The 248923-nt window shown below is 42.3% G+C and overlaps 10 protein-coding genes and 1 long non-coding RNA gene across 30 annotated transcripts; 6 read left to right on the forward strand and 5 right to left on the reverse strand.

Annotated features, from left to right (window-relative positions):
* The first annotated feature begins 1129 nt into the window (after window positions 1-1129).
* Window positions 1130-7879, forward strand: LOC106565677 (methylosome protein WDR77). Its single transcript, XM_014133041.3, has 10 exons — window positions 1130-1499; window positions 2091-2276; window positions 2469-2607; window positions 2852-2901; window positions 3172-3242; window positions 3437-3494; window positions 4548-4616; window positions 4734-4842; window positions 4932-5000; window positions 6574-7879. The coding sequence occupies exons 1-10, from the start codon at window positions 1391-1393 to the stop codon at window positions 6728-6730; spliced, it is 1017 nt and encodes a 338-aa protein (XP_013988516.1). The 5' UTR covers window positions 1130-1390; the 3' UTR covers window positions 6731-7879.
* Window positions 7880-7977: 98 nt separating this feature from the next.
* On the reverse strand, window positions 7978-17353 carry LOC106565676 (uncharacterized). The gene is made up of 5 exons (XM_014133040.3): window positions 17059-17353; window positions 15357-15445; window positions 12789-12879; window positions 10023-12084; window positions 7978-9775 (listed from the first exon to the last, which is right to left on the reverse strand). The coding sequence occupies exons 1-5, from the start codon at window positions 17132-17134 to the stop codon at window positions 9676-9678; spliced, it is 2418 nt and encodes an 805-aa protein (XP_013988515.1). The 5' UTR covers window positions 17135-17353; the 3' UTR covers window positions 7978-9675.
* A 10218-nt stretch (window positions 17354-27571) lies between these two features.
* LOC145859542 (uncharacterized) lies at window positions 27572-28537 on the forward strand. The gene is made up of 2 exons (XM_082959257.1): window positions 27572-27694; window positions 28067-28537. The coding sequence occupies exons 1-2, from the start codon at window positions 27653-27655 to the stop codon at window positions 28424-28426; spliced, it is 402 nt and encodes a 133-aa protein (XP_082815383.1). The 5' UTR covers window positions 27572-27652; the 3' UTR covers window positions 28427-28537.
* Window positions 28538-29761: 1224 nt separating this feature from the next.
* Window positions 29762-35428, forward strand: LOC106565675 (uncharacterized). 4 transcript variants are annotated; one of them, XR_014379792.1, is made up of 5 exons: window positions 29762-29937; window positions 30209-30245; window positions 30502-30601; window positions 30756-33937; window positions 34092-35428. It is a non-coding gene; the product is annotated as an uncharacterized LOC106565675 (long non-coding RNA). The 4 variants fall into 4 exon arrangements; XR_014379793.1 differs by lacking the exon at window positions 30502-30601; XR_001319710.3 differs by lacking the exons at window positions 29762-29937; window positions 30502-30601 and having other exon boundaries at window positions 29957-30245; window positions 30756-30860; window positions 33557-33937.
* A 7640-nt stretch (window positions 35429-43068) lies between these two features.
* On the forward strand, window positions 43069-51015 carry LOC106565674 (interferon regulatory factor 6). Of its 2 annotated transcripts, none has more exons than XM_014133039.3 (8): window positions 43069-43313; window positions 43934-44116; window positions 44308-44503; window positions 45571-45663; window positions 45916-46164; window positions 46334-46726; window positions 47472-47590; window positions 49357-51015. In XM_014133039.3, exons 2-8 carry the CDS (start codon window positions 43943-43945, stop codon window positions 49591-49593), a joined length of 1461 nt encoding a protein of 486 aa, XP_013988514.1. In that variant the 5' UTR covers window positions 43069-43313; window positions 43934-43942; the 3' UTR covers window positions 49594-51015. The 2 variants fall into 2 exon arrangements, with proteins under 2 accessions (XP_013988514.1, XP_082815385.1); XM_082959259.1 differs by lacking the exon at window positions 43069-43313 and adding an exon at window positions 43407-43529.
* On the reverse strand, window positions 50882-60400 carry LOC106565673 (TRAF3-interacting JNK-activating modulator). 6 transcript variants are annotated; one of them, XM_014133034.3, is made up of 13 exons: window positions 60310-60400; window positions 59505-59892; window positions 58187-58325; window positions 58018-58084; window positions 57881-57908; window positions 57516-57545; window positions 57275-57370; window positions 56681-56752; window positions 56415-56555; window positions 56096-56233; window positions 51661-51856; window positions 51435-51526; window positions 50882-51245 (listed from the first exon to the last, which is right to left on the reverse strand). In XM_014133034.3, exons 2-13 carry the CDS (start codon window positions 59871-59873, stop codon window positions 51066-51068), a joined length of 1548 nt encoding a protein of 515 aa, XP_013988509.2. In that variant the 5' UTR covers window positions 59874-59892; window positions 60310-60400; the 3' UTR covers window positions 50882-51065. The 6 variants fall into 6 exon arrangements, 5 of the variants coding, with proteins under 5 accessions (XP_013988509.2, XP_013988508.2, XP_045547622.1 ...); XM_014133033.3 differs by having other exon boundaries at window positions 58018-58087; XM_045691666.2 differs by lacking the exon at window positions 57516-57545.
* A 1491-nt stretch (window positions 60401-61891) lies between these two features.
* Window positions 61892-79131, forward strand: LOC106565672 (epidermal growth factor receptor kinase substrate 8-like protein 3). 3 transcript variants are annotated; one of them, XR_006758065.1, is made up of 20 exons: window positions 61892-62197; window positions 67190-67286; window positions 67417-67487; window positions 67622-67686; window positions 67832-67990; window positions 74023-74172; window positions 74825-74901; window positions 75003-75133; window positions 75328-75491; window positions 75990-76101; window positions 76547-76620; window positions 76804-76878; window positions 77126-77271; window positions 77400-77562; window positions 77660-77691; window positions 77781-77877; window positions 77994-78101; window positions 78209-78314; window positions 78484-78616; window positions 78745-79131. XR_006758065.1 is itself a non-coding variant. In XM_014133032.2 (20 exons), exons 2-20 carry the CDS (start codon window positions 67213-67215, stop codon window positions 78775-78777), a joined length of 1947 nt encoding a protein of 648 aa, XP_013988507.1. In that variant the 5' UTR covers window positions 61892-62197; window positions 67190-67212; the 3' UTR covers window positions 78778-79131. The 3 variants fall into 3 exon arrangements, 2 of the variants coding, with proteins under 2 accessions (XP_013988507.1, XP_013988506.1); XM_014133032.2 differs by having other exon boundaries at window positions 75006-75133; window positions 78229-78314; XM_014133031.3 differs by having other exon boundaries at window positions 61893-62197; window positions 78229-78314.
* A 1658-nt stretch (window positions 79132-80789) lies between these two features.
* Window positions 80790-159082, reverse strand: LOC106565671 (AMP deaminase 2). Of its 7 annotated transcripts, none has more exons than XM_014133025.3 (18): window positions 158688-159082; window positions 101462-101601; window positions 100480-100610; window positions 99765-99833; window positions 91176-91293; window positions 90617-90803; window positions 90288-90429; window positions 90069-90158; window positions 89753-89882; window positions 89255-89449; window positions 88853-88984; window positions 88505-88668; window positions 88196-88322; window positions 87879-88042; window positions 86719-86839; window positions 86271-86444; window positions 85962-86072; window positions 80790-85885 (listed from the first exon to the last, which is right to left on the reverse strand). In XM_014133025.3, the coding sequence occupies exons 1-18, from the start codon at window positions 158695-158697 to the stop codon at window positions 85667-85669; spliced, it is 2424 nt and encodes an 807-aa protein (XP_013988500.1). In that variant the 5' UTR covers window positions 158698-159082; the 3' UTR covers window positions 80790-85666. The 7 variants fall into 7 exon arrangements, with proteins under 7 accessions (XP_013988500.1, XP_013988504.1, XP_013988503.1 ...); XM_014133029.3 differs by lacking the exon at window positions 158688-159082 and adding an exon at window positions 157790-157946; XM_014133028.3 differs by lacking the exon at window positions 158688-159082 and adding an exon at window positions 157781-157941.
* A 3672-nt stretch (window positions 159083-162754) lies between these two features.
* On the forward strand, window positions 162755-176092 carry LOC106565670 (guanine nucleotide-binding protein G(t) subunit alpha-2). Its single transcript, XM_014133022.3, has 9 exons — window positions 162755-163107; window positions 170506-170548; window positions 172903-173044; window positions 173265-173422; window positions 173536-173664; window positions 173835-173964; window positions 174456-174609; window positions 174807-175013; window positions 175262-176092. Exons 1-8 carry the CDS (start codon window positions 162990-162992, stop codon window positions 174995-174997), a joined length of 1065 nt encoding a protein of 354 aa, XP_013988497.1. The 5' UTR covers window positions 162755-162989; the 3' UTR covers window positions 174998-175013; window positions 175262-176092.
* Window positions 176093-177098: 1006 nt separating this feature from the next.
* On the reverse strand, window positions 177099-197587 carry LOC106565669 (guanine nucleotide-binding protein G(i) subunit alpha-3). Of its 3 annotated transcripts, none has more exons than XM_014133020.3 (9): window positions 197358-197587; window positions 196809-196990; window positions 195793-195835; window positions 195439-195580; window positions 193572-193729; window positions 184120-184248; window positions 183744-183873; window positions 183475-183628; window positions 177099-180172 (listed from the first exon to the last, which is right to left on the reverse strand). In XM_014133020.3, the coding sequence occupies exons 2-9, from the start codon at window positions 196924-196926 to the stop codon at window positions 179982-179984; spliced, it is 1065 nt and encodes a 354-aa protein (XP_013988495.1). In that variant the 5' UTR covers window positions 196927-196990; window positions 197358-197587; the 3' UTR covers window positions 177099-179981. The 3 variants fall into 3 exon arrangements, with proteins under 3 accessions (XP_013988495.1, XP_013988496.1, XP_082815387.1); XM_014133021.3 differs by having other exon boundaries at window positions 196809-196947; window positions 197358-197581; XM_082959261.1 differs by having other exon boundaries at window positions 196809-197574.
* Window positions 197588-201379: 3792 nt separating this feature from the next.
* Window positions 201380-207923, reverse strand: LOC106565668 (G-protein coupled receptor 61). The gene is made up of 2 exons (XM_014133018.2): window positions 207552-207923; window positions 201380-205163 (listed from the first exon to the last, which is right to left on the reverse strand). Exon 2 carries the CDS (start codon window positions 204962-204964, stop codon window positions 203576-203578), a length of 1389 nt encoding a protein of 462 aa, XP_013988493.2. The 5' UTR covers window positions 204965-205163; window positions 207552-207923; the 3' UTR covers window positions 201380-203575.
* Between the last annotated feature and the right edge of the window lie 41000 nt (window positions 207924-248923).

Genomic DNA, 248923 nt, shown 5'->3' on the forward strand with positions numbered 1-248923 from the left:
ATCTGAGATCAATAAAAACGACCTTGTCTTGAATCCATCAATAGCCTAGGTGTGTGGAGACATATTGTAGGCTACGATGTAAGGAAGAAATTATAGTCCTGAAAATGATTTCCAGTTTCACTAGCCTACAGCATAGTCATCTTTTTTTCAGCAGGAGCCATTTGCTTTCCATCCTGTGTTTTCTCGCGATTGTATTTGAAAAATTGTGAAAGGCCTGTTTTGTCTGCATGCAGATTTTCACTGACATATTTTTTTTAATCAATTATAGGCCTTCGCATGGTGTAGTATGATATTCTGAATGATTTCATTTATTTCTGAACAGACAGCAGTAATTCTATATCTTTGGGAAATGTATTTCAATTTACCAAGGGTGCTGCAGCTCCTCCAGAACCCTTCGCGTGGCTATGCAACGCTGGAGAGATGAGAGTTGCAGGCTCATGTCGATCAGAGCGGGTAGAGACATTTTTTAAAGATATCTCTCATTCTACTTCTGTGAGAGATACTGGCGCGCTTCTCAAACAGCCATCACCAAGCATTGGTCTCAAACAAAGGTTACAATGTTGCGCGAACCATAAACGCGGGCCGGCCCAACCCGAATCAAATTTTAGAATATCAGGCCCGGGCTGAAAATCTACTTTTTTCACATTGTTTTTTGTGGGGGCAGGAGAATTAACGAGGAAGCAACTCGAATTAACTTTGATCGTTTTTATTATATTTTTTACATTGCAAAAAGTGACAATTATTTAACAATAGGTTCTAGAACAAAACAGTCCAAAAACACATACTGGATCCAGTTCCGGCATGATCCTGCTCAAATTAAGCGCTGCTGGAACATGAAACCTATCTTTACTATTTGCTCAAATCCTAAAATGAAAAATAATCAAATGCATTTCAAAAACGACCATACAACAATCCCATGGTATGCCAAAACCTCCAGCTGCATGGACCCCACTGAGGTGTATACTGTAAAATGGAACCTGGTGCGCGTTCTGCAAGACGCACCGTTTTAGAACGTTCCGATGGAAATAGGCTATGTAGAACAAACATGCCTCTGACGTCGAATAATAACGAATCACATTCGGCTATAGTCGTGGTTTTATCTTAAATATGTCGTAACTGAACATTGCCCTGGAAGCGGAAGTGTGCGGTCCACGTGGTGCGGTTTTTGAGTTCATTCATTTCTGGCATGAACAATGGAGCAATGAAAAATAATATAATTCAGGACTAGAAGTTGAAAACCTAGTCTAACCTAAATCAGGTAGCTAGTTTATTAGTCCGTGTTTTATTGACTATCTAGTGTAAAGTTAATACATTTATTGTCTAAAAGATAAAATAATTTGCATTGCAAACGCTACGCTAGCTTGAGTGAATCTGACTCAGAGTTGCCTGGATGAAAAGTACAGTAAATACCAATATGATCAAGGAAAACAGATGGAACATACCCCCAAATGCCCCTGCGTGCATGGAGAAGCATTTGGACTCGGTGCAGTACAGGGCAGGTAAGCAAAGTCACAGCTAGTGAGTGATGCCTGCCTTGTGTGATAACGTAGGTCCAGACACTTAGCATGTAGAAAGAGCTAGCTAGATACCGCAACACGTGGTGGTGTCGCGGAATACTGTTGTACAAACCAGATAACATTAGATAGTTTATCACAGTCGTCTGAGTATCTATGGAGCTTGCATCATTAACAGCAAAAATGACTGTGCCCCTGGCCCTAGCCTGGTAGATAGCTAGCTGCTAAAACGAACTTGTCACTTCGAAGAGATGGTACCTGTGTCCTTTAGCTAGCTATCTAGCTAGCCACCTAAAGTATAATCTAACAATTGGAGCTAACTATGCGTTGATTGTAAAATGACTTGTCAAAAGACACACCATGGCGTTAAGCAAGTTAGAGGGGTAGATTCCCTAAAAAGAGCTAGTCACCTAGCTAGCTAACTTGGCTACATCTGTCAATTAAAACGTCACTGGCTACAGGCCGTATATCTGCAGGGACCCAAACATTTTATTTTCTGGGACCCAATCATATGGCACTTTCGCACAAGACCTCAGATGATTCAGCTATTCACATTTCTCTATTTTCTTCCCCTAGATGGCACCCTGTTGCTGGGGGCCTCCAGTCTGACGGGCAGATGCTGGCTTGGCTCCATCTGGGTCTACAGTGACCCCAAGCAGTCTCCCAACGAGGGCTTCTGCAAGGCTGGTGTGCAGACAGAGGCTGGGGTCACAGAGGCAAAGTGGGTTTCAGAGAGGGGCATCCTAGTTGCATCTGACTCTGGTAAGTAGGAATGACAGGTATCGTTACTTGTGCATATCATATTCAGCTGTAAATAAGGCTGTTCAACCACAGAGGGAAATGTCTGTTAAAAGCACAATGATTACATTTAATTCAGGCCACATGATCACTTAGATTACTTGGTATACAACAGTGTGGGTGCAATGGAGTTTGACTGGTGTCTGGGTGTTGTAGGTGCTATTGAGCTGTGGGAGCTAGCGGAGGATGAGAGTCTGCTGGTGAATCGGTTCACTAAACTCGAACATGATCACATCGTCACCAGCGTGAGCCCTGCTGGGTCAAACCACGCCGTCAGCGGCAGTATGGACTGTCGGTCAGTGGGGGGCATTCTCTGATTGTGTTTGTGTGTCATGCACATCTTGTATTTTGGATTTGATGACATAACAGACCCTAGGCCCTCAGTGTGACCAGCCTGGCTGTGAGTCTGTTTTAACAGCTGCAGGTTAGGGAGTGTTTTGCAGCCTAGTATACATTTCCTGGTAAAGATTTAATATCATTTTGTATGCTGTGAACGGCCTATGTCTTGCTCAGTTCTTTCTCTTTTCTACATGCTGCAGAATCAAAGTCTGGGACCTTAGTCAGGGGGAAGTGGTCAGCACGTATAACGGTAAGGAAACTCTACATCTTTATATCTCTGTATCTTGAGCTACACAGTGACTCCACTCTTAAAATGTGTCAGTTGCAGTGTTTCATGTTTATATAGCCTGTCTAGTTAATCGTTAGTCCAAACAATTGCGGAAGGTTTTGTAATAAAACAAGTTTCTATTGGACCAATTCAGGTAGGTCCCTAGGTTCCGTTTGCTTCTGTTTTAAGAAACGTTTTGCTACAGAATCAGTATAATTCATATGTTCCTGATCTCTCTCTCCTGTTCCACAGCTCACTCTAAGCCAGTCACTTGTGTGTCCTGCAATCCATCCGATGACTCCCTCTTCCTCTCATGTGGCCAGGTAAGAGCCAAGACTGATTGGAGGGTTGTCTGTTTTAATCACTTGTTCAGATTGGAATGATGTGTATATTGTGTGCTGTGCTATATGAAGCTAGATACAGTAGTAGGTTGTAACTTACTGAACAAAGGAGAACCTTTTAACAGTATGAAACTGTTAGTACACAGTCTCTCAATTCTCCATTCCCCTTTCCTCAGGATGGTCGTCTGTTGCTTTGGGACAGGAGGAAACCCACCAAACCAGCCTCTAGATTAGGTGAGTAGAACCAGTCTGAACTGCACAGCCAGCGAGGCAGCAGGGTTTTTCTGAGCCAAGATGCATGGACTTTTCAGTTGCCTATTGATTGACACCTGTGATGTTAATCTTGGATTGTCAGTGGGTCTTGTAGTTTTTCAGTATTGGTTAAGGAGTGTCGTTTTAAAGGCTGCCTTTTGATTCTGTTGTCGAAGTGTACGTCCACAAGTAAAGCAATATTATACAATTAAATTCTGATATCCGGGGCCTCCCAGGTGGCGCAGTGGTCTAAGGCACTGCATCGCAGTGCTAGCTGTGCCACCAGAGATTCTGGGTTCGAGTCCAGGCTCGGCTGCGACCGGGAGGCCCATGGAGCAGCGCACAATTGGCCCAGCGTCGTCCGGGTTAGGGTGGGTTTGGCCGGCAGGGATATCTTGTCTCGTCGCGCACTAGCGACTCCTGTGGCGGGCCGGGCGCAGTGTATGCTGACCAGGTCGCCAGGTGTTTCCTCCAACACATTGGTGCGGCTGGCTTCCGGGTTGGATGGGCATTGTGTCAAGAAGCAGTGCGGTTGGGTTGTGTTTCGGAGGACGCACGGCTCTCGACCTTCGCCTCTCCCGAGTCCGTACGGGAGTTGCAGCAAAGAGACAAGACTGTAACTACCAATTGGATACCACGAAATTGGGGAGGAAAAAAGGGGGTAAAAAAAATGAAATATAATAATTATGATATCCGCATGTCAGATCACTGCAGTAGAAACTCACACCAACATGACCTTGATAATCAATGAGGCTTGTTTCTATATTTCCTAAACTTTTTCAGCGATCCTAGTAATTTTAATAAAGCTGTGTTAGGACAATAATTGTGTACATTTTGTAAACCTCAGAAGTTTCCTGACTTCTGCAGCACACCAAAGTGCCCATTCACTCTGTTCAAAGTACACATGCGATGCATGTGAATAGTCTATTTTTGAAAGCATGTTCATAGTCAGGTGTGGACAACCATGTTCAGTCAGTGCATGTTGCTCTGCTAGGGGCTTTCCCAGCTAACTTTGGAGATTTGATCTTGTCTCAGAGGTAGAGCCCAGCTGTTGCCCTACCTCAGTGGCCTGGCATCCCCACCACAGGACCACAATTGCCTACGGTAAGGACTAGCACTACATTTACCGTAATGCATAGTGGTCCAACCACGTCATTGTTCTAAAATATCAATCTTCCAGGCTTCAATGATCGATATTTGTTGATGATTGTGTTGGGTCAGGTGACGAGCTAGGACGCGTGACTCTGAAAGACTTTCAGGGCACAGAGCCTGCCCAGACGCAGAGCACCCACAGCCGTAGGGTCTCCAGCCTAGCCTTCTCCTCACACAGGTAAGCACCAGCTCACCTCACACACATCTATAGCAGTAAGTGGTTTGTCAGACTGAGCTAACACAATGATCTCTAACCTTCCACCACAGTGCCCCCTTGCTAGCCTCCATCAGTGATGACTGCTCCGTTGCTGTGATGAACTCGGAGCTTAAGGAAACGTGAGTCTTAACCTCTATGGGCTAGGTGGGACGCAAGCGTCCCACCCGTGGTGCACTCCATCAACAGCAGGTGCATTTCAAGAGCGGCAAATTTGAATCCAAATAAATGTCAAAATTCAAATTTTTCAAACATACAACTATTTTACACCCTTTGAAAGATAAACATCTCCTTAATCTAACCACGTTTTACGATTTCAAAAAGGTTTTACGGCGAAAGCATAAATTTAGAGTATGTTAGGACAGTACATTTACAAGAGTTGTGTGTAATGTTTTGTCAATTCAAAGACAGGGTCACCAAAACCATAAAACCAGCTAAAATGATGCACTAACCTTTTACAATCTCCATCAGATGACACTCCTAGGACATTATGTTAGACAATGCATGCATTTTTAGTTCTATCAAGTTCATATTTATATCCAAAAACAGCGTTTTACTATGGCATTGATGTTGAGGAAATCGTTTCCCTCCAATAACCGGCAGTCAAGTCAGTACCACAAATTAAATAATTAAAATTAGAAAACATTGGTAAAATATTATATTGTCATTTAAAGAATTATAGATTTACATCTCTTGAACGCAATCAACTTGTCAGATTTAAAAATAACCTTACTGGGAAATCACATTTTGCAATAATCTGAGCACTGCGCCCAGAAAAATACGCGTTGCGATACAGACTAGACGTCATGTTGGGGAGATCTAAAATCGAAAATACTATGTAAATAATCCATTACCTTTGATTCTCTTCATCAGATGTCACTTCCAGGTATCACAGGTCCATAACGAATGTAGTTTTGTTCAAAAAAGCTCATCATTTATGTCCAAAAATCTCCGTCTTGTTAGCACATGATCTAAGCCAGCCGGACTTCTCGTCATGAACGAGGGGAAAAAATATATTTACGTTCGTTCAAACATGTCAAACGTTGTATAGCATAAATCATTAGGGCCTTTTTTAACCAGAACATGAATAATATTCAAGGTGGACGAATGCATTCTCTTTTATAACGTATTGGAACGAGGGTACCCAACATGAACTCGCGCGCCAGGTGTCTAATGGGCCATCATCGTTCCATGGCTCTTGTTCGGTCAGATCTCCCTCCAGAAGACTCAAAACACTTTGTAAAGGCTGGTGACATCTAGTGGAAGCAATAGGAAGTGCCAAAATATTCCTCAGCCCCTGTGTTTTTCAATGGCATAGGTTTAAAGGTAATACAACACATCAGGTATCCACTTCCTGTCAGAAAATGTCTCAGGGTTTTGCCTGCCAAATGAGTTCTGTTATACTCACAGACACCATTCAAACAGTTTTAGAAACTTTAGAGTGTTTTCTATCCATATATAATAAGTATATGCATATTCTAGTTACTGGGTAGGATTAGTAACCAGATTAAATCGGGTACATTTTTTTTATCCAGCCGTGCAAATACTGCCCCCTAGCCCTAACAGGTTAATATCTACGGGCTTTTGTTCACAATCTCTCCCTAGCTGATCCTTTTGGCTTGTCAACTCAGTGCTATTAAATAAAATAGTCCATCATTCACCATTTAATAAGGTGGCTCTGCTCTTCCTGTCCAGGTTGCGAGACAGAAGGCACCAGGACTTTGTTCGGGGTGTCTGCTGGGCCCCTGGTGGTTCTGACACACTGACCACTGTGGGCTGGGACCACCAGGTCCTCCACCACATCACGGGACAGGATGGACCTGCCACTGGTGACTCCACGTCCCCACCGTAGACCCACCACCCAGCCTGGGTCAGGGGATAGGGGAAAGGTGGTTGCGGAAGTATGGGGGGGGGGGGGGGGGATTTGATGGGTTGGCATGAGGGTAGAAGTTGTCAATACCCACCACACTGGAACAGAGAACAGGGCAGTGTACTGATGGTTTTCCCAATCCTAGTCTCAAAGTACCCATGTTCATGCAGGTTTTCTTTCCAATGGATTTATACATCAATTCTGTGTTAAGGTAGAGTCAGCAATGTACCAAGTCAATCAGGACCTTTTCTGCCACCAACTAAGAGTAAAGCTAAACATTTCAGCTTTTTTTGTCCTGCAGCTATCACGTTGAGGTAGCACATACACATTTGTCTAGTGGCAGCAAAGTCTTGCACTGCAGATTTGCGGTTCATCCTGTTTCACGTAGCGATGGCATACGCTGAGTCTCAGTTCTAGGTGTATTAGCCACTTGTAGGACAGTACCTGTGGTGTGCAGTTGTTTGTTCTTGGGGAAATGAACTAAGAGATGGATTGGGTTAGTTATCATGTGGGTTACTTGAAGAGTTGGGTCTGGGAATGCTGCCAAAGGAAATGGGAATCTTTAATCTAACGAACCCATCTGATCACGTTTATAGTCCAACCCCATGTAACCTTTGTTTACCCACCCAGGGTGCTGTATTACGTGGCATGTAAGCCAGTCTGAGAAGTGTGAGCCACTGGCTCTTTGGATAACAAGATTATGTGGGTGAATTGGATTTACTAGTCAATTTTACTGTGGCGCATTCTGATATAACACTGGACTGGAGTAACCTGGTTCAAGTTGTGACCACACAATCAATGGTATGAGCAGTTTGTTTTCCAAATGAATGAAGAATTTATGTACATTTGAAAGTCTGTAAATCTTCACTGCAGGGCTTGTTTGGACCAGTGCTTCCATTCCATATTCTCCCTCGTCCTTGGCAGTTTCTTTTGTTGAATGTTCTCATTTCTCTCACTAGTGTACCAGAGACAGAAAGCACTGTCCTTAACGGTTTTCGTCCACACAAAGGTGTTCCTTGGATTGTATGTACAGTACATGTCTGGTGGTGCTTTTTGGAAGTCTGAGGAGTACAACTTAACTGACATAATTAACTTTTTCCATTCTTCAATAAAGTTTGTCTCAATACTGTATATTCACGAGTTGATTTTGCTTTTTGAAACACATGAATCTCACTCTACTTTGTCTTCAGTAGGAAATTATTCTCAGACAATTTGGTGGAAACAATTCATGACTTTAAACATTTATTTTATTACATAACCAAAAAAAAAATAACCCAACAAAGAAGTGGTCTGTGCACTGGTATATTTGGCATTTTATGTTACAAGGAGAAATCCAACAGAACACCACATAAAAGACAATCCAGGGTAATTATAGTTTCAATTGTTAATGAATGTGGTGTATTTTTTTTTTTTGTTGCTAAAACATTCTAAAAGAACATGACAACGTTACCAAAATGAGATGGCCATGTCCACTTACACTCCAGTCAGGAAACATGAACACTTCTTCCTCCAATGTCTTTTACCAACCCTCAAGTTTTCACATCCAGTATTTGATGCATCATGATTTTAATTAGATTAGTTGGATGGATATATACATGTATATGAGCAGCTTTAATAATGACTGACGCAATAGCTAGACTTCAGCACAAATGTAAAAGTACATTTTTAAGGTCATTATGTGGCAAATGCCTGACATCTGTTTTGCTTTTATTTAGTGACCCATTGTATGGAACAAGTTTACTACAGTGAACTATATACAGTATGTGTGTTCTAAATTTATTCTAGTAGGCTACGTTTCAATTCTCTTTATGCTGTTAACATATACAGTATGTACTGTGGCACTCACAACCTATAAGCAAAATAATTTGTACGTCCTTTTATAGTAACGTGAAGACATTTATATAAACATCCTTTTGATGCACACATTCTGTATTATATTAAGACTGGGAATTTACAGCTGCTAGTTTGAAAGCAGATTGTGCTTTTGTTTTTAAATCTATTAGGTCAGCCTAAGGTAAAAATAAGGCAATGTATACTATCACACACTGATAAAACTGCAGCAGTCAAAGATGCTATTGAACAGGGTACTAAAAATCATTGGAGCAAGCCAGGAAACCCTCAGTGACGTCTATAAATAGATCAAAAATAGTGAGGAAGAAGTGGGAACAAATAGCCTTGGACATTACGCACACACTCCATGACCAGTATAGCCCCCTACCCTCAGACATAGATCTCTGGCATACAAATCTAAGAGGGCAGCGTCTAGTTTTGTGCCAACATCCATAAAACTCAACTCTTGTAGTTCTTGTTTTTATTTGTATTTACATTACCAGTCAAATGTTTGGACACACCTACTCATTCCAGGGTCTTTATTTTTACTATTTTCTACATTGTAGAATAATAGTGAAGACAAAACTATGAAATAACACATGGAATCATGTAGTAACTAAAAAAGGTGTTAAACAAATCATAATATACTTAATTGCATTCCAGGTAACTACCTCATGAAGCTGGTTGAGAGAATGCCAAGAGTGTGCAAAGCTGTCATCAAGGAAAAGGCTGGCTACTTTCAATAATCTAAAATATATTTTGATTTGTTTAACACTTCTTTTGTTACTACATGATTCTATATGTGTTATTTCATAGTTTTGATGCCTTCACTGTTATTCTACAATGTAGAAAATAGTAAAAATAAATAACTCTTGAATGAGTAGGTGTCCAAACTTCTGACAGGTACTGTATGTGTATATATAGCCTGTGATTGCATAGATTGCTCCTGATCTATTACACTGTACATGTTTTTGTGTTCCATGTTGCTATTTTGTTATTTGTCTTGTACATACCCGTCACCACACATATAGTTCCCTCTCAGGAAATAAAAGTTATTTTAATTGAATGAAATTGTATGTGTGGTTGGAGTTGGCTCCTCATGATGAGACCCCTTTGCTGACAACGGTTATTGGTTGTTTGGTTCCGGGTCGTACCATGAAAGTCATGCCATATGCCTGCTTTGACTGTGGCCCATTGCTAGAAAGTAGAGGAAGAAAAAATTATTAGTTAAACACTTATCAGGTTGTTCTTGTCACATTCAGCAATACTTTTTAATAGATCTAGCTAGCATCATTCTTTACTGTGAGTCAAAACATGCAATTAGGGACACTCCTAGATAAACCAAAATTATGCCAAACTAGTCACAACACCCTAAGCTTAAACAATAAAGTTGTACAATTTAGTGAAAAACTCACAAAGATAAAGGAGAGAGAGCAAGGCCTACCTGATGGGTACTTTTGATGGAGCTGACAAACCCTGAGAATTATTCATTGCCATTTTAGTCTCCAGCTCTTTCATGTCCAGGGCTTGTGTTTTGGCTGACAGGGTGGCATTCTTGCTCTTCGCAGTGATAACAGGGGTCTTCGGGGTGACTCTGGGGACAACAGGGACCATGGTCTCCTCAGACAAGGGAGAACCCCAGTCATCAGAGTCTGTCTTCATGGCCAGCATTTTGTTGTCCATTTTGTGGTCCATTTCCAGCATCTTCTTCTGCAGGATGGTCAGGAGCGTGGCCTGGCTGGCTGAGAGGGAGGAGGGTGCCTGGGTGGGAGGTGGCTTGGGTGTGGTCTGAACAGGTAGCTTGGGTTTGACCTCCATGACGGGAGGCAGGAGTTTGGGAGGGCATGGAGGTTTGGGTTTTGGAGGAGGGGGGGGCGCAGAGGAGGGAGTTTTGACAGGAACGATAGGGCTGGCAGTGGGGGGCAGGACTGGAAGGACAGGGGTGGGAATGAGGTCCAAGACCTTCGGGGGAGGGTCAGGTGGAGGCGTGCTGGGGGGAGACTCCACGACATCATCATGGTCATCGAATTCGGGAGGGGGAGGGAGTAATGGCAAGCATAGGTCCTCCCTGTTCTCTTCATTCCTGACAAGGCTAAAGGGTGAAGGAATCCTCTGCTCTCCACTTTGTTTCTCCACAGCCAGGAGCCCCTGGAATGCTGGATTTACAATTGGCCTCTTTTCCACCACTGACTCAATGATCTGGGGTTTTGCTGGAGTCTGGATCACCACTGGGGGCTGCACTGGGACCACAGACTGTGGATTATCTTGAGAGGTCACAGAGGTGAATGAGGTGGACCTGGGGATGATGGTGAAAGAATTGGGATTGGATTCACTGTGCTGGATGCTGGTGGATGGCTCATTACTCTTTGTGCTGTTTTCGCGTGAAAAAGTGGACCTGTGCTTCTCTCGCTCTTTAGCCGCCATGAGAAGAGCCAGGGGGGAAGTGGCAGGACCATCCCTCGTCCCAGTGACCGCACTGAACTTTAGGTTGCGCAGTTTACGGTCCAGCATAGGACTGAACTTGCGACTCCGGTTTGGATACATATCGTGTTTGACCTGGCTAGCTTCTATGGTTACAGGGGCAGTGACCACCTGAAGCGTTGGTGATGCTTTAGTGGGTGTTTCGGCAGGTTTGTTGATAGCCTGCTGTGCTAATAAAGGCAAAGGCTCCACTTTCACTTCCTCCTGAGTCTCAGGTGGGGTGGGTTGGCCTTGAAGAGTGGCTTGTAAATTACCCTTTATCTCCTGCAGGTCTTGCTCCAGCTGCATACCCGAGCTGTTTCTCCGGGCTGGCTTAGCTGGCGGTGCCACAGAGGGGGCTGTCCCATTGACCTGGATGGAGTCAGTAGACCCAGGGTCATGCAGCAGTAGGATCTGCTTGTGCCTATTTTCACCTTCCACCTGCCTATCTAGAATGCCGGTCTTAGGAACACTGTAGAGCTTAGCTGTGTTCTGGGGGTTGAAGCTGGAGGGTCTAGGGTTCTGTACAGGGAGAGCTGGGGCTGGAACCTGGGGGAGTTCATACATAATAGGGATGGAGGACAGCCTCATTGGCTTTGTAGGCGGTGTCTTCAGGGCTTTCAGAGCAGCTTGCCTCATGTCTGTAGGGGGCTGTGGAGGGGCAAACTTTGGGGGCTCTGTGATATCAGGGACAGTGGTTGGTGGTGGTGTAGAACCGGACAAAGAGGAACTAGAAGCACTGGAGGAAGTTGACGGGGGCTTCGGAGGGGCCATAGGTGGAAGTTTCATGGAGGTGAAAACATTCTTGTCCCCTTCAGAGGGGGCAACTGATGGTGGTTTTGATGGTGGTTTTGATGGGGGTTTTGGAGGGGGCATGGAGGGAGGCTGAATGGAGTCGAGGTCACCCAAAAAATCTGGTGGGGGAGGGTTGAATATGGGTGGAGGGGGTGGGGGGGCCATCGAAGGTGGAGGTGGAATAAATATCTCTCCCTCCACCAAATCAGGTACAGATATAGCAGATCCATTGGACAACCGTTCGCCGTTTACTATAAAGAGAGAACAACCATCAGAGACACAAGAAAGAACAACTATACTGAACAAAAATAGAAACGCAACATGCAAAAACTTCAAAGATTTTACTGTTACAGTTCATATAAGGCAATCAGTCAATGAAAATAAACGCATTAGGCCCTAATCTATGGATTTCACATGACTGGGCAGGGGTGCAGCCATGGGTGGCAGCCAGGCCCACCCACTGGGGAGCCAGGCCCAGCCAATCAGAATGAGTTTTTCCCCACAAAAGGGCTTTATTACATACATAAATACTCCTCAGTATGGAACATTTCTGGGAATTTTTTATTTCAGCTCATGAAACATGGGAACAACACTTTACATGTTGCGTTCATATTTTTGTTCAGTGTATTTTGTTATTGATATAAATAATTTACTTCAACAATAAGTTAACTTTTAGTTATGGTGATATTGAATAAATTACATCTGATCTGTACCATCCCACTCTGCAAACATGTTTGTGAGTGGTTGCTTGGATGCTTTCTAAAGTGTTATTGTCCAAGACCTTAGACAAACATTTACCTGCTCTATATATTTCAGCCTTTACGAAAACAGAGTTGCTTTGAATTTGTGATCAACTAGATCTGTCTAAAACCAGCACTAAGGCTTAAATTCACAGGAGTGTAAATGATTTAGCTACACAGCTTAACTCCGGTATACACAGGACAGAGACCCTCACCTGCTCCGTTGATCTTTGGTCTGTTGAAAGGGGGGAGGACAGGAACTTTGGGCGTTGGTACATTAAACCCTTGTACAACATCAGAGGAGGACTGTGGGAAATAAAGACATCAGACTGTTGACGTTTCACTCTGATGTCATGCTGTAGAGATTGTAAGTGGAACTGAATGTGAAAGAAAGGGAATGGATTGGAGAGCAGAGATAACCCACTGGGCAAAAACTGGTTGAATCAATGTTGTTTCCACGTCATTTCAACCCAACAATTCTATGTGATGACGTTGAATCAACGTGGAAAACTGATTGGATTTGCAAAAAGTCATCAACGTAAGGGAATTTAGGTTAAAAGTTGGGTGAAAGAAAGTCCAATGACAGGGTGAAATCTTTGGTTGATTTCACATTGAATTCACGTTAGTTGACAACTCAACTAAATGTAAATCTAACACTCAGGAAACAAACTGGCACATCATTGTTCGCAAGTGGTGTCAATTGCCAAAGACAGAGGAAGGCCAGGCACATTCAATCTGAAGGGCTTTTCATAAAACATTTTTTTTACTCTAATCATAGTCTGGGCTTCCCAGCAAATGGTGTCCTTTTCTATAATGGCAAAATCCTCCTTGTGCAGATTGAGGCTACAGGATCTCTTACATAGTCTCAAAGCCCACTGAGCACCCACACCTGTAATGATTCAACAATAATGTCCTCCATTGGTATACTGTATCTAAGCCCTTTCCAGACACTAGCTGCAGCTTACTGGCCCAGTTTTGGGCCTTTTTCAGAACATTGCTGCCACTGTCATGCCTCATCCACAGACAGGGTGTAGTGTGGGCAAGGCACAGGCAACACTCCCATCTCTTCATTGTCATGGCTCATCCACAGGCAGGGCGTCGTGTGGGCAAGGCCCATGCAACACTCCCATCGTTTCACCTAAGCAAACATTAAGTGGGTATGACTACCTCTGAGAAAAAGGGCTGTGCCGTCATGTTGCTGCCTGCTTGTGTGACTGACTGTTCTCATCACAGCCTAAACACCTCTAGAAATAAACACAGACTGTTTTGACACAACACAAGCCCTACAGACAGAACAGAGATATGCCCTTCCAAAGCTGATAGACTGGTCAGAATCACCCTACATACAGTAGGGACTGAAAGTCACTCCTTAGGACCTAACCACACCTTGACCAGTGTAATTACCCAATACTGGGCCTGAGGGCCTCCAATGTAGCAAAACAATCCAAAGTAAGGTTCACCCATGTAACTATAAACTGTAATCAACTTACTGCCCTTGGCCTTATGGTCAGGCCACAATCACTTGGTTTGTTTATATAGAACTTTTACATGCTACACGCTATACCCAAAATGCAGAGGACACATCAATAACTTTCATTCAGCTGTGGGAATATTAAGTCATTTGTGGAAAAGGTTCAGGTGTGGTCCATTCTCAAGAACCCTCAGTTACACTGTATCTTTAAAACAGCTAATGTGAACGGAACGCCTGCCTTATTTAACGCCTTAAATATGTCATGAATGCAGACTTCATAGGGGCAGGCAGCTCCTTGCAACAGCACAAACATTTTACAAGAAGCGAAGGGTGTGGCATTCAATGCGGTTTCTGGCCGCCTTCATTTCTTCTTTCTTTCCGTGACTCACTGGTGAAAGTCAAAGCAGTCAATCCGAGCAGTCAGTCAGAGCAGTCCAACCTCTGTGCTGCTGGGTGTGCCACATCTAATACATGCCAGAGGAGCAGTCACATAGGACACTCCCCTTTCTGAGGTAGGCTTTCATACCTACAACAAAATGACAACATAATACAACCTAAAAAATGCAGATACGGCTGGTCTTTTCTGGATCTACTACAGGGACACCATCTTGAATAGAAAGCAAATGAGCTAGGCACCACATGCCAGGTCCCAGACTGTATAATACCCAAGATTGTGTAAACCAAAGGTGACATTCTTATAGTAACTGGGTTCCCAATGAGAATGTCTAAGTAAATAGGGTGTGAATTTCTGAGGACAAACTCTACAGAAATGACTTGAGAGGACTGGGTCAACACCCAAACACATTGCATGCATCCTTGTCACACGGATAGCTTACTTGCAAATACATATGGGTTGCTCCTTCTGTTATACATGTGAATAGCCTGTGCAAGTGAAACCTGCCAGTTAGAAAAGTATGTTTTCAAAGTGACAGGGTGTAAGTGATGGATGGGTCTGACTCGGCAGTGGTCACACAGAGATTAATGATTACAGGAACACCCTTCATGAGGCAATGCAGATTCTCTTTCAGGCACTACAAAGACCTTGTTGAGAAAGAATTTACAATTTAGCAGACAATTATGCAAATGTAGCAGCGTAATATGGGGCCTTCTGCATTCGCAAGAATTCGCAAGAAGACAAGCCCGGAAACAGGTTCCATGTGATAATCATCTGGAAGTGTTAGAGAACAATAACTAGATGATTGACAAAGCTTGATCAGTCTCAACAAAAGATCCAACACCGTCTTGAGTGTTGGAATGTAGATTTGAAAGCTATTCATATTTCCGCACATCATGCAGAGTAAATGGAACTTACCGTGAAGTGCTTTACTGTGGGTCTGTTCCTCACTTTGGCAGTGCCTGATTCAGGAATGGCTGATGAATCCAACACCAGCTCAACATTGTCTGAGAAAAAAACAAACACACAACTCACCACTTTAGTCTACAGTATAGATCAAAACCAATCAGTCTACCATTCAGCTGATCAGCACAGCTCTGGAAGGAGATGCAGTCTGGTGACTGCAAAGTTTAGTAATTAGGCATGTGCATAATAACAAGTTCGGGCATTTTGTCTGCAGTTCTCAGAATGACTGACAAACTATTATGTAATGCTATGCTGTTTACGCAGCATAGAATTACATTTCTCTCATTTCTCTTGATTTCTCTTGTTGACAGCAAAATAGCATTTAGGTTACAACTATTCAAGCTTACAACCATTCAAAGCAGTGGATTGATTCTAATCAACAGAAGAGGTTGTCACCTTATTGCTCAAACACTGAAGCCTAAAATCATGTAGTTCCATAGAGTACAGAATACAGTGCTTCTCACATCATCCATGAATCCCTATTTACCAATGGAATGTCAGGTAAGACATAGAAGTGTGGTGCAACATTCATAACAACTCCAGGGGTCATGAGTCATGAGTGTTTACAGTTCAACACTGACCTCCGGTTATTCAAGATATGGTTATTGGGCAGAGGTGGGATTGAGGCATATAGAATGGGTTTATATAGAAGATGACGTGTGACACACACTCATTTGGACATTAGGCCACTCACCACCTGATTGATTTTCAAGTGAAATGTGACTTTGCCAGATGGTCTATAATGTTTGCAAGTTAACAGGCTTTGACATTACTAGATAAAGGAAAAAACATATCTGTAACTACACAAAACACATTAGCGGTAAATGGGTTTGTGTGGAGTAACTCTTGTGATTCTGTATGGCTCAGTCAGCCATTCCAGTGTTAGGCATGTCACTGTCAAATAACTAACGATGAGAGAAATGTCATAAAGCGACTGCAGTCAGTGAGACACTGGTCATGCTCTGCACTCACTTCAAGCACTGAGACTCAGACTGATATGACTATGAACAAAACATTATACAGCCCTTCAAAACAAGTATGGAAACAACAGCCATAAAGTGTTTTGGCATCTACAGTTACATTTCCCAATGGGGCATAATAGGGATTTTCCTATTGAACACCTGCATAATGTAAAAATACAAATATCCCATCCAATGGCATGTTTGCACTTCGCACACAACCACCTCTCTCCATTGTTAGAGGTCTCATATGAACAGTTCAGCAAAGTTTTCAGAACTCTATGGGGTTTATTCATATTTACGTTTTAATTAGTCCCAACTCCCCAAAGCCTGGGAAACCCTAATGTCAGCCAGTCGTGTACTCCTTGAGTATAACGACTTTGGCTCAAAATGATACGGTATTTGATCAGGGAGCAGTTTGTTTTAACATCTCAATAGCATACCTACTGGTAATAATATGTATAATATTGTAATCATTTTTGATACCGACATTTAAAAAAATAATAATCGCAAGAAAAAACGTAATTCCTATTCATGTGTGCATTTAGGACAAATCTTTTCACCCACTTATCTGTCACAATAACAATTGCAAAGATCGGGACAGTCGTCAAAGAAAGAATGTTGATCACATGATAAATGAATAATTAAATTGTTAGTTTTATTTAATTGCTCAATATATGACAATAAACACTTACCCATCTCCTTGATTTGAATATTGGTGTCGAAAAGAGATTGGTTCTTTCGACCCAAAAAAAACGTTGACTTTTTCATTTTGATGTCCTATTGGTAGGCCTATTATCCAAAAGAATCGTTAACACATGATGTTAAGCAGGAGCTTCCATAGACAGGCGTCAAAAACGTATTAATCTATTAATTCGTCTTAACGACAGGTGTATTACTGAATCCTTAAATGATTCTGTGAAAACTTCGAGAGGGAGAGAAAATGGCCACCGCCCCCTCTCCTGTGCCTCCCTATTTTGTAAACCGACAGGTAAGGCAGAGAGAGAACAAACACATCATGCCCCAACCCTGTGCCTCCCAGCCAGCACGCCAACAATGTTTGACAGCAACATTCCAATGTCATACAAATCTTTCCAACTGTCCTCTCACTTCCCCCTGTTATGTCTCATTGTCGGTGTTGATGTGCTTGTTCGATTTAGCAATAGGATGATTATTACTGTTAAAAGAACATTATGAGTCAGTTGACCTCTTCAAGCCAAGGGCTGGTCATGATGAGCAGGTGTAAACCCCCATAGAGATACAGTTGGCTGTGTAACAAGGACCATGCTCTTCATTATAATCAAATTCGATTTATGCTGACAGTTAGCAGCCAAAACCCAACGTGTTTTACAATGGTGAGAGGCGAGTGTGTGAATTGAGGGCCAGAATTAGTGTAATGCAAGGGGTTTTCCTTGATCTGATCCTGTTGATTTCCTGCTTAACTCCGTAGAACAGGTTATGTTGGTTACTAAGAATTGTTTGGTTTTTTTTGTCCATGATTTGATTTCCCTCCCTTGGCCCATTGCTGAATCAGAGTAGTACATGATTGGTCATGGTTTGGTCTCTTGGTAACACTGCCACAACACACAGTTGTTTTGCAGTCAGAGGAGGATGATGAACCAATGGAGGATGGGCCCCCCTCTGTCTGGTTCCTCTCAAGGTTTCTTTCTTCCAGGAATACTTTTTTTGGGAAAGTTGGCACTGTGCTGCTGCTACACCCCATGGCACAAAAGTGTTGCTACATTTGTCCTCAGATATATGGTATAACATAGGCCAGGGGTTCTCAAACATTTTGGGGCCTAGTACCCCTTTTGTGATAGCAAATTCATCAGGGACCCACTCATAATCAGAACAAACTCGAGTGTTACGTGGGGCGGAGCAGGTGAACCCAAGTGCAGACTCAGAAGAGGAGACAGGGATAAAGTAACTAAGGTATTTATTGAAAGCAGGGGGAGATGGGGTGCAGGCCTGGGGCAAGGGGAGTAGGGGCAGGGTAAGCAGATCTGGAGCAGAATCCAAGGAAGCAGTAGAGGGGGTTCCAGGACAGGGAAGCAGGACTGACGAGACAAGGGACTGGAGACAGGGACCAGAGTCAGAGCAGACAGAACTGTAGCAGAGAGCAAAGCAGCGTCAGGCTAGGGGAAAAACAGGCACAAACGACTTGACCCGAAGACTGACTGAGCAGAGGCTACGAACTGGCGGTGTGGAAGTGGCAGGGCTGAGTATTTGTAGAGGCCTTGATTATGGATCAGGTTGCAGCTGGTGGGGATCTGCTCTGCCTCCAACACACCTGCCGGCAGGCTAGGGAGAGTTTTACAATGACTTCGCAGTGCATAGCCAGCCTGCCCTGGAAAGGAACATTTCAAAGGCCTGCCTCTTGGCATCAGAAATAACATTTAGCAGTTTACAAGCTAATTTCCTGCAATTCTACACATTTTGTCATGGGACAGAGATATTTTTTGTGTCCGCAGCTTTAAAGCTAATATCTTGCAATTCTTCACCTTTTGCCATGAGGCAGAGAGAAAACGTTGCAGTTTTAAAGCTCAAGGGTAAACCCATTGGAATTCAATAACTTTTTGACAGCATCCCTTCTGATTTAAACAACATTTTCCATACATGTTTGCCCATAGAAGAAGTGGTCAGAAAAGTAACTTTTTGGACCTGAATGTTTTTTCTCTGATATAGTGGGGAATGCAAAATCGGTAAACTTTTAGCACCTTTATCAGGTGAAAAAAGTGCTTAAAGTTGACCCATTTTGCAGACCAAAGACATCCATGCATTCGTCACTGGAAAAGATAAACGGTTTGATATCACTTAAAATCTTAGTGTTGTGAAAATATTTGAATATATCTTGAAAAAAAAATGTTTTAATAAAAATTGTCATTTTTAACCATTTAACAAAAAGTATCTAAAAACTTGGAAATTCTTGAGTTTTTTCATATTCGCATATGTTGTAGTTTAGACCCTATTTCACATAATCTGAGGTTTTGGTGTTGTGGCAGAAATTGAATACATAGAATGGACCTATCCCCAATTTAGCTGGTACACCATTGACATTTTAATTTAATTGAAACTTTAACTTCTAATTACTACCACAAAGATGGCTGCGGGTCCACCGACCGTCGAATGTCAACTTAAATAATCATGTCTATTCTATCATCTATGTTTCTAGGATTTTAATATGTTTCTTATGGAGGACTGACAGTATAATCTAAAACAGAAATTCCCATTCAAGTAAACATTCTCTGATGTGTGAACCTCTAACCATTTTGTGGTACCATTTGAAAGTTGAATTTTCAATTTTATTTCCATTTTAGTTCATTATCAGCCAAAACATGACACACACCCTGTATTCAAGGGCGTGTTGTGTCTTAACTAAGGGCGGGCACAACAAAAAAACCTTAGATGATGTAAAATAGGCGCTAAGCTACAAAATATGTGCATATGAAACAAATTGGAGTTACGTGTTTTTAGATCATTTACGTTAAAGGTGAAAAAATGTATTTTTTCAGAAATGATCAAATAGTTTGAGAACCCTGTGTGTAAGCTTTTAAATTATATAAATCTCAACCATTTATCTTTTCCAGTGATTAAGACATGGATGTCTCATGGTAGGGTATGCAAAGTGGGTAAACTTTGAGCACCTTTATCTCACTTTAAGTCACTTTCTGTCACCTATACAGTCAGCAAATACTGCATGTATGGAATGTTTTGTTCAAATCAAAAGGCGTGCTGTTAAAAAATATTTGAATTGTATTTACCCTTAAATTACAGTGCATTTATGTTTAAAAATGGGGAAAACAAGAAGTATTGAGTTGATAACTTGATAACTGGATAATTGGTGGAGTACTGTGAATACCAATATCCCTATGAGCCCAGGCCCATGTTTCCCAGGGTTAAGAACATACATTGTAGATTAATTGAAAAATAGGGGTAGGATTGTAGAGAATCAAAGGACCATGAATGTAATAAGACACCTTAGGTGCTGGCTGGCTGGTAGCAACAACTATGGAATGTCCGGTCAGAACAAGGGTCTGTATTGACCCTGTCCTGGGTCCAGATCTGGTCCGCGGTCCCCCAGTTGAGTATGGGGGGGCTATACCATTCCACCAGAGGGTCTCCCACTTCCCATGTTTAGATCAGGCAGACAGGCAAGTAGACAGGTAAACAGACACACAGGCAGACTGACAGACAGGCGGACATACACCAAGATAGATTACATTCAGTCCAGTAAATCGGTAACATTGTTCCCATTAATCCCATTATGGCAATTACTGTACCTAAGCCTGCAGAGACATGTGGCCCAGGTAAGCATTACATTACAACGGAACGATTTGATTAGTGTAATGTTAGCTAGCTATATAGTTGTCTTTGTATCAAAGATAAAGGTAAACGCAGTCACTGCTAGCTAGCCAACTCTACCAGCTACCAGCTAGCAGTACTGTATCATTTTTAGTCAATAAGATTTTTGCAACGTAAGCTTTCGAGTTGTGTAGTCCACTTGTGTAGCTAGCAGGACTGACTTTGTGTTAGCTAGCCAACGTTTAATTACTTCTGTGTTGTGAAAGAAACTAGACACGGACACGAATGATCCATTGGTAGTTTGTTGTAACCAAGTATTGGTGCTAACCGTATGTTATTGGATGCTAGCATGCTAGTTAGCTACTGAGTCATAAGACACGGTGCACTGGGTGGGTTTCACGGAAGAATACTGTACCAAGTTATCTAGCTGAATAAACTAAGTTTGAGCCTATTCCTGGAAACATTGAACCACTGTAGTTTACATCAATTATAACTTCTAAGTGGAAGTTGGAATAGTTATATTTGAGTGTTTCAGCGAATGGTTAGTGAGGGAGGCCCTGCTCTCTCGCTTCCCCAGTTGTTTAGTTAATTTTCTTTCCAATCTCCTTTGCATTAGCGTAGCCTCTCCTGTAGCCTGTCAACTATGTGTCTGTCTATCCCTGTTCTCTCCTCCCTGCACAGGCCACACAAACGCTTCACACCGCATGGCCGCTGCCACTCTAACCTGGTGGTCCCAGCGCGCACGACCCACGTGGAGTCTCCGGCAGCCTCTGGAACTGCCGGTCTGCGGCCAACAAGGCAGAGTTCATCTCAGCCTATGCTACCCTCCAGTCCCTCGACTTCTTGGCGCTGACGGAAACATGGATTACCACAGAAAACACTGCTACTCCTACTGCTCTCTCCTCGTCTGACCACGTGTTCTCGCATACCCCGAGAGCATCTGGTCAGCGGGGTGGCAGGACTGGAATCCTCATCTCTCCCAAGTAGACATTCTCTCTTTCTCCCCTGACCCATCTGTCTATCTCCTCCTTTGAATTCCATGCTGTCACAATCACTAGCCCATTCAAGCTTAACATCCTTATCATTTATCGCCCTCCAGGTTCCCTTGGAGAGTTCATCAATGAGCTTGATGCCTTGATAAGTTCCTTTCCTGAGGATGGCTCAACCCTCACAATTCTGGGTGACTTTAACCTCCCTACGTCTACCTTTGACTCATTTCTCTCTGCCTCCTTCTTTCCACTCTTCTCCTCTTTTGGCCTCACCCTCTCACCCCCCCCCCCCCCCCCTACTCACAAGGCAGGCAATACTTCTACTAATCTCACTGTTCTTCTACTAATCTCACTGCAACTCCCCTCCAAGTCTCCGACCACTACCTTGTATCCTTTTCCCTCTCGCTCTCCTCCAACACTACTCACTCTGCCAATACTCAGATGGTATTGCGCCGTCGCAACCTTCGCTCTCTCTCTCCAGCTACTCTCTCCTCTTCCATCCTATCATCTCTTCCCTCTGCTCAATCCTTCTCCAACCAATCTCCTGATTCTGCCTCCTCAACCCTCCTCTCCTCCCTTTCTGCATCCTTTGACTCTCTATGTCCCCTATCCTCCCGGCCGGATCGGTCCTCCCCTCATGCTCCGTAGCTTGACGACTCATTGCGAGCTCACAGAACAGGGCTCCGGGCAGCCAAGCGGAAATGGAGGAAAACTTTTTTTTTTCTTCCTCTGTTTCTGCTGCTAAAGCCACTTTCTACCACTCTAAATTCCAAGCATCTGCCTCTAACCCTAGGAAGCTCTTTTTCACCTTCTCCTCCCTCCTGAATCCTCCCCCCCCCCCCCCCCATCCCTCTCTGCGGACGACTTTGTCGACATCCGATCCTCGTTTGTTAAGTCAAACGACACCGCTGGTCCTGCTCACATTGCCCTACTCTATGCTTTGACCTCTTTCTCCCCTCTCTCTCCAGATGAAATCTTGCGACTTGTGTCGGCCGGCCGCCCAACAACCTGCCCACTTGACCCTATCCCCTCCTCTCTTCTCCAGACCATTTCCGGAGACCTTCTCCCTTACCTCACCTCGCTCATCAACTCATCCTTGACCGCTGGCTACGTCCCTTCCGTCTTCAACAGAGCGAGAGTTGCACCCCTTCTCAAAAAACCTACACTCGATCCCTCCGATGTCAACAACTACAGACCGGTATCCCTTCTTTCTTTCCTCTCCAAAACTCTTGAGCGTGCCGTCCTTGGCTAGCTCTTTTGCTATCTCTCTCAGAATGACCTTCTTGATCCAAATCAGTCAGGTTTCAAGACTGGGCATTCAACTGAGACTGCTCTTCTCTGTGTCACGGAGGCTCTCCGCACTGCTAAAGCTAATTCTCTCTCCTCTGCTCTCATCCTTCTAGACCTATCTGCTGCCTTTGATACTGTGAACCATCAGATCCTCCTCTCCACCCTCTCCGAGTTGGGCATCTCCGGCGCAGCTCACTCTTGGATTGCGTCCTACCTGACAGGTCGCTCCTACCAGGTGGCATGGCGAGAATCCGTCTCCGCACCACGTGCTCTCACCACTGGTGTCCCCCAGGGCTCAGTTCTAGACCCTCTCCTATTCTCGCTATACACCAAGTCACTTGGCTCTGTCATATCCTCACATGGTCTCTCCTATCATTGCTACGCAGACGACACACAATTCATCTTCTCCTTTCCCCCTTCTGATAACCAGGTGGCGAATCGCATCTCTGCATGTCTGGCAGACATATCAGTGTGGATGACTGATCACCACCTCAAGCTGAACCTCGGCAAGACGGAGCTGCTCTTCCTCCCGGGGAAGGACTGCCCGTTCCATGATCTCGCCATCACGGTTGACAACTCCATTGTGTCCTCCTCCCAGAGTGCTAAGAGCCTTGGCGTGACCCTGGACAACACCCTGTCGTTCTCCGCTAACATCAAGGCAGTGACCCGACCCTGTAGGTTCATGCTATACAACATTCGCAGAGTACGACCCTGCCTCACACAGGAAGCGGCACAGGTCCTAATCCAGGCACTTGTCATCTCCCGTCTGGATTACTGCAACTCGCTGTTGGCGGGGCTCCCTGCCTGTGCCATCAAACCCCTACAACTCATCCAGAACGCCGCAGCCCGTCTGGTGTTCAACCTTCCCAAGTTCTCTCACGTCACCCCGCTCCTCCTCACACTCCACTGGCTTCCAGTTGAAGCTCGCATCTGCTACAAGACCATGGTGCTTGCCTACGGAGCTGTGAGGGGAACGGCACCTCCGTACCTTCAGGCTCTGATCAGTCCCTACACCCAAAGAAGGGCACTGCGTTCATCCACCTCTGGCCTGCTCGCCTCCCTACCTCTGCGGAAGCACAGTTCCCGCTCAGCCCAGTCAAAACTGTTCGCTGCTCTGGCAACCCAATGGTGGAACAAGCTCCCTCATGACGCCAGGACAGCGGAGTCAATCACCACCTTCCGGAGACACCTGAAACCCCACCTCTTTAAGGAATACCTGGGATAGGATTAAGTAATCCTTCTACCCCCCCCCCCCACCCAAAAAGATATAGATGTACTATTGTAAAGTGGTTGTTCCACTGGATATCATAAGGTGAGTGCACCAATTTGTAAGTCGCTCTGGATAAGAGCGTCTGCTAAATGACGTAAATGTAAATGTAAGCAGACTAATGCACAAACACATGTATATGAAAAATGGTAAAGTAGATTATCAGTGTCTAGAGACACACATGGGTATGAGTTCTGAACATCAATTTATGAATTTACAACCAATAGGATGTTGCCTGATCACTTGTAAGTAGGGTTACAAAGCTACCAGTAATTTATCAGTGTTACCAGAATTTTCAGTAGTTTTAGTAAATAACAGGAACGGTAATATATGACAACTTTGGTCATTCATACTTGAATAACTTTTAAAAAATGTATTAGTGTATAGTATTCATTTTTTATATCTGTATATTTTTGACCATGAGTTTCGAGTGGATAAATTATATGGTTCAAGATATAATAGCCTAATTAATGAAAAAAGCATTGAATCAATTTCATTTATTTAACCACTTAAGAACAATTTCTTATTTACAATGACTGCCTAACCCAGCCAAACCTTAACGACGCTGGGCCACCCAATCACGGCCGGTTGTGAGACAGCGTCTGTAGTGACGTCTATAGCACTGAGATGCAGTGCCTTAGACCGCTGCGCCACTCGGGAGCCCAATAATGGCATTCATGCTGAAACCCTTCTATTAAACACCAATGGTATTTATTAAGTTGATGGTTTATATTTAGGATAATGTTTTACAGCTTTCATTATATTGTTTATTTTAAAACCATCTTATTTGATTATTGTGTATATATATGACATATGATGAGGCCACACAGAGCGCCAGAGAAAATTACAGACACCTGTGATAATCTGAAGTACCCAAATAGGCCTCTAGATGTCATCTGATCAAATTCTCCAAAAACCTTGAGGGTTGCCAAAGTTCTGGTAGTTTACTGGTAAACTTGAAATGTTTCCTGTAAAATACCCTCCCTTCGCAACCCTACTTGCAAGACTCCTGAGAATCTCAGGAATGTGAGGAAACACATTATATATATTTTTGTCCCTCTAGATAAACTTAATCTCTCTTGTGAGACAGTGCAGTCAATTAGTAGGGACTGTCTGCAGCACCTTCTTATGGTTGTCTTGGAGACAAGTACTGGACTGGTACGTCCTGTTTCTATGACCGCAATGGGAAGTCACCATGTCGACCAATGCTGAGAATATTTTTAGAATGTGCTGGATGGCTCTACCCATGCTCCCCCAGCTCTGAGAGCACAGCTATGTCTAGTCTATCCAGGAAGACATGAAACACTGGATCAGCTGCAGCGCCAGCAGCAGTGCATGTCAAGAGTGCCTTGGATGTTTCTGGACATACTTTGAAATACTTAATGCTAGTGGTGTAAAGTAACTAAGTAAAAATACTTTGAAGTACAACTGAAGTTGTTTTTTTCTGTACTTTACTGTTTATTTAGCACTTTTTCCTCCACTGCTCAATGCAAAGGACATGTTCCCAGAAACAAAAAAAAGCCAAACAATGTGACAGATTTATGCCTATAATAAAGTCAGATTCTGACAGATTGCAGTACAGTATAGTTTGACAATTGTGAGTAATGGTCTTTGTGGACGTGAGATCTTATAGAATCTTCTGGATACAGTTAAGTGGAATTCATTGAAATAATCAATTATATGAACACCAGAGACATTATTAAAATCTCTGTGTTATGGTTGAAATTTGCTGCACCTATAAAGCCTGTTTATATTGGTCATAACACACTACATCCCTGTTTGTGATGACGGAAGGGAGTTTGTGATATGGCATGATGACTTCTGCATAACTTCTGCATTCTTACTGATTATTTATTCCCTGATTGTTTTATAAGTGTCCTCCTGACATCAAATCAAATCAAATTTATTTTTATATAGCCCTTCGTACATCAGCTGATATTCTCAAAGTGCTGTACAGAAACCCAGCCTAAAACCCCAAACAGCAAGCAAAGCATGTGAAAGAAGCACGGTGGCTAGGAAAAACTCCCTAGGAAAAACTCCCTAGAAAGGCCAAAAACCTAGGAAGAAACCTAGAGAGGAACCAGGCTATGAGGGGTGGCCAGTCCTCTTCTGGCTGTGCAGGGTGGATATTAAAACAGAACATGGTCAAAATGTTAAAATGTTAAAATGTTCATAAATGACCAGCATGGTCAAATAATAATAATCATAGTAGTTGTCGAGGGTGCAACAAGCACGTCCGGTGAACAGGTCAGGGTTCCATAGCCGCAGGCAGAACAGTTGAAACTGGAGCAGCAGCACGGCCAGGTGGACTGGGGACAGCAAGGAGTCATCATACCAGGTAGTCCTGAGGCATGGTCCTAGGGCTCAGGTCCTCCGAGAGAAAGACAGAAAGAGAGAAAGAGAGAATTAGAGAGAGCATATTTAAATACACACAGGACACCGGATAAGACAAGAGAAATACTCCAGATGTAACAGACTGACCCTAGCCCCCCGACACATAAACTACTGCAGCATAAATACTGGAGGCTGAGACAGGAGGGATCAGAAGACACTGTGGCCCCATCCGATGATACCCCCGGACAGGGCCAAACAGGCAGGATATAACCCCACCCACTTTGCCAAAGCACAGCCCCCACACCACTAGAGGGATGTCTCCAACCACCAACTTACCGTCCTAAGACAAGGCCGAGTATAGCCCACAACGATCTCCGCCATGGCACAACCCAAGGGGGGGGGGGGGGGGGGGGGGCGCCAACCCAGACAGGAAGACCACGTCAGTGACTCAACCCACTCAAGTGACGCACCCCTCCCATGGACGGCATGGAAGAACACCAGTAGGCCAGTGACTCAGCCTCTGTAAAAGGGTTAGAGGCAGAGAATCCCAGTGGAAAGAGGGGAACCGGCAAGGCAGAGACATGTAAAACAAATTGTGAATGAGCCAGCTTACTGTTAATTTATAGGCTTATTAACTCATAATTAAATTAGTATCTGGTGGCCAAAACATTAAAAGTCTGACTGACATTGATTTAATAAGCCTATAAATTAACATATCCAGTGATTAAATGAAGCACTATCACAGTAGGGGAGTTTAAACTTGGCCACAGAGAGTGGATTGTGGTTTGACTCAATGTATGGGACATTGTGGCCATAGAACTAGGTAATGATTAGTCAATTATAGTCATACTAATTCTATGCACAAAGGGAGTTGGATTGATGCCAAGGTTTCTGTCTGTGATGATGCCACCACACTGCATTGTGATGTCATGGGCCCAACATGAACAAGTCCTTTGGAGGTTGTCTCTGAGGCCTCATTAGCTCTATGCAGGGCCACCAGGAGGCAGTCTCTGTTTGTGAGGGAAAGAAGAAGGGGAAGTTGAGGCTAGACGCCCATCACGGTCTCTGCTCAGTCCAGTCACCGTTCAGCCACTTTCTCCCACCGTGATGGAGCTGACACCAGATGGAGGAGCCTTAAAGAGGTCTCAGGTAACTCAACAACTGTTGTAGACTTACAGCTGAATGGTTCACTTAGGGCTGAGTGAGAGGATCTAGAGAGAGGGGGATTTGTGGGGGAGACAGACCAATAACACAAACACGACAAGGATTACTGAAATACTGGGCTGGTCAGTCGTCTCACTGACGTATTCTGTATTTTGTAGAAGACTAATGTCTGTCAACAGTTGGACACCTATATCTAAAATGTCAAATGTACTGTATCTTAACTACATTCTTATCAGCATTTCACAGCAATAATGGATCATATCCTGAAATATTTTAGGATAGCCATTCTGATCAATATAAATCCATACTGGATATGTAGCTATTTAAAAAAAATTGTTGTGCCTTTGATCCCCTCAGGTCCTGAGGAACCCACTGAAGACCCTGGTGCCTGTCAACGCCAGCAGAAGCAGAGTGGTGGTTAAGCAGATGGAGCTCCTGGTCTTCTCCTGGCGGCAACGACAGCATGGGAGGGCTCTGCTGCCCCCCATGACCCACCCAGGCCATGCCACCAAACCATTCAGTGGTCCCCGCTGCAGCCCGGAGCCCCTGCCTCAGCTCAACGTGGGCTCGAACTCCCTGATGCCCTTTTACACAGTGGTGAAGCCCACCTGCGGCTACCGCTTCTCCAGGGAGACGGACCACAAGCGCCGGCACTTCGGCATCCCTGCCAGCAACCCAGTCATGTGGAGGAGCTGCTATGCATTGGCCTCACAATAAACATGCAGTAGCCTAAAGCTGCCCTGTATAGACTAACAAAGTTAAACGTTTATATCATGAGTGATAAGAATATGAATTGTTATGACTGATATTAAAATGTTGCATACAAGACCTTATACAACCCCTTGATGCTCTGTCATAGTGACATTTGGGCAGTGTGTTTAAATAGCCTGGTCTCATAGACTAGATGTAACATAGTAAATGTAAAACCATTATGTTACATTTGGTAAGGTTACATTAAACAGATGGTTACTTAATTCTAATTCAAAAACGAAAGTAGGGTGGTTGGTCGGGGTGGATGAGTGGGCATATAACACAAATGTCTAGCAACCTTTCCCTGTGGCTCAGTTGGTAGAGCATGGTGTTTGCAACGCCAGCATGGTGTGTGCAATGCCAGGGTTGTGGGTTCGATTTCCACGGGGGGCCAGTACAAAAAAAAAAAAATGCATGAAATGAAATGTATGTATTCACTACTGTAAGTCGCTCTGGATAAGAGCGTCTGCTAAATGACTAAACTGTAACCCAAAGGTTGTGAGTTTGAATCTCATCACGGACAACTTTAGAATTTAGTACTTTTTAGCTTCTTCCCCTGACCTTAACCCTAACTCCTAGCCTAGCTAACGTTAGCCATCTAGCTAACGTTAGCTACCTAGCTAGAATTCGTAACATATCATATGTTTTGTAACTTCGTAACATATCAAACGAAATTGGTGATGTACATCTACAAATTAATGCATACTATATGGAACGTAACATTTTATGGGGTGCCTCAGATTTACTTACAGAATAATACGAAATCCTCTGAGACCAGGTTGGTCGAAACAGATCTCATTAGGCAGTTCCCACATTCCCATTCCCAAAAGGCCTTTTCACACTGCATTGTTCTTATCCCCAGGCTATCTTAGCCCCAGGCTAAGACTGGCCCTGGGATAGCTTATCCTCTGTTCACACAGGCATGTCCAGCCATCGGACAACTGATGAAGATGTGGATTTTCACAACTAAAGAATTTCTGCACAAACTGTCAGAAACCGTTTCAGAGGAGCTCATCTGCATGCTCGTCATCACCAGGGCCTGCTCACCTTCGATGGCCACTGGCACACTGGAGAAGTGTTCTCTTCACTGATGAATCCTGCAAGGATCTGTACACAATTCCTGTAACCTGAAAATATCCAGTTCTTCCATGGCCTGCATACTCACCAGACATGTCACCCATTGAGCATGTTTGGGATGCTCTGGACGTGTACGACAGCGTGTTTCAGTTCCCGCCAACATCCAGAGGCTTTTTTCACGCCCCCAATAGAAAACGTCCTCCCACGCCAAGGGGTGTATGACGATATCCGGTTGTCGTCTGTAGTCTTCCTCGAAATTCGAACATCGAGTTTACCCAGTCACTGCTCAATTTGCCATGAGTGATGTGGCTAATATCCTTTACGAACATTCCCAGATGAAGATATCTAAACTTGATAAGGATACAAGTTCTTCCACAAACAATATATATTCAACTATCAACGTAAGTTAGTACTTGAAGCGACCAGTTGAGATAGCTAGCTAACTAGCCAACTTAGCTAGCAAGCTAACAGTAGCACAGACATTACCAAATTGGTTAGCGCTAACGTTACTTATTAGAGGGCTTTCTTTTGCATCACAAATCACCTAGCAACCGCATCAGACGCCATGTTGGAAGACCAATGTTAGTCTGTTGGAACATGGCTGTTCACATGGCTGGCTGTGTTTTGCTACCACTGGAAACATTGACCATTATAGTAATTCATTTTTCTAAGGACCCAGAAAACGGAGGCAGTGGGAGAACCTATTCTAGTAAGTAAATATATTTTGAAAATGATCAAAAATATGTATTATTAGCTAGCTAGCGTGCTACAGAAACTTAGTGTGCAGCCTCAGGCTAACTAAAATGAGCTGCTACGTAACGTAATGTTCGTCTAGTTAGCTAGCTATACAGTATGTAAAGTTAGCTAAGTTAATTAAATATCACCAGCTTGCTAGCTTCATATTATCTAGTTAGCCAGCTATCTTGAGTATTTATCGTTGTAACTCTAAATGCATTTGTGGCTAGATACCTAGCTAACAGTAACCGCCAATGGAAGAGGGTGAAAGGATTCGCTAGCAGTTCCAGCTGTCAGAGAAGGGAGAGTAGGCTACTCTGGATAGGGCAGGTACCTTTGTGGGAGGACATTATGAAAATATTCTCCAGTTACAGTCCCTAGCGAGAAAAACGATAAGGACAGAGATATATAGCAACATAATATTCAGTGCTTTCTAAGTAGAGTATAATGTAGCCTGTTTCTTTGTGATGTTTTCTGTCCTCAGATACAGAGAGATGTAAAACCCTGTCTGCAGATGAAGAGATCCCAATGACTGTCCCGAGAGAATAAGGGTACATCCTTGTATACCATGGATTATAAGTGTACCTATGTAAGCATATTTTGTGAACAAAAATACAGTTTAAAAGTCACACGCAATGTATAAACCTATTACAACTGGAGCTGCCAACCCTGTAAAAACAATCCCAGTAGACAATGTATTTGGGGCTAATTAATATACTGGATTTTGTACATGCCTTTTGCTGACATGAAATAGTTCAGTGCAAATCCAACCCTTGTAATCTAGGTGGTGAAATGTCTGGATGCAGGAAATTATGGGATCATTATCTTAAAACATAAACACAACTACCACCAAGTTCAATGTCAGATACATTTCTCCCAGGTCTGAGTGGCACTTAGATGTGCTAATGTGATAATAAAGAGGGTTTGCCTAAGACTACCACAACAATTACATTGTCTATGCTAAATGTGTTTAAATTATAAAATAAATAAAATAGTTGGGCTATAAGAACTACTTTTTATTCAATGGGGCTAGGCAAAGCAGAGATTACAAAATACTTTTAATTTCACCCATACAACAATATAGCCAATTTATTAAGGTACAGTATGTTTACCATATCATAAACAATAGTCGTTCCAAATTACATTTTATATATACGGTTTAAGGGGGCACTTTTGTCATGACGACAAGGTGCTCTACTCAAATGGCACAACATAATCATTCAGATAGTCCAAAGCACAGCATATGACAACCATCTTGTAAAATTGAGGGATGACTCCTTTCATTTCTGGAAAAGGACGAAGTAGTAGTAGTAGAAGCTGATGCTTCTGCAGCATTGCTCATTTTCACAGTGGGATTCCAGTCGACATGGTTGTCATGATAGGTCAGCTGGTGAACCTACAGTAGTACGTAAACAAATGAAAAGCACTCCTGGTGTTAAAATATCACTTCTTCAGGTCACCTGTACCATCAGGGCACTTAAGTGTTTGGTTGTGTTTAATTCATTCAGGTGTTTTAGTGTCATATAAAGATTAAATCTATTGTTAGGCTGGAACAGCCAATAGTCAACACAACAAGTTGTCCTATCCCATTGAGGCCTTTGTCCTATGTCCATATATTTTCCCTCCTCTTATGAAAAAATGTTCAACAAATTCTCATTAGGTTATTATGTGAATATATGATAACCACTGGAGTTTTTTGGACAATAATGTCATCCAGGCTATATGGACGTCATATTGTACAATTAGTTAGCTAAAATGCACCCCCTGAAAGACTTTTGATCTTAATTTAACACAAACTGGATCCCTTCTAGTCAGGTCCACTTTTCGGCCTAGATTGGTTGTGTTCAAGGGAAGGTTGTTTTTATTGATCTGTTGTCAGTGTCGGTAGAGTAGACCTAGGCTACTATCGCATTAAACGAAAGCATCTGTTAATGTCTCCGGTCATATAAAGTGTAGTAGATTTGCATTAAATGTTTATCAATGGCCACATTTTTCCTGTGCAAAGCAAAGAAACGTCTCTGACATAGCCTATGCCGCTACGTGCTTATTAATAGCCTAAATTATCACTATCCAATGTACTCATCACATTAGGAATAGTAGCCTTACATTAGTCTGCACATGCAATGATAGGCATGCAATCCATTTTTACGGTAAAAAAAATAATAATCTCGTGACACATGCTAATAACATTAGCTAGTCTACAAGCTAGCTAGCTAATTTTGGCTAATTTACTGTTGTTGTTAACACCTGGTTAGCATAACGGCTAAAGTAAACTCGAAATCGATCATACTTGACTTACCAGTGATTAAATGATCGTAGCAGACCCTGTACTGACAGCTGTCTGGGTTCAGGTCTTGACTGGCAAACTTGTTTCTTCTTCTTTTCTGACAGTTCTTGAGTCTTCCCATATCATCTATGGTGTTTCATGATTGCGGGGAATCTGTAAACATATTTTTTCCCGTTGTCTTCCCTGCCTTGTTAGAGCAGGCAAATACTCCACGGAAAATGACCGTGGTGATGAGTCAACTCGTTTTAGGCACTGTTACCACAGATAGAATTAAAACATCTTTGCTGTTATCATGTAGTTTGGGGTATCCACACGGCTGTATTTGTCGGAAGAATTAATGCAACATGGCCACCAGGAGGCGTCATACGTCAACTGCAAGGCCTCTATATTTGTCACCCATAGCTAGCTAACTAATTAACGTTAACTATTTGTCCAGCCACTGTAATCTATTATTTGTTTCTAGCTAGCAATGTAGCTCGCTAGCTAGCTAGACAAATCTCAGTAACGTTAAGAGTAGCAATGGAAACTTACTAGTATACATCAATTGATTGTTGTCGACATTCTTCTTTCTTGCTCTGTTCTTGTGAATGTGCAGTGTCAAACATAGTAGACCAGGAGGAGGCAGTGGTAGTAAGGGCAAGGTGTCACAGGTCAATGAGGAAGAATGAGGAGCCCCATTACAAAGAGATATGATAGGCAGTTTAGTGCTTAGTGTTGCTGCGGATGCAGTTTACCAGTATTTTGTTCATATGTTCAAAATAATCAAACTCGTGTGTGTCAGTTCTCATGTCCCTGGACATGCAGTAGGCCTAGTTACTTTGTTATTACTGATCTGAAGCTGGATAACATTAAAATGTAGTAGAGTAAACTTTTATTACCGTTGGTCAGTTCCGTTTTAATGTGAGTATTGAAGAGAAGGAACCATGACCTTGCTGCTGCAGATGTCATACACTGTTCTTGAACAACTATGTGATACATTTTTTTCCCTACATTGCAAGCACCCAAGGAGCCCGTCATCGTAAACCACTTCTGTTCATGTGCAGCTGGGAGAGCTTTGTGCAATCTGGTGCCTCTACTCTTCCAGACTGCACATTACACCACAATGGGGTTGAAGATCGTGCCACCACCATTGCCTTGCACAGGGATACTGCAGTCGTGACACAGGCCAAGTTTTGAAATTGAGATCATTTTTCATATTGTCATAGAGAAGACATATTTAGCATTTCTGTAAACTCATATTACTGCACATCGTTCTACATTCATCCTGAATCTTTCTTTATTATTTTTTTGACCAGAGCCCACTGATGAAATGCTTGTGAGGAAGCCAAGGACATCAGGCAGGAGTGGCATAAAATCCACTCTTTACCAAGCAATCCCTGGTGAGTTACAATCGTCTTTAAACAAGTTGGCATCCCCAGGCTGTCCCCATTACGCTCACACATTGCCTTCACTCATGTTTAAATTTATTGGGCTAAGGTTTTACAATATTGGCTGACATTCATTTCTTGTCTATGCTTCTTTTTTGTGTTTCAGGGACCCTTCCTGACGTGACAGTGCTGTCTGCTGGACCAAGTTTGAGGAGCATGAGACCATAACCTGCCATTACCAAGGTGTTGCATGGATTGGAAGAAATTACTCTGGTTGACTCTAAATTTGGTCCAGTATTGTCATATCAGTGTCCCTTTACTGTCACTAGAGATTCTAAAGCATTCAGATGCTCCTGCTTTCCCCCAACTCCCAGTAAAAGAAACGGTCATTTAAACTTTGTCCCTACTTGCACTCAGTTTTACCACATGGAGAGCTTAAAGGTGTCACCATCATTGTCATCTGCTATTGAGAATGGTACAGTCGAGCAGTCTGCCCGTCCACTATGGAAGAAATTAAGAAACCACATGTGACTGCTACCCGGTTTAGTGAGGCATGCCACGTGCGTGGGGTGTCATCTCGTGCCCTAGCCATGAGAATGCTTAAAGGTGAGCAGCAAACCGAAGCTATGAGAAAGGGGCTTGAGCCAGAGGTTCTATAGAACTACTCTGAATTTTTTAATGTCTCGGGCAAACCTTGTGATTTCGTTGTGAACCCAGATGCACCCTATCTTGGGGCATGCCCTGATGGGAAAGTTTATGACCCTTCTGCAACGCCACCCTTCGGGCTAGCTGAAATCAAGTGTCCTAATATTGAGTGTAACTGATGCGAAGCACATTAAGTTTGTCAATGGCCCGGCCAAGCTCAATCACAGCCACAAATATCACTGGCAAGTCCAGGGCCAACTGGCTGTAACCGGTTTAGATTGATGCGACTTTGTTACAAGCACTAGAAGTGATATTACAGTAGAGGGAGTTGAGATGATGCTTTGATAGCAGAGATGAGAGAAACTTGACTACTTCTACACCTACATGGATGTGTACTTTAAGATGTAGTGTAGCAGGTGAGCCAATCCCACTTGGCAGGCCACTGTAACATTGTTGCCCAAGGCAATGTACATATAATGTCATGTATTTAACTTATCAAAATTGTATGTAGAGTAAATTATTATAATGAATGAATTGTGTGATCTTGTTTGTCTATCCCGTGTGGCTCAGTTGGTTGAACATGACGTTTGCAATGCTAGGGTTGTGTGTTTGATTCCCACAGGGGACCAGTACGACGTGAAAGTACGGTTATGTATGCACTCACTCCTGGAAGTCACTCTGGATAAGAGCATCTGCTAAATGACTAAAATGTAAATGTAAGCAACATTGCAATAGAATAAATTATTCTACTAATTTCATTGTTTGATATTTGCTATTTTATGACCGGCTAAACATAACATGTCACAGAATTAATATTCAAATGTATTTATTGAATAAAATCTTCAAATTAAAAAAGGATGTTCTCTAATAGATTAATGAATTATGCAAACACTAAATACCAAAACACCCATCTTATTCATAAAAACAATTTATCAATACATATTCAATATACAAATTATCTCAAATTCATATCTTGTCTAATAGATCAATTTATAATAATCACAAAAAAACATGTACACGTAGGTATAAAGCTGTTATTTATAATGACCTAATTCATTGAACTTAAATCAATCATTGATTTGTATTGTGTGTGTGCACTGCCTTGCTTGAGCATGTTTTCACACTTATCACCCTTGAGATCCAGAGGGCCCTGGTAGTTCATTAAGCAGCAGTTCGTCCACAGTTGACAGAGCCTGCCAGAATGAGTGGGATAATCGTGTCCCAGATATGGTACTCCTTCACCCTCCTAATTTCTCTCTCCACAAGCACTCTCAGACATGAAATGGCTTGTGTTCACTCGGTGTCCTTTCATGTTAGCAGTTGCTCTTTTGATTGGGGGAATGATGAGTATTGCCCCCACATCTGACAGCATCCTATCTATGATGTACCCCTTGTCTGCCATGCATCCATCACCAGGCTCAAACAGCTTGAGGATTCCAGAGAGACACGTGATCTCCTGATCAGAGATGGATCCAGTGAAAAGCTTGGTGCAATCCAAATCAGGCCCTTAATAAAGATGGTGTGGTTTTTGTAAGATGAAAAGGTCTCTGACTGTAATGTCAGAGAGGAGAGGTTGGCACATCTCAGCTCTGTGCAGTCCATGATAACTCTGACCTCTGGACAAAACACCTTGAACTTGTCAGGCATGGTAGCCTGCACCTGCTTCCTGGACATCCAAATGGGCACAGAGCCAAAGACAAGCTATACAGTGAGGGAAAAAAGTATTTGATCCCCTGCTGATTTTGTACGTTTGCCCACTTACAAAGAAATTATCAGTCTATAATTTTAATGGTAGGTTTATTGGAACAGTGAGAGACAGAATAACAACAAAAAAATCCAGAAAAACACGTGAAAAATGTTATAAATTGATTTGCATTTTAATGAGGGAAATAAGTATTTGACCTCTCTGCAAAACATGACTTAGTACTTGGTGGCAAAACACTTGTTGGCAATCACAGAGGTCAGACGTTTCTTGTAGTTGGCCACCAGGTTTGTACACATCTCAGGAGGGATTTTGTCCCACTCCTCTTTGCAGATCGTCTCCAAGTCATTAAGGTTTCGAGGCTGATGTTTGGCAACTCGAACCTTCAGCTTCCTCCACAGACTTTCTATGGGATTAAGGTCTAGAGACTGGCTAGGCCACTCCAGGACCTTAATGTGCTTCTTCTTGAGCCACTCCTTTGTTGCCTTGGCCGTGTGTTTTGGGTCATTGTCATGCTGGAATACCCATCCACGACCCATTTTCAATGCCCTGGCTGAGGGAAGGAGGTTCTCACCCAAGATTTGACGGTACATGGCCCCGTCCATCGTCCCTGTGATGCAGTGAAGTTGTCCTGTCCCCTTAGCAGAAAAACACCCCCAAAGCATAATGTTTCCACCTCCATGTTTGACGGTGGGGATGGTGTTCTTGGGGTCATAGGCAGCATTCCTCCTCCTCCAAACACGGCGAGTTGAGTTGATGCCAAAGAGCTCCATTTTGGTCTCATCTGACCACAACACTTTCACCCAGTTGTCCTCTGAATCATTCAGATGTTCATTGGCAAACTTCAGACGGGTATGTATATGTGCTTTCGTGAGCAGGGGGACCTTGTGGGCGCTGCAGGATTTCAGGCCTTCACGGCGTAGTGTGTTACCAATTGTTTTCTTGGTGACAATGGTCCCAGCTGCCTTGAGATCATTGACAAGATCCTCCCGTGTAGTTCTGGGAGATTGACAGTTCTTTTGTGTTTCTTCCATTTGCGAATAATCGCACCAACTGTTGTCACCTTCTCACCAAGCTGCTTGGCGATGGTCTTGTAGCCCATTCCAGCCTTGTGTAGGTCTACAATCTTGTCCCTGACATCCTTGGAGAGCTCTTTGGTCTTGGCCATGGTGGAGAGTTTGGAATCTGATTGATTGATTGCTTCTGTGGACAGGTGTCTTATACAGGTAACAAACTGAGATTAGGAGCACTCCCTTTAAGAGTGTGCTCCTAATCTCAGCTCATTACCTGTATAAAAGACACCTGGGAGCCAGAAATCTTTCTTATTGAGAGGGGGTCAAATACTTATTTCCCTCATTAAAATGCAAATCAATTTATAACATTTTTGACATGCGTTTTTCTGGATATTTTTGTTGTTATTCTGTCTCTCACTGTTCAAATAAACCTACCATTAAAATGATAGACTGATCATTTCTTTGTCAGTGGGCAAACGTACAAAATCAGCAGGGGATCAAATACTTTTTTCCCTCACTGTAGGTAGTTGGTCCAGGTTATTTTAACGCAGTTCACTGTAGGGATACTCACACCAAAGATGTCCGTCAACACCTTCTCCTTCAGCCCAGCTGCTACTCGACAGCAGTAAAGAATGAACTTGTCAATGAGTGGCAGCTTTCTGTTGGGGCTTGGTGTTGCGCTTCCCATTCCAGCCTTCTGGGCCAAGATTAACCTGGAGGCAGAGGGGGCAATGGACTCCCAGAACACCATGAAGACCTCTGAGTGGAACCGGGTATAGAACCTGAAGTCCTCATTGGATGCACAGAATCTTTGGAGCTGGAGATGGTGAACAGAGAGCTGTTGGACTTGGGGCTCTAGCTCCTTGATTCAATCCAGTGCAGCATCCAACACACCTATAGAAAAGAAAGGGGTAATTTATGTGACAAAATTGTGCTATTATTCAGTTTGATTCTCAGTGTCATGACACAGTAAACCATCTCTTACTTAGTTTAGGTCTCAGGACATATGTAATCAATCAAGTATTTTATGGTGGTGCTAAGAAATGTTGGTTCAAGGAACTAACGGGAGGGTGGCTTAAATTGGAGAGCAGAGTGGGAAAACAGAGAGCATGCAAGCTGGCTAGCGAGTTAATAGTTTTGTTATTGTTATTTCAAAAGCTGATTACAGGTAATGCAATACCTGAACTATGGCAACAGTTTGCAAAACTACAACTTGCAGGATAATGTCTACAATCCACTTTGAGAGAGGCTTTCCCTGTATCTCCAAAGCACACAAACAGCTGATCAGAGTGACGCATCACCTGAGTCCGCTCCACATACTCGTCTAGGGATCTCACAGGACACAGTACATCAACATGAGCCCCAGGGGGCATGGAGGTGGATAAGGCTGTTAGCACCATTTCCCTGTTCACATGACCTGGGGGCAGGAAGGCGGGATTAGGCCGCAGGGTAACGCTCGTCTTACCCGGCCCTAGATGATAACACTCATTACTAACAGGCAAAGCATGGAGCTCGCCAAACCAGAAACGCTGTCTTAAGAGAGAGATGTTTCAAGCCTATTGGTTGGAAGGGAGGTCTGGATAGTACTCCAAGAACCAGATTCAAATCACATTTGGGAACTGAGGGTGCTCTTGAGGGGCGTAATCGACGGACTCCCTTAAGAAACCCGGCCATGAGCGGGTGGCTGCCAAGCGGCCCATCCTGCTCTTCATCATGACATGCTGAATGGCTGCTACATGTACCTTAAGTGTGGATGCAGCACTGCCAGTATCGAACAAAGACCTAAAGAACTGGAACAAAGATCTTATGCCGCAAGATTCTGGCGCAACCCCCTGCTCCGCACACTGCTGGCAGAACACTTCACCTCGTGTCATAGGTTGACGTGGTGGAGGGGGCCCTGGCACTCTGTAAGATGTTAACAGCAGAGGGCTCAAGATCTAAACTAGACCATTTTCGCTGTTCAGCAGCCAGGCCCACAGCTACAGGCGGAGAGATTCGGATGCCACAATGTGCCCTCCGCCTGTGACAATAGGCTCGGCCTCCGAGGTAGTTCCTATGCTGTCCCCGCTAGGAGTGACAGTATTGTGCTGATCCTGTGGCGTCTTGGCCATCTCGGGGCAATCAGAAGGACCATGTGGCTCGCTTCCCTGATTCTGTCCAAAGTTGCTGGAATCAGCGGGATCGGGGGGAAGGCGTATAGCCTCTTTCTCAGCCACTCGTGGGCAAAGACGTCTAGACTGAGTGGTCCGGGGGGTTGGATATCAAGAACCAGAGGGGGCACTGTGGGTTCCTCTCTGAGCCAAACGGATCCACCTCCGCTTCCCCAAAGATTCCCCACATGCAACTCACTATTCTGGGATGTAGTTGCCACTCCCCTTCCGGAGGGCCTTCCTTGGACAGTATGTCCACCGTAATGTGTTCAGAATCCCTGGGAGGTATACAACTCTTAGTGAGGCCAGATTCTGTAGACACAACAGAAGGGTATGTGCCATCTGGTGGAGGTGGATGGAACCCAGAACCCCTTGGTGGTTTATGTACTCTACCACTGTGGTGCTGTCTGTCTGTTCCAGCACAATGTTTGTCCCACAGTTGTGGGAGAAAGTTGAACAGAGTTAGTTGAACTGCTCTCAACTCTAGCATGTTGATGTGGAGTTTGGACCAGCTGGGGCTCCATGTCCCACTGGCCGCCCTCCCACACAATACTGCTCCCCAGCCTGTCAAGGAGGCGTCTGTTTGAACCAGTTCCGTCCGATGGACTCTGCCCAGGCGTATCCCACCTGAAAGGAAATCCAGGGATCACCATCTTGCCAATGCTTGAGTACATTCCTTGGACACAGACAGGTGACAATACCTGTGTTCTATGGATATCAGAATATATTAGGGAAAATCCATTCACAATCCCCAAAAATGTATGGATGTAAGGAGCCAAACTCAACTGGCACATTGAGTATGTTTACATGCACACAAATAATTTGATATTAAACTGATTATGGCAATAGGCAGATTATGCAATAGTCATGTCAACACCTTACTCTGCTGATCTTAATCAAGATTAAAACAGCTGGTTTTCTGAGCAATCTTCAGAATTATTAGAACATGTAAACACCTTAATCGGCGTTCCAGCGGTGCATTTGATCTGCACATGTGCTAGCACCAGCCGAGCAGGCCTCCCTCTTTAGCACAAGTATTTGAACTGGACTAGTGTATATTATATCATGTTAAAGACATGCATGTTGCCATATACAGTACATAGGAACCTACTAGCCATTGATAAATGTTTTGGAGCCTTTTTGTAAAAAAGTGTTTCATTTTTTTTTTTGTGAGTATCCTGCTTCCATACTAGTCCATCCGTGCCATCGGTGAAGTAAACTATGAGATGTCAGCTGAGGACTTTACCAACATCGTGTTTGACAAGATCGACATCAATGGAAATGGTAAGATTCCTCGCCTCAATGTACAGGTTCCACATTGTATTAGTGCCACAGTGTTTATTTTTCATGACTTTCATGTAGATATGGTTTATGTGCCTATCAATACGGTGTGTGTGTGTCTGTCAGGTGAGCTGTCCCTGGAGGAGTTCATGGAGGGCATCCAGACTAATGTCAAGTATTAATGAGAGAGAGAGATGTTTATTTATTTTCCCTTTTGTACTTGAACTATGTGCATATCATTACAACACTGTATATAGACATACTATGACATTTGAAATGTCTTTATTCTTTTGGAACTTTTGGAAGTGTAATGTTTACTGTACATTTTTTATTGTTTATTTCACTTTTGTTTTATCTATTTCACTTGCTTTGGCAATGTAAACATATGTTTCCCATGCCAATAATGCCCTTTAAATGAGTTGAGAGAGAGGATCCATTGATAAGACAAAGATCACCTACATCAAGTAAAGCAAAGCATTAGGGGTCTGGCTCTTTCTGTAGGCCTTGTTGCAATGTTGAAAACTTGGCCCAGAGAGAGCGAGGGATAACCAAAATGAATACCAATCATATTAGTATATTCTAAAATGTTTGTCTGTTTCATGAGCTGAACCCGTTATCCTACATGGGCGTATCCAAATGTTGCATACAGTAATGACTGCTTCAGTTGTCACCTACACAACTTTTGTAAAAGTGGGGTACTCATCCATGTCCAATTGAAGTGCACTTGCTTGTATATATGGTTAGTATGTGTAGCACTGCTTTACCAATCAGAAGTAAATAACTAATATTACATTTTGTCTATGAACAAGCATATCATGTGTGTATGATACATCTGTTTGTACAATTCTGTTGTCTGGAGTGATTGCATTCATGAGGTATTCTCTGATTCTACCTCTGAAATTAAACAGACATACTGTGTGAGTGGCTTCAGTGACTTGACTTCATCATTAATCTAGATAAAATGTGTTTGCATAGTCTGTAGATGGTTTTCATGTTTTTAAGTAGCCTATTTCTTAATAGAGACACAATCCAATATTTGCTTCACTTTGCCCCTGTTTTTCGGTGAGATTACACTTTTATTTTTTCCCATTTCTGTATCACCATCTCAAATTCTAAAGTACACAATAGACGTGGTTTGGAGGCCCACCTCAATTGCCTATGATGTCAGTGAAATGTTTTGGCCCTGAACAATCTGTTCCTTGTTTGGCCATTTCAATGCATTACAGAGAGACAGGAGCTTTGAGACTCTGTGCAGAGCAACATCAAAAACATGGGATGTCCCTCACCTGCCACCTACCCTGAAATATGAAGAAATATAGCCTATCAGTCATTGGTTGAGACCACTGTAATGACATCTAAAGCTAAATTGCAAAATACTGAAAAAAAATGTATTGTATAGACTTCACGTATTTGAATAAAGTAAATAACACTTATTTTCAATTGAATGGCAAAATGTGTTCTTTGCTAATAATGCTTTTTCAGTTGTATTTTCAATTGACCATCAGTCTTAAATCCTTAATCTTGAAACTCTCTCTCTCTCTCACACACACACACACACTTGGGCTATCTGATCTCACTGGCCTATAAATAAATGCACACGTAAGGAAACTGGGGGAAGTCCTCAAGACAAGAGCGCCTCGTGCGGCGAAGACTTCTCGCACCCACACATTGGGAAAAGGCCCGTGGGCAGTTTCTGGGTGTGACTACACCATTAACAAGTGTGTATAGTAGAAATTATCATAATGTACTTGTTACAATGACAGTGTAAATGCGTAAAAGACGCACGGCGTGTGCTAAATTAACATGTTTTAATTAGGCTATAATAAAATGACTGACTGCGCTCCAAACTGCTTATTTCAAATTGCTTTTGAAAACGACAAACATAATTACATAATTTTACAGCATAATAGTCTTCATGGTTTTTATATGGCTCCAAACTGCTTATTTCAAATTGCTTTTGAAAACGACAAACATAATTACATAATTTTACAGCATAATAGTCTTCATGGTTTTTATATGGCTCCAAACTGCTTATTTCAAATTGCTTTTGAAAACGACAAACATAATTACATAATTTTACAGCATAATAGTCTTCATGGTTTTTATATGGCTCCAAACTGCTTATTTCAAATTGCTTTTGAAAACGACAAACATAATTACATAATTTTACAGCATAATAGTTTTCATGGTTTTTATATGGCTAATTTAAAGAACCCATGGCAACAACATTCTAACAAATATTGTGAGTCATTTGCTCATCATGGTCACAAGAAGGCTCCACCGAAAGTAAGCTGTTTTTTTTCACCAGCTGGAAAGGTGTGCCGGGTGCCAAGAATGAAACGTCTGTGACGTCACAGTTCTACCTGAGTTTCGGGAAGGGAGTCGAAAAGGGGTGGCCTGAACTGATTGGGACAAGATTATCAGAATTGTTCTCGCATGATAAGAAGTATACGTGAGTCATACAGTCTACTTTACCTGGATTGCTAAGGACATATAAATTCCAACGTTTTGGAGAATAATATTTCCCTGAAATTGATTGAGGTTCTACTTTCTCCCGGATAGAAAGTAGCCTACTTCCTGGTCACGTTCAACTGCAGGTACGTTTCGCAGCGGTCGCCTACATTTAGTTAGTTTGCAACCTTGAAGTAATTTAAAGTTCGTAACTAGATGGTTATTAGAAATCATTACTAACAATTTATCCGTGACAAGTAGCGTATTTACTGGTCTTTCATATGTTGCTCAAATTTACAGTAAGGGCGAGCGAGGGGTGGCAACTAAGCATCAACAAAAGTCAAAGGTTTATCATAACAAAAGTCAGTAAAGTAATTGCTTGGTGGGGAAAATGTCATTTTATGGTTATGATTTTGGGGTAAATTAATGTAGCAACATTGGACATGGCTTTATTTCCATACTCAACAGACCTGTGAAACATGTCCTGCAGATACACCAGGAGTATCATAAAACCAACCATAATTATGTACTTAGTGGCCCAAGTCTGTTTGGAATCTTGATAGCCATGTAATCTTGGTTATCATGTGCGTACCTGCCTCAATCCAGATGTACCAGCTACATCATGCCCATAGAGCTCACTTTTTTCTTAGTACAGTGCTTTTATTAGAACTGTTTACGTTTTGAAATATCTTGGTCAGGATATCCATATAAGTATACCATATGGATAGTAGATATCTAACCCTCCCATGGTGGCCCCCCTCCCCAGACTGTAAGCATGGCGGTGACCCCGCGGCGTGTTCGGCTCAAGCCCTGGCTAGTGGCCCAGGTGGACAGTGGGCTCTACCCAGGTCTGGTGTGGATCGATCGGGACAACAAGCGCTTCAGGGTCCCCTGGAAACACGCTACGCGCCACACCCCCCAGCATGAGGAAGAGAACACCATCTTTAAGGTTAGTAAAGCAGATATCTGTTACAGCTTGTGAAACAATACATGTAGGTCAGTGGTCACCAACCTTTTCTGAGCTGAGATCACTTTCTGAGTCAAAATGCAAAGCTGAGATCTACTGCTCAGAATAATAGAAAATGTAAAACATGACTTAAAAAATGTTTTCTTCATCTGTCCCCTCTCTCCTTGTATCAGGCCTGGGCAGTGGAGACAGGAAAGTTCCAGGAGGGTATTGATGACCCTGACCCTGCCAAGTGGAAAGCCCAGCTCCGCTGTGCCCTCAACAAGAGCAGAGAGTTCAACCTTGTCTACGATGGCACCAAAGAAGTCCCCATGAACCCCCTGAAGATCTACGATGTCTGTGACATCCCACAGCCCCTCAGTAACCCAGGTAAATGTCCATGGATGACATACAAATACAGTACCAGTCAAAAGTTTGGACACACCTACTCATTCCAGGGTTTTTCTTTATTTGTACAATTTTCTACATTGTAGAATAATAGTGAAGACATCAAAACTATGAAATAACACATATGGAATCATGTAGTGACCTAAAAAGTGTTTAACAAATCAAAATATATTTTAGATTTGACATTCTTCAAAGTAGCCACCGTTTGCCTTGATGACAGCTTTGCACACTATTGGCATTCTTTCAACCAGCTTCATGAGGTAGTCACCTAGAATGCATTTCAATTAACAGGTGTGCCTTGGTAAAAGTTCATTTGTGGAATTTATTTCCTTCTTAATGTGTTTGAGCCAATCAGTTGTGTTGTGACAAGGTAGAGGTGGTATATAGAAGATAGCCCTATTTGGTAAAAGACCAAGCCCATATTATGGCTAGAACAGCTCAAATAATCAAAGAAAAACGACAGTCCATCATTACTTTAAGACATGAAGGTAACAATCCGGAAAATGTCAAGAACTTTTGAAAGTTTCTTCAAGTGCAGTAGCAAAAACCATCAAGCCCTATGATGAAACTGGCTCTCATGAGGACCGCCACAAGAAAGGAAGTTCCAGAGTTACCTCTGCTACCTCATGAAGCTCCTTGATAGAATGCAAAGAGTGGCTACTTTGAAGAATCTCAAATATAAAATGTATTTTGATTTGTTTAACACTTGTTGGTTACTACATGATCCCATATGTGTTATTTCATACTTTTGATGTCTTCACTATTATTCTAGTAATAGTAAAAATAAAGAAAAACCCTTGAATGAGTAGGTGTGTCCAAAATTTTGACTTTAATTGACTTAAAAAAAATGTTTTTAAAGTACAGTTTAACAACAATGATGTTAGTCAATTTTATGTATTTTTAAAAAAAACATTTTATTTAACTAGGCAAGTCGGTTAAGAACAATTTATTATTTACAATGAGGGCCAATGGTAGCAGCTTTGAAGCTTAGTTTGGGATTTGGAATCCCTTGCTCTCTTTTCATTTTCTTTTCATCTCTCTCACATCAGGATCCTCAGACTCTGGGTCCTGGACGCCGAATGACTGTGATGAAGATGAACCAGATACTCCAGAGCCCCTTCCTCCTTATCCAACATCCAACGGTTAGTCATGTCAATTATCTCTTAACGCTCTTATTTGTCCCTCACCAATACTTTTTTTCAGTGATGTTTACCATGTCATTTGTCCTAAACGACACAACAGTTCAGATCTAGCATCCAGATAATGTTTTCCAATTTGCCTGGTCCAAAAACAACTCCCTTTAGTCTGACTTACCCCCTGTTTTAATATCAATATCCCTGTATTGTTTTTGGCATGTCATCTAATCATGCTTTGTTTTCCCCTGTAACGACCAGGCACCAGCCCCACTCTAATGTGGTCTCCTCCGGGGTCAGTATCGCCCCTCCACCCCCCCAGCTGCCCCCCATCAGTTGAAGTGTGGCCCAAAGAGGAGATTAAGCCGTGGCCAAAAGAGGAGCCTTTGGATGTGGAGATGCAGCCCTCCCATGAGGAGATGGCGCCCCCTCCTCCACTTGACATGCCTTCCCTTCCCATGTCTGACATGATGTTTGCCTCCCCAGAGATGTGGATCAGCTCCTTGCCCAGTGAGTACACTACTACACACACACACACTCCTCCATTAGATAAATATAGGACTGCATACATTGATTGTATATAGTATCACAGGAGTTTACCTATAGAGACCAACTAATGAGAGTTCCTCTCTTATTGAATCTTCATGTGTTTCTTTGTCTCTCTCTCTTTCTCCCTCAGTGACAGACCTGGAGGTGCAGTTCCAGTATCGGGGTAAGGAGGTGTGTCCAGCCATGACTGTCAGTAATCCCCAGGGCTGCAGGCTGTTTTACGGGGACCTGGGCCCCATGGTCAACCAGGAGGAGCTGTTTGGCCCTATCAGCCTGGAGCAGCTGAGGTTCCCCTCTACCGAGCACATCGCCAACGACAAGCAGAGGGTCTTCACCAACCGCCTGCTGGACGTCATGGACCGAGGCCTCATCCTGGAGGTCAGCGGCCATGACATCTATGCCGTCCGCCTCTGCCAGTGCAAGGTGTACTGGTCAGGCCCCTGTGCACCCAACCCCAATGCACCCAACCTCATAGAGAGGCAGAGGAAGGTTAAGCTGTTCTGTCTGGAGTCGTTTCTCAGTGGTAAGTACTGACTCCGATCCTACTGACCATTTTAGTATAGATAGACTCTAACCTTCCTACAGCAACAATGTTTTATACCACTCTTCTCAAAGCTTCTTGCCTATCAATATTTTTATATTCTATTAGGCTGGGCCCTTAGAAGGTAGTGTGATAATATGGCATGCACTGAGTGTACAAAACATTAGGAACACCTGTTCTTTCCCTGACAGACTTACTACGTGAAAGCTATGATCCCTTATTGATGTCACTTGTTAAAACCACGTCAATCAGTGTAGATGAAGGGGAGGAGACAGGTATAGAAGTATTTTTAAGCCTTGAGACAATTGAGACAATGATTGTGTATGTGTGTCATTTAGAGGGTAAATGAGCAAGACAAAATATTTACGTGCCTTTGAACAGGGTATGGTATTAGGTGCCAGGCACACTGGTTGGAGTGTGTCAAGAACTGCAATGCTGCTGGGTTTTTCATGCTCAACAGTTTCCTGTGTCTATCAAAAATGGTCCACCACCCAAAGGACATCCAGCCAACTTGACACAACTGTGGGAAGCATTGGAGTCAACAAGGGCCAGCATTCAACACCTTGTAGAGTCCATGCCCTGACGAATTGAGGCTGTTCTGAGGTCAAAAGGGGATGCAACTCAATATTAGGAAGGTGTTCATAATGTTTTGTACACTCAGTTTATGCTGTGAGACTGATTTTCTATGCGATATGATTGTGATTGTTTGTGTTTTTGACGTGTGCAGGTGTAATAGCCCATCAGAGGGGCCAGTCGGCCATTCTTCCTCAGTTCGACATCAACCTGTGCTTTGGAGAGGAGTGGCCTGACAGCAGACCCAGAGAGAGGAAGCTCATCATGGTGCAGGTACAGTGGGGGGAAAAAAGTATTTGATCCCCTGCTGATTTTGTACATTTGCCCACTTACAAAGAAATGATCAGTCTATAATTTGCATAGTAGGTTTATTTGAACAGTGAGAGACAGAATAACAACAAAATAATCCAGAAAAACACGTCAAAAATGTTATAAAATGATTTACATTTTAATGAGGGAAATAAGTATTTGACCCCTCTGCAAAACATGACTTAGTACTTGGTGGCAAAACCCTTGTTGGCAATCAGAGGTCAGACGTTTCTTGTAGTTGGCCACCAGGTTTGCACACATCTCAGGAGGGATTTTGTCCCACTCCTCTTTGCAGATCTTCTCCAAGTAATTAAGGTTTCGAGGCTGACGTTTGGCAACTCGAACCTTCAGCTCCCTCCATAGATTTTCTATGGGATTAAGGTCTGGAGACTGGCTAGGCCACTCCAGGACCTTAATGTGCTTCTTCTTGAGCCACTCCTTTGTTGCCTTGGCCGTGTGTTTTGGGTCATTGTCATGCTGGAATACCCATCCACGACCCATTTTCAATGCCCTGGCTGAGGGAAGGAGGTTCTCTCCCAAGATTTGACGGTATATGGTCCTGTCCATCGTCCCTTTGATGCGGTGAAGTTGTCCTGTCCCCTTAGCAGAAAAACACCCCCAAAGCATAATGTTTCCACCTCCATGTTTGACGGTGGAGATGGTGTTCTTGGGGTCATAGGCAGCATTCCTCCTCCTCCAAACACGGCGAGTTGAGTTGATGTCTAAGAGCTCCATTTTGGTCTCATCTGACCACAACACTTTCACCCAGTTGTCCTCTGAGTCATTCAGATGTTCATTGGCAAACTTCAGACGGGCATGTATATGTATTCTTGAGCAGGGGGACCTTGCGGGCGCTGCAGGATTTCAGTCCTTCACGGCGTAGTGTGTTACCAATTGTTTTCTTGGTGACTATGGTCCCAGCTGCCTTGAGATCATTGACAAGATCCTCCCGTGTAGTTCTGGGCTGATTCCTCACCGTTCTCATGATCATTGCAACTCCACGAGGTGAGATCTTGCATGGAGCCCCAGGCTGAGGGAGATTGACAGTTATTTTGTGTTTCTTCCATTTGCGAATAATCGCACCAAATGTTGTCACCTTCTCACCAAGCTGCTTGGCGATGGTCTTGTAGCCCATTCCAGCCTTGTGTAGGTCTACAATCTTGTCCCTGACATCCTTGGAGAGCTCTTTGGTCTTGGCCATGGTGGAGAGTTTGGAATCTGATTGATTGCTTCTGTGGACAGGTGTCTTTTTTACAGGTAACAAGCTGCGGTTAGGAGCACTCCCTTTAAGAGTGTGCTCCTAATCTCAGCTCATACCTGTATAAAAGACAGCTGGGAGCCAGAAATCTTTCTGATTGAGAGGGGGTCAAATACTTATTTCCCTCATTAAAATGCAAATCAATTTATAACATTTCTGGCATGTGTTTTTCTGGATATTTTTGTTGTTATTCTGTCTCTCACTGTTCAAATAAACCTACCATTAAAATTATAGACTGATCTTTTCTTTGTCAGTGGGCAAACCATACAAAATCAGCAGGGGATCAAATACTTTTTTCCCTCACTGTAGGTAGTCCCCCACTGTATGAGCCCGTCTTTGTATCAAGATGTTTCATGCAATGAATCATAGAAAATGAATTAAACATTTGTTTTTCATTATTTTAAAATGTATGTTTTGCTGTTGAGTCCCTTCACTGTAACTGACTCATCTTTGGCCCTCTGCTCCCCTCCAGATCATCCCTGTGGTAGCACGTATGATCACTGAGATGTTCTCAGGTGACTGCATGCGCTCCTTCGACAGCGGCAGCGTGCGCCTGCAGATCTCCATCCCGGACATCAAGGACAACATCGTTACCCACCTGAAGCAGCTGTACCGCCTGCTGCAGACCCACCAGGGCCAGGAGGGCTGGCCTCAGGCTCTGCCCCCTGGGGCTGGCATGAGCCTGCCCCAGGCCCTGCATGCCCAGTGAAGCTACCCAGTCCACCATGGTCCTACCAGGCCAGTCAGTCTCATACACAGCTCTGTCTGGACACTGTCTCCTTACTGCTGCCTCTACTGCTGGGTCATGTGGGGACCTGTAGTCAGCAAGCTAGTACTTATGTTTATAGAGGCGTGTTAATCCGAATAGGAAGAGGGATTGCTTCAGTTTAGCCTTTTTCCGTTCTTTTACTATTATGTTCTCTGAGAGGAGCCATGTATATATTGTGGTAAATGCTGCTAAACAGGCCCTGTAAGACTACAACTGTGGCAGTCAGTAAAACATGGTGTGCCCGTGGCCTTGTACTCAATATGAATAGAACTAGAGGAGCATTGGATGGCATTATGGGCAAAAGTCCTGTCGGCTGCAAGGCAACATTGAACATAGTCAATGAGTTACAGGCATAACCCTTGACCCCATGTTACACAATACCAGTCAGTGATCAAGCTGTGTCCTGGTCCTTGTTGTTCATGTCATTTTGTCTACTACCTGTTTTTAACCCATGAAGAATATGTTTGAGTGCTAAAGCTAGATATTTATATATTTTTTTTTCTTTTGGAGAAAAAACATGCAAGTGGATAATCCATTATGTGAACTTTTATGATACACACTTTAATAGTTATCTTTCCTTTCTATTGGTTATTATACATTTGTATCTCATCATGACTGCTGAGATCCATTCTAACTGTTCCTGCAAGATATGTGAACAGTATCCTATACCCTTTACTTGTTTGTTTATGTTAATACTAGTAGATAAGATCAGGTAAAGGTAGATGATGCGGTGAACCAAATGGATTGTTTATTTTCTGATAGACCTTATCCCCATGTATAGCCTCCATTTATAACTTTATGGAATTTAAACCATTTGTTTTGGTCTATGAAATTAGTATAAGTGGTGTCGCTGCACTTTTGGGAGTAAATGGAGTCTTATGCTTAGATTGCATTTAATTTTTCAATAACTTTTATCCTCCTAATGATTTGTATTTTCAATTTTTTGTGAAAAATGCCCATAACTAGGCAAGTGATCTTTTTATTTTTTTTTATTTTTATTTTTTTTATGAAGCAAATCAGCAATGTAATGTATTCAGTAATGAAAAAGGGTTTAATTCAAATTGACAAAAAGTTATACCCGCAAGTGTTTTATTCACTGGTATTTTATGTCAGTTTTACTGTCTAGTTATAAAAGTGGTTGTGTGTCAACTATACTGAGGCCATATGTATTTGATTATTATGAAAGGATGAAACACATATGCATGAAAATGATGTAGTAACCATAAAATGCATAAGAAATACAAATTTACTTCAAGATTACATTTTCAATGGATGATAAATATCCTTCGCTATAATGTTGACTGAGCTATACAGATAACATTTAAAAGTAAAATGCAATAAACATATTTCTCAAAACCCTCAGAGCAAGTTCTTCAGAGTTTTGTCCAGTTCCCAGGTCTTGTCATATGGGCCTATAGCAATGCTGAGGTAATGTCATAGAGATACTTCTCTGTGCGTTCTTGTAGTACTTGGTAAAGTTCCCACAGCTGTTTCCTTCTTGTGGCGATATCGGCCAATAACAACGTCAAAATGGCTGCCACCGTGACTACCAGGAATAGAGACAGCAGGATAAACCAGGGACAACAGCGTCTCTTGTTGGAAAAAAAGAAAGATTCCATCAGTATCAAGATAATATAGGACTAAAATCAAGCAGAGCCAATAAACATGTTGGAGACATACAGCATGAAGACAGTGGGGACAAACATTGACATAAATGCTATGATGGTGCTCTGGGTTTGACATGATTAAGATGAGAAAGTGAATTGTAGATATATTCGGACCTCTCTCCTATGGATGTTGGTTTCCATCATGCTTTGCTTCGTGTTGCTGTGGTGTGACATAGCTGGATGAAACTGCTCATCTAAGGGATGCTCTAGTGATGAGTTTAACACATTTATAGACCAATAAATATCATGGTTAAAATAGAAGTTGAAACTCCTTTACCTACTACTACAGTAACACAATCCAACAGTTTTTTTCTGCTAGTGGGTGTGTAATATACTACACCTATGGAGTCCTGTTGCCGTCCTTTGACAATCTCCTGCTGTTTCTTGGTGTCTTCCTGCTGCTGTCTCCATGTGTCTTGTGTCCTGCAGGTGTGCAGGTTGTGCTCTAGAAGGCTGATGTTGAGGTGGAGCTCAGCCTCAGTGTGTTGGTGCTGCAGCAGCTGGCTCTTCAGAGTGGCCTCCTGTCCTTTCACTCCCTGGATGGATGCACAGGGAAATACATGATGGTGCTGTATTTAGATATCTTATGTCACTCTAACAACAGATCAGTGCTGTGTGTGTGCGTGGGGGATTCTCATGAAACCAGTTTTAACCATGTCAGTAGCAAATTGAGTTACAAAACAATGATGCATCTGCAAAAATCAACTAACAACTAACATTCTAAAGACTAAGATGCCGAGTTTATGGCACAGTGTCTTATTTTAAATATATGGTACATTTTCGCCTAAATTTCGTACATTTTCACTCCAAATTATCATTACCGAAATGCGCCCGGATTCAATTCTCGTGTAAATTTATACAATTTTACTTTAGAGAAACACAGCTTATTTGAATAAAACACAAAAATTGTGTCCATAAATTAGTATAGCCTTTTTATGATTTATCTTTAATATTAAACTATTATATAGTAGTTTTAACTATAATAACATTAAACTGGAATATTTATTACGTAAAAACACAGTGTTTGTGAACATTTGTCATCACCATAACACTTTTTCAAGTTCCTGTAAAAACTCCAAACAGTTTATAATTCACCCATGATGAATCATCTAGAGCAGGGGTTCCCAAACATTTTCAATCAGGCAATGGGAACATCCTGCGCCCCCCACGTCTATTTCCATGGGCACAAGCAATGTTTTTCCAGGTTTTAAAGCTTATTTCCTGCAATTCTACATATTTTGTTATGAGGTGCAGAGAACATTTAGCAATTTTAAAGCTAATTCTCTTGCAATTCTATACATTTTGCCATGTCTAATGTGTATTTATGTGATATTTTAGTGACTCAAACATTGTAACAAAATCTATGGGCTAAAAAACATTAGCTGACATGGGTTATAAAATGACAAGAGGAAAACTGATGATGCACTACCAAATTTCCGAATTGCACCTTGTGCATTCTGCTATTACAACATCGTTTTTTTCGTGGGGGTGGGGGTGCGCCGCCCCCTCCCGACCCCTCTTGGCGCGTCCCACAGTTTGGGTACCACTGATCTAGAGGAGTAGTTATTAGATGAGCACAAGATAATTTAATATCTTCCCTTATATGCCTTCAGAATGAGGTTCTTCTACTCAAACACCCCCGTTACCCCATTTGACCTTCTCATTACCGAAACGGCTAAAAATCCCAAATTGGAAAAAAGTCAGAGGACCATAACCTTACAACCATGGTAGCATGAATAGGCTTCAGTGATGGGGTCAATTTTTTGCTGACTCATAATGTCTGTCTCATATTATTTGCAGATTAAACTAAGGGCCTCTCATTACTAAAACACACATTTCTCAATACCATGTTATTTTCAGGTCCATTTCGGTAATGAGAACCATAATATCGGTTATGATAATAAGCTCATTCTAATGTATAGTCAATGGGTGTGCTATGCTGGGAACTTATTTAATAGGATAAGTAATCTATAACTTTTTAAACATCAGTTATTTGATTAAGCAGGATTTGTCAAGAAATAATAAACCCCATTTAATCTTAGCCTTGGAGTTTGTTTCAGCAAAGAGCAACTTAAAGGAGGAAATCCCCCATTTTGACGTGTACCTGTTTTCACACTTACCTGTAATGGTGTTTGATATCCGAAGACAGCTTTTGGTTCTTATCTGACATATTTAGATACTTTATAGGCATATATTATTGTGTTATGTCATTTGCTCATTCAATCCAGAAATACATACATATACACTGCTCAAAAAAATAAAGGGAACACTTAAACAACACATCCTAGATCTGAATGAAATAAATAATCTTATTAAATACTTTTTTCTTTACATAGTTGAATGTGCTGACAACAAAATCACACAAAAATAATCAATGGAAATCCAATTTATCAACCCATGGAGGTCTGGATTTGGAGTCACACTCAAAATTAAAGTGGAAAACCACACTACAGGCTGATCCAACTTTGATGTAATGTCCTTAAAACAAGTCAAAATGAGGCTCAGTGGTGTGTGTGGCCTCCACGTGCCTGTATGACCTCCCTACAACGCCTGGGCATGCTGCTGATGAGGTGGCAGATGGTCTCCTCCACATCTCCTGATGTACTGGCCTGTCTCCTGGTAGCGCCTCCATGCTCTGGACACTACACTGACAGACACAGCAAACCTTCTTGCCACAGCTCGCATTGATGTGCCATCCTGGATGAGCTGCACTACCTGAGCCACTTGTGTGGGTTGTAGACTCCGTCTCATGCTACCACTAGAGTGAAAGCACCGCCAGCATTCAAAAGTGACCAAAACATCCGCCAGGAAGCATAGGAACTGAGAAGTGGTCTATGGTCTCCACCTGCAGAACCACTCCTTTATTGGGGGTGTCTTGCTTATTGCCTATAATTTCCACCTGTTGTCTATTCCATTTGCACAACAGCATGTGAAATTTATTGTCAATCAGTGTTGCTTCCTAAGTGGACAGTTTGATTTCACAGAAGTGTGATTGACTTGGAGTAACATTGTGTTGTTTAAGTGTTCCCTTTATTTTTTTGAGCAGAACACTTAAACAACACATCCTAGATCTGAATGAAATAAATAATCTTATTAAATACTTTTTTCTTTACATAGTTGAATGTGCTGAAAACAAAATCACACAAAAATAATCAATGGAAATCCAATTTATCAACCCATGGAGGTCTGGATTTGGAGTCACACTCAAAATTAAAGTGGAAAACCACACTACAGGCTGATCCAACTTTGATGTAATGTCCTTAAAACAAGTCAAAATGAGGCTCAGTAGTGTGTGTGGCCTCCACGTGCCTGTATGACCTCCCTACAATGCCTGGGCATGCTCCTGATGAGGTGGCGGATGGTCTCCTGAGGGATCTCCTCCCAGACCTGGACTAAAGCATCCGCCAACTCCTGGACAGTCTGTGGTGCAACGTGGCGTTGGTGGATGGAGCGAGACATGATGTCCCAGATGTGCTCAATTGGATTCAGGTCTGGGGAACGGGCGGGCCAGTCCATAGCATCAATGCCTTCCACTTGCAGGAACTGCTGACACACTCCAGCCACATGAGGTCTAGCATTGTCTTGCATTAGGAGGAACCCAGGGCCAACCGCACCAGTATATGGTCTCACAAGGGGTCTGAGGATCTCATCTCGGTACCTAATGGCAGTCAGGCTACCTCTGGCGAGCACATGGAGGGCTGTGCGGCCCCCCAAAGAAATGCCACCCACACCATGACTGACCCACCGCCAAACCGGTCATGCTGGAGGATGTTGCAGGTAGCAGAACGTTCTCCACGGCGTCTCCAGACTCTGTCACGTCTGTCACATGTGCTCAATGTGAACCTGCTTTCATCTGTGAAGAGCACAGGGCGCCAGTGGCGAATTTGCCAATCTTGGTGTTCTCTGGCAAATGCCAAACGTCCTGCACGGTGTTGGGCTGTAAGCACAACCCCCACCTGTGGACGTCGGGTCCTCATACCACCCTCATGGAGTCTGTTTCTTACCGTTTGAGCAGACACATGCACATTTGTGGCCTGCTGGAGGTCGTTTTGCAGGGCTCTGGCAGTGCTTCTCCTGCTCCTTCTTGCACAAAGGCGGAGGTAGCGGTCCTGCTGCTGGGTTGTTGCCTTCCTACGGCCTCCTCCACGTCTCCTGATGTACTGGCCTGTCTCCTGGTAGCGCCTCCATGCTCTGGACACTACGCTGACATACACAGCAAACCTTCTTGCCACAGCTCGCATTGATGTGCCATCCTGGATGAGCTGCACTACCTGAGCCACTTGTGTGGGTTGTAGACTCCGTCTCATGCTACCACTAGAGTGAAAGCACCGCCAGCATTCAAAAGTGACCAAAACATCAGCCAGGAAGCATAGGAACTGAGAAGTGGTCTGTGGTCCCCACCTGCAGAACCACTCCTTTATTGGGGGTGTCTTGCTAATTGCCTATAATTTCCACCTGTTGTCTATTCCATTTGCACAACAGCATGTGAAATTTATTGTCAATCAGTGTTGCTTCCTAAGTGGACAGTTTGATTTCACAGAAGTGTGATTGACTTGGAGTTACATTGTGTTGTTTAAGTGTTCCCTTTATTTTTTTTAGCAGTGTATATATATATATATATATATATATATATATATATATAGATATATATAGATATATATATATAGATATATATATATATATATATATATATATCTGTATGTATGTATGTATGTATGTATGTATGTATGTATGTATGTATGTATGTATGTATGTATGTATGTGTGTGTGTGTACCTCGAGCTGGCTCTGTAATAGGTTTATATTGTCTATGTTCTGCACCAGAGACTTCCTCATCTGGGTGCATTTGATCCTCTCCTCCTCATAGCGCTCTCTCCACTGTGATGACTGAACCTGTGCTGTCTGCAGTGCCATCTAGGGACACACAAAATACACATGCGGTGAAACTGTCCTAAGATGTCCCTTCTTATTCATTCGAAACTCTAAGAATCTCTTATTTCTCAAATTGAGTCACATAAATGTAATTAATCATGACTGTAATAGAACACAGTGCTATTTTGTGTGATCCAGAATGCAGCCCTGTCTGACCCCGTACCTCCAGGCTGTGAGCCCTGTCCTGAGCCTTGTTCGTCTGGTCAGTGACCCTCTGGAGCACGGCTACAGCCATCTCCTCCACCTCCTGCCTCTGCTGCTCTGACTGTAGAAGCAGCATCTTGGCTCCATCCCTAGACAGCCTCTGAGAGAAACAGAGGACGAGTCAGTAAAATGATGATTGCTCTTTGTGATTTCAGCCTGGTGGTGATTTTGTCTGAGCATCCATATACTGTAAGTCATAGGTACAGACGGTGTTCCTGAACACACCTGTCCACAGATCTTCAGCTGTGACTCTAGTGCCCCAATCTTTACCTTCATCCTGTCCTCTTTACAACAGATCTGTGAGGGTAGAGAAAGATGAGACGTGTGAGAGAGATGAAACATGTTGACAGTCAGGTAGAAAGACCGAAAAGCAGATAGCAACTACCGTAGTAGACGGTGGCAAACGCCTCATGTGCCATTTCATTTCTCTCTGTACATTTCTCGTGTTTCTCTCTCAGCTTCTCAGTGACAGGATGCAGTGTAGACCACAGCTCCTCCAGTAGAATAATGGTGGAAACGCTGTGAACTTGTCTCTGAAACCACAGCCTTTTTTAAACTAGATCACTGAACCAAACACAGTGTTACACCTAATTTAGAGAAGTGATGGACCAGACACCTTAAGGACCCTATGCCACAACACAACAGTTGCCCAGAACATTAACCTACTGTCCAAACTTTATGGCAGTCCCTTCATGAAACAGAGTATGGTACAGAAATACAGTAATTCAATGTGCATACATGAGTATGATTGAGAGCTAGGTAAAGGTAGAGGCACATTTGTGGACATCACATCAGTGTGTAAGAGATCCAGGTCCTAACCTTCCAGACATTGTCCTGTGAGAGCAGTATAGTAGAGGTGGTGTGCTGCAGTAGAGACAGCTTCTGTTTCAGAGAATCTTCTCGCCACAGAGCCTCCTATGGAAAGAGATGCACCATAATACAAGTGAGGTTGAGGTTTGTACTAAAAGGCATGTCTCAATTATATGGATTATCATTCTAGATTCAAATATGTTAGCTTCTTTGCATTAATCTAAGGAGTCAGCAGAGCAGGATTCCACACCTGTAGATACTCTGCAAGTTGAAGAAGGTCCTAGATAGAGGACGGAGAGAGAGACAGAGAGAGAGTGAGGGCGTTTTCACAATAAGCATAAAATATATTCCCAACGTGGAGCAAGGAGGGACATCATATACAGTATATTGTTATTATGGGTGGGGAACCATGTATGTCTCACACACCCACAAGAGTTCAAATATATAATAACATCAACCGTACGTTGCTATGCAACACAACTGATAGTGATGTCTTTTGTCAGAATGATGAATGATAATGTAGACGGAAACTGTGACTCATTGCTGTGGCTCATATTTGAAGGAGAAAATACATTGAAATCTAGTACAGAGATCTAGTACATCAGAGTTACTTACTGCCTCATTCACGGTGATATAGCCATGCCTGTGAATGATAGGGAGTGGGGGTCAGAGGTCAAAGTGTTATAATTGAAAGATAAGCAGTTCAACAGATCAGTGTCTTCATGTAAAGGTCAGTCGCTTACTGTGCTTACTCTGTCTGACAGAAAGCATTCCTCTGGTGGAGCTGATTGCTTACTAGGCCACTCTTCTCCTGTTGAACTACTAACAGGGAGAGAGGAAGATAATAAAGTTCACCAACAAACTCAAAGCCAAAAAAGTATGTTGAAATTGAAATACCAAAATAAGAGTTCCATATTTGACCTCTATCTCTGATATCCATACACTTCCTTAGTGTAGGTTGCTGTGAAGTGTGAGAGAATGTCTGTGAGAAGCCAGAGTGATGCTGCCCTGTTTTGTTTTGCCCTCCTGTCCCTTGTGGTGGTGAGGTGATCCCCGATGCCTGATGAAACAGTTTTCCAACTGTGACACACCTTTTTTGTGTTTGACAAAACCAAATATTCCAGTATTTGTGTATAACAGACATATAATAACACAATGTCATACGGGTAATGTGTATTATTATGTCATACAGGTAATGTGTATTATTATGTCATACAGGTAATATGTATTATTATGTCATACAGGTAATGTGTATTATTATGTCATACAGGTAATATGTATTATTATGTCATACAGGTAATGTGTATTATTATGTCATACAGGTAATGTGTATTATTATGTCATACAGGTAATGTGTATTATTATGTCATACAGGTAATATGTATTATTATGTCATACGGGTAATGTGTATTATTATGTCATACAGGTAATGTGTATTATTATGTCATACAGGTAATGTGTATTATTATGTCACACAGGTAATGTGTATTATTATGTCACACGGGTAATGTGTATTATTATGTCATACAGGTAATGTGTATTATTATGTCATACAGGTAATGTGTATTATTATGTCATACAGGTAATGTGTATTATTATGTCATAAAGGTCATGTGTATTATTATGTCACACAGGTAATGTGTATTATTATGTCACACAGGTAATGTGTATTATTATGTCATAAAGGTCATGTGTATTATTATGTCATACAGGTAATATGTATTATTATGTCATACAGGTAATGTGTATTATTATGTCACACGGGTAATGTGTATTATTATGTCATACAGGTAATGTGTATTATTATGTCATACAGTTTATGTATTATTATGTCATACGGGTAATGTGTATTATTATGTCACACAGGTAATGTGTATTATTATGTCATACAGGTAATGTGTATTATTATGTCATACAGTTTATGTATTATTATGTCATACGGGTAATGTGTATTATTATGTCATACAGGTAATGTGTATTATTATGTCACACGGGTAATGTGTATTATTATGTCATACAGGTAATGTGTATTATTATGTCATACAGTTTATGTATTATTATGTCATACGGGTAATGTGTATTATTATGTCATACAGGTAATGTGTATTATTATGTCACACGGGTAATGTGTATTATTATGTCATAAAGGTCATGTGTATTATTATGTCACACGGGTGATGTGTATCATTATGTCACACGGGTGATGTGTATTATTATGTCATACAGGTCATGTGTTTACCTTCCTGATGGAGTGTACATCTGGCCAGGTGATCCCCAGTTCCTCTGCTGATATAAGGGACTGTCTGTGGATAAGAGGCACTCTCTGCCTGTTGGTCCTCATCGTGACTTTGGTCTCCTTATTTGAGTCCTTTTCATCTGCCTGAGGAGTGGCAGCCTGGACAAACTGTCTCCTTCTCTGAAACTCCATCTGTCTTTTATGCTGCATTTCACTCTTCCAGTCGGCCTCCAGCTTGTGTCCTGGGCTGCGACATGTCGTCACATTGTTGCGATCTCTCAAGAACTCATGTTTTGCTGCCCGTTGTTCCAGCTTTTGGTCATAACTCTCCATCTGAGGTCGTCTCCTCCTGAGGTTTTTTGGGATATTCATTTTGGTAGCTGAACTTTAACTGCAGGATTCAGAATAAGACATTAGTATCAGTCCATCAGGTTCTTCAAAGAAAGCATGATTGGTTCTGGGTGTGTCAAAACAGGATGCAGTGCATTCAGCTTTGAGGTGAGATAAATTAAGAAAGCAAGCATGACTTTCGGTATGAATAAATTAAAGAAATGAAGCCTGATATTCAAACACCTGCGGTATAAAGTCCTACTTTATGTATGTGAAGCATGAGTAATGCTTCGCCATAATCACAAACTAGCTGTAGTGTACGAGAAGGCTGCTGAGAAGCCTGCTGACTCAAAGCTGAGATACGGATCACTAACAATATAAGGAAACACCAGGAGGCAGATACATGACCAAAATCACAAAACATTTCCTCCACAGATGAAGCCTTGTAAGTGTGATCATAGGAGTAGCAAAAACAAACCTGAACACAGTCAATGTTGCTCTATCGCGTCTCAACGTCTGTCTTCTTTGAATTCACTAACTGTTACTTCTGACTCTCTTTCATAACAGGAAATGAGAGAAACCACACTGCTGTTCCTCTATAATGACGCCCCACATTGCATCCTCACACTGGCATCACACATGGGAAAAGCATAAGAGAAGTGACAGTGGTAGGAAACTCACATTTTGAGATGTGGTGTGGGAGAGTTGTAGGTCTGCAGAATTTAGTGGTACTGTGGCTAGTGATAAGCCCAAGCTTATAGTGTGCCACAAGGTATTTGTTTAGAATATGTACAAACTTTGAGCCACGTTTCACATTTCCAGGTTGTTCTCAACTGACTCTGATGTACAGTGCATTTGGAAAGTATTCAGACCACTTGACTTGATTTTTTCCAAATTTATTGTAGAATTGATAAAAAACTAAATAATCCTCATTAATCTACACACAATACCCCATAATGGCAAAGCAAAAATAGGTTTTTAGAAATTTTTGCAAATGGATTAAAACTTGAAAACTGAAATCTGTCCCGAAGCCACTCCTGTGTTGGCTGTGTGATTATGGTTATTGTCCTGTTGGAAGGTGAACCTTCCCCCCAGTCTGAGGTCCTGAGCGCTCTGGAGCAGGTTTTCATCAAGGATCTCTCTGTACTTTGCTCCGTTCATCTTTCCCTCAATCCTGACTAGTCTCCCGGTCCCTGCCGCTGAAAAACATCCCCACAGCATGATGCTGCCAACACCATACTTCACCGTAGGGATGGTGCCAGGTTTCCCCCAGACATGACACTTGGCATTCAATCTTGGTTTCATCTTGTTTTTCATGGTCTGAGAGTTCTTTAGGTGCATTTTGTCATACTCCAAGTGGGCTGTCATGTGCCTTTTACTGAGGAGTGACTTTCATCTGGCCACTCTACCATAAAGGCCTGATTGGTGGAGTGCTGCAGAGATGGTCGTCCTTCTGAACGGTTCTCCCTTCTCCACAGAGGAACTCTGGAGCTCTGTCCCGATTGCTCAGTTTGGACGGGCGCCCTGCTCCAGGAAGAGTTTTGATGGTTCCAAACTTCTTCCATTTAAGAATGTTGGAGGCCACTGTGTTCTTGGGGACCTTCAATGCTGCAGAAATATTTTGGTACCTTTCCCCAGATCTGTTGCTTGACACAATCCTTTCTTAGAGCTCTACGGACAATTCCCTTGACCTCATGGCTTGGTTTTTGCTCTGACATGTCCTGTCAACTGTGGGACCTTATATAGACAGATGTGTGCCTTTCCAAATCATGTCCAATCAATTGAATTTATCGCAGTTATACAAACCTGTTTTTGCTTTGTCATTACGGGGTATGGTGCGTAGATTGACAGAGGCAACATTTTTATTTAATACATTTTAGAATAAGGCTGTAACGTAACAAAATGTGGAAAAAGTGAATGAGTCTGAATACTTTCCGAATGTATTGTAGCTATCATACTGACAACAGATTGACAACAGGAGTGACTTACAGGACTTTGTATGGGAGGGTCCAGGATCCCTCCTTGACAGAGACCTTTGCTCTGTGGGGATGCCGTCCTGAGTACCAGGCACACCCACAACCCTTGTCCTGGACCTGAGTATAAATGACTATGATTTTGGCATCTTCTCCCATAAGGAATTTGACACTCAGTTGAACAGTAACACCCTTATTGGATGCTTTCAAGCCTATGGATCAATGCACTTTTGAATCTGGACTTTGCCCCTGTCTTTTATGAGGAAGCCTTGGTAGTATTTGTTCAGAGTTCCGCAATAGAAACCCCAGGCCTGGAATATGAACGGTGTCTGGAGAAGAGAGAAATAGATTTATCCATAAATAACACAGAAACTACATTGCCGGACACAACAGGTAACGTACCTCGAACATCTATAAACCATAGGTAGGCCTATGTTTTTTTCAGTGTACTTCCTGCTGAGAGGTTGATTGGCTAATGTTTACATGATGAAAAGGGCAATGAGTGTTTTCCAGTGTTACATAAAAGCTAGTAGTCTGAAAAGTAAAGTCTTTGAGCTGAATTTAGAATTCTATTGCTGACTTTATTACAAGACTGACTTTTGTTATTATTGTGTGTAATTCATTAGAGGGAGACATTGGTTAACCCGAAAAACAGGAAACGGAGCTGTACATTTTTATTAAATATATGGTGCTGATTGAAACATTTTGTTTTAATATAGCTGAACTAGGGTATGAGTATCTCAAATACTTATTTCTACAGCGTACAGGGTCCTTTCCCCTGCTGTAAGTTGAATTATTTCTAAACTATGTAGCTAGCCATAAGAAAGATTGAAATTGATGACAGAAAAATATGATGTGTTGCTTGCTGTCAATCCATAGTTTAACCATAATAAACCATCCTCTGACATTTGTCAATGATTCATTGTTCAATCGTTGACTTTACTTAAAACAATAGCAACATTTTCAGCTGCTTGTGTTGCTCTTGTTTCAAGCGGTGGGGCAGATGGGAATTGTAATGGAGTCTGTTGTTTGCACTGTTCATGTGTGTTTGCACATCTCAATCATATAAATGAAGGTATCACAGAAGTTCAAAGAGCCTTGAGGTTTCTGGTTTCAAGTTGTTGTCCTTTGGGAAAAATTGCAATAGGGCACAACTAATACACTGTAAATGACTAAACATGATTTAGTCTATGACTAAGGAAATAAGCAAACAGGAAACCGCTCACCCAGAGGCGGCGCTCCTAGTGGCTGGGGACTTTTATGCAAGGAAACTTAAATCAGTTTGACCTAATTTCTATCAGCATGTTAAATGCGCAACCAGAGGGGAAAAAAAATTCTAGATCTAGATCACCTTTACTCCACACAAGAGACGCTTACAAAGCTCTCCCTCGCCCTCAATTTGGCAAATCTGACCATAATTCTATCCTCCTGATTCCTGCTTACAAGCAAAAATTAAAGCAGGAAGCACCAGTGACTCAGTCTATAAAAAAGTGGTCAGATGAAGCAGATGCTAAACTACAGGACTATTTTGCTAGCACAGACTGGAAAATGTTCCGGGATTCTTCCGATGGCATTGAGGAGTACACCACATCAGTCACTGGCTTTATCAATAAGTGCATCGAGGACATTGTCCCCACAGTGACTGTACATACATACCCCAACCAGAAGCCATGGATTACAGGCAATATTCGCACTGAGCTAAAGGGTAGAGCTGCCGCCTTTAAGGTGTGGGACTCTAACCCGGAAGCTTATAACAAATCATGCTATGCCCTCCGACAAACCATCAAACAGGCAAAGCACCAATATAGGACTAAGATTGAATCGTACTACACCGGCTTCGACACTCGTCGGATATGGCAGGGCCTGCAAACTATTACAGACTACAAAGGGAAGCACAGCCGCAAGCTGCCCAGTGACACGAGCCTACCAGATGAGCTAAATCACTTCTATGCTCGCTTCGAGGCAAGCAACACATAGGCATACATGAGAGCATCAGCTGATCCGGACGACTGTGTGATCACGCTCTCTGTAGCCGACGTGAGTAAGACCTTTAAACAGGTCAACATTCACAAGGCTGCAGTGCCAGATGGATTACCAGGACGTGTGCTCCAGGCATGTGCTGACCAACTGGCAGGTGTCTTCACTGACATTTTCAACATGTCCCTGATTGAGTCTGTAATACGAACATGTTTTAAGCAGACCACCATAGTCCCTGTGCCCAAGAACACTAAGGTAACCTGCCTAAATGACTACCGACCCGTAGCACTCACGTCCGTAGTCATGAAGTGCTTTGAAAGGCTGGTCATGGCTCACTTCAACACCATTATCCCAGAAACCCTAGACCCACTCCAATTTGCATACCGCTGAAACAGATCCACAGATGATGCAATCTCTTTTGCACTGTACACTGCCCTTTCCCACCTGGACAAAAGGAACAGCTATGTGAGAATGCTATTCATTGACTACAGCTCAGTGTTCAACACCATAGTGCCCTAAAAGTTCATCACGACGCCAGGACAGCGGAGTCAATCACCACCTTCCGGAGACACCTGAAACCCCACCTCTTTAAGGAATACCTAGGATTGGATAAAGTAATCCTTCTAACCCCCCCCCCCCCCCTTAAAAGATTTAGATGCACTATTGTAAAGTGGTTGTTCCACTGGATATCATAAGGTGAATGCACCAATTTGTAAGTCGCTCTGGATAAGAGCGTCTGCTAAATGACTTAAATGTAAATGTAAATGTAAGCTAAGGATCCTGGGACTGAACACCTCCCTCTGCAACTGGATCCTGGACTTCCTGACGGGCTGCCTCCAGGTGGTGAGGGTAGGTAACAACACATCTGCCACTCTGATCCTCAACACTGGAGCCCCTCAAGGGTGCGTGCTCTGTCCCCTCCTGTACTCCCTGTTCACCCACGATTGCATGGCCAGCGACAACTCCAAAACCATAATTAAGTTTGCAGATGACACAACAGTGGTAGGCCTGATTACCGACAACGACAAGACAGCCTATAGGGAGGAGGTCAGAGACCTGGCCGGGTGGTGCCAGAATAACAACCTATCCCTCAACGTAATCAAGACAAAGGAGATGATTGTGGACTACAGGAAAAGGAGGACCCGAGCATGCCCCCATTCTCACCCCCATTCTCATCACACGTCAAAACCTATTCCCCCTCAGGAGACTGAAAATATTTGGCATGGGTCCTCAGATCCTAAGAAGATTCTACAGCTGTAACATCGAGAGCCTCCTGACTGGTTGCTTTACTGCCTGGTAAAGCAACTGCTCGGCCTCCGACTGCAAGGCACTACAGAGGTTCTGCGTATGGCCCAGTACATCACTGGGGCTAAGCTGCCTGCCATTCAGGACCTCTATACCAGGCGGTGTCAGAGGAAGGCCCTAAAAATGGTCAAAGACCCCAGCCACCCCAGTCACAGACTGTCCTCTCTGCTACCGCAACAGCTTTTACCCTCAAGCAATAAGACTCCTGAACAGGTAATCAAATGGCTACTGTCGGGTTCACCTTGGGGTCATGATAGGGGCTGTACCGAATGTTTGATGTATTATAATAATTGATTATGCTTATGTTGTATTAATAGAAGGGGAAGGGTTATAAGACCCCTCCCTCCTTATATTTATAGGGTCCTAGACTACAGATTAACAATATATATAATCATTATAAGGTTTAATATTGTTCCACAGTCTTTTCTAGTCTCTGCCTCTTATGAAGAAACGGTCTGAGATGTGTGACTGAGAAAGAACCCTGCAGGGGACTGAAAGAGATAAGAGACTTGTCCGACATTCCACTATAAATCAACTTGGAGAATGGACATTTACTGCTGAGCCTTTAGATAACACTGAAACTCTTGTTTGTATTGCTGTGTATGCATGGGCTTGGTCTTATGAGTAGAAGGTAATGACGTAGGCCGTGACATCACTAAGGCTGGACTTCGGCCTTAATAAAATAACTTCGACCTTTGACTATTTTGCAGAACTTACTCGGAAACATACGTGCTATGTTCCTGTTGTCGACTTCTGTTTGCAATTGCAGTAATAAAGGTTTTTGATTCATTTAATTAAAGATATTGCCTGAATGCTAATTTCACCATGAGCCAATGATTAACAAGGAACGAACCCCAACACTACCCGGCCTATTTGCAATGTGTTTGACTACAGTCCACTATACAGCCTTTTATAACATAATGACTGATTAAGTACCAGGTTTCTGAGGTGTGATGACTAAGAGGTTTGTCGTCATGGTTGAGCTCAGCTCTGGACACTAATGTTGCTCATTCATAGCTATGGGTTGCAAAGGGAGGGTATATTACTGGAAAACTTTGTTACCAAACTTTGGTAACTTTCACGGTTTTTATTTTATCAGATGACATCTAGTGGCCTTTTTGGGTACTTCAGATTATTACAGGTGTCTGCAATTATCTCTGGCCCTCGGTGTGGTCTCATCACATGTAAAATATATACAATTATCAAATAATATGATAGAAAAAAGGTATAATAATAGAATGACAAAGCTGTCAAACATCCAAAATATAAACCATCAAATTAGTGAATACCATTGGTGTTTAATATGAGGGTTTCGGCATGAAATATCCATTATATATATTTTTCCCACACTTTTTTGTTGTTGTTGCTACGTTAGTATGTCTTTGTTCTAAATATTTTAGCGCCAAACTGATGGCAGTTGTGAAAAAAGTCATTCATTGGAGAATTAATAATGCCTTTGTTGATTAGATGCTTTTTCATTAATTAGGCTTCCTAATTTCCTCTTTAACCATATGGTCTATCCACTAGAAACTCTAGGACAGTATGGACACAGATATAAATAAAATAATACTATGTATGAATAGATTTTAAAAAGTTATTCAAGTATAAATGACCAAAGTTGCCATCGATTGCCATATATTACCTGTTATTTGCTAAAATAACTGTAGATTCCTATAACTTTAGTCATTTACTGGTAGCTTTGCAACCCTATTCATAACACATCCTGTATAATAACTACTGAATAGAATCATGATAATAACAACAATGGCAGGTGATTTGCTGTAGCTCAGTTGGTAGAGCATGGTGTTTGCAACGCATGGTGTTTGCAATGCCAGGGTTGTGGGTTCGATTCCCACGGGGGGCTATGTATGAAATGTATGCATTCACTACTCTGGATAAGAGTGCTCTGGATAAGAGCGTCTGCTAAATGACTAAAATGTAAAAAAAAAATGTTATTATGTTACTGTATCACTGGCCAATAAGGTAGGTGAAGTACCAGTTGTGTTGGCAGCAGTAGTTATCACTGTATTATGCTCTTGTGGTTGATGTTTGTGCTGAAATGTTGTTGTATGTTTTCTGTATCTCTGTCTCCTTATGTTACAGGTGTGTGACCCAGGGGTTCCAGGATGTACAGGAGTGACAGTCCCTATGGCTTGGACTCTAGCAGTTACGCAGGATCTGTCCAGTCCGTCCAGTCCAAGTAGGTGTTCTCTAGAGCTTGCACTGTAGCTATAACCTATTTTTATGTATTTCTTTCTTGTTTACTCTTGAGTATTCAGTCTCTGAAATCAAATCTATATTATGCTATTCTCTCCATTTTCTTGTGGCAGTGGCTATTCAGTGGATGATCGGTTATCACAGATATCAAATCTGTCCAGACCAAGTGCCAAGTCAATATACAGTAAGTAAAGAGTAAACCATAATATTGGCCTTGAGCAGTTGAAACTGATTACCTAAAGCATTGTTTATTATAGGTGAATGTTTTGTGAAACGCAACTATGCATAAAATGTTAATCATCCCATGTTCCCCATCAGTGCAGAGGAAGGAGTATGCGGACTCTATCACCAAGATGATGAACAAATTCCAGTACAGAGTAGAGGTATTGTTTTGGTTTATCCAATATAATGATTGTACTATGCTAATCATTTAGCAATGATAATGGTCTGCGTTTGATCACAATAGCTATGCAGCTATTTCTGTGATTTCAAATGCATGTATAACCCCTGTGTGTGTCTGTTCTCCAGCATTTGTTCACCTGTGACCTGGATGGTAGGGAGGTGCGTGATGTGAATGACTGTGTTGAGAGGCTAAAGCTGCTGGATGGGATGGGCCGGGTGTGGGGGCAGGACATGGTCCTGGAGGTGCGGGATGGGAACCTGCTGCTAACAGACATCGAGACTAAGGTTGGTGCACACACTTTATACTTGACAATGAAACACTGGGTGAGCATAGCTATACCCACAGTTTACTAACAGACATTGAGTGTTGTAGATTAAAGAAAGATCATACAGGAGGTGTCACAAGTATTTACTACCCTTGGATTTCATCACGATTGATTGTGTTACGAAGTGGGATTAAAATGGATTTAATTGTCATTTTTTAGCCAAAACACTCTGTAATGTCAAAGTGGAAGAAATATTCTATATATAATATTTTTGTTATTAATTAAGTATTCACCCCCTGAGTCAATACATGTTAGAATCACCTTTGGCAGCGATAACAGCTGTGAGTTTTCTTGGGTAAGTCTCTAAGAGCTTTGCACACCTGGATTGTGCAACATTTGCCCATTATTCTTTTCAAAATTCTGAAGCCAAACTGTGGGAAAAATTCTCAAAGCTTTTTTGGTGCAGTTTTCCCTGACTTATTTCTGGTGGGGTAGGCTTGTGCAAATTTTGTAAAGATTTCTAAAATAACTCAAATGTACTCATAGCCCCCTCTACTTTTCTCCTAATGCTCATAGTCAATTGAAATCATCTGGAAAGGAGCTGTAGACAGTACATGTTGCATTGGGGCCCGAGTTATTACACTGGGTTTCTTGTGTTTGATACACTTACACACTTTAGTGATAAAGTGTTCAATGTCATGTTGAACACATGGCCAATAAAAGCGTTCTCATGCTAAGTTCAACACTCTTTCTGTTCCTAGCTGGGCCATTTTAGTGTGTAAGTACTTGTTCAATTAGTATTATGTATTGACTTGGTACAACAATTTGTGTCCTTTTTGCTGTTTTCCTTTGTAATAATCCCTCTGGTGAGATATGGAGCCTGTTCCACTCTTGCAGTAACTGTTTGATTTCGCATCACTCATGTTGTCATTCTGTTGGTTTTGGCTTAGTCCTTTGCCTTTATCGTTCCAAGATTCCAGATACAGCTGCATCCTTTAACTGAGCCTGCATGAGATGGTGTGGAGACTGCCGGTCTGTAACTGTTCCTACACACCTTGACAGCTCCTCTTGCACTGATGGCCTTAGTCTGACCGCGGATATCCAAGTTAAACAGTCATGCTGTTGTGCCTGAACTTTACTGAGTGTTGCTTTTACCATCTCAGGTGAGTGTTTCTCCGTGCATTCTTCCATGTAATGTTCAGCATGCAAAGGAGAGCGTGACAGAAAGTCTGCGTCAGTGTTTAACTTTCCAGGAAGATACTTCAGTGTGAGATTGCAGTCTGACAGCTCTGCCACCCAGCAATGACCGGTGGCATTCAGTCTCGCTATAGTTAGTACATATGTCAAGGGGCTATTATCCCTGTACACTGTCACAGAGCGAGCATAAAATAGGTCATCGCGGAACTGCTCAGTCACTGCCCATTTTAGGGCCAAGAATTCCAGTGAAGGTTTCTCTCTGCTTGTGTGATAGTGCAGGAGCCATATCCAATGAATCAGTTTGCCACTTTGTCGTTGGTATAACACACCTCCCAATCCAACGTGCAGGATAAAAGGGTCCTTGAAATCTGGGTCAGCAAGCACAGGTGGATTAGTCAACACACTCACCAAGTGTTCTAATGCTCTGTGGTAGGCATCCTCCCATATAACTTTCTGGTGGGGTGGAGCCTGTCCCGACTGGATAGCTATCTAGGTCCTTTGCTTCCCGGATGCTGGGGTCTCCGACTTCACTGCTAGTAAGTCATAGAGACATTTTGCATGTCGTGAGAAGTTCTTACTGTTAGCCCACGTGTACCCTAGAAACCCCAGTAGTTTCCCCAGCTCTCTCACATGTTTACCAGTTCTTGCACTGCTACAATTTATTTAGCATCCATTCTGTAACCTTTAGTATAAATTATTTTTCCTAAATAATGGACCTCATTCTTGAATAGGTCACACTTATGAGCCCTGAGTTTAATACCCCATTGATTTTGCTGCCTGAGAACTTAAAGGACATCTTCCACATGTTGTGGAAAATAACTAAAAATAAGCACATCATCCAAATATGCTATACAGATATCTTATACCCTTTAAACTTTCCTCCATGCTTTGTTGGAAGACAGAGGAACTGTTTGATAAGCCAAAGGGAATTCTGTTCTACTGATATAAGGCCCAAGGAGCAGTGTATTTTCTGGTCTCATTTTTTACATTTTAGTCATTTAGCAGACACTCTTATCCAGAGCGACTTACAGTAGTGAATGCATACATTTCATACATCTTTTTTTTTTTGTGTGTGTGCTGGCCCCCCGTGGGAATCGAACCCACAACCCTGCAAACACCATGCGTTGCAAACACCAGGCTCTACCAACTGAGCTACAGGGAAGGCTAAGTCTCCTCTCCCACAAAGCCTTGGTGGTATGCCTATCCTTTAAAACTGTAAACCATAAGTTTCCTCCTAAACCATCAAGTATTTCCTGTATACGGGGTATGGAATTCCCGTCTAGAACAGTTTTCTTGTTCAATCGCCTGTAATCAACACAAAGTCTTAAACACCCATCCTTTTTCCGTACACAGACCAGAGGTGATGGTAATGATGAAGTTGACTTCCTGATTAAGTTTTTATTCAGGAGCCCCTGGATACAAGGGGCGTGGCACACCAGTGAACCTCTTTGCCACTGGTATGTTATCAGTCAAGGTTATCGCCATTTGGAGATGTTCAATGCACCCTATGTCCATGTCATCTTAGGCAAAAATGGCTGATTCCTCTCTGAGCATCTGTTTGACTAATTCTTGTTGTTCTTGGCTCAAGTGCTGTACATTTACAGGTGGGTCCCACAACTCTATGTGACTGGTGTCAGGGCCAGGCTCTGGTGGGGATCTGTCATGAATTTGTGCTACAGTAACCTTTTCTCCACTTGGCACAGGAACTGGGTGACACGCTACCACTCTCTAATGTTCCTTAAGTGCATTTCTTAGCACCTTTACTGTATACATCAGCTCAGAGGGCTCATTGTTACTTTTTGTTCTTACTATTTCTTCAATATGGGAACCCTCAAATATTTTCCTGCAATGACATCAGCTTTGGGATCAAGCAAACTAAAACAAATGTCCATCCAACCCAGAAAGGGAATTTCAGTGCCATTGGCTACCCTCAAATCCAGTTTCTCTGAGGTTCTCTCTCCCTTTGCACTGCAGCCTCTGCAACACTGGATGGAACTAGATGTATCTGAGGTCACTTCCCGTTCCATGGTTGTGACCCCCAGACGTTTCCCGATGGCTGTGCGTTGCCCCTGATTCTACATCCTACTGCCCAATGCCTATCACTGCCACATTTGTAGCAATGCTGACAAGTCTGTTGACCAGTCTCATAACAACTTTTGCATTTTATTTTCTCTCTGTTGGTTGTATTTGATTTTCTGTTGAACTGTCACCCTGGCCCTGTACTGACTGTGCTAATGATGCTACCTGACAGGTCAGTTCTTTGATTACTTCATTGCTCGCATCAATTTTACTCAGGAGGGGATTGTATTTCTTTTATTTTCGGATTGTGGTCTGTGGGGGCTCTGCCTGTGCACATTCCTTCCCGTTATCCTCACTCTTTACTGCGTTAACTCATATGGGTGTGAATTTACGTGAAATCCTGGCCTTTTGTGTGCGTTCGGTTTCATTGCCCTGGGCAATTTGCATTTTCTCAAGCAACAGTTAATCACTGGTGTTAATATTGTGGAGATGCATGCTCATCTCTGCCCTGATGATACCATTTGTTAATCCAGTAACAATGGCCTCCAGGCATTGGCTCTTGACTAACTGTGCCATATTTCAGTCCTGATTGGGCACGAGCTAAGGCTAATAACACTTTCTGTCTCAGATTCGAAGACTTGGACTAGGAAGCCCAAGGCAGACTCTCCCGGCTCTTGTGCTGCTTTAGTCAACTTGTGATACATTTGAGAAACATCCTTCTCTGCGTAATGTGTCCTCAAGATGTGCCCTAGAGTGTAGAGTGTCATGTCTGTTTTTCCCTCCAGATAACTCCTCATCTTAATCCCTGGGCACACAGCTCTGATTACTGCTATCATTTCTAATTCACTGTATCCTTTTCTCAGTCCATTTTCAATCTGATGTTCTAGGCTGTTGAAGTTGAGCTGAGGAGGCCCTCCCACCTCTTTTCGTCCTGCCGCAGCTCAAGTCTCTCCGCTGGGTTCACTGTCCATTTGCGTCGTTGGCACTGACTGGCTGGAACTTGTAGGCAGACCTTTCGCAGCATCCTCCGAGTCCTATATTCCTTTGATTTCTTCTTTCGGTTGAAGCTACCAAGACATTCCCTCATCCTCTGATTCCATTAAATCCTCAATCAGTTTGCGCTGTAATGTGCAATGGCTCTTTCCTTTTACTTCAGAGTCATCTACACCTCCTATTCCACAACAACAATTGTCTTCAGTTAAAGTCCATAAACTCTGTTTGATTTTATCCAACAACGTTTCCCGCTCGACTCATATTGTCCTACTCACGTGGCAACAACAACAATGCAGGCAATGGCAAGATAGCTCAAATCCGTTCGGTGGTTAGCCCGCTAACGTTAGCTGGCTCGCTACTCTCCCAACGTCTCTCACTCGTTGTCCGTTCAAGGAATATGGGCCAGTGCTAACATGAAAATACATCTCAGCAGTGCCTCCAAATGTATTCCCTTTCTATGAGATTATAATATAAACTCCAACGCAAGAGGTACTGTTTACTTGAATTGTAATCATGTCAGCGCGATGTAACAGCAGTGTACAGCATTTTTTTGTTCGTTTTTTCTTTCTCTCCCCCAGTCCACTTAAACTTTTCTTCTTTATTTCCCATGGGCTTCATCCCCTAGTGGCTGGAATACAACCATATTAAGCCCTTTACACTTAGCTCCATGCCATTTATTTTTATCCCATTTATTTTTAATCTCCAGTCTTTGCTGATGTCAAGCATATCCATACCATGATGTAGCCACCACCTTACTTGAAAATAAGGAGACAGTTACTCAGTGATGTGTTTGTTGTGTTGGATTTGCACCAAACACAACATTTTGCATTTAGGTCAAAACGTTTTTTTTTGTTGTTGCAGTATTACTCTAGTGCCTTGTAGCATATTTTGGAATAGTTTTATTCTGTATATTTGCATTATTCTTTAGCTTTCCACTCTGCCATTTAGGTCATCATTTCCTCCCATTACAGCTGTTTTAAAATCACCAATGGCCTCATGGTGACATCCCTGAACAGTTTCCTTCTTGTCCTGCAGCTCAGTTCAGAAGGTTGACTGTATCTTTGATGTGGCTGGGTGGTTTAATACATCCTCCACAGCATAATTATTAACTTGACCATGCTTAAAGTGATATTCAATGTCTGATTTGTTATTGTTACCCATCTACCAATCACTGCCCTTCTTTATGAGGCTTTGAATATCATCCTGGTCTTTGTAGTTGAATCTGTGCTTTAAATTCAATACTTGAACGAGGGACCTTACATATGTTGTATGTATGGGGGACAGAGGAAGGGGTTGTCATTCAAAAATCATGTCAACCCCTATTATTTCACACAAAGTGACTCAATGTAACTTATTATGTGATTTGTTAAGGAACATTTTACTCCTGAACTAAGGGCTGTATTTAATCTGTAATGGTTCCACAATAGATATGAAAAGGTAATTTTATGATTGAGCCGACATGCAGCTTTTACTGTAAATGTAGTCTACTCTAAAGCGGAAGCGTTGCCTTTAAATTTCAATCACGCTGTAACGCTGAACTTCCGCGATGTGTATTGAATAGAGCCCTAATTTAGTCTTGCCTAAACAAAGGGGGAATGCTTATGCAACTACTATATTTGAGTTATTTAGTTATTGTAAATTTGTACAAGTATGTGTAACTTTCTTTTCACTTTGACATTATGGAGTATTTTGCATAGATCAATGACAAAAAAATCACAACAAATCTATTTCAATCCCACTTTATAACGCAACAAAATGTGAAAAAATCCAAGGGGGTTTTGATTCCTGACCTACTATTTTCTCTCCCTCTCCCCCTCTCCCCTCTTCCTGTGTGGGGTTCAGGAGGAGCTGGAGTCCCTGCCTCTGAGCAGCATCGTGGAGCTGAAAGCTGTGATGGACAGCTGTGTGTACAACTCCCTGCTGACCGCGACCGTCAAGGACCGCAGCAGGAGGACCACCAGTGTCTTCATGTTCCAGTGTGAGGACCTCAGGGTGAGGAGACTGTTATATATCTGGCTCCAGTGTGAGGACCTCAGGGTGAGGAGACTGTTATATATCTGGCTCCAGTGTGAGGACCTCAGGGTGAGGAGACTGTTATATATCTGGCTCCAGTGTGAGGACCTCAGGGTGAGGAGACTGTTATATATCTGGCTCCAGTGTGAGGACCTCAGAGTGAGGAGACTGTTATATATCTGGCTCCAGTGTGAGGACCTCAGGGTGAGGAGACTGTTATATATCTGGCTCCAGTGTGAGGACCTCAGGGTGAGGAGACTGTTATATATCTGGCTCCAGTGTGAGGACCTCAGGGTGAGGAGACTGTTATATATCTGGCTCCAGTGTGAGGACCTCAGGGTGAGGAGACTGTTATATATCTGGCTCCAGTGTGAGGACCTCAGGGTGAGGAGACTGTTATATATCTGGCTCCAGTGTGAGGACCTCAGGGTGAGGAGACTGTTATATATCTGGCTCCAGTGTGAGGACCTCAGGGTGAGGAGACTGTTATATATCTGGCTCCAGTGTGAGGACCTCAGGGTGAGGAGACTGTTATATATCCCTGAACCTGTCTCCAGACTGTATTAGGACCATTATGTTTCTCTCATGTTTCAAAATGGCTGTGCAAATGGATGATAGTGATTTATTTCAGGCCGATTTCATAAAACGGGACCTAGAGAGAGTGCTCCCTCACCAGAGAGATGACGTTAGCAATCACAGCGACAACAGGTAACAACAAAACAGTCCAAAACAACAACAGTGCATTTAAAACAGTGTAGCTTACCTTATGTGTGCTCATTTTCTTTAGGTAAACCTCTTTTTATCTCTAGCAGGAGCAATCAGGAAGTTATGGCTGGCCATCAAATTGTTAGGAATCTTCAGAACGCTGTCCCACCACCTGAGCAGAGAGAATGGACTCCTCCAGAAGATCCCTCAGCTCAATGGAGCGCTCCGGACTATGGTAAACCAATGGCATACTCCTCACTGTAAAAAAAAAAATGGAGACTATTAGCTCAAGGGTTTGTTTCCTGTGTTAATGACAGATAAATAGCTTTAGTCTAGGTTTGGTCAAATATCTTGAAAACAATAAATACTGTATTTATCAATCTGTGGGAAGTGGGAAACTATCCTGTTCCACCCCTATGTGTTCAATAGATGAAGATCCTACACCTGTACCTACGCCTACACCGCCCATGCCCAGAGAAGAGCCCCTCCCTCCCAGGAAGGAAACCCCAGTTCAGCACCTCTTTACGGAGGAGGAGCCTGAGCCAGCCCCTGTCTCTCCTCCACGACCATACACAGAGACTGATAGGAATGTGGTCAGTGCTCTGCCTCTATCATTATATTATTCATGTTAGCAGTACTGTGGATGATAGCTTAATTAAAGGGGCAATCAGCAATTGAAATAATAACAATGCATTTGTCCTGCCACTTTTCCTGTAAAAAGCTGATGGATGGGGCGGGAGAAATGTAACCACTCTCAAATTCATAGACAGAGCTATGGATGCAAGGACTGTCCATCCGTGATATCAAAATAATAGTTTTAAGCATGTTTTGAGGCTATACAGTGTTTGTTTACATTTATTTTCTTTACAAACATTGGAGTAACAAGCTTATATTGTGGGTCCTGAAGGGGTGCGGCAGTTGAACTAAGCTCATGAGGCATTTATAAATGATATTCTTCAAGAATCAATGGATATACATATCATGAATTTATAAGTCCAGAAATTGATGTAGAAACTGCAGAATTGCCCTTTAAGGTGAATGTAGTGGTTTGCATATGGATATTGTATAACATGTTCTTTGTTTTTCTACAGGACATCGTGAATCATATTTTCAATGACATTGAGATCTTTATGGGCCAAGTCGCTGCTGCAGCAGCCAAAGCCGAGAAGAAAAAAAAGAAAAAGAACAAGAACAAGGATAAAGGTGTGTGTTTCTCCTTATTCCAAAGAAGGCTACACCGGTGGTTCAATTGAGCCAGAGCTACCGTATCGGTATAAAGTTAAAGGTATGATAAACCAAAGTAAGATTCGCCCACATTTTGTAACAAAGCAGAGGGCTCCGTATAGCTCCGCAATGACATGATTGGTTGACGGTAGGTGGGGGCGGTATGTTGGGGGCGGGAGGTCCTGTATAAACACAAACTCAACTGCTCTGCTCTGTGAAGCACAAGAAATATGAATACACTGATTTCTGCAGACACCGGATTGACCATGCAGAGCCTTTAATTTGGAATAACCATAACATTTATCTTGGCTCCCCCACCTGAACCCCTGGGGATATCCCATATTCTGGTGCAAGATGGCAGTGGGGAAACTGATCTGAGGTTTTTGTATTTTGATGCCATTTGTTTTTTTGTTTAATTTCCAAGGCATTAAAGGCATGCCACCAGCAGAGGAATTTGAAACCTGTCTCCAGAAAATCAAATGCGGGTTCAACCTTCTGGTGTGTATCAAAATATCCCAGCTATTTTGCTTGTTGTGTTGTACACTCATGATGTAATACAATTTGTAAGTCGCTCTGGATAAGAGCGTCTGCTAAATGACTAAAATGTAAAATGTAAATGTACATGCTAGTCATTTCATCTGAGAGCTTAATCCAGTACCTTTGGTCTGTTCACTGTGACAGGGGGAGCTCAATGGAAAGATTAGTAATCCCAGTGCTCCGGAATTCGTCCACTGCCTCTTCTCCACCCTGGCATTTGTAAGTTACTCCTACTGCTTACTCCATCTTTGTTTTCTACGCAGCTCTTGACCCACCCATGAACCTTTTTCAACGTAGTGTTTTGAACCAGCCTAAAATAATTGACAGTACATGATACATCTTCCTATTAATGAGTTCAGAAGGCTTGTTTCCCACCCGTAGTGGCAAGTGCTGCTGTAGAATCAACTGCTAAAACAGTTAAAACTCAGTTACCTGACCACCTACCGCTACCCCCTCCCTCCTCCAGGTGGTGTCCCATAGCCCTGAGGAGCTGCCCCCCACCATCGTGGTGCCCCTGCTGAAGCCTGAGTGTATCCGTCTGCTGAGTGGGGAGGCCACTCCTGAGGAGGACCAGCTGTGGCAGTCGCTAGGAGACGCCTGGAACGTCCCCAGGTGGGAAACATGCATCACACCACTCACCAATGGGTATCTGAGAATGGGGAGTTACTGTCAGTCAGCGGTGCTCTGTGTACTTCCATACATTTTGACAAGGGCTCCCTGTATCCCTGATGTCTTAACAGTACAAAATGGCCAGAGGATGATGAGGACATCCCAACCTACACTCTAGAGTTCCATGATGGTTGGCAGCCCCTGGAGTTGACCCACTCTCTCCCAGGGAGAGAGCCTGAGAGAAGGGAGCAGAGTCAGAAACAGAGTCAGAGTCCGCGCTCCACCCCTGAAAAGGTAGTTGGCCAGTGAGCTGCATCTTATAGTTCTGTACTGGCTGGGTAATTTCAATAAGGTTTTTTTCAATAAGTTCTGCCAAACTTTTCCCCTGTAGAGGTCGGCCCCGTTTAAGCCTCCACCATCACGGTATGCATTATCAAAGTATTATATACAATTTAAAAGCCATGAAATGATTATGGATACGTGCGTCTATAGATCTATGTATGTGTTTTCAGTCCAGATGAGCCAAACCTCAGGAACATTCGTGTGATGTATGACTTCACTGCAAGGAACAACAGAGAGCTGAGCATCTCCAAGGGAGAGGTGGTTCAGGTGAGCCTACTCAACACTACTACATGTTAACAGCACTTTGAAGTCTGTCTGCCCGTCCGCCCAACAGGAGGTTTTGACAGAAGAGTGTGTACAGTATGTGCTCTGTGCATCCACAGCTACTGGACATGTCAAAGAAATGGTGGCAAGTAAGGAACAACAGAGGAGAGGAGGGCTTTGTACCCAACAATGTACTGGAGTCACAGGACAAGGAGCAAGAAAAGCAGGCAAGATACCCCAACACTCATCAAAACTTCATACTGGAAAGCCTGCTGTGTGTTATTATGCTATGCTCCATGTGTATGGTGTTTACTGTATGAGTATGTCATTATAGAGCCCTTATCCCCCCGTCAGGAAACCAGTGGTCCTCCCTCCCTAACCAAGAGGTCCAAGCCTGACCAAGTGAAGGCCTGGCTGGAGTATAAGGGCTTCAGTAAAATGTAAGAGCACTCAAACTCCCAATCACAATAGCTATAGCTTAGTGATCACTGTAGGCATACATGTCATTTACAACTACTGTACAACTACAGGATAAGTATTCTCTTTTCCCAGATTTGTAAAAATGTCTCCTTCACTTTCTCTCCTTCCCTCCCTCTCTCTGTCTATCAGCACGGTGCGCTGTCTGGGTGTAGTGAGTGGCTCTATGCTCCTGGGGATGACGAGAGAAGAGCTGAAGATAGTGTGTCCTGAGGAGGGGGGGCGGGTCTTCTTCCAGCTCCAGAACATCAAGTCTGCCATGGCTGTAAGTCCCACACCCCCCTGGCTTTAGTTGTACAACTGTTGATTTATATTCTTGTACATGACAGGTAACAAGCTGATTTCTAAATCCCAGTCCTATCCCTGACCTTTGGTTTTTTCTTTCCACTCCAGCTTGCCAGTGAGGTAAGGCCCATAGAGCCTTAGGAGGGGAGGAGACGGGAGGACCAGAGAGTCACAAACGAGTCGGGACTTTAAGTTTTATCCCTTTTCACTGTGCAATAGAAGAAATACTGATTATAACTACTGAAAACACTGAGTAAGCTGAGTTTATTTAAAAGTATGTAGCGTGGAAGTATCAAAGCTCTATTTTTTTGTTCCATTTAATAATCCAATATTTAAAGAAAGAGTCTCTCTATATATATATATATATTCTGTGTCAGCTGTTAACTTCAATACTATATTTAACCATATGTATTCTATAAAACCAGTGTTGATGCCACTTGATTCTATGATTGATCTTGAGGATTTCATTAAAGTCACCATTTCTACATGCAGAAATTAATGTTAAGTGTTACAATACTTTTTCTGTATAGTATCGTGTTGTTGATGTAATGTAATCAATTGACATATATTTTACTTCGTGCTTAGTGCTATGTATGGACACTTCAATGACTAAATCACATTATATCAAATCAAGTCTGTCTCTAGAATCTAAGCATGTATCTCAATGTTGGAACTGTCTATCCACATACAGTACAGTACCAGTCAAAAGTTTGGACACACCTACTAATTCCAGGGTTTTTCTTTGTTTTTACCATTTTCTACATTGTAGAATAACAGTGAAGACATCACAACTATTAAATAACACATATGGAGTCATGTAGTAACCAAAAAAGTGTTAAACAAATCAAAATATATTCAAAAGTGAATTTGTGGAATTTCTTTCCTTCTTCATGCGTTTGAGCAAGGTAGGGGTGATATACAGAAGATAACCCTATTTGGTAAAAGACCAAGTCCATATTATGGCAAGAACAGCTCAAATAAGCAAAGAGAAATGACAGTCCATCATTACTTTAAGACATAAAGGGCAGTAGAAAAAACCATCAAGCACTATGATGAAACTGGCTATCAAGAGGACCGCCACAGGAAAGGAAGACCCAGAGTTACCTCTGCTGCAGAGGATACGTTCATTAGAGTTAACTGCATTTCAGATTGCAGCCCAAATAAATGCTTCACAGAGTTCAAGTAACAGACACATCTCAACATCAGCTGTTGAGAGGAGACTGCGTGAATCAGGACTTCATGGTCAAATTGCTGCAAAGAAACCACTACTAAAGGACACCAATAATAATAAGAGACTTGCTTGGGCCGAGAAACATGAGCAATGGACATTAGACCGGTGGAAATCTGTCCTTTTGTCTGTTGAGTCCAAATTTGAGATTTTTGGTTCCAACCACCGTGTCTTTACGAGACACAGAGTAGTTGAACAGATGAACTCTGCATGTGTGGTTCCCACCATGAAGCATGGAGGAGGTGTGATGGTGTGGGAGTGCTTTGCTGGTGACTGTCTGTGATTTATTTAGAATTCAATGCACACTTAACCAGCATGGCTACCACAGCATTCTGCAGTGATACACCCTCCCATCTGGTTTGCGCTTAGTGGGACTATCATTTGTTTTTCAACAGGACAATGACCAAACACACCTCCAGGCTGTGTAAGGGCTATTTGACCAAGGATAGTGATGGAATGTTGCATTAGATAACTTGGCCTCCACAATCACCCGACCTCAACCCAATTGAGATGGTTTGGGATGAGTTGGACCGCAGAGTGAAGGATAAGCAGCCAACAAGTGCTCAGCATATGTGGGAACTCCTTCAAGACTGTTGGAAAAGCATTCCTCTTGAAGCCGGTTGAGACAATGCCGTATGCAAAGCTGTCATCAAGGCAAAGGGTAGCTACTTTGAAGAATCTAAAATATATTTTGATTTGTTTAACACTTTTTTAGGTTGTTACATGATTCCATGTGTTATTTCATCGTTTTGATGTCTTCACTATTATTCTACAATGTAGAACATAGTAAAAATAAAGAAAAACCCTTGAATGAGTAGGTGTGTCGAAACTTTTGACCGGTACTGTAAATCAACTATATTAGTTGACTAAATGAGTCAATAAGCTGACTCCTTAAAGAAAAGAATGTATGACACCAGACAACACATTAGATGAATAAACATGCTTTATTTCAATCATCAGACATTATACCATAGAGTCTGTAAAACATTGGCATTCATTTAAAGCCATGATAGTGACTACACTACACTAAGGGCTCTATTCAATCCAAGTCGCAAAAGTTCAGCGTTACAGTGTGATTGAAATGTAAAGGTAATGTTCCTGCGTTAGCGGAGACTGCATTCACAGTAAACACTGCATATGTCAGCTCAATCGGAAATTACCTTTACATTGTGCGATAGCAATCTGTAACGCTTCAGCAATACAGATTGAACAGAGCCCTAAATCCAACAAATTAAAAAGACAAATGAAAACCATGTCAATAATATAAAAAACATGCAGAGAACCTTTCATGTAAAAACATGAAAATGTCTAATAAAGAAAACATGAATTGAGCACAAAATAATCACAAGTAAAAATCGAATTGTTTGAATTCAACATTATGAAGCGAAAAGAATACAAGGCAATTCTTCAATGAGAAAATCGATTGAACAAAGAACTAAACTCCCAGTGTGATGATTTGACTGATTAACTGGTTTGTGTTCTGTGATGACAACACAGTGTCTATTACTATTACCCAAGACTCTTTGCACTACTGAAACCCGTTGCAAGAGAACAGCATTTTGGACTCAAAACGGCGTTGAACTTTGTGTGCTCTTTCGATTGGGACAGAATTACATATGTCTGTCTTTAGTGAAGTTTGAGAATACAACGTATGGTCTCTGAGTTATGGCACGCTACAGTACAACCAATAGGTTCCCTAGCATTGTATTTTACAAACAAACAAAGGAATTAAACTGATTGTACAGACTGAGACCAACGACAGGAAATGGTGAGGTTTGAAAGAACAGATATGTGAACTCTGATGGACAATCTGAAATGGATGGATGGAAATGAAAAGGTAAGGTCAACTGAACTGGAAACTGTGTCGTTGAGTCCCTAAGTGAGCCATACCTGGACCTGAAAATGGATGACTGATCCTTTATCAACAATTACACACATCCTACTCCACATACGGTGACATAAACCCTTAAATTATCCTCTAATTCCCTGAAAAATACTATTTTAAAGAATCAAATCAAATGGTTGTTGCTGTTTTAAAAGCCTTGTTTGGATCAAAGAGTAACAGCAGTCCAGTCTATGGCCGTATGTTTGTGGGAAGCATTACAATGTCTGAGTGGGTGTTTTGTTGGGAATGCCAGATTACATAGGCAGCTCTGGTTGAGTTAAATGGCAGGGATGGATACCCACTATTTATTTTTCCTTTATTTAACTAGGCAAGTCAGTTAAGAACAAATTCTTATTTACAACAACGGCCTAGGAACAGTGGGTTAACTGCCTTGTTCAGGGGCAGAACAACAGACTTGTACCTTGTCAGCTCAGGGATTTGATCTTGCAACCTTTTGGTTACTAGTCCAACACTCTAACCACCAGGCTACACTGCCGCCCCATATGGCTCTCGGTACTACCATTTCTGAAGACCCTTCCAAATTACCCTGGTTAACTTGATCACCTTCACTCGATACTCGATTGAGAGAGAGCTACATGCTAAATTAAACCGAGTTCAAGTCCTAACACAACAATTAACCAGAAAAACAAACAATGAAAATATCAAATAACAAAATAATATACATGGTTCTTTGTAGCTCAGTTGGTAGAGAATGGGGCTTGTAAGGGCAGGGTAGTGGGTCTGATTCCTGTGACCACCCATATGTAAAATGTAAGTCACTTAGGAATAAAAGTCCAATTGTAAAATTCTGTCAAGGTCAATAATTATGATAACAAAATAAATCTTTCCGCTTTAATAACCACAGTTTATAATGATCTACAGCAACGAAGCAAAGTTTGCAATCTAAATATTGATATACTCTTTATATAAACTGTTTATCTCTATAGCCTTTAAAAAAATACACTTTATATATTAAATTCAACTCAGAGGCTCACCCTATGTCCAACACATGCCACCCCTTCACAGTGAAACACCTCACTGTTGAGGAGCTACAGATCAGCCTCCCAGGTTTGAGATTCATGCATACAATTTCTCCTAAATTATCTGGTTTCTCAAACATTTAGGGTCTATTCAATCAGATCCGCTTTAGCCAACATCCGCATAGCTGTTGTTTGACCGGTGTCGGAGCTGCGTTTGAGCTGTAAAATCCACAAGCGGCTCTTGGCATTATTGCTAAAGCGGACATTGCCATTGGCTGCACGGAGTCGCATTAAGAGAAATCCCATGTAGCCTTGTTTATAAGTTAGAACACTGGAACGTGAGATGTAATCTACACCTTGATTAGGCTGATAGAAATCATTATTTCATTCACAATTTTCTATTTGTGTGTCATTACTTCTATATAGACTACACTTTCTCGTTCTGAACTTCTAACGCGAGTGGGACGAGTGTGGCTTCGTGACAATGATAAAGAGCAGCTGCTCACCGGTTTGACAGCTCCAACGCAGTTCCACCCCCGACAACCAAAACATCAGCTATGCGGGTGTCGGCTATCGCCAGTTAACACTTGATCTGCTTGAATCTAGGCCTTACTGTATATATCACAATTCGATCTTAAGTTTTTAAAATGGCCTGGTAGATATGATATGGAATGCATGGTGAACATTTACAACTAGGGCCCACTTAATCCACTGGAACAGTCTTGGCATCTAATAGGAGTGCACAATTAGAACAGTTATAATAATATCCAAGATGAAAGCCCACAGTTTGAATCGGGAATAGAAGAGGCTCTTTGTCTTTGGGCAAGATAATGGGGATAGGTGTGTACTTGTTTTGGTGACCATGACAACCATGGTGGTGGGGATGAGCTCATTTGTTCCCGATGACAACCACGCAAACGTGTCCCTGCACAGTTTGCGCATTGCCATAGGGATGACAAGCTGAATGAGTTTGTTTTGCAGAACTCAAACTAACAACAATCATTGACTGCACACATACTTCATACATGACAGTCGTTCAGCTTACTTAGATTCTCATGTGTTGCTTTTTCACGTTACATCTCACTTTAAACAGCTTCTCAGTTACTCCTGTTGCAGGGCTCCATGCAGGCATGCACAACATAAGATGCACGGTGGAAATGCTGCCAAAGCAGAGCATTGGTAAAACGGCTTCTTCCACTTCACTGGAAGGTCTGGGTAGGTAAGGGAGAAGGTACTTCAACATGCAGCATGGTTTCAGTCCCAATGGCATCATCTTGATGTTAGTTCAGCAAAAATGCTAATGCATGAAGAGAACAGATGCTGCGGTTGTTGTTGGTGATGAGGACTGAGGCGTTGCAGTAGAGCATGAGAACAGCTTAGACTGTGACAGGCTACCTAGTGCCTAAAGTTCAAATCAAAAGGCACTGGTAAGTCTGGTATGGAGCATACAGGGCACTGCATACAATGAACTAATGACCAACATAGTGGGTCCAGAGGCCAGTCCCTGGGGTCTGTCCTGGTCTCTTTAGAGGACCAAGGGGTGGGTGAGGGGTGGGAGTGGGACATACACACACAATGGGGTTTGGAGGGTCCATATCCAAGAACATGGTGACTGTTGAGGTAATGGTAGGGGGGCATGGGAGCCCCCCTGGGAGCCCCCCTGGCTTGGACGATGGTGTATTCATTCTTCTTGACTTGTGCTTGGAAAATAAGTTGTGGTTGATTGGCTCTATCATTCACATCTCTCAGCATCCACTCAACCACAGACAGATATATCCTTTAGATATATATATATACCCTGTACACATCATGCATCTGTACTGGAATAGTATTCATCTACTCTTTTTGGCTGCATATTCTATAACTAATGTGATTTTTCTTTTCTTCTGCAGCTAAAAATAACATCTATCTTAATGTTAATGGAATGGAATGTTTGCAGTAGACCACAGTCAGGCCCACAGCTCCATGTCCTGAGGGCTGCTGCAGTGTCTCTGCTGGATGTCCTGCTTGCTTTTTAGTTCAGAGCTGATTTAGATCACGGAGACTAGCTGAGAGGACTCCTTTAGCTAATAAAGCACTAGAAACTTCCTGAAGCCAGAGACAGATGAAAGCCAGCAGATACCCAGCAGCACACACAAACTGGAATTGTGCACGAGACCACGCAGATTTGGTCCTTTGTTTGTTTTTTAAACTCAGTACGTCCGTACTTTAGAAAAGTGTTACCATGGTTTCCATGCATCTCTAAGTTACATGCGACTGTTCCTATCAGTGCGGAACAGGTGTTGTTGGAACAATGTAGTGAATTGATGAACTAAAGGAGTCCTCTCAGCTAGTCTCTGTGATCTAAATCAGCTCTGAACTAAAAAGCAAGCAGGAGCCTATGCATTGTGTAGTGAGGTAAGATGACCCATGGATAATACACTCATAATATTGCTGTTAAGTTGCATCTGCTTTCCTATTTCAAAAGTTAGAACCATTATGAAAATATTACACTAGATGTTAATATTACACTAGATGTGAATAGTTAATATTATACTAGGTGTTAATATTACACTAGATGTTAATATTACACTAGGCGTTAATATTACACTAGGTGTTAATATTACACTAGATGTTAAGGTTAAAGCAGCATGACTGTGTGATGGAAGATGAGCAGCTTTTAGGACAGGAAAACAGTGCAATAAGTGTGTGTGTGTGTGTGTTATATATCAGTGATGGGTACAAACATGTCATTAAATCACAGGCTAAACTGTGAGATCTTCCTTCCCATGCAGGGTCACATGACAAAGCAAAGGAAATCATTTGGGGTGTGAATGTATGGAGGGTCAGGAGATAAATGTGACAGAGGAAGTGACCCAGGAATAGATCGAAGATCAGAAAATCTCCTCCAATATGAAATAAAACCTATCCAGGGAGCAATAGAGAGGAGTTGTTGATTTAGCGTCCTTCTGCCCCGACGGGAGCCATGGACAGGGTGTCCTCCTCGTCGATGTTGTCCAGCTCCTTGGTGCGCACAGCGTGGGTGATGAGGTTGAGCTCCTCCAGCAGGGTCTCACTGCGGTATGCCACGCGGATGTCCGGGACGTTGGTGCGACGGATGTCGTTGCTCTCCGGGCCCTCTTTGCTGTATTTTGGCCCAAGCCAGTAGCTCTTTGCCTGGAGACAAGAAAGAACATCAGAGCAGAGCACTTGGCACAAAATGGCTGCGGATGAGAGGAGAGGAAGCAGATACCTTGTGGGAGAAGCCGCTCATAAGGACGCTGTTCCTGGCCAGCTCACACATGTCACAGGAGCTGAGCTTCCACACCTGTGTGGCGATGCTGTACTCCTCCATCAGGGGCTCCTGAGGACAAACACACACAAAAAACAACGAAACATTCAATGAATTGTACTGATTGACTGTACTGACTCACCATTGCAGTTGTAGTGCGAATGGTTTTGCCTCTGTGTGTGTGTGTGTGTGTGTGTGTGTGTGTGTGTGTGTGTGTGTGTTTGTGTATGGGTGTGTGTGTGTCTTGACAGCGCTCCCCTGTGCAATGACCTTGGTGAAGTGGAACTGTAGGGGGTCGTCAGTGGACAGAGAGACCATGAGGCCTCTGGACAGATACTCAGGCAGGGGGTTGCGGTGGTAGCTGAGGAACAGGCTGTTGTTGCTCAGGGGGGACATGGCAATGCCAATCTGAGCCAGGTAGTACAGGTACTGCAGCACTGGTGCCTGGGGACACGAGGAGGAAAGAGATGCCATATGATATAGTCTATCTTGTTAAATGCACAACTGCAATATTCAAGGGGAAAGTGTCTGATTGTTCTGAATTCTCTTCAATTTGCTGAAGTAACCTGGTGAGCAAAGTCCCAAAACCAAGACATCATTTAATAAATCAATCAAACCTTCAGAGGTCACCTATGAACTGAACTCTACTATCTGTCAGTAGTGTTGTTGCCATGGTAGTGTGGCGTCGCTTTGGGAGACGACGTGTGTGCTGACTGACCTTCCTGAGTAGCAGCCCGTGGGAGATGTTCTCTGAAAGCATGAAACCCGACACCAGGTGGTGGACAGGCCCCGCCTCCCCGCAGTGAGGGCGCAGCACAAACGTGTGGAAGCCACGCCTCCTGCATGTCACAAGCAAACACATATTAGCTTCATAAAGCATATTCCTAAACAATCCTTAATGTTTTCATGCGATTCATTCATCATTTATGTTATTAAAGGTCCAATGCAGCCGTTTTTACCTCAATATCAAATCATTTCTGGGTAACAATTAAGAACCTCACTGTGATTATTTTCATGGTAAAAAAGAAACCAAAATAGCTTTTTAGCAAAGAGCAATTTCTCAAGCAAGAATTTTGCTAGGGCTGTCTGGGAGTGGGGAGAAGAACACCGAAAGCTAGCTGTTATTGTTATTGGCAGAGAGGTTTGGAACTCTGTTTCTTATCGGTCTATTAATTCATTTACCGCCTGGTGATGTCACCAGACAGATCAAAACTCCATCACACCAAACAAGCTGAAATTTCAGGCGGCCTTTTCAAGCAGCTCTTACAATAAAAGGGCATTATCATAATTTCCACAATTGTACAGTATTATTCCAACCTCATAGCGTGTATATATACTGAACAAAAATCTAAATGCAACATGTAACAATTGTTATGATTTTACTGAGTTACAGTTCATATAAGGAAATCAGGCCCAACCATACTCCAGATACGCAACTAGTCTAAAGGCCAGTTTTATTGCTTCTTTAATGAGGACAACAGTTTTCAGCTGTGCTAACATAATTGCAAAAGGGTTTTCTAATGATCAATTAGCCTTTTAAAATGATAAACTTGGATTAGCTAACACAACGTGCCATTGGAACACAGGAGTGATGGTTGCTGATAATGGGCCTCTGTACGCCTATGTAGACATTCCATTTAAAAAATCAGCCGTTTCCAGCTACAATAGTCATTTACAACATTAACAATGTCTACACTGCATTTCTGATCAATTTGATGTTATTTTAATTGACAAAACAAGGACATTTCTTAGTGATCCCAAACTTTTGAACGGTAGTGTATATATAAAACACATGAAAATCTAGTTTTTGACTGCACTGGGCCTTTATTTATTTTTTAGAGTCGTCTTTGTGCTGAGGTTCGTTAAGCAGCCTGGTACCTGCGCAGGTGGTTGAGCACGGCCATGTTGGCGTAGGTGTAGTAGAGGTAGTAGGAGTAGGGAGGGTTGTCCTCCTCTGTCCAGTCGGCTGGCAGGGGGCTGTCCATGTTGAAGATGTGGTGCTCCGGCTTGGACTCGTCATCCACACTGTCAAAGCCCACCACCTGACAACATACAGTGATACAACAATAAGTTACGGTAAAACAGTGCCTGGAGTGTATGAATGAGGTGGGGCCCTCTTAAGTGTCTGGATATGTTAGGTGTAGGGAAAGGGAGAATCCTACTGTGTGGACTGTAGTGCTGTGTGAGTGACTCACGTGCTGGAGGAAGAGGTGCAGCTCAGGGTGGCTGCGGGGGTTAATGGTGACCTCAAACAGAGGCATGAAGATGTTCTCCATCATCTCCTGGAAGTTAGCCAGCTGCTTCTTGGTGCGGTACACATCACTGCAGACAGAGGAGGGTTAATAATATGGAATATTATTATCATTCACATTCATTCATAGTATTCATTCAAAGATAATACTTGTCAAAAATACAAGGAGAGGTTTACGTCCAAGACAAGCTGATAAAAGGTAGATGTGTATAACTGCTTTGTTGATGCTGTAGTAGGTAGAGGTACTACTCACAAAAGGCGGGGCACTTGGATGAGCCAGCGCACGTTGTCAGAGTAGACTTGGTGTTTGACGGCCCACTGGGCCAGCTTGTCCCACTCGTCCCGGGAGCGGCCGTAGATGGACAGACGCAGCTCCACATTCTGGTACTTACTCTCTTCTAGGTCAGCCATCACCTCCTGATGGAACATCAACAACAACAATGCAATAGAGACATCAATATCATTGTATTAATGTCTGTGAATTAAGACTTCAAGGCCACATTTTCTCTTAATATCAATGTGCATAACTATGTGGGGTGAACTAACACATAAACACCACTGTTTGTATGGCTGTTTAAGGTAGCATGGGATGGTTTCAGACCTTGATCATGTGGCCAAAGTATTTGCCCTCGATGTGGTTGTCTGTCTTGATGAAGATCTCTCTCAGGATGGATTCTCCGATGGGGTTGTATTTGGCATTGAACTTGTCGAAGCGATGGAACGTGTTGCGGTCCTGAGAACAGACAGGTGACACTTACGGTACCACTCTTCTTCCCCCAATTCTCCTACCCCTCCCTCTTTAAACAATTCTCCTACCCCTCCCTCTTTAAACAATTCTCCTACCCCTCCCTCTTTAAACAATTCTCCTACCCCTCCCTCTTTAAACAATTCTCCTACCCCTCCCTCTTTAAACAATTCTCCTACCCCTCCCTCTCTAACAATTGTCTTTCCCCTCCCTTCTCTAACAATTGTCTTTCCCCTCCCCTCTCCCCCTGCTCCTCACCGCGTGCATGTCCAGTGTGTCCACACTCAGGTCAAAGGCGGTCAGGTTCATGCTCTCAAACACCTCCATGAGGGTCTGTCCCCGCCCGTGCTCCATGTGGACTATCTCCCCAGGGTACTTCTTCATGGCCCGCTTGATAAAGCGCAGCAGGTGCTTCTGGTTCATACAAGACGAGGCATGGATGTGGGTGTCCACCTGGGGGCAGAGGGAGAGACAGGGTCAATAACAATGAGATGTTGAGGATGGATGCCAGAAAGACAAAACAAAAAGCCTGAGTTAGTTAGCAGTGGTGTATCTTCATTGGTCACATAGTCAATACATTGGTCACTACACCAAGGAAAAAGTGGCAGACTACTTACAAATATATTTCCCTCCAACAATGTGGAGTGTAACTGATATCGAACACTTTGCAGGTTCTATAGAGATGTTGTAGATCAAGAAGCTGTTGGATGCTGTAGTGTTGTGAACGGTTGTTGTGTCAGTGTTGTTGTGTGTCACCTTGCGGATGTTGTAGAAGTCGCGGTGAGGAACCTTCTTCTGGGCTGCCAGCTCCTTCATCTCGTTCAGCAGGATGTGCATCTGGAACTTAGAGCTCAGGTATTGCAGCCGGCGGTAGCAGAACGACTTTCTACACACACACACACACACACACACACACACACACACACACACACACACACACACACACACACACACACACACACACACACACACACACACACACACACACACACACACACACACACACAGAGTACTAATGAGACAACAGATGTGACTAATGTTAACTGTAAGGCCAGTAACCAGTAACACTCACACTGGTCCGTTAATGATGAGAGCCATCATGACATTCATGTCAGCGATGTACTCCTTCAGGTCTGGGTAAGGAAGGTCCAACTCTGTACTCCTGGAAATGGGAAATGAGTATGGAGAATTTCTGTTACACACTCTCTCTTACACACACGTAGAAGCAGACTAGCCCATCACACACTTCACACCAAAAACTGAAAACAAGCAGACTCAAACACAAACCCACTTCTCCATGGGGCTCTTCTTGGTGTAGACATGCATGACCCCATCCACCATCTTACAGCTGTACCCTGTGTCTGCAGGCATGTTCTTGGTGTCCTGGTTTTCATAGGGGTGAGTCTCTGAGACAGGGGGGTGGACTGGAGCATCTGTGGGAGACAGCGGGGAAGGGAGAAAAGTTCACCATACTTTTATACATCACTACTTAATTTCCATTCACAATTTCACAAAGTAACTCAATTGCTAAAGAAGATGGGGGGAGAAACGCTACAGCTATGCCCTGTGTGTCTCAGTTTGTGTCATACCCAACGTGTCAGGTGTGTGCGTATGTCATACCTGCATCAACGGGGGTCTCAGGGATCTCCTCATAGATGCGTAGGTCCAGGGGTTTCTCTCCCAGCTCTCCCAGCTCGTGGGCAGTGGTCTTACAGAAGTTCTGAATGGACAGAGCGATGTACTTCTCCCTGATGAACAGGGCCTTCACCACACACTTAGCTGCATCCACCAGGTCTGTGAAGGGCACCTGGTCACGGCAGAACGGTACAAGTCAGGCATAGTCTATAGTGATTAGGCATCCACAGGCACCATCAAGAGTGTGGCTGAGTGGGTAACAATTTCACAACTCTAGACCGCACGCTGTCCACCGGGGTTCACTACCCGGTCCAGGCTCTCATTTCTGAACTGCTTCCTCTGTATATCCAACTGTCTAAATAAATAAGTCCAAGCACTACCAAACCCACTTCAATGGACTTGTTGACTGAATTGGTTTACTTTCCATAGTAAGCATGTGGCACACTGAGAGACCAACCAACTTGTACTTGCAATGATAAAACACTGATCAGGATGAACTGTGACTGGATTTATTCTATCAAGTTGTTTAGTCAGCGGCTCTCACCCCACACTTCTCCTCCCCTGATATTGAGACACGCTGGTACTCTCGCTCCATCGGTAATACTCTCTCCTTCATCCAGCCATCATCCGTCCTGTCCACACCTCCCAGCTCATTCATAAACCTACAGGGAGAGAGAGGGAGTAAAGAAAAGATTAGGATAGGAGAGAGCATGGGGTTGAGGTATGACGTGGAGAAAAGGGAAATAGAAATCTCATGTAAATAGTTTTGCAAAGCACCTATAAAAATATATGAATCAATACTTTATTGGCAGGTTTAGCTGGACATATGCCTCACTTAGAGCTCGACCGATTAATCGGACTGGCCGATTAATTAGGGCCGATTTCAAGTTTTCATAACAATCGGTAATCGACATTTTTGGACACCGATCATGGCCGATTACATTGCACTCCACGAGGAGACTGCGTGGCAGGCTGACTACCTGTTATGCGAGTGCAGCAAGGAGCCATGGTAAGGTGCTAGCTAGCATTAAACGTATCTTATAAAAAACAATCAATCATAACATAATCACTAGTTAACTACACATGGTTGATGATATTACTAGTTAATCTAGCTTGTCCTGCGTTGCAAAAAATCGATGCGGTGCCTGTTAATTTATCATTGAATCACAGCCTACATTGCCAAACGGGTGATTTAACAAGCGCATTCGCGAAAAAAGCACTGTCGTTGCACCAATGTGTACCTAACCATAAACATCAATGCCTTTCTTAAAATCAATACACAAGTATATATATTTTAAACCTGTATATTTAGTTAATATTACCTGCTTACATGAATTTCTTTTAACTAGGGAAATTGTGTCACTCCTCTTGCGTTCTGTGCAACAGAGTCAGGGTATGTGCAGCAGTTTGGGCCGCCTGGCTCGTTGCGAACTGTGAAGACTATTTCTTCCTAACAAAGACAGCCAACTTCGCAAAACGGGGGATGATTTAAGAAAAGCGCATTTGCGGAAAAAAACCACAATAGTTGCACGAATGTACCTAACCATAAACAATCAATGCCTTTCTTAAAATCAGTACACAGAAGTATATTTTTTTAAACCTGCATACTTAGTTAAAAGAAATTCATGTTAGCAGGCAATACTAAACTAGGGAAATTGTGTCACTTCTCTTGCGTTCATTGCACGCAGAGTCAGGATATATGCAACAGTTTGGGCCGCCTGGCTCGTTGCGAACTCATTTGCCAGAATTTTACGTAATTATGACATAACATTGAAGGTTGTGCAATGTAACAGCAATATTTAGACTTATGGATGCCACCCGTTAGATAAAATACGGAATGGTTCCGTATTTCACTGAAAGAATAAACGTTTTGTTTTCGGATTTGACCATGTTAATGACCTAAGGCTCGTATTTCTGTGTGTTATTATATTATAATTAATTATATGATTTGATAGAGCAGTCTGACTGAGCGGTGGTAGGCAGCAGCAGGCTTGTAAGCATTCATTCAAACAGCACTGTACTGCGTTTGCTAGCAGCTCTTCGCAATGCATTGCGCTGTTTATGACTTCAAGCCTATCAACTCCCGAGATTAGGCTGGCAATACTAAAGTACCTATTAGAACATCCAATAGTCAAAGGTATATGAAATACAAATGGTATAGAGAGAAATAGTCCTATAATAACCAACCTAAAACATCTTACCTGGGAATATTGAAGACTCATGTTAAAAGGAACCACCAGCTTTCATATGTTCTCATGTTCTGAGAAAGGAACTTAAACGTTAACTATTTTACATGGCACATATTGCACTTTTACTTTCTTCTACAACACTTTGTTTTTGCATTATTTAAACCAAATTGAACGTTTCATTATTTATTTGAGACTAAATAGATTTTATTGATGTATTATATTAAGTTAAAATAAAAAAGTGTTCATTGTTCATTCAGTATTGTTGTAATTGTCATTATTACAAATATATATATATATATAAAAATCGGCCGATTAAATCGGTACCGGCTTTTTTTTGGGGGGTCCTCCAATAATCGGTATCGGCGTTGAAAAATCATAATCGGTCGACCTCTAGTCTCACTGTCTTTTTGTCTCTCTGTGAATTGCGCCTCAGCTGTTGCATATTTGCAGTTAGACGGAAGGATTCTTTCGGTCATGAATACCAAGGCATGTCTAAGATTTGTTTTGAAGATGTTTAAGATGAACATTAAAAGACCAGGGCTGTACCGATGTAGCGGAACCGTGGTGCAGGATTTCCATTAGGAAAATCAGGCGGTGGACAAGTAAGAGGAAATATTTTTATTTATCTGACATTTGAGAAATGTACTGGTCATCCATATGCATTGGGTGCGTAACACATTAGTGAGTCCACCCACGCAGCCAGCGCCATCAATACACGAGGGAAATTGGCCAAATGAGACACATTTACATTCCTTAAAAACAGCCTATAACAAATTACAAAAACACTATTCCTTGTGTTTCCATGTGTAGCATATGCAACACTTTATAGCCAATTGGTTTTTAATTTCCGAAAACAATAATTGTCCTCCCCACAGTTCAGCTGTCAGAGATTTGAGCACTAACTGCATTAGGGCATTGCATGCATAGACCTACAGGGTTAGGTGGCCACTGCATGGTATTAATATAACAAATATACATAGAGTACCAGTGAAAGGTTTGGACTCACTTACTCATTAAAGAGTTTTCTTTTTTTTAAAAATATTTTCTACATTGTCAAATCAAATCAAATGTGTCACATGCGCCAAGTACAACAGGTGTAGTAGACCTTACAGTGAAATGCTTACTTACAAGCCCTTAACCAACAATGCTTTAAGAAGTTTTAAGAAAAAAAAAAAGAAGTAAAAAATTGAAAATAAAACTAACAAAAAACTAAACAGCAGCAGTAAAATAACAATAGCGAGGCTATATACAGGAGGCACAGAGTCAATGTGCGAGGGCACCGGTTAGTCGAGGTAATTGAGGTAATATGTACATATGTAGGCAGAGTTAAAGTGACTATGCATAGATAATAAACAGAGAGTAGCAGCAGCGTAAAAGAGGAGTCTGGGTAGCCCTGTTAAGAAGGCTCTTGGACCTAGACTTGGCACTCCGGTACTGCTTGCTGTGCGGTAGCAGAGAGAACAGTCCATGACTAGGGTTGCTGGAGTATTTGACAATTTTTAGGGCCTTCCTCTGACACAGCACGGTATAGAGGTCCTGGATGGCAGGAAGCTTTGCCCCAGTGATGTACGCACTACCCTCTGAAGTGGCCAAGCAGTTGCCATACCTGGCAGTGATGCAACCAGTCAGGATACTCTCGATGGTGAAGCAGGATAACCTTTTGAGGATCTGAGGACCCATGCCAAATCTTTTCAGTCTCCTGAGGGGGAATAGGCTTTGTCGTGCCCTCTTCACTACTGTCTTAGCGTGTTTGGACCATGATAGTTTGTTGGTGATGTGGATGCCAAGGAACTTGAAGCTCTCAACCTGCTCCACTGCAGCCCCGTCGATGAGAATGGGGGCGTGCTTGGCCGTCCTTTCCCTGTAGTCCACAATCATCTCCTTTGTCTTGATCACATAGAGGGAGAGGTTGTTGTCCTGGCACCACACGGCCAGGTCTCTGACCTCCTCCGTATAGGCTGTCTCACTGTTGTTAGTGATCAGGCCTACCACTGTTGTGTCATCGGCAAACTTGATGATGGTGTTAGAGTCGTGCCTGGCCATGCAGTCATGAGTGAACAGGGAGTACAGGAGGGGACTGAGCACGCACCCGAGGTGCCCCCGTGTTGAGGATCACCGTGGCGGATGTGTTGTTACCTACCCTTACCACCTGGGGGGCGGCCCGTCAGGAAGTCCAGGATCCAGTTGCAGAGGGAAGTGTTTAGTCCTAAGGTCCTTAGCTTATTGATGAGCTTTGAGGGCACTATGGTGTTGAACGCTGAGCTGCAGTCAACGAATAGCATTCTCACATAGGTGTTCCTTTTGTCCAGGTGGAAAGGGCAGTGTTGAGTGCAATAGAGATGGCATCATCTGTGGATCTGTTGGGGCGGTATGCATATTGGAGTGGGTCTTCGGTTTCTTGGATAATGGTGTTGATGTGAGCCATGACCAGCCTTTCAAAGCACTTCATGGCTACAGAGTGTTACGGGTCGGTAGTCATTTAGGCAGGTTACCTTAGTGTTCTTGGGCACAGGGACTATGGTGGTCTGCTTGAAATATGTTGGTATCACAGACTCAGATATGGACAGGTTAAAAATGTCAGTGAGACACTTGCCAGTTCGTCAGCGCATGCTCGGACTACACGTCCTGGTAATCCATGTTGACCTGTTTAAAGGTCTTACTCACATCGGCTAAGGAGAGCATGATCACACAGTCGTCCAGAACAGCTGATGCTCTCATGCATGCTTCAGTGTTACTTGCCTCGAAGCGAGCATAGAAGTAATTTAGCTCATCTGGTAGGCTCGTGTCACTGGGGAGCTCGCGGCTGTGCTTCCCTTTGTAGTCTGTACTAGTTTGTAAGCTCTGCCACATCCGATGAGCGTTGGGAGCCGGTGTAGTACAATTCAATCTTAGTCCTGTATTGACGCTTTACCTGTTTGATGGTTCGTCGGCGGGCATAGCGGGATCTCAAAAAATCTTCCGGGTTAGAGAATAATTGTAGAATAATAGTGAAGACATCAAAACTATGAAATAACACAAATGGAATCAAAAAAGTGTTAAACAAATCAAAACATATTTTACATTTGAGATTCTTCAAAGTAGCCACCCTTTGCCTTGATGACAGCTTTGCACACTCTTGGCATTCTCTCAACCAGCATCACGAGGTAGTCACCTGGAATGCATTTCAATTAACAGGTGTGCCTTGCTAATAGTTATTTTATGGAATTTCTTTCCTTCTAAATGCGTTTGAGCCAATTGTGTTGTGTCAAGGTTGGGTTGGTATACAGAAGATAGCCCTATTTGGTAAAAGACCTAGTCGATATTATGGCAAGAACAGCTCAAATAACCAAAGAGAAACGACAGTCCATCATTACTTTAAGACATGAAGGTCAGTCAATCTGGAAAATGTGAAGAACTTTGAAAGTTTCTTCAAGTGCAGTCGCAAAAACCATCACGAGGACCGCCATAGGAAAGGAAGATCCCTCTGAGTTACCTCTGCTGCAGAGGATAAGTTCATCAGAATTAACTGCCCCTCAGATTGCAGCCCAAATAAATGCTTCAAAGAGTTCAAGTAACAGACACATCTCAACATTAACTGTTCAGAGGAGACTGCATGAATCAGGACTTCATGGTCGAAATGCTGCAAAGAAACCACTACAAAAGGACACCAACAAGAAGACGAGACTTGCTTGGGCCAAGAAACACAAGCAATGGACATTAGACCGGTGAAAATCTGTCCTTGAGTCCAAATGTTTTATTTTTGGTTCCAACCGCTGTGTCTTTGTGAGACACAGAGTAGGTGAACAGATGATTCCTGCATGTGTGGTTCCCACAGTGAAGCATGGAGGAGAAGAAGGTGACTGGTGACACTGTCTGTGATATATTTAGAATTCAAGGCACACTTAACCAGCATGGCTACCACAGCATTCTGCAGCAATACACCATCCCATCTGGTTTGCAATTAGTGGGACTATCATTTGTTTTTCAACAGGACACATTTTATTATTTTTTTTACCTTTATTTAACTAGGCAAGTCAGTTAAGAACAAATTCTTATTTTCAATGACAGTGGGTTAACTGCCTTGTTCAGGGGCAGAACGACAGATTTGAACCATGTCAGCTTGGCGATTCAATCTTGCGGTTACTAGTCCAACGCTCTAACCACTAGGTTACCTGCCACCCCAATGATCCAACACACCTCCAGGGCTATTTGACCAAGAAGGAGAGTGATGGAGTGCTGCATCAGATGACCTGACCTCCACAATCACCCAACCTCAACCTGAGATGGTTTGGGATGAGTTAGACCGCAGAGTGAAGGAAAAGCAGCCAACAAGTGCTCAGCATATGTGGGAACTCCAAGACTGTTGGAAAAGTATTCCTCATGAAGCTGGTTGAAAGAATGCCAATAGTGCGCAAAGCTGTCATCAAGGCAAAGGGTGGCTACTTTGAAGAATCTAAAATCTAAAATATATTTAACACTTTTTTAGGTTACAACATGATTCCATATGTGATACTTCATAGTTTTGATGTCTTCACTATTATTCAACAACGTAGAAAATAGTAAAATAAAGAAAAACCCTTGAATGAGTAGCTGTGTCCAAACTTTTGAATGGTACTGTATAAAGGAAGAGAACCTTTGGCCTATCACCAGAGAGAGAGAGGAGGAGATATGCTGGCGGCATGCTACAACACCGACATCCTTGTCAGATAGGCTACGTCTGCTATACAGCTATAGCCTTACAGGAGGCGGCTAATTCACCAATTGTTTTCCGCGGCATCACTCAATAGAATTTTGAAAGATTACCTTATAAAGTCATTCGCAGTACTTTATTAAAGTGTAATAGACTACTGAGATGTTATTGAAGAAATAAGTTGTTTCATCATCTTTTTGGACTGAATAACAGCCCTGCACCTCAGAGGGGTTCCCAAGTGGTGCAGTGGTCTATGACACTGCATCTCAGTGCAAGATGTGTTGCTACAGTACCTGGTTCGAATCCAGGCTGCGTCACATTCAGCCTTTATTGGGAGTCCCATAGGGCGGCAAACAATTGGCACAGCCTTGTCTGGGGTAGGCCGTCATTGTAAATAAAAATGTGTTCTAAACTGACTTGCCTAGTTAAATAAAATGACTTAACATCACCTGTGATGACTATACATCACCAGTAGGGGGCAGCACACAGGGAAGTCATATCTTGCTGTTGGAGTGGAACATTCTCAATTTATTTAACCTTTATTTAACTAGGCAAGTCATATATAACAAAAACATTTAAAATTAAACTCTTCAGCAAATGAGCCCCAAGGACTGTACATACAGTGGGGGAAAAAAGTATTTGATCCCCTGCCGATTTTGTACGTTTGCCCATTGATAAAGAAAGGATCAGACTATAATTTTTATGGTAGGTTTATTTGAACAGTGAGAGACAGAATAACAACAAAAATATCCAGAAAAATGCATGTCAAAAATGTTATAAATTGATTTGCATTTTGATGAGGGAAATAAGTATTTGACCCCCTCTCAATCAGAAAGATTTCTGTCTCCCAGGTGTCTTTTATACAGGTAACGAGCTGAGATTAGGAGCACACTCTTAAAGGGAGTGCTCCTAACCGCAGCTTGTTACCTGTAAAAAAGACACCTGTCCACAGAAGCAATCAATCAATCAGATTCCAAACTCTCCACCATGGCCAAGACCAAAGGGCTCTCCAAGGATGTCAGGGACAAGATTGTAGACCTACACAAGGCTGGAATGGGCTACAAGGCCATCGCCAAGCAGCTTGGTGAGAAGGTGACAACATTTGGTGCGATTATTCGCAAATGGAAGAAACACAAAAGAACTGTCAATCTCCCTCGGCCTGGGGCTCCATGCAAGATCTCACCTCGTGGGGTTGCAATGATCATGAGAACGGTGAGGAATCAGCCCAGAACTAAACGGGGGGGATCTTGTCAATGATCTCAAGGCAGCTGGGACCATAGTCACCAAGAAAACAATTGGTAACACACTATGCCGTGAAGGACTGAAATCCTGCAGTGCCCGCAAGGTCCCCCTGCTCAAGAATACATATACATGCCCGTCTGAAGTTTGCCAATGAACATCTGAATGATTCAGAGGACAACTGGTGAAAGTGTTGTGGTCCGATGAGACCAAAATGGAACTCTTTGGCATCAACTCAACTCGCCGTGTTTGGAGGAGGAGGAATGCTGCCTATGACCCCAAGAACACCATCTCCACCGTCAAACATGGAGGTGGAAACATTATGCTTTGGGGGTGTTTTTCTGCTAAGGGGACAGGAAAACATCACCGCATCAAAGGGACGATGGACGAGGCCATGTACCGTCTAATCTTGGGTGAGAACATCCTTCCCTCAGCCAGGGCATTGAAAATGGGTCGTGGATGGGTATTCCATGATGACAATGGCCCAAAACACATGGCCAAGGCAACAAAGGAGTGGCTCAAGAAGAAGCACATTAAGGTCCTGGAGTGGCCTAGCCAGTCTCCAGACCTTAATCCCATAGAAAAAAATCTATGGAGGGAGCTGAAGGTTCGAGTTGCCAAACGTCAGCCTCGAAACTTTAATGACTTGGAGAAGATCTGCAAAGAGGAGTGGGACAAAATCCCTCCTGAGATGTGTGCAAACCTGGTGCCACCAAGTACTAAGTCATGTTTTGCAGAGGGGTCAAATACTTATTTCCCCCAATAAAATGCAAATCATTTTATAAAATTTTTGACATGCGTTTTTCAGGATTTTTTTGTTGTTATTCTGTCTCTCACTGTTCAAATAAACCTACCATTAAAATTATAGACTGATCATTTCTTTGTAAGTGGGCAAACGTACAAAATCAGCAGGGGATCAAATACTCCCCCCCCCCCCCCACTGTATATACAGGTAAAAACTTGACTTTATGCATTCACAAGATTGTTAGGAAAAGGCAAAAGATAGAGAGAGAGACTGAAAGTACAGCTCACTCACTCTAGGTCGGCAGAGCTGTCAATTTTCATGAACTCCTGTTTGATGCGGAGCAGGATCTCTGGCTCAAGCCTGGCGTGGTGCGGAGCGCATGGCGGCAAGGCGAGGTCAGAGGGCAGGGGGGTACAGGTGAGACAAAGCACAAAGAAAGGGGGGGGGGGGGCACACATTTAAACATACAAGCACAGAAAGACAGACAGAGAGGATGCAAATACAGTTACACAAACAAAACACACAAGAGAACAACAGTAACGCACATGACACACACAAAGGGGATCAGGGTGTGAACGGTGATCAGATGAAATGGGACAAACAGAGAAACATGATCAGTTAGCAGTGGTACAGACAGTATACCTTGATTGGTCACATGACCCTGCTGCGGTGAGTGGAGCAAGGATTCCTTAGGGTGTCAGATCCCCCCTAAGATTGGCTCAGTGGAACAGGCCATCAAACCCCATCAACCCAGACAGAACCCCCTCCCCCTTCCTCTCCTGTGGGTGGAACAGGCTGGAACACCAGGATGTGAATGCTACTGACTGACTCCATTAGCTGTTTGCTTATATTAGTTAGCTGGCCTGCTTAAAAGCGACATGCTGGAAGCTGTTGAGGGTGCTTGTGTGCCTGTGGGTATAGGGGGTGTTTGGGTGTGTACGGGGCAGTTGTGTTGGTGTGTATGTGAGTGTGAGTGTGCACGTCTGCTGCGTGTGTGTGTCCCTACTTGATGTCCTGGCTGATCTGCCTCTCCAGGCGTTGGCGTCTCTCCTCCAGCTGCTCGATGGGGCTGTCCTCAGGGAACTCATAAGGAGCGGTGCGCATCTCACTCTCCGTCAGGCTACGAGTGAACAGCTCCTGAGAGATACACAGAGAGTCAAATAAACATTAGAACACACACACATTACACACACAGGAAGAGTTTACTTAACATTACAATACACAAACTTACATAAACAACATGAACATTTAACACCCACACAAACATCCAACACATGCAGTCGCACGCAAACACACACACACACACACACACATCCAACACATGCAGTCACACGCAGTCACACACAGGCACACACACACGCACGCACACACACACGCACACACACACTTGGAAAGTGCTTGACAGTGGTGGAAAAAGTACCCAATTGTCATACTTTAGTAAAAGTAAAGATACCTTAATAGAAAATGACTCAAGTAAAACTGAATGTCACCCAGTAAAACCCTACTTGAGTAAAATTCAAAAAGTATTCGGTTTTAAATATACTTAAGTATCAAAAGGAAATGTAATAGTAAAAGTATAAATAACTTCAAATTCAAACCAGACAGCACCATTTTCTTGTTTTTTTAAATCACGGATAGCCAGCGGCACACTCCAACACTCAGACATAATTTATGAACGAAGCATGTGTTTAGTGAGTCTGCCAGATCAGAGCCAGTAGGGACGACCAGGGATGTTCTCTTGATAAGTGTGTGAATTGCACCATTTTCCTGTCCTGCTAAGCATTCATACTTATACTTTTGGGTGTCAGGGAAAATGTATGGAGTAAAAAGTACATAATTTTCTTTAGGAATGTAGTTTAGTAAATGTTGTCAAAAATATAAATACTAAAGTACAGACACCCCAAAAAAATACTTAAGTAGTACTTCAAAGTATTTTTACTGAAGTACTTTACACCACTGTTGACAACACTGTGTCCCTGTGCTCTCACCTCGGCGATCTCCTTGTACTTTCCGTCCATGGATGTACGCAGGTTGATGGGGAAGTGTTTGAGTGTGTGAGTGACGGGCGTCCCAGGGAGGGAGCGCTGAGGATTCAGGGGCTTGGCCTGCCCTGCTACACCACGCAGATCTAGATGGAGGGAGAGCGATGGAGAGGAAGATAGAAAGAGAGAGGCAGTGTTAAACAACAAATAATAAACATTCCAAAAAAGACAACAAAAAAGAAAAAAAAAGAAGTTATACAACAGGGAACGAGAGACAGACAGAGTGAGTTGTTATTGTGTGGATTTGCAACATTCAGAGCGAACATTTAAACACTGTCTGATATTTCACAGCCACAACTCTTGCGCCATCACCTCCAACATGGGACTACACTAGTATACTCCACTCCGGCCCTCTTCTCTCTCAACTACAGCCTCGTCTATAAGCAGCAGTGTTGTGCTCTGCATACAGCACAGAGGAGCTTCCCTACAGTATGACAGCTTCAGTGGTGTGTTAGTCTCTCCACAGCACTGCTGGTCCTTTGAGCTGTGTCTCTGTTGGCTGCCCACTGCATTGTGTGTCAGGCAGCAGCAGCAGGAGGACTGATGTGTGTGTGTGTGTGTGTGTGTGGCAGTAGTCTCTGTGGTATATAGCCCACCCTAAGGGTCATTCAGATGGATGCTCAATAACAAGATAAATGTTGTCAGACGCCAGACACCCGTTGCCATGGAGACCTGGTCTGGAGAGAGGGGAGGAGAGGTTGGGGGGAGGAGCACAATAACAGGACCTTCCCCTGAGACGGACGCTGCTGGGTGAGAGAGTACACACTACACTGGCAGGCAGGCAGAGAACAAAGACCCCACTGTGTATGTCCCATTGAAAACAGAGAGAGAGCGAGAGAGAGATGGGGGATTAGTAACCAAAAGATGAGCGATGAGCTCAAGAGCCACGTGATAGTTTGCTAAACTGTGTGTGTGTGTGTGTGTGTGTGTTTTCAGAGAATGCTGCTTTGGAATGATGATCCCATAAGGCCTTTACACTGGAGGGGACCCCTGAGATGCAGAGGGTTACATTTTAAGACAGACTAGCCCTGTAAATTAGTGTGTCCCACAGCATGCTCTGCTACACCTAATCACCCCATGAAAGGTGCCAGAGCAACTGGACTCATCACAAACACAGACATACAGACTCTGGTCTCCATTACAATGACTGTCCATTCATGTCAGTATCATCACCACCACACTACAGTCATATGTGCTCTGTAATACACAGTACTCATTGAATAAGGCTAAACACAAACAGTACCATCCATCCATGTATCATATTAATACAATGGGCTCATTCAGTAGTGCTAAGCATGGCCACTATGTCATCATCAGCACAGTCAGATTCACCCTATGCACATTACATTTATTCAATGATAATAAATGATATTCTATGAAAACACTAGTGTCATCATGATGTGAAATCCACTGGATTTCCCACAGTGAAGCATAGCTGTAGCCTACTGACGTTACACGCCTGATTCAGAAGATAGGGAGTGAGATTTTTAATTTGAGAAGAACGGATTCACTTTTTCAATGCTAGTTAGGCATACTATAGTTATCACATTTCACATTGGATTTATTAAATACAAAAAGGTAAGACGTGTTTAAAATTCTGGTGCTGCACTGCACACACAAGCTTGTCAGCTAGCTAGCTTCCCTGGTCCAACATTAAGCCAACTCTGAAGTTCAAAGACATTCAAAGTTCATCCATAGAAGCCGCTCCTCCGTAGGTATAATTCTGTGGGACTATTTCAGATAATATATGTCATCACATGCATCTCATCACAGAACTAGGCCTACTGGGAGACTAAAGCAAAGCAACCCACTGGCATCTACAGGAACTGAAAGCCTTCAACTATGCTGCTAGACTTCTGGGGTAAATCAACATGTCTAAGTAGGCAGATTTAGACAGGACTGCAGTGGTTGATGGTATCTCCCCTAAACGAGATTTGGTATTATATTTGTAATTTATGGGACTTTATTTAGTATATTTTCTTTCAACATCAGTTTATAGGCCCACCTTGACCTTTGTCACAGTGCTGCATTGGCAAAGCACAGAGGAGGACACAGAAACAAAGACACACTCTCATACACTCCATTATCCCCTGCGTAGCCTCCATGTAATCCCCCCCTCCCCGGATCCTGTCCTTCCCTCCACCACAGACGCCTCTTAATCCAGCACCCCCAAACCCATTTAGCTTCAGTGACCTCAGAGGGGAAACGCAACACTTCACAACACCACAGGCAGACAGGCCCATTGTCAGTGTTTACTGCAGGCTCTCTCATACGAACAACACTAGGTCAGCAGTGCATTCGGAAAGTATTCAGACCCCTTTACTTTTTCCACATTTTGCTACGTTATAGCCTTATTCTAAAACAGATGTCAAAAAACAATGCCCTCAATCTACACACAGTACCCCATACTGACGAAGTAAAAACTATTTTTAATACATTTAATACATGTATTAAATATAAAAACGGATATATTACATTTACAAAAGTATTCTTCCCTGCAGATCCTCTCAAGCTCTGTCAGGTTGGATGGGGAGCGTTGATGCACAGCTATTTTCAGGTCTCTCAAGAGATGTTTGATCGGTTCAAGTCCGGGCTCTGGCTGGGCCACTCAAGGACATTCAGAGACTTGTCCCGAAGCCATTCCTACTTTGTCTTGGCCGTTGTCCGGAGCGCTCTGGAACAGGTTTTCATCAAGGATCTCTCTGTACTTTGCTCTGTTAATCTTTCCCTCGATCCTGATTAGTCTCCCAGTCCCTGCCGCTGAAAAACATCCCCACCACATGATGCTACCACCACTATGCTTCACTGTAGGGATGGTGCCATGTTTCCTACAGACACTTGGCATTCAGGACAAATAATTAAACATTGGTTTCATCAGACCAGATAATCTTGTTTCTCATGGTCAGAGAGTCCTGTAGGTGCCTTTTGGCAAACTCTGAGCGGGCTGTCATGTGCCTTTAACTGAAGAGTGGCTTCCATCGGGCCACTCTACCATAAAAGCCTGATCGGTGAAGTGCTGCAGAGATGGTTGACCTTCTGGAAGGTTCTTCCATCTCCACAGAGGAACTCTGGAGCGCTGTCTGAGTGACAATCGGATTCTCGGTCACCTCCGTGACCAAGGCCCTTCTCCCCCGATTGCTCAGTTTGGCCAGCCGGCCAGCTCTAGGAAGAGTCTTGATGGTTCCAAACTTCTTCCATTAAAGAATGATGGAGGCCACTGTGTTCTTTGGGACCCTCAATGCTGCAGACATTTGTTGGTACCCTTCCCCAGATCTGTGCCTCTACACAATCCTGTCTCAGAGCTCTATGGACAATTCCTTCGACCTCATGGGTTAGTTGCTGCTCTGACATGCACTGTCAACTGTGGGACCTCATTTAGAAAGGTGTGTGCCACAGGTGGACTCAAATTGTAGAACCATCTCAAGGATGATCAACGGAAACAGGATGCACATAAGCTCAATTTCGAGTCTCATAGCAAAGAGTCTGAATACTTATGTAAATAAGGTATATATACAGTTGAAGTCGGAAGTTTACATACACTTAGGTTGGAGTCATTAAAACTTGTTTTTCAACCACTCCACATATTTCTTGTTAACAAACTATAGTTTTGGCAAGTCGGTTAGGACATCTACTTTGTGCATAATACAAGTAATTTTTCCAACAATTGTTTACAGACAGATTATTTCACTTATAATTCACTGTATCACAATTCTAGTGGGTCAGAAGTTTACATACACTAAGTTGACTGTGCCTTTAAACAGCTTGGAAAATTCCAGAAAATTATGTCATGGCTTTAGAAGCTTCTGATAGGCTAATTGACATAATTTGAGTCAATTGGAGGTGTACCTGTGGATGTATTTCAAGGCCTACCTTCAAACTCAGTGCCTCTTTGCTTGACATCATGAGAAAATCAAAAGAAATCAGCCAAGACCTCAGAAAACAAATTGTAGACCTCCACAAGTCTGGTTCATCCTTGGGAGCAATTTCCAAACGACTGAAGGTACCACATTCATCTGTACAAACAATAGTATGCAAGAATAAACACCATGGGACCACGCAGCCGTCATACCGCTCAGGAAGGAGACGCGTTCGGTCTCCGAGAGATGAACGTACTTCGGTGCGAAAGGGCAAATCAATCCCAAACAACAGCAAAGGACCTTGTGAAGATGCTGGAGGAAATAGGTACAAAAGTATCTATATCCACAGTAAAACGAGACCTATATCAACATAACCTGAAAGGCCGCTCAGCAAGGAAGAAGCCACTGCTCCAAAACCACCATAAAAAAACCAGACTACGGTTTGCAACTGCACATGGGGATAAAGATCGTACTTTTTGGAGAAATGTCCTCTGGTCTGATGAAACAGAAATAGAACTGTTTGGTCATAATGACCATCATTATGTTTGGAGGAAAAAGGGGGAAGCTTGCAAGCCGAAGAACACCATCCCAACCGTGAAGCACGGGGGTGGCAGCATCATGTTGTGGGGATGCTTTGCTGCAAGACGGACTGGTGCACTACACAAAATAGATGGCATCATGAGAAGAAAAATTATGTGGATATATTGAAGCAACATCAGTCAGGAAGTTAAAGCTAGGTCGCAAATGGGTCTTCCAAATGGACAATGACCCCAAGCATACTTCCAAAGTTGTAACAAAATGGCTTAAGGACAACAAAGTCAAGGTATTAGAGTGGCCATCACAAAGCCCTGACCTCAATCCTATAGAAAATATTTGGACAGAACTGAAAAAGCGTGTGCGAGCAAGGAGGCCTACAAACATGACTCAGTTACACCAGCTCTGTCAGGAGGAATGGGCCAAAATTCACCCAACTTATTGTGGGAAGCTTGTGGAAGACTACCCAAAATGTTTGACCCAAGTTAAACAATTTAAAGGCAATGCTGCCAAATAATAATTGAGTGTATGTAAACTTCTGACCCACTGGGAATGTGAAAATGTGAAATAAATAATTCTCTCTACTATTATTCTTGTTACGACTTCTGCCTAAGTCGATGCCCCTCCTTGCACGGGTGGTGCTCGGCGGTCGACGTCACCGGTCTTCTAGTCATCATTGATCAGTTTTTCATTATCCATTGGTTTTGTCTTGTCTTCCATCACACCTGTTTCCAATCCCATTAATTATTTGGGTATTTAACCCTCTGTTTCCCCTCATGTCCTTGTCAGTGATTGTTTGAATGTTATGTTACGTGGATTTGTGTTTCGGTGTGCGACGGGTATTCTTTACCCAGTTTATTTTGTCCTGTGGTTATGGAGTTTGTTTTTTATTAAATACTCCATATTTAACCAACTTGGTTTCTCCTGCGCCTGACTTCCCTGCCACCTACATTCACGAATATGACAATTCTGACATTTCACATTCTTAAAATAAAGTGGTGATCCTAACTGACCTAAGACAGGGAATTTTTACTTGGATTAAATGTCAGGAATTGTGAAACACCATTTAAACTCAGTTTATGTAAACTTCCGACTTCAACTGTGTATATATATATATATAATAAATAAAAAAATCCCAGTCTACAAGCAATACCCCATAATGACAAAGCAAAAACAAGTTTTGAGATTTTTTTGCAAATGTAATAAAAAATAAATATTATGGGGTAACTGTGTGTGTGTGTGTGTGTGTGTGTGTGTGTGTGTGTGTATATATATGTGTGTAGACTGGGATTTTTTAATTTATTTAATCCATTTAAGAATAAGGCTGTAATGTAACAAAATGTGGAAAAAGTCAAGGGGTCTGAATACATTCCGAATGCACTGTACATCACTGGGGTGGTGGGTTACTACAAAGTAATGGTGTAATAAAACTAGTGCAGACTGCAGACACAGTGGCACAGAAGATTAGGAGTTGTAATATGGGTGACCCTGATTTAGAACACGCAACACCATACAGCAGCTTAAAGCCTAGTTAGTGGTTGTTCTGGATAAGAACAGAGGGGCTAATTTTAAAGGAGCTATAGTGATCTCAAAAAGCAGAAAAATAGACTACTGTGCTTCATGCAAACTACAATATAGGCCTAGTAAAAAGTATGATGCACAGACTAAACAGTGATATGACTGTAAATTCAGATACCCTCATCTAATTCATTCACAACACAAGAGGATTTTATTAGGATCTCTTTTAGTCCTCATTTGGATTAATCTTCCAAATGTCCTTAAACATTAAAATACATTTTATAATACAAATCACATATAACACTGTTACACACAACAGGCAAAATACACTGACATATTGACCAGATAAATACTTTAACAATCTGAAATTATAGATTGTTCCCTTCATCTACCATAGTCCTGCACGACCTCTAATTTATTATATTTAAAAGGTTCTAAAGTATTGTTTGAATTTATATATTGAAAGGTTTCTGGTTTGCTCAGAAAAATTATTCAATTTCTTTATTGCTCTGAATCAAAATGTTATTTTGCCTATTTCTCTTTTCTGCCGGGATAACACAGATGTTGGACAATCTATTCCTAGTATTGACTGAATGTCTGTCTCTTACCAACTGAATACTGATGTGAATGGAGTTTAGCCGTTTTAAATGGTGTACATTGTGAAATAAAATAAGCATATTTTTTTCTATTATCTTGTTGAATGATGACCAACTAAGAGCATTGTGCATGACTACAACAGAATAATCATATCACCTTAAAACAATCATTGCTGCTTTGTTCTGTGCAATCTGCAGCCTCCTAATTTCCCTTGCTGATGCATGTCCCCAGACCACAGAACAGTATTTCACCTGACTCTGAATTAATGCTTTCCCGGTAAATACTTAGCTATCCTTCTGATCATGCATGCACTTTTATTTATTTTTATTTTTTATTTTTTTACATAGATGAGTTATTTGAAATGACCATGATAAGCAGTTGTCTAGGTGCACCCCAAGTAGTTTGGTTTCTGCCACTTCCTCAATTTGTACTCCACCCATACTTAATTGCATCCCCATGCTGTGTTGGCCATTTCCTGGTGGAACAGACCAACATAACCTTGATTTTCTTGGTGTTCAAAACAAGTTTGTTCCGGAAAACCCACTCCCTGATATTTCCCAGATCTACTTGTAGAGTTTGCTGTACCTGTTGATATTCCACAGTTTAAAGCATGAGTGGAAGAAAACAACCCATTGATATACAGTTGAAGTCGGAAGTTTACATACACCTTAGCCAAATACATTTAAATTCAGTTTTTCACAATTCCTGACATTTAATCCAAGTAAAAATTCCCTGTTTTAGGTCAGTTAGGATCACCACTTCATTTTAAGAATGTGAAATGTCAGAATAATAGTAGAGAGAATGATTTATTTCACATTTTCTTTCTTTCATCACATTCCCAGTGGGTCGGAAGTTTACATACACTCAATTAGTATTTGGTAGCATTGCCTTTAAATTGTTTAACTTGGGTCAAACGTTTCGGGTAGCCTTCCACAAGTTTCCCACAAGAATTTTGGCCCATTCCTCCTGACAGAGCTGGTGTAACTGAGTCAGGTTTGTAGGCCTCTTTGCTCGCACACGCTTTTCAGTTCTGCCCACAAATTTCTATAGGTTTGAGGTCAGGGCTTTGTGATGGCCACTCTAATACCTTGACTGGTCTTGGTCTCGGCTGATTTCTTTTGATTTTACCATAATGTGAAGCAAAGAGGCACTGAGTTTGAAGGTAGGTCTGAAATACATCTACAGGTATACCTCCAATTGACTCAAATGATGTCAATTAGCCTATCAGAAGCTTCTAAAGCCATTACATACATTTCTGGAATTTTCCAAGCTGTTTAAAAGGCACAGTCGACTTAGTGTATGTAAACTTCTGACCCACTAGAATTTTGATAAGGTGAATTATAAGTGAAATAATCTGTCTGTAAACAATTGTTGGAAAAATGACTTGTGTCATGCACAAAGTAGATGTCCTAACTGACTTTCCAAAACTATAGTTTGTTAACAAGAAATTTGTGGAGTGGTTGAAAAACAAGTTTTAATGACTCCAACCTAAGTGTATGTAAACTTCTGACTTCAGCTGTAGGTGGACTGTTTCCTGTCAGTTAGATATTAAATGTTACCTCCTTAAATCCATAATGCAATAATTTTGTCAAAATTATTTGATGATCCACTAAATCAAATGCTGCACTGAAATCAAAAAATAGTGCACCCACAAACCTGCCATTATCCATAGCATTAAGCCATTGGTCAGTCATGTCAACCAATGCAGTGTTAGTGGACTGTTTTTTGCGATAAGCATGTTGATTGGCTGTGATCAGATCATTATTGTCCATATACTCTCATATTTGTCTACTCACAATACCCTCCAATATCTTACTGAGTGAAGGGAGTAGACTGATTGCTCGACTATTGGCAGGAGTAATGGGTTCTTTTCTGTCTTTCAGGATTGAACAAAGTTCAGCATGCTTCCATACATTTGAAAACTTCCCCTTTTCCAGTGACCAATTAAATATGTATTTCAGAGGAGCTGCAATCTGGGGAGCAGCATAGTGAAGTAAAAAATTGTCCATTAGCTCATAACATTTAGAATTGCCATTGGGTAATGACTTCAATAGGTTTAACACCACTACTGACACCAGTTTATTTTGCTCATAATTTGATCATCAATCCATTGGACAATAGCTTGTTTGGAAGAATGGGTGTTTACATTATCACTCAGTAAATTACTTTCTTTGTTAAAAAAAGGCAATATCAGCTGGTTTTGTTATTGTTCTCCCATCAACCTCCACACTAGATGGGCATGATGAGATAGATGTACCAAGATAGATGTACAGTATTTCAAAAAAGTATTGAATCATTTTTACAATCAATAAAAGCATTTTTGTAAAATAGTTTTTTTCTTACGATTTGATTTAACTGCATAATTACATAGTGTTCTATAATTCTGTTCATCAATTTCTAGTTTTTATTTGGCTGCTAAGACTTTTGCCATATTTCTTTGAGAAAATGCCTCACCCAGTTCATCATCAATCCATGGTGATGGACAAGCCCCAACTGTACTCTTTCTTGCTGGGGCATGATGGTCCATTACCCCACTGAGCAAATCAATAAAACATTCTGTAGCATGATTTAAATCATCCTCTAGATAAATCAGCTCGCAGGGTACAGCAGCCAAATAATTTTGAAATTGCTTATGATTAAATGATTTAAAATGTCTCTTGACCACAATCCTTGGGGGTTTCTTTGGAACTTTAGTGTTCATGGTTATGGTCACAATACTATGGTCTGTCCAGCCCACTAGCATTGATTTGGCTTTTAAGCATTACAATGGTATATTACAGGAGATCAGATCAATGCACATACAGTGCCTTGCAAAAGTATTCATCCTCCTTGGCATTTTTCCTATTTTGTTGCATTACAACCTGTCATTTAAATTGATTTTTATTTGGATTTCATGTAATGGACATACACAAAATAGTCAAAATTGGTGAAGTGAAATAAAAAAAAAATACTTGTTTAAAAAATTATACTAAATAAAAAAACGTAAAAGAGGTGCGTGCAAATGTATTCACCCCTTCTGCTATGAAGCCCCTAAAAAACATCTGGTGCAACCAATTACCTTCAGAAGTCACATACAGTAAGGGAAAAAGTATTTGATCCCCTGCTGATTTTGTACGTTTGCCCACTGACAAAGAAATGATCAGTCTATCATTTCAATGGTAGGTTTATTTGAACAGTGAGAGACAGAATAACAACAACAAAAAATCCAGAAAAACGCATGTCAAAAATGTTAGAAAATGATTTGCATTTTAATGAGGGAAATAAGTATTTGACCCCCTCTCAATCAGAAAGATTTCTGGCTCCCAGGTGTCTTTTATACAGGTAACGAGCTGAGATTAGGAGCACACTCTTAAAGGGAGTGCTCCTAATCTCACATAGTGTTCTTGTTACCTGTAAAAAAGACACCTGTCCACAGAAGCAATCAATCAATCAGATTCCAAACTCTCCACCATGGCCAAGACCAAAGGGCTCTCCAAGGATGTCAGAGACAAGATTGTAGACCTACACAAGGCTGGAATGGGCTACAAGACCATCGCCAAGCAGCTTGGTGAGAAGGTGACAACAGTTGGTGCAATTATTCACAAATGGAAGAAACACAAAAGAACTGTCAATATCCCTCGGCCTGGGGCTCCATGCAAGATCTCTCCTCGTGGGGTTGCAATGATCATGAGAACGGTGAGGAATCAGCCCAGAACTACACGGGAGGATCTTGTCAATGATCTCAAGGCAGCTGGGTCCATAGTCACCAAGAAAACGATTGGTAACACACTACGCCGTGAAGGACTGAGATCCGCAAAGTCCCCCTGCTCAAGAAAGCACATATACATGCCAATCTGAAGTTTGCCAATGAACATCTGAATGATTCAGAGGACAACTGGGTGAAAGTGTTGTGGTCAGATGAGACCAAAATGGAGCTCTTTGGCATCAACTCAACTCACCATGTTTGGAGGAGGAGGAATGCTGCCTATGACCCCAAGAACACCATCCCCACCGTCAAACATGGAGATGGAAACATTATGCTTTGGGGGTGTTTTTCTGCTAAGGGGACAGAACAACTTCATCGCATCAAAGGGACGATGGATGGGGCCATGTACTGTCAAATCTTGGGTGAGAACCTCCTTCCCTCAGCCAGGGCATTGAAAATGGGTCATGGATGGGTATTCCAGCATGACAATGACCCAAAACACACGGCCAAGGCAACAAAGGAGTGGTTCAAGAAGAAGCACATTAAGGTCCTGGATTTGACCATATTAATGACCTAAGGCTCGTATTTCTGTGTGTTATTATATACTGCTCAAAAAAATAAAGGGAACACTTAAACAACACATCCTAGATCTGAATGAAATAAATAATCTTATTAAATACTTTTTTCTTTACATAGTTGAATGTGCTGACAACAAAATCACACAAAAATAATCAATGGAAATCCAATTTATCAACCCATGGAGGTCTGGATTTGGAGTCACACTCAAAATTAAAGTGGAAAACCACACTACAGGCTGATCCAACTTTGATGTAATGTCCTTAAAACAAGTCAAAATGAGGCTCAGTAGTGTGTGTGGCCTCCACGTGCCTGTATGACCTCCCTACAACGCCTGGGCATGCTCCTGATGAGGTGGCTGATGGTCTCCTGAGGGATCTCCTCCCAGACCTGGACTAAAGCATCCGCCAACTCCTGGACAGTCTGTGGTGCAACGTGGCGTTGGTGGATAGAGCGAGACATGATGTCCCAGATGTGCTCAATTGGATTCAGGTCTAGGGAACGGGCAGGCCAGTCCATAGCATCAATGCCATCCTCTTGCAGGAACTTCAGACACACTCCAGCCACATGAGGTCTAGCATTGTCTTGCATTAGGAGGAACCCAGGGCCAACCGCACCAGCATATGGTCTCACAAGGGGTCTGAGGATCTCATCTCGGTACCTAATGGCAGTCAGGCTACCTCTGGCGAGCACATGGAGGGCTGTGCGCCCCCCCAAAGAAATGCCACCCCATACCATGACTGACCCACCGCCAAACCGGTCATGCTGGAGGATGTTGCAGGCAGCAGAACGTTCTCCACGGCGTCTCCAGACTCTGTCACGTCTGTCACGTGCTCAGTGTGAACCTGCTTTCATCTGTGAAGAGCACAGGGCGCCAGTGGCGAATTTGCCAATCTTGGTGTTCTCTGGCAAATGCCAAACGTCCTGAACGGTGTTGGGCTGTAAGCACAACCCCCACCTGTGGACGTTGGGCCCTCATACCACCCTCATGGAGTCTGTTTCTGACCGTTTGAGCAGACACATGCACATTTGTGGCCTGCTGGAGGTCATTTTGCAGGGCTCTGGCAACCTTGGCCCGGACCTGCTGTTTTCAACTCTCTCTCTCTACCGCACCTGCTGTCTCTAACTCTGAATGATCGGCTATGAAAAGCCAACTGACATTTACTCCTGTAGTGGTTGCACCCTCTACAACCACTGTGATTATTATTATTTGACCCTGCCAGAAGAGGACTGGCCACCCCTCAGAGCTTGGTTCCTCTCTAGGTTTTTTCCAAGGTTAATGCCTTTCTAGGGAGTTTTTCCTAGCCACCATGCTTCTACATCTGCATTGCTTGCTGTTTGGGGTTTTAGGCTGGGTTTCTGTAAAGCACTTCGTGACATCGGCTGACATAAAAAGGGCTTTATAAATAAATTTGTTTGATGTCAATTAGAGGTCGACCGATTAATCGGAATGGCCGATTAATTAGGGCCGATTTCAAGTTTTCATAACAATCGGCAATCGGTAGTTTTGGCCCCCGATTTGCCTTTTTTTTTTTTTTTTTACACCTTTATTTAACTAGGCAAGTCAGATTAAGAACACATTCTTACTTACAATGACGGCCTAGAAACAGGGGTTAACTGCCTTGTTCAGAGGGGATTCGTTTTTGCAACCTTCGGTTACCAGTCCAACGCTCTAACCACCTGCCTTACATTGCACTCCACAAGGATTAACAGGCTGACTACCGGTTACGCGAGGGCAGCAAGAAGCAAAGGTAAGTTGCTAGCTAGCATTAGACTTATAAAAAACGATCAATCTTAACATAATCACTAGTTAACTTCACATGGTTGATGATATTACTAGTTTATCTAACGTGTCCTGCGTTGCATATAATCGATGCGGTGCCTGTTAATTTTCATTGAATCACAGCCTACTTCGACAAACGGGTGTTGATTTAACAAGCGCATTTGCGAAAAAAGTACTGTCGTTGCACCAATGTACCTAACCATAAACATCAATGCCTAACAGGAATATTTAGACTTAGCCACCCGTTAGATAAAATACGGAACGGTTCCGTATGTCACTGAAAGAAAAAAACTTTTGTTTTCGAGATGATAGTTTCCGGATTCGACCATATTAATGACCTAAGGCTCGTATTTCTGTGTGTTTATTATATTATAATTAAGTCTATGATTTGATAGAGCAGTCTGACTGAGCGGTGGTAGGCAGTAGCAGCCTCGTAAGCATTCATTCAAACAGCCCTTCGCTGTGCTTCAAGCATTGCGCTGTTTATGACTTCAACCTGGGTGGGTATAATTTGTGGAACATTCCAACAGGAATCTATTCCAATAACTTCGTAAATAACAAGGTTTCCAAAAAACAACGCATACAAAGTTGTATAGCGGCAGAATAAGATACCGGGTAGGGAGTGGTCTATTTCATTGCATTTTTCACTCATCACGTTTATTCCGAAAAATGTCTGTCCTCACATGTCTGGTTGCCTATGGACAAACCTTAAGAATAAGCTACGTGGTGAGTTGATGCCTATTCGGCAGCTAGTTAGCTAGGTTTGTATGCGTTGCTACTTTGTATGCGTTGTTGGTTGGCAACCTTTTACTTTACGTTTTTTTGGAACAGATTCCTGTTGGAACGTTCCATAAATTATACCCACCCCTTCAAGCCTGTCAACTCCCAAGATTAGGCTGGTGTAACCGATGTGAAATTGCTAGCTAGTTAGCCGGGTGCACGCTAATAGCGTTTCAAACGTCACTCGCTCTGAGACTTGGAGTAGTTTTTTCCCTTCCTCTGCATGGGTAACGCTGCTTCGAGGGTGGCTGTTGTCGATGTGTTCCTGGTTCGAGCCCAGGTAGGGGCGAGGAGAGGGACGGAAGCTATACTGTTACACTGGCAATACTAAAGTGCTTATAAGAACATCCAATAGTCAAAGGTATATGAAATACAAATCGTATAGAGAGAAATAGTCCTATAATTCCTATAATAACTACAACCTAAAACTTCTTACCTGGGAATATTGAAGAAGGAACCACTAGCTTTCATATGTTCCCATGTTCTGAGCAAGGCACTTAAACATTAGCTTTCTTACATGGCACATATTGCACTTTTACTTTCTTCTCCAACACTTTGTTTTGCATTTTTTAAACCAAATTGAACATGTTTCATTATTTATTTGAGGCTAAATTGATTTTATTGATGTATTATATTAAGTTAAAATAAGTGTTCATTCAGTATTGTTGTAATTGTCATTATTAAAAAATATATATAATAAATCGGCCGATTAATCGGTAGCGGCTTTTTTGATCCTCCAATAATCGGTATCGGCGTTGAAAAATCATAATCGGCCAACCTCTAATGTCAATGATGCGTCGTGAAACAGTGTTGTTTGATGGAGAAATTGTCTGTATAGTTTTTGGGGCCTTTTCCCCCAGCATTGCGCCAGCCATATCTGTGGCAGCAGGAAGAATTAAGTCCTCCACAATAGTATGGAGCTTGCCTGTCCTAGCCACTCGGTAGCTCACCATATAAGACTTCTAGCCCCTTCTTATTAATGGTATCTGTTGCTTTAATACGTGTCTTACTATTCGAAAGTCATCTTAATTCTCGCTCCAAAAACTCCTGTGGCTTATTTTTCAAATTGGCATGTTTGTTTCTAAATGTATGTGCAAGAGTGAAGGTTTCATCGAGTTGTGAGATAGTACTTTTGCACATGTAACACACTGTGGCTGAGGAAAGGCACAACTCCCAATATAAGTGAACCCTAAATCAATGTAGTTCTCATCATATTTGCACCTCTTTGATGGTCCAAAGTCCCTGTCTGTTGTTCGGTGGTTTCACGGGTAAGGGGGCAGTAGCTCTTCGGCTGCATCAGATTCACAACTGTCAGTGTCCATGCTAGCTGGGCTAACAACAAATGTATAATTACTGATGCTAGCATTGGATGTGCTCGTGGAAGCAGAACAACTTGTGTCGTCGACAGGTGCAGGTGTAGTACTGCTGGTTGTAGCAGTACTACCAGTAGAGCTGGTATGTGTCTCTATGGACGCGAGCCTTACTTTTTTTTAACCATTTATCAATTTTCGAGCAAACGGAATGAGCAGCAGCTACGTTTGGCTACATACGGATTGTTAGTGGAATTCCCGCGAGAGAGTAACGGTTAATGTGATTGGATGTTAATTATTTGACTAGGCTACCTGTATTTGACATTGCACTGTTATTTCGCTGCCACATTGAAAGTCACTGAGCTCTTCCGTAAGGCCATTCTACTGCCAATGTTTGTCTATGGATATTGCTTGGCTGTGTGCTCAATTTTATACACCTGTCAGCAACGGGTGTGGCTGAAATAGCCAAATCCACAAATTTGAAGGGGTGTCCACATACTTTTGTATATATAGTGTATATTGTCTCAGCTGGAAAACAAAACACGGCAATCTGATTCGCACCGAAAGGTAGAAAAGTGTGCTGAAAGACCAATGGGCTGGATTCAAACCCATGCTAGGTAGACAATCATAACTAGGAGGATTGTGGTAAACAAACATCAAATGTTTTGTCATTTACATTTCTTGCTATTCAAGTTTGGGGCTACATTGCTAGCCATAGGCTGTGACATCACACACACTGACAGTTTGAACTGCCTGTAAAAGTGAACGTTTTAAACTGTGCTGAATGGAGGACTTTTGAAAGGTCATTGCAACTTTATTCACGTCACGAATATCAGCTGTCATCATACACTGGCAAAATTCTCTCTTAGGAGATCTACCCCCTCAACAAAACACATACATCCCTGTGGAGTCACAAACAGGGTCACCCCAGCCGAGAGACTGTGAGACTGGCAATACTAGCGACAGACCGGCCCAGCAGTTTCCTGCTCTATCGACTGATGGTGCCTCCATGTGTGTTGTATTTTCAATGTGTATGTGTGTACATCCCGCTCCTGTCTCAGAAGTAGTGGAGCAGGGTACAATATAGAAACTGACTCCACCACACAACTAGCACACTAACAACATGGCCATGTTATCCACTAAGGATAAGATAGCTGGCTACATCATCACTCTGAGGGAACATAAACACAAGACTCATCTCTCTTGGTGTGGTTGCGGTTACAGTACCTCACGGTCGTGGTGGAGGTGCGGTGGGCATGCGTGAGCTCCTGTGGGATGCTGGGACATGCCACCAGGCCGGGACAGGACGGCTGCTGCTCCCTCCCCCGCCGGAAAAGAAGACGTGGAGAGAGAGTGATGACAGAGAGAGAGAGCGACAGAGTGCTCTCACCCTCACATATGCAGCAGCAGCGGGATTCACTGTGTCTTCTCTCGCTCTCTGATCCTCTTATCACGGTCTCTTTTTCACACTCGGTTACGTTTTGCACTGAGTATGTTTTCCCTCTGCTTCCCCCCTCCTCTCTGTCTCTATGCCTGTGCTGCTTCCTGGATTAGGCCGGTTTTCTGTACACGAACAGCACAAGCTTCAGGCTCCAGGATTTAAATACCTCCGACATTGGTCTGGATCGTACCACTTGGCGTAAAGGGGTGGGAGGAGGGCTGCACCACTTCATTGTGCTGTAAAATGGAGAAGGATGGGTTTCTCTCACCACTCCCTCTCTCCTCCTCTTCAGTTTTCATCTCCCTCCCCATCCTCATCACAGCATTACCGCATGCTGTGTGTTCATATTTAGCCTAAATTATATGAAAGTAGTTTGTTTCTTTGTGTTCTTTACATTCATGAGTATTTGGTCTGCATAAATAGAAAGTAGCCTATAGTGCCTGAATGTGCACATAGCTTATATTTAAGATTCTGCAAATGTGAACAGTGAACATCTTTTAGAATTTCTATATACAGTACCAGTCAAAAGTTCGGACATACCTACTCATTCAAGGGTTTTCTTTATTTTTTACTATTTTCTACATTGCAGAACAATAGTAAAGATATCAACACTATGAAATAGCACACATGGAATCATTAAACAAATCAAAATATGTTTTATATTTGATATTCTTCAAAGTAGCTACCCTTTGTCTTGATGACAGCTTTTTTTCCTTCTGAATGCGTTTGAGCCAATCAGATGTGCTGTGACAAGGTAGGGGCGGTATACAGAAGATAGCCCTATTTGGTAAAAGTCCATATTATGGCAAGAACAGCTCAAATAAGCAAAGACAAATGACAGAGCATCATTAATTTAAGACATGAAGGTCAGTCAATATGGAACATTTGAAGAACTTTGAAAGTTTCTTCAAGTGCAGTTGCAAAAACCATCAAGTACTATGATAAAACTGGCTCTCACGAGGACCACCACAGGAAAGGAAGAACCAGAGTTACCTCTGCTGCAGAGGATAAGTTCAAGGGCTATTTGACCAAGGAGAGTGATGCATCAGATGACCTGGCCTCTACAATCACCTGACTTCAACCCAAATGAGATGGTTTGGGATGATTTGGACCGCAGAGTGAAGGAAAAGCAGCCAACAAGTGCTCAGCATATGTGGGAACTCCTTCAAGACGGTTGGAAAAGCATTCCTCATGAAGCTGGCTGAGAGAATGCAAAGAGTGTGCAAAGCTGTCATCAAGGCAAAGGGTGGCTACTTTGAAGAATCTAAAATCTAATATATATATATATATATATATTGATTTGTTTAACATATTTTTGGTTACTACATGATTCCATATGTGTTATTTCATAGTTTTGATGTCGTCACTATTATTCTACAATGTCGAAAATAGTAGAAATAAAGAAAAACCCTTGAATGAGTAGGTGTCTAAACCTTTGACTGGTACTGTAGCTTACTCTACACAGTGGGCTACTGTATATATGATGGGATAGAACTGAGTACACTATATTAGCATTTATGAATTAGTACCATACAGTATGTAACCTGTCTTCCATGACAGCAGACAGTCATCTGCTCTAATGCAGCGTGTAAGGAGCCAAGCAGGCCAGCAGGCAGGAAGGCAGGGGGAAGAGGGTATTTCTTGCTTCCTTCCTCACATGACTGCTGTTAAAGGGAAGCCTGTTTCAGGCTGGGTCCTCCCTCCCTAGAACACTGCTGGAACTCTGTAGGAGTCTTTCTAATCTATTCTTTATTCTTTGACCTGTCTTTAGGCAAGGCTAAGAGTAGAAGCATGTAGTGAATCTTGTTAGAATGAGAAGCTAAGGACTAAGTGACGGGAGTGAAAATGACAACAGAGGGAAATTCCACTCATAGCAGAGAAGGAAGACACAAGGTCACACACACACCAGGGTTTCTATTTAACGGCTTTTGGCCAATAAATAAAATTGTAGCAGGCCAAAATCTGATCGCAAAAGAATGCTTTTTATTCATTGATGGAAATACCAGTCGATGTAAATATATCTGACCGTCATGCTTATCGGTCTATAGGTTAATTTTCTGAATTTAGTGGAATTAAAATGGCCTGTGTGTATTTTCATTAGACATCATGTATCTTATTTATCCAACACAACGATCACACGCGCACAGCATACAGAGACTATTTTGATCAGGATTTCTCATGCAGCTCCTCAGCTGGTTGCTGCTGGAGTAAAACATGCTTTTATAAGCCCATTCATTGCGTTAGAATTCTAAATACAATCGCATGTTAAAAACTGTTTTGGTGCACGATTGAAAAGAGCTGCTATTTTTTTTTGAAGCGCACTTCCTATTCCCTATTCAAGTGCAGGCAACAGGCTATCAGTGTGTCACCCACCACTTTACAATGTGAGCAGGAGGCAGTATCCATGTATCCATTCTGAAAACATCCATTTTGAAACCCATCCTAGTTGTTGCATCTTTAGATTCCCTTCTTTCTAAATTTCTTCCAGAGATTTTCATCTCTGCCACATATGGAACCACTATCAGGTGCGCTGTTTTGAATGGTGTTTTCCCAGGTGCGCTGTTCAGAACTGTGTTTTCCCGCGAATTGCATTTTGGCAAATGTTTGAACATTACGTTTTATTGGCTGCTTCATTACATGGGTTGCATGTTCTGTTAAGATGCATTACCATAATCTAAATGTGATTCCTGTCATTCTGAGCACCGTGGGTGGGCCCCCTAATGCAGGTGTGTCTAGCTCATTCCACGGAGGGCCGAGTGTCTGCAGGTTTTTGCTCCTCCCTTGCACTTGATTGATCAATTAAGGTCAATAATTAGTAAGGAACTCCCCACACCTGGTTGTCTAGGGCTTAACTGAATAGAAAAAACAAAAACCTGCAGACACAACGCCCTCCAGGGAATGAGTTTGACACCCCTGCCCTACACACACACCATCCCCACCGATAAGCATATAGACCTAAGCAGATAGACACAGGCACAGACCAGACACACAACACGTCTAGACTAGGGTCTGGGGTTCTGGGCAGTTCCTGTATTTTGTGCAAAACCTGCAAGTATAAATACACATAATTGCACAAGAGTTGAGCTAACCTACAATAACTGGCTTGAGTCATGTTCTGTCCTGCCAGAACCCAACCACTCACTGTTTCCTCCAGGTCTATGTCACACTGACACACACTGAAGCACTGAATCATGTCCTCGTAAAACAACATCCCTAAAAGGCAGTGACTGGCCTTTCCAAGTGAAATCATAGCATTACAAGGTACAGTTTTTTCAGTTCTTCTGGGGGTAACACAGGTAGGGTGACCCAAATCTGGCTTGTGTTATGTAACGCAATATAAATCTGATTACTGGGAGATTGGTTTCACACTGGTTGCTAAGTCAATCGATTACTCAATTTTATTGACTTACTCTTGATACAAGAGAAAAACATTGTCAGAGAATTTTTTTTCATGAGCTATGACACACTACGAGATAGGACCTTGAGGGCTTGATGATTGTCATCTGTGTGAAGATCTGACAAAGTTGACAGTACTAGAAATTGTCCTTTTTCTAAACTAAAACATGATACTTCACCCAACCCCTTCACAACCCTCCACTGAAATCCCTACTCCAGAATGCACCAGATGTTAACTGAAAAAGAAAGCTGACCTAGATATGCCTTTCCTCAAACTTTCAGACATATTTGCCCCCCCCCCACCACACACACACACACACACACACACACACACACACACACACACACACACACCACACACACACACACACACACACACACACACACACACACACACACACACTGTACTGTTCTTCCAGACTTTCCTATGACACACATCCTTGGCACGTGACATTGGGAGCCCACAGGATACGGGGATAAAATACGCCCCTCTCGATGTGTGGTTGGGGGGGGGAGCTTGTGATGCAATAGAGCTGGGCCAACAAAACCACATCTCCATAAATCCTCGTTAATTATTGGTGCAGAAAATGCGCCATAGCAGAAGGAAACAAAGTATTTACGTTTAGGCTAAATTCCCAAAAAGAGAGTAAGCACTAGCAAGCAAAGCATCCCATCTCACTGAAAATAAACATGCTCAAAGAGAGTAGCTTCATGATGGTTGAGTGATAGGGCAGGCCTTTAGTGGCTGGATTTCATGAAGATAGTATACACAGGGCATGTTAGTTAGTTTTAGTGTCACTGTTGACATTAGGCCTACATAATGTTACATTTCTGAGAGTAATAACTCAAAAGAGAGAGGGAGAGACAAGGAACAGACTACAAAGAGAGAAAAAGCAAAAATAACAGTGAGGAGGATAGCAAAGGCAATATCATGAAGAAAAATGGAAAGAGAGTGAGTGAAATGAAAGAAAGGAAGAGTGAGACACAGAGGAGAAAACCTCCTACTCTGGGTCTTGTTCACTTATTGATGAGCCAATCAGTATGGACAGGGGGGATGGGGGCTTGCACAACAGAGAAACGACGGAGGCCTTGCCTGATAGAAACTCTTCACTTCTGTTCTACACATGAAATATTGAAATGACTCCTTGCCAAGGTGTGCCTGTCAAGAGCCTTCAGCTTTTTCGAAGACAGGATTTCAAAACATTTAACAGTAGCATCCAACTGTGGGCTCCCGAGTGGCAGGAGTGGTCTATGGCACTGCATTTCAGTGCAAGAGGCATCACTGCAGTACCTGGATCGATCCAGGTTGCATCACATCCAGCCGTGATTGGGAGTCCCATAGGGCGGCGCACAGTTGGTCCAGCGTCGTCCGGATTTGGCCGGGGTAGGCCATCATTGTAAATAAGAATTTGTTCTTAACTGATTTGCCTAGTTAAATAATATAAATAAAACTGTATAGGCTACTATGGTCTTATGTTACTCCCAATGCTTCTATGTTCAAACCTGAAATTAAAGCAAGTCGTGAGTAGGCTGTGGCGATCATGACATTTTGACAGCCAGTTATTGTCATGCAAAAGATTGTCAGTCTCACAGTAATTGACCGCAATTTACATAAACACGTTTAGCATCTCCAGGCCTCCACACATACAAGCCGCTGATGTGCGCCTTTGAAACATCTACGTTTTAAAAAAAGTCTAATAAATTAATTGAATATACAACATCACAATAAATCCATTATTTATTTTAGGCAGGTCTAGATGGCAGCAGTGTATGTGCAAAGTTTTGGACTGATCCAATGAACCATTGTATTTATGTTCATTGATAGCTAGCTAATGATAGCTAGCTAACATTAAACCTGGCTGGTTAGCTCCCAGCAGATTCATGCAGGGTAGTAATGACATGATTTGGCACTATGTTCATTGTTGTTTAACTAGCTAACGTTAGCTGGCGTGTGTGATCTTACACGTTGTTTACCTAGCTAGGTTAATTGTTTATCTAGCTAGCTAGCTACATGTCTTAAGCTAGTGTACAACACCCGTTGAATATGGCCGGTGTCAGTATACATCGGCAAAAAAGCGCAATGAAATTGTTGCCAGCAGAGCTGGTAAGGCTGTTTTCATGTTATACAGAGGTAAACAAATCATCGGTCAGAGCGTCAAGTGTGTGTTTAGAACACTCCGAGAGCAAAACGAGATGGGTGGGGCTAAAGCTTAAGAGGTTGTGAACGATACTGAATGGGTGTAGACAAAGAGGAGCTCTTCACTAGATAGCAAAACATTCAAAGGCTATTTTCTCAAAAAGTGAGTTTACAAGTTTATCAACTTCCAAATCAGAATTTACTTTCCCATTGTTCCTCAAAAAATGCAGTGTATGATATACCATTTTGTAGATCTAAGTCTCTACATCTATCCAATGTAAAAAACACAATTTCAAATTTTGATACATAAGTCCAAATGTCACAAATGCTTCATAGAGTTCAAGTCACAGATACATCTCAACATCAACTGTTCAGAGAAGACTGCATGAATCAGGCCTTCATGGTCGAATTGCTGCAAAGAAACCACTACTTAAGGACACCAAAAATACGAAGGGACTTGCTTGGGCCAAGAAACACGAACAATGGACATTAGACCGGTGGAAATCTGTCCTTTGGACTGATGAGTCCAAATTTGAGATTTTTGGTTCCAACCGCCATGTCTTTGTGAAACGCAGAGTAGGTGAACGGATGATCTCCACATGTGTGGTTCCCACCGTGAAGAATTGAGGAGGTGTGACGGTGCTTTGCTGGTGACACTGTCTGGGATTTATTTAGAAATCAAGGCACACTTAACCAGCATGGCTATCACAGCATTCTGCAGCGATACGCCATCCCATCTGGTTTGCGCTTAGTGGGACTATCATTTATTATTCAACAGGACAATGACCCAACACACCTCCAGGCTGTGTAAGGGCTATTTGACCAAGAAGGAGATTGATGGAGTGCTGCATCAGATGACATGGACCCCAGAGTGAAGGAAAGACAGCCAACAAGTACTCAGCATATGTGGGAACTCCTTCAAGACTGTTGGAAAAGCATTCCTCATGAAGCTGGTTGAGAGAATACCAAGAGTGTGCAAAGCTGTCATCAAGGCAAAGGGTGGCTACTTTGAAGAATCTAAAATATGTTTAACACTTTTTTGGTGACCACATGATTCCATTCCTAACTGACCTAAGACTTTTTTACTAGGATCAAATGTCCGGAATTGTGAAAAACTGAGTTTAACTGTATTTGGCAAAAGTGTATGTAAACTTCCGACTTCAACTGTATATATTGATTTGTTTAACATATTTTAGCTTACTACATAATTCCATATGTGTTATTTCATAGTTTTGATGTCATCACTATTATTCTACAATGTAGAAAATAGTAAACATAAAGAAAAACCCTTGAATGAGTAGGTGTGTCCAAACTTTTGACTGGTACTGCATATACACACAAAAGTATGTGGACACCCCTTCAAATGAGCGGATTTGGCTTAAGCCACACCCGTTGCTGACAGGTGTATAGAATCGAGCACACATACATGCAATCTCTATAGACAAACACTGACAGTAGAATGGCCTCACGGAAGAGCTCAGTGACTTAACGTTGGCACCGTCATAGTATGCCACCTTTCAAACAAGTCCGTTCGTCAAATTTCTGCCCAGCTAGAGCTGCCCTGGTCAACTGTAAGTGCTGTTAGTCTGAAGTGGAAACTTCTAGGATCAACAATGGCTCAGTCGCGTAGTGGTAGGCCACACAAGCTCACAGAACGGGATCGCCAAATGCTGAAGTGCGTAGCGCTAAAAAATGTTCTGTCCTCGGTTGCAACACTCCAAACTACCTCTGGAAGCAACGTCAACACAGGAACTGTTCATTGGGAGCTTCATGAAATGGGTTTCCATGACCGAGCAGCCGCACACAAGCCTAAGATCACAATGCGCAATGCAAAGCGTCGGCTGGAGTGGTGTAAAGCTCGCCGCCATTGGACTATGGAGCAGTGGAAACGCATTCTCTGGAATGATAAATCGCGCTTCACCATCTGGCAGGCCGATGGACAAATCTGGGCTTGGCGGATACCAGAAGAACGCTACCTACCCAAATGCGTAGTGCCAAGAGTACATTTTGGTGGTGGAATTAATGGTCTGGATCTGTTTTTCATGGTTTGGGCTAGGCCCCTTAATTCCAGTTTGGGAAATCTAAATGCTACAGCATACAATGACATTTTAGACTATTCTGTCCTTCCAACTTTGTGGCAATAGTTTGGGAAAGGCCCTTCGCTGTTTCAGCATGACAATTCCCTCGTGCACAAAGCGAGGAAAATGGTTTGTCGGGATCGATGTGGAAGAACTTGACTGGTCTGCAGAGCCCTGACCTCAACCTCATTGAACACCTTTGGGATGAATTGGAACGCTGACTGCGAGTCAGGTCTAATCGCCCAACATTAGTGCCTGACCTCACTAAGACTCCTGTGGCTGAATGGAAGCAAGTCCCTGCAGCAATGTTCTAACATCTAGTGGAAAGCCTTCCTAGAAGAGTGGAGGCTGTTAGAGCAGCAAAGGGGGGGGGAGACCAACTCCATATTCATGCCCATGACTTTGAAATGAGATGTTCGACTAGCAGGTGTCCACATACTTTTGATCATGTAGTGTACATACATTGCTTTCCGAAAGTATTCACACCCCTTGATTTTTTTCTACATTTTGTTGTGTTACAAAGTGTCATTTAAAATGGATTTAATTGTCATTTTTTGTCAACAATCTACATAAAATACTCTAATGTCCAAGTGGAAGAACATTTTGTACAAAATTCATAAAAAATAAAACACTAATATGTCTTGATTAGATAAGTATCAACCGCCTGAGTCAATACATGTTAGAATCACCATTGGCAGTGATTACAGCTGGGAGTCTTTCTGGGTAAGTCTAAGAGTTTTGCACACATGGATTGTATAATATGTACAATTCTTCAAGATCTGTCAAGTTGGTTGTTGATCATTGCTAGACAGCCATTTTCAAGTCTTGCCATATACTTTCAAGCTGACATACAGTGGGGAGAACAAGTATTTGATACACTGCCGATTTTGCAGGTTTTCTTACTTACAAAGCATGTAGAGGTCTGTAATTTTTATCATAGGTACACTTCAACTGTGAGAGACGGAATCTAAAACAAAAATCCAGAAAATCACATTGTATGATTTTTAAGTAATTCATTTGCGTTTTATTTTATTTATTTATAAATACCAGTGGATGTAAATACATTTGACTGGTCATGCTTATCGGTCTATAAGATAATTTTGCATAATTTAGTGGAATCAAAAATGGCGCCTGTGTACAGTATATTCATTATGATATAGAGCCTTCGAGTAGAAAATCTGTCGGACAGCGCAAGAGCTGCTGCAACATCTTGTGGTGCTTACAAGACAACTGGGAAGTTGTATGACCGTTCAAACCGATTTTTCCCAGTCGGAACTAGTTTTTTCCCAAGTTGTCTTGTAAGCACTGAGTTGGAAGTTGGAGATTTTCGAGTTCCAAGTTTTTTTGAACGTGGCATCAAATGGCAACCACTTTGAATTGAGCAGGAGACAGTATGCATTTTTGAAATATATACTTAATTATTTGAAACCTGAACGTTTTAATACGTTTTAATACATATGAGGCATGTCTTACCTTGCTTTAAAGTAGTCTATTAGATCTCTTTCTAAATTTCTAATGGATATTTACATCTCTTTCACATCAAACCGCTCACATGTGCAGTGCCCTTTCGACAACAGTGTTTTCCCGCTAATTGCATTATGTAACAAACATTTGGGAACACTGCCTTGTGCGCATTGATGCACTTCTAATGTGAAGAAATAATAGTTTATCAACATTTTAAGCTAAACGTTCTGATCTGTTGCATCAAACTCATTGCTTTCCAAAAATATATATGTAGGCTAGGCCTACTGGTTGTATGAATTTTGGACCTATTGTCCCACAACTGTCCCAGAGTGTCCACCCTGATCGGTTTCCCCTGTCCACCCCCCTCCAGGTGTCGCCCATCTTCCCCATTATATTTATAACAGTGTTCTCTGTTTGTCTGTTGCCAGTTAGTTTTGTTTCGTCAAGCCTACTAGCGGTTTTCCCTCTGTTCCTGTCTCTTTGATTGTTCCTGCTTTCTAGTTTTCCCAGTTTTGACCTTTTCTGCCTGCCCTGAACCTGAGCCTGCCTGCCGTCTTGTACCTTTGCCCCACCTTTCTGGATTACTGACCCCTGCCTGCCCTTGACCTGTCTTTTGCTTGCCCCTGTTGGATGAATAAACTGTTGTTAATTCGACAGTCTGCATCTAGGTCTTACCTGAAACGTGTTACAGAGTCTGTTTGGAATAGGCTATTTCATTCATATATTTTTATTCTACAGGCTTTCTTCATTTTCACTCTATCAATTAGGTTAGTATTGTGGAGTAACTACAATGTTGTTGATCCATCCTCAGTTTTTTCCTATCACAGCAATTAACCTTTTCACGTGTGAGTTCCAATTATCTCTAACAGTCGCCCCAGCGTGAGTTTTTGTATGCGCGTGATGACAAAGTGACTGTTCCAAACTGTGATTGTTAAACAACAGGACAGGTAACCCGCGCTGCCCTTAAACCCAGACACGTTGCGTGCTGATTATCTATAGGCTATGTTTCAACTTGTCAATATTCAAATTATTTTCAAACAAGTTGTATTTTCTAACAACAGTTTGAATTGAGATGTGTTCCGCCTCCTCATTAATTCACATAGAAGTAGCCCATTTTACTGTTGCGGACAATTTATGTCAAGGCTTTACTGAGCCGGACAAAACTTCTCTCTCCGACGAGAGCCCAAGCACAAAGTTAGGAACCAATATAAACAGGCAGTTAGGAAAGCAAAGGCTAGCTTTTTCAAACAGAAATTTGCATCCTGTAGCACAAATTCCAAAAAGTTCTGGGACACTGTAAAGTCCATGGAGAATCAGAGCACCTCCACCCAGCTGCCCACTGCACTGAGGCTAGGAAACACTGTCTCCACCGATAAATCCACAATAATTGACCATTTCAATAAGCATTTTTCTACGGCTGGCCATGCTTTCCACAGTTTATCAACATTTGAAGCTAAATGTTCTGATCTGTTGCGTCAGCCTCATTGTGTAAAAAGTATTTTTTTTATGCTAGTGGTTGTATTCATTTGGGATCTATCTTATCTCACAACTGTCCAGGCTATGTTTGGAACATTTCTTTCTCGCACAGAATAGGTCAACATTTGTACAATGGGGGATAGTAGATTGACATAGGCTAGTGCTTTTTCTGTTCGTTAGTCCTACTCATCTTGTTGGCTGATGTGTCTGTCTTCACTTGTAACCTGTGAGAAAGTCCCGATCACGTGACGGAGAGCCATGTGAGTGAGAGGTGCTTCGGAGCACGCAGCACACAGGGAGAAGGGAATTAAAAGTATTATATTCAGCCCAAGGGCACAACGGCCACTGGCCGCAAAAGGTATGGATTTTTTTAGGGGGCAGTACAGACACACAAAGGGGACGCCGCTGGAAAATTTGAGCCATTATCAAGTGCTTGTCAAATTGTGAATGAGAGACTGATGAACGGTGTACAGCCTGCACAAAAAAACTAAGCAGAGCTCATGCCTTTCATGGTACTTTTTTCAAATCATCATTAGAGTCGCATATGCAGCCTTAGAATTTATTAAAATTTAAACATACAGGCCAACATTTGTATCACAACTAAAATGACATAACTCTAAATGAAGCGTATCAGAGTACCTGTTTCTTTGTTAACCACTCAACACAGAATAGCCGCATGTGTGCACTCCCTCAAAAACTTGGTGGAGAAAATATATTTTCTATTTTATTCAGCTTTGTTCAATTGCATTCTTCATACTATAAAATAATGCCATGGTGTCACGGTTGTTGTAAGAGACGGACCAAGGCGCAGCGTTTGTTGGGTCCCACATATTTATTTAAAGTGAAACTTCTTCAACCAAAACAATAAACAAGCAACACAACGTGACTACGTGGTGAAACAAGCACCAACACAAAACAATATCCCACAAACACAGGTGGGAAAAACAGCTACCTAAATATGATCCCCAATTAGAGGCAATGATTACTAGCTGCCTCTAATTGGGAACCATACAAAACACCAACATAGAAATATTGAACACCACCTAGTCACGCCCTGACCTACTACACCATAGAGAACCAAGGGCTCTCTATGGTCAGGGCGTGACAAATTGAATTATGAGCATATCTTGTCTGCTAAATGAGTGTAGCCCACAGCCATATGGCATGGCCAGATCAGGACCTAACATAAGGACAAGTCAGAGTATGCTAGTCTGTTCTTCTGAAATAGACTACATTCTTTATACCCGTCTAAAATAAATAATGGATTTTTTGTGACGGTGTAGGCTATATTACATGGATTTAATATACTTTTTAAAATGTAGATGGTCTGCATCAGTGGCTTGTAGGCTATGTGTGGAAGCCAGGAGATGTTAAATGTGTTTATGTTAATTAACGGTCAATTACTGTGATTTCATGACCGACACAGCCCTATATGTGACCAATAAAATTTCATTTGAACTAGTATTTACGACTTCACAAGCGGTAAATTCCCACCTCCCACATGGTTACAAACGCAGCATTAGAGGGAAAACATGAGAGGGTCAACATAAGAATTCGGTTACAAAAGACAATGCTGAACATTGTGAATGCTGAACATTGGAATGGCATTTCATTTTCCCGCTGTACCGAAACCGAACTGTGACCCCAAAACCGCAATACATAGCAAACCATGGGTTTGGTGAACCGTTACACCCCTTCCCCTAAAAACACACGCTTACTGTCCCAGGCTACCCAAGAGTCCCTGCTCCTCTTCTCCCTCCCATCTCTTAGAATCCAGCCCTCACTCCACCACTCAACAGCCGCTCTGCTAATCAGCCCAGCTCTCACAGCATCTGAATATAGCAAAGAGAGAGCCCAGCCCAGTGTCACATTGCACATAACGTACACTGCGCCATAGCTCTTACCTCGGGATATTAAACCATTCAGCTAAGCTGGCGGCAGGGTCATTCCTGAGTATGTGTCTGAGATCAGAGAGGGGCTGTAAACAACTCCTTATCTCGACTAGGAGGGCTAAGAGAGGGGTGTCCCTTGACCCCCATCTAACCCCCCAACCCACCCGTCCCTCTGCGGTCTTTCAGAGCCTCTCCAATGATGGATGGTGTTTATGAGGCAGCTCAGTCTTGGCAGCACTGGCTGGGCACTGATTTAGAGGCTGTGCTGTTGGCAGATAGCATAGTACAGCAGTATAGGGACACAAATACACATTGGAAGGCGACACAAACAGGAAACAACACCTATGTTTTTAATTGTCACACATGTACCGTAAATATACACATTCACACTGAGTCCTGACTTGTATTATAGAGAATCTGACTCTCCACACAGAGTGGGTATCTGATATATGACCCTGACCACAGCTGCCCTTGGCTTGCAGGAACGTTCAGTTTACTCAGTGAGCTGAGTGAGGAGCAGTAAACAGTGATATCCCACCACTGTGTGAGTAAGTGTGCAAGAGTGAGTGAATAGGTGGAAAAGTGATTGATTAAGTGAGTTGATGTACAGGACACTGTCAGTCAACAAATGTCCTAATTCTATTGTAAACTTATATTGTGAGGGGGTAAATGGGTCATTCCACGAAATGGGTGTCTTTTGTGTCCCTTTGATATTTTAAGTAGAAATTATGCACCAATATTGAATTTTAATGAAATGAAGTGCCTTTTAATTCATATCACATCGAGAATTCAATAAATCCGATTTCAACCAACTTATTCAAATAAATCCTTGAAGTTTCACCATAATTGTAAAGGTCTAGTTATTTTGTTGTTTTGACAAAGTAATTTCTGAAGATTACAAAACATTATGGACACCTGCTCTTTCCATGACATAGACTGACCAGGTGATTCCAGGTGAAAGCTGTCCCCTTATTGATATCACTTGTTCAATCCACTTCAAATCAGTGTAGATGAAAGGGAGGAGACAGGTTAAAGAAGGATTTTTAAGCCTTGAGACAATTGAGACACGGATTGTGTATGTGTCCCATTCAGAGGGTGACTGGGCAAGACAAAATATTTATGTGCCTTTAAACGGGGTATGGTAGTAGGTGCCAGGCACACCGGTTTGTGTCAAGAACTGCATTGCTTCTGGATTTTTCACGCTCAACAGTTTCCTGTGTGTATCAAGAATGGTCCACCACCCAAAGGACATCCAGCCATCTTGACACAACTGTGGGAAGCATTGGAGTCAACATGGGCCAGCATCCCTGTGGAACACTTTCGACTCCTTGTAGAGTCCATGCCCTGACGAATTGAGCCTGTTCTGAGGGCAAAAGGGGGTTTCAGATCCGACTAGGCGAGAGAAATTGTCTGCCATGTTTTGTGTTTTGGTAAGGGCTCAGAGCGACGTCACACACTCAAGAAGGCTCAACCAATCACTCAAGGGGTTCTATGTCGAGATACATAATTATTGTGCCACAATACCATTCAAGTCATTGGACCGATAAGAATTTTTCGCACATCATGTCCAAATCATCCATAAGTATATACAATTGATTGTGAAGCTTAACAAAGCCACTTATAGATGATTTGAACATGCACAAAGGATCAGTCCCATGACAGCAAACACAAGGATGATGTCAAGCCAGGGCCAACTATATTACAGTTCAAGATTCCATCATAAATGAACGTATCATAGATAGCCTATGTGTTGCTTTGTTAGGAAAAATATATAATAATGTTTGTCCTACCTTATCTCTTTGTGGAAGACCCTTTGTCACAACAGCACTGCTCCAACAGTGAGAGACAGAAAGTTCTAGATAGCTAGGGTAAGAAACTGCACAAACTAAACTGTTAAGTCACAACGAAGACTGCGCTACAGTGCCTCTCCGTGGCAATAAGAAACTGTCACTTACTATGTCACTTTTCAACAGGAGTGGAAAACACACACGTGCAGTTACACAAACACACACTGGCATATATGCAGAGGAGTTAAAAGTGGGAGTCACTCCCTGATTCTCCAATCACGTTTCTATCCTTCCTTTCTTACTGAAATAGGAGAGAGGGGCACATCCTTGTAGCAGGTCAAAGTCCATGGGGTGATAAACATGCTGTTATACTGTACGGTACACTACAGTATGGAGACCAGAGGGCCAGGGCGAGGAGAAAGGGACACCAACAGCTGTACTGATAACCAAGGGTTTGCTTAGTGATGGTTAGTTAGGCTAACACCAATCATTCTCACCTACCATAAACTGGTCATCACTATAAGCCTAACAAAAATGAGGTGTTGGGACGTTATGTAACAACAACAGATTTGAATATTTAAAACCATAGTATTATGAGAATTAGGCTAGCGTGTTTTTAATGTGAACATTAAAACAATGGAACCAAAGAGATGACAAAAGCAAAAACCATCCAAATAAAAATCCTAATTCGATCCCACAGCTGCTTTTAAAAAGCTGGAAGTGTATGACAACAGGGGGAGAGTAATGATATGCTGGAGTGTTTTCCCCCCAGCCCCCTGGGGAAATACTGTAGGACCTTATATACAGCGCATTCGGAAAGTATTCAGACCCATTCCATTTTTCTACATTTTGTTACGTTACAGCCTTATTCCTCATCAATCTGCACACAATACCCCATAATGACAAAGTGAAAATAGGTTTTTAGAAATCTTTGCAAATGTATTACCTTACTTACATAACTATTCAGACCCTTTGTTATGAGACTCAAAATTGAGCTCAGGTACATCCTGTTTCCATTGATCATCCTTGAGAAGTTTCTACAACTTGATCGAAGTCCACCTGTGGTAAATTCAATTGATTGTACATGATTTGTAAAGGCACACACCTGTCTATATAAGGTCCCACAGTTGACAGTGCATGTCAGAGCAAAAACCAAGCCATGAGGTCGAAGGAATTATCCGTTGAACTCCGAGACAGGATTGTGTCAAGGCACAGATCTGGGGAAGGGTACCAAAACATTTCTGCAGCATTGAAGGTCCCCAAGAACACAGTGGCCTCCATCATTCTTAAATGGAAAAAGTTTGGAACCACCAAGACTCTTCCTAAAGCTGCCCACCTGGCCAACTGAGCAATTGGGGGAGAAGGGTCTTGGTCAGAGAGGTGACCAAGAACCCAATGGTCACTCTGACAGAGCTCCAGAGTTTCTCTGTGGAGATGGGAGAACGTTCCAGAATAACAACAAACTCTGCAGCACTCCACCAATCTAGCCACTCCTCAATAAAAAGGTACATGACAGCCCGCTTGGAGTTTGCCAAAAGGCACCTAAATTACTCTGACCATGAGAAACAAGATGATCTGGTCTGATGAAACCAAGATGTAACTTTTTGGCCTGAATGCCAAGTGTCATGTCTGGAGGAAACCTGGCACCATCCCTACGGTGAAGCATGGTGTTGGCAGCATCATGCTGTGGGGATGTTTTTCAGTGGCAGGGACTGGGAGACTACTCAGGATAGTGCAGCTATATCCTTAATGAAAACCTGCTCCAGAGCACTCTGGGGCGAAGGTTCACCTTCCAACAAGACAATGCAGGAGTGGCTTAGGGACAAGTCTGTGAATGTCCCTGAGTGGCCAAGCCAGAGCCCGGACTTGAACCTGATCGAACATCTCTTGAGAGACCCGAAAATAGCTGTGCAGCGACGCTCCCCATCCAACCTGACAGAGATTGAGAGGATCTGCAGAGAAGAATGAGAGAAAACCACAAATACAAGTGTGCCAAGCTTGTAGTGTCATACCCAAGAAGACTCAAGGAGATAAACGCTGCCAAAGGTGCTTCAACAAAATACTGAGTGTAGGGTCTGAATACTTATGTAAATGTGATATTATTTTTATTTTTAATACATTTGCAATAATTTCTAAAAACCTGTATTTGCATTGTCATTATGGGGTACTGTGTGTAGATTGCTAAGGGAAAAAAGCAATTTAATCAATTTTAGAATAAGGCTATAACGTAACAATTTGTGGAAAAAGTCAAAGGTTCTGAATACTTTCCGAATGCACTGTAAATCACTTCATACAGTATATTTATTGGTTGAATGCAGAAATCTGCTGGCGTCATGTGCTGCAGTGGTCTGATGAGGCCCCAGTGGAAGGCAGCTGCATTCAGGCAGTATGTAGGCTAGGGATTCATGAGACATAGAAAAACTAAATGCAAACAGCAGAAGGGCTTTACCATCAGAACAAATCTTATCCAATAATATAGGCCTAGCTACAAAAAAAAACATGAGTACACCTGTGAATATTTGTATCAAACAAAAAAGCACTTAAATAATGACATCTTTCAAAGCATAATAGGGGGGCCAGAGTGTGGCCTATAAAGTAACATTCTGTGTGTTTTCCACAACAATCAATTGGCACCTAAAACTGCAACTGCGTGAGTGCATCCTTTATTGTAGTAATTTGGCAGTTAAGATCTCCCTAACTAGATGCTGTGTGCCTTCCTTCACCATGACAGTTATTTGGTGTGTGAAGCTCTAAAATGGGTGGATGTGCCTCCTATGGCAGAGGGTGTTTCCACTGTGCAAAGGGCTCAGCCAAGCGGCTAATCGAGGGGACTTAAATGACTGCAATGGACGAGAGAGCTCTAAGTTATTTATTACTGCAGCAGAGACAGGCTATCTCAAAACAGTGCGCACACACACACACACCACAGCCTGAGTTTCCTTGTGAGTTACCGCCTCTGATCCACTGGCCTGGCTGCATCTCTCCAGCCATCCAACATTCATGCTGGCTAATAGGATGGTACATTCAGAGGCTGGGGAAAAGAGATGCTCTGGTGACAACAGCACACATACAGCAGTATCAGTTGTTAGTTGTTTAACTGGCCAGGGTTCTTGGCACAGAGTTTCTGTGTAGGCTACTGTAAGTGCTGGCTTAGTGCTGACTTCACTCTTTATGTTGTGCGTAGATAACCAGGCTTCACTGCTTTAAAATGCCTACCAAGTACTGATCAATTTGAAACTTAACATATGAAATTTCACTCAATAAAAATTAAGTTGGTGTCATGTACTGTAGACTTAGGCGGTATACAATATACTGTATTGCGGGGTATTTTGAAATACCGACGGTATGATTTTCAATACTGTCAACAACAAAAAATAAAACTATACATTTTTATTTTGGGGCACCCTAAAGCTAACTTTTCTTAGATTAGTTAACTATATATGATGTGCCAAATAAATTTTCTCCAGCTCAGGGCTCCAGCAATGCATTTGGCTTGATTACTTGCTAACTAAGTGGATAGCTTTTAAGATTAAGCTTCTTAGTTACAGCAGAGACAATCAATCCCCTCCTGGATCAAGAACCCTTCTACCTGAATTAGTTATGTGCGTCAATTATTGTACTTTTTTTAATCCTTTTTTTTTACTATTTGGAAAAAAATAGCACCCCTTGTGTACACTGCATACTCCGGTATAGTACAGGAACAGTATTTATTTAGTTTTATTTAACTAGGCAAGTCAGTTAAGAACAAATTCTTATTTACAATGAGGGCCTACCCCGGTCGACACTGGGCCAATTGTGTGCCGCCCTATGGGACTCCAATCCCAGCCAGATGTGATACAGCCTGGATTCGAACCAGGGACTATAGTGACACCTCTTGCACTGAGATGCAGTGCCTCAGACCGCTGCACCACTCAGGAGCCCATGAAGCAGTGTGTCTGCTGCAGTCATTTAAGATGTGGCGCTGCGCTATGGCAAAATCATTGCCACCACGCACCCACAATATGGAACATGAACAAATATTTAACCTGTTAGGGCTAGGGGGCAGTATTGACACGGCTGGATAAAAAACGTACCCGATTTAATCTGGTTACTACTCCTGCCCAGTAACTAGAATATGCATATAATTACACCCTAAAGTTTCTAAAACTGTTTGAATGGTGTCTGTGAGTATAACATAACTCATATGGCAGGCCAAAACCTGAGAAGATTCCATGCAGGAAGTGGCCTGTCTGACAAGTTGTGTTTCATCTGGGCTCTTTTTATTGAAGATTTAGGATCTTTGCAATAACGTGACACTTCCTACGGCTCCCATAGGCTCTCAGAGCCCGGGAAAAAGCTGAAGGATATCGAGGCAGGCTCTGGCTGAAACACATTATCGCGTTTGGCAAGTGGCCGCTCAGAGTACTGTGGGCTTAGGCGCGTGCCCGAGTCGACCGAATGCTTTATTTTCTTTCCTCTGTTTACCTAAATGCAGATTCCCGGTCGGAATATTATCGCTTTTTTACGAGAAAAATTGCATAAAAATGGATTTTAAACAGCGGTTGACATGCTTCGAAGTACGGTAATGGAATATTTAGATTTTTTTTGTCACGAATTGCGCCATGCTCGTCACCCTTATTTACCCTTTCGGATAGTGTCTTGAACGCACGAACAAAACGCCGCTGTTTGGATATAACTATGGATTATTTTGAACCAAACCAACATTTGTTATTGAAGTAAAAGTCCTGGGAGTGCATTCTGACGAAGACAGCAAAGGTAATAACATTTTTCTTATAGTAAATGTGACTTTTCTGAGTGCTAAACTTGCTGGGTGTCTAAATAGCTAGCCCTGTGATGCCGGGCTATCTACTGAGAATATTGCAAAATGTGCTTTCACCGAAAAGCTATTTTAAAATCGGACATATCGAGTGCATAGAGGAGTTCTGTATCTATAATTCTTAAAATAATTGTTATGCTTTTTGTGAACGTTTATCGTGAGTAATTTAGTAAATTCACCGGCAGTGTTCGGTGGGAATGCTAGTCACATGCTAATGTAAAAAGCTGGTTTTTGATATAAATATGAACTTGATTGAACAAAACATGCATGTATTGTATAACATAATGTCCTAGGGTTGTCATCTGATGAAGATCATCAAAGGTTAGTGCTGCATTTAGCTGTGGTTTGGGTTTATGTGACATTATATGCTAGCTTGAAAAATGGGTGTCTGATTAATCCTGGCTGGTACTCTGCTGACATAATCTAATGTTTTGCTTTCGTTGTAAAGCCTTTTTGAAATCGGACAGTGTGGTTAGATTAACGAGAGTATTGTCTTTAAAATGGTGTAAAATAGTCATATGTTTGAAAAATTGAAGTTTTTCAATTTCTAAGGTTTTTGAATAACGCGCCACGGGATTACACTGGCTGTTACGTAGGTGGGACGATTTGGTGCCACCTATCCTAGAGAGGTTAAACCGAGGCACATTTTTAAGATGCTACAACAGTCCACATTTACTATTCCTCTGCAAACAAAAGTAATGACTAGAAAAATCAGAGAACCCCATAGTAGAATACTTTATCTAAAATATTCCTCTCGAAGCGCACTCAAGTTACGAGTGCCATAGGGAGGGAAACATGCATTCTGACAAGCAGTTAATGCACAGCAATTATTGCATTCATGGGGACAACAGCAGTTATAATGGTCTTTGTTAAAAAGAGGGGATACCAGCTTTCCATGATTTATTTCTCAACTCCTAAATATGTGTAAACTGCACCATTTTTAAACCCTGAGTTTTTAGCAGCGGCATGGTTAATAAGCACTTTATCGCTTTGCAATTCGCTGTGAGTGCATAGCGGAGAGTGGAGCTAAATCTAACACATCAATTGTAGGGTAACTTATGTTAAAACACGACCATACTTCAGAATCTTTTTGGGGTAGTGACTTATAGTTTTTGGATATTTTTAGTTGAGCAAGAGTAGTGGCAACCAAAGTGTGGGGGGGGAAAATGGTGACATGAATTGGTTACTGTGAGAAGTACAAGCAGGGGGCGTGTTACCCGGGTGGCGGTGTATGCAAAGTTAACCTAACAGGTAGGCCAACATTATATTCACTGTGTTTATGCAATTTTTGGGGGACATAAAATGTACCAATAGGATGCTCACTAGTTAAAAGATAACGTTTGGGATCTAGATAATGATTAGCTCAATAGGCTACATGCAGAGAGGCAACCCTATGCTTCAGTGTATTTATTTATAGCGACTATGCTGCATCAGTTGGGCTACAGATGATAATGCTTATTGATAATAGTGTACCTGATGACATGCATGGTCCAATATGTTAAAATACATTTTACAAATAATTTGACCAAAATGTTATTGGGCTCATTTCTGGAGGTGAAAATTATATTTTAGATGGCGCCAGCTTAATTTTATTAGAGGTTCAAGCAGCAAAGCTGGGTGAAAACTTATTGTATTTTATAAATGTTTTATTTCACCTTCATTTAACCTCTCTTAGGCAGGTGGGACGCCAGCGTCCGATTTCAAAAAGGCTTTACGGCGAAAGCATAAAGTTAGATTATGTTAGGACAGGTACAACACAAGAAAAACCACACAGCCATTTTTCAAGCAGGAGAGGGGTCACCAATACCAGAAATTTAGCTAAAATTAAGCACTAACCTTTGACGATCTTCATGAGATGACACTCCTAGGACTCAATGTTAGACAATACATGTATGTTTTGTTCGATAAAGTTCATATTTATATCCAAAAACAGCATTTTACATTGGTGTGTGATGTTCAGAAAATATTTTGCCTCCAATACTGCTGGTGGATGAGCACAACAATTTACAAAAATACTCATCATAAACGTTGATAAAATATTAAACTGTTATTCAAAGAATTATAGATAACCATCTCCTTTATGCAACCGCTGTGACAGATTTCAAAAAAGCTTCACGGGGAAAGCACACTTTGCAATAATCTGAGTACAGCGCTCAGAAACATACACCAGGCAATACAGATACCCGCCATTTTGGAGTCATCTAAAATCATAAATAGCATTATAAATATTCACTTACCTTTGATGATCTTCATCAGAATGCACTTCCAGGTATCCCAGGTCCACAATAAATGTTGTTTTGTTCGATAAAGTCCATAATTTATGTCCAAATACCTCCTTGTTGTTTGCGCGTTCAGTAAGCTACTCCAAATGTAGGAAGCGCGCCCAAGATTTCACGACAAAAAGTAAAAAATAAGTTCTATTTACGTTCGTTGAAACATGTCAAACGTTGTATAGCATCAATCTTTAGGGCCTTTTTAACATAAAACTTCAATAATTTTCCAACCGGACGATTCCAATGTCTTGAAAAATGTTTTGGAACACAGATACCACATCATGTGAATGCGCGCCACAAAACTCATGTCATTTTCTGAGTCACCAACTTCCCGGCCTTCTTGTTCGCTCTCTGTTCACTGCAAAAGCCTGAAACTAGGTTCTAAAGACTGTTGACATCTAGTGGAAGCCTTAGGAAGTGCAAAATCAACCCTAAGTCACTGTGCGTTAGATAGGCAATGACTTGAAAAGACTACAAGAACCAGATTTCCCACTTCCTGGTTGGATTTTTCTCAGGTTTTTGCCTGCCAAATGAGTTCTGTTATACTCACAGACATCATTCAAACAGTTTTAGAAACTTCAGAGTGTTTTCTATCCAAATCTACTAATAATATGCATATTCTAGTTCCTGGGCCCGAGTAGTAGGCCGTTTAATTTGGGTACGTTTTTCATCCGGCCGTGAAAATACTGCCCCTACCCAAGAGAGGTTAACCATGTAGGCCAGTTGAGAACAAGTTCTCATTTACAACTGCGACCTGGCCAAGATAAAGCAAAGCAGTGCGACACGCACACAACAACAGAGTTACACATGGAATAAACAAATGTACAGTCAATAACACAATAGAAAAAATCTATATACAGTGTGTGCAAATGAGGTAAGATTAGGGAGGTAAGGCAATAAATAGGCCGTAGTGGCAAAGTAATTACAATTTAGCGATTAAACACTGGAGTGATAGATGTGCAGAAGAGGAATGTGCAAGTAGAGATACTGGGGTGCAAAGGAGCAAATAAAAATAAGAATAAAAATAACAATATGGGGATGAGGTAGTTGGATGGGCTATTTAAAGATGGGTGAAGTAAAGGTGCAGTGATCTGTCAGCTGCTCTGACAGCTGATGCTTAAAGTTACTGAGGGAGATATGAGTCTCCAGCTTCAGTGATTTTTGCAATTCGTTCCAGTCATTGGCAGCAGAGAACTGGAAGGAAAGGCGGCCAAAGCAGGAGTTGGCTTTGGGGATGACCTGTGAAATATACGTGCTGGAGCACGTGCTACGGGTGGGTGTTGCTATGGTGATCAGTGAGCTGAGATAAGGTTGGGCTTTACCTAGCAGGCTTATAGATCACCTGGAGCCAGTGGGTTTGGCAACGAATATGAAGCGAGGGCCAGCCCAACGAGAGCATACAGGTCGCAGTGGTGGGTAGTATATGGGGCTTTGGTGACAAAACGGATGGCACTGTGATAGACTGCATCCAATTTGCTGACTAGAGTGTTGGAGGCTATTTTATAAATGACATCGCCGAAGTCAAGGATCGGTAGGATAGTCAGTTTTACGAGGGTATGTTTGGCAGCATGAGTGAAGGATGCTTTGTTGCGAAATAGGAAGCCGATTCTAGATTTCATTTTGGATTGGAGATGCTTAATTTGTGTCTGGAAGGAGAGTTTACAGTCTAACCAGACACCTAAGTATTTGTAATTGTCCACATATTCTAAGTCAGAACCGTCCAGAGTAGCGATGCTGGACAGGCGGGCAGGTGCGGGCAGCGATCGGTTGAAGAGCATGCATTTAGTTTTACTTGCATTTAAGCGCAGTTGGAGGCCATGGAAGGAGAGTTATATGGCATTGAAGCTCGTCTGGAGGTTAGTTAACACATTGTCCAAAGAAAGGCCAGATGTATACAGAATAGTGTTGTCTGCGTAGAGGTGGATCAGAGAATCACCAGCAGCAAGAGCTACATCATTGATGTATACAGAGAAGAGAGTCGGCCCGAGAATTGAACCCTGTGGCACCCCCATAGAGACTGCCAGAGGTCCCGACAACAGGCCCTCCGATTTGACACACTGAACTCTGAGAAGTAATTGGTGAACCAGGCAAGGCAGTCATTTGAGAAACCAAGGCTGTTGAGTCTGCCGATAAGAATGTGGTGATTGACAGAGTCAAAAGCCTTGGCCAGGTCGATGAATACGGCAAATTGGATGCAGTCTATCACAGTGCCATCCGTTTTGTCACCAAAACCCCATATATTACTCACCACTGCGACCTGTATGCTCTCGTTGGCTGGCCCTCGCTTCATATTCGTCGCCAAACCCACTGGCTCCAGGTCATCTATAAGTCTTTGCTAAGTAATGACCCATGACCATATTGTCTTTTATCAATGGAGGTTATGATATCGTTTAGGACCTTGAGCATGGCTGAGGTGCACCCATGACCAGCTTGGAAACCAGATTGCATAGTGGAGAAGGTACGGTGGGATTCTAAATGGTCGGTGATCTGTTTGTTAACTTGGCTTTCGAAGACCTTAGAAAGGCAGGGTAGGATAGATATAGGTCTGTAGCAGTTTGGGTCTAGAGTGTCTCGCCCTTTGAAGAGGGGGATGACCGCGGCAGCTTTCCAATCTTTGGGGATCTCAGACGATTCGAAAGAGAGGTTGAACAGGCTAGTAATAGGGGTTGCAACAATTATGGCGGATAATTTTAGAAAGAGAGGGTCCAGATTGTCTAGCCCAGCTGATTTGTAGGGGTCCAGATTTTGCAACTCTTTCGGAACATCAGCTATCTGGATTTGGGTGAAGGAGAAATGGGGGAGGTTTGGGCCTTTGCTTTCCTAACTGCCTGTGTATATTGGTTCCTAACTTCGTATTTGTTAGCGTTGGTTATTATTATTCCGGTTCCGCCAATTATTATTTTTTTATATGCAAATTCCAATGAGATGGTAAGGCCTAGGAGGGTGCAAGGGCCAAGGACCACACCAAAGACAGTACACTATGATGATAGGGAGAAACCACTTCTCCAATAGAAATCTCCGATCACACTCGTAAGCGATAACTAGATAAGCTCATGGTCATCAGGTCTAACGAACGTCTTGCTCCGAACTGCTGATGTGTAGGCCATCAAAAGCACTCATTCGATATAACGTTGTTTTTGACGAAAATGTGTCAGTTTGTCACTTTCACAAAGTTGGAGTAATAACATGTTCAACTACTTAATAACCTGTTGGGGCTACAGGTTAGCAATGAACCCCGAGTCGGGATTGCTAACAAGGCTGGAAATTCAAAACATCAAAAATCTAATAATTTCAATTTCTCAAACAATCAACTATTTTACACAATTTAAAAGATAAACATCTCCTTAATCTAACCACATTGTTCGATTTTCAAAGAGGCTTTACGGCAAAAGCATAAAGTTAGATTATGTTAGGACAGTACATAGCCACAAAAGTACAAACATCCATTTTCAATTCAAGGTCAGGCATCACCAAAAGCAGAAACCAGCTAGAATTATGCACTAACCTTTGTCAATCTCCATCAGATGACACTCCTAGGACATTATGTTATACAATACATGCATTTTTTGTTCCATCAAGTTCATATTTATATCCAAAAACAGCATTTTACAGTAGCGTGAAATTCAGATTTTTTTCTTCTCTGAAATGCTTCCGGTGAACATAACAAAATTACTATTCGAAAACATTGGTAAATTATAATATTGTCATTCAAAGAATAATATATTATCATCTCGTAATTGCTACCGAATGGCCAGATCTCAAAATAACTTTACTGGGAAATCACATTTTGCAATAAACGGGGTGCTATGCTAAGAACAATAAGCTATGCTATACAGTTAGCATCATCTAATATCGATAATAACATTGTAAATATCCCCTTACCTTTGATTATCTCCATCAGAAGGCACTGCCAGGAATCCCAGGTCTGGAACAAATGTGGTTTCTTTTGACAAAGTTCATAATTTATGTCCAAATAACACCAAGTAGTTAGCGTTCATTATGCTCCCACAAAACGTGGTGGGGGGTTGTAAAATCACGCCGAAAAGCTAAAAAAACCTAGTAAATAATCTATTTACGTTCGTTCAAACATGTCAAACGTTGTTTAGCATTAATCTTTTGGTCCATTTTTAACGTTAAACATCAGTAATATTTTCACACAACCTATCCTATGTCTAGATAAACAATAATGACAAACTCACGCTTCTCAGATTTATGCGCAGGCGCAAAAAAATGAAGTGACGACATGTCAACTTCCTTGCATTCTAATTTGCTCTCGGTTTATCATAGACGCTTCAAACAACTTTATAAAGATCGTTGACATCTAGTGGAAGCCGTAGGTGTTGCGAAATGAATCCTTTCTCACTATGGTATCTATAAAACAATGACACTAAATAGTACAGTCACAAAATACACATTTTTTTTAAATCTATTTTTCACAGGTTTTTGCCTGCAATATGAGTTTTGTTATACTTACAGACACCATTCAAACTGTTTTAGAAAATTCAGAGTGTTTTCTATCCGAATGTGTTAATAATATGCATATCCTAGCTTCTGAGTTGGTGTAGGAGGCAGTTAAAAATGGGCACATCTTTTTTTCAAAATGTCTCAATACTGCCCCCGAGCCCCAACAGGTTTTAAGACATTGGTTTGAATCTAGGTTGTGCCTTCAGATTCTGAGAAAATGAACAACTAAGGAAGAATTTTCACTTCTCTCATTGACTTCTCAAACCCCAAACTGGTCTGCTTGGTCTGTTTCGCAAGCGTTCCTGGAAGTCTTGCGATGTTGCGCCTCTCGGTTTAGAAACTCTATGGCCACACGCTCTCATGCAATGCCATGCCAATTGGCCATATGGTGGCGCAATAACAAGCGATTGAAAATGCAAACTTTGAAAGCTCACATCTCACTACTGGTTATATTTTCATATCTTGCTATTGTTTGTTCTACCTTTGCCATTATTACCTTAGGCCTATCATGTTTTTAGGTGACTCCCAAACAACTTAAAACATTTTGAGAACTCCATTAAATGAATTCATTATTTGATCAGGAAGTAGTGCGGTGGGAGAAAGCCAGCATGCATAAAACCTGAAGTCGTATTCATATAAAATGGAGAGAAAATACAAAATTTGGCTTTTAAAATAATTAGACACCGGAGTGTGCGGTCTAAAAAAAATCTGAATGGGCTTCGGCTACATGGCCCAGATTCTTTTGACATTGAGAGGGGAAAAAAATTGAACATATTTTCTCACTGGGTATTTTGCGCTTCTTTGGTGAAAGTCTTAGCTCTGTCTACATTGTCACACATTCTGTAAATTGTTTATAACATATGTATTGAAATAGGTTATGCAGGCTATAGCAAAGGAATAGGTCACTTGGCATGGCCCTGCTGTGTAATGCCCAGTCAGCTCTTTACTGCACTGTGCCAGGCTCGTTGAAATAGGCTATACATCGTCTGCCACATCACAATGTCGTCACCATCAACGATGGCTGCCAATCATCTTCGATATCCAATACTATCATAATATCACCCAACCCTACTTGGTACACATGTTCCAAACACTGTCAAGATTGGTCCAAAATACATTAAAAGCATATTGCATGATCTGTTCGATGTGTTCTGATATTTGGCAAGCATGGTAAGTAGTACAGAAGTAGCTCATCCTAGGGCAATGTGTGGAATGTGTCCTGATGGTGGCGCTATGGGGCCAAAGCTTGAACCTCAGCATGGCTGCTTGCAGCTATATTTTTCATTCATTTTGGAGTAGAATGTCTGAGCTTCTCAGTTCTTCTACATAAAAATGCCCCTGTGTGTGTGACATAGCATTGCTTGGCCAAACAGCCAAAGGGGCCAGTGTCATGGTGAAGGCAGTGATGAGATGTAGGAGATAAATGGGCCCTATTGCTGTGCCCTATCTAAGCCCACTGGGGAAGATATGGAGGGGCTGGAGGTTGTGCTGTCCCATTTCCAGCTAGGCTGTCCTCTAATAAACCCTACTGGCCACACAGAGAGAGGTGGAGTGAGTGATTCAATTTGACATGAGTTTTGACCGATGTAAAACTTGACTATTGCTTACTTATCTGTGCTCCTTACTTACAAGGTCATAACAAACGTTCTCAGCTGATACTATCTTTCACAGTTCCAAAGGCCAAAACTGAAATGGGGAAAATACACTATATGACCAAAAGCATGTGGACACATGCTTGTCAAATATCTCAAATCTATTGTTTTTGTTTTGTTGAAGAAGCAGAGGTGAGGAGCTTCATGGTAAATTTTTTTTTGCAGTACCACAGGATCTTGGTGGCACCTTAATTAGGCTGGTAATGGCTGGAACGGAATTAGTGGAATGGTATCAAATACATGTGTTTGATGCCATTCCATTCACTCCGTTCTAGCCATTATTATGAGCCATTCTCCCCTCAGCAGCCTCCACTGTGCAGTACATTTTCTGATGTCCGAGGGAAAAAAACAGAGTTTGTCTTTTGCAGGAACTTCTTTGTTGTTGTCATATTGCATGGCAGTTTCACCAATAAGGATTCTGGCTTTAAAGCTCTGATAAAGGAAAATGTTGTTGACCTCCTGCTGTAGATCTAAATGTTTCGCTGTGGGTGAATTAACAACCTTGATTAGGCTATTAGAAACAATCAAACAAACCATATTCCATGATTAGCCATGCATTTACTAAGCATGGATGCTTTCAAATGGGAGAAAAATGTAGAAAGAAAAAAATCCCTTTTACAGTCCAACATCCTCTTCAGTCAGTGAAATAAAGGACAATTGAAAGTCCATGCAAAACTCCCACTAGAACATAGGCCTAATCAACAAATGAATCCCCCCAAAACTGGACTACCAGAGAAAGAAAATTCATATTTCCACAGTTTTCTTTTTATCTTTCCCGTGCCTTCACACTACTGCACTAGCATATGTGTCCGTTCGACTCCAAATGCGCATCCACACCCCCCACTCCTCCCGTTTAACCCCCACTTTCCCTTACTCCCCTCTCTGGGACCCCACTGCACCCACACCCCTCCACTCACCAGGGCTGGTGGTGCTCTGCAGACTCCCCCTCTTGCGCAGTGGGGATTTGGGCTTCCCTTGGCCCTCGCTGGAGGAGGATGACATCTTGCTGCCTGTGCTCCTGTGACGGCCGAAGCAGAGTGAGGCAGAGCTGCAGAACAGCCGGCAGAGGCAGAGAGGCGCAGCTGTGACGCTAGCGCTAGCTTTAACATTAGGGGGACTTTTGTTGCAGCTGGATGGCAGGGCCCATGCAGGGCCTGTGGAAGCCCATCTGCAGTGCTGGCTCCTCCCCCCGCCTAGCTCCAGCCCCAGGTCAGCAGTCAGGCAACACGGGGGCCGGACACAACGCAGCCCAAGGCTTCGCCCTGCCACGCTGGGCCCCATCCTCCTCGGTTGCCCCAGCAACCGTGGAACGAGCTGCCGAGAGTCAATGTGGAGAAAGACAACGGTGGAGGAGGGCATTGCAGTTCAGCGTTTTCAGCGCAGTAAGTGTGATAGGCAGCAGGCCCTGAGTGAGACACACAACTACACCACAGCAAACATGGTACAGGACAGCAGCACCAACAAGAGCACATGACAGAATGTTTTTCAGGTCTTCTAAAAATAGAAATTGATGAGAAATATCTTAGATCGGCAGTGCTCGACTTGGGCCGAAGCGGAGTACAGGCACTTCTAATTTTGGGGGAATTGAGTACTGGCTCATCTATAAAACAAAGTAGCCTATCGCTGTCCCAGTTTTCACACACCGAGGTAATAAAGTTTGATCAAAGCGGAATGAAGGCGGGATCTGCATTGAATAGCAATAAAGAGTGGGCATTCATCAGCCTGAATAAGCATGATGCGCTGTTCCAAGTTGTGAGGGTTTGTAAAGGTCATGAAAAGTTATGGAAATTAGTTTCATATTTTTTGTCAATGTAATTCATAAAAAATCTACATATCAGCCATTATCGGAATGACACTTCAGTGTGTGTCTGTGTGCTGCGTGTGTGCCAGTGCAAGTGGGCCGTTGCCTGAGGAGAGAGAGCATGACATTTCAGCAGCAGGTATAAGATAATGACAGACAGACTAACTAGATCACCAATTCAAAATAAAACTTGCGAGCAGTGGTGTAAAAAGTACCCAACTGTCATACTTGAGCAAAAGTAATGATACCTTAATAGAAAATGACTCAAGTAAAAGTGAAAGTCACCCAGTAAAATTCTACTTGAGTAAAAGTCTAAAAGCATTTGGTTTTAAATATACTTAAGTATCATAAGTAAATGTTATTGCTAAAATATACTTAAGTTTCAAAAGTAAAAGTACAAGTATAAACAATTTAAAATTCCTTATATTAAGCAAACAAGACCTGATCATTTTCAACAACAAAAAAATTCATAGTAAATTATTATATAATTTTTTTACCCCCTTTTTCTCCCCAATTTCGTGGTATCCGATTGGTAGTTACAGTCTTGTCTCATCGCTGCAACTCCCGTATGGACTCGGGAGAGGCGAAGGTCGAGAGCCGTGCGTTCTCCAAAACACAATGCAACCAAGCCGCACTGCTTCTTGACACAATGCCCACTTAACCAGGAAGCCAGCCACACCAATGTGTCGGAGGAAACACCGTACACCTGGTGACCGTGTCAGCGTGCACTGTGCCCGGCCTACCACAGGAGTCGCTAGAGCAGGCCAAGGACATCCCTGCCGGCCAAACCATCCCCTAACCCAGACGACGCAGGGCCAATTGTGTGCCGGCCCATGGGTCTCCTGGTCGTGGCTGGCTGCGACAGATCCTGGGCTCAAACCCAAAATCTCTAGTGGCACAGCTAGCACTAGCCTTAGACCACTGCGCCACTCGAGAGGTCCCATAGTAAAGTAAATTACAGACACCCCAAAAAACTACTTAAGTAGTACTTTCAAGTATTTTTACTGAAGTACTTTACACCACTGCTTGCGAGATAACTGACACAAGTTAACTATATCTAACTAAGCATTAATGTTGTTGTCGCCTTTTCACCGGCACTATAGATAGCCTAAAAAAAATATGCATCGTTGGAAAACTGGGATTACCCTCTATTAAACAGTAGACATGCATTTGCGACAACGTAAAAAATATTCTAAGAATAGCCTAATCGACAAATAACTTGCTGTGCATAGATCTCCCCTGAAATATGATTATTTGAGTCTTACATATAAACATGTCTAGTTAGACACCTTGCTTTGAAGTAACCTACCTACCTTATCCATTTGATCCCTGATTCATTGAAAGAGGGAATCATTTCATAAAACCAAAAGTAATTGTTTGTAATTGTGCAAGATTTTATATCAAGTCTGGCAACCATCCTCCAAGATAGCTACAGGGTGTGCAGGCTTTTGTTCAAGCCCTGGTTTAACCACATTGTAGCCTAAACATCAGGTGCTGAACAGGACATTTATAAGCAGACTTGGGTGCTTGAAAACCCAAGCCTGGACACCCAGGAGCTCTCCAGATGGAGGGTTGACCACATGTTGACAACATGTGACTAACAGTGCAAGTCTACTTTGTGGAGGGTCAAGGGCACAACAGCAGGAGATGGTAGGACCAGACAGAAGCCTAAATAGGACCAGACAGCAGCCTTGCAGTGTCAATAATGCTTACCTTGTCATGTAGGCTATAATAATAGTAATGAAAATGTGGTTAAAAGTCATAGAAAAGTCATGGAAAATGTGTATGAAACCATAACAGTGAATAATTACATTTACGTCATTTAGCAGACACTCTTATCCAGAGCGACTTACAGTAGTGAATGCATACATTCCATAGATTTTTCTTCTTTTTTGTTTCGTACTGGTCCCCCGTGGGAATCGAACCCACAACCCTGGCGTTGCAAACACCATGCTCTACCAACTGAGCAACATGGAACCGAGTTCTCTATTAGGGCTGGGCAATATGGCCAAAATATCACATCACAGTATTTTAAAACAATTGGACGGTATGATGGTATTTTATGTTTTTGAATAATAAAAGTAGTTATACATTTGCTTTATGAGTAGTGTGGGACTCTAGGATGGCAACACAAACAGTGATTTCGGAAAGTATTCAGACCCCTTCCCCTTTTCCATAACATTTTTTGATTGTTTAATTTATTTGGTAAGACTTTACATTGAGGTAGAATTTAAGGGGAGTTGCATTCAGAAAGTATTCCTACCCCTTGACTTATTCCACATTGTTGTTACAGCATGAATTAAAAATGGATTTGATTCCCCCCCTTCACCCAGCTACACACAATACCCCATAAAGGCTGTAATGATGATTGATGTTTTTTCTCAATCTGCACACAATATCCCATAATGACGAAGCAAAAATACGTTTTTAGAAATCTTTGCAAATTTATTACAAATTTAAAACAGAAATACTTTATTTACAAGTATTCAGACCCTTTGCTATGAGACTCAAAATTGAGCTCAGATACATCCTGTTTCCATTGATCATCCTTGAGATGTTTCTACAATTTGATCGGAGTCCACCTGTGGTAAATTCAATTGATTAGATATGATTTGTAAAGGCACACACCTGTCTATATAAGGTCCCACAGTTGACAGTGCATGTCAGAGCAAAAACCAAGCCACGAGGTCGAAAAAATTGTCCGTAGAGCTCTGAGACAGGATTGTGTCGAGGCACAGATCTGGGGAAGGGTACCAAAAAATGTCTGCAGCATTGAAGGTCCCCAAGAACACAGTGGCCTCCATCATTTTTAAATGGAAGAGGTCTGGAACCACCAAAACTCTTACTAGAATTGTCCGCCCGCCCAAACTGAACAATCGAGGGAGAAGGGCCTTGGTCAGGGAGGTGACCAAGGACCCGATGGTCACTCTGACAGAGCTCCAGATTTCCTCTGGGGAGATGGGAGAACTTTCCAGAAGGACAACCATCTCTGCAGCACCCCACCAATCAGGCATTTATGGTAGAGTGGCCAGACGCAAGCCACTTCTCAGTAAAAGGTACATGACAGCACGCTTGGAGTTTGCCAAAAGGCACCTAAAGGACTTTTTGGCCTGAATGCCAAGCGTTACATCTAGAGAAAACCTGGCACTATCCCTACGGTGAAGCATGGTATTGGCAGCATCATGTTGTGGGGATGTTTTTCAGCGACAGGGACCGGGAGACTAGTCAGAATCGAGGGAAAGATGAACAGTGTAAAGTACAGATAGATCCTTGATGAAAACCTGCTCCAGAGCGCTCAGGACCTCAGACTGGGGGGGAAGGTTCACCTTCCAACAGGACAACGACCCTAAGCACACAGCCAAGATAACGCAGGAGTGGCTTTGGGACAAGTCTCTGAATGTCCTTGAGTGGCCCAGCCAGAGCCCGGACTTGAACCAGATCAAACATTTCTGGAGAGACCTGAAAATAGCTGTACAGCAACAATCCCCATCCAACGTGACAGAGCTTGAGAGGATCTGCAGAAAAGAATCGGAGAAACTCCCCAAATACAGGTGTGCCAAGCTTGTAGAGTCTTACCAAAGAAGACTTGAGGCGGTAATCGCTGCCAAAGGTGCTTCAACAAAGTACTGTGTGAAGGGTCTGCATAAATATGTAAATTTGATATATCACCATTGGGTATTGTGTGTAGATTGATGAGGGAAAAAAACTATTATTATATTTTCGAATAAGGCTGTAAAGTAACAACACGTGGAAAAATTAAAGGACTCTGAATACTTTCCTAATGCACTGTACATTCTAAGTGATTTCAATTGGCCTTTCTCCATTCTGAATTTTTATATTGTTCAATTCAACCCAAAATAATGTTCAGTATTTTTATAAATTTCTGCATTTCCTGCACTCATTTCAGATCTTTTCCACACTTCCACATTGGGCTGCACGATATGGGCAAATAATCTAGGCCTTATTTTTAACCAACTGTTGCAATTGCGATTTGACTTGCTGTCACGACTTCTGCCGAAGTCGGCTCCTTTCCTTGTTCGGGCGGCGTTCGGCGGTCGACGTCACCGGCTTTCTAGCCATCGCCGCTCCATTTTTTCATTGTTCCATTTGTTTTGTCTTGTTCCCTGCACACCTGGTTTACATTCCCTAATCACACTGCATGTATTTATTCCTCTGTTCCCCCCATGTCTTTGTGTGAAATTGTTTTTGTTACGTGTTTCGTGTTACGCACCAGACTGGTTTTCCCCCTGTATTCCGTGGTATTTCACGAAGGATGTTAAACATTTGCTTATTCTTGTTTTTGACGCAGTTGCGTCTGTCTGTTTTATTACCTCTGCCTAAATAAAGTGTGCGACTGTTCACAACTCTCTGCTCTCCTGCACCTGACTTTTCCACTAGTAGCGCACAACCTTGACACTTGTGATTTAGAGCAAAACACTTGGGTGAACTGTTGGAATCATGGAAATATAATTATTATTCTAATTATTCTATAGTTAGAATATAATAGTGGGCACTTTGAATACATTGTTGTTTGACATGACAACGAATTAAAATGCCAGGGAGGAGTTATTGTGACAGTGTAGGAACCAAAGTGTTGATAACGGTTTCCTACATTGAATACTTTCTCTTAACTACTCTTAACTACTTCATGTAGCTAACATATTCTTGCTTCACATATTGATTTAGAAGATACTATTGCACAATCAACATGCTGATTTAGGTCTACACCATCACTGGTATTATCAGGCTGTATAGCTAATTACGTTTGCTCTGACTCAGTACATTTATTAGCTAGCTATAGTTAGCTAACGCACTTTTGTACATCGCGCTGTAACGTACAATTGACCTTATTTTAGCGCCCAAAAAATGTAATACTTCCAGGTCAACTGTAATATGAATACCATTGTAAAGCACAATTTCTCCCCTTTCCAGCAAAATCAATGACGAGACCTTCATCCTGCCCGTCTCTGCATGATTCAAGAAGGCAATGAGCTCCATCTGGGCTTTTTTTAAATGGCGGGTGGGGAAGCAAAACCTACTGCGTGATAGAGAAAGGGGGAGATAAACTGTGTGGGAAACTGATTTTTTCACCCGACCTGTCCAACTTATCACCTATAAAATGTTAAAAAAAAAAACACTATATAGAGTTTATATAATGTGTCATTACATACCTATTTGAAGGTTTGTGTTGAATTTGAGTCAGGTTTTGAGGGCCAAGCTAATTTAACGGGGTCTGTGTTTTCAACTCTTTTCCAATACTATCAGTCCATTACCATGTCAATCAACGCTTGAATAGAATCGTAATTCACACCCCAGATTGTGATGCCAACACAGTCGCTACAGTCCCATTAGTTTTCATTGCAGCCTCATTAGTGATTAGCACCAGCGGCTAACAATTAGCGGCTAACAAGATTTACGCCCAACTTGCTAAGAAAAGATAAACTAGCTGTTTGCAGATGTAAGAAACACAAAATGAAACTATAAAAATGTACATTACACACGGCGTATCACATTCAACAAACCGAACATTCAAATACTGTTACAGAAGGTAAAATAAAAACCCAAACTGGTCCGTGCATCAACACCGGCATATCGTAAAATTCGTTATACCGCCCAGCCCTAGTCTTTAAAGAATAATGTCATTCATGAATTTCAGTGAACATAGTCTAATGGACAGACTTGGAAAAAGACAACTGCTGCACTTCTTTCATCACAAGTCAAGCACTGTAGATCGGTTGCTAACAAATCACCCAAAAAATTTATGGAGGACACAGCTGGAAGACAAATTAGATAATTAAAGGTGATGTAGGATCATCCAGCACAGAGTGCTTATAAGCAGACTAGTGGGCTCACAAGCTGCTTTCCTGGAAAATTCTGCATGCCCGACATTATGGATTATAAATATCCTGTGACAACAGAGCAGAAGCCAGATACCTTTCCCAGGCAGGCAGGCCGACTCAGCAGTCCATGACGTGCTCCAAACTTCCTGCCATGTCAACAAACTGTGATGTAGTGCCAAATCACCCTCATGTCCCGTGTCCTGCAAGCTACTGAGACGTGCAAGCAATGAGAGAAGTATTACCTCATTCCAGTGCCAGAGAAAAATGCATAATGTAATGTAGTATACAGAAAATGTTGATGTCAACATTAACCAAATAGCAATAAGATACACAAGACTGAGGAATTCACACAGATACACCTATGTGTCTGAATTCACACAACTACAAATCAGTAGGTGTCTGGTTAGACTGTAAACTCTCCTTCCAGACTCACATTAAGCATCTCCAATACAAAATTAAATCTAGAATCAGCTTCCTATTTCGCAACAAAGCATCCTTCACTCATGCTGCCAAACATACCCTCGTAAAACTGACTATCCTACCGATCCTTGACATCGGCAATGTCATTTACAAAACAGCCTCCAACACTGGATGTAGTCTATCACAGTGCCATCCGTTTTGTCACCAAAGCCCCATATACTACCCACCACTGCGACCTGTATGCTCTCGTTGGGCTGGCCCTCGCTTCATATTCATTGCCAAACCCACTGGCTCCAGGTGATCTATAAGCCTGCTAGGTAAAGCACAACCTTATCTCAGCTCACTGGTCACCATAGCAACACCCACCCGTAGCACGTGCTCCAGCACGTATATTTCACAGGTCATCCCCAAAGCCAACTCCTACTTTGGCCGCATATCCTTCCAGTTCTCTGCTGCCAATGACTGGAACGAATTGCAAAAATCACTGAAGCTGGAGACTCATATCTCCCTCACTAACTTTAAGCATCAGCTGTCAGAGCAGCTTACCGATCATTGCACCTGTACATAGCCCATCTGTAAATAGCCCACCCAACTACTTCATCCTCATATTGTTCTTTATTTTTTTGCTCCTTTGCACCCCAGTATCTCTACTTGCACATCTATCACTCCAGTGTTAATGCTAAATTGTAATCATTTTGCCACTATGGCCTATTTATTTCCTTACTGTACCTCCCTAATCTTACTACATTTGCACACACTGTTTGTAGATTTTTTTATTGTGTTATTGACTGTACGTTTGTTTATCCCATGTGTAACTCTGTGTTGTTTGTGTCGCACTGCTTTGCTTTATCTTGGCCAGGTCGCAGTTGTATATGAGAACATGTTCTCAACTGGCCTACCTGGTTAAATAAAGGTATAATAAAATAAATAAATTAACAGCTTCTCTTTCTCAATCCATAGAAGACAAGCAAAATAGCAAATCCTTAAAATAGAACGGTAGGTTATCAAGGCTGCACTGCAATTCAAGTGAAATACAGTATGTATGAGTACATTTACACCTAAAAGGACCCATAACCACCAACATGTGAAATTAATAGGAGCACATCAAATTGGGTGACAAACTGAATATACAGAACCAGCTAAAAGTTTGGGCTCACCTACTTATTCCAGGGTTTTTCTTATTTAGTTTTTTACAATTTTCTACATTGTAAAATAACAGTGAAGACATCAAAACTATGAAATAACACATATGGAATCACGTAGTAACCAAAAAAGTGTTAAACAAATCCAAGTAGCCAACCTTTGCCTTGATGACAACTTTGGAAACGCTTGGCATTCTCTCAACTAGCTTCATGAGGTAGTCACCTGGAATGCATTTCAATTAACAGGTGTGCCTTGTTAAAAGTAAATTTGTTGCATTTCTTTCCTTCTTAATGCGTTTGAGCAAATCAGTTGTGTTGTGACAAGGTAGGGGTAGTATACAGAAGATAGCCCTATTTGGTAAAAGACCAAGTCCATACATTGGAAACAACAGCTCAAATAAGCAAAGAGTAACGACAGTAGAGGTCGACCGAATATAATTTTTCGACGCCGATACCGATAATTGGAGGACCAAAAAAGGCCGATACTGATTAACCTCTCTAGGGCAGGCGGGACGAATTCGTCCCACCTACGTAACAGCCAGTTGAATCCTGTGGCGCGATTTTCAAATACCTTAAAAATCCTATTACTTCCATTTCTCAAACATATGACTATTTTACAGCTATTTAAAGACAAGACTCTCGTTAATCTAACCACACTGTCCGATTTCAAAAAGGCTTTACAACGAAAGCAAAACATTAGATTATGTCAGCAGAGTACCCAGCCAGAAATAATCAGACACCCATTTTTCAAGCTAGCATATAATGTCACAAAAACCCAGAAGACAGCTAAATGCAGCACTAACCTTTGATGATCTTCATCAGATGACAACCCTAGGACATTATGTTATACAATACATGCATGTTTTGTTCAATCAAGTTCATATTTATATCAAAAACCAGCTTTTTACATTAGCATGTGACGTTCAGAACTAGCATACCCCCCGCAAACTTCCGGGGAATTTACTAACAATTTACTAAATTACTCACGATAAACGTTCACAAAAAGCATAACAATTATTTTAAGAATTATAGATACAGAACTTCTCTATGCACTCGATATGTCCGATTTTAAAATAGCTTTTTGGTGAAAGCACATTTTGCAATATTCTAAGTACATAGCCCAGCCATCACGGGCTAGCTATTTAGACACCCGGCAAGTTTAGCCTTCACCAAAATCAGATTTACTATTATAAAAGTTTGATTACCTTTTGTTGTCTTCGTCAGAATGCACTCCCAGGACTGCTACTTCAATAACAAATGTTGGTTTGGTCCAAAATAATCCATCGTTATATCCGAATAGCGGCGTTTTGTTCGTGCGTCCCAGACACTATCCGAAATGGTAAATCAGGGTCGTGCGCATGGCGCAATTCGTGAGAAAGAATTTCTAAATATTCCAATACCGTACCTCGAAGCATGTCAACCGCTGTTTAAAATCAATTTTTATGCAATTTATCTCGTAAAAAAGCGATAATATTCCGACCGGGAATCTCCTTTTCGGCAAACAGAGGAAAAAACACAAAGACGGGGGCGGCCAGTGCACTCGCCTAATGCCCATTGTCCCTTGATCGGCCACTTGAGAAAGGCGATAATGTGTTTCAGCCTGGGGCTGGGATGACGACATTCAGGTTTTTCCCGGGCTCTGAGAGCCTATTGGAGCCGTGGGAAGTGTCACGTTACCGCAGAGATCCTTTGTAATTGAATGAGATGTCAAAGAAAGACAATAAATGGTCAGACAGGCCACTTCCTGTAAAGGAATCGCTCAGGTTTTTGCCTGCCATTTGAGTTCTGTTATACTCACAGACACCATTCAAACAGTTTTAGAAACTTTGGAGTGTTTTCTATCCAAAGCCAATAATTATATGCATATTCTAGTTACTGGGCAGGAGTAGTAACCAGATTAAATCGGGTACGTTTTTTATCCAGCCGTGTCAATACTGCCCCCTAGCCCTAACAGGTTAATCGGCCTATTAATTAATTAATTAATTTATTTGTAATAATGACAATTACAACAATACTGAATGAACACTTTCATTTTAACTTAATATAATACATCAATAAAATCAATTTAGCCTCAAATAAATAATGAAACATGTTCAATAATGCAAAAACAAAGTGTTGGAGAAGAAAGTAAAAGTGCAATATGTGCCATGTAAAATAGCTAACCACGTTGGTGGTTCCTTTTAACATGAGTTTTCAATATTCCAGGTAAGAAGTTTTAGGTTGGTTATTATGTGTGTGTGTGTGTGTGTGTGTGTGTGTGTGTGTGTGTGTGTGTGTGTACACAAGTGTTAAACTTCAAGAACATTGATAGAAGGGAGTAGGCCTACTTAAACATTAGGAGCATTTACAACTAGCTGTATGTTACAGTGACTTTTGTGTTGTTTATGGTGAAAATGCTATTAAAACATTCTGATGTAAATAATTGTGTGTTTCTGTCCCTTACACTCAAAGCATAGTATACCTGTAACTCAATGTACTGCTTTTTAAATGGAAAAATCTTTCTTTAGGGCAGAATTTGAGCAAATATTTTTGGGGGATAATAATGTTCTACTGTCACATACACCGGATAGGTGCAGTGAAATGTGTTGTTTTACAAGGTCAGCCATGCCATTAAATCTTAATTATTTTAATCGTTTTTTACCTTTATTTAACTAGGCAAGTCAGTTAAGAACAAATTCTTATTTTCAATGACGGCCTAGGAACAGTGGGTTAACTGCCTGTTCAGTGGCAGAACGACAGATTTTTACCTTGTCAGCTCGGGGATTTGAACTTGCAACCTTTCGATTACTAGTCCAACGCTCTAACCACTAAGCTACCCTGCCGCCCCGTTTGACAGCCTTAGTATTTATTCCTCATGTCACAATTTATTTATATTTTTTATCTTTATCTTTAACTCTGCATTGTTGGAAAAGGACCGTAAGTAAGCATTTCACTGTTAGTCAACACCTGCTGCTTACGAAGCATGTGACAAATAACATTTGATTTGATTTGGAACTGAGGTAATGAGACACAGGCAATACTAAGTTAAGACCACCATCTAGTGGTAAGACGACACAACTACATCAAAGGACAAAACGTTCTTCAGTGAAAATCAGTATCCCAGACATCTTCACCAACTTTGATGCAAGGTTTACCTCTGATAGACATTTTGGACTTGACACGCAATTGCTGACACCTAAACTAATGCACACAATTCATCAGATTTGTATAAATGTATGTGATAATCAATAACTTAACTTTCAATACAGTCACTTGTCAATACAACTGTAAAATATATATAAAAATATAATTCAGACTGTGTGGCAACTGCCAACACAGTAAAAGGGTGGTTTCAGTGGAGGACAAAAACAACTACTGCAGGCTGTCTGCAACATTCCAATAAATCTGACCCATTTTTTTTTAAAGAACTGACTTCTCGCCCTCCCTGTGGTGCAGCTACACCACTAGAAATTGAGGCCTACATTTTTTTCCCCAGGGAAATTATTTTTTACCAAAAAGCCAAGTCTATGACAGGCAACCAAGACAAATGATGGCAACGCAACTTACAGTCCTTACCCCAAGAATGGGAGGATTGTTGTTGGGAAGTTCCTCAGGTTCTTTATCATTCTTCTGTGCTTTTGTTTCAGGCTCTGCCGGTCAGGCTTCCTTCCTGGACACCCTAGCAGTAAAAATGAGACCAGACTGCTGGCTCTTTTTTTTTTCTTTTCTGCAAAGCTCAGGGTATTGCAGATTTGTTTGCAGAGCTGCCCACCCCCTCACCCTTCAATCACTCCTCCCCGAAAATGATCCTCCTCGCCCTGAGTCATTCATGTAAAATTATAGCCCCCCTTTTCCTGAAAATAAGTGAATTTCGCCTCCCTTGTACCAGTGACATAACACTGAAGCCTAGAGATGATAGACAGACTGAGTGCAAAGTCGGCAGTGTTTTTCCACTGTCAGGCCACTGTTACTCCAGCGTTTGTAGCGTTTGTCATTGTGTATCAGTGTACATATCCATGCATAACAGTCTAGTCACTACAAGAAAATCAACTGTCGTAAAAATCCTCAATTACTGATATGGGTGCACTGCAGTAATGCTTTTACTGAAACAATGCAACTTCAATATGTGATGGCTTGGTACTGCTGAAGTCAAATACTGACAGTATAGAAATGCTACAATCATGTAATAAACTAACTGTCCTGCGCTGTCCAGGTAGCTAAGTGTGCCACACATTTGATTTACAAGTAACGTTAACAGCTTCTGTTCTGTCCAATGTGGCTCTCTAGATCTTTTACATTTATAAGCTAACTTAGCTACTATTGTACTCGTGAAAATAACGAACTGTGTATTTTACATTGTTTAGCTAGCCACAATACATTAAGTCACATACCAAATAACTCAAGAGGATTGGTCATGAAAGTTCTGACATCAACACGTGGTTAAAAAAACCCACTGGTTTAGCTAGCTACTTACCACCTGCCATTGTTGCGACCTCAGTCTTAGCTCGAAGAGGTGATACAGATAGTCGCAGTAGTTTGCCTTGCCCTAGGAAACAACTGGTAACCTTACTGTAGCTGACAGTTGTTTTTCTCACACGTCCCGAGTACAGCCTTCTAACAACTTCTCACTAGTAACTAGCTTGCTAGCGAGCTAGTTTTGTTAGCTCCAACTGACCAGTCATAAGAAAATGTGGAAATATTCCAGAAATGTGAATTTATTGTCTAGCTATAGACACATCTATTTTCTTTAGTAAATATATTTCTCCCACCGAATGTATATCTCATATCATCAGCTAGCTATGTTAACTAAACAATAAGATGTGTGTTTTTGTTTGTTTCGTGTGTGACTGAAGACTACCATTTGGCTGCACTTTTGACTGGGGAATTTATTAGCGGTTTTGACGTCATGTAAAACAAAAAAAAAAAATCACATACAGAAAAAAGTGGAGAAAGTTTTAAAGGGGCAGTGTTAATTAGTTGTGCACAGGTCAGAAGTCAAGTAGTCCCACTAGTAGTCCATGGCTTTAAAACAAATATTTGGATACATTTTAAACTTTGTTTGACAAGTGGTTCTGAAAGGTTATGACATTAGCTTTCAAATTATATATAATACAGTGCATTCGTAAAGTATTCAGACCCCTATACCTTTTCAACACTTTGTTATATACAGCCTTATTCTAAAATAGATTAAATCGTTTTTTCCCTCAATTTATATAAAGAAAATAAAAAGGAAATATCACATTTACATAAGTATTCTGACTCTTTACTCAGTACTTTGTTGAAGCACCTTTGGCAGCGATTACACCCATGAATCTTCTTGGGTATGACGCTACAAGCTTGGCACACCTGTATTTGGGGAGTTTCTCCCATTCTTCTCTGCAGATCCTCTCAAGCTCCGTCAGGTCTCTCCAGAGATGTTTGATCGGGTTCAAGTCCGGGCTCTGGCTGGGCCACTCAAGGACATTCAGAGACATGTCCCGAAGCCACTCCTTCGTTAACCGTGGGGGCTTTACTTGGATCATCGTGCTCTAGCGACTGCTTGTGGCGGGCCGGGCGCCTGCAGGCTGACCTGTGTTGTAAGTTGAACGGTGTTTCCTCCGACACATTGGTACGGCTGGCTTTCGGGTTAAGCGGGCAGGTGTTAAGCAGCACGGTTTTGCGGGTCATGTCTCATGTCGCATGACTCAACCTTCGCATCCTGAGGCCGTTGGGTAGTTGCAGCGATGAGACAAGATCAAAATTGGGGAGAAAAAGGGGTAAAAAAATAATAATAATAAAAGAATAAGGCTGTAATGTAACAACATGTGGAAAAAGTGAAGTGGTCTGAATACTTTCCAAATGTATAACCAATTTTGAAAGCATCAGCTATAACTATTGTTTAAAAATTATCCATATTGTGCCATTGACATTAGAATGTTGGAAGCTTAGCCATAAAATTCCATGTAATGGGGCAGCTGTTTTTGGATTGTAACTTTGGTGATAGATGCACCAGATTTCACACAAACAGCTAGAACAGGGCTTTAAAAAGATTTGGGCCATTAGGGCCATCACAGAATTCACTTATTAACCCACAGAAGACTTACCCAATATGCCTGCCAAACACCTCAATGGGGTCTTGGACAATTTCGCCTGACCATACCTGTATAAAATATGTAAAATGTTCATAGTGGGCCTCCCGATTGGCACAGTGGTCTAAGGCACTGCATCACAGTGCTAGCTGTGCCACTAGAGATTCTGGGATTGAGTCCAGGCTCTGTCAAAGCCGGCCGCGACTGGGAGACCCATGGGGCGGCGCACAATTAGCCCAGCGTCGTCCGGGTTAGGGGAGGGTTTGGCCGGCATAGATGTTCTTGTCCCATCGCGCACTAGCGACTCCTGTGGTGGGCCGGGCGCAGTGCACGCTGACACGGTCGCCAGGTGTATGGTGTTTTCTCCGACACATTGGTGCGGCTGGCTTCCGGGTTAAGTGGGCATTGTGTCAAGAAGCAGTGCGGCTTGGTTAGGTTGCATTTCGGAGGGCGCAAGGCTCTCAACCTTCACCTCTCTCAAGTCCGTACGGGAGTTGCAGCAATGAGACAAGACTGTAACCACCAATTGGATACCACGAAATTGGGGAGACAACGGGGTAAAAACATATATTTTTTTGAAGGACAAGAAAAACTTACGAGAAGAAAAAAAAAATCATGGTGGTGAGTCAACCATGAGTCAGGTGTGCCAGATATAAAGCTTCCAATGGATGACATCACTGCACCTCAATCCACCTCAAACGCCCTCAGATGAACAGTAATTCATATTGCACAAAATGAGGCCAGAATCCTGAGGCTAGAATAGTAAGATAGTGTAGTCATCCACTCTTCCTCACTCACTTAAAGGCTCTGTAATACTTTCCCAGGCATTTCTCCCACTCAGACAAGTAGGGCAGAAAGACACACACAAAATATTATCTATTTATAGTCTATATATGTTGTAGCCTGCACATAGTGACACACTTTTTTTTAGTTTTTTTGGTTAAAGAGTTGGATGAGATGTGAATGAACATATTTAAAACTTGTCTAGTGTCCACCTCAGTCACTCTCAGATTAACTCAAGTAGTTCATACTGAACAGTGTCCTGGGGACAGTTGGATGTGCATTTATCCAATCACCCTCTTACTTCCTACTTACTTTCAAGGGTCTAACTGGCGGACTAGTCACTCAGGTGAGCAGAGAGGGAAGAGCTATTCTGAAAGAGGGGTGGACTAGTATCATTATACTTGTTCCCTGCTACTGTACCACCAGCACTGCACTGCACACCCCGGCACCTCTCAACCAGCGCCCCTCTCACAGTAAGTGGCCATCTGCTGGCCTAAGCTGTGGCCCAAGATTTAACAGGGGCTTCTGGATAATCTTGTCAACAGATCAGCTACACCAGGCCAATCCCATGATAAAGTAGGTAGCATATAGTCAAAGATCGAAGGGTCAGAATTAGAAAGGGACAACGGGATTGGAGGATGCCCTAATTAGCAACCCAATGTCTGGCTTTTTGTCTTCATTCAGCACAGTTAGAGCCACCTACCTAGTTGGTTAACCACAACTACAGTGCCACTCCATTTGAGTTTGTTCACATAAAGTATGCAACGCTATATCAGGTGTATGAAGCATTTTTACATTAGAATGACCTTAGTTACTCTGTTACAACCAAGGCCGGTCAAACAGTAGCTAACTGTTCATAGCTCTTTTGTTTTGTCGCAGAGTTGGAGTTCACTACATGCAAAGTTTTGGAGATGAAAATTCCTAACAAAATACATTTATAAAGAACAGATCTTTCAATTAGGCACATGCAAGCACAGAAGGCACTGTGCACAGAAGGCACACTGCTGAGTACAGTAAATCTCTGTGCTGACCCATGACACAGTTTTCTGAGATGAGTGAAATCTCCCTCTGTTCACATTGTCTCTCTCCTCATCTGAGTGTAAAAGGCCAGTGACGTATGATTTATTGTAAGTGGTAGAGCTTGACCAGAAAGGCAAAACTGTTGTTTAATGCCTTCTATCCTCAACAGATCACTCAGCCCGTGCCAGGAAACGAGACCTGATGCCTTTTAAACTCTCCATCCTTCACCAGCATAGTCACAAAGCTAAGGTCTTACGTTGTAGAAATGCCTTATGATCACATGGCCTTCACAGTCAAATCCCAAAGTGACAAATAATGTATTTTCATGGCTCAGATTTGCATGCCAATTGTCACTGGCCATAGAACAAAAAGAACACCTGACACCATCTATTTTTGAGTCATACTTGACAGAAGCTGGGCGAGCTAAATTGTGCAAGAGGAAGTCAACTTGGAACATCCATTTGTTCTCTATTTCTAATCCACCCATCTCTTTCTAAATCCAATGGAGTTTGCCATTTTTAACCTTCACTTTTGCCCTCTGATTCATCCTAATTGGATCTAACGGTTCCCATGGGAACGCCAGAAAAAGCCCTACCCAATCCCAACCTGACTGCAAGACGTGAGGTTTAGCGTGGGGGAATTAGGGAGGGCTAACACCAGAGAGGACAGCTTCCCTTATTCCCCAAGCAGTGATTGTCTGACTGTGTGTCAGTATACATCTCCGGTGCCCTCATCCTCCAGTCACCAACCACAGACTGAGGCCAGGATCCCCTGTTCCCAGCCCCCACCTCTGCCTCCCTCTGTCCCTGTCTCCCAGTGCACCCCTCAGACGCCGGGAGCGGCCGGCTGCATTTCCGTACCACACAGGATCTTGGCTTGAAAGAGTGATAAAAAAAAAGTAAAAAATGGGAGCCGGAGGAAGTGTCGAAGACAAGGCATTAGCCGCAAAGTCCAAGGAGCTGGAAAAGCAGCTGGCGGAGGATGCAGACAAAGAATCCAAGACAGTCAAGCTTCTGCTGCTTGGTAAGGAGCTGTTGTGCGTGTGGGGCTTCTTCTGAAAGTGCAGAAAAGTAGAATGGGGCCCTCAACTGGCTTATGGTCTGTTAGCATATAAACCTGAACAGTGTCTGATGCAAATGCTTAGGATAAGCATAATCTTCTTTAAAAAACTGAAAAAAAGATATTGGTTGGAGATGAGAAACTACAGTATGTGCCCTGTTCTTGGAGAAATATTCACACCGCTTTTTTTCTTGTCAAAGTTGGGGGGCATTGTATTGGAAATTGCACAGCAATAAAAGTTACAAATAGTTTAAGTTTGAGGTTTTGCGATGAGGCAGCCATACCAACCTGTATGAGCTTAAGCATAATATAAGATTTACATTGGTAGGTTACACTAATGACAACATTTGTGAATATTCACTGGTGAAGTTGGCATAGTTGTTGTGAATTCTTTAACACTTTGATATGGTCACTTGATCGATGGAACTCTTTTCTCAAGGTCATTCTGGAACATTTTCAGTAGCTAAATAGAAGCTCTTGTGGAAACACCTCTGAAATGATCAGAATTTGGATAAATGTAATACGCTTTTCCATTTGTGTAACACTTCCAGACTTGTGGAAACTTGCCAATGCTGAAATGGTACATTCAAAAACGGGCTTAACCTATTAGGAATATTCAAATCAGGACTCTAGCGTTGGTCCTGATATTGTATCTAAGTCTCAGGTATATATGAAAAGAGCTTAACAGTAAAAGTTATTAAAGTAGTTCATAATCTGTTATATACTGTATTGGTGTTCTGTCTTTGCAAATGAACTATATTTGCACATTCAACATGACCCATGTCACTACAACACAGTCTGGATGCAAACAGATAAACATGTCAAGCTGAAAGTAGCTTACATTAAATCAGATAAGCCCAAGAGTGACTGCTGCTGTTACCTCAAGACTGAGATGAGAAATCGTAGGGCTTGTGAGGTCAGAGGTGTAAAAAAACACCATAGTAAAAGGCAATAACATTTCTATTGACTGAAACATCAAGTTCTCTCATACTGACATAATCTGTATGACAGTCGTTACTGTAGTATAGGGTGTATGGGATAATTTAATGTTTCTCAGCAGCAATAAAGTTAATAGCTGAGTAAGTTCACCTGAATGGAACGTGTTGATTCATAACTAGGCTACTAGAAGGGAAGTTGTAAGTCTATTTCTATATTAGTGACATCAATATACATTTTGATCCTGAGAAAGGTCTGGAAAGTGTAAAATATGGAGCGTTACTTAGCAGGGAATCAGATTAGTGTTAATGTTTGGTTCTGAAAGGATTGGAAGAGCCCTATGTTGTCTTCATAGGTTATGAAACCAGGCTTATATATTTCTGTATAAATGGCCAAGGTTAGGAATGTTGACATATTAGATGCATTTTTTCAATACAGTATGTAAAACAATGAGCTGTAGATACGTGTCATGAGCTCTGGTTATAAATAGCTTTGTGAGAGTTCAGGGGCAGGATTTAGTAAGCTTTTCTCATAGGATCATGGTAACCCAATTATGCTTTCTTTCCTGCCACTTAGACTCCCTGTAATCATTTCTCTAGCACTGGGTTACAACATGGCCCCACCTTGCAAAATGCATTATCAAATGCTAATTAGTAATGTCACAGAGACAAAAAGTAAGGGCCAAGCTAATTGACAAGGGCCAAATAGAGCAATTCTGCAATTCTGAGGAGCCAAATACAACAAGTACCAAGCCACTAAAAGGTTGCAGACTATAGAGTCAACAGAGGACTACCAGAGAAACTCAGTTGGGTCAACCATCAGAGTAACCAGAGCAAGCAGCAACAAAAGCTCATTAGGATCAATTACAGGAGCCAATTACTATCTGGGCCATAGATCATGCATTTACAATAATGGAGCAAGAACGTCCACCTGAGTTTACAACAGATCAAAGATGCAGATGTTACATCCAGTACACCATAACCCCTGTCTACACCCCTCACTAACAGTAAATAGGGGCCATGGTCCACATTTTAAACTAAACCAATGAGATACAGTGGCAGCTGAAGCAATTGGTCAAATATTGACACATTGCAAAAGTGAAGTCCTGTGAAATGGCTGACCCACAATCCAGTTGGCAGTACTGCAACCATAACATTGTGAGTTGAGGCTCTGTGGACGAAAATCAGCAATTAAATGCCATCAATCCTCATGTCTCATGTTGCTCCTGCAGAACACAACACAGATGCAACACAGCCAACTCTCTGGCAGAACTATGGAGTAACAATTACTAAACACAAAGTTGTTCTGCATTTTGAATGACATGTATGTGAAACATCTCTAACATCTCTATCTATCTCTAACATCTGGGGTGGCAGCGTAGCCCAGCGTAGCCTAGTGGGGTACAAGGTACAAAATCTGTTGTTCTGCTCCTGAACAAGGCAGTTAACCCACTGTTCCTAGGCTGTCATTGAAAATAAGAATTTGTTCTTAACTGACTTGCCTAGTAAAAATAAAATATTACTTTTGTCATATTCAACAACATTTGCTGTCAGAGCATGTCTTGGGTGCAAGAACAGTGACTACTCAACCCTTGCTTAAAAAGAAAGAAGCAATTGAACATTGCCTTGGCAGAAGGACATTTTCTGTAGCTCCATGGGTGAGCCACTTTATCTGATACACGGTGCCATCTTCTGGTTCTAAGCTGAAGTTGGGAGATGCTTCAGGTATCAATGACAGATTAGTATTTACAGTATTATTAGGCCAACAGTTTATTTCTGTGTCAGCCCATTTTAGTATTTTCTTTTATCGGGAGGTAGGGATTCAAGTGATAGGTATGAGTTTAAACTAGGTCTCTGTTTATTTAAAGCAGTTTTAAAACGAGATTGGTGTTGAAGTTTTTTTACAGGATGAAAATATATTCTGCTTTTTGGGAAACATGGAACCTCAAGATACCATCAAAACAACCATGAAATCAGAGATGCAATTGCTTACAGCCATTTGGCACAAATAAAGCATGGATTAGTGAAGACGTGTTGCAGAGACAGCCCATTAAGCACGGATCGACACTACGTTTTGGACATCTTGTTTTGGTCCTGTCTGGACCGGCGATCTTTTACTTTGTGTGGTCCGGACAGCCTTGATTTCAACGTCGGACTGAACCGAATCTTAACCAAGTTTCACAAGTTTGGACAACACAGTACAGTAGAGCACAGTACATTACAGTACAATACATAACATCTAAGTATAGTACAGTACAATAGAGCACAGCAGAGCTCAGTACATTACAGAACAGAAAATAAAAGTACAGTACAGTAGAGCACAGTAGAGTGAAGTACAGCAAAGTACAGTATAATGCGCTCTACTCTAAGGTACTCTACTGAACTAAACTGTACTGCACTGTGCCCTACTCTACCGTAATCTACTGAATAAAACTACCGTCCTGTACTTTGCTGTACTGGGCTGTTCAAACTTCTGAAACATGACCTAAACATCTATCTGTTCAGATTTCACATTTGTATTTGTTTGGGTGCCGAGTTTATTAGAATAATACCCAGCAAGGTATGCAAGTGTTTGTTTTTACATTTACATTTTGGTCATTCAGCGGACGCTCTTATGCAGAGTGCATTCAACCACGGTAGATAAACAACAACATATCACAATCATAGCGACAACAAAAAAGATCTGTAACTGTTGCTGAGAATGTTATTGTAGTTGAAGTGGTCTGTTGGATAATTCTGTAGGTTGGACTACTTTGAACTTGCCTGGCTGACTTGACCCATGTCACTCACAGCGCAGGAAGAGTTGTGACACACATTAACATTTGTTAATGCAATATTTGTTCAGAAAATGCGTGACGGGTTTGATTGGTTCTCTCAAATGTTTTTTTGTTGAAAATCCAACTGTTGTAATAGAAGGGGGTGGAGCTTAGGGGCTGTGTGTGACTGAGCAAGTGGGTGTTTGTGAGAAAGACACAAAGGAGAGCCAACCAGTAAAATCACAGCCACCTTTCATTATTGGCACATTGTGCTGACAACATCAAAAGAGACATTCAAGACTCTGAAGTCAGGAGGACTTTGAGAGTTAGGTGTTAGCCAGACAAACTTTGAACATGTCGTTGCCAGTTTTAAAGCTTTTGATCTTCAGTTGGCTCCTCCTTCCTTTATGGATTTTAAAATAATTGTGATATAATGCTTACTTCATTGTGCAGTGGAAATTTGTCCATAGAATCAATGACCAAAAAATACGTATTTTCACGTCTGTAAATTATGTATTTTCAACTTTCATTCAGAACCAAACATGAACCTGATTTCAACATCCAGAAAATATGTATTTTCAAAGTCCGGAAAATACAGTACCAGTCAAAGGTTTGGACACAGCTACCCATTCAAGGGTTATTATTTTTATTTTTTTTACTATTTCCTACATTGTAAATAATAGTCAAAACTAGTCAAAACTATGAAATAACACATACAGAATCATGTAGTAACCAAAAAAGTGTTAAACAAATCAAAATATATTTTAGATTCTTCAAAGTAGCCACCTTTTGCCTTGATGACAGCTTTGCACACTATTGGCAATCTCTCAACCAGCTTCATGAGGAATGCTTTTCCAACAGTCACAAAGACACGGCGGTTGGAACCAAAAATCTCAAATTTGGACAACTCAGACCAAAGGATAGATTTCCACCAGTCTAATGTCCATTGTTTGTGTTTCTTGGCCCAAGCAAGTCTTCTTATTTTTGATGTCCTTTAGTAGTGGTTTCATTGCAGCAATTCGACCATGAAGGCCTGATTCACGCAGTCTCCTCTGAACAGTTCATCTTGAGATGTGTCTGTTACTTGAACTGTGAAACATTTATTTGGTCTGCAATTTCTGAGGCTGGTAACTCTAATGAACTTATCCTCTGCAGCAGAGGTAACTCTGCATCTTCCTTTCCTGTGGTGGTCCTCATGAGATCCAGTTTCATCATAGCGCTTGATGGTTTTTGCGACTGCACTTGAAGAAACTTTAAACGTTTTTGACATTTTCCGTATTGACTGACCTTCAAGTTTTAAAGTAATGATGGTCTGTCGTTACTCTTTGATTTTTTGAGCTGTTCTTGCCATAATATGGACTTGGTCTTTTACCAAATAGGGAAATCTTCTGTATACCACCCCTACCTTGTCACAACACAACTGATTGGCTCAAATGCAATAAGAAGGAAAGAAATTCCACAAAATTAACTTTCAACAAGGCACTCCTGTTAATTGAAATGCATTCCAAGTGACTACCTCATGAAGCTGGTTGAGAGAATGCCAAGAGTGTACAAAGCTGTCATCAAGGCAAAGGGTGGCTACTTTGAAGACTCAAATATAAAATATATTTTTAATTTGTTTAACACTTTTTTGGTTGCCACATGATTCCATATGTGTTATTTCATAGTTTTGATGTCTTCACTATTATTCTACAATGTAGAAAATAGTGCAAATAAAGAAAAGCCCTGGAATGAGTAGGTGTGTCCAATCTTTTGACTGGTACTATACGCATTTTCAACTTTCATTCAGAACCGAAAATTAACCCGATTTCAACGTCTGGAAAAAACACATTTCACCTTCTATTTAAAGGATGGGCAACTGGCTGTTTTATTGTCACATACATTGGATAGGTGCAGTAAAATGCGTTGTTTTACAGGGTCAGCCATAGTAGTACGGCACCCCTGGAGCCTTGCTCAAAGGCACATAGATTTTTCACCTCTCGTATTCAAACCAACGACCTTTCTGTTACTGTCCCAACGCTCTAACTGCTAGGCTACCTGCCGCCCTAATAGTAGAATAGAGGTGCACAATTTCGAAATTTGGTTGTGCATCAGAGTTTTCCTATTGTTATGTCAGTCACTGACAGTCACTCAGTTAGCTAAACATTTTAGTCTAGCCGGCTATCTAGTTAGTCTAGCCGGCTATCTAAACGTAGTAATCATGGTTGAATTACCGACCGGTGGGCCCTCATTGATTTTGTTAGTCACTTTCACTCAGATATAATATAAAAAACTGGAAAAATGTCCCTCCACCCTATGGCAACGTGTATAATTGCAAAATAAATGCTGTAAAACTGCAAAAATACATCTCCGCCCCATGGCAAAATGTGTAGAATTGCAGCAAACTTGCTTTAAAATTGCAACATGTTCTCAATGCCCCATGGCAAAATGTGTAGAATTGCAGGAAATTAACTCATTTGTCTCTACGCTGTCAAGAGGGGGTCCACTAAAATGTTTTGCTCACAAGGTGGAGAGGTCAACAAAATTCCACTTAGTGCCCCTAAAAGGCTATAGGGTTGGCTCTGACTGCATGTGTGGGTATGAATGTGAGTACACAGACCCGTGAGCCACTGCGGCTCCTCATGATGAGTTTTCCTGGAGGCCCCCACCCCCATCAAAGTTGCCTATCCTTGGTTCAGAACCTAAAATGTACCAAACTTCAACGTCTGGAGAGAATACGTCTTTTCAACATAATTTTGCCTACTGGGAGGCTTCTGGTTATTACCTTAAACCTTTACCTACACATGAGTAAGAGAATAAGCAGCAACAGAGTGTAGAGGTAAACCAACCATCCTGCAGAAATTAAACAGTTGTGATAACTGACATCAGGTCAAGAAGACAGAGCAGTGACGTCTTCGCTTATCGGACAATCCTCTGAAAGGCTTTTCAACCCCAGGCCTCCTTACCCAAGGCCTCTAAAATCCCTCCATTTAGCCCTGAGCTAATAAGGTCACTGGCCTCTGCTAAACCATTGGGACAGATGTCAATCACATTAGCCATAAACCCTTTCATACACCCAATTCAAAATAGTCAGGAATCTTAGATGGCCCCCTTGAGGTGGCGTGTGGAACAACAAATTAGCTCGTGGTGACAATCTTGTTTGATATAAACCCAGAGTGAAATTAGTTTACTGGTATTATCACATAAAAAGTCACTGCTCATCTAAGTCTGCCCTATGGCCCAGAACTTGTTTACACTATTCCCATTCCCCCCACTAAGTGTGTTGTTACAGTTCATGCAGAGAAATGGGCCAAGCTGTTAGTGTAGTGTGTAATGGGAAATATCCTATCGGATATGCAATGATACAAATGCAACAACAACATGCAGAAACAAAGCTAAACACAAAACAGAAGATCATGATGGAACGGATGTGAAAGAACTGTAACTGTCAGTTTTGCAACACCACTGAATGCTTGTCATTTCGTGTGTCTAAAAGCACTGGATCTGTGGCAGTGGAGGGGATGGGCAACTGCTGAGGTTCCTCTTTCACTATGTGCCATCATTATAAATCTCTTTGCTTATGCTATGTTTCGGCCCTTGGGTTCCCTTTAACCAACTACAGAGTGAATGATGATGTGTTTGTACGTGGGAAAGCCCTTGTAACATATCTACTTCTTATTTTGTTTTACCAGGTGCTGGTGAGTCTGGGAAGAGCACAATTGTTAAGCAAATGAAGTGAGTATAACAAAACAAACGCATTGCATCTCTCATTCCTCCTCACTCACATGCAGGAAACCTTGTCCAAATACTGTAACATCACTCTAAAAGGTGTAAACTGGGTGTTCAACAAGATGGACTAAGTTAATAGCTCATAATCACAACAAAATTAACCATAATAGAATAGATTGTGGTGGCTACAATTGACATGTACCCTTACAGAACAAAACACTTGCTGCAACAAGTACCAGTTCTTTCCACTAGTGATTGTTGGTATGTATTTATTTGGACAGTGAAGATAAACGTTTAATTTGGCTCTATACTCCAGCATTTTGAATTTGAGATCAAATGTTTTCACCTTTTATTTTAGGGTATTTTCATACCTGTTTAGAAATGAATGCACTTTATGTATCGAGTCCCCACATTTGAAGCGGTCATAAGTACACTTTATATACACAAAAGTATTCAAATGACTGAATTTGACTATTTCAGCCACACCTGTTGCTGATAGGTGTATAAAAATCAAGCACACAGTCATGCAATCTCCATAGACAAACATTGGAAGTAGAATGGCCTTACTGAAGAGCTCAGTTACTTTCAACACAGCACCGTCATAGGATGCCACTTTTCCAACAAGTCAGTTCGTAAAATGTATGCCCTGCTAGAGCTGCCACGGTCAACTGTAAGTGCTGTTATTGTGAAGTGGAAACGTCTAGGAGCAACAACGGCTCAGCCACGAAGTGGTAGGCCACAGAAGCTCACAGAATGGGACCGCAGAGTGCTGAAGCGTGTAAAAATCATCTGCAACACTCACTACAGAGTTCCAAACTGCCTCTCGACGCAACGTTAGCACAAGAACTGTTCATCGGGAGCTTAATGAAATGGGTTTCCATGGCCGAGCAGGCGGATACAATCCTAAGATCACAATGTGCAATGCTAAGCTGGAGTGGTGTAAATCTCGCCGCCATTGGACTCTGGAGCAGTGGAAACGCGTTCTCTGGAGTGATGAATCCCACATCACCATCTTGCAGTCCGACAAACAGATCTTGGTTTGGCAGATGCCAGGAGAACGCTACCTTCCCGAATGCATAGTACCAACTGTAAAGTTTGGTGGAGGAGGAATAATCGTCTGAGGCTGTTTTTCATGGTTTGGGGTAGGCCCCTTAGATCCAGTGAAGGAAAATCTTAATGCTACAGCATACAATGACATTCTAGACGATTCTGTGCTTCCAACTTTGAGGCAACAGTTGGGGAAGGCCCTTTCGTCTTTCAGCATGACAATGCCCCTGTGCACAAAGCGAGGTCCATACAGAAAAGGTTTGTCAAGATCGGTGTGGAAAAACTTGACTGTCCTGCACAGAGCCCTGACCTCAACCTCATTGAACACCTTTGGGATGAATTGGAATGCCGACTGCAAGCCAGGCCTAATCGTCCAACATCAGTGCCTGACCTCACTAATGCTCATGGCTGAATGGAAGCAAGTCCCCGCAGCAATGTTCCAACGTCTAGTGGAAAACCTTCCCAGAAGAGTGGAGGCTGTTATAGCAGCAAAGGGGGGGGACCAACTCCATATTAATGCCCATGATTTTGGAATGAGATGTTTGACCAGCTTTGGTCATGTAGTGTATTTAAACAAATTCACTTATAATGTATTGCATTTAGTCAAATGTTTAGCATTTGGTCCCATATTCTTAGCATGCAATGACTACATTAAGCTTGTGACTACAAACTTGTTGGATGCATTTGCAGTTTGTTTTGGTTGTGTGTCAGAGTTACAGATGCACATAGATCATGCCCCCAAAACATACCTCTCGCCATTACCAATAACAGGGGAGGTTCATATTTTTGGTGGGGTATAATATTTATGCTTCTTTTTCACTCATCATTAATGATTGTGTGTAATCATGGTAGCATCCACATTAATGTAGAAACATATTCTATTCTTACTTACAATAAAAGTGACTCCAAAATGACACAATACATTATTTACCATGCATTGCTTTTGGGCACAACAATCCAAAACACAACCAAAACAAACTGCAAATGTATCCAACAAGTTTGTAAAGTCACAAGTTTCATGTAGTCATAAGTGAATTTGTCCAAATACCATCAAATGGGAGGACTAGATACGTAACATGCTTTCATTTCTATACTGTAAAACAGATATATATGAATATACTCTCAATTAAAAAGTGACATTCTGTACTGTCACCTCATATAAAACATTTGATATCAAATCCAAAATGCTGGAGTAGAGCCAAATGAAAAGTTATCTTCACTGTCCGAATAAATACGTAGGGGAGTGCATAATGCCAGTTGTATTTCAAACTGTAATTACAACCCAACTGTTTTCTTCCTCTTATGTTGGGTAGAATTCTCCATCAAGGTGGTTATACCAAAGAAGAACAATTGGAGTTCAGGGCAATCATCTATGGTAACATCCTGCAGTCTGCTCTGGCCATCATCAGAGGCATGGAGATGCTGTCCATTGACTTTGGATCACCAAAAGGAAGTGTGAGTCCCACTCTGCATCTTTAACCCCTTCTGATCCTCCAAACAGACAATGACACACACTGATAGACATTGACACACCGGCAGAAGTTTCGGTAATTGCACGTTATTCAAAAAGAAAGAACAACAATACATTGTTAGCTTAGCTAATTAGCTACTTTAGAATGGAAGGAAATTGAAGTTTTAGTAGCGGTAAAACTCACCATTTGACTTCATGGTGCAGGAAGACGGGCAGAAGCTGTCCAACCTGTCAGACTCCATTGAAGAGGGCTCCATGCCCCCTGAGCTGGCTGATGTCATCAAGAGGCTGTGGAGTGACACTGGTGTCCAGGCCTCCTTCGAGAGAGCAGCCGAGTATCAGCTCAATGACTCTGCTGGCTAGTGAGTGTCACAGCAACTGTTATAGTCTGTTATGACAGTCATATCTTTGCTGGTACGTGTGAGAGTGATTATGTGGGCCTGGATGTATGCTAAACTGAAATCTCGCTAAACAGCTACCTTGGAGAATTGGACAGAATCACAAAGTCTGATTACCTGCCCAATGAGCAGGATGTGCTGCGTTCTCGAGTCAAGACAACTGGTATCATCGAGGAGCAGTTCTCCTGCAAAGAGCTGCATTTCAGGTGAGGGAATGTTTGCCAAGCATGGGAGACCACAAGCGGCCAGTAGTGGATCTCTACATCCTTGTAGCGTGTTAATTCCCTTTGATCTTGGGTATGATTTTGCACAATCATCGGTTAAGTCTGTAAAGTCAGATGTTAACATCTCACTTCTTTAACTTCTCTTCTGACAGGATGTTTGATGTGGGCGGCCAGCGGTCGGAGAGAAAGAAGTGGATCCATTGTTTCGAGGGTGTAACCTGCATCATCTTCTGCGGAGCCCTCAGTGCTTATGACATGGTGCTCGTAGAAGACGATGAAGTGGTGGGTTTGGTTCTACAGTTGACCTCTGAAAGGTCCAATAGTTTGTAACAGTTGTGGCCCTTTATGTCCAAATGTACTTTTGTACTGTTTACTTCCAGTTCTCTTTTTTTGCTGTGATCCGTTTGGTAAGATTGAAAGAGCACCATGATTTCTGATTCTAACTGAAGAGTATTTTCTCCAGTCTGACTTTGAAGTAAACAATGGATTATTCAGTCACAAGGTTACAGAACTCTACTGTCCCATCACATGTTAAAGTCCCTAAGGACATAGCTCAGATGACTGAACAATATGATTGCTTCACAGTCCTATGCCTGATACCACCACCCCAGTTCAAGCACAGAAGACATGTAGTGTTTGTGTGCTAGCCAAAGGCCCAAAATAGGAAGCAAGATCATATCTTTGGTTTAAAGTAGTTATTATACTAATCCAGCCTGAGGGAGGCTGGATGAAACAGAGATTGTTGGCACTAACTTTCATCCTCTTCTCCACAGAACCGTATGCATGAGTCGCTCCACTTGTTCAACAGTATCTGCAACCACAGGTTCTTCGCCACCACCTCCATTGTGCTCTTCCTCAACAAGAAGGATCTTTTTGAAGAGAAGATCAAAAAGGTCCACCTCAGCATCTGCTTCCCAGACTACGATGGTAAGAGTAACCACAAGTAAAAACAGCATAGTACGATTTCCCACGAGCAGGAATGAAGGAAATGTTCTGTGTCTTCTTCTGCAATATGATGTAGCGGCAAGATACTAGACAACAGAATATGTACTGTCAATTTCATCACCTACAATTTTAAACAAATGAGAACCACTTTATAAGCTGCCCGCTTTCTCTCCCACTAGGCCCCAACACGTATGATGATGCCAGTGACTACATCAAGAAGCAGTTTGAGGAGCTGAACATGAAGAAGGGTGTCAAAGAAATCTATTCCCACTTGACCTGCGCCACGGACACAAAGAACGTCGAGATTGTGTTCGGAGCCGTGACAGACATCATTATCAAAGAGAACCTAAAATCTTGCGGTCTGTTCTAAGCAGATACACAAAGAGGTACAGTAGTTATTGCGTTGGTTCTTGAATTCCAAATCGACGCCTAGCCTATACATAGACACTTCTACTAGATTTGGACAATCAGATAATAGACTTGCCTCAGACTAGGTGAAATTTTCACCATGATGGATACATCCATCCAATCTTTTCAGATTTAAAGTGCCTCAAGGGTAGGTTAAATTTGGAATTCAGCATCTTATTCTTTTGTTATTTTTTTGCCTAAAAAAATGTAACTTTCTTCCTCACAGATTGTATTTTTTCCCCTCATCCCTTCACTTGGATTCATGTTGAAGTTGAGCAGTAGGAACAGAAGGCACAACAGAAGGCTTTGTAATATCATAAGACTCTTCAATTCTACACTATCCCTTCATTCCTAACTCCCAACACACTAAATTATGAGTAATGAAGGCAAACACTAAGAAAACAGCTCCTAATTTACTCCAAAGGGAGTCAACACACATGTCCAACAAATCGAACAAAGATGGCAACATGTTCCTCGCGGAGACAATGTGGATGATGTCCTTTAGATGGAAATGTGGATAAGAAGTCAGAAGAACAACCGAATGAACACGTTTGATATAGGTACTTTATTAGATAGTCTGGGTTATTTCTGGCTCTAAAATGGTTTGTGTTGAGGAAAGTGTATAAAGCTGCTCATGGAATCCAATTGATAAACTTATGAAAGGATACATTTTGAAGTGATCCATCTTACTCAACATGGTCAGAGTGAAGTCCTTTCCAGTAACATTGTTCTTGCCCAATGATTATCTAGTTCTGTTTGGATATGCTTACTGTTTCGCACCAGATGTAACACAGTAAAAAGTTTTTCAGCTAATTTCAATCAGCGAGTTCAAATAGCTGGAATTTAAGAAAAAAGTACCATCAAAACAAGTTAGCAATGTATTTTGTAAATAGGGGAACTTAAACATTAATATTCAAATACATTATCAAAATGTTCAACATCAGTGACATGTTTAGTGATGTGCATGTATATTCCATTTTGACTACTGACAAATGAACCTGTAACTGACCTGTCTTGTGAAAGATAAACATAAAAAATAAAAATGTACACATAGCAACTGCAATTTCTGCATGTCATCATTCTTTGTATTTTTTTTTAACGAAGATGTGATGTGACCTTTAGGCCAAACAAAGTTGATTTACTGTTTAAAGGAATACATTTTTTGAAAAGTGAGGGGAGCGAGCAAATAAAAATATGAACATGTAAAATAAAATGTCAACCCCTTGTAAAAACACTAAACAACCTTAATACAACACCTTACCAAGACATTTTTTCCTTTTTGCATAATGGTTTTGGAATTGACACTCACAGGGACCACAGTTTGAGTCCTGGTCAGGGTACCCCCCTGATGAACTACATTGATGTCATGTTTTGTAGCCATGTGAGTGCTCGACTTGGACTGTTACCATTTAGGTGCAGGATACCTACAACACTATTTAACTAATATTCTATAAAGATGAACAAGAGCTCAAGCATTAGAACATTTGAGGTGCTGGTACTCAGCTCAGCTCCGGTGAGCTCCTGTCCAAGTCAAGCACATAATCCAAAAGGAAGGCTACAGGTAATCTTTTTTCCTAAAATTACTGTTTGCGATTTACAAATGATTACTTTGATTCACAGGATCCGATTCACCACACTTGAACCAAATCACAAATACTACAAGGGCAAAGTGAATCGTTTAAAATAATAAATACATTTTAAAAATGTGATTCGTATGAATTTAACCTATTAACTAGGCAAGTCAGTTAAGAACAAATTCTTATTTACAACGACGGCCTACCCCGGACGACGCTGGGCTAATTGTGCGCCACCCTATGGGACTCCCAATCACGGCCAGATGTGATGCAGCCTGGATTCGAACCAGGGACTGTAGTGACACGTTTAGCACTGAGATGCAGTGCCTTAGACCGCTGCGCGGTTGTCAACCACTGACTCGTACAACCTTGTGGAGAGATATACAATGCAAACATTTCTATGACACTATATGATAATTACTGGTATAATAAGTCAAGTCTTTTACAATCTTATGATTGTAATTGACACTACTGAATAATTAAGACAAGTTTGGTCCACATTCAATTTTAATGCAAGAAGGAACATTCAGTGTGTTCAATTGTTAAACTGTTAAAATGTCCAAATAGCAATTGTTTTTTGCTTGCTTATATATTTTGTAGGTTAACTCTGTATTTTTTTTACAGTTTTTTGTAACTTTCTACAGAAGCCCAGAGGACATATGAATAAAAATAAATTCCCTCCTTATGCCGAGATCATGACTTATGTATTTATCTCATGATTTCTACATAACAAAAGTTGTTTTGTCGAGATCACCAAAAGTAGCACACATCATCCATTCATGTGTGCAGATGCACGATAGCCACCTCATCAAGGAGCCCTGTGGCTGCGTTGATGGTAATGCGGGGCATTTAAGCCCTGAATGATGCCTGACAGGCAGCAGCGTCTCCCAGGCTGAGTGCCGCCCCGAAGACCACAGCCAATCTCATGCAAGGAACAACGTAACTAACTAGACTAGTCTTGTGAGCTAGCTAGTTAGCTAGGTAGTCCTGTTAGCTAGCTAGCTAACTTGTTATCTTGCATAACTGGTGTATAATTATAAAAAGGTAATTTATTATAACATTTACAATGAGTGATGTCCATTCCTGACAGGCTTCAATTTCAGCCTTAGAGGCTGATAAATCAGGATGCTGCCTTGTAGGCGGTTTCAGATGTGCAGTTTCAGATGTAAGGTTCCTTGCAGACAGCCTACAAGGCAGCATCCTGACTGATCAGCCTCTGACACTACTACTGAAATTGATCGGCTGGCCAGGAATAGAGTGCACCCACTCTTGATCATATGCATAATGCACCAATTGCTAATCTGCCTGCAAGGAGCTTCACCTATGAAACAGGAGTTTTACCTATGAAACAACCTACAAGGCAGCATCCTGATGTTTCAGACTGAGGCTACTATTGAATCTGATTAGCCTGTCAGGATTAGAGCTCACCCACTCTGTAAATGTAAATATTATCCATAAAACAAAGTGCCCCTTACAATTATACACATATCAGTTATGCAAGCTAACAACCAGCATAGATAACAAGACTACCTAGCTAACTCGCTCACAAGACTAGCCAAGTTAGCTGCGTTGTTACTTGCATGCGATTGGCTGTGGTCTTTGATGTGGCATACAGCCTGGGAGACAGGTGTCTTTCAGGCATCGTTCAGGGCTTAAATGCACCATGAGGGCTTAGCTGCCACATGAGCTTTTAGCTCAAGGTAGCATAGCTTGATAACATTCTAACTTATAAATGGATAATGAGCTCAAAACACAAATGAAAGCATGAGGTTAGTATTAAAATGTACCATACCTTAGTGTAGCAATCAATAAAAACGTATGCGCTGATCCATTGTGGGCTCTGCCACCTCAGCCATACTGTCAATCAATACGTCTACTCCCATTTATATAGGTTCTCGTGATCTCAACAAAACAACTTTTGTGATCGACATAAGGGATGTCCTCTCTGGACTTCCGTAACTTTCTCCAGGCCTTTGCTATAAATAAGAAGATATTTTCAGTCAACTCACCTGGTAAAATAAAAAAAAGAAGCATGTTTTCAAAAGGAGGGGCGTTTAAAATGGCTTCCAGGCAAATACTTTGTTTATATTAAGGCCATTGTCTTCATAATAATCTTTATACAAAATAGTTATATCCAAAATAACATAATACAAGTTAAGGCAACCATTAAAAAAAGCTTTTTCTTTAAAAGTGGTTTTAAAACATCAAGTGATGTCTTACAGTCCGCTAAGAGCTAGTATAATACTTCAGTGTTAAGTAACGATCTGAATGGTGATCTATTAAAAAAAAATCAGAATTGAGCACATTAAAATAATGATTAACACTAGTGGATACTTAATTCCACAACAACAATTTAGGTTGAGCAATGACCATTTATACTAAGTGTACAAAACACTAGGAACATCTAGTCTTTCCATGACAGACTGACCAGGTGAATCCAGGTGAAAGTTATGATCGCTTAGTGATCACTTGTTAAATCCACTTCAAATCAGTGTAGATGAAGGGGAGGAGACAGGTTAAAGAAGGATTTTTAAGCCTGAGACAATTGAGAAATGGATTGTGTATGTGTGGCATTCAGAGGATGAATGGGCAAGACAAAATATTTAAGTGCCTTTGAACAGGGTATGGTAGTAGTGTGCCAAGTACTGCAACACTGCTTGGTTTTTCACACTCAACAGTTTCCCGTGTGTATCAAGAATGGTCCACCACCTAAAGGACATCCAGCCAACTTGACACAACTGTGGAGGTATTGGAGTCAACATGGGCCAGCATCCATGTGGAACACTTAACTCCTTGTAGAGTCCATACCCCAACAAATTGAGGCTATTCCAAGGGCAAAAGGGGGTGCAACTCAATATTAGGAAGGTGCTCCTAATGTTTTGTACCCTCAGTGTACACAGTTATAAAGATAAGTTATCAAAACTCAGAAAATGCATAATAGTTGTGATCCCTTATTCAACATTTACAATGTAATTAATACATTTGAATCCTTTACAGTGAATGCTGAAAGCCTATAAAGTGCAGAATGTTTTTAAGACATTTTACAGAAATTTGGCAGTAACTGTCAAAAACATAAGGCAAATCCAACACTCACAACTTCTATTCCACTTAAAAAAATAATAATCAGTCCATAGCTAAGGAATCCATAACAGCAAAAAGATAGAGCACTTATGTGGTTTTGGTTTGCTATGTAATCTTGTTTTGAAATATCCAAGGATTCATCATACATTATGGCAACAGTTTATGGTCTAAAAACCCATCCTGTATATGGTCTAACTGTCAAAAAGGCAATGATTGATTGATACCTGTAAATGTGTGATTCCAACACACTCCAGCCCCTATGATGACAAGACAGATGATGTTGCAGGAGTCTCAGTACAAGCCGACCTCCTTCAGGTTGGCTTTTATGATGACGTCAGTGACAGAGTCAAAGACAAACTGCACGTTTTTAGTGTCAGTAGCACAAGTGAAATGGGTGTAGATCTCCTTTGTATCCTTACGCTTGTTCAAGTCCTCAAACTGACACTGAATGTAGGTTGACGCCTCTTTGAATTCGTTTGAACCTAGAGCAGAGGGGAATATGTTTTCAATATAATTTCTGCAATTATTAACACAAGGACATGCAATATATGTATGACTTTTAATTAATATATTGCTTTTGGCAAACTAGTCATTTCCTACTATAGACTTAAAACTTGCTAAACTCAAATATCCTGCTTAAGCAAAGTGTGCCATGAAGCTCCTCCCATATTGCACAAGCTAATATTTCATAGAGGTATAACTCATTACTCAGACATCTCAAACAAGAATCCACTGTGTGCAAATGCACTGCACTGTGGTTACTATAACAACAATCACACAGGAAATTGTGCTTTGTGCTGTTTTATAGATGCTGATTCCTAAATATCCACCTGTATATCTCTAAAATGTCAAAGAATGTATTAGTAGCCCATTACGCTCGTACACAAATTGAAAATGGAAGATTTGGGTATTGATAAGTGCCTTAAAATTGTTGTTACACAGTGGCTGCACAGTAACACGCTAAACATGACGTCAGAGCTCAGACTCTGTGCTTGACAGTGCTGTATAGGTTTTGACTGACAGCCGTTGTGAACTTCAGCACCATTGTGATTCATAATGGACAGTTTTTGGGTTGCGTAAACAACAGTAATTATGTGATGGTGGGGATGCAGGGCCATATGGTGATGTACCGGGCCATACGCACTCCCCTCTGTAGTGCCTTGCAGTCGGAGCCCGAGCAGTTGCCATACCAGGCAGTGATGCAACCAGTCAGGATGCTCTCGATAGAGCAGCTGTAGAACCTCTTGAGGATTTCAGGACCCATGCCAAAATGTTTTCGTTTCCTGAGGGGGAAAAGGCTTTGTTGTGCCCTCTTCACAACTGTCTTTGTGTTTTTGATGATGTGGACACCAAGGAACTTGAAGTGCTCAACCTGCTCCACTACAGCACGTTAATGAGAATGGGGGCATGCTCAGGTCCTCATTTTCCTGTAGTCCAAAATCATCTCCTTTGTCTTGATCACGTTGAGAGAGAGGTTGTCGTCCTGGCACCACACGGCCAGGTCTCTGACCTCCTCTGTATAAGCTGTCTCGTCGTTGTCAGTGATCAGGCCTACCAGTGCTGTGTCATCGGCAAACTTAATGCTGGTGTTGGGAGTTGTGCCTGGCCATGCAGTCATGAGTGAACAGGGAGTACAGGAGGGGACTGAGCACGCACCCCTGAGGGGCCCCCATGTTGAGGATCAGCGGGGCGGATGTGTTGTTACCTACCGTTACCACCTGGGGGCGGCCCGTCAGGAAGTCCAGAATCAAGTTGCAGAGGGAGGTGTTTAGTCCCAGGCTGTTTAGCTTAGTGATGAGCTTTGAGGGAACTATTGTGTTGAACGCTGAGTTGTAGTCAAAGAACAGCATTCTCACATAGGTATTCCTTTTGTCCAGGTGGGAAAGGGCAGTGTAGAGTGCAATAGAGATTGCATCACCTGTAAATCTGTTGGGGCGGTATGCAAATTGGAGTGGGTCTAGGGTTTCTGGGATAATGGTGTTGATGTGAGCCATGACCAGCCTTTCAAAGCACTCACGGCTACAGACATGAGTGCTACGGGAAAATAGTCATTTAGGCCGGTTACCTTAGTGTTCTTGGGCACAGGGACTATGGTGGTCTGCTTAAAACATGTTGGAATTACAGAGTCAGACAGGGAGAGGTTGAAAATGTCAGTGAAGACACTTGCCAGTTGGTCAGCGCATGCTCGGAGTACATGTCCTGGTAATCCATCTGGCACTGCAGCCTTGTGAATGTTGACGTGTTTAAAGGTCTTACTCATGTCTTCCAGAACAGCTGATGCTCTCATGCATGTTTCAGTGTTACTTGCCACAAAGCAAGCATAGAAGTCATTTAGCTTGTCTGGTAGGCTCGTGTCACTGGGAAGCTCGCGGCTGTGCTTCCCTTTGTAGTCTGTAATAGTTTGCAAGCCCTGACACACCCGACGAGCGTCGGAGCCGGTGCAGTTTGATTCGATCTTAGTCCTGTATTGATGCTTTGCCTGTTTGATGGTTCATCGAAGGGCATAGCGGGATTTCTTATAAGCTTCCTTGATCGAGTCCTGCTCCTGGAAAGCGGCAGCTCTACCCTTTAGCTCAGTGCGGATGTTGCCTGTAATCCATGGCTTCTGGTTGGGGTATGTACGTACAGTCACTGTGGGGACAACGTCATCGATGCCCTTATTGACAAAGCCAGTGAATGATGTGGTGTACTCCTCAATGCCATCGGAAGAATCCAGGAACATCTTCCAGTCTGTGCTAGAAAAATAGTCCTGTAGCTGAGCACCTGCTTCATCTGACCACTTTTTTATTGACCGAGTCACTGGTGCTTCAGCTTTTGCGTGTAAGCAAGAACCTGGAGGATAGAATTATGGCCAGATTTGCCAAATGGAGGGTGAGGGAGATCTTTGTAAGCATCCCTGTGTGTTCAGTAAAGGTGGTCTAGAGTTTTATCCCCTCTGGATGCACATTTAACATGCTGGTAGAAGTGAGGTAAACCGGATTTAAGTTTCCCTGCGTTAAAGTCCCTGGCCACTAGGAGCGCCACCTCTGGATGAGCGTTTCCTGTTAGCTTATGGCCGTATACAGCTCATCGAGTGCAATCTTAGTGCCAGCATAGGTTTGTGGTGGTAAATAGACAGCTACGAAGGATATATATGAAAACTCTAGGTAGATAGTGTGGTCTACAGCTTATCATGAGATACTCTACCTCAGGTGAGCAAAACCGAGACTTCCTTAGATATCATGCACCAGCTGTTTACAAATATACATAGACCGTCACCACCCGTCTTACCAGAGGTTGCTGTTCTATCCTGCCGATACAGTGTATAACCTGCCAGCTGTATGTTATTCATGTCGTCTTTCAGCCACAACTCGAATGACTTAGGAACTGTGCACACTCTGGAGAGTTGTGTGGCCACTTGGAGACGCCAGTTAGTTCTCTCACTCAAACCATTGTATTTTTGTTGTGTGTTGCATCTACCCCAAATTTTCCAGGAATATTCTTATCATGTTACTGAATGTACCCAGAGTATTTTAAGATTTGTTATCCACAAATGCGGCGAAAAGTACAGAAAATGTATAATGCACATCAAATCAACAACAGCTTGTTAGAATTCAGTCTTGTGTCAGGTGAACAGTTGTGTCCCTACCTTTAGTCAACATTTTTCCATAATCTACAAACTGTTTCCTTTCAATTGTTTAAACGGTTGTGCATATGCTTTTCATATTTCTTCTGTAAGAAACATTTAAATGTATCCCTATCCATACAGGCCAATTCCAATGAATGTAAATGGTTAAAGATGTACCGGAGTACTCTGGGTAGCAGATAGTGAGGGGGCTCTTCTGGATCTTGTCCTCAAACAGATCCTTCTTGTTGAGAAAGAGGATGACGGAGGTGCCCGTGAACCACTTGTTGTTGCAGATGGAGTCAAACAGCTTCATGCTCTCATGCATACGGTTCTGTGGAGAGATGAACAGTGTTAGGGTCAGCGTGTTGGCAATCTCTTTTGATAAAAGAGCATCATGTCATTACCACAGGACTATAGATATAGAGTTTATGCCCTGTCCCACTCACCATCTCCTCATCCTCAGCCAACACCAGGTCATAGTCACTGAGCGCAACACAGAAGATGATGGCTGTGACTCCCTCGAAGCAGTGGATCCACTTCTTCCTCTCGGACCTCTGACCCCCCACATCAAACATCCTGCAGCCATGGAGATTCAGACAGAGAGAAATAACATGAGGAATTGAGAGATAGATATAGGTCATAAAAAAAGGAATGAGCGGGAGAGAGAAAGACAACCCTTCTACAGTAAATTGTGGTCACTAGGGTACTGTAGACAGCTTTGCGATTTTCTACATTAGTGAATCACTAACTGTAGGGACGAAGGTCCTCAGTTATTATTAGTGTAAGTCAGCGCACTTAGTGCTGTGTTAACAGCTTACTGACTTGAAGTAGAGGTCCTTGAATGTGAAGTGTGTCTCCACAATGCCGGTGGTCTTGACTCTGGTGCGCAGGACATCCTGCTGCGTGGGCACGTAGTTCTGCTGGGATATCCTGTCCAGGTCATTCAGGTAACTGAGGAGGAAGAGAAGGAAACTGACTTAACATAAGACTTACATACACTACTACTTACCAATTGTTGGATAATGCCATTTAAAATTGATGAACTAACACATGTAATGGAAGTTCTGGTTTTGGATCAACCATGGATGTGAACAACAATGCAAGTGAACAAATTAAGCCAATATGGAGGAATACAAAGTAAACAAAGAAAATTATTCCCAAAACAAAAACCTCAGAGTAATCATATGGGTGATTATCACAAAACTGACACTTGACCCAAAAGAAATTGACAAAATAAAAATGTTCCACCATAATTCCTCTTGGATCACTAAGATTAGGATCTGTATTTATCTATTTCATAAATCATTGTTATGTTTATTGAGCATATATTATGCATTTTACCACAATTTCCACAACTACCTAAGCAAGAATTAACATTAAGTTCAAAAAAGTCAAACAAATCCCTTTCTAATGAGTTTTAACATTGCTAATGTAATGAAAAGGCCTGAGTAAAACATGACACTTAACATGTATTTAGTAATTTCTCAAACTTTTCTGGATATTATATTTTGGCAATAATTACTTGTTATTTTTATGTACACATATTTGGATAAAATAACAAAAAAGGCACACTATCAGATTAAGCAAAAATGACTAAAAGTAAACATTTTATTTTTCCTAATATTTCCAAAATATTGGTGCATTACGGTAAAGCAGGTTCGGGAGAATGCATGTTCCGGTAATGAGTGTTTCCTAGTTTACCATTGAAAAACTGTACTGAGCTCTATTAGAGATTCAGTAATCCAAAACATCAAACTGTAATTTGTCAATCCCAAATTACTTGCATAAAACTAAAATCACTGATCTTAATGCAACTGACTAAATACCATTATTTTAGGATAAGTACTGTAATTACGTGCATGTATTTTCACAAGTCACTTCAGCATAAAAATGTCCCTTTTTAAAAAAGTAATTTAGGAATTTCCAGGTAATATTGGCGTATTAGGACATGGATATGTGTGGTTCTAAGGTATTTTATATGCATTTCTAAGTTGAATGGGATTCTACAGGCAAATGGCACAACATGATATGCCTAAAGCTTCTAAATACAGTTTCTTCAGAAAGTATTCACACCCCTTGTCTTTTTCCACATTTTGTTGTTACACAAAGCGGGATGAACATTTATTTAATTGTATTTTTTTTTAAACGATTTACACCAAATACTCTCATGTCAAAGTGGAAGAAAAAAAATCTAACATTTGTAAAATAAAACACTAAGACAGTGCATTCGAAAAGTATTCAGACCCCTTTTTCCACTTTGTTACATTACAGCCTTATTCTAAAATTAATTTAAAAAATAAAAACAAATCTCATTAATTTACACACAATACCACATAATGACAAAGAAAAACAGGTTTTTATTACATTTTTCAAATGTAATAAATAAAAACTGAAATATGACATTTACATAACTATTCAGACCCTTTACTCAGCGATTACCGCCTTGAGTATGATGCTACAAGCTTGGCACACCTGTATTTGGAGAGTTTCTCCAGTTATTCTCTGCAGATCCTTTGAAGCTCTCTCAGGTTGGATGGGGAGCGTTGCTGCACAGCTATTTTCAGGTCTCTCCAGAGATGTTCGATCGGGTTTATGTCCTGGATCTGGCTGGGCCACTCAAGGACATTCAGAAACTTGTCCCGAAGCCTCTCCTGCGTTGTCTTGGCGGTGGGCTTAGGGCCGTTGTCCTGTTGGAAGGTAACCCCTCACCCCAGTCTGAGGTCCTAAGCACTCTGGAGCAGGTTTTCGTCAAGGCTCTCTCTGTAGTTTGCGCCATTCATCTTTCCCTCGATTCTGACTAGAATCCCAGTCCCTGCTGCTGAACAAAATCCCCAAAGCATGATGCAGCCATCACCATAGGGATGGTGCCAGGTTTCCTCCAGACGTGACACAAGACATTCAGGCCAAAGAGTTCAATCTTGGTTTCATCAGACCAGAGAATCTTGTTTCTCATGGTCTGAGTCCTTTAGGTGCCTGCAGAAATGTTTTGGTACGCTTCCCCAGATCTGTTTCTCGACACAATCCTGTCTCGTAGCTCTACGGACAATTCCTTCGACCTCATGGCTTGGTTTTTGTTCCGACATGCACGGTCAACTGTGGGACCTTAAAATAGACAGGTGTGTGCCTTTCTAAATCATGTCCAATCAATATAAGTTGTAGAAACATCAAGGATTATCAATTGAAACAGGATGCATCTGAACGCAATGTCGAATCTCACAGCAAAGGGTCTGAATACTTAAGTAAATAAGGTATTTGTTCATTTTTAATAGATTTGCAAGTAGATGGATATTAAATTATAAAAAATAAATCAGAATCAGGATGTAACGTGACAAAATGTGGAAAAAGGGGTCTGAACACTTTCGAAAGGAATTGTATCTTGATTAGATAAGTATTCAACCCCCTGAGTCAATACTTGTTAGAATCACTTTTGGCAGTGATTACAGCTGTGATTCTTTCTGCGTAACTCTCGAAGAGCTTTCCACACCTGGATTACACAACATTTGCCCATTATTCTTTTCAAAATTCTTCAAGCAATGTCAAATTGGTTGTTGATCATTGCTAGACAACCATTTTCAGGTCTTGCCATAGATTTCAAGAAGATTTAAGTCAAAACTGTAACTCTGCCACTCAGGAACATTCACGGTCTTCTTGGTAAGCAACTTGTGGCCTTGTGTTTTAGACTATTGTCCTGCTGAAAGGTGAATTCATCTCCCAGTTGTTGGTGGAAATGTTTTCCTCTAGGATTTTGTCTGTGCTTAGCTCCATTCAGTTTATTTTTTTATCCTGAAAAACTTTCCTGTCCTTTACAATTACAAGCATCCCCATAACATGATGCAGCCACCACTATGCATGGAAATATGGAAAGTGGTACACAGTAAGGTGTTGTATTGGATTTGCCCAAAACATAACACTTTGCATTCAAGACAAAAAGTGAATTGCTTTGCCACATTTCTGCAGTATTAGTTTAGTGCCTTGTTGCAAACAGGATGCATGTTTTGGAATATTGTTATTATGTACAGGCTTAAATTATTTTCACTCTGCCAATTAGCTTAGTATTGTGGAGTAACTACAATGTTGTTGATCTATTCTCAGTTCTCCAATCACTGCCATTAAACTCTAACTGTTTTAAAGTCACAATTGGTCTCATGGTGAAATCCCAGAGTGGTTTCCTTCCTATCCGGATGCCTGTATTTTTATAGTGACTGGATGTATTGATACACATCCAAAGTGTAATTAATAACTTCACAATGCTCAAAGGGATATTCAATGTCTGCTTTTCTATTTTTACCCATCTACCAATAGGTGCCCTTCTTTGCGAGGCATTGAAAAACCTCCCTGGTCTTTTTGGTTGAATCTGTATTTGAAATTCACTCCTCAACTGAGGGACCTTAGAGATAATTGTATATGTCAGAAAATTGTATATGTCGGGTACAGAGATGAGGTAGTCATGTTGAACACTATTGCGCACAGAGTCCATGCCACTTGTGACTTGTTATGCTAATTTTTACTCCTGAACTTACTTAGGCTTGTCATAACAAAGGTACACTTTCAAAATGGGGGATGTCCTCTAAGTACATTTTTTAAATTATTTTTTTTAAATTTAACTCGGCAGGTCAGTCAAGAACAAATTCTTATTTACAATGACGGCCTACCCCGGACGACGCTGGGCCAATTATGCGCCGCCCTATGGGATTCTCAATCATGGCCGGATGTGATACAGCCTGGACGGCGTGTTGCGCTTTGCTGAATCAAACTACAGATTGTGGCTTTAAGTTAATTAAAAAGGTGTTTATACACCCATTTTTCTTGACAACCCCTATTTAGTCAAATAACTGATGTTTAACAAAAATTCTATACAATAGGTGTAAGGAGTGGTCCTAGTAAATAAAGTTACCAGCACAGCAAACCCATTGACCATATGTTAGAATTAGCTTATTATAATTTGCTGAAATGAAAGATAGCATTACCGAAACGGACCTAAAAATTATGCGGTAATGAGAAATGTGTGTTTCGGTAATTAGAGGCCAGTAGTTCAATCTGCAAGTAATAGGAGATGGCCACTATAATGAGCAACAACAACAAAAAATTGACCACATTGCTGAAGCCCCATTCATGCCTCCATGTTGGTATGGTAAGTTTTCCCAATTTGAGCTTTTGTCATTTCGGTATATCAAGTGTCATAAAGGGGGTGTTTGAGAATAACATTCTCATTCTGAAGGCATATAAGTGAAGAAATTAAATGAACTTCTGCTCATCTAAGGACTGCTCCTCTAGATGATGCATCATGGGTGAATAAAACAATTTAAGAAATTATTGGAGTTTTTACAGCAACTTGAAAAAGTTACTGTTCACGTAATAAATATTATAGTTTAATGTAAACTTCAATTAGTATAAATGTTTTGATTTATCGACAACATATTTTGCATCTTACAGAAATAAGTTAGGTTTTTCTAAAGTAAAATGCATTCAAATGACCCGAGAGGCATTTCGATAATGAGAATTTGGGGTGAAAATGTACAAAATTCAGGTGCCAGTGAGTTCAGGACAGACAAAGCTGTAGGCTATTTGTGCAAGGGATACGAAGTAATCAAGTATTTACTACATTTCCACTGGATCAGATCATTAAATCTTTCCCTTTCATGCCGAGTGGTTATCGAAAGGGAGAGAGCTGGAAATATTTTTCAAATACATTGAGGAAATAGTCATTCACAACAGATAAATAAAAGATTAAAAAAATGTAATAAAAACTCTGCTAAATGACAAATTTAAAAATTGTCAAAACTCGTAAATAGAATGAAATAAACAAACTTTCTCACACGCGTGAGCTCTGCAATCGTGTCAACTCCGACAATGAACGGTAAACAACTAATAATATTGAATGCATTAAACAGAAATGACCATAACCAAACAAAATTGTAGATTAGAAATTAATCGGAATTAATGGTAAATGTAGGCTACTACTGGTGATATATGTACTGGGGAATTGATAGACAGTAACAATCAAAGGGCAAACAATTCACAAAGCAAATAGTCCGGGTAGCCATCTTATTAGCTGTTCAGGAGTCTTATGACTTGGGGGTAAAAGCTGTTGAGAAGCCTTTTTGTCATAGACTTGGCGCTCCGGTATGGCTTGCCATGCGGTAGTAGAGAGAACAGTCTGTGGCTGGGGTCTTTGACAATTTTTAGGGCCTTCCTCCGACACCGCCTGGTGTAGAAGTCCTGGATGGCAGGCAGCTTAGCCCCAGTGATGTACTGGCCGTACGCGCCACCCTCTGGTCGGAGGCCGAGCAGTTGCTGTACCAGGCAGTGATGCAACCCGTCAGGATGCTCTCGATGTTGCAGCTGTAGAACTTTTTGAGGATCTGAGGACCCATGTTTCCTCAGGGGGAATAGGCTTTGTCATGCCCTCTTCACAACTGTCTTGGTGTGTTTGGATCAAGATAGCTTGTTGGTGATGTGGACACCAAGGAACTTGAATCAAGGATGTGTTGTTAACTACCCTTACCACCAGGGTGCGGTCTGTCAGGAAGTCCAGGATCCAGTTGGTGTTTAGTCCCAGGATCTTTAGCTTAGTGATGAGCTTTGAGGGCACTATGGTGTTGAACGCTGAGATGTAGTCAATGAATAGCATTCTCACGTAGGTGTTCCTTTTGTCCAGGTGGGAAAGGGCAGTGTGGAGTGCAATAGAGATTGCATCATTTGTGGATCTGTTTGGGCGGTATGCAAATTGGAGTGAGTTGGTCTAGGGTTTCTGGGATAATGGTGTTAATGTGAGCCATTACCAGCCTTTCAAAGCACTTCATGGCTACGGACGTGAGTGCTACGGGTTGCCTTAGTGTTCTACAATTTAGGGAGGTTGCCTTGTTGTAGAACACTATCTTGCTTGTCTCAGCAAGGAGCAACAATGTTTAGTCACGCTGTTAGAGTCCACGTTACGGCAGCAACGGACTCAACCACACGAAAGCCCGGCCATCCTCTTTTCAGTCAGCTGTTCGTTAAAAAAAAAAAAAAAAATTATACTTCACACTAGAACTGCTAAAGCAGTCATTTTGACTAGAGGTTGACCGATTAATCGGAATGGCCGATTATTTAGGGCCGATTTCAAGTTTTCATAACAATCGGAAATTGGTATTTTTGGATGCCGATTTTTTTTTTTTTTTTTTAGACCTTTATTTAATTAGGCAAGTCAGTTAAGAACACATTCTTATTTTCAATGACGGCCTAGGAACGGTGGGTTAACTGGCTTGTTCAGGGACAGAACGACAGATTTTTACCTTGTCAGCTAGGGGATTCAATCTTGCAACCTTACGGTTAACTAGTCCAACGCTCTAACCACCTGCTTTATATTGCACTCCACGAGGAGCCTGCCTGTTACGCAAATGCAGTAAGAAGCCAAGGTAAGTTGCTAGCTAGCTAGCATTAAACTTATCTTATAAAAAACAATCAATCATAATCACTAGTTAACTACACATGGTTGATGATATTACTAGTTTATCTAGCCTGTCCTGCATTGCATATAATCGCTTAGGTACACGTTGCTTCAACCATAAACATCAATGCCTTTCTTAAAATGAATACACAGAAGTATATATCTTTAAACCTGCATATTTAGTTAAAAGAAATCCAGGTTAGCAGGCAATATTAACCAGGTGAAATTGTGTCATTTCTCTTGCGTTCATTGCACGCAGAGACAGGGTATATGCAACAGTTTGGGCCGCCTGGCTCGTTGCGAACTAATTTGCCAGAATTTTACATAATTATGACATAACATTGAAGGTTGTGCAATGTAACAGGAATATTTAGACTTAGGGATGCCACCCGTTAGATAAAATACGGAACGGTTCCGTATTTCACTGAAAGGAAAAACGTTTTGTTTTCGAGATGATAGTTTCCGGATTCGACCATATTAATGACCAAAGGCTCGTATTTCTGTGTGTTATTATGTTATAATTAAGTCTATGATTTGATAGAGCAGTCTGACTGAGCAGTGGTAGGCAGCAGCAGGCACGTAAGCATTCATTCAAACAGCACTTTCGTGCATTTTGCCAGCAGCTCTTCGCTGTGCTTTAAGCATTGCGCTGTTTATGACTTCAAGCCTATCAAACTCCCAAGATTAGGCTGGTGTAACCGACGTGAAATGGCTAGCTAGTTAGCAGGTGCGCGCTAATAGCGTTTCAAATGTCACTCGCTCTGAGACTTGGAGTAGTTGTTCCCCTTGCTCTGCATGGGTAACGCTGCTTTGAGGGTGGCTATAGTCGATGTGTTCCTGGTTCGAGCCCAGGTAGGAGCGAGGAGAGGGACGGAAGCTATACTGTTACACTGGCAATACTAAAGTGCCTATAAGAACATCCAATAGTCAAAGGTATATGAAATACAAATCGTATAGAGAGTAATAGTTCTATAATTCCTATAATAACTACAACCTAAAACTTCTTACCTGGGAATATTGAAGACTCATGTTAAAAGGAACCACCAGCTTTCATATGTTCTCATGTTCTGAGCAAGGAACTTAAACGTTAGCTTTCTTACATGGCACATATTGCACTTTTACTTTCTTCTCCAACACTTTGTTTTTGCATTATTTAAACCAAATTGAACATGCTTCATTATTTATTTGAGGCTAAATTGATTTTATTGATGTATTATATTAAGTTAAAATAAGGGTTCATTCAGTATTGTTGTAATTGTCATTATTACAAATAAATAAATAAGAAGAATCGGCATCGGCTTTTTTGGGTCCCCCAATAATCGGTATCGGCGTTGAAAAATCATAATCAGTCGACCTCTAATTTTGACTGCTTATTAATTAAATGTATTACTCAGTCAAGCATCCATCCTTGACTTTACCTAAATAATCCTATATAACACACTGCCGTTGTTAGAATCATAATATCACATACAGAACTGGAGCTATAACAAGTTTTAGGAGGGCATGTCATTATGGTTTTCCCCCTCATTGACCCTCCTCCTCCTGACAGTAAGGCCTGCTCCACCCATTCTCCCAACATTGGAAGAACAAGCTACGGGCCAATTATCAGCACAAAATGTCATCACAGAGAGCAGGCCCTACAGCTCAAGCAAAAAACATCAGCAAATCATGTAACATCATCGCTTCAGAGAGATCAGGCGTTACCTCCGTTTTGATGACACAGAAATGAGAAATCTGAAAACAGACAAATTTGCCATGGTAACTGACGTTTGTACAGAACAGCATTGCACAGAACAGCATTGCAAACCAGGAGAGAAGATCACTGTTGATGAACAATTGTTCCCAACAAAAGCTTGTTGCTTTTGTACAGAACAGCATTTGTAAAGAACAGCATTGCAAACCAGGAGAGAAGATCCCTGTTGATTAACAATTGTTCACAACAAAAGCTTGTTGCTGCTTTACGCAATACATTGCGAGTAAACCCGACAAGTTTGGAATTAACTAATGGTTTGACGTGGACACCAAGCACATGCCGAATGGCTTTCTTAGAATAAGGCCGTAATGTAACAAAATGTGGAAAAAGTCAACGGGTACTTTCTGAATGCACTGTATATTAAATGTATTTATTACACTGTAATGACTGCTCGTTAGACTTGATTCTAACACCAGCGATTCTAGTGTTAAACAGTTCTGGCGTTTATTTTTTCATGATGGTCTTCATCCATAACACGGTCATTGTGCCAGCCATACTCTTCACACACCCACACATTGTAATAGTGTATTGTTGTATTGTACATTTTATCATGTAAATTTGAAGTAATGGAGCAATGTACATACTGTATGTATAATGCAATGTTTAGTATGATGTACTATTTTATTTATGATGTAGGCTATTGTTTAACTATGATGTATTATTCCTGTTTGGACCCCAGGAAGTTTAGCTGCTGCATTGTCAGCAGGTAATGGGGATCCTAATAAATACTCAATCTGTAGCCTGTTGATAGTACAGTAGATTTTTTGAAAAGCAAGCTCCCAACAGAGGCAGTGGAAAACAGAAAAACATTTCAATGTATAGGAAATGAGTCTAGGCCGCAGCCTCCTGATTAACATGTCACATAAGACCTTAGGTACAAGTTCGTTACACTTCTCCCTATTTCCAATGATTTTCTGGAACTCAAATATTATTTTCAGATCATCAGGATTTCCCCAACCCCCCATTTGGATTACAGTCTCGCTTCTCATGTTTGAGGATGGCCAGTATTCTTCCTATCAGTCATAATGGTTCTCTGGTCATTATAATATTTGATTCAAGTAGTGTTAGAACAGAGATTTGTAATGCTCTTACTATGAGGCGGAGTCGTTTAGCTGGTACTCTCTAGACCTGCCAAAGCAGATCTGGACCCCTCCGTCCTGCCATAACCTCTTGATGACCCCAGCCAGTTCAGGGGTCATGACCCCTTCCTCTGCAGAGCTGGCCAAGGCAAAAAGCTGGCGGGCATCATCCTGGAGACACAGCAAAACAAAGAAAACCACAGTTACCAACAGGAAACAACAATGCTCGTCTATCGTGGAAACACAGTATGACAACAGAAAAATGTCAATCCCAAATAGGGTTGGGCAGAATCCAGATTTCCATATCGTGCCTGTGCTGTCCCGGGATATATGGTATTACTGGTAATGCACACAGGGGGCACTATTTCCCCCCCCCCCAAAAAAGAAAATCATAATTTACCAGAATGCTAACAAGTACGAAGGAATCCCCATAGTGGATGCTAGGTAAATGCTAACAAGCTCATGGAAACATTTACTACCAAGAAAACCCAGTATCTCAAAATGTAGTTTGCAGCACGCACAAAATAAATATTAAACAGCAGGGATCTTAATCCAGGAGGGGATTGTCTCTGCTGCAGCTACCAAGAAGCTTGAGCTTGCAAGCTAACATTAGCCACTTAGCTAACATTAGCAAAACCCAACTGGGGACAATTTATTTGGCACAATTTGATAGTTAACTTAATAGTTATACAATATATAGCAGGGAAACAACCGTAGTGAATTTCATACAAGTGTAACTTGATCACCTCACTTAAGTTGCGCTACCAGAGTGACAGTACCCTTGCGAAGCGCCCATTTTGCTCTTGTGCTTCTTTGTAAACAAACACATGTGACTGGCTCAAACAGATGTTTTGTGAAACTAGTACCAGTAAGCATAATAATGAAAAATAATCTAACAGGCAAAATGATTAACACGGTCTGCTTTATTCATTACCTAGTGCACAAGTTGACAGCAGGTATTTATTTAACAAAGTACTAATATTCAAATGTATATAAAAACAATTATCATACTGATGGTATCTCAAAATAATCCGGGATACTGTATACTGCCCAACCCTACTCCCAAATCAACATGTTCAGTACAGAATCAGTTTTCAAGTGATTTACTTCACATGCTGACCATCCATGTTGTTCCTAGACTGTTGTCCTCTGCTACCGCATGGTAAGTGGTACCGATGCCCCAAGTTTGGAACAAACAGGATCCTGAAAAGCTTCTACCCCAAAGCCATAAGACTGCTAACGGTTAACCAAATAGCTACCCGGACCATCGGCATTGAGCCTTTTTTGCACTAACTTTTTTGACTCATCACATACACTGCTGCTACTGTTTACCATAACTAATATGTATAATAACTTGGCTATATACAATGAGCACCAGTACCGAGTTGATATGCAGGGGTATGAGGTAATCGAAGTACCCCCTATATATATATATATATATATATATATATATATATATATATATACACTTCGATTACCTCATACCCCTGCATATCAACTCGGTACTGGTGCTCATTGTATATAGCCAAGTTATCATTACTCATTGTGTATGTATTATTACGTGTTTTACTTTTCTATTATTTCTCTCTGCATTGTTAGGAAGGGCCCGTAAGTAAGCATTTCAATGTTAGTCCACACCTGTTTTTTTTACAAAGCATGTGATGAATACAATTTGATTTGGAACAAAATGTCACTGCAGCCAGTAGATCATTCTGTACACTGTTCTTGTGAAGTATGTACTTCCTTGTAGTCATAACAATGTAAATAGAAACAACACTTACTGTGGCATTTTACAAGGAAACAATAGTAAATGAATCTAACATAATCTATTAAACTAATTAAGAGCAGTGGAATGTAAAAGAATCTTCAAGCTGACTCACTGATCGTGCAGTGTCCCCAAAGTCTATGCCCAGCCTGCCCATAGCTCTGATGATGGCGATGATGGACTGGATCGTGTTGCTGTAAACCACCACTCTGTACTGGCTGCACTCCTCCTGTGTGTACCCGTCCTCATGGATAATTCTGGGGGCAGGAAGAGAAGGTTAACATGCGCATCTTACTGGTGCTTGCGGTCAAAATCTAATCTAGGCCTCGTGACATAGATATCATATCGCAAAGGCTCATCGCTTATACAGCACTTCACATGGGTTCCTAATCAGTCAATAGGTTTAAACAGAATGCTAGTTTCTTATTTTCTTTTGGGTGTGCACAAAACGGTTGAAAAATGTACTCACTTCATCTGCTTTACAATTGTGCTTTTCCCAGACTCCCCAGCACCTTGAAGTGGAATGTTTAGAGGCAAAGAAAGGAGACATAAGATCAGGAGAAGTTTCAAATCCTTAGCTCTACTAAATCTGTAGAGATATAACAACAGACATGCACAGAGCTCAGAACCAGCTGATCCATCTGTGACAGTTCTACAACCCCCTACTGTTTTGGGGCCTTTGCACCTGCCCTGAGAATCTAGGGGAAAACATCAGGCTACATCATGAGCATGAACGCTAAAGTGTTTTTTTAATGCAGTCTGTGGAAGACTGAATTGTAATGACAGCTTTCATTTGAGTAAAGTAGGTTCCACCATAACCATTGCCAAATAGCATCTATGAATGTGGTAGGCTCATGACTAACTGCTTTAGCGCCTATTGACCATAGTATCTTCTGACTGGGGGTGTTTTGTTAAGAGCCCAGATGCTTTCTCTAAACATTAACACGTATTGCTTGCGGTATGTTTTTGGAAACATAAGGAGCATATTTTTAATATTAGCGAGAAATCATTTTCAAAAAACAAAAAGTTTAAAACAATGTGTTCCCACACGGCCATATCTCCATGTTACATCTCTTGTTTATTAAATCCATAGGTGTCCACCTGCGATAATTAGCTCAAACAAATATGTGCAAGCATAACTGGGGAGAAAGTGTAGTTCATCAACTGGCGGCACACAGCTTGTGGCTCTGTGAAAACTGCTACAGTAACTGTATATATTTTTTTATTTAAAAGAGTATTTCTCGCTGATATGAACGATAAGGGGCAAAGCATGTCTCGAAAACCGGTTTGAAGGCGATGATTATTGACTTTTCAACATGTTAAAATACAGCGTCGAAAGGGTAGATCAAATGGAGCCAAATGTGGCCGAATGTAACCTCAAACCCTAAATACAGAAGAGTTTTCGAGAGCTAGTCATGAGCCATACATAACAGTAATTCGATCAGTTAGACAGACACCCTCTACTAGTCACATATGAACACTCACCTAGAAGCAACAGTTTGACTTCACTTGATGCCTTTTCGCCAGCTTCTCTCAGATTCCGATCAATATTTTTACTCCTCTCCATGGCAGCTTTATCTTCGGCACTTAGTGTGCAACCCATTTTGATCCCAGCAGGTAAATCCTATGAAAATGTCTCGCTTTTAATCTACCTGGCTTTTGACAAGCTGTCCAAATGGAAAAAACGAAGGTGTTCAGTAAAAAGAAAGAATGTCATCCCTAATTCTACAAAATTGTATTGCTGTGTCTGTCAAGCGCTTGACGCAGAATTCTGTCAACTACGACACATTTTCAAAAGAAATGTGTGCGACGACGAGCATGAGAAAAAAGGAAGGGAGAAAGGCGTTGGCCGGGAAACTAGCACTTTAACCATAAATATATTTGTTAGCTTTTCCTATGCACATGGAGGAAGCCGAATACTTTTGATAGAAGAGCAAGAAATTCAAAACTCATACGAAGAAATTAAGTAGTTAACATTAGTTACCACATTATCTTAATTGGCTAGCTAGAAACTTCACTTTATAACGTTACTACCTGTATGTTCTTTCCGCGTTGCGTTGGCTGTGTAAAAATTGAGCTAGATAGCTGAGTTATAACTTCACTAAAAATAAATAGCTACAATCTAAACACCCTAGACAGTGACTCAAAATACTCACACACTTCTAAATACTATTGGCTGTTAACTGTTCTAAATTGTCTGGTCCTACAATAACGTAGAGTAGAAAAATATGTTTACTTTCAGAGCCACGTGACGCGGAAATTGAGGGAAATAATTGCCGGGCTGATGGGAAATGAAGTCCATATCTATTAGTAATTGATTGTAGTGATTCTCAACCAGGGGGTCTAGGACAATTTGGAGTTTTCAGAGGTCCCTAAAAAAATGCTTAAAACTAAAACATAGCACCTGTCTGTAGTATATACTGTATTATTTACAGTTAACTATAGTATAAATACTGTAGTAAAATAACTGCAGTATATACTATAGTAATTAGTGTAGTGTTTTTGCAGACTGTACTTTACTGTAGTATTTACTGTAGTGTTTTTTGAGGACTGTAGTATTTACTGTAGTGTTTTTTTGAGGACTGTAGTATACTGTAGTATTTACTGTAGTGTTTTTGCAGACATTACTGTAGTATTTACTATAGTGTTTTTGTTTTATAATCCTTGACATAGCCTCCACTTCTTTCTCCTTCAGGAAACCTGCTGTAGAAATACTAAAAGAGCACATTTTCCATAACCTGTAGGTAGGTAGGTAGGTAGGTAGGACTGGGGTCTGAATGGATAGTTCAGAACTACTCTTTTCTATAACCTGTAGGGAACACAATAAATGGTGTATACTCGGCATGTAGGTTTCTCACTTTTGGGTAGAACAAACTGTGATATGGGGGAGGAGAATGGGCAAGGCATATGAAAATGAAATACTGTCGTTTTTATTATAGTTTAAAAAGTGTGGTGTTTTTGTTCACTGTAGTGTATATTACTGTAGTATTTACTAAAAAAAAATTGTGCGGATAATGCTGTAGTATTTACTATAGTATTCTACAGTATACAGTTGAAGTCGGAAGTTTACATACACCTTAGCCAAATACATTTAAACTCAGTTTTTCACAATTCCTGACATTTAATCCTAGTAAAAAATCCCCTGTTTTAGGTCAGTTAGGATCACCACTTTATTTTAAGAATGTGAAATGTGAGAATAATAGTAGAGAGAATGATGTATTTCAGCTTTTATTTCTTTCATCACATTCCCAGTGGGTCAGAAGTTTACATACACTCAATTAGTATTTGGTAGCATTGCCTTTAAATTGTTTAACTTGGGTCAAACGTTTAGGGTAGCCTTCCACAAGCTTCCCACAATAAGTTGGGTGAATTTTGGCCCATTCCTCCTGACAGAGCTGGTGTAACTGAGTCAGATTTGTAGGCCTCCTTGCTCGCCCACGCTTTTTCAGATCTGCCCACACATTTTCTATAGGATTGAGGTCAGGGCTTTGTGATGACCACTCCAATACCTTGACTTTGTTGTCCTTAAGCCATTTTGCCACACCTTTGGAAGTATGCTTGGGGTCATTGTCCATTTGGAAGACTCATTTGTGACCAAGCTTTAACTTCCTGACTGATGTCTTGAGATGTTGCTTCAATATATCCACATAATTTTCCTTCCTCACAATGCCATCTATTTTGTGAAGTGCACCAGTCCCTCCTGCAGCAAAGCACCCCCACAACATGATGCTGCCACGCCCGTGCTTCACGGTTGGGATGGTGTTCTTCGGCTTGCAAGCCTCCCCGTTTATCCTCCAAACATAACGATGGTCATTATGACCAAACAGTTCTATAATTGTTTCATCAGACCAGAGGACATTTCTCCAAAAAGTACGATCTTTGTCCCCATGTGCAGTTGCAAACCGTAGTCTGGCTTTTTTATGGAGGTTTTGGAGCAGTGGCTTCTTCCTTGCTGAGCGGCCTTTCAGGTTATGTCAATATAGGACTCGTTTTACTGTGGATATAGATGCCTTTGTACCTGTTTCCTCCAGCAAGGTCCTTTGCTGTTGTTCTGGGATTGATTTGCACTTTTCGCACCAAAGTACGTTCATCTCTAGGAGACAGAACGTGTCTCATTCCTGAGTGTTATGACGGCTGCGCGGTCCCATGGTGTTTATACTTACTTTTGTTTGTACAGATGAACGTGGTACCTTCAGGCGTTTGGAAATTGTTCTAAAGGATGAGCCAGACTTGTGGAGATCTAAAATTGTTTTTCTGAAGTCTTGGCTGATTTCTTTTGATTTTCCCATGATGTCAAGCAAAAAAGCAGTGAGTTTGAAGGTAGGCCTTGGAATACATCCACAGGTACACCTCCAATTGACTCAAATGATGTCAATTAACCTATCAGAAGCTTCTAAAGCCATGACATAATTTTCTGGACTTTTCCAATCTGTTTAAAGGCACAGTCAACTTAGTGTATGTTAACTTCTGACCCACTGGAATTGTGATACAGTGAATTATAAGTGAAATAATCTCTGTAAACAATTGTTGGAAAAATTACTTGTGTCATGCACAAAGTAGATATCCTAACCGACTTGCCAAAACTATAGTTTGTTATTAACAAGAAGTTTGTGGAGTGGTTGAAAAACAAGTTTTAATGACTCCAACCTAAGTGTATGTAAACTTCCGACTTCAACTGTTCTACAATATTCTATAGTAAGAAGTATAGTATACTACAGTATACTATAGAATTCTGTAGTAAACTGTAGCATTTTTTCATGTGGGTAGCTGGACTCGTTTACTGTTTTACCAACATCCATTATGCTTACTACTGTGCATACAGTTCAAACAACTCATGACAATTGTAACCAACAAAACCTGAATGTGATTTCATGTAGAACTCTAGCCATTGTTGGTTGTGAAAATATCAGGTCTTGTGAACGATTCCAACAGAAGAAGCTCCTCCCACCACCCACTACTGAGAAATGTCAGTGGTTATATGTTGCCATGGGAATGGCAGAGCCTGGAGAAGCTGGGGGTGGGTTGACTGAGGCCCTTTGCTGAGGATGAGGTGTGATGTGAGCTCTTTCAACATAAATGTAGTATGTTCACACAGCAGCAAGACAGTGGTAAAAAACTACAGGGCATCTCATGCATAGTATTACACTTCTTCAACAGAATCAGATTTATCTGTTGAACTTCACTCTACTCTTTATTTGATGCGTTCACTCTTGTGTTAATTGCAACTAAAGAATAATATATTCTTTCCTACACTGTAAATTGTGTTACTGCTGATTATTTAAACAGTATCTATTTGTCCTAAGCTGGTAAACTCTGTCCTCCACACTGTCTATCCATCACTGTCAAAATATAATGAGTGAAATGTAAACGTATCCATCGTGCCCTTTGTGACTGTTTTTCTGTTTTCTTTTACCTGAAGGTCAGATTACTGGCTTTGAAGTTGAAATGTTGCCCCAAGGTTACAGTATTTTAACTGCATATCTCCCCCTCTTTCAATGGTATATCAAAGCAATGAGGGGCACCAACCATATACAGTATAGAAAAAGATGAGCGAGTGGGTGGAACAGAGAGATCCAAGTATCCCTCCACCCAGCAGCTTGTTAAGAACTACATTCCTGAGCCCACTTTAAGTCTGAACTCAGCCCCTTAGTGACCTCTCTGAGGTTAGGAGTTACCATAAAGTAAATCCTGGTACTGCAGGTGACTCCCAAATGACAGAGATGGCTAATATACAATTCACACTGAGCCAAGTAGTCTCAACAGCAACCTTGATCAATGTTTAGACCAGTGCCCAGAGACTTGGAGAATGAACAGAGATAGGATGGTATTTAATAAGCTTCCTGGCCTTGGAGGGGCAGATTGTTGCGAGCTCTTCTAAGTATCACACCACTCTTACTTGTGCACAGGTCTGTTAAATACTCTAAAATTACAGTCGTCTTCATCTTGTCTTTCATCCAGCATTTCGTCACATAGATCTATGATTCCTAACAAGCTAATGGAAATATAGATGAGGTTAACAGTAGACCTGCACACATTCAAACATAAAGTACAAAATATAAAGATGGCATACATTTATTGGTTAAAACAATCTATAAATGAGTCAGAAGCCAGAAAGGAAATATTTAATTTTGTACTCTTGCGTTAACCATCTATGGTTTCACAGGGCTGGTGATACCTCAAAGTCGCCAGTACTGTTCTGGACAACTCAAACGACTCTAAATTCCCTCACAATGTGACACCAGAGAGAGCAGACGTAAAGCAGGCGTCATATCAAGCCTCTCAGACAAAGCCATATCAGGACAGCTTTTGTCAGCCTGTCCTTGTCCAGCTGCAGAAAGAAAGCAACCCAGGGAGCATAGAGTAAAAAATATGTGGCATGACTTACACGATATCTTTTCTATCGGTACATTGTGTGCTGACCTTCAAATGAAATCAATCTTGTATCTGAGGTAGAGAACCCTGAGGAGCAGGATGGTTAAATATAATTAGGTTTATTATATTCTCCAACCTGTTGCTCCACAGCTAATCAACACACACTGAAAAGACAGTTACTGTATACCATTTGAATACACCATTGTCTTTTGTTAATTAATCACAAAAGATACAGTAATCAATAATACCTAATAATAATCAATAATTTGCAATAATTAAAAGCTTAAGTTAAACTCACTATTAGTTTTTTTAATCAAACATAAAACACAGCTACATTTGTAGAACGACAACTGTCAAAATCGAATTGTATAGAAATGTAACGTAGTGCATCAGTTAACAAAAATACTCCTGCCTTAACTGAACATCTGCCAATGTACTGAACACCTTCCCATGTCAATTTGAGGGGTACTGTACTATCTAAACGGTAGATAGATGATAGATAAATGTACTTTTCTGACAGACCAGAAGTAGTTTAGGAGGAGTAAAGAAAAGATTGCCTACATCCTAACTGTGGTCACAACAAACCTGGTCTGCTTATGGGAAAACACAGATGTGTTAAGGAAAAGCACCAGAGAGAGGGGGTATCTGCTCAGAGGTTTACCTATCAACAACAGGTGGCTGATCCATGGTATTTCTTACTTCATACCCTACCTGCATCATCATCAGAACCAGGGCACAATTACGGTACAGTAGCTCTGTCATCATCTCTAAAAGGCACAACTTATCTTTATCGTAGAGACATAGTGACCACTCACTCACTGTCTACTATACATCCGTGTCATGATATTTTACAGAAGTAAAGGGATCAGGAAAACGTCATCTTTTTGAACATCTTTCCTGCACTCCAACATTGGTGTCTTTGTTCTGCAGCTTACATAAAGAAGCTCAGTCATAAATCGGTTACTCAAAAAGTAATTGATCTACCAGTATTAAATATTAGATACATTATTTGTGGATGTCTACTGAAAGTCATAGGACCTGATATGGTTTAAGGTATGCTAATAGAAGGAAAGTCATCTATAGCCTCTTTGCTCAAGGACTTGTTTGGTTTGAAATCCAAAAGGGAATTCTCATAAGGGATAATGGTCACACTTTATTTGGATAGTCTGGTCATAGTATCAACAAACAATCTGTTGATAAGCAACTGCTTGCTAAGGATACGGTCAGGGTTAGGTGTAGAATAAGGGTTAAGGTTAGGCTAAGGTTTAAGTTTAGGGTTAGGATAAGAGTTAGGGTTAGTAGATAGCTACTTTAAATGTTACTGATAGTCTGTATATAGTCTGTAGAGCTACAAATAGACTTTCCAAATAAAGTTTTACTGAGATATCTGTATTAATAACATACTGGCCCTATCAATGCGTTGTGAAAAAAAAGTATGTAAAGAATTTAAAGAATTACATCTTTAAATGTCATTCTAACAAACAACACCAATATCGGCATCACTGGCAATATTAGCCTGTTCTCTGCAGCTACAGTTGTGCCATTTTGTCTTTCTCCCAAAAATGCCACGACCCTTTCCCAGCAAATGATTCCAATGGGAACATTACTCAAATCAGATCAATTCCATAGCATTACAGCATTTACAGAATGGAAAGTGAAGCTGCAAAAAGTGATTCAGGACAATACAGACTCCACAAAAATCTCAGTCAATTTCCCATTGCACAACCTTTGAGTTTTAAGAATAATATAATCAAAAAGAAAAGATCAAAACATTGTATAGTAATACTCTGTGACGTAAACCAGAGTGTGGTTATGTTACTGTGGTAATTGTTATCCTAGTAACTTTTTGTGTTGGTTTTTACATCAAATAAATACAAAACCTAACTGTCTGATAGGATATGGTTGTTTTTAATCTGGTGATGCTCAAGGAATTCTGAGGTCTCCTCTGCAATCTGTCCTGGGATGCGGAAGTCGATGGGAATGGGTTGAGGGGGCTGGGCCAGGGGCCGGCAGGCCTCTCCCTTTGGGCTGGAGGTGCTGTGGGAGTCCTGGGGATCCAGGTTGCAGCCAGTGCCCTGGAGGAACTGCAGGAAATTCTCCTCTATGGATCCCTCACGGCTGGGCAGTCGGTCCTCCTCTTCTGTCGCCCGGCGGAACAGGCAAGGCACATGCTTGCCCAGCTCCTCGCGGATCTGCCGGTTCAGACAACCGTAGAAGAAAGGGTTGGAGGTGAAGCAGAAGTAGCCGATCCAAGTGACCACCTCCTCCAGGGGGGCCAGCGTGGCTGGAGGGCTAGATGCCAGAGCTGAGTACAGATGGAAGGAGAAGTAGGGCAACCAGCAGCACAGGAACTGTCCTCCCACTGCTGCTAAAACTGCAGCCGCCTTGCCCCCTCCGAATGTGCGGTGAGGGGTGTCGCGCCCCACCCCTGTCCCCGTGCCCGTTCCTGAGCTGGTCACCATGGTGGAGCGGCTGCTGAGCGACTCGGAGCGCCGGCGGCGGGGTGTGTCCATCCAGGTGGGCAGAGGCCCATGATGCATTGCTGCAACCCGCGCCACCTTGAACATGCTGCAGTACACCACCAGGATGACCAGCAACGGGCACAGAAAGTACACCAACGTGAACAGGACCATGAAGGCCATGCGGTTCGACCCACCCCCTGTCCAGTGCAAGGAGCAGCGCCTGTGACTCTGAGCTGGTGGCGAGGGGACACCCTCACCCCCTCCCCCAACTCCAACACCCTCCAGAAAAGGAGTCCTCCCGCCCTGTAAGGCCCAGGCCAGCAGCGGCAGGGCGGACATGGCCAGGGCTTTGACCCATATCCCCACCAGGACTGAGGCAACCAGGCCCAGGGTCATCTTTACCTCGTAGCGCATGGGGTGGATGATGTAGTAGTAGCGCTCCACGTTGATGGCTGAGATGGAGAGGATGGCGGCGGTGACCAGGCACACACTGAGGAAGAGGTAGCTCCGGCACAGGGCTTCGCCAAAGAAGGCCCTGCCTGAGAGCATGCCCAGGGGCATCAGCACCAGGGCCGCCAGCAGGTCCACCAGGCACAGGTGGAAGACAAAGGCAAACTTACGGAGCTGTGGGGCCTTGGCGATGACAGCCATTACGGCCCCATTGCCCACCACAGCCAGCAGGTCCATGAGCAGCATGGCGAGCAGCGCTAGTGACTGGGACAAAGCCCCGCTCTCAGGTGACTCAGAGGCTGAGGTGTTGGGCATGGGCTGTGAGAAGGGGATGGAGGAGTTCCACAACGGCTCCATTGGATGGCGGGACAAGGTAGACAGAGCTTGTCAATCACAGGCCCATCACCCATCCTTCACAGCCAGGGAGCAGGGCCAGGAACCAGAGGCCCAGTCTGGGAGGAGGTCAGATAGCAGCAGCTCTGTAAAAGGGGCCTGTGAGCCTGGGTCATCCTGGGAATGCTCAACCTCCCTTAACCTCCGAAATGCAGTCCTTCTCCTAGGAACAGAGAGAAGTAGGATGAAGGACATTAGCTACTACAATTCACAATGGCTGACACAGGACAATAGAACAATGTAACTGTTTTTCTGCCGATGGACGTGGTTTTATGAGATAATCCTAACACAAACTCTGTCAGAGCTCTCTGGCAACCAGTATCATTTTAAGATTAATTCATTAGGGTGACAGTTTGTAAAATTCTTATCAACTCAAATCTGTGGGAAACTAATCCAAAGGCAGTACATTAATCCAAAACCAGTGTTTGAAGGGACTAATTCCTAATTAATTCCTGATGAAAGGAGAGGACATTTTGCAATGTGTTTTCAACATGTTGAAGACAATCTCTGTGTATTGTGTAAATTGAACCACTATGCAACATTTTGAGATTGAATAAGAGAGTAAACCACACCCCTGGCTTTATGTCTCCTGTTTAGTGTCAAGCCACAACGTCCCTGTAGTGTTTTATAAACACTATTTCCCCCAAATAAACCTCCCAGTGGGAGTCCCAATCGATTTATACAGCGATATATGATGGTGCATTAGAGTCTTCCATTGTCAGAAAAGTGCACTATTTTGATCTGATTAATGTCCCAGGCCTGCCCCGGTTGAACTGGATTAGCGTTGACTGCATTCATTTTGGAACCGGGCTGCCTCCCGGGCTTGAGCCAGGTGCCCCGTGTGGGCCGACGGCGAAGTTGGCTCAAAACAAAAGTGATGTAGGTCTAGGTTAAGCACGTGGAGTAATTAATAGGATTCTGTGTTTACACATGCAAAGGTGATTGCTTTGATATCAAAGCTTTATCTGCTTTCCCAATGAAAATTTGTTTGAAAATTCTAACATATATTTTATTGAAAATGTTTCTGAATGATGCAGCGTGCTGCCTGCCTTGTTGACAACATAACAGAGCAGCACAGACTACTGTTCGATTTGAGAAGGGCTTTCCTCCCTCACCGCTTTAGCCCGTTCATGTCACGGGCCATAGCCCGGTGCACTTAATTGAAGTCCCTCATTGTGCAATCCCCCCACTTTGACTGTTGAGTGACAGACTCAACTCAAGCACACCTGTCAACTTTAGCCACACCCACAGCCCTCAGCTATGAAACCTGCTACTAAAACCGACCAATACACTTTGATTTGATTTATGAATTTGATATTCTTGTTATTCTGGTTGTCTTCTAAGTCTGTGGTTACGTTGAGTTGTAGCCTAATAATTCTGATTGTATCCATTTAGCACAGTCGTACTTCCTGACACAGTATCTCATGTCTCTGTTTTTCAGCTGTCCCATAATGCACTGTATGCACTTGCAGAGTACACAGCACTGGAAAAAGGTGTCTTTAGAATGACACTCTGTCCTATGTATTCCTGCCCTTTTCCCTTCTTCTTCCTCCTCCTCTTTATCCTCTTCCTTCCCATCCTCCTCATCCCCCACTCCAATACAATGATAATTGGTTTTCTTCCATACGCTGGGGCTCTCTTTTCTCAACAATATCACATACAGTTTAGGCCTATGTGCTGTAGGTCTGGTCTTGATATGTGCTGTAGGACTGGTCTTGATATGTGCTGTAGGACTGGTCTTGATATGTGCTGTAGGACTGGTCTTGATATGTGCTAAAGGTCTGCTAGCACATATCAAGACCAGACCTACAGCACATATCAAGACCAGACCTACAGCACATATCAAGACCAGACCTACAGCACATATCAATACCAGGCCTACAGCACATATCAAGACCAGGCCTACAGCACATATCAAGACCAGGCCTACAGCACATATCAAGACCAGTCCTACAGCACATATCAAGACCAGACCTACAGCACATATCAAGACCAGTCCTACAGCACATATCAAGACCAGGCCTACAGCACATATCAAGACCAGACCTACAGCACATATCAAGACCAGACCTACAGCACATATCAAGACCAGACCTACAGCACATATCAAGACCAGACCTACAGCACATAGGCCTAAACTGTATGTGATATTGTTGAGAAAAGAGAGCCCCAGCGTATGGAAGAAAAGCAATTATCATTGTATTGGAGTGGGGGATGAGGAGGATGGGAAGGAAGAGGATAAAGAGGAGGAGGAAGAAGAAGGGAAAAGGGCAGGAATACATAGGACAGAGTGTCATTCTAAAGACACCTTTTTCCAGTGCTGTGTACTCTGCAAGTGCATACCGAGCATATTGGGACAACACATCTATTACATTCCCAGTCTAAAGGGACCAACCCATGCCCAACATTACAACACCATGTTACAGTATCAAGACTTGATCACATAATATATTCTACATTCATGGAGGATTAGTGGAGGAAGATAGAACTACAAACAAAGAGAGAGGGATAGAGACAGACAGACAGAGAGAGACAGAAACCCACAGTGTACCTGGATCAGGGCAGGTTTTGTGATGATGTAGCCTGCTGTCTGTCCTGCTCTTTAAGGATATAAAGCTGGTTGGTTAGCTCCCAGTGCTGGGATGCAGGATAGACATCAGTCAGCCGCATGCGTTGTGTATGGTGCTGACTGCTGCTATGGCACTCCCCTTCTTTATCAGCCTGCTCCTCTTCTCCTCTGCCTTTGCCTCGTCTTTCGGTTATTTTCCGGATGAGAGTAGCTGGGTTGACAGTGATAGATTTAAGGGGATGAGAGAGAGAGAAAAAAGAAAAGGAGCAAATGTTGTCTCCCTCCAGTTGCTAATGTAAACCGCACACTCACACACATATAAACTCACTCTCTCCCTCTCTATTGCACACTCACACACAGTGACTGCAGAGATGGAGAGGGAGGCAGAGGCATAGGCATAGGACCAGAGCCACCTCTCTGCTGGGTCTTAGTGCCCCTGAAGTTTGGCTATCATTTTTATTTTGCATACAGAGGGTTAAATGTTAAATTAATGGAGTTAAATAGAGAAAAACAGCATGGCTTATTTAGATGTTGGGTTTTTGTTTTGTTTCTCGGGACAAAAGAAAAATATGTTTTTTCATAAACGCTCCATTACACAAAGAACCTAGCCCAGAGTCTTTGACCTCTTGGTGACCTTTTGTTGTGTCACCTTTCTCATGGTTTATCAATCCCATTCAAATGCACCTCTATGGCACATACCCACATGCCCCATAAACATTTACTCAACCTGTCTTATGAAGAAATGTTTCAATAATTACAGAGGGAAAAGGAATCAGTGTGAAGATCACCATAAAGTGGAACCTGGTACTCCACCCAAGTTCAATGACCCCCCCCCCCCCCCCCCCCCCAAGTCTGTACATTTGGCCACTGGTGGTTTCAAATGGTAGATATGGCTAATAAATACGATTCACACTGACCCAAGTAGTCTCGACAACAACCTTGATTAATGTTTTGACCAGTGCCCAGGGACTTGGAGAACGAACAGTGATAGGATGATATTTAACAAGCTTCCTGGCCTTGGAGGGGCAGATTGTTGCAAAGTCTTCTGAGTATCACACCACTCTCACTTGTGCACAGGTTTCTGTCTGTTAAATCCTCAAATTACAGTTGTCCAGCATTTCTTCACATTTGAGCAAATCTACGCTTTCTTACAAGCTAATGGAAGTAGAGATGAGCCATCCCAAATAACTTTCCTAATGGAGAGAGCGAGGTTAACAGGAGACCAGCACACAAGAACATATACATTTATTTGTTAAACCAATCAATTAACAAGTCAGAAGGCAGAAAGGAAATAAATAAGTTAAATGTTGTACTGCATCTACCAATAAAAATCTCTGATTCCTCTCACATGATGGTTTCAACTGAGACAAAGAGGCATTAATTAGCTCAGGTCCTCAGTTAAGATATCAGCACCCATTCCATCCAGACCATCATACTGGAATAACACAGCAGCATTAATCTCAAGTTGCCACGGTGATCTTCGTTGAAATGAGGAAGACAGTGGCTGATGGACGTTTTCATAAACACTCCCTCTCATTGCACTGCCAGATCATCTCCACTCTACTGTCTATGGGAGACAATGAAATGGAGACCCTGCCAGGCAATATTTCTCAATGCAATGAGTCTACAGCTGCTGCTGGGTTCTAAGTGCTTTTAATTTGCGTTTAAAGGATGCAGATGGTCATTCATGCACATTAGCATTTATGTAATTCGCACCCCAGTTTTCAACTCCCCTAAATTTGAATTTGTACTCTGGCTGGTTCAATCATGGCACTGATGACACCAGTCTATTGCTAGCAAAGGTCGGATCATATTGAAATACATTGATATTACTTTTACATTTCATATGGAAATACTTGAAAGGCCAGATAATGCTCAGCATTGTATCCTCTGATGACAACAGAATGGAAATGCATCATAATGTTCTGCATTGTCATAATAACCCGATGCTAACATAATTATGTGATCTAATCATCTGATGATGGTTGCACCCGTCTCTCTTCCTGTTGAACGACTTTCATCATGTCATCACTCTAAACACAAAACAAGCCAGGCTGGACCAGAGCACAGACACAGACACTGTGTCCTCTCACCACACCAGCAGCACTATGCTGCAGAGATACGGTTTCACAGTAGTGACACAGTGTTTATGGCCATTTCTAATACTGTTGGAAGAGAAGATGGAGAGAGATTTTAAAAATAAGGCTGTGCTAGAATGGTGTGTGAGGAAGATAAAGTATGTGTGTGATTGTGTGTGTCTGTGCGTGTGTGCATTCGTGTACATGCACGTGTGCCTTTGTGCATGTGTGTGCACATTTGTACATGCGTGTGTGTGTGTGTGTGTGTGTGTGTGTGTGTGTGTGTGTGTGTGTGTGTGTGTGTGTGTGTGTGTGTGTGTGTGTGTGTGTGTGTGTGTGTGTGTGTCAGGTGTTGACTCATGACAGAAATAGCAGATTCTTGCTCGCCTGGCAGCACCAATCACTGCCACTGCAAATACAATGGTTTCCATGACAACCTTGAAAATAGACTCTACATTCCCAGTCAGAAATAGCAAAGGCCAGCGTGCTAACCCCACAGCCCCCACAGACAATAATAACCAGCCATAAATACGCACACACAAATATCAACTGCGTTCATAAATACAATCTTGCAATTACTTATACCAAAATACAATTACTTGCACAAACAAAAAAACACATTCAAACATGAGTGTAACACACAGGGCTTCTCATGCATGCAAAAAACATGAACCAGCTTCTTGTATATATATATACTACTGTTCAAAAGTTTGGGGTCACTTAGGAATATCCTTGTTTTTGAAAGAAAAGCAAAAAAAAAATGTCCATTTCAAATAACAGCCCAGCATCCCGGGGTCACCTCTTCACTGTTGATGTTGAGACTAGTGATTTGCGGGTACTATTTAATGCCGCTGCCAGTTGAGGACATGTGAGGCGTCTATTCTAAACTAGACACTCTAATGTACTTGTCTTCTTGCTCAGTTGTGCACCGTGGCCTCTGACTACGCTTTCTATTCTGGTTAGAGCCAGTTTGCACTGTTCTGTGAACGGAGTACACAGCGTTGTACGAGATCTTCAGTTTCTTGGCAATTTCTCGCATGGAATAGCCTTAATTTCTCAGAACAAGAATAGACTGATGAGTTTCAGAATAAAGTTCTTTGTTTCAGGCCATTTTGAGCCTGTAATCGAACCCACAAATGCTGATGCTCCAGATGCTCAACTAGTCTAAAGAAGGCCAGTTTATTTCTTCTTTAATCAGAACAGTTGTCAGCTGTGCTAACATAATTGTAAAAGGATTTTCTAATGCTCAATTAGCTAATCCAAGTTAATCATTTTAAAAGGTTAACACAACTTGCCATTGGAACACAGGCGTGATGGTTGCTGATAATGGGCCTCTGTACGCCAATGTAGATATTCCATTAAAAATCAGTCGTTTCCAGCTACAATAGTAATTTACAACATTAACAATGTCTACACTGAATATCTGATCAATTTGATATTATTTTAATGAACAAAACATTTGCTTTTCTTTCGAAAACAAGGACATTTCTAAGTGTCCCTAAACCTTTGTGTGTATATATACAGTACCAGTCAAAAGTTTGGACACACCTACTCATTCAAGGGTTTTTCTTTATTTTTACTATTTTCTACATTGTAGAATAATAGTGAAGACATCAAAACTATGAAATAACACATGTGGAGTCATGTAGTAACCAGAAAAGTGTTAAACAAATCTAAATATACTGCTAAAAAAAAGGGAACACTTAAACAACACATCCTAGATCTGAATGAAAGAAATAATCTTATTAAATACTTTTTTCTTTACATATTTGAATGTGCTGACAACAAAATCACACAAAAATAATCAATGGAAATCCAATTTATCAACCCATGGAGGTCTGGATTTGGAGTCACACTCAAAATTAAAGTGGAAAACCACACTACAGGCTGATCCAACTTTGATGTAATGTCCTTAAAACAAGTCAAAATGAGGCTCAGTAGTGTGTGTGGCCTCCACGTGTCTGTATGACCTCCCTACAACGCCTGGGCATGCTCCTGATGAGGTGGTGGATGGTCTCCTGAGGGATCTCCTCCCAGACCTGGACTAAAGCATCCGCCAACTCCTGGACAGTCTGTGGTGCAACGTGGCGTTGGTGGATGGAGCGAGACATGATGTCCCAGATGTGCTCAATTGGATTCAGATCTGGAGAACGGCGGGCTAGTCCATAGCATCAATGCCTTCCTCTTGCACGAACTGCTGACACACTCCAGCCACATGAGGTCTAGCATTGTCTTGCATTAGGAGGAACCCAGGGCCAACCACACCAGCATATGGTCTCACAAGGGGTCTGAGGATCTCATCTCGGTACCTAATGGCAGTCAGGCTACCTCTGGCGAGCACATGGAGGGCTACGCGGCCCCCCAAAGAAATGCCACCCCACACCATGACTGACCCACCGCCAAACCGGTCATGCTGGAGGATGTTGCAGGCAGCAGAACGTTCTCCACGGCGTCTCCAGACTCTGTCACGTCTGTCACGTGCTCAGTGTGAACCTGCTTTCATCTGTGAAGAGCACAGGACGCCAGTGGCGAATTTGCCAATCTTGGTGTTCTCTGGCAAATGCCAAACGTCCTGCACGGTGTTGGGCTGTAAGCACAACCCCCACCTGTGGACGTCGGGCCCTCATACTACCCTCATGGAGTCTGTTTCTGACCGTTTGAGCAGACACATGCACATTTGTTGCCTGCTGGAGGTCATTTTGCAGGGCTCTGGCAGTGCTTCTCCTGCTCCTCCTTGCACAAAGCGGTCCTGCTGCTGGGTTGTTGCCCTCCTACGGCCTCCTCCACATCTCCTGATGTACTGGCCTGTCTCCTGGTAGCGCCGCCATGCTCTGGACACTACGCTGACAGACACAGCAAACCTTCTTGCCACAGCTCGCATTGATGTGCCATCCTGGATGAGCTGCACTACCTGAGCCACTTGTGTGGGTTGCAGACTCCGTCTCATGCTACCACTAGAGTGAAAGCACCGCCAGCATTCAAAAGTGACCAAAACATCAGCCAGGAAGCATAGGAACTGAGAAGTGGTCTGTGGTCCCCACCTGCAGAACCACTCCTTTATTGGGGGTGTCTTGCTATTTCCCTATAATTTCCACCTGTTGTCTATTCCATTTGCACAACAGCATGTGAAATTTATTGTCAATCAGTGTTGCTTCCTAAGTGGACAGTTTGATTTCACAGAAGTGTGATTGACTTGGAGTTACATTGTGTTGTTTAAGTGTTCCCTTTATTTTTTTGAGCAGTGTATATTTTAGGTTCTCCAAAGTAGCCACCCTTTGCCTTGATGACAGCTTTGCACACTCATGGCATTCTCTCAACCAGCTTCACCTGGAATGCTTTTCCAACAGTCTTGAAGGAGTTCCCACATATGCTGAGCACTTGTTGGCTGCTTTTCCTTCACTCTGCGGTCCAACTCATCCCAAACCATCTCAATTGGGTTGAGTTCAGGTTATTGTGGAGGCCAGGTCTTCTGATGCAGCACTCCATCACTCTCCTTCTTGGTCAAATAGCCCTTACACAGCCTGGAGGTGTGTTGGATCATTGTCTTGTTGAAAAACAAATGATAGTCCCACTAAGCGCAAACCAGATGGGATGGCGTATCGCTGTAGAATGCTGTGGTAGCCATGCTGGTTAAGTGTGCTGTCATGAAGTGGCCCTTTCTGGGTATAGATCGTGGCATCCCCCTCTCTCTCTCCTACACCCAGGATCTGTTATCTCAGGTTGGAAATTCCTGGAGGAGACTGGCCATGCAGAAAGAGAGACACTTAGAGAGAACAAAGGATTTCACATGGCAAACTCCTAAATCCCCAAAATGGGAATTTGATACAAAAGGTCCACTTGTGAGAAGGTGGGAATGATCCGTGGACACTTAAGGGACGGGTATGACGAGTGTGTTTCATTTGGTGACCTCAGAGAGAACAGGAAACACACACAACTATATCTCTGAATACGTACATTTCTCAATTATGGGCTTTGCATCTAATTCTTGTATAAAAAGAATGAGTAAAGATGAAACTGTTTGTGAAATGATGTAAGGTGATGTTAAACCCTTAATGAAAGAGAATTGTATTCCCTTTAAAGTTTAACTAAGTCATGGGCCCACCCCCGTGAGCACAGACATGATCTGGCATCATACGCCTTTACGAATAAAAGCCCCTCCTGAGGAAATCCTCTTCAGACCACGCATACCTCGATGGACATAGAGGGGGCACAGGTTGAGTTTGCACCACAAAAACCTCAGTATAAGCTAAGTTTGTAATGGTTGTTGAATTCCTAACCATACCACGTGGAGCATTGGCTACACGGCTGGAAATTTCTTTTTGATACTGTCGCAAAGCTAACTAAAAAGCAGCCTTCGCAAATGGAGGATGGCTTTCACTTCAGCAGTAATACATTTATGAACTTCTTTGAGGAAAAGATCATGATCATTAGAAAGCAAATTACAAAGCTCCATTGTACTGAGTCTACACAACTCTGCCAGGACCTAGGATCAAGGGAGATACTAAAGTGTTTTAGTACTATATCTCTTGACACAATGATGAAAATAATCATGGCCTCCAAACCCTCAAGCTGCATACTGGACCCTATTCCAACTAAACTACTGAAAGAGCTGCTTCCTGTGCTTGGCCCTCCTATGTTGAACATAATAAACGGCTCTCTATCCACCGGATGTGTACCAAGCTCACTAAAAGTGGCAGTAATAAAGCCTCTCTTGAAAAAGCCGAATCTTGATCCAGAAATTATAAAAAACTATCGGCCTATATCGAATCTTCCATTCCTCTCAAAAATTTTAGAAAAAGCTGTTGCACAGCAACTCACTGCCTTCCTGAAGACAAACAATGTATACGAAACGCTTCAGTCTGGTTTTAGACCCCATCATAGCACTGAGACTGCACTTGTGAAGGTGGTAAATGACCTTTTAATGACGTCAGACCGAGGCTCTGCATCTGTCCTCGTGCTCCTAGATCTTAGTGCCGCTTTTGATACCATCGATCACCAGATTCTTTTGGAGAGATTGGAAACCCAAATTGGTCTACATGGACAAGTTCTGGCCTGGTTTAGATCTTATCTGTCGGAAAGATATCAGTTTGTCTCTGTGAATGGTTTGTCCTCTGACAAATCAATTGTAAATGTCGGTGTTCCTCAAGGTTCCGTTTTAGGACCACTATTGTTTTCACTATATATTTTACCTCTTGGGGATGTCATTCGAAAACATAATGTTAAATTTCACTGCTATGCGGACGACACACAGCTGTACATTTCAATGAAACATGGTGAAGCCCCAAAATTGACCTCGCTAGAAGCCTGTGTTTCAGACATAAAGAAGTGGATGGCTGCAAACTTTCTACTTTTAAACTCGGACAAAACAGAGATGCTTGTTCTAGGTCCCGAGAAACAAAGAGATCTTCTGTTGAATCTGACAATTAATCTGGATGGTTGTACAGTCGTCTCAAATAAAACTGTGAAGGACCTCGGCGTTACTCTGGACCCTGATCTCTCTTTTGAAGAACATATCAAGACTGTTTCAAGGACAGCTTTTTTCCATCTACGTAACATTGCAAAAATCAGAAACTTTCTGTCCAAAAATGACGCAGAAAAATGTATCCATGCTTTTGTTACTTCTAGGCTGGACTACTGCAATGCTCTACTTTCCGGCTACCCGGATAAAGCACTAAATAAACTTCAGTTAGTGCTAAATACGGCTGCTAGAATCCTGACTAGAACCAAAAAAATGTATCATATTACTCCAGTGCTAGCCTCCCTACACTGGCTTCCTGTTAAGGCAAGGGCTGATTTCAAGGTTTTACTGCTAACCTACAAAGCATTACATGGGCTTGCTCCTACCTATCTTTCTGATTTGGTCCTGCCGTACATACCTACACGTACGCTACGGTCACAAGACGCAGGCCTCCTAATTGTCCCTAGAATTTCTAAGCAAACGGCTGGAGGTAGGGCTTTCTCCTATAGAGCTCCATTTTTATGGAATGGTCTGCCTACCAATGTGAGAGACGCAGACTCAGTCTCAACCTTTAAGTCCTTACTGAAGACTTATCTCTTCAGTAGGTCCTATGATTAAGTATAGTCTGGCCCAGGAGTGTGAAGGTGAACGGAAAGGCTGGAGCAACGAACCGCCCTTGCTGTCTCTGCCTTGCCGGTTCCCCTCTTTCCACTGGGATTCTCTGCCTCTAACCCTTTTACAGGGGCTGAGTCACTGGCTTACTGGTGTTCTTCCATGCCGTCCATGGGAGGGGTGCGTCACTTGAGTGGGTTGAGTCACTGACGTGGTCTTCCTGTCTGGGTTGGCGCCCCCCCCCCTTGGGTTGTGCCATGGCGGAGATCGTTGTGGGCTATACTCGGCCTTGTCTTAGGACGGTAAGTTGGTGGTTGGAGACATCCCTCTAGTGGTGTGGGGGCTGTGCTTTGGCAAAGTGGGTGGGGTTATATCCTGCCTGTTTGGCCCTGTCCGGGGGTATCATCGGATGGGGCCACAGTGTCTTCTGATCCCTCCTGTCTCAGCCTCCAGTATTTATGCTGCAGTAGTTTATGTGTCGGGGGGCTAGGGTCAGTCTGTTACATCTGGAGTATTTCTCTTGTCTTATCCGGTGTCCTGTGTGAATTTAAATATGCTCTGTCTAATTCTCTCTTTCTGTCTTTCTCTCGGAGGACCTGAGCCCTAGGACCATGCCTCAGGACTACCTGGTATGATGACTCCTTGCTGTCCCCAGTCCACCTGGCCGTGCTGCTGCTCCAGTTTCAACTGTTCTGCCTGTGGCTATGGAACCCTGACCTGTTCACCGGACGTGCTTGTTGCACCCTTGACAACTACTATGATTATTATTATTTGAACATGCTGGTCATTTATGAACATTTTAACATCTTGACCATGTTCTGTTATAATATCCACCCTGCACAGCCAGAAGAGGACTGGCCACCCCTCATAGCCTGGTTCCTCTCTAGGTTTCTTCCTAGGTTTTTGGCCTTTCTAGGGAGTTTTTCCTAGGGAGTTTTTCCTAGCCACCGTGCTTCTTTCACATGCTTTGCTTGCTGTTTGGGGTTTTAGGCTGGGTTTCTGTACAGCACTTTGAGATATCAGCTGATGTACGAAGGGCTATATGAAAATAAATTTGATTTGATTTGATTTGAAATGGTTAAACTCTGAGACTATCGATCCCTACAGAATAAGAGCAAATCTTAGATACTAATCACTAGTCTGCGGCTAGAAATTATGTCAACCTAGGATACGAAGACTGACAACTGCCGAAACATCTATTTTATGAGAACATTTCGGAATGGTACTCTGAAGTATTCATTCTAACCACGAAAGACTTTGATCTTCAGGGAAGCAGAGAGAGAGACTATGATGAACTGACTCTCCAACAGAAGGACTGACGATTCCAAAAAAGATCACAACAACACACTGGGCGTAAATATATATTGATTGCAATTATTCCCGAATGAGTGAGCGTTCATGTGCAAAGAATTAGCATTTCAATTAATATAATTATCAACTGTGTAGTGACTCCTTTTGTCTTTCCGCCCTTCTCAGTCCACATCCACTTCCCTTTGTTCACCAAGCCGTCATATCGGCTTAGCCCACTAGGGAACCTCCCATATGAGTTCCTTGTAACCATATCTACTGTTGTTTGTTCATGCATTTCTGTGATTATTTAGTTAGTTAGTAAATCAATTATTAAGACAATTGGTGTGTGGATGATTCATAGTAAAGGCTGGGTTCGTGCAGATAACCAACAATTTGCCACGTTTGGAATGAGACTAACCTTAGGTAAAGAACAATTCATTCATTAGAAGACTAATTGATCAGATATTAAAATATCTGAAGAGTTATATTTGGAAAATTATGACTTTGTAATCTGAAGATTTTCCTTGGTTCCCCGACTTTCTAGTTGATTACATTTACGTGATTAGTTTAATCATGTAATAATAATTACAGAGAATTGATTTGATAAAATAACAGTCTTCACTTTAATGATGCCAAAGACACGACATATTATGATGCCCCATGCGAGGAATCTAAGATAGAATTGGACTTTACTTTGATATATATATATATATATATCTCAATTGTGCAAAAATAATTGTACAAACAGACTGTATTGTATACAGATATTGGTTGTGTGTTTCCATTTGAACAAGCTATTTGGAAGCGCTTCCGGTCATGTGTCGTTAGCGTCAGAGCAATGAGTTGTAAATTCCAGATTTAGTCCGTTAGGCCAAACGGTACTATTTCTGTCGGTCAATATACATTTCTAGAGCAAGATCACAGAGCCAGTAATGTTATAAATTAAAGAGATCTCTTCGGTGACCGAGCCGAAGTTCTGTGCGCCAACCGCGCTAAGCCAGTGTCGGTAGGCCACAGGAGTATCTGTATTTCTGTACCGTGTCACTCCGGTCAACATAATGCTAGCAAATATGCCAAATGGGTTAATGTGAGACGTCACTAGTAAACCCCCCTTTCCATGGTGAAGGGACCCTATTTTGTACTTGGAAGTGAGATTTCTGTACAAAGTAGGATTAGCTTAGCACTAGATGCTACAGCTAACAATGGGAAAACAGCATTTTTCTTTTTCCTGTGTCACGTTGAAATTCCTCCGCCTTGCGCGGCGGAAGTCCTGCCCTTTGTACTTCCATTGGATTTCAGCTTTCTGCTATCAGTGACCCCCTGGTGGTGAAGAATCGCCAGTACATTTCTTGAAAAAAAAATAATTAGGTGACACCCAAACGTGGATCACGTTCAACAAGGTTTACTTAGGATATCCAGCCAATCAATTGATTGGATATCGATGTCTCATACAATTGAACTAACGAGTGAAATTGCCAGATTTACCTTTCAAGTGGATCTTTTAAATAATATCCAAGTTGATTGGTTTTCTACAATGTGACAATTTAAACTTTTCACATTAACCTAGATCAACAAGGTTCAGGTTAATTTAAAGTTTAATTCCCAAACAGCCTATACAGGTATGATTTATCATAAAAATATACTGCTCAAAGAAATAAAGGGAACACTTAAACAACACAATGTAACTCCAAGTCAATCACACTTCTGTGAAATCAAACTGTCCACTTAGGAAGCAACACTGATTGACAATACATTTCACATGCTGTTGCGCAAATGGAATAGACAACAGGTGGAAATTATAGGCAATTAGCAAGACACCCCCAATAAAGGAGTGGTTCTGCAGGTGGTAACCACAGACCACTTCTCAGTTCCTATGCTTCCTGGCTGATGTTTTGGTCACTTTTGAATGCTGGCGGTGCTTTCACTCTAGTGGTAGCATGAGACGGAGTCTACAACCCACACAAGTGGCTCAGGTAGTGCAGCTCATCCAGGATGGCACATCAATGCGAGCTGTGGCAAGAAGGTTTGCTGTGTCTGTCAGTGTAGTGTCCAGAGCATGGAGGCGCTACCAGGAGACAGGCTAGTACATCAGGAGACGTGGAGGAGGCCGTAGGAGGGCAACAACCCAGCAGCAGGACCGCTACCTCCGCCTTTGTGCAAGGAGGAGCAGGAGGAGCACTGCCAGAGCCCTGCAAAATGACCTCCAGCAGGCCACAAATGTGCATGTGTCTGCTCAAACGGTCAGAAACAGACTCCATGAGGGTGGTATGAGGGCCCGACGTCCACAGGTGGGGGTTGTGCTTACATCCCAACACCGTGCAGGACGTTTGGCATTTGCGAGGAGAACACCAAGATTTGCAAATTCGCCACTGGCGTCCTGTGCTCTTCACAGATGAAAGCAGGTTCACACTGAGCACATGTGACAGTCTGGAGACGCCGTGGAGAACGTTCTGCTGCCTGCAACATCCTCCAGCATGACCGGTTTGGCGGTGGGTCAGTCATGGTGTGGGGTGGCATTTCTTTGGGGGGCCGCACAGCCCTCCATGTGCTCGCCAGAGGTAGCCTGACTGCCATTAGGTACCGAGATGAGATCCTCAGACCCCTTGTGAGACCATATGCTGGTGCAGTTGGCCCTGGGTTCCTCCTAATGCAAGACAATGCTAGACCTCATGTGGCTGGAGTGTGTCAGCAGTTCCTGCAAGAGGAAGGCATTGATGCTATGGACTGGCCCGCCCGTTCCCCAGACCTGAATCCAATTGAGCACATCTGGGACATCATGTCTCGCTCCATCCACCAACGCCACGTTGCACCACAGACTGTCCAGGAGTTGGCGGATGCTTTAGTCCAGGTCTGGGAGGAGATCCCTCAGGAGACCATCCGCCACCTCATCAGGAGCATGCCCAGGCGTTGTAGGGAGGTCATACAGGCACGTGGAGGCCACACACACTACTGAGCCTCATTTTGACTTGTTTTAAGGACATTACATCAAAGTTGGATCAGCCTGTAGTGTGGTTTTCCACTTTAATTTTGAGTGTGACTCCAAATCCAGACCTCCCTGGGTTGATAAATTGGATTTCCATTGATTATTTTTGTGTGATTTTGTTGTCAGCACATTCAACTATGTAAAGAAAAAAGTATTTAATAAGATTATTTAATTCATTCAGATCTAGGATATGTTATTTTAGTGTTCCCTTTATTTTTTTGAGCAGTGTATATCAATCAGTAAAAACTGCTTTTGCAAAGCACATTCAGTAAACCCCAGTACTGACGGAAGTCCTGCCTCCAGCGGGAATCCCATGTGGCTTCGGCCTTAGGGAGAAGTGAAGTGGTGAATGTACCCTAACATTTAAACTACTGGTTACTTTTATGATAATCCAAACAATCCCAATTGCTTGGATATCATTGTCTCATTCAATTTAATAAGTTAAATTGTCAAACATACCTTTCTAGGTTCTTCCAATTAAATGAGACATTTTAAACTTTGCAATAGTAACCTAGATGAACCAACTTCCCAGGTTAAGTAAAGTTTAATTCCCAGATAGCCTATCCAGTTATGATTAATCATCATCATTGATTAATTCAATTTGCTTTTGCAAATTCATTCACGTCCAACTCCCACATTACTGGTACAGTACTGAGGGTTCATTAATGTTTATAAATAGATTCAAATCGTCTTTGCAGATTCCTAAGTATTCCAAAACCAAACTTTGGAAAATTAGGGAAAACAAAATGTTTCCTTTCAAATGTTCTAATAATGTGCAAGCTTTCAGATGGGGTAGTCCCCACTCTCCCGCTAATTAGTGAACCTCCACCCACAAATGGATTGATCTCTGACCTCAACAGCGATACCAACCTTAATTATGCCTTTAGTGGAAAACAGAAGACAACAACGCTCTCCAAAATCAACCATCAGGCGCAGGCCTCGTAAAGGTTCTCTCCAGTCTAGCCCTGATGTCTTGCCATCCCAGATTGGCATCGGTCCAATACCGCAGTGCACAGCTGAAGCACGAGCAGGTAACGGTAGACAGAAAGGGACAGGTGGAGAGAACCAGGAAACCAATGACAAATGCAGAAAAGGGAAAAATTCTGCTAGCTATGGAACTGCGTTTGAAAACTGAACAATTAAATGTAATTGCAAAAACTTATGACGATGAACAAACACAAACTCTTCAACAAAATCGTCTTCTACAGGAACAAAATCGTATGCTGCAGGAACAACTCAATTTAGCCAAAACTAAATACGATGATGTCCACGCCAAACTAGATAAATCTGACGAGTTATCTACAAACAGGCGCGCTCCACTTGATAACATGCATGCAGTTTTGTTGAACACTACTCAAAGTAACAATGTTCTACTCAACATGCTGCAGACCAAAGACGATCAGTTAATGAACACAATGACTAAGTTGGATGACAAATCAGCAGAACTCATTGAAGTCGCTGACCAAATGAATGATGAGAGAACTCAGGTGATGAAGATGGAAATATTGATTTCTAAGCAAGCAGAGGAAATCTCATCACTGAATCTCTCTCCGTACTCAAGACTTCTATCTGCAAACCATGATAGATAAGTTTGAGACCGAAAGGAGCAAGTGCGTCCAAAATCAGTACTCTAAGCGCTCAAGTGGACTCCGCAATACAGCAGAATACCACCCTTAGGTAGAATCTGGTGGAATTCCAGAACCATCACGTGCTACAGCGTGATAACCCAACCAAGCAACCAGAGCCCGGCACTCAAAGGAGTGAAGACAATAGGTTTCAGACTTTGCCTCCCTCATGTGTCCCTCAGTCTTCTCCTCTTGGCACTGAGTAATATGGTGCCTCTTGACCAACAAAGCCAAAGCTTGGCTTCTCCTCTTGGCCTTTCGGCCCCAATTTCCCCACAGGATGAAGCCAACCCTCTCCGCTTGCTTGGCGCGGAATACCTTGACAAACTCGTCAAGAATTTCTCCACCTTTGACCCCGTTCAAGGTCAGCCAAACAATACTGAGACGTTCCTAGCTAACATAGAGGACGCATTGGATGGCTACCCAAACGCTATGGGTTCTGACAGGGTTTACCTGTTGAAGTGAACGTCATATAGACACGTGACGAGGTTTATTCGTCTACAATAGCAACACGTGCTAAATGACTAAGCTAAACTTGCCCCAGCTTTGAAATTAGAATTCTGTGGTTCTGCGACTCTCAAACACGATAGCTCACTGGCTAACACTGTCAGACAAGCTCCGAACGAACACCCACAAGCTTACTATCATAGGCTTCGTTCAGCTTACTTTGGCCTACTCACTGAAACAGGAATGGAAGAGCTGTTACCATTCAAACAAATGTTTCTGTCGAACATGTATCCCACCTTCATTACCTACTTGGGCCCTGCAGCCACGTTGACTTGCCTATCTTACAACTCAGACAGCTTGCAAGCACAGCTTTTGAGGCATCAAAAGTTCACAACGCTAAGAGCCCTGGCCACTTGGTTTTGAAGTTTGACCTGGAGCACTCACTTCAGTTAGAGGGTGCATTATCAAGTATTGGAGAGTTGAGAGATAATGCACAAAAATGGTTTCTACCACGAAACCACGATTCCAATAACCTCCACGGTCGAAATAACTGTAAAGTACGTTGCCATCAAAATGACTACCGCTACAATCGACCTATTCGCTACGTTGCTGCACCCAACCCACACAAAGTGTCAGATCACAAGGGTAACAAAGGGTTGAAGGACGATCAAAACGTAGACCAATGTTCTCCAGAAGTTCCACTAAAGCGAGAACATTTTGAGAAAAGGGTCAAAGATAAGTCACAAGGACTTGACGGGGAATTACCGGACACCAGGAAGTAACGTCCATAGCAAGGACGTTAAAATTAAAAATTCTCCCACTCTCACTGTGGGAACTTATATAGACAGGTGTGTGGCTTTCAAAATAATTTCCATTCAATTGAATTTACCACAGGTGGACTCCAATCAAGTTGTAGAAACATCTCAAGGTGATCAATTGAAACAGGATGCACCTGAGCTCAATTTCGAGTGTCTTAGCAAAGGGTCTGAATACCTATGTAAATAAGGTACTTTTCTTTTTTTATTGTTAAGCCCTATTTGGTAAAAGACCAAGTCTGTATTATGGGAAGAACAGCTCAAATAAGCAAAGAGAAATGACAGACCATCATTACTTATAAGACATGAAGGTCAGTCAATACGGAAAATGTATACGGAAAATGCGGAAAATTAACTTTTAAAGTTTGTTAAAGTGCAGTCGCAAAAACCACCAAATGCTATGATGATTGATCATTGATTGATCATCCTTGAGATGTTTCTACAACTTGATTGGAGTCCACCTGTGGTAAATTCAATTGAATGGAAATTATTTGGAAAGGCACACACCTGTCTATATAAGTTCCCACAGCTGACAGTGAATGTCAGAGCAAAAACCAAGACATGAGGTCAAAGGAATTGCCCGTAGAGCTCCGAGACAGGATTGTGTTGAGGCACAGATCTGGGGAAGGATACCAAAACATTTCTGCAGCATTGAAGGTTCCCAAGAACACAGTGGACTCCATCATTCTAAAATGGAAGAAGTTTGGAACCACCAAGACTCTTCCTAGAGCTGGCCACCCGGCCAAACTGAGCAATCGGGGGAGAAGGCCCTTGGTCCGGGAGATGACCAACAACCCGATGGTCCCTCTGACAGAGCTCCAGAGTTCCTCTCTGGAGATGGGAGAGCATTCCAAAAGGACAACCATGTCAGCAGCACTCCACCAATCAGGCCTTTATGGTAGAGTGGCCAGACGGAAGCCACTCCTCAGTAAAAGGCACATGACAGCCCGCTTGGAGTTTGCCAAAAGGCATCTAAAGGACTCTCTGACCATGAGAAACAAGATGAAACCAAGATTGAACTCTTTGGCCTGAATGCCAAGCGTCACTTCTGGAGGAAACCTGGCACCATCCCTAGAGTGAAGCATCGTGGTGGCAGCATCATGCTGTGAGGATGTTGTTCAGCGGCAGGGACTGGGAGACTAGTCAGGATCAAGGGAAAGATGAACAGAGAAGATCCTTGATGAAAACCTACTCCAGAGTGCTCAGGACCTCAGACTGGGGCAAAAGTTCACCTTCCAACAGGACAACGACCCTAAGCACAAAGCCAAGACAACGCAGGAGTGGCTTTGGGACATGTCTCTGAACGTCCATGAGTGGCCCAGCTAGAACCCAGACTTGAACCTGATTGAACATCTCTGGAGAGACCTGAAAATAGCTGTGCAGCGACGCTCCCCATCCAACCTGACAGAGCTTGAGAGGATCTGCAGAGAAGAATAGGAGAAACTCCCCAAATACAGGTGTATCAAGCTGGTAGTGTTATACCCAAGAAGACTCAAGGCTGTAATTGCTGCCAAAGGTGCTTCAGCAAAGTACTGAGTGAAGTGTCTGAATACTTATGTAAATCTGATATTTTAGTTTTACATTTTTATAAATTGAAAAATATATGTTTTTGCTTCGTCATTATGGGGTATTGTGTGTAGATTGAAGAGTGAAATAAAATAATTTGATCAATTTTAGAATAAGGCTGCAACGTAACAAAATGTGGAAAAAGTCAAAGGGTCTGAATAGTTTCCGAATACACTGTGTGTGTGTGTATACACACTGAGTGTACAAAACATTAGGAACCCCTTCCTAATATTGAGTAGCACCCCTTGTTACCCTCAGAACAGCCTTAATTTGTCGGGGCATGGACACACTACAAGGTCAATCAATCAATCAATCAAATGAATTTATAAAGCCATGTCACAAAGTGCTATACAGAAACTCAGCCTAAAACCCCAAACAGCAAGCAATGCAGATGTAGAAGCACAGTGGCTAGGTAAAAATCCCAAGAAAGGCAGGAACCTAGGAAGAAACCTAGAGAGGAACCAGGCTCTGAGGGGTGGCCAGTCCTCTTCTGGCTGTGTCTGGTGGAGATTATAACAGTACATGGCCAAGATGTTCAAACGTTCATAGATGACCAGCAGGGTCAAATAATAATAATCTCAGTTGTTGTAGAGGGTGCAACAGGTCAGAACCTCAGGAGTAAATGTCAGTTGGCTTTTCACAGCCAATCATTCAGACAGCAGGCGCGGTAGTGAGAGAGAGTCGAAAACAGCAGGTCTGGGACAAGGTAGCACGTCCGGTGAACAGGTCAGGGTTCCATAGCCGCAGGCAGAACAGTTGAAACTGGAGCAGCAGCATGACCAGGTGGACTGGGGACAGCAAGGAGTCGTCGGGCCAGGTAGACCTAAGGCATGGTCCTAGGGCTCAGGTCCTCCGAGAGAATTAGATAGAGTATACTTAAATTCACACAGGACACCGGATAAGACAGGAGAAATACTCCAGATATAACAGACTGACCCTAGCCCCCCGACACATTAACTATTGTAGCATAATTACTGGTGTCGACAACATTCCACAGAGATGCTGGCCCATGTTGACTCCAATGCTTCCCACAGTTGTTTCAAGTTATCTGGATGTCCTTTGGTTGGTGGAACATTCTTAATACTGAGCGTGAAAAACCCAGCAGCGCTGCAGTTCTTGACACACTCAAACCAGTGTGCCTCGCATCTACCACAATACCTCTTTCAAAGGCATTTCAATCTTTTGTCTTGCCCATTCACCCTCTGAATGGAACACCATACACATTCCACGTCTCAATTTTCTCAAGGCTTAAAAATCCTTCTTTAACCTGTCTCCTTCCCTTCATCTACACTGGTTTGAAGTGGATTTAACAGGTGACATCAGTAAGGGATCATAGCTTTCACCTGGTCAGTCTATGTTATAGAACGAGCAGGTGTTCCTTATATTTTGTACACTCAGCCTATAAACTGTACTGGTGAAACATACAGAAACACTATATGGACAGAGACACATGAACAGATACTTTTTCTTGCACACCAACATGTACACACATCACTTGACCTGTTCCACCACCCCCATGGTAGACCACAAATAAAATGGTGGTCCTTTGAAGTAGTCAAAGATAAGGGCTCTGTGATGTGAGTTGCCAGGGAGTCAGGGACAGAGGGGGTCTTACCTTACTGTTGACCAAGACTTTGTCACCACACACACACAACCCTTCAAACCATCAACCAAGCACTAATACCTAATGAGGGTTGATGAAAGAGTTAAAGGCAGAGCTGAAATTCAGCATGGGTGGATACTAGGCACCTGAACCGTTAAAATGTCTTGAGCTGACAGCCGTTTTGCTATGGCTGTATTCATCAATCTAGGAAGAATGAAATATTTAGAATAATGTGGTAGTGTTTAGTAGTGGTGGTGCTATGGGAATGGTTAGCCTATAGACATGCTATTGAGCACTGAATGATTGCATGCTGAAATGCTCAAAGGATGGATGGCTAAAGTGTCGCGTTGAGGCGCCTTGCCCTTTGTGTTCCATTGTCTTGCCCTTTGTGTTCCATTGCCTTGCCCTTTGTGTTCCATTGCCTTGCCCTTTGTGTTCCATTGTCTTGCCCTTTATGTTCCATTGCCTTGCCCTTTGTGTTCCATTGCCTTGCCCTTTGTGTTCCATTGTCTTGCCCTTTATGTTCCATTGCCTTGCCCTTTGTGTTCCATTGTCTTGCCCTTTATGTTCCATTGCCTTGCCCTTTGTGTTCCATTGCCTTGTCCATTGTGTTCCATTGCCTTGCCCTTTGTGTTCCATTGCCTTGCCCTTTGTGTTCCATTGCCTTGCCCTTTGTGTTCCATTGCCTTGCCCTTTGTGTTCCATTGCCTTGCCCTTTGTGTTCCATTGTCTTGCCCTTTGTGTTCCATTGCCTTGCCCTTTGTGTTCCATTGTCTTGCCCTTTATGTTCCATTGCCTTGCCCTTTGTGTTCCATTGTCTTGCCCTTTATGTTCCATTGCCTTGCCCTTTGTGTTCCATTGTCTTGCCCTTTGTGTTCCATTGCCTTGCCCTTTGTGTTCCATTGCACTGGCCTTTGTGTTCCATTGCACTGGCCTTTGTGGCCTACTGAAATAACAATAATTGACTGATAAAATCCTTATTCATTAAATTAGCCTAGATGTAGATTGTTACACTTCAAGTCTTCATGTGAATGACCAGGGGGTGGCAGTGTCTTATAACTCTACAGAAGCTGTTAACTTCGCCTATTACAGGAGAATGCTATTACAGTCTTAGATGTTTCATGTTTTTTCTTTATTGTCACATTCTGGTGCAGTGAAATGTGTTGTTTTACAGGGTCAGCCATAGTAGTACGGCACCCCTGGATCAAATTAGGGTTAAGTGCCTTGCTCAAGGGCACCTGAGTGGCGCAGCGGTCTAAGGCACTGCATCTCACTGCAAGAGGTGTCACTGGTTCAAATCTAAGCTGTTCACACCTGGTTCAAATCCAACCTGCATTACATCTGGCTGTGATTGGGATTCTCATAGGTTGGCTGGGGTAGGCTCTCATTGTAATAAGAATTTGTTCTTGCCTAATTAAATCTTTTAATTTTTTTTAAAGGGCACATCAACAGATTTTCACCTTGTCGGCTGGTGGATTCAAACCAGCAACCTTTTGGTTACTGGCCCAATGCTCTAACCGACCAACGCTCTACTGGCCCAACGCTCTTTGCCTACCTGCCGCCCTCAAAAGCCCAATATTGAACATAGTTAGAAATGTATGACATTCATATGACCCATACCGTAGTTTATTTTCCTCAACACACCAACTCACCTAAGAATGCTCTCCCTTTCTCTCACACACACACAGCAAAAATCTGCCAGGAAGACCAATTATTGCACTGAACATAACCTAACAAATGAACAAAAAGCACTCAAGGAGTCATTTCCTCCATGAACTCACTGTTGTGTTTTCCAATAACATTACCGGGATGCTGTGAACAACACGCACACAAAGGGGCCAGTGACATCAGTGGACTGCATAATGACTGATTTAACCCTTTAAGAACAGCTTCCTGGCTTGTTAGACTGTAAGATATGATTTATGAATTACTAAACAATTCAAGAAGTGCATTGTATAACAAGGGTACAGTGTAATTTGTTTTGTTGAGAGAGAGAGAGAGAGAGAGAGAGAGAGAGAGAGAGAGAGAGAGAGAGAGAGAGAGAGAGAGAGAGAGAGAGAGAGAGAGAGAGAGATTTGGCAATATGTACATTGTTACGTCATGCCAATAAAGCAAATTGAGAGAGAGATGCTTTGATCTCTTCTCAGATATTTTTCTTAGAAACATTTAGAATTCCCATGAAATAACAGATGCTCTTTCTTCAGTGTGACCAAACAGGACAATAAAGGATTTCCGGACACAAGACTCAAGAGCACTGTAACAAGAGGCAGGAAAGGAAATAAGTGTTGCATTTATCCTAATTGACAAACTAATATAGTTAGAATGGATCTCCTCTCTCTCTGGGAGAAAGAGGAGGAGAAGGTCAAGGAGGAAGGAAATCAGAGTCTGGCTCTTATTGCATTTTACATTTTACATTTTAGTCATTTAGCAGACGCTCTTATCCAGAGCGACTTACAGTAGTGAATGCATACATTTCATACGTTTTTTTTTTTTTTTTCCTGTGCTGGCCCCCCGTGGGAATCGAACCCACAACCCTGGCGTTGCAAACACCATGCTCTACCAACTGAGCTACAGGGAAGGCAGTCTCACATATCAACTTCCATAGAAGGTTTCATACAGTGTCTGATGAATATGATACTGATCCCCCACAGCCCACAGGGTGAGGAGGAACAAATGTAAAACAGCATTCAAAAGGGTTAGTTCAGAGCATGAAGACTGTCTGGCCGTATAATCAAACCATTTTCTTGCCGTTCAACAGCTACTTATGTTTTATGAGCTGTTTTTCCCACTGTGTTTATAATTAGGTCTCTTAATTTTAACACAGATGAAGTCAGACAAAGTCAGGTCTAGTAAACTTATCATACATCTGTTCTGTCTAAGAAAAAAGGCTGTTGTACAACCAGTGTGTTTGACCACGTCATAAGAGAGAATTGCAGGTAGCAGGCTTTGTATTCTACTGGGTAAACAAATCAGTGACAGATTCATTCCTTGAGTGATACCTGATCTCTCCTAGATCAAAGGCAGTCATTGGCAAGGACTTTCCTAAGTGGGCATCCCAATTAAGTTGTCCCATAATTGGCCACTCCAAATGTCTATGTGTAGCTGGCAGTTTGGGTGTCTGGTTGCCCTAAACGGAATCTCATTCCCATGTTGACTTGGGTGCTTGGGTTCATTCGATATCAAAGAGAGCATGACAGAGACTTAAGGCGGCTCATTAGGGATGGTTCTAAATTTACATAACGGGGATATATAGAGGAAAATGTGGGAGGGTCATGCTTTTTACATTTCAGTCAGGGGGAGGTTTTAGACATTTTAAATCTAGTCCAGGGGAGGGTTATGTAATTGATGAAATTCAATATTTCTTAGTGTTTTAGAATTAGTTTCCGCCCCTCATCTTCTCCGCTGGGCGCGCAATATCAAGTGCGCTCGTAGGCTATTTAGTGTGGTCTCAATCAATTCATCCATAGGCTATAGGCTACAAATTGCATGTTCGACAGAGCAAAGTTATATTTCTAAGAAAATGTACTTCCTTCCTGAGTCTTTTGAGCTGCTGGGATGGTGTAAATAAAATATTTTTGATTAGACCTTGGCCAAAAAATGCAATATCGTGCTCGCGGACAAGCCTATATGTTCTGTTCAGTTTGAGAAGGAGAGTGTGATTATGAGGAGGTAAACTTTGACAGCTTGCTACCACTATAATTGAGTTAATAAAAACAATATGTTTCCTGCAATTATGTATTTATCAGAGGTATTGACCTCAAAATAAAAAATAAACGGCATTTATTTTCAGGAAACTTAACATGTGTAAATATTTGCATGAACATAACAAGATTCAACAACTGAGACATAAACTGAACAAGTTCCACAGACATGTGACTAACAGAAATTGAATAATGTGTCCCTGAACAAAGGGGGGTCAAAATCAAAAGTAACAGTCAGTATCTGGTGTGGCCACCAGCTGCATTAAGTACTGCAGTGCATCTCCTCGTGGACTGCAGCAGATTTGCCAGTTCTTGCTGTGAGATGTAACCCCACTCTTCCACCAATGCACCTGCAAGTTCCCGGACATTTCTGGGGGGAATGGCCCTAGACCTCACCCTCCGATCCAACAGGTCCCAGACGTGCTCAATGGGATTCGCTGGCCATGGCAGAACACTGACATTCCTGTCTTGCAGGAAATCATGCACAGAACGAGCAGTATGGCTGGTGGCATTGTCATGCTGGAGAGTCATGTCAGGATGAGCCTGCAGGAAGGGCACCACATGAGGGAGGAGGATGTCTTCCCTGTAACGCACAGTGTTGAGATTGCCTGCAATGACAACAAGCTCAGTCCGATGATGCTGTGACACACCGCCCCAGACCATGACGGACCCTCCACCTCCAAATCGATCCCGCTCCAGAGTACAGGCCTCGGTGTAACGCTTATTCCTTCAACGATAAACGCGAATCTGACCATCACCCCCGGTGAGACAAAACCACGACTCATCAGTGAAGAGCACTTTTTGCCAGTCCTGTCTGGTCCAGGGACGGTGGGTTTGTTCCCATAGGCGACGTTGTTGCCAGTGATGTCAGGTGAGAACCTGCCTTACAACAGGCCTACAAGCCCTCAAGTCCAGCCTCTCTCAACCTATTGCGGACAGTCTGAGCACTGATGGAGGGATTGTGCATTCCTGGTGTAACTCGGGCAGTTGTTGTTGGCATCCTGTACCTGTCCAGCAGGTGTGACATTCGGATGTACCGATCCTGTGCAGCTGTTGTTGCACGTGGTCTGCCACTGCGAGGATGATAAGCTGACCGTCCTGTCTCCCTGTAGCGCTGTCTTAGGCGTCTCACAGTATGGACATTGCAATTTATTGCCCTGGCCACATCTGCAGTCCTCATGCCTCCTTGCAGCATGCCTAGGGCACGTTCACGTAGATGAGCAGGGACCCTGGGCACCTTTCCTTTGGTGTTTTTCAGAGTCAGTAGAAAGGCCTCTTTGGTGTCCTAAGTTTTCATAACTGTGACCTTAATTGCCTACCGTCTGTAAGCTGTTAGTATCATAACAACCGTTCCACAGGTGCATGTTCATTAATTGTTTATGGTTCATTGAACAAGCATGGGAAACCATGTTTAAACCCTTTACAATGACGATCTGTGAAGTTATTTGGATTTTTACAAATTATCTTTGAAAGAGGGTCCTGAAAAAGGGGCGTTTCTTTTTTTTGCTGAGTTTACATTTTTAAACAACACTATGAATCTTATCCCAATAGCCAGAAGGGGGGAGCCATGGGAAGCATTGAACTACATATTCATTTTGACAAAAGATATTATGCCGGTTAAAGCAACTGGGATATTATTCCATCTGAGGTCAGTTTGCGTTGATTTCAGTGTTCTATTAAAGTTTCTGACAATGGTTTTATCTAAGGAAGGAAATATATTTACTCCACAGTATTCAAAATGGGAAACAATTGGGATTCCATAAGCAGAGATGGAGTCCTCCACCAGGGTCGTGAGAGGCAGTAGGGCTGATTTGGTAAGATTCATTTTATAACTTGTGATGAAGCTGAATCTATCTGTGATCTTCAATGCGTTTGAGATTAATTGTCTAGATATTGTAAAATATTGTCTGTGTATAATGAGATGAAGTGTTCAGTAGATTTTAGGGAAATCGATTGACGAATTGCCTGGGCCATGGGTTCTATGGATAAACAAATAGCAAAGGCGAAATTGGATCGCCTTGTCTTCTGCTTCTAGTGATTCTGAAGGGAACAGAGCAGATATTGCCTGTTATAATTTTGGCTGAGGGATTGGCATATAGCATTTTAATCATATTAATGAAATTGGAGCCAATTCTCATACGTTCCAAGACAGACCAGAGATATGTCCATTCTGGTCTACCAAAACCTTTTCTGCATTGAGAGATAATAGAGCCCAATGAGCTGTTGTTTCTGATGAAGCATTTAAGATATGTAATAGTCGACGGAAGTTATCTGAGGATAAAGGTTTTTGAACAAACCTGCTTTGGTCCAGAGTAGACCAATTTGGGTAAGTAAGTTTCGAGACAGGATGACAACATTTTGGAGAACAGTTTAACATATGTGTTTATCAAAGAGTGAGAACACTAGGTGGCATCCTGACCTTTTCTTAATAAAAGTTAAATGAGTTGCCTTATTCACATCTCTCTACAATGAACCTTTGTGAATGGCTGTGTTAATAATTTAGAGCAATGGTTGACCTAACTGATTCCAACATTTTATACTGAACAAAAATATAAACACAAGAACCAACAATTTCAAAGATTTTACTGAGTTACAGTTCATATAAGGAAATCAGTCAATTGAAATTAATTAATTAGTCACTAATCTATGGATTTGACATGACTGGGCAGGGGCGCAGCCATGGGTGGGCCTGGGAGGGCATAGGCCCACCCACTTGTGAGCCAGGTCCAGACTACTGGGTAGCCAGGCCCAAACAATCAGAATTAGTTTTTCCCCACAAAGGGCTCTATTACAGACAGAAATACTCCTCAGTTTCATCAGCTGTCCGGGTGGTTGGTCGCAGGTGAAGAAGTCGGATGTGGAGGTCCTGGGCTGCAGTTGTGAGGCCGATTAGACGTACCGCCAAATTCTCTCAAACAACATTGGAGGCGGCTTGTGGTAGAGAAATGAACATTCAATTCTCTGGCAACAGCTCTGGTGGAGAATCCTGCAGTCAGCATGCCAATTGCACGCTCCCTCAACTTGAGACATCTGTGGCGTTGTGTTGTGTGACAAAATTACACATTTTAGAGTGGCCTTTTATTGTCCTCAGCACAAGGTGCACCTGTGTAATGATCATGCTGTTTAATAAGCTTCTTGATATGCCACACCTTTCAGGTGGATGTATTATCTTGGCAAATTAAAAATGTTTCACTAAAAGGCTAGTAAACAAATTGTGCACAACTTTTTAGAAAAATTAGCTTTTTGTGCGTATGGAAAATTTCGGGGATCTTTTATTTCAGTCCATGAAACATGAGGAATACCATCCCATCCAGGTGATTTGCCTTTATTCATGCAATCCAATGCCCATTTGAGTTCATTGAGGGAGATTTGGGCTCCCAGGGAGGTAGCTTCTTCTGTTGAGAGAAGAGTTCTTAATTATTTTAGAAAGGACTTAGTCTGGCTTGTGGTGGATTTACATTCAGAGGTGTACAGTGTTTAATTTGAGCCTGATCCTGCCAAAACAGGATCCGGCACCTCTCAATTTTGGACTGTTTTGTTCGGGAACCCATTTGCCAGGATGCCACCTAGTGTTCTTGGCATGAAACATAATTGTCACCGTTTGCAATGTAACATTATAATAAAATCATTGCTAATTCAAGTTTCCTTCTCTAATTCTCCTGCCACCTAAAAAACGTAATGTGAAAACGTGCCTGATATTCTAAAAATTGATTCGCGTTGGGCCGGCCCGGGTTTATGGTTTGCTCAACATTGTATAGACCAATTTGTGACCATTGCTGTGGCGAGAAAGAGAAGCACACCTGTATCTCTCACAGAACTAGAATGAAATTCACTTTCAATGATCTCTCTCCCTCTCTCTGCTCTGATAGACATGCTCCTGCAATTCTCATTTCTCCTGCTTGCACTTCATAATTTATTTCATTTAGAATCATACTCTTAGAAAAAAAAGGTGCTATCTAGAACCAAAAAGCGTTCTTCGGTTGTCCCCATAGGATAACCCTTTTTGGTTCCAGGTATAACCCTTTTGGTTCCAGGTAGAACCCTTTCCACAGAGGGTTCTACATGGAACCCAGAAATGTTCTACATTGGGGACAGATGCAGAACCCTTTTGGAACCCTTTTTTCTGAGTGTAGCCATGGGAAGGATGCTAGAGGTTCCGCAGCACCCCTGATAAATTGAAATGCATTTGCCAAAGTTATCAAATTACTGCTGTCTGTTCTGAAAGAAATGAAATAATGTAGAATACTACACCCGGAGTAGGTCTATAATTTAGCCACAGAGGCTCAATAGCTTATTTTATTTTTGAATAGCCTAGCTGCAAATTGTGTGAAGCCCAATCACAAGGACCATTGTTTTACAAAGTAAAACAAGAGAGAGATTTCTTTTGGCACAAGCACATCGGCCATCGAGGGTGAGTGAGCTGCACATCATTGGGTGAGTCAGTGAAACTGGAAATCTTTATTAGGACTATAATATCCTCCTTATAGTTGTACAATATGTGACTCCACAAACCTAGGCCTAGGCTATTGATGGATTCAAGACAATGTCGTTTTTATTGATCTCAGATTCTCCAATTTGTGAGGTAATAAAAAAGATTCCGCTGAAGTCTCCAGTCATCTAAAATGATGTGGAATTGCATGAAATGCGTTTATAAAAGGCAACATTTTTCCCGGATCCTAGGCTTAAAAAAAATAATTCCTATGTGTGCATCTTCTGTAAGAGGCTCTCAACTGCTTTATGCCAGCACGCAAAAGCGATGATAAGCATGCATTGTTTATTATAAAGGTGATTTTATTTTTTACATGTGTTCCGGTACCTCAGAGCCCCCCAGGTCAGCCCCCTCTCGGCTCACTTTTTGTTCCCGCATCTCCCAATTTACTAATTAAGCACTGGAGGTGTACAGTTCTTTATAGAAGCGGGAGAATTTTTGAGTCATTTGGGTTCTGATAGTAATTCCCCTGTTTCAAATTCAATAGTTGCTATATCAGCTAATTATCATTATTACTACATAGCTTGTTGGAAATAATGGTTGAGTCTAACTCTATGGGTGGCAAATTCTGCTCTCTGTCTTATCAATAAATGAAGTTCTGTCTTAACTTAGGAAAGAGTAATAGCTACCTGGTTTAAAAAGAGTGTTTGTTGAGAACGCTTTTGTAATTGTGATTTATTCAACCCAGATGCAAATGCAGTTGCATTATTTTTAATAAAACCTTTGGTGACATCCCATAGAATCCGGGGGTCATCAAATACATTTTTATTCGTCATTGTGAATGAATTTAATTCAATTTCAAATTGATCATAGAATGCAAGATTTTGTAGTAATGAAACAGTGAAACACCATCTTGTGGCACTTTTAGTAGATTCTAAGATTTGAAGTTGGCAGGAGTAAGACTGGTCAGACAAGTTCATATGTCTAAAAAAATGTATTGCTTCAAAAAAATAGAAGTATAGATAATAGTATGAAATCGATTTGTGAGAATGATTTTAATGCTTCTTGAGTAGAAAGTGTACTCTTGCTTTAGGATTATGTGCTCACAAGGCATCAATGTAGTTGTAATCAGAGAGTATATGGTGGAGAGCCTTGAGTGTGTGTCGATTGTAGTTGGTCTTCAGATTTGTCTCACATGTCCAAAATGGCATTCATGAAGAATACAACCTTACAGTGAAATGCTTGTCTTCACTATTATTGATCTCTTCACTATTATTCTGCAATGTAGAAAATAGTAAATATAAAGAAAATATATTACCCACCTTAACTCATCCAAGTCTGTTAACTAAAGTGTAAAGGTCTGAAAATGGTTACTTATTTTGTTTTACTTCATTTTTTTATGACCTAAGAAATAGCTGCTAAGAGACTCCAGGTGTAAGGCTGCCACTCGCAGTTATGCTGCAACCCTGTAATGATAGTGCAGGGCGGGTCTGAGTTTCCTTGTGGGTCCTACTTTTTGTTACACATCCATTAGCTTATCAACACTAAAGATAACAATTATATCATTAATATAACATTCCTGTCTGAAAAGCAATGAAAACGCTAGTTAATCTGTCTTAGAATTTGAAAGGCGTAAATGTTCCTATCGAACATTCCAGTTGTCTTGACGTCCAAGCAAGAACCATATTCATCCTCTAGTTACTGCCCTTGTTATCCTTGAGGTTCTTTCTTTGAGCATGATATGCCGGCATAGGGGTGGAGGGGCAAGACAATGCAGGATCTTATTAAAGACAAGGCTTGCATCTACATAAAGCTTAAAGCTGTCCACACTAAATAAAGTATGTTTGTAAACTATATGACAATGGTGGTAACTGTTTGGTTTGTTATCAAAAATCTTAAGTGTTTGTTTGTAGAGTGATTCAATTGGTTTCAGAATAGTAGTTCCTGCTTGTGACCAGACAATAGCTCTGATGTAGGAAGATCATAGCATGCCTATATACACTGCTCAAAAAAATAAAGGGAACACTTAAACAACACAATGTAACTCCAAGTCAATCACACTTCTGTGAAATCAAACTGTTCACTTAGGAAGCAACACTGATTGACAATAAATTGCACATGCTGTTGCGCAAATGGAATAGAAAACAGGTGGAAATTATAGGCAATTAGCAAGACACCCCCAGGTGGGGACCACAGACCACTTCTCAGTTCCTATGCTTCCTGGCTGATGTTTTGGTCACTTTTGAATGCTGGCGGTGCTTTCACTCTAGTGGTAGCATGAGACGGAGTCTACAACCCACACAAGTGGCTCAGGTAGTGCAGCTCATCCAGGATGGCACATCAATGCGAGCTGTGGCAAGAAGTTTTGCTGTGTCTGTCAGCGTAGTGTCCAGAGCATGGAGGCGCTACCAGGAGACAGGCCAGTACATCAGGAGATGTGGAGGAGGCCGTAGGAGGGCAACAACCCAGCAGCAGGACCGCTACCTCTGCCTTTGTGCAAGGAGGAGCAGGAGGAGCACTGCCAGAGCCCTGCAAAATGACCTCCAGCAGGCCACAAATGTGCATGTGTCTGCTCAAACGGTCAGAAACAGACTCCATGAGGGTGGTATGAGGGCCCGACGTCCACAGGTGGGGGTTGTGCTTACAGCCCAACACCGTGCAGGACGTTTGGCATTTGCCAGAGAACACCAAGATTGGCAAATTCGCCACTGGCGCCCTGTGCTCTTCACAGATGAAAGCAGGTTCACACTGAGCACATGACAGACGTGACAGAGTCTGGAGATGCCGTGGAGAACGTTCTGCTGCCTGCAACATCCTCCAGCATGACCGGTTTGGCGGTGGGTCAGTCATGGTGTGGGGTGGCATTTCTTTGGGGGGCCGCACAGCCCTCCATGTGCTCGCCAGAGGTAGCCTGACTGCCATTAGGTACTGAGATGAGATCCTCAGACCCCTTGTGAGACCATATGCTGGTGCGGTTGGCCCTGTGTTCCTCCTAATGCAAGACAATGCTAGACCTCATGTGGCTGGAGTGTGTCAGCAGTTCCTGCAAGAGGAAGGTATTGATGCTATGGGCTGGCCCGCCCGTTCCCCAGAACTGAATCCAATTGAGCACATCTGGGACATCATGTCTCGCTCCATCCACCAACGCCACATTGCACCACAGACTGTCCAGGAGTTGGCGGATGCTTTAGTCCAGGTCTGGGAGGAGATCCCTCAGGAGACCATCCGCCACCTGATCAGGAGCATACCCAGGCGTTGTAGGGAGGTCATACAGGCACGTGGAGGCCACACACACTACTGAGCCTCATTTTGACTTGTTTTAAGGACATTACATCAAAGTTGGATCAGCCTGTAGTGTGGTTTTCCACTTTAATTTTGAGTGTGAATCCAAATCCAGACCTCCATGGGTTGATAAATTGGATTTCCATTGATTATTTTTGTGTGATTTTGTTGTCAGCACATTCAACTATGTAAAGAAAAAAGTATTTAATAAGATTATTTCTTTCATTCAGATCTAGGATGTGTTGTTTAAGTGTTCCCTTTATTTTTTTGAGCAGTATAGTTTGGTGGCCTCCAGAGGAAGGAAAGGTCTGATAAACCTAAAGTTGGATAATCCAAACTTGACCGTGTTAACCACCTCCTTCACATGTTTCTTAAATGTCAAGTTGGAGTCCAAAATGACGTTGAGATACCTGAAGTTAGACACAACTTTCAGATTCTCCCCATTAACAAGAACAGCTCGTTGGGAAGAATCAATGGATTTCTTAGAGAAGTACATACAAACAGTCTTGTCGATATTTAAATGCAGGCAATAATTAGTCATCCATTTAGAAACATGTACCATAGCTTCAGTTGACTTGTTAACAACTAGTTGTCTATTCTTTGAGTGTAAATACAGAACTGTATCATCTGAATACATATGCATGCTAACTTGTGGGCAAGCAAGTGGGAGATCATTTATATACACTACCGTTCAAAAGTTTGGGGTCACTCACAAATGTCCTTGTTTTTGAAAGAAAAGCACATTTTTTTGTCCATTAAAATAACATCAAATTGATCAGAAATACATTACCTTGGATTATTATTGTCACTGGTCTCAGAAGCCACTTTCCCAGCTTCATTTTTAGCATTTTTCTTCTAATTCTTCTTAGTTTTCTTGGAATGAGAGGTCACTGTTGTAGACTCTGGCTCACCAGGTACCAACTCCAATGTTTCATTCACTCTGTCTTTGTCCTTGGGAGCCGGAGAATTATCCTCTTAAAACTCAGTCACACGTTCTGTCATTTCAGCTGAGATATGTGATACGTCTGCCCTACTCATGGGGGCAGGATTGCTGTCCTGCACATAGTGTGAAAAAGTTTTTTGTATGCACCTTATGTTGTCCAATGTAGTAGGACTGTACTCTACTATCTCCTGACCCCATCTAGCGTCGGATTGTATCAGCCAGTCCTGTCTACGCACAGGACCTTGTCCATCATAAAATAATTTGATCCAGTCAGAGCCTCATCTTTACAGACCGTGTTATAGGAATGATGGGTGCTGCTTCAACATATACAGTTGAAGTCGGAAGTTTACATACACTTTAGCCAAATACATTTAATCTCAGTTTTTCACAACTCCTGACATTTAATCCTAGTAAAAATTCATTGTTTTAGGTCAGTTAGGATCACCACTTTATTTTAACAATGTGAAATGTCAGAATAATAGTAGAGAGAATCATTTTTTGCTGTTTTTTTATTTGAAAGGAAAAGTGGCCATTGTGGTACTGGCCAGTTAGTAGATTTTTCGTCTTGCTTTTCAACCGTTACTCTGAAAAATGGTAACCCTGTTTTTAGTTTCCAGAAAATAACCGAAGCAGAGGTTCTAGCTGACCTGTGTGCCATTGATACTAAGAAATCCTTAGGCGCTGACAATTTAGACCCGTACTTACTTAAGTGTGCTGCACCTATCATTGCTGGTTCAGTGACACACATTTTTAATTTAACATTAAGCACAGGAAATATCCCTAAGGTGTGGAAAGCAGCTTTTGTTCTGCCATTACATAAGGGAGGTGACGGTAGTGATTTGGATAACTATCGACCCATCTCTAGGCTCCCTTGTCTGGCAAAGATCCTAGAATCTATAGTCAACAAACAGTTACAATCTTTTCTTTCTGCTAACAGTATTCTTAGCACCAATCAATCTGGTTTTAGATCTAAACACAGTACCACATCGGCCACTATGCTTGTTGTAAATGATATTGCAAATGCCTTAGATGATAGAAAGCACTGTGCTGCGTTGTTTGTAGATTTGTCAAAAGCTTTTGACACTGTAGACCATGCTATCCTTTTGAGTAAGCTGTCATCTATAGGACTGTGCACTGATGCCTGCCGATGGTTTTATGACTATCTTAAAGATAGAACTCAGGCCGTCATGGTCGACGGGGTCAAGTCTGACCCCCTACAGTTACTTAAAGGGGTCCCTCAGGGTTCAATAATTGGCCCACTATTGTTCTCACTTTATATAAACAACATTGGTGATGATGTCAGATATTGTAAATTCCATTTATATGCCGATGACACAGTGATGTACTCTATTGCTCCAACAGCCGACCAAGCATTAATGCAGTTGGAGTCTGATTTTAGGATAATACAGGGGTCTCTTTTACAGCTTAAACTTGTTTTAAACGCTAAGAAAACAAATGTCATGTTTTTTCTAGGTCTAAACACTCAGTTAGAAACACTTTTGTAATCACTAGCTTGGATGGTACTCAAATCAAACAGGTCTCTGCATATAAATACTTAGTGATATGGTTAGATGATAGGCTTTCTTTTAAAAAAACATGTTACTGAATTGGGAAAAAAAACTCTAATTCAAGATAGGGTTCCTTTACAGGAACAGGGCTTGTCTGTCCTCCGTAAATAGAAAACAAATTGTGCAGGCTACTTTTATGTCCGTTTTAGATTATGGTGATATTATCTATATGCATGCATCGGCAAACACATTAAAACCACTGGATGCTATTTACCATTGTGCACTCAGGTTTATCACAGGTGATAGTTACAAAACTCATCACTGTATCCTTTATCAACATGTGGGTTGGGCCTCTCTATCTGTGAGGCGAGAGCAACATGCTCTCTTGTTTATTTATAAAGCACTTCTTTTAAAACTACCTCCATATATATCATCATTCATTTCCACTAGATATACTAATTTTAAAACCAGATCACAGATGTGGATTACATTAGAGACTCCTGCGGTCTCCACAGAGTTGGGTAGGACTGCCTTTAGTTCCTTTGCACCTTATTTATGGAACAAACTGCAGATCCAACTTAAGTTAGACACTCTGGTGTCCCTTGCCCATTTCAAAAATGTTATGGAGGATCAATATGATGTTGTCTGTGATTGTTTCTGTTAAATTGTGTCTTTGTTGTTGTCACGTCCTGGCCAGTATAAGGGTTAATTGTCATTTTAGTTTGGTCAGGACGTGGCAGAGGCTATTTGTTTTATGTGGTTCAGGGTGGTGTGTTAGTTAGGAGGGCGTTTGATTTATTATTTCCGGGTTTTGAGTTATGGTCTATGTTGATGTATTTCTATGTGTAGTCTGGTTGATCTGTTTCTATGTTGAGTTAATTGGGGTGGACTTCCAATTGAAGGCAGCTGTGTGGTGTTGCCTTTGATTGGAAGTCCTATATTAGTTGGGTGTGTTTGTCTGTGTATTTGTGGGAGATTGTTTCGTGTTTAGCGTGTGTAAGCATAACAGGACTGTCTGTAAATCGTGAGTTCGTTTTTGTTATTTTTGTATGTTCGTTTTTGAGTTTATTAAATGTTCAAAAATGAACTATCACAACCCTGCTGCATTTTGGTCATCTTTTTCCGACGATGATTTCGCTATATCGTCCTCCGACGAAGAAATCCCTGACAGTTGTATGTTTGAAATGTTCTTGTCTGTATGCCTAAAACTGTACATGTCAACATGTTTACACAGGGCACAGCCGTAAAAGAGATCCAGGCCTCAGTCTGTTTTCCCTGTAAAAATAAAGATTTACATTTTTTATTTTTTATTTTTTATTTCAGCTATTATTTCTTTCATCACATTCCCAGGGGTCAGAAGTTTACATACACTCAGTTAGTATTTGGTAGCATTGCCTTTAAATTGTTTAACTTGGGTAAAACATTTCGGGTAGCCTTCCACAAGCTTCCCACAACAAGTTGGGTGAATTTTGGCCCATTCCTCCTGCCAGAGCTGGTGTAACTGAGTCAGGTTTGTAGGCCTCCTTGCTCCCACACAATTTTTCAGTTCTGCTCACAAATACTCTATGTGATTGAGGTCAGGGCTTTGTGATGGCCACTCCAATACCTTAACTTTGTAGTCCTTAAGCCATTTTGCCACAACTTTGGAAGAATGCTTGGGGTCATTGTCCATTTGGAAGACCCATTTGCAACCAAGCTTTAACTTCTTAACTGATGTCTTGAGATGTTGCTTCAATATATCCACATCATTTTCCTACCTCATGATGTCATCTATTTTGTGAAGTGCACCAGTCCCTGAGTTTGAAGGTAGGCCTTGAAATATATCCACAGGTACACCTCCAATTGACTCAAATGATGTGACTACAGTATAGACTTGTCATACTGGTTTGGATTTGGCTCAATGTTCTGTTCACCTAAAACAGCACAGGTTTCCAAGCCATAAATCCTCCATCATCAAAATATTCCACTTTAATGAAATGCATGGTTCTATACTTAATGTATATTTACAGAATGTGTATCTATCAGAAGCTTCTAAAGCCATGACATCATTTTCTGTAATTTTCCAAGCTGTTTAATTTTATTTATTTTTATTTATTTTATTTCACCTTTATTTAACCAGGTCGGCAAGTTGAGATCAAGTTCTCATTTACAACTGCGACCTGGCCAAGATAAAGCAAAGCAGTTTGACACATACAACATCACAGAGATACACATGGAATAAACAAACGTACAGTCAATAATGCAGTAGAAAAAAAAGTATATATACAGTGTGTGCAAATGAGTTAAGATAAGGAAGGTAAGGCAATAAAATAGGCCATAGTGGCGAGGTAATTAAAATATAGCAATTAAACACTGGAGTGATAGATGTGCAGAAGATGAATGTGCAAGTACAGATACTGGGGTGCAAAGGAGCAAAATAAATACAGTATGAGGATGAGGTTGTTGGATGGGCTACTTACAGCTGGGCTATGTACAGGTGCAATGATCGGTAAGCTGCTCTGACAGCTGGTACTTGAAGATTATGTGCGTGAGATAAGAGTCTCCAGCTTCAGCGATTTTTGCAGTTCGTTCCAGACACTGGCAGCACAGAACTGGAAGGAAAGGCGGCCAATTGAGGAATTGGCTTTGGGGGTGACCAGTGAAATATACCTGCTGGAGCGCGTGCTGCGGGTGGGTGCTGCTATGGTGACCAGTGAACTGAGATAAGGCGGGGCTTTACCTAGCAAAGACTTGTAGATGACCTGGAGCTAGTGGTTTTGGCGACGAGTATGAAGCAAGGGCCAGCCAACGAGAGCGTACAGGTCGCTGTGGTGGGTAGTATATGGGGCTTTGGTGACAAAACGGATGGCACTGTGATAGACTGCATCCAACTTGCTGAGTAGAGTGTTGGAGGCTATTTTGTAAATGACATTGCCAAAGTCGAGGATCGGTAAGATGATCAGTTTTACGAGGGAATGTTTGGCAGCATGAGTGAAGGATGCTTTGTTGTGAAATAGGAAGCCGATTCTAGATTTAATTATGGATTGGAGATGCATAATGTGGGTCTGGAAGGAGAGTTTATAGTCTAACCAGACACCTAGGTATTTGTAGTTGTCCACATATTCTTGGTCAGAACTGTCCAGAGTAGTGATGCTGGACGGGCGGGCAGGTGCAGGCAGCGATCGGTTGAAGAGCATGCATTTAGTTTTACTTGCATTTAAGAGCAGTTCCAAAGAAGGGCCAGAAGTATACAGAATGGTGTCATCTGCGTAGAGGTGGATCAGAGAATCACCAGCAGCAAGAGCGACATCGTTGATGTATACAGAGAAAAGAGTCGGCCCGAGAATTGAACCCTGTGGCACCCCAGATGTCCGGACAACAGGCCCTCCAATTTGACACACTGAACTCTATCAGAGAAGTAGTTGGTGAACTAGGCGAGGCAGTCATTTGAGAAACCAAGGCTGTTGAGTCTGCCTATAAGAATGTGGTGATTGACAGATTCAAAAGCCTTGGCAATGTTGATGAATACGGCTGCACAGTATTGTCTCTTATCGATGGCAGTTATGATATCGTTTAGGACCTTGGGCGTGGCTGAGGTGCACCCATGACCAGCTCGGAAGCCAGATTACATAGCGGAGAAGGTACGGTGGGATTCGAAATGGTCAGTTATCTCTTTGTTAACTTAGCTTTCGAAAACCTTAGAATGGCAGGGTAGGATAGATTTAGGTCTGTAGCAGTTTGGGTCTAAAGTGTCTCCCCCTTTGAAGAGGGGGATGACCGTGGCAGCTTTCCAATCTTTGGGGATCTCAGACGATACAAAAGAGAGGTTGAAGAGGCTAGTAATAGGGGTTGCAACAATTTCGGCAGATAATTTTAGAAAGAGAGGGTCCAGATTGTTTAGCCCGGCTGATTTGTAGGGGTCCAGATTTTGCAGCTCTTTAAGAACATCAGCTATCTTGATTTGGGTGAAGGAGAAATGGGGAGGCTTGGGAGAGTTGCTGTGGGGGGTGCAGGGCAGTTGACCGGGGTAAGGGTAGTCAGGTGGAAAGCATGGCCAGCCGTAGAAAAATGCTTACTGAAATTCTCAATTATCGTGGATTTATCGGTGGTGACAGTGTTTCCTAGCCTCAGTGCAGTGGGCAGCTGAGAGGAGGTGCTCTTGTGCTGGTCAAGGGCAGTCAGGTCTGGAGTGAACCAAGGGCTATATCTGTTCCTGTTTCTACATTTTTTTGAATGGGGCATGCCTCACCACTTAAGATGGTGAGGAAGGCACTTTTAAAGAATAACCAGGCATCCTCTACTGACGGGATGAGGTAAATATCCTTCCAGGATACCTGGGCCAGGTTGATTAGAAAGGCCTGCTCGATTTAGTGTTTTAGGGAGCGTTTGACAGTGATGCAGGCAACAGTGACAGTGACCCATTACGGATGCAGGCAATGAGGCAGCGATCACTGAGATCTTGGTTGATGACAGCAGAGGTGTATTTGACGGCAAGTTGGTTAAGATGATATCTATGAGGGTGCCCGTGTTTACGGATTTGGGGTTGTACCTGGTAGGTTCATTGATAATTTGTGTGAGATTGAGGGCATCAAGCTTAGATTGTAGGATGGCCGGGGTATTAAGCATGTCCAAGTTTAGGTCACCTAGCAGCATGAGCTCTGAAGATAGATGGGGGCAATCAATTCGCATATGGTGTCCAGGACACAGCTGGGGGCAGAAGGTGGTCTATAGCAAGCGGCAACGGTGAGAGACTTGTTTCTGGAAAGGTGGATTTTTAGAAGTAGAAGCTTGAATTGTTTGGGCACAGACCCCTGGATAGTATGACAGAACTCTGCAGGCTATCTCTGCAGTAGATTGCCACTCCGCCCCCTTTGGCAGTTCTATCTTGTTGGAAAATGTTATAGTTTGGGATGGAAATTTCTGGGTTTTTGGTGGTCTTCCTAAGCCAGTATTCAGACACGGCTAGGACATCCGGGTTAGCAGAGTGTGCTAAAGCAGTGAATAAAACAAACTTAGGGAGGAGGATTCTAATGTTAACATGCATGAAACCAAGGCTTTTACGGTTACAGAAGTCAACAAATGAGAGCGCCTGGGGAATTGGAGTGGAGCTAGGCACTGCAGCACCTGGATTTGCCTCTACATCACCTGAGGAACAGTGGAGGAGAAGGGTAAGGGTACAGCTAAAGGCTGTAAGAACTGGTCGTCTAGTACGTTCAGAACAGAGAGTAAAAGGAGCAGGTTTCTGGGTGCGATAGAATAGATTCAAGGCATAATGTACAGACAAAGGTATAGTAGGATGTGAATACAGTGGAGGTAAACCTAGGCATAGAGTGACGATGAGAGAGGTATTGTCTCTAGAAACATCATTTAAACCAGGTGATGTCACCGCATGTGTGGGAGGTGGAACCGAAGGGTTAGCTAAGGAATATTGAGCAGGGCTAGAGGCTCTACAGTGAAATAAAACAATAATCACTAACCAGAACAGCAATGGACAAGGCATATTGACATTAGGGAGAGGCATGCGTAGCCGAGTGATCATAGGGGTCCAGTGAGTAGTTAAGCTGGCTGGAGACACGGCGATTCAGACAGCTAGCGGGCGGGGGCTAGCAAGCTAGCAGAAGGGCCTTAGAGGTACGTTGCGACGGAAAAAGTCTGTTGTAGCCTCCTTGTGCGGTTCCGTCGGTAGACCAACCGTGATGGATTAGTAGGGTTCCGTGTGGTAAAGGTGCCCAGTACAATTGGCAAAATAGGTATAGTGGCCCAAGAAATTGGCCAATGGACCTATTCAGCTAATAGTCCGATATGCTCTAGACAGCTAGCGGGCCGCGGCTAGCAGGCTAGCAAATGGGCATTCAGGGTACGTCGCAACGAAGGGGCCTGTTGCAAAAATAACCCTCGGGCAGATTACGTCGGTAGTCCAGTCGTGATGGATTAGCAGGGCTTCGTGTTGTAAAAGGGGTCCAGGCCAATTGGCAAAATAGGTATTGTAGCCCAAGGAGTGGCTGATGGACCTCTTCAGCTAGCCGGGAGATGGGCATAGCATGGGCCAGCTCCAGGCTAATTGGTGCTTGCTTCGGGACAGAGACTTTAGCCAGGAATAACAACTCGGATTGCAGCTAGCTAGTTGCGATGATCCAGGTGAAAAGGTTCAGAGCTTGCGGTAGGATTCCGGGGATATGGAGAGAAAATAAGTCCGGTATGCTCTGGTTTGAATCGCGTTGTGCAAACTGGCGAGAGATTTCTGAGCTCGAGGTTAGCTGATGACCGCTAGCAATGGTTAGCTGACTACTAGCTAGTAGCTAGTTAGCTGGCTAGCTTCTGTTGGGGGATTCCGGTTCGAAAGTAAAGAAAAATACTTTAGAAAATAGCAGATCCATACCACATTGGGTGAGGCGGGTTGCAGGAGAGAGAGTATATTGAAGTTGAGGTTTCGGAAAAATGCATATTTTTAAAGATAAGCGAAAAATGTTTAAAAGATATATACATGGGACATGGGCCAAGACGAGGACAAAGACGTCTAACTGCTACGCCATCTTGGCCATTAAAGGCACAGTCAACTTAGTGTATGTAAACTTCTGACCCACTGGAATTATGATACATTGAATTATTGTCACAGTATCTACCGAAGGTGGCGCCCCTCCTCGGTCGGGCGGCGCCCGGCGGTCGTCGTCGCCGGCCTATTAGCTGCCACCGATCATTGTTTCTGTGTCTTTTGGTTTTGTCTGTCTATCCCGCACCTGTTTTGTGTCTGTAATTAGTGGGGGGTTATTTAGTGTGCATTTTCAGTTGGGATTCTTGTGCGGGATTGTCTATCTGTCGCTAGAGGACAGGTGTTAGTTAGCGCTGGCTTAATATTAAGCGTGTTACTGTTCTGTACGGTGTTTGCCGGGCTGCGCCCAGTGCGTTAAACGTTTCCGTACGATTCTCCTATTTTGGGTGTTATGCGCACCCTGTGCTTTTTTTCGGACTCCTTATTGTCTACGGTGGAAATAAACTTTTGATCTACCGGACCTCAGTTTCCTGCATTTGACTCTGCTCCTTTCCTGCTCCTAAGAGAATACGTGACAGAATCCCGCACCCACATATGGAGTCAGCAGGAGCAGAAGCGCCATCCATGGCTGAGCAGGTCTCTCACCACGCCAGCCTCCTCCACCGCCTAGGCTCGGCTATGGACCAGGTGTTGACCCGGTTGGAGAACTGGGAGAGAGGTGCTTCCCCAGCTGGGCCAGCTCCGGTCCCTCACCCTGCGCCCCTACCCACACACACGGAAGCGGGCGCCACCGGTATCCGGATTACTCCTCCCCGGGAGTTCGATGGGATGGCCGCTGGGTGTAAGGGGTTCTTGCTCCAATTGGAACTATACCTGGCGACGGTCCGCCCCCCCCCCCCCCCCCCTCCGACGAAGAGAGGGTGAGCGTCCTCGTCTCCTGTCTCACGGGTCGAGCCCTGGAACGGGCCAATGCGGTCTGGGATGGCCCAGACTCGGCTCGGGGCGACTACCCTGAGTTCACCCGCCGCTTCCGGGCGGTTTTCGATCATCCCCCGGCGGGCAGGGCGGCGGGTGAGCGTCTATTCCATTTGAGACAGGAGACGAGGAGCGCTTAGGATTTCGCCCTGGAATTCCAGACTCTCGCCGCTGGATCGGGGTGGAATGAACGGGCCCTGATAGACCACTATAGGTGTAGCCTTCGCGAGGACGTCCGCCGGGAGCTGGCTTGTAGGGACAACGCCTCCACCCTAGAACAACTGGTGGATTTGTCCATTAGACTGGACAACCTGCTGGCTGTCCGGGGACGTTCCAGTCGGGGTCTGTTCGTTCCGCCTCCCAGTCCTCCCGCTCCACAGCCCATGGAGATAGGGGGGGCTGCGTCGAGGAGGACCGGAGGGGGGGGTCCCCCCGGGAGTTCGGAGGGCAGGCAGAGCACTACTTCGACCGCCCAGGTGAGTCCGCACCAGCCACACCCAGAGCCCCCTGTCGACCACATGTACATCTCCGTTTGTTTTCCTGATTTTTCCCCTCACTTCCAGTATAAGGCACTAGTCGATTCAGGTGCAGCTGGGAGTTTTATGGATCGTGGGTTAGCGAAGAGGTTAGGGATTCCCCTGGTTCAGCTGGACCACCCCTTCCCCGTGCACGCCCTAGATAGTCGACCGCTAGGGTCAGGCCAAGTAGGGGAGGTCACAGTGCCACTGGTTATGCAGACGTGGGGGGGTCATGAGGAGCGTATCAGCCTGTTCCTCATTGATTCCCCAGCGTTTCCGGTGGTACTGGGAATCCCCTGGCTAGCCACGCACAACCCTCAGATTTTGTGGAGGCAGAGGGCTCTTACGGGGTGGTCGAGGGAGTGCTCAGGTAGGTGCATAGGAGTTTCCATCGGTGCGACTACGGTGGAGAGTCCAGACCAAGTCTCCACCGTGCACATTCCCTCAGAGTATGCCGATTTGGCTATCGCCTTCAGTAAGACTCTATTACCCCCCCATCGACGAGGGGATTGTGTGATAAACCTCCAGGCCGACGCGGTTCTTCCTAGGAGTCACGTGTATCCTCTGTCTCAGGAGGAGACAGTAATATGGATACATACGTCACTGAATCCTTGAGACAGGGATACATTCGGCCCTCTAAGTCCCCCGTCTCCTCAAGTTTTTTTTTCGTGAAGAAGAAGGAGGGAGGTATGCGCCCGTGCATTGACTATAGAGGTCTAAATGCTATCACAGTGGGTTTCAGTTACCCGCTACCTCTCATTGCTACGGCAGTGGAGTCATTTCACGGGGCGCACTTTTTCACGAAATTAGATCTCAGGAGCGTGTATAACCTGGTGCGTATTCGAGATGGAGACGAGTGGAAAACCGCATTTAGTACCACATCTGGCCATTATGAGTACCTCGTCATGCCGTATGGGTTAAAGAACGCTCCCGCTGTCTTCCAATCCTTTGTAGACGAGGTCCTTCGGGACATGCTCGGGCAGGGTGTGGTGGTGTACATTGATGACATCCTGATCTGCTCCGCCACACGCCCTGAGCATGTGTCCCTGGTT

The sequence above is a fragment of the Salmo salar genome, chromosome 12 (assembly GCF_965601325.2).
Source record: "Salmo salar chromosome 12, fSalSal1, whole genome shotgun sequence".
In the NCBI taxonomy this organism is placed as follows: domain Eukaryota; kingdom Metazoa; phylum Chordata; class Actinopteri; order Salmoniformes; family Salmonidae; genus Salmo; species Salmo salar.

What these genes read in the sequence shown, in the direction of transcription:
- LOC145859542 (XM_082959257.1), top strand. Translation starts at nt 27,653, where the DNA reads ATGGAGCTGACACCAGATGGAGGAGCCTTAAAGAGGTCTCAG. An exon ending in GAGCCTTAAAGAGGTCTCAG is followed by an intron (nt 27,695 to 28,066) that starts GTAACTCAACAA and finishes TGATCCCCTCAG; the next exon opens with GTCCTGAGGAACCCACTGAA.
- LOC106565669 (XM_014133020.3), bottom strand. Translation starts at nt 196,926, where the DNA reads ATGGGTTGCACACTAAGTGCCGAAGATAAAGCTGCCATGGAGAGGAGT. An exon ending in AGTCAAACTGTTGCTTCTAG is followed by an intron (nt 195,836 to 196,808) that starts GTGAGTGTTCAT and finishes TTCCACTTCAAG; the next exon opens with GTGCTGGGGAGTCTGGGAAA. An exon ending in CTGCTACCCAGAGTACTCCG is followed by an intron (nt 180,173 to 183,474) that starts GTACATCTTTAA and finishes CCTCTGCTCTAG; the next exon opens with GTTCAAACGAATTCAAAGAG.
- LOC106565671 (XM_014133023.3), bottom strand. Translation starts at nt 146,390, where the DNA reads ATGCCCTCCTCCACCGTTGTCTTTCTCCACATTGACTCTCGGCAGCTC. An exon ending in GACAGCTCTGCCGACCTAGA is followed by an intron (nt 91,294 to 99,764) that starts GTGAGTGAGCTG and finishes CTCTCCCTGTAG; the next exon opens with GTTTATGAATGAGCTGGGAG. An exon ending in TGAGCGGCTTCTCCCACAAG is followed by an intron (nt 85,886 to 85,961) that starts GTATCTGCTTCC and finishes TCTTGTCTCCAG; the next exon opens with GCAAAGAGCTACTGGCTTGG.
- LOC106565668 (XM_014133018.2), bottom strand. Translation starts at nt 204,964, where the DNA reads ATGGAGCCGTTGTGGAACTCCTCCATCCCCTTCTCACAGCCCATGCCC.
- LOC106565673 (XM_014133033.3), bottom strand. Translation starts at nt 59,873, where the DNA reads ATGAATATCCCAAAAAACCTCAGGAGGAGACGACCTCAGATGGAGAGT. An exon ending in TATGGATATCAGAGATAGAG is followed by an intron (nt 58,088 to 58,186) that starts GTCAAATATGGA and finishes TCTCCCTGTTAG; the next exon opens with TAGTTCAACAGGAGAAGAGT. An exon ending in AATGCTTTCTGTCAGACAGA is followed by an intron (nt 57,909 to 58,017) that starts GTAAGCACAGTA and finishes TATCATTCACAG; the next exon opens with GCATGGCTATATCACCGTGA.
- LOC106565672 (XM_014133031.3), top strand. Translation starts at nt 67,213, where the DNA reads ATGTACAGGAGTGACAGTCCCTATGGCTTGGACTCTAGCAGTTACGCA. An exon ending in AATTCCAGTACAGAGTAGAG is followed by an intron (nt 67,687 to 67,831) that starts GTATTGTTTTGG and finishes TCTGTTCTCCAG; the next exon opens with CATTTGTTCACCTGTGACCT. An exon ending in TAACAGACATCGAGACTAAG is followed by an intron (nt 67,991 to 74,022) that starts GTTGGTGCACAC and finishes TGTGGGGTTCAG; the next exon opens with GAGGAGCTGGAGTCCCTGCC.
- LOC106565670 (XM_014133022.3), top strand. Translation starts at nt 162,990, where the DNA reads ATGGGAGCCGGAGGAAGTGTCGAAGACAAGGCATTAGCCGCAAAGTCC. An exon ending in AGTCAAGCTTCTGCTGCTTG is followed by an intron (nt 163,108 to 170,505) that starts GTAAGGAGCTGT and finishes TTGTTTTACCAG; the next exon opens with GTGCTGGTGAGTCTGGGAAG. An exon ending in ACAATTGTTAAGCAAATGAA is followed by an intron (nt 170,549 to 172,902) that starts GTGAGTATAACA and finishes TATGTTGGGTAG; the next exon opens with AATTCTCCATCAAGGTGGTT.
- LOC106565677 (XM_014133041.3), top strand. Translation starts at nt 1,391, where the DNA reads ATGAAAAGTACAGTAAATACCAATATGATCAAGGAAAACAGATGGAAC. An exon ending in CAGGACCACAATTGCCTACG is followed by an intron (nt 4,617 to 4,733) that starts GTAAGGACTAGC and finishes GTGTTGGGTCAG; the next exon opens with GTGACGAGCTAGGACGCGTG. An exon ending in CTAGCCTTCTCCTCACACAG is followed by an intron (nt 4,843 to 4,931) that starts GTAAGCACCAGC and finishes CTTCCACCACAG; the next exon opens with TGCCCCCTTGCTAGCCTCCA.
- LOC106565674 (XM_082959259.1), top strand. Translation starts at nt 43,449, where the DNA reads ATGTTGCTCAAATTTACAGTAAGGGCGAGCGAGGGGTGGCAACTAAGC. An exon ending in AAAGGTTTATCATAACAAAA is followed by an intron (nt 43,530 to 43,933) that starts GTCAGTAAAGTA and finishes CCCCCTCCCCAG; the next exon opens with ACTGTAAGCATGGCGGTGAC. An exon ending in ACAGCCCCTCAGTAACCCAG is followed by an intron (nt 44,504 to 45,570) that starts GTAAATGTCCAT and finishes CTCTCACATCAG; the next exon opens with GATCCTCAGACTCTGGGTCC.
- LOC106565676 (XM_014133040.3), bottom strand. Translation starts at nt 17,134, where the DNA reads ATGAAAAAGTCAACGTTTTTTTTGGGTCGAAAGAACCAATCTCTTTTC. An exon ending in CCACAGTAAAGCACTTCACG is followed by an intron (nt 12,880 to 15,356) that starts GTAAGTTCCATT and finishes TATTTCCCACAG; the next exon opens with TCCTCCTCTGATGTTGTACA. An exon ending in CCATCAAAAGTACCCATCAG is followed by an intron (nt 9,776 to 10,022) that starts GTAGGCCTTGCT and finishes TCTACTTTCTAG; the next exon opens with CAATGGGCCACAGTCAAAGC.